The 228,404-nt window shown below is 39.6% G+C and overlaps 3 protein-coding genes across 14 annotated transcripts; 2 read left to right on the top strand and 1 right to left on the bottom strand.

Annotated features, from left to right (window-relative positions):
• Window positions 1-7,634: 7,634 nt before the first annotated feature.
• Window positions 7,635-71,939, top strand: KLHL5 (kelch like family member 5). Of its 3 annotated transcripts, none has more exons than XM_036418566.2 (11): window positions 7,635-7,943; window positions 39,655-39,837; window positions 44,000-44,136; window positions 44,657-44,853; window positions 50,994-51,206; window positions 51,888-52,074; window positions 58,574-58,798; window positions 59,721-59,883; window positions 64,970-65,182; window positions 66,036-66,207; window positions 70,537-71,939. In XM_036418566.2, the coding sequence occupies exons 2-11, from the start codon at window positions 39,695-39,697 to the stop codon at window positions 70,591-70,593; spliced, it is 1,707 nt and encodes a 568-aa protein (XP_036274459.1). In that variant the 5' UTR covers window positions 7,635-7,943; window positions 39,655-39,694; the 3' UTR covers window positions 70,594-71,939. The 3 variants fall into 3 exon arrangements, with proteins under 3 accessions (XP_036274459.1, XP_036274445.1, XP_036274450.1); XM_036418552.2 differs by lacking the exon at window positions 7,635-7,943 and adding an exon at window positions 27,603-28,390; XM_036418557.2 differs by lacking the exon at window positions 7,635-7,943 and adding an exon at window positions 33,537-33,554.
• A 5,898-nt stretch (window positions 71,940-77,837) lies between these two features.
• Window positions 77,838-146,002, top strand: WDR19 (WD repeat domain 19). Of its 4 annotated transcripts, none has more exons than XM_045573366.1 (37): window positions 77,838-77,964; window positions 80,312-80,403; window positions 80,706-80,771; window positions 82,816-82,941; window positions 84,507-84,622; window positions 88,820-88,935; window positions 92,821-92,901; window positions 94,058-94,170; window positions 94,465-94,638; window positions 97,387-97,457; window positions 97,907-98,079; window positions 98,171-98,285; window positions 100,000-100,106; window positions 100,736-100,858; window positions 103,927-104,076; window positions 106,497-106,644; window positions 106,772-106,976; window positions 109,835-109,994; window positions 110,340-110,450; window positions 113,985-114,094; window positions 119,417-119,474; window positions 120,715-120,855; window positions 120,936-121,018; window positions 121,457-121,540; window positions 123,632-123,778; window positions 124,092-124,216; window positions 126,364-126,476; window positions 127,761-127,829; window positions 128,349-128,426; window positions 129,735-129,831; window positions 130,846-130,970; window positions 133,351-133,432; window positions 134,936-135,086; window positions 136,534-136,657; window positions 137,219-137,295; window positions 137,633-137,757; window positions 145,432-146,002. In XM_045573366.1, the coding sequence occupies exons 1-36, from the start codon at window positions 77,959-77,961 to the stop codon at window positions 137,742-137,744; spliced, it is 4,029 nt and encodes a 1,342-aa protein (XP_045429322.1). In that variant the 5' UTR covers window positions 77,838-77,958; the 3' UTR covers window positions 137,745-137,757; window positions 145,432-146,002. The 4 variants fall into 4 exon arrangements, with proteins under 4 accessions (XP_045429322.1, XP_036274352.1, XP_045429317.1 ...); XM_036418459.2 differs by lacking the exon at window positions 145,432-146,002 and adding an exon at window positions 141,860-142,148; XM_045573361.1 differs by lacking the exon at window positions 145,432-146,002 and adding an exon at window positions 141,609-142,148.
• Window positions 144,211-210,827, bottom strand: RFC1 (replication factor C subunit 1). Of its 7 annotated transcripts, XM_036418495.2 has the most exons (25): window positions 210,641-210,824; window positions 192,651-192,779; window positions 189,434-189,509; window positions 187,534-187,653; window positions 179,046-179,278; window positions 177,876-177,953; window positions 170,588-170,665; window positions 169,362-169,449; window positions 168,245-168,531; window positions 165,496-165,603; window positions 163,506-163,685; window positions 162,247-162,351; window positions 158,368-158,767; window positions 156,691-156,800; window positions 155,056-155,170; window positions 153,697-153,788; window positions 153,129-153,266; window positions 152,890-152,985; window positions 152,476-152,574; window positions 151,319-151,473; window positions 151,075-151,192; window positions 149,299-149,444; window positions 147,628-147,841; window positions 146,322-146,513; window positions 144,211-144,842 (listed from the first exon to the last, which is right to left on the bottom strand). In XM_036418495.2, the coding sequence occupies exons 1-25, from the start codon at window positions 210,641-210,643 to the stop codon at window positions 144,759-144,761; spliced, it is 3,444 nt and encodes a 1,147-aa protein (XP_036274388.1). In that variant the 5' UTR covers window positions 210,644-210,824; the 3' UTR covers window positions 144,211-144,758. The 7 variants fall into 7 exon arrangements, 6 of the variants coding, with proteins under 6 accessions (XP_036274388.1, XP_036274429.1, XP_045429338.1 ...); XM_036418536.2 differs by lacking the exons at window positions 189,434-189,509; window positions 210,641-210,824 and adding an exon at window positions 183,335-183,432; XM_045573382.1 differs by lacking the exons at window positions 151,075-151,192; window positions 151,319-151,473 and having other exon boundaries at window positions 210,641-210,827.
• Window positions 210,828-228,404: the final 17,577 nt, after the last annotated feature.

Below are 228,404 nucleotides of genomic sequence, written 5' to 3'. Positions count from 1 at the left end.
AAGAGGGCATTTCAGTGTCACATTATGAATACATTCTCTTCCCTCCATCCCCAAGAAAATCAAGAACTTGCCAAAACCGGTTTGGCTCAGTGGATAGAGCGTCGGTCTGCGACTGAAAGGTGCCAACCAAGGGCATGTACCTTGGTTGCGGGTACATCCCCAGTAGGGGGTGTGCAAGAGGCAGCTGATCGATGATTCTCTCTCATCCATATTTCTGACTTTCTATCCCTCTCTCTTCCTCTCTATAAAAAAAATCAATAAAATATATATTTTTTTTAAAAAATCAAGAACTAGTGTTACTTAGATGCAGAAGAGCCCTCTTGCTGTAACCTGTTCTTTTTATCTGATACTGGATCTATTAGACCTAATACTTTCAGACTCTAGCCATTGATTTTACTCAATTTCCTAAAGAGTCAAAAGTTATTACATGCTAGCAGCATACGAATGTTTCAGTGGGGCTTTTTAGGGGTCTCTTTAGCATGTAACCTGTAAATAATAGTGTTTCTTGATTTTTTTTTTGCGGTTGGAAAGGAAGAGAATAAAATGCTTGGGGTTTTTTGTTTTTTTTTTTTCCCCTCTTTGTATTGCTTAGACTGTAAGCCATGGAGCTTACAGTGTAAGCCTCTGTGACTGTCTTCAAATGTGTTTAGTGCATGCCACCTCCAATTCACCCACTGCTTTTCTATCCCAGGTCAGCTGCTTGCTCCTCAGCCCCAATCTTTCCTCCACAATTTTGTGCTAAGTATAGTCACTGAATATAGAAAGCAAGTGTGAACACAGAGGGATGTGTGCTTTTTAAAAAGTGAACAAAATGGAGGAGGAAGAGGAAGCATAATGACCAATGAGAGCTTTTCAGTTTACATAGCTGCCTGATTCATCTTTGTTCATTCTCTCCCCCTTAACAAGCAGCACCGTGTCTTCTGTGCTGCAGGCTTCGTCGTGATACTTGGTCAATGTTGCTGAATGAATATTCTATAAGCAATCCATCAGCACAGTGGCAAACCTGAATGCTTAACCTTGTAGAACGGTGATAAACATTCTCTGAGAACATTAAAATGAAAGCCGGATTGAGTGGTTCGTGTCCTTTAGTCAGGAAGTAATATGTCAAATATGAAGATAAACCCTGGAACATTTTTTTTTAACTCGTAAGAAATCAGCATCAATAAATAGTCTCACAATTTTTGTCTTCAAAAACCAAAACAAGTATGTTGAGATACTGGAAGATTTTTTTTTTTTAATACATGGAAATAAATACAGGTACTTCGTATTCATTCCTAGCCTTGTAACTTTATGGATTCCTAAACTAAGGATCTTCTAAAATTTCACAAAACAGGGAGTATAATGCTATAAATTAGAAGAAAGGTCCTTTTTCTAATGCTTTGGGGGGGGGAGGGGTGAGAGGAATGGCCATACTGTAAGAGTTAGTTCCCAAGACTTCATAGGTGAGGAGTGTTCATTCATTCATTCATTCATTCATCAAATGTTCATGAGTGCCTGGTGCCATAGACCTCTCAGCTAGTCAGGGACATAGATAAGTTAGCCAGTCAGGTACCTGCTACAACACAGGGTGCCTGGGGTACTATGGGGCCCAGAGGAACAACGCGCTCAGCCTGGAAGGTTCAGGATAGAGATTGCCAGAGGAAGTGGCCCTCGAGCTGAGCCTTGAGGGATTTATACAGCAGAGATTGGAAAGGCGGGACACTCCAGATGGAGGAAACTTATGTAAAGGCATAAGTATGAGAGAAATTATACATTCCAGACACTGCAAGTCGTCCAAAATGGAGAGAGAGAGAGAGAGAGAGAGAGAGAGATATTTGATGATAAAGAAACTTCCAGACGAAACCGGTTTGGCTCAGTGGATAGAGCATCGGCCTGCAGACTGAAGGGTCCCAGGTTCAATTCCGGTCAAGGGCATGTACCTTGGTTGCAGGAAGATCCCCAATAGGGGGTGGGCAGGAGGCAGCTGATCGATGATTCTCTCTTATCAATGTTTCTAACTCTCTATCCCTCTTTCTTCCTCTGTGTGAAAAATTAATATTATATATATAATATATATATATATATATATATATTTTTTTATTTTTTATTTTTTTTTTTAAAGAAGCTTCCGACCTACAAAGCCCATGTGAAGATGTTTGAACTTTACCTGGAAGGCAGCAGAGAGTCACTGAAGTGTATTAAGCAGGGTCCTGGGGGACACACAGAATTGGGTTTGTATTCTAGAAGGGTTAGGGAGACCGGCAAGAAGTGTTGGAATCCATTCAACAAAAACCCTTTTTTCCAGTCAGAGCATGTGTGGCCCGCTGACAGGAGGCCTGCTTGTGAATGGACAGATGGAAACACGTGCAGGAGAGCATGCACTTTCCTTGCCCACGTCTCGGCATCAGTGCAGAGCAGCTCTTTGTTTGTTTGTAAAAAGTTGTCTTTGTCACTTACTCACCTTATCTCAGTTATGCAATTTTGGCATCCACAGTGACGGTCCCCCAAGAGCTGGTGTCAGCCCCCGCAAACCGGTGATCATTCACCACAGATCGAGAGCCCGGGCAGCACAGGGCCCACTGAGGGGTTGCAGGCTGCAGGCAGTGTCAGGGGGCTCCGCCCAGGAAGCCCAGAGTTCTCCTACTGCTATGCTGCCTTCCAAAGGCCACAGGGCTCCCATTTGTGGGACCAAGCAGACCACGTGGGGGATGAGCCATCAGACCTCTGCTCAGGATGGGGTCTGACAGGGTATGGCACGGTGGTTCGCCCTGGACTGTGGATGGACAGACCTGCTGGGCCCATCCTGGTTCTGCCTCTGACTTTCCGGGTGGCTTTAGGCAAGTTACTTCTTGCCCCTCGGTCTGTCTGTTTCCTGGTTAGCACTGCTAGTGAGGTCTCCCAAGAGCACCTGCTGACTCAGACAGGTGCCAAGTTTGCCTCTACTGAACCCCCACCATGGCTCTGTGCTTCGAAGGCACTATGTGCCTGCTGCGGGGGGCCATCGCTCTCCACCGAGCTGCACTCTCCCCGTGCTCCCTTCTTAAAACTGGGGTGTCCTCCAGCAAGGTCCCCTCAGGCTGGCAGCGCCTGGCTCTGCTGCGCCTGCTCCCAAGCACTGCCAGGCCCTTGTCCCCTGCCAGGGGCTTCCCTTAAGGCCTTAGAAAGGCTCCCATTCCTGGGATCTCGGTTGCCTGTTATTGTGGACAGAATTTATTTTAGACATAATTGTCTTTTCAGAACGTAAGGTTGTTCTCACGGAGATGCTCTGGGGACTAAGAGGAGTGACCAGACCGTGCCTTGGAGCTGGCTTTCCTCCCTGTGTAAGGAGGGTCCCACCTGGACAAGGGGCATTGGTCGGTCCTTGCGATTGGACTGGGACTATGAACTCAGAAGTGGACAGGAGTACAAATGCGGCTTTCAGCCTTGGCTGTGGTTGGGACAAGCTCGACGGCTCCCACGTGGAAGACAGAAAAGTGACTTACCATGTGGAGCAAGAGGGGGAGCCCAGAGAGAAGGAATCTGGGCAGATCGCCTGCAATTTACACCTGCCCTGTGGGGCCGGCGGTGTTTTTCCTGGAGGAATGAGAACTGTAGGAGAAAAGCTGGACAAAGGAATGGAGTTATGGCTGTCCCTCCCATTTTCCATACTAATTTCATTTTTAATCTCCTTTAGATTTTAGTAACATTCATTTTGAAAATTTCTAGATTGGCTTGGCTGTGGCAAAGGAAGCCAAGGAAACTTTTTTTTTTTTTTTTTTTTTTTTTTTTACCACGTTAAAAGGGGAAACAAGTTACCCTGGGAACCAGAAGAAATCAGAGTGAGAATCTGAGGTGAACTTCAAGGGGACAAATGTTGGGTTGGATTTATTCGGCCACCTGTCTCACCCACCTGGAAATTTTCCTTCCAGGGGTGAGATCTGCTCACACCCTTTAAAGCTCTGTATTTTAACCGGAGGCTGTTTTGTGTTAAACCATGGATAGCGGCCCTAGCTTTTTTGGCTCAGTGGGTAGAATGTTGGCCTGCAGACTGAAGAGTTCCAGGTTCGATCCCAGGCAAGGGCACATGCCCAGGTTTCGGGGCTCAATCCCCAGTAGGGGGCACGCAGGAGGCATCCGGTCAATGATTCTCTCTCATCATTGATGTTTCTGTTTCTCCCTCCTCTTCCTCTATGAAATAAATTTAAAAATTTTAAATATATATATTTTTAAAAATACATGGATAGCATCAGTACTGTTAAAAGTAATCCTAAATCCTCAAACCCTGGGATCCAGATTTTGACCATAGATACTGTACATAATTATAGTTGAGCTTTTTTTAAAAAAATATATTTTATTGATTTTTTACAGAGAGGAAGAGAGAGAGATAGAGAGTTAGAAACATCAATGAGAGAGAGTCATCGATCAGCTGCCTCTTGCACACCCCCTACTGGGGATATGCCCGCAACCAAGGTACATGCCCTTGACCAGAATCGAACCCAGGACCCTTCAGTCCCCAAGCCGACGCTCTATCCATTGAGCCAAACCGGTTTCAGCTATAGTTGAGCCTTTAATCCTCCCCACCTACACAACTCGTAACCAGAGCAGAACATGAAAAGCCAAACCATTTCTTTATTAAGGGCACCTACACATTAGGATCAAGTTCTGTTTGCTGTCAGTACCGGTACTACACCTCAACCAGATGAAAAATTGTTAAGCTCACCATCGTGCTTATTATCAACTCAAATCATCTGAGAACTCACAGAGGACATAGTATTAGCATATTAGCACCACCTGTAAAGTTACCAGTAATCCAATTTTAGGTTCATTTATTTCACTTCTGATTACTGCTGGACTGTTTCTTCTCAGGGGAAAAAAAAACCAACAAAAAACATTAAGGCTTGGTCAGCATTCATTGATCCATTATTCCTCTCTGATTCTATGGATTCATTTATGGGCCAACTTGTAAAATCTCAGCATAAATTCTTAGCCTTGAATGCTGCTTCAATGTGTTGCCAGAATGAAAGATTAAAAACAGCCATTTTAAATTCTAATTTTAAAAACGGGCTGTATCTTAAGCCTCATTCATATGTCAAATCATGTGACTTCATTATAACTATATAAAAGCCCTTTGGCCAATACAAAAAGAAATACGAGCTATCTTTCCTAGGTGAAGTCATTCATTCATTCAAAAAATACTTGTTGAGTACCTACCAATAGCAGACACCGGTAAGTAATAGACACTGGAGATGTAACAGCGAACTAAACGGACACATTTCTTTTCTCATGGAGCTTACATTCCATTGGGACAGAGATAAACAGATATATGTCAGATGGTGATAAGTGCTGAGAAATGGGGAGAGGGGTATTGCAGGTTTACAGAGGACAGGCAGGAAAGGTGACATGAAGGAAAAGGGAAACAGCCAGGTGAGTAGCTAAGAGCCTTCCAGACGGAGGGACAGGCAAAAGCTTGACTGGCAAGTGCTTAGTGTGCCTGGCAGAGAGGAAGGAGTCCGGCGGGTGAGAGCTGAGGCCAGCGGCACGGGACCAGATTACAGGGGATGTTTTATTTGATTTGCTTTTATTGGGGTGATGGAGCAAATAAACTTAAAATATCCATGAATAAATCAAAGAGAATAGATTTTAGGACCGTACAAAAACACATGGAACGTGAAGAAAAAAAAGGAATGGCTGTATGGGAAATCCTATTTCTTAAGTTAGAATTCATTTTTACTGCAGTTGTAATCTGACTTGATCATAATGCTTTCCTAGTCTTTCTCGCTGTAAAACCAAAGAAAACAATTAAAATTCCAAAGTAGAACAACAAATGGGGCAAAGGGGTGGTCATGAGAAGAACGTCTTGTGCTGTTAATGTACACACACAAATGTTAACAACAGGAAGTCAAATGAGGGCTGAAAAGCAGTAACAAAATTCCAAAAATTTAGGCTATGGATTTAGAGAACTGTCTTTTGTACTTAAAGACAATACTACTGAAGTGATGTTTATCTATTTGTGCAATTGATTGCAAAGGAGGGGGTTGCTGTCGCTTCCATGTGGCTCTAATTTTTAAAAAATTGCCCTAACTGGTTTGGCTCAGTGGATAGAGTGTCGGCCCACAAACTGAAGGGTCCCAGATTCAATTCCTGTCAAGGGCATGTACCTTGATTACAAGTTTGATCTCTGGTCAGGGCACAAGCAGAAGGCAACCAATCGATGTGTCTCCCTCACATCGATGTTTCTATGTCTCTTCCCCTCCCTTCCACTCTCTCTAAAAAATTAAGATGTGAAAATATCCTCGGGTGAGAGTCAACAACAGCAACAACAAATGTACCCTGTGCTTCTGTAGAGTCCTCAGTGGTAGATTATCTGACGTTTCACCTTCCTGATTGTGACAGTTTTAAATCCGCCCTTCCGCTTTCCTTTGATCTAGCTGTCTGATTCAATGCTTCATTGTTTTACATTATGTTGTTTTTTTCTAACCACTTCCCCAAGAGGGAGTGTACAAAATAGATCCCTAAAATAAATCCCCCAGCCTCCCCTAAATTGCTGCCACAATTTGGCTTTTATTCTGAAAGTGACTTGATCCATCAGGCATCTGGATCACACACCACTTGCTTGCATCGGATTTTCATTACGAAGACATACTGACAATGTCCTGAGCAAATGTCATTTGGGCTGGCAGTGGGGAATGACCACATTCAACCCTTGGGGACAGCATCCAGCTAGGTGGACGTTTACACATCAGTCTGAGACAAGCCAAGGAAACCCCAGTCCTCCTTTATCCACCCTGAGCTCCACGAGGGGAAAGTACCTTAGCTGTTTTGCTTAAGTGAACAAGCACAAAGTGCTTTAGACTTGTGCTTGGCATATAGGCGCTGGGTACATTAGTTATTGCTTTTCTCAGCATCTGGTATACTGTGTATAGGAGTTTGACATATGGTGGCTAAAAAGATTTAATAAGGAAGCTACTTTTGTGGAATTCCTATGAACCGGCCCCTGGAAAACGAAGATTATGGGGCAGCGTGGAGAAATCATCATCCCTGTGGCACACACCCATATCCGGGCACCCTCAGGGCCAAATGGTTGCAAGAAAAGGGTTGCAGAGGCTGAGAAAGAGGCGACTCTCTTGGTGAGTTTGCCCAAAGCTCCGGGACAATACAGCCCTGTTCTCCAAGGACGCAAACCACAGGCCCGTTGTTGTCTGATCGCCTTCCAGCCCTGCAGAGGGACCTCTCCTCAAACTTCCACGCCCGGGAACGCCCCGCTCCCAGTTTCAAGGGGCGGGAACAACCGGAATCTTTGTCGGGTCTGCCGCCCTCGGAGGCACCCTCCCCCGCCCCGCCCCAGAGCAGAGCCCCGCCCAGACTGACGTCCCCTTCCCACGGGAGCCTCCAAACCTCAGCCCGCGGGCCCCCCCCCTCCCTTCTCCCCTTTTCCTTTCCTTTCCTCCCCCCGGCCCCGGCAGTCTGCGGGCGGGCGCCGCGCAGGGGGGACTAGAAACCGCCAACCCGGAGGCGGCGGCGGTCTCCTGGGGCACAGCGCCAGCGATGAGGGGGCGGAGCCTGTGGGGGCGGGGCCTGGCTGGAGGGGAGGGGCGGGGCCTGCGTGTGGGCGGGGCGGGACGGGCGGGAGGGGGCGGGGTGGGAGCCGCGCGCTCGGCGCCGGGACTGACTGACGGCTCCTCGGTCCCGACTCCCACTCGCTCGCCCTCCCGCCCCCTCGGAATTGCCCCGAAGAGTTGGTTGCCCCCCAAGACCCGGTGCAGATTGACGGAGGGGGAGTGGCCAACCCCAGCCCGGCGGCGGGCGCCGGGGGTGAGACTGCCAGGAAGGGGCTGGGGGCGCCTGAGGGGCCGAGCATCCCTGTCCCCCGCCCGCCGGCCCCCGCCCCCGCCCCCCGCCGGCCCTCCTCCTCCTCCTCTTCCTCCTCCTCCCTCCCCGCCGACCCGACCCGCCGTGACCCCCGGCCGCCTCGGGAGCCCTACGAGGTAAGTGCGACTTCCTCCTCGCGGCCGGTCCCCACGCGATCTTCCCCGCCCCCCACCCCGTCCTCGGCGGCGCGAGTCCCGCGGGGCCCTCCGTCCGCCCCGCGAGGCAGGCCGCCAGGCGGGGGCCTCCCCGAACCGCGGCCGGGCTCGAACCCCGGGCCGGGGGCGTCCGGGCCGCCCTGAATTGTGCGAAGTTGTGGCGCGGCGCCTGTCCAGGGTCGTCGCTCCTCCCCACCCCCGGGCTGCTCTGCTAATGAACCGGGGACCATTTCAGACCCCCGCCCCCTTGTTCCCCGCAGACTATCAGACTCTCTTAAGTTTTGGTTTTAAGTCATTGCCTCACCCCACAGTGTGGGGAACCAGGAAGGGATGTTATTTCTCTGAACACTGGCGTGTCTGGTGGAAACTTTATTCCTTGTAAGCATTTCCGTGCATACTTCGGGATCAGAAGCTAAGGGAGAAAGTTTGCTGTGTCCCAGAGGAAAGCGCTACTGCCATCTTTATTATTGTTCCGTTTGACTTTGAAAAATGTTTTTTAATGGTCGATGCAGTCACAATATTCAAAGGGGATAATTATGTGCAGATTCTCTCTCCCCACCCATCCGTGACCCCCAGCCAGCTGGTTTTACTACTGTCTTCTGCATCCTGGTGCGTATGCACATGCACTTTTAAAAAATGCCTTGCAGTTACTAGTGCCTGATGAATGTTCATTCTCCTTTCTCTTGGAAAACAGATTAACAAGTCTTTTTGGTTATGACACCACTGGGAACAAAAAGAATGACTTGTTTCTGGTTTTAAGCATTTGTGGGTTTAACTATATCGTGAATATGTATATTATATTGACTTTCCATAACTATGTGAATACCTTTACACAAAGGTGACTATACTATTTTTGGGTAATGGGGCAGGTAGGTAGAAATCCTTGTGAAATTGTAAGAAGATAGGTCTTAATATATATATATACCATAGATAGTTCCAGAAATTATTTGAAGCATATAGTACCATATAGTACTATAGAATGAAACAAACCTAAATGAGAAAATTGAGGCAGAACAGGGGGGGGAAAAATACAAAGTGACAGGGAAAATGCATACATACTATAAAATTGATGCAGTTGGCGACTGGATATTTAAAATATCCCACAGAAAATAATGAATTTTGGACAACAGTGTTCTTCAATAAAGGGCATTAATAAAATGCTAAAGGTAAGTTCTCTGAAAGCTTAAATTTTTTATTTAAAATTACCTAGGCCCAGCTGCTATGGCTTGGTGGTTGAGCGTTGAACCAGGAGGTCACGGTTCAATTCCCAATCAGGACATATGCCAGGGTTCTGGTTCCATCCCCAGGGGGAGGTGTGCAGGAGGTAGCTCATCAATGATTCTCTCTCACCATTGATGTTTCTATCTCTCTTTCCATCTCCCTTCCTCTCTGAAATCAACAAAAATATATTTTTTTAAAAAGAGAAGAAAATTACCTAGGACAGTATTTCCCAAACTGTGTCCTAAGAAATAAGAAATCAATAGTTTATTACTTAAAGTAAGATTCTAGTTCAACTAAGTTTGAAGTAGCTGGATTAGATCAATTTTAGTCGTTATTTACTCTTTCTTGGCTAATGTTCAAATTTACTCTTTTAAAGGGGGTTATATTTTGTTACCTTTTCCAAATTTATTTGATTGTGGAACACAAATTGAAAACCACTGAACCTGTAGAAATGGCTGGACTGCCTATTTTTCAAACAGTTCTTCATGAGACTTTCCTACAACTGAGGTTTGATAGGAATTGGAAAGCAAAGAGTATGAGATTTTTCCAATTTGGTAATTACCAAAGTGAAGATAACTTTAAAAATCAGAATTTTAATACTATATATATTAAAGGAAAAGGCTACTTTTCCCCTGAATTCTTTCATAGTTTTTCATTATTCTGCAGGTTGCCTGTTGGACCAAATGACCTTTAGGACTTCTTCCTATTCAGTGCTTCAAGGCTACCAGTGGTCTTGAATTAGACTAGGTTTACACAAATAGAATTTCTTGAAGAATAACTTCAGTTATTCTCAGATATAAACATGTGATTAACTTTTTTTTCCTCACAAACATTATTGATACTATTATTTTACTATAAATCCTAGACTTCTGTAGGGGACCTTAGGAAACATGGTGTATCCTGGAAAGGACTTTGAAACCAGAAAATCTGGGATACTACCACTAATGTGCAAGGTTGTTTCTAGCAAATTGATGAACCACTCTGAATCTGTTTTCTTATTTGTAAGATTAGAATGATAACAGCACTCAATTCGTTCAATAGATGTTGAGAGTGGACTAGATATTGGGTAGTAGAAAAATAGCTTTAAGGGCCAGGATTCAAGATGACAGAGGAGTAAGTGGATGTTCCACTCACTTCCTCCCGGGACCAAACTGAAATTACAACTAAAATGTAGAGCAGTCAACCTGAAGACTGGCTGAAGAGAAGTCTTCTAACCAAGGATTTGCAGAAGAAGCCACATCGAGACTGATAGGAAGGGGGTAGATGTGAAAAGAGCTGGCCTGTTCCCAAGGGCTGCATTTGAGATTCCAGAGGGATATCTCAGCTGCAAAGGTTCCCCTTGAGGAGCATGGGGTTTCAACCCCCACCATGGGCTCCCCGGCAACCACATAACATCTGGCTGTGAAAATCGGTGGGGATTCTGTCTGCCAAGGAGAGACCAGAGTCTACTGGATACACAGGCACGCTCTTAAAGGGCCATGCATAAAATCTCTTTCTCAGCCACTTACTCTGGGCTCCTTTGGAGGGAGGGCAGAGCAAACGAGTTGTGTAAGGAGAGACGGGTTTGGGGCTTTAGGGAGAAAGCTGAGGGGATAGCTACTGAGACCCCTGTGCTGAATCACTCTCCTGCACCATCTTTTCGGGGTGGAGTATGTCCCTCCATCTAGCATCAGCCTTGGGAAAGCCCCTCCCTCCGGACTCCCTATCCCCCACCTGTGGAGCTTGCATCCTACTGAGGAGTTAGCTGTCTGGGCCAGGGTGTAGAGGGTTGGGCCAACTCAGGGGGTGTCAGGAAAGAGTGGTGTGGCTTTGGTGTAGGGGCCATTACCCCACATTTGCGTGAATCCAACTGGCACCATCCCCTCAGGGGAGATCTGCTAGCCCCCCTCACCAGGCTCCCAGCATCCCCATCCTCCCAACTTCTGGTGGCCCCGCCTGCTGAGGTTTGGGTAGAATTCAGGAGACACCGCATTGTGTGACTCTTGGTTGGGGGTCCCTCTCCCTACCTAGTCCCAAGGCTGACCAGCACCTCCCCCTTTCCCAAACAGCTGAGAGCAGGCTCCTGGTAGAATCTGGGACAGGCTACGTTCTGTGGCTGTAGGGTGGAGAAAATGTTTCTTTCCCTGGCACACCCAAACAGTGCAGTGCCCTCCCTTCCTATGGCCAAATCTTGGTCTGTTTGGGCCTGATAAAGTCTGCTGGCCTCACCCTGATGACTCCCTGAGGCCTGGCCCCATGACAAAGGTCTGCAGACCCCCAGCAGGTATATGCCCTGGAATATTTGCTGAGTGGCCTCTGACCAGGCACTAGCACCGAGTTTGAACCTGCATGGACCTGGTGAACACCACTTGCCCTTACCTGATGACTCACTGAAAATGTACCTATTACAACTCGAGTATCGCCAGAGGCTCTTTTAGCGCCTGAGTCTAACAGGTAGTTGGCAGGCAGAGGCGGGTGGAGGAGGATCTTGGGGCTCCTTAGGACTTCTGCTGATCTGCCCCAGGGGTCCGGTATGGTAAAAGCTTGATCCTTCTCACATATAGCCTGGCCCAGCAGAGGCAGCCACAACCTGTAGCTCCAAATAGGTTACCAGGGCCAGTTACAGGCAACATCTGATGTTGCCTGCACCACAGTTCCTCTTAAGAGGCCCCAGAACCAACACAATTAGTGGCCAGCTCCAGACAACATCAGATCAGGATCCAATTAGCTTCCCAAGCAGGATATCCAAAGGGAGGTCTTGGCAGGCACCACACACTGCTGAGGGGAACTCCGCTTCATGTAGTCAGAACCTGCACGGCAGCTGGTACACTGTGGTTGGGATCAGTACTCACAATCAACCAGCCTGAGGCTTGACTCCACACACAAATGGGCCAGTAGCAGTCAAGACTTCATTACAGCCCTGGTCAGTGTGCCTCAGTGGCCATAGTGCATCCGCCCATGCACCGATGGGTCACGGGTTTGATTCCCATTAAAGACACATGCCTGGGTTTCAGGTTCGATCCCCAGCCCCAGTATGGTGTGTGTCTCTGTCACATTGACGTTTCTCTCTCTCTCCCTCTCCCTTCCCTCTCCCTCTCCCTCTCCCTCTCCCTCTCCCTCTCCCTCTCCCTTCCTTCCTCATTCCCTCCCTCCCTCCCTTTTCCTCTCCCTCCCTTTCACCCTCTAAAAAATCAATGGGGAAAAAAATACATGTCTTTAAAAACATGATTTCATTACAACATAAGCAAGGGAGCTGATCAAGGAGACTGTGCCATTGGGTCTCACAGGACACCTCCTACATAACACCACCCTACCAAGGTAGTCATAGCAGATCTACCTAATACATAGAATCAAACACAAAGAGGCAGCCACATGGGAAGACAAACATGCCCCAAAAGAAAGAACATATATAGGAGAAATCTCCAGAAAAAGCTAAATGAAATGGAGGCAAGCAATTTATCAGATATAGAGTTTAAAAACATGGGACTAAGAATGCTCAAGGAACTCTCTATTCCTCTCTCTTTCTCTCTGTAAAAAATCAATAAAATATATTTTAAAAAATTAAAAAGAAACATCTCAAATAACAACCTAACTTTACCCTTAAAGGAAATAGAAAAAGAACAACAAGCAAAGCCCAAATTGGGTAGAGGAAAGGAGAGTATAAAGACCAGAGCAGAAATAAATGAAATAGAATCTAAACAAAACAAAAATCAATATAAAAGATCAATGTGAAACCAAGAGCTTGTTCTTTGAAGAGATAAACAGATTGACAAATCTTTAACCAGGCTTTTTAAGAAAAAAAGAGGAGACCCAAATAAATAAAATCAGAAATGAAAAAGGAAAAGTAGCAACTGATTCCACAGAAATAACAAGGAATTATAAGGAAATATTACAAACAACTGTGTGCCAACAAATTGGACAATTTGGACAAAATGAATAAATTCCTAGAAACATAATCTCCCAAAACTGAATCAGGAAGAATCAGAAAATCCGAATAGACCAATTACAACTAATGAAATTGAAACAGAAATCGAAAAAACTTCCAACAAACAAAAGTCCTGGACCAGATGGCTTTCCAGCATAATTTTACCAAACATCCACAGAAGAACTAACACCTATCCTCAAACTATTCCACAAAATTCAAGAGAAGGGTGAGGTCAGCACTATCCTAATTTCAAAACCTGGTAAAGTCCCTACAAAGAAAGAAAATTAAAGGCTAATCCCTGATGAACATAGGTGCTAAAATCCTTAATAAAGTATAACCAAACCAGCTGCAATACATTAAAAAGATCATGCACCATGATCAAGTGAGATTTATTTCTGGATGTAAGGTTAATACAATATCTGCAAATCAGTAAATGTGATACATAAACAAAATTAAAGAATTGACGTTGACGAATAACAAGCAATCAGCAGGGACCTCCCTGCCCCTGTCGGGCTTGGCAGGGGACCGCAAGGTGCACTTCCTGTCCTGGTGCTGAGCTGGGGGATCTTAGGCTGCTCCTCACTCCCTTGCCCCAGGCCAGGGGAACCTCAGACCACGCCCCCTACCACGTGGAGCTTGACAGGGGACTTCAGGCCATGCCCCCCACCCCATACCAGGCCAGAGGACCGCAGCCTCAGGTCCCTTGTCAAGCCCCACTGGGCAAGAGGCACAGTCTGAGGTCCCCAGGCTGGGCATTGGGGCGGAGGGAGTGCAGCCTCAGATCCCCCAACTTGGGGCAAAGGGCATGGCCTGAGATTCCCCAGCCCAGCACCCGGGCAGGGGGCGGAGCCTTGAGGTCCCCTGTCAAGCCCCACCAGGAAGGGGGCGTGGCCTGAGCCCCCCCCATCAAGCCACACTGGATTGGGGCCACTGCCTGAGGTCCCCTGGCCCAGGCCAGGGCAGGAGGCATTCCTTGAGGTCCCTTATCAAGCCCCACGGGGGGGGGGTGGGGGGGGGTCCCGGGGCCCGCCGCGCCACCTGAGGTCCCCAGTCAAGCCCTGCTTGGTGGGGTGGTGCAGCCTCAAGTGCCCTGCACCGGCCTGGTGCCATGCAGCCTCAGGTCCCTGCTGATTGCTGGTTATGGGAACCCCACCTCCACTGTGGGCACCACCATCTTGTGATGGCATGAGGGTTGATTTGCATATTCTTTATTATGTAGACTGTTGCCCCAATAAATTTATTTTAAAAATAAAAACAAAATTTTAAAAAGAATAACAGCTTTAAGGGTGATAATAAAGAATGTATTAGCAATCTTTTGCTGTCTAAATTTTTTTTCTGTGTTTCAGCTAGCATGTAGTGAGAATTGAGAGAATGAGGAATTAGTACAAATATTTATATCAATCCATTTAGTTCCTGTTTGGATTTTGAGAGTTTGGGTAATAAGGGACACTCCTATAAGAAAGTATTCTATAAATGATGTGCTGCTGTACAAAATGCTACCATTCTGAAGATAAATGAAGGTCAGAGCTACTCAATGGCCTCAGTCCATTTATGAGAGGAATTTGTTGAGTATATCAGATCAAGGTAAAGTATGCTCTGATAACAAAGGACTCTCACATATTAGTGGTTTAAAACAACTAAGGTTTCTTTCTCAGTCACAATACATGTCCAGGACAGCTCTGTTGTCAGAGTTCCAGTTGTCAGAGGCTCCATCTCAACACTGCTTCCACAGTTGTTAAGGCAGGGGAAAAGATGTGATGAATTGCACAGTGGCTCTTAAAGGCTTCTACCTGGAAATGACACATGTAATCTCCAAGGCCATTTCATTGGTCAAACAAATCAGAATACTACACTTGACTTCAAGGAGGTGGGCAAACGCAACTCTATCAAGTGCCCCGAAGGAGAACTGGAATAGTCTGAGGACACTCTTAATGATCACTGCTACACTAAGCAGGCTTCGTAGTCCCATGAGTTAAAATAAAATCTGAATAAATAACATCCAAATTGCCGAAACCTGTTTGGCTCAGTGGATAGAGCGTTGGTCTGCAGACTGAAAGGTCCCAGGTTCGATTCCAGTCAAGGGCATGTACATTGGTTGCGGGCACATTCCCGGTAGGGGGTGTGCAAGAGGCAGCTGGTCGATGTTTCTCTCTCATCGATGTTTCTAGCTCTCTATCCCTCTCCCTTCCTCCCTGTAAAAAACCAATAAAATATATTTTAAAAAAATAAATAATATCCAAATTATGTTTTTCAAGATTCTGTTTAGAAAACAGAAAGCAGCATTTCTTTTGTATACATGTGTATTTAATAATAGGAGTATGCTAATGAATATTATAAAGAACATCTTTTATTAATTGGAAATGAAATCTTTTGAAAGCTTCACAATTAGATGTACTATTTTAGCCAAGTAGATTGTGTTCTTTTTGAGTTATATGTTCATTCAATAGACAATTGGTTCAATGTAATGTGTAGAAGGCACTGTGTTAGATTCTATGAGGTTAAAAATATGAATGTTTATAACCCCAATGGACAATAGCTATAATTAAGTCCTCTCTCTTCCTTTTTTAAAAAATAACATTAACAGAATCTTTCGATATGATAAAAATGGATTATGTATATATACCTTGTGGCACTTTGTACCTTTTTGGTCTTAGGAATTATTTGGTGACAAGTTACAGAATATTACTTAAGCAAAGAAAAAATTTAAAAAAAGTGTTTTGTTATAATAGAAGAGGGATATAGCTTTATGTCACAGAGTCCAAGGGCAGGAAGTGCATATGAATTTCAGAGGCAATTGTCACCAATAAAATCAATAGAAAGTTAGGAGCTGGGTCTGTGTTTCCTCTCCAGGGCTGTGTGATTTCTTGCCAGTGCTTCTCTCTGTGCATACACTTCATTCCTCTTTTAATGTGTTGACTGGCTTTTGCTGTTAAATGGGTGTTTTAACCCAAGAGTTCACCCAATTAAAGGAAACTAAAGCCTCTAGCAATTACAGAAGAATTGTATTTTTTCTAAGTGCCACATCTTGATTAGTTCTTAAATTAATCACTATCAGAGTTTGGAAATAATGTATCACAAGTTAGGATAATTGGCAACTGTGTATGTAATAGAGCAAGAGGCAGTTGTACTACAATAGTTTGGGATTGAAGAAAGTTCTATTACACAGTTAACATCAGCTTGCATATTCTAGAGCACATGTGTCAAACACAAGGCCCGCGGGCCAAATCTGTCCCGCCAGGCCTTGCAATGTGGCCCGCACCGCGCTGTCATCACGGCACTCCGCTGCGTTTCCATCACAATGACAGTTTATGACTGTTCAGTAAACCATTCGGCCCACGATTTAGGCTGGCTTTTAGATTTTGGCCCCTTCTCTGATTGAGTCCGACACCCCTATTCTAGAGGGACAGACTAATTAAGATAATCAAGATAAGAGGTGGAACTGGAGCTGACTTGTATAATAGCAACAGTATCCCCTCCCTGCACCCTGGCAGGCGCCACCTCCATTCTGATTCTTTCATCCATCCCTTCTCCCTCTCCCTAAGTAGATAGAGTCCTAAATTGTCTAATTCTTACAAGTCATCTGCTTTAGATGTCACCTGCTGATACAGGGTTCCCCGTGGCCAATAATGCAGGAAGAAAGGAGCACTTAATAAACTGCCTTGCTATGCTATTTTCTACCCTCCGAAGTGGTCTAGACCAGCAGTCGCCAACTGATGATCCTTGGGCCACTGGTGGTCCGTGAGATTTGAAAGTTTGGTAACCACTGATCTAGACACTCTATCTGGACATTTTACACTTTAGCATTCTATTGCCATGTCTCCCCACCAACTTAAGTTATTTTTCTCTCAATAAATTCCCATTCTCTTTTTGGAAGCTGTGTGTACTTAGCTTATTTAGCAGCGTTTCCTTGCATTCCTTACCTATGCTATATCTCCTTTCTTCCTCATTGAAAAATATTCATAGCTTCACCTCAGTAAGATGGCCGAGGAGATGGACTGCAGGGAATTAGTTTATTTACCTAGAAAAGGGAATGGGGGAGAGAGCCGCAAAAACAATGACAACAGAGAAAGGTGAGTAAAAGCTGTGTATGGGGTTAGATGGATTTGTCAAGGATATATGTTAGCCTAAAAGAGCAAACAAGGAAGGTTTGGTTTCAAACTTCAGGTTATCTGGACTGCCATTCTAAGACATTCTTATATTCTTGCTGCTGTGCAGATGAACAAGTCTTCTTAGGTTCAGCTAAACATTCGGACTCATAAAGCTACCACAGGCTTGTTTGCTCAGGATATCAGACAGGATCCACAGCTTGCCAGCAGGCCAGCAGCCGTCCCTCATCAGGGGTTGTGCTCCTTACTTCAGTCCCTATAAGCAGTTCCTGTGGCTCCCTAGGAGACATCCTGTCAAGTGAAAGCTCAAGCCCAAGGAGACAAAGCTCACATCGGGTAGGTGCGGGAGCCACACTGGCTTTAGAAACCTCATGTCCCACAGAGGACAGTATCTCTTCCACAACTCTATGGACTCACCTTCCAGGGTCCCTGAAAGCCATAGGCCAATTACAAGAACCATCACACTCAGGGAAGTCAAAGCTGTGGCTTCCTAGCAGGTATTTATGGTTTTATTTATAGTTCTCTGAGTCAAGTTGCAAATTTTACTAATCATTTTTACTACAAGTAATGTTGCCTAGTCGCAAGGGTGGCATACCTACTTCCATCAGACCTGAGTTAACTACCGTGTTTCCCCGAAAATAAGACATCCTCCGAAAATAAGACCTAGCGCATGGAAAGATAAGACATCCCCTGAAAATAAGACCTAGCGCAACTTTGGGAGAAAAAATTAATATAAGACACTGTCTTATTTTCGGGGAAACAGGGTAATTGAAGATTAAATGCAGAAAAAGAAAAGATTTTAACTCTACTCATATTTGTATTTTCCACAATACCTTCCATAGTCCTTTTCATTTGGGAATTATTCAATAATACACATTTTGTTTCCTTTGATGTAGAGCACATGTGTCAAACACAAGGCCCGCGGGCCAAATCCGTCCTTCTAGGCCTTGCAATGTGGCCCGCACCACGCTGTCATCACTGCACTCCGCTGCGTTTCCATCACAATGACAGTTTATGACTGTTCAGTAAACCATTCGGCCCGCGATTTAGGCTGGATTTTAGATTTTAGCCCCTTCTCTGATTGAGTTCGACACCCCCTAATGTAGAGTGTTAACTATGGCGGGAAAGGTGTGACATAGGAAGAGGGGTTGAGAGGAAGGTAAGGCTGGAAAGGTAGACAAATACTTCTAGATTGTTAAAAACACTGAATTCCATATTAAAGATCTTGACATTTCTTTGTCTTGTAGATGATTGAGAACAAAAAATACAAGTTTTAAGAGTGATGTGGTCAAGAATTGCACTTTGGAAGGTTGTTTTGGCTGTAGTGGAAAGTGGATGAGAGGGGATTTAAACCTGAGGCTGGATGCTCATTTCTACTTAATATTTGCTTTGGGGGGAGATACTTCTACAAGCAGAAAGGACTACTCAATTCTGTGCTCTATAGGAGTTTAGAATTGCTGGACGGATTCAGCCTGCAGGGGCCTGGATCAGTTCATCCTTCAGAATGTATTGCTCCTCCCACCACTGGAGACTGAGAGTTTGGGAGGACTGCTCTGAACTGCCTTCTAAGACATGGATTAACACTAAGAAATTCTGGCCTCCACTGATCTCATTTGACTCACTAGCATCCCTCATTTTGCTTTTTGCTGGAGTTAAAGGATAAAACAGTCTTTCAGTGGATACCATATTTTTCGGTGTATAAGACACTATTTTCCCCCCGTAAAATTGTTAGACTGAAAATCAAGGGGCATCTTATACACAGAAGTCAGCCGAGGGAGCTGTGGGTGCATAGCTGCCTATGCCTTGTCAAACAGACTTTCTCCAATCAGGAGCCTTATTGTTACTAAGCCTTATTGTTACAGCCCATTTTTATGAGCCATAATTGGAGGTGGAGGTGGAAAGGTGCAGGGACCTGAGCGTTCTGAGCTCATAAAAATGTCAAAAAATAAAAAGATAAGTACTGGTAAGTGGTTGTCTTACTCTACAAAATTCAAATGGAATGTAATTAGCTATGCAAAAGAGCATGGAAATAGAGCTGCAGAGAGACAATTTGGACCTCCTTCCACTGAGTGTATCATCAGACCACGGAGAAAACAGGAAGAACAACTCCTTAGGATGCCAAAAAAGAAGAAGGCCTTAAGAGGAATACCAGCAAAATGTTAATTTCTTAATTTGGGGATTGGAAAAATGGGGGGCATCTTATACATGGGGGCGTCTTCTACACGGAAAAATACAGTATATTTGGTTTGTTTTTAGGTCTAGTTTTAGGGCAAGCCAGGGAGTTTCTTTAATGGTTAACTGGTTTAATTAACATTTGTAGTGATTAACTATTTCTAATTACAAGCCGCTAAGAAGCAGAGTGCTTCACATTTTTCTTCTATTGCTTACATTACCCTTTATACTCTTTCCTTACCCTACTTACACTGTTATAATATAAATATACAATTTATAAAAAAACGATTGGTCCTGCAGCAGAATTAAGCTGATCTGTGATTGGGTTATTATGGGTGCAGAGAACCCAGGCAATTTTGCTTGATTATATTTGTGTCTAGAGCGTACTGATTGATTACTTGTCTCCCCTCATCGCCATAAAGCTGCACAGAAGACAAAAACTTGCTGGATTTGGTTCAGGTCAGTAAAAGACAAAATTACGTTTATCCACACTATTACTTTTTATTACAGATAAGACAGTTGGGTGTCTCCGCACATGCCAAACAGGAAATTTAGCTGTGGTTCGCTGTCGTTACGGTGTAAGAGTTCTCATCTTGTGCTACAGCAAATGTGTACTTAAATTCACAAAATCTAAGGCATGGAGGCAAGGAAGTCTCTTTTACCTTTCACCAAGTCAAGGGCTATTTTAAAACGTAAATATTTTGTTATAATCATGTTATGGCCTTCATAGTATCAGCTGTGATAACTTTTATAGATGAATCTAGGGCTAAAAAGCCATAGGATATTAACTTAGCTGATTTTTTCAGTGTTGCTTGCTCTATAACTGGATATTAGAACCGATAGACATTTGAGGGATGAAAAGGTTATTTTATTTTTTATTTTTTTATTTTTGAAAAGGTTCTTTTAATGTTAATGTGGCTCAGCACTTGGCCCAAATAAATTGTGATAGAAACTGGGAGGGAGCCAAGTGGGTGAAAATCTCTAAGGTACTTTTACTTGGTGAATAAATGCCATTTTGACACTTAATTTATGATGAACTTAACAGTATTTGTTATATTAGGAGTGATGCATCCTTTAATTACTCTGTGTTTTTTTCTTCTTTTTAGTGCCCTATTTGCTTTAACTTTGGCCAGAACTTATTGGAAAAAAACTTAAGTCTGCTCTACTGCCCTGTCCTAGATATCTAACCTTGTACTAGTCAACGAGCCTCTGAATGTGCTTCCTCACTACCCTGCCTCCGTACAAGGCGGTTGTGAGTTGCAAATGAGAAGACTTTGAAAGCAAGAAGCAGCGTGTGTACTTGGAAGTATATGGTCCTTGGATGCAGATCTGGGTCATAATGAGCCCTGCTGTTCACTAGATATGTAACCTCACTTCGCTTCAGCTCCCGCCTCTGTAAGGGAAGGGGAATCACTCCATTAGCCCGAGTTTTGTGACAACTAAATGCCTCGATATAAAGAATTTCACATACTATCTTGCTCATTTAGGCACTTGGGAAATACTAGCTGCTGTTGCTAATCCAGGTCTTTACATAGTATTTGTGCATGCTACTTACTTAATCCCATTTTACTGAACAGTAAACTATAATAAAGATCAAGAAAGCGTGATTTGCCCAGTTATGCAGGGAGCTAGTAGGTGATTTAGCTATCGGGCCCTTTCTGCTGTATCACTTAGGCTCCCATTACTAAGTGATAATGTGGGGAAATGAGAGCAGAAGATCTCCTCACCAGCTACTTCTGAAGACTCACAGCTCTAACCTAATGCTTCTTTCCTCTGTTAAATGTACTGGCTTATCCCAAGGGCCAGCTGAACGCTCATGGCTAAGTAGGCTGCTCTGTAGTAGGCCTGCAGGTACTTGCCAGAAGTTAGTTGTATTTATTCAGAAACTTGTTTTTAACCGTTATGCTTGTTATAATTTATAAGTATATAAATTAATGAGCAGAAAGAAAGGAGAATTTTTTCTTTGAAAATTAAGCTGAATGTTTAATTAATATAATGGAGTTATTAACAAATTTACTGTCAAATTGGATAACTGTAACAGATGCTGGTGGGGAATTATCCAAGTCCAAAGGAGCGCCTGTAAAAGTGGACCAGCTAGCTAAGCCGTGTTTAGAGCGTTAGTGGTTCTCAGGGAAATAAGGAGCTCACACCAGAATGTAAATTACCTACATCACTAAGCACACTGTTTAGTTCAGCTGACTTTTTTTTTTTTTTTTTCCATGCCTGGTTAAAACCTTACTTCTCCTGAAGTAAGCAGTGCGTTAATTTACATCTGGCCCAAGGTTTTTATCTCATGGTGGACAGACTCCTGGTCTAATGGAGTCTGTATTCATATTCTTTCAGAAGTACTTTTAAATTCTTTCTCCATTTACAGAAACTGTAAGTGAAAATAGATGATGGCCATTGTGGGCATGGCTTATATAATAAAGAGGACCCAAACTCATTAGGAGGCCCGTATCAAACAAAGCATGAACCCTATATGAAAAAATTAGTGAATAAAAATGTACTTATGTGTTTAAATAAAATAAAATCTTTAATAATATGTAAAAATAATTTTTACAATTACAGGCTTTCCTTGTTGTCCAACAGTAGAGCATATCCTATGAAACCTTTCTAAGCTGAAATGGCAGCCAGTAGCCACGAGAATTTTTAAAAAGTGCAATATCTGACTATTTTGTCAGGGGCCCTGACCTCTTTTCCCTTAGATTATCAAATAAAAAAATGATAACAGCAGTCCTGGCCAGTGTTGCTCAGTGGCTGGAGTGTCAGCCTGCACACAGAAGGGTCACGGGTTCAATTCCTGGGTTACAAGTTTGATCCCCAGCCCAGCCGGGGCATGTGCAGGAAGCAACGAATCAATGTATCTCTCTCACATCAGTCTCTCTCTTCCACTCTTCCTCTCTCTTCTCCCTCCCTCCCATTCTCTAAATCAATGGAAAAAAATATCCTTGGGTGAGGATTAATAACAACTACAACAAAAAACAACACAAAAAATGCTAACAATAACCATCCAGTGTAAATGAATCAAAATTATACCTTTTTTTTCATATCAGCAAAAACATATTTTTTGGTGTGCTGCAGAATTTTAGCAATTAGTTTATGTGTGCCATGAGCTGAAAAAGGATGCAAATCACTGGCGTAAGGCAAAGAAGCAATTACCATTCATTTGTATCCAAAAACTAACTCACCAAATCATATCAAATAACACATAAACACCTAAAATAACACTAACATATAGGGGAAGCCGGAATGCACAAAGGTACAGGTGCTCACAGACCCAGCTCGCAGCCCTGGCGGCTTAATGCTGGATGCTAAGAGTAGTAACTGGGAAAGAGCGTGTAGTGCCACGCTCACTGCTGGAGGTGCCGCGGCCTTATAACAGCTTGCAGCCAAACAAATGCTGAATGCTATTTCTTACCTTTCTTTGTTAAAGTGAAAATCCTCTTCACATCTCTTTCAGTTAGCTAACTTAGGTTCTAACATAGATCTTTCATAAAAGGGAAAGTGGCATGAGGTGAACTTTTAAAATTTGGGGGATACCTGCAATGACTTTTTCATTTGATGAACCAACTATAGGTTTCATCTGACAAGGGGGCTTTTATAATGCTCAGAGTTCCAACATGACTAAAAATATACTTTTTAACCTCTGTAGCTATCTTAGCATCCCTAGTTTGTTACAGATGAATTTAAATTATTTACAACATAAGGCAGAGTTAATATTTGTATTATAGAAAGAGCATCTAGATCACATGTGTCAAACACAAGGCCCGCGGGCCAAATCCGTCCAGCCAGGCCTTGCAATGTGGCCCGCACCGCGCTGTCATCACTGCACTCCGCTGCGTTTCCATCACAATGACGGTTTATGACTGTTCAGTAAACCATTCGGCCCGCGATTTAGGCTGGATTTTAGATTTTGGCCCCTTCTCTGATTGAGTTCGACACCCCTAATCTAGATAGTGACAAGGAAAAATGTATTTTGCATTTATGAACTATTATGCAACTGCTAAAAAGATTATTAGTTCATACATATGATATATATCCTATATAATAAAAAGGTAATATGCAAATTGACCGAACGGGGGAACAACTGGTCACTATGACTCGCACTGACCAGCAGGGGCAGATGCTCAATGCAGGAGCTGCCCCCTGGTGGTCAGTGCGCTCCCACAAGGGGAAGGCTGCTCAAGCAGAAGCTAGCTCAAGACTGGCGAGCACAGCGGTGGTGGTGGGAGCATCTCCTGCCTCTGCAGCAGTGCTAAGGATGTCTGACTGATGGGGGGGAGCGAGCCTAAGCTGTCAGTGAGACATCCCCAAGGGCTCCCAGACTGTGAGAGGGAGCGGGCGGGACTGAGGGGGACCCCCCCCCCCGTGCACAAATCTCATGCACCAGGCCTCTAGTATGTATATAATTGAGAAAAGCAAAATGCCAAAGAGACATATATATAATACGATGTCTCTTTTATAAAACAGTAACAAAACTCCTATATATGTATATATAAGTTTGTATATGTTTTTATAAACATGAAGAAAGATGTGAAGGCTTTTAAAAAGCATACAATATAAGTCCACTGATACAAAAGTTTGGGTTAAAAAATATATATATACATATATATACAATATATATATATATATGCTTATCTATATGAACACATATATATATGTATATATTTAAATGTGTGTGTTTGTGACTGAACCCATATCATGGCGGTAGTGGTTAAATGCTGCTACTTGGTCTTTGACAACCCGAGATTCATTTAAAAGCAAAGAGCCTATTTCAGTGGCTAATCTCTCACTATTCAGAATAGCTGCTACATTAAAGAGGTCATCTCTAGACTATTCAGAACAGCTACTACATTAAAGAGGTCATATTTTATGTATATCTTAATACCATGGTATAAAGGTCTTTGGGCCCTCCTGGAAGTGGGGGCATGGTTTAATATTTTAACATTCACATCTCCTTAAGTGTTTGGATTTCTCCTCTGTATTGCGAAGTGTCTGGCATCTCAGTGGCCTTTGACGAAGTTCACTCTAGAGTTCAGGCTTCAACGGTCAACCAAACAACCAAACAATAAAATCACTTCTAGCTATTGGAACTATTATAGCACATTGTAAGTAGAATCTCTGATAAATACTCTCACTTTGATAGATTAAATCCAATTAAAAGCTATATTTATATAAAATTGTATTTATCAAAATATAGTCTTCATTTGTAATGTTCATTGAATTATCCTTTTCTCTGCTAAAGTTTAAAACCTTAAAAAAAAAAAAAAAGATTTGCCCTGGCTGGTGTGGCTCAGTGGACAGAGCATCAGCCCTTGCACTAAAGGGTCATGGGTTCAGTTCCAGTCAAGAGCATATACTTCAGTTGCAGGCTCTATGCCTGGCCCGGGTTGGGGCATGTGTGGGAGGCACCAATATCTCTCTCTCTCTCTCTCTCTCTCTCTCTCTCTCTCTCTCTCTCTCTCTCTCTCTCTCTCTCTCATCTCTCTCTCTCTATCTCTCTCTCTCTCTTCTCCACCTTCCACTCTCTCTTAAAAAAATCAATGGAAAAAATATACTCCCGTGAGGATTAACAAAAAAAAAAAAAAAAGAAAGAAAAATCTGCCTGGGCAGTGTGCTCAGTGGTTTGAGCATGGGCCCATGAACTGGAGGGTTTCAGGGACACCTGCAGGAGGCAACTAGTTGCTTTGTCTTTCATCTCTTTCCCCCTCTCTCTCCCCCTCTCTTTGTCTCTCACTCTTCTCCCTCTCTTCCTTCTATTCTCTAAAAAATATATATAGCCAAAACTGGTTTGGCTCAGTGGATATAGCGTCAGCCTGTGGACTGAAAGGTCCCGGGTTCGATTCCGGTCAAGGGCATGTACCTTGGTTGTGGGCACATCCCCAGAAGGGGGTGTGCAAGAGGCAGCTGATCAATGATTCTCTCTCATCGATGTTTCTAACTCTCTATCCCTCTCTCTTCCTCTCTGTAAAAAACCAATAAAATATATTAAAAAAAAATATATATATATATATATCTTTGGATGAGGATTAACAACAAAAAAATCCGTTATTTATTTTTCTATTTCTTGTGGTGCTTTGTACATATAACTGCTTGGTAAATAGTTATTTGAATGAAGACAATGATGGCAAGACATTATGAACTACTGCAATGGCAATCCTTTATTGTATGGGTCTATACCATGCTTTGCAATATATTTGCCATCTCTGGCGCCTGCCCACTCAAGGCCTATAGCACTCTTCGGTCATTCCAACAACTAAAATTCCAGCCCCAACTTCCAGCACCCCTTTTGGGATGCAGGGGGTGTTGGTGTTGGTGCTATTCTTGTTGAAAACCACAATGTTGGAGTAATTGAAATATTTCTAAGAATTGTAATATCTGTGCTGAGCCTTAAAGGATGAGTAGGATTCCACAGAAATTGGGCTCAACCATTGTGGCTCAGTGGTTGAGTGTCCACCTATGAACCAAGAGGTCACAATTCGATTCCCTGTCAGAGCACATGCCTGGGTGGCTGGCTCGATCCCCAGTTGGGGGATTTGGGGGCAGCCAGGAGGCAGCCTATCGGTGATTCTCATCATTGATGTTTGTATCTCTCTCCATCTCCCTTCCTCTCTGAAATTAATAAGAATATACTTTTAAAACACCACAGAAATTGAGACACAAACAGCATATAAAAGAGGGAGCAACATAATTAGACTCTACCTTGACAAATGAAGTGGTATGTCTAAGTTGGATAGGTAGAGTGGAGTTAGAAGTCTGATAGAGGTGTGAGGAAAGGGAAGTGTCATTTCACTCTAATGCATCTTGCATACTACTGCCTAATTAATTTCCTAAAACACTGCTCTATTCGGTAGTCCACTTATTATTGCCTGCTAGTCTTTATACCTTTGCTTTGTGCTCAAGGCACTTTATCTCATCATATTTATCCGACTGTACTACTCCTTAAAATTATTTAGGTATGTGTGGCTGACTGAGTAAAGTAATATTTCCCCCTTTCTTTGTCAATGTGCTCACTTCATGCTTTTTTTTTTTAATGTCTTTCTTATAAAAAATCTATCATCATTTTGCCTATTCAACTTTTTCCTACTCTTGGATACCTTCTCTTTAATATAACTGGCCCATACCATCCTATACCAGCCTGATATCTCTTTTCTCTTTTTTATAGTGTTTATGGTTTGTCCTACAATAATGAGCACAAAATTGTATATGGCTTTTCATGCCTCTCACTCTGATTCTCTTAAAGAGCTGTGTGAGGTTAAGATATATAGATATATGCTTTGAAATATATTGTAAGCCTCCAAAGCGCTTTTTTCCCCCTTGGTCAGTTAATAAAAGGCATTGCCCTTTGAGTGAAATACTTGATATAGTATTAATTATTGAGCACCCTGAAAAATGTTTTTATATTTAAATTATCAAATATTTTTGTTTCTATAACTGGTTATAATTATTTTTGAATATAGGAACCAAGATGCATATATCTATTCCCCCTCAATGCCTAGTAGAGTGTTTTGCTCACAGTAACCACTCAATATTTTATAATTTGATTGCATTTGATTGATTTTTTTATTTGCTTTATCAGTTTGCTTTAATTGTAACCATGTTTAGAACATTGTTTTGTTTTGCTAACAATAGAGGGTACTATTAGGTTGCCAGTACACCCCCAAAATAGTCCTATCCCAGTCCTTGGTAGCTTTCTTGAGCCACACTTGCCTTTTTCTAAGTAGTGTCATTGAAATTTGGATATTATCATAGTCCAATCCTATGTTTAGAGCAATATTGGCTTCATGTTATTTAGTTGAAGAATAAGTACTGGCATATTTTGATCCTTTGCAGTTTCAAACTTTTTCTCCTTATTCTTTGCTCAGATGAAATCTTACCCAGGACCTCACTATTAATTAAATGCACTCCTTTCCTAAAGGGAGAAGAGAGAGGTGGAAAGCAACAAACTGGAACCTCACCTTTTGTTCCGTTCCTCCTTCCTCATCCCCCATCCAAAGAGCATAGCTTGAAAAACCACTATAACTCGTCTAATTAAAAAATGCTTATTAAAAAACTATTCTTTTGTGATATCTCGTGTAGGAACTTAGTGTAATAATAGAGACACGTTAGTTTTCCAGTGATTTTTAAGTACAAAGGAAAATGCTCTGGAATAAATTTCTTGTTTCAGCAATAAAAGAGTTAATATACTAAGCAGCAGAGACTGATACTGTGAGGGATAGTGCTTTCTGTCTCTGTCATTTGTGGTTTAAGGAAAGGGGGTAGTGTTCTGCATTTGAAAGGGCTTTCATGAATGCTGTCAGTGTTTGTGAGAGCTAATGGTCAGTATGGGAAGGGAGAGCAGAGGAAAGTGGGCTAGCTGCTTCAGGATAGGTGGATGAGTTTGCTCTGATTGAACGGAATGTTCCACCGTGTTTCATCTTTATTCATCATCCTTTGTTCCTTATAATCTGACATAGTAGTGTAAAAGTAAATGTAGCTATATATGTGCATGTGATTTATTTTCTTTTCAATCTGTTTATTGTGTACAGCAGGGCATATACTTCTCTTGTCTTGGTCGGATGCACAGATTTGTGTGCAGTGCTTTTTGCCCGTTGCCTAGACGATCACTTGGTTTCTCTGAGGATGTCTGGTTCTCGTAAAGAGTTTGATGTGAAGCAGATTTTGAAAATCAAATGGAGGTGGTTTGGCCATCAAGCATCATCTCCTAATTCTACAGTTGACAGCCAGCAGGGAGAATTTTGGAATCGAGGACAGACTGGAGCAAACAGTGGGAGAAAGTTTTTAGATCCATGTAGCCTACAATTGCCTCTGGCTTCAATTGGTTACCGGAGGTCCAGCCAACTGGATTTTCAGAGTTCACCTTCTTGGCCAATGGCATCCACCTCTGAAGTCCCTGCATTTGAGTTTACAGCAGAAGATTGTGGCGGTGCACACTGGCTGGATAGACCAGAAGTGGATGATGGCACTAGTGAAGAAGAAAATGAATCTGATTCCAGTTCATGCAGGTCGATGATTTTCTTACTGTTAGAAGTGGGGGGTGGGGCATATTCTCTATAATGTTTTAAGATAACTTAGTATTGTTATTTAAAATTTATGAACATATATGTATGTACCTCATGCAAACACATATATAATATCTTGGTATGCAAACGTGGGACTTTTGCTGGGATTTTAAAATATTCTAATTAATTCTGTAAAATTATAAAGACAATAGATAGCATTCTTTATTTTATATCTTGTGTCCCATATATAGATCTGGCTTTGCCTTGAAAAGAATATATAGTAACAGTTTTATGCATCATTGCCTTACAGTTTGCTTCATCCTTTTACCTTTCTTAATCATAGCAAAACTATTGGAGACATTTCTAGTGTATAAATTTTTTCTGACATTTTTGTTTTTGCAACAGATTATAGTCATTTTAAAATCTTAATGAAAATGAAAGGTTTTATAAGGAGATAACAGGGTAGTTGTCAATAATTTTTTTACACCATGTAGATGTAAATAGTCTTTTTATGGTTATTTCTCTTTGTCTTGTCTATGTTGCAGCTCTCCAGACTAATACAGAGAATACAGTAACATGTCTCTTTCTAAGATGACAGCTACTAATTCCTGTTACCTTCACTTCACTGAAAATTGTGCAATTTAGGGAAATGAGGGACATTCCTTCAGGAGAGTTTAAAGGAATGTAGTGGGCTAGTCGTGGTCAGCTGGTGAGAGAGGGGAAGGAGGAGGGGAAATGAGTCTGAGGAGAGAAAATAAAGCATTGGTAATTTCATAATGGCTTTATCCATATTCATTCTTGGAACCTGGTTTTATCTTTGAAATGGATTTTCTTATTAACTAGTATAAACTACTGTACAATATTGCAAACAAGTTAGAACATAAAAGTCATCTTTCTGATTCATCTACACTCAAATATTTCAAAATATTTAAAGGCATATATAGCTTATCGTTTGTTTAGTTTGATTATGGATTATTTTTCTTTTAAAATCTCTTTGCAGGTTTTGATAAACTTGTAATTTGTATGTTGATTATTAATGTAGGAAATGGAAACAAAATGAGTTCTTATATTCAAATATATCTTACTTAGGAAAAAAACACACAAATAAATCTTACTTAGGGATATTGACTGCCTTCCCTTCTAACCTTCAGAATATTGAATTATAAACTGTTGTGTCAGAATAGTGATATAGACAATGTAATGAAGAGAAGGGAATATCTTTACATAGATAACTAATATATTTTATTTTTAGAAAATATTTTCTTTTTTTTAATTTAAAAAATTTTAATTAGTTTGTGACTTGGCATTATCTTGAGCTTAGAGAACACTAATCATTTTAATATGGAGATCAATTGAGTTAATGTGGTTGCATTGTTTTGGGTTGGTTTGTTTGTTCAATTGAGGGGATTTGGATGGTGGTGGTGGGGGGAGTTGGTGGTTGTTTTGAGACTTGTTGCCATAGGAGAATAATTTATACAGTAAAAGATTCAGGACTTATCATTTTTGTGGAAAACCAAAGAGTAATCATCTTTCCATTTAAAAAATCAATGCAATGAATCAACATTTTAACAAAATTAGGCAAACCATTAATTTGTCAGCATAAATTATAAATTATAAAAATCTTAACATGTATCTACTACTTGGAGAGATTTTACATATTTCTGTATGAAATTTATATACATGTATAGCCTTGGAAATGTTATACACACATTGGTTACTATAATTTACTTCTTTACAACGAAGGTAGTTTGCTTAACTGATAATTACTGAAATTAAATTAGTCTATTTTTTAGTATCCATATTGAAATACCATCTTGTTGGGATATTAATTGTGAAAGAAAAAGATTGCCTTTTACTGAGATGCTATGTGCATACTTCAAGACTATAAAATTGATATTTCTATTTATAGGAGATGTAAATATAAGAAAATGACATTTTAAAAAATCTAAAATAAATGTCATTTAAAAAATTTTAGTCAAGAAGATTGATAAAATAAAAAATAAAGTGGGAGTAAACTGTTCACATCTACGTTAACCAAACTATTTCTAAAATACCTTTTTCAAAAATAAAATGTACTTAAAATGTCTCTGATTTTTAGAGGGGAAATATGTTAAAGCAATTTAATATTCCCACTGCTCTAAAAATTTCTACTTTAACACCTTATTGCAAAAAAAGGATGAAACAAACATCTAGATTTTAGAAATGTCATTTGTGTGTATATTTTTTACTTCTCCATTTTTTCTAGATTAAATATATCTAATTCTCACATTTCCTTTTAGTCTTCTGACTCTGAGTCTTTGATTTTTGTGGGTACATTTATTTGGCTCTAGCTTTTTAGTTAAGTGAGCATCTCTAGGTGGTTGCTCTTCTACTGTAAGCAAATAAAAAACTACCATTGTTAATGTCAAAAGAAGCTACACTGATATTCCTCAAATTTTTGTATGTAACTTGGAAATGTTTCTTTTTCTTATATAATATTTGCAAATAATAAATATATAGTAAACATTTGGGTATACTATAGCTATCTTAAAATATTAAAGACGTAATGGGGAAATACATAAGATACATAGAGAATTTATTTAGGCAGTAATATTTTTATTTAGACCCCAAAACTTAGACTGAAATTTTCAGTTATTAGAAAAAGGGAAGGCCGCTGAGTGGTTTTGCATACACAGAATCTTCAGGACTTAGGAGGCAGCAAACATTATTAATATGTTTGATCAGTTGTTCTAGCTAGGAGAAGTATCTGCCTGAGACTTAGACTTCTGATAGTTTCTGCTGCCACAGATCTAAGTGATTTAAAAGTTCCTCTTCTGTTCACTTTGATCTTGGGTCTATAACCTTGCCACCTTTTCTCCATGGGAGTTCTCTAACTCATACTTTGGTATTAAAATACAAACTTTAGTTTATGTTACACCATGAGAATTTTAGACCTAAAATTCTCTAAAATTCTCATGGTGTAACAGAGTTATCATCTTTCATGTGAACTATAGGTTCCTAAGAGCTTAACTCATGATGAATTCTTAACGGGGTCAGCAAGGTTTACACGTGGCCCAAATACACAATTTACACTTCCCTTGATTTGGCAGCTTTGAAATTCTGTAATTTTTGACAATTTTAATTGGGGGAAACCATTTCAAATTTTGTTTGTAAAGTTAGATTTTAATGTTAGACAATTTTTTAGTCAATAAGCATAAAATATTACTGTACTTTACAAATACAGAAAAATAATAAAATAACACAGTTAGTACTGACTGCTGCTTACTATTCATGAGGCACTGTTCTAAGCATTTTAGTATATTAACTCCTTTAGTGTTCACAACAGATTTCTAAGTTAGACTTCTCCTGTTATATATATAGGACGGAGCAAAAGTAGGTTTACAGTTGTTCATATAGAAAATAATACAATAACAAATAATAGTACAAGAATAAACAGTATCCATACCCACAACTGTAAACCTCTTTTTCCCCATCCTGTATTCTAACTTTACAGATGAAGCCAATGAGGCACAGAAAGGCTAACTAACTTGATCAAGGTCATAAGTAAAATAAAACTGCACTTAAGAAAAACAAAGTTTATATTTTTATTACAGTTTTAGGTATATAGAAAAATTGTGAAGTTAGTATATGGTGAGTTCATATATACCCCACACCCAATTTCCCCTGCTATTATTATTTACTAGAGGTCCGGAGCACGAAATTTGTGTGTGTGGGGGGGGTCTCCCCAGGGGGTCTCCCCTCAGCCCAGCCTGCACCCTCTCCAATCCAAGACCCCTCAGAGGATGTCTGACTGCTGGTATAGGCCCAACACCAGCAGTTGGACATCCCCCTCACAACCCAGGACCACCGGCTCCTAATCACTTACCTATTTGCCTGCCTGGTCGCCCTTAATTGCCCCGTCTCACCAGCCTGATCACCCCTCATTGCCTCTGCATGCCAGCCTAATCACCCCTAACTGCCCCCTCTGCCAGCCTGGTCACCTCTAACTGCCCCCCCTGCCAGCCTAGTTGCCCCCAACTGCCCCCTGGGCCAGCCTAATCGCTCCCAACTGTCCCCCTGCCAGCCTGCTCACCCCTAACTCCCCCACTCCTGCTGGCCTGGTCACCTCTTATTGCCCCCCCTGCCAGCCTGGTTGCCCCAGGCAGCCTGCTGTTCAGTCATTTGGTCATCACTCACTAACCCCCCTGCCGGCCTGGTTGCCCCACAAAGCCTGCTGTTCAGTGTTTGGTCTTCCCTTACTAACCCCCCTCTCTTAACCCCACTGGCCTGGTCGTAGATAGTCATCTTACGAGGGTGTGATGATCAATTTGCATATTACCTCTTTATTATATAGGATTATATAGGATTAGTTTGGTGTATTTATTATTATTAATGAATTAATATTGATATTTTATTGCTAACTGAAGTTCATACTTTTTTCAGACTTCCTTAATATCTACCTAATATCCTTTCTCTGTTATAGGATTCTATCCAGAATAACATGTTTGTTTGTTTTTAATTGATTTCAGAGAGGAAGGGAAAGGGACAGATAGAAACATCCTTGGTAAGAGAATATCATTGATCAACTGCCTCCTGCATGCCCCCTACTGGGGATTGAGCCTGCAACCCTGGCTTGTGCCCTGACCAGGAACCAAACCATGACCTCCTGGTTCATAGGTCAGTGCTCAACCACTAGGCCATGCGGGCAGCCAGGCAACATTGTTATATTTAGTCCCTCATGTTCCCTTAGTTTCCTCTGGGCTGTGACAGTTTCTTTTGTTGTGTGTTTTTGTTTTACTTTTTATTGATTTCAGAGAGAGGAAGGGAGAGAGAGAGATAGAAACATCAATGATGAGAAAGAATAATCTGTCTGCTACCTCCTGCATGCCTCTTACTGGGGATGGAATCAGTAATCCCAGCATGTATCCTGAAATGAATTGTGACCTCCTGGTTCATGCATCAGTGCTCAACCACTGAGCAACACCAGCCCAGGGACTTTCCTGGTTTTTGATGACTTTGGCAGTTTTAGGAGTACTTGTCAGATGTTTTGTAGAATGTCTCAATCAATTGCGATGTGTCTGATGTTTTTCTCGTAATTAGACTGGGGTTATGAGTTAAAGGGAAGAAGGCCACAGGGATAAAGTACCATTTTCATCACATCATATCAAAGACGCATACTACTTTCAATGTAAGAAACATTCAAACCTGTGAAGAATTTTTCTGAGTTTATTTGAGCCAAAATGTTGACAAATGCTGGGAAGCAAAATCACAATGGATTGAGATAATGCTCTGGAGAATGGCAGTTTTGCACCGTATTTTATACATTACAATCAAAAGAGGAAGTGTAAGTGGGTTACATGAAATCCATTGGTGATGGATTTGAGAGGCGGGAGAAATGAAAGCGGAAGGGGAGGAGAAATTCTGGGATTGAGTAAAAAGTAGACACATACTTCTTTTTTCATAGGTGGATGGAGGATAGTTAACAGCCAATGATTAACTCGCTAACAGTGAGGGGATTTGTGAACTCCACAGAACAGTGCCCATGCTTTGAGGGATCCAATAAAAGGAAAATTACTTTGACATTCCAGCAATACGTTACAGTAGATGCAAAAAACAACAGGCTCAGTTAAGGTAAAGATTGACCTTTGTCAGGAAAGATAGCAGCCTAGGACATGACTACCCACCATAAACTACTTTTAATTTAAAGCGTTTTCATTCAGACCATCCTATGTGGTTAGTTTAGGTCTCTGGGTTTGTAAGGCCGCCATACAGGCCATCCCTGAGCTTGTCAGGATAGCATGTGGCCCCTTTTAGTCCACACTACCAACTTGACTTTCCACTGCTATTGACCTTGATCACTTGGAAATAGCTGCACTTTGATCCCAAACAATTAATATATAGAGTTCATACTTCCATACCAGTAGGCAGTTCTCTGTGACTATTAATCACCTTTTCAACTTGCATTAACTAATAGTTAATGATTTATTAGCAAACCAGTATCACCTTCTCTCCCCAGTTAATTTTCTTAGCCTGGTTCTGGAAAATGGCAAGCCAGGCTGGCTTACAGGTTTATTCTCTTGCCCCGGCCACAACTCTTTATCCAGTCAGCAGACCTGTCTTTTTGGTTCCTTGCTACTCTGTGTTTCAACCACAGATATCCTTGAACTCTATTTCTTGATAAGATGGTTTGCTATTCTTTGACTCAACCTGAAGGCAATTAGGTCCTCCTTCTCTTCCAGCAAGGGGTTATCTTCATAATAATCAGCTTTTCTCCAGAGCTATCTCCATTGTCTTGACCCTCTTATTGTCTCTACATCTTTGTTTAAACCAGTCTTAATTCTGGTTCAGTTTGAAATTTAAAAATTTCTACACTTCCTCATGAAAAGTATTTTATTTCCAGAAATGGCAAAGAAGTTTAACTATAATGTACTGATGTGTAGGACAGATATGTGGCATGGTCTTCCCTCATACATATATACCCAAGTCATAATATAGATTCGCTTGATATAAGCAATGGAATCTCTTCCCAGAAAAGGGTCCGTGTGTGTGTGTGTGTGTGTGTGTGTGTGTGTGTGTGTGTGTGAAATATTTTGTATATATTGGATAGTTCAAGGAGTTCATGAACCCCCTAACACCTATCTGTATGTTATCAATCACCATTCTTAGTTTTAAGCAACTGAACATTGACTGACTGACTCAAACAGAATAAGAATTTATTGGAATGATATTGCTCCTAGAACAGCTGGGAAGTTAAAGCAATAGCTTAGGAAAAAGAATAGGCGTCACAGTTGCACAGTTGGCCTCTGTAATTCTAAATTTTTAAGGCAGAAGAACCTATCTTTATGTCACTTATTATATTTTACTTTGATACATTTTTAAAATTATATGTATTAGGCATGAAAGCATTCACATATGGCATATACACTTGTATGCACATTGCCCTATATCATTTGGTCATTTAACTTTAGAGAGTATATTATTAGAGATTAAGTTAAAATGCTATAACGAAAAGATTCAGAAATACGGCAGCTCAAAGGAGATAGAAGTTTATTTCTTGCCACCTAACACATGGCAAGTGGCCCAGGGTAGCTAGGTAGCTCTGCTTCACAAGTTCACTCAGAGACTCGGATTCCTTCTGTGTTGTGTCTTCATCCTGTAAAGTGTTTTCCTTTCTTTATGGTCAAAGTTTACTCAGTTCCCCTCTGCATTCTAGCCTGTGGGAAAGGCCAAAGACCAAGAAGGAGGACATTAGTCAAATAACACAAGTTGGGTATATCAGTTCTGCTCACATTCCATTGTTGAAAACCTAGCCCCATGACCACAGCTAGTTGTAAGAAGCTCAGAAATGTATTCTGTACCTGAGTGTGTAGCTGTGTCCAGCTAACACTCATTACTGTTGTACAAGTGAAGAATTGTTTGGGGGTCAAAATCAGCGGAGTGCAAGAGGTGAAGACAGCTGAATAGAACTCTTCCAAGTTCTTTGGATTTAATTTTTTTTACCGTATTGCATCATTTTTATCATAGAGACATTGAAAAATAGAGTAGGCAAAAATGAAAAAATGAAAACAACTAATTTCCCTGCCACCCCAAAATAATCATTAACAATTTGGGGAAGTGTACTGCCAGTATATTTTCTAAACATACACAATAAAAAGTGTGTTTTTAGAATTAAAATCTGAATCTTATTGTTACATACTATTTTGCAACCTGCTTTTTTTGCCCTAATATAAATATTGATTAAGACTCTGGTTGAAAAAGACTCAACTGACTTAAGCAAAAGCTAGAAACTTTTGCCTCATATATGTAAGTTGAAAGGCCTAAAACAGAGCCCAGCTTTAGACATGGCTGGATCCAGATGCTCAAATAATTCAGAAATCTATTTTTCTCTCTCTCTAGATTCTGTTTTCCTTTGTGATGGCATTTTCTCATGTGGCAGCAAATAAGCCACTAGTAGCTTCAAGTTTTCTTTTTATTAGCTTAGCAAACTCAATGGGAAGAGAGTGACTTTTTAAAGAACATCAACAAACATCTTGAACTTAATTCTGATTGGCCTTGTTTGGATCATGTGGCCACCCAAACCAATCATCAACAAATTCATTTTCTAGTCATTTCTGAGAATGTAATATAAAGTATAAGAAATGTAATACAAAATATAGAAACCTTAGGAAAGAAGTGCTTGATTTATTTACTTCACTTTATCTTGTCCTGGAAAGGATTTGTAGCTTGTTAAAATTAGTTTTTCTGCCGAAACCGGTTTGGCTCAATGGATAGAGCGTCGGCTTGGAGACTGAAAGGTCCCGGGTTCGATTCCGGTCAGGGGCATGTACCTTGGTTGCGGGCATATCCCCAGTGGGGGGTGTGCAAGAGGCAGCTGATCGATGACTCTCTCTCATCGATGTTTCTGGCTCTCTATCTCTCTCCCTTCCTCTCTGTACAAAATCAATAAAATATATTTTTTTTAAAAAATTAGTTTTTCTAATTTTCTCTCATCCTTAGATTATTAATACTCATAATAATTGGTCAGTATTTTGACAGAATAAAACTAAAATTTTGTGCTTTTGAAAAATGTTTTAAATCTTCAAATTATTACTCATCAAAGCCACCATTCTTTGTTTTTGCTTATGTTTTCTGTTAGATTCTAATTCTCACTTATTTGTGTAAGCAACATATACATTACTCAATATATTTTTATGTTAATGATCTTAAATGTAAAGTTGAGTATATAATACTGAATCTTCCAGATCATCACACCAGTAATATTCATCATATACAATACATCCTTTCTAGAAAATTTATATTTTGCCTTCGTTATCTTTATTGACAGTTATCTCCAAGAACATTTTTTTAGGGCCCATATTTGTTTGGGCCTGAAAGTGCACTGGGCTGGGAGAATTTGGTAGAAATATGTATTAGTCAGGCACTGCTAGCTTATAGCTCAATCCAATGTGAGAGTTCATGAGTTCAGTCTATGGGAGTGTTCTTATTTGAGTGTATTTTACCTCTTCCTTCATCTGAGTCCTCAGTCCTGTCTATTCAACTCGGGGGGGGGGTGGGGGGGGTAGAGAAAAGAAGAAGGGGAGGGAGGGAGGGAGAAAAAGGCATACCTGCTCTTAGCCATGTTAGCCTGGTGTTGACATAGTTCATTCCATCATAAGTCTATTCCTATCTGCAAAAAAGGCTGGGAAATGGAGTCTAGCTATAGTATTACCAGGAGGAAAAATAAAAAAGCTGTTTTGTTGAACACAGCAATCTGTATGACAGCCCTGTTTCTGCCTTGAACAAATTCTATGACTTCTTGCAAGGTACTTAATCTCCTTGCTTCAGTTCCCTTTACTTTAAAATATCCAGTGATTTTTTAATAAGGTTATTAGATATTTATATTAAAAAATTATCTTAAGATTTAGTGAGGCTTGATTCAACAAAGCATTTGTGAGAATCATAAAATCCTTAAAAATGAACGTGCTACCGAAACCGGTTTGGCTCAGTGGTAGAGCGTCGGTCTGCGGACTGAAAGGTCCCGGGTTCAATTCCGGTCAGGGGCATGTACATTGGTTGCGGGCACATCCCCAGTAGGGGGTGTGCAAGAGGCAGCTGGTTGATGTTTCCCTCTCATCGATATTTCTATCTTTCTATCTCTCTCCCTTCCTCTCTGTAAAAATCAATAAAATATATATATTTTTTTAAATGAACCTGCTGAGAAGTGAGAACTTAGTTATAGCACAGTTGGTAGTTTTATAGTTAATTGCATAGCCAATAGATGTTAATTACTTAATTCAAGAGATTATAGAAAAGAGATCTTGGAGGACAGGGAGAAGGTAATGAATTTATTATTTCACTAGTGGCCTGATGCAGATTCATGCACATTAAAGGAAATTAATTAGAAGAAATATTTTAATGTTGCTATTCGCCCTTTCTCTATAACAGAAGTGTCAACCAAATTCACAATTGGTAATGACAGCTCTAAACACACATGTGCGATTGGCACCAGGGAGAGCTTTATATGTATTGCCCATGCGTGAGTCAACGTTTATTTTTCAATTTTTCAAAGTGTGTGTCATATGTACTGGCCAACAGGTCAGTCGGATGGACAGATGGTCGGTCACTTAGCCTTTTATATATATATATATATATATATATATATATATATATATATATATATATATATATTCTTTTTTTTTAATTAGGGTGGTTAGGTGTTTCTTTTCTTTTCTTTAAAATATTTTATTGATTTTTTTACAGAGAAGAAGAGAGAGGGATAGAGAGTTAGAAACATCGATGAGAGAGATTCATTGGTCAGCTGCCTCTTGCACACCTACTGGGGATGTGCCCACAACCAAGGTACATGCCCTTGACCAGAATCGAACCTGGGATCTTTCAGTCTGCAGGCTGATTCCACTGAGCCAAACCAGTTTCGGCTATATATATATATATATATATATATATATATATATATATATTCTTAATCCTAATCATTTTAATTTTTGCCGTTAAGAAATCATATGAAAACAGAACTCATACTCTTCAAATTATAATTTGGAGATTTCAAATAATTTTTCAGTTTGGCAATCAAAGTCCTTTAACCTGAAATATAAGTTATAATTTATCTGGACTTTTGAAGACTGAGCAGAAAATCAAATAAATTATTTATAGCATACTTTTTTATGATAATATTTTCATATTTTAAACATCTTATAAATGAGCTATTGAACCCATTTTTAAAGTAAAGAATGACTTGAATTTATATTTGCCTTCCTTACTTCAAAAATTGATCTCTTATACCTAAATATGTTAGGAGGAATATCTATTAATATGAAATCACTTGGTTTTTTTCAACAGAGATGTGTTGACTAGAGAAGAGACCTCAAAAGCAGGCAATACAAAGAATATGTATAGCTGTTCACTAACAGATGTCACATTCACTCACAATGCTTACAAGACACATATGATTTTGAAAGACGACAATGAATGATTATATATTAACTATAGGCCAAGTGCATGAAATTTGTGCACAGTAGGGTCCCTAGCAGCTGCCTGCTACTGGCCAGGGTCTCCCTTCCCTGGCTGCTGGCTGCTGGCTGGGGCCTTCCTTCATTCCATGCCACCCCCTGGTGGTCAGTGCACGTCATAGCGAGTGATTGAACTGGTTGGTTGAACTCTCAAGAGGACACTTTGCATATTAGTAGCATCAATTATTTCTAATACATTTAAAGGTTTTAAAGTGACTCGCTAGACTACACCTTTTTAATGTAATAGTGATATTTCAAAATATGTGTTCTCTTTCTTTTCAGGACTTCCAATAGTAGTCAGACATTATCATCCTGCCATACTATGGAGCCATGCTCATCAGATGAATTTTTCCAAGCCCTTAATCATGCTGAGCAAACATTTAAAAAGATGGAAAACTATTTGAGACATAAACAGTTATGTGATGTAATTCTAGTTGCTGGTGATCGCAGAATTCCAGCTCATAGGTAACTATTTTTTAAATTTGTGTGTGAACATTTTCTTGATAATTTAGTTATGTATGTTTGTTGCAGGAGAAATCAGTGGGTTCAGTTTCCCTGACTCTAGTGGGGTTCTTTAGGTACCACTGGAATAAGCATTTCCAGAGGCCCCCACGGGAGCATGAATGTTTTTTATTGGCATGGAATTATTTTATTGGGTTGCAAAGTCCTCTGCCCTTTCACCCAGTCCTGAAAAAGGTACAGCTGGGGCTCCAGCAGAGCCCAAAGCAGGGCCAGTGTCCAGATTATCCATTCCATGGTGGAGCTAGGTCAGGTAACATCAGGTAAGTTAAAGTCTATTAATCCATTATAGACTTTTGGAGTCCACATGGCTGTGGGCCACGTTGTCTAATGCAGAGGAGCCGGGCGTCCTGAAACAGGAGTCACAGGAGAGCAGCAAGAGAGAGAGGCAAAAGGGAGGTTCCTTTGTCCAGGAGTTTAAATATTCAAGTTTCACACCTTTGCAGTGGCCTCGCCTATTCTAGCCACTAACTTGTTCCCAGGTGTGACTGACAGGTAAACATCTCCCATGGCACCCAGACCTTACTGGGCATGAATCTATTGTCCAGTCCCTTCCCCCAGCAATCTGTGGAGAACAGACTTGGAGAATGTTCATTGCAGCTTCCTGACAAGGCTGTATAAATGGCGTGCCTATATTATTTAGTCTTCCCTTTATTCCTTTCCTATTATGTAATAACCAAATTATTATAATATCCTGTGTGATAACTAATTTCAGTTGGCTGTTAGGATAGAATGTTTGGGGGAAGGGATATATTTCATGGAATTTCTGCAAAGAAAACAGTGCCTATGAAATTACTAGAGGCCTGGTGCATGAAATTCATGCAAGAGTAGTGTCCCTGGGCCTGACCAGTGATCAGGGCAGATTGGGGCCTTGCAGCTGCCGACGGGCCTGCCTTCGTTCCATGTCACTCACTGTGGTCAGCACACGTCATAGCCAGTGATTGAACTTCTGGTCTCCCAGTTGAACTCCCAAAGGGACACTTTGCATATTAGCCTTTTTTATATATAGATTACACATCAAATGACCCCAAAGGTCACTTTCCCTCTGTAGAAGCACAAAAGCAAAACACAATAGCCTCAGATCAGTCAGTATTGTTTGGCATAGATTTCAGTTATTATAAACAGCTTTCATCCTACCTAATTCTATGTATTAAATAACTTTAAGTAAACTCAATGGGAATTAGAACTGTGGGTATTTAGAAGCAAAAAAGTTGGTTGAATGGAATGGCAAAAACTGTTAAGAAATTTTAAATAACTGCAATTATCCCAACTTTTGTTTGCTGATCTCCAAGAAATATGAAAATCATTGGTGCTAGTGAACAAAAGGTTTTAACAGAACTGAAGTATTATTTCTCGACATAAGAAAAAGAAAAAAGAGCTGTTGAATAAAAAAAAAAAAAATCACTTTTCTTTTGATAATTTCATATCCCGTTATTCAGTGTTAATCACTATTATGATCCCAAAGGCTTTTCTATGCCTTTCTAAATTAATTAACACTCTGTCCCAAAAGTTTTGTTAAACCCTCCAAAGTGGAAGTAAAATCAGGAGGAATGGCCTTGGTCTTATAGTTTTCAATGACTTAATTAGCATGAGATGCTGCTACATACTGTGACAAAAATCCATGTTATAAGCATCAGTTTATTAGAAAACATATTTTAACTTGAATTTCATAAAGGCATCTCAAATTCTGTATTTCCAAAGCAGAACTCATTACCTTGTCTGTCACACACATTATGTAAGCCATCACCAGGTCACTAAGTTACCAAGGCAGGAAATGCCTAACTAGTCTCCTTCCTTTGATTCCTTTCCCCTACATTCTGTTTTCTACACAGCTACTCGAGTGATCCTTAAAAACAGATCAGATTCCATCATTCCTCCTCATGTCGCTGAGTGTGCTCACAGTGGCTGTGTGATCCAGCCTGGCATTACCTCTGTGATGTTCTGTCCCAGTGCTCTCCTTGCTCACTCCAAGCAACACTCTTGTTCTTTGTGTGTGCCATGCATGCTGCTCTGGCTTTTGGATTTTTTCATTGGCTGCTTTTCTGCCTGAATGCTATTCCCAGATCCCTGAATGACTAATTTCTGCATCTCCTTCAATTATTTGCCCAATTATCTCTTTCCAATGAGACCATCTATTTTAACCCACCTCCCACTCTCTGTATCCCTTTACCTGACTTCTTTCCCCAGAGCACTTAGCATTTTTAAATGGACTATAGTTTATTTCTGCTGTATATTAGTTTGTCTCCCTTCTCTCTAGAATGTAAGACTCAGTGGGAGAAGGCCTCTCTTCTCTATTTTTTGCACTGATAATATTTCAAATATCTAGAACATCGCCCATTACTTACTAGGCATGCATACTAGTAAGCATTTGTTTGGGGGATAAATTAATGAAAAAGAAAATAAGTTTTTCTTCAAAAGCAGAAAACTGAATAGCCAATAAACAGTTGGAAAAATCTTCAACATCACTAGCAATCAGATGAATTAAACAATAATGAGATGCCATTTAATACCTTACAGATGGCCAAAATTTTAAAAATCTGACAGTATTCTGGGACCTTATTAAACTATTATACAATTCTGGTAGGGGTCTAAATTGGCACAGCAGTTTCTAGAGCAATTTGACAAACATTAGGACTCGGCAACCCACTCTTGGGGAGGCAGGATAATGGAATTAGAGAGAAACACAGAGGGAGTTTCAACTATTACTATATCATAATCTGTGTGTTTTTTTAAAATATGAATAAAGTAAATCTATATAAATGTACTGACATAGAAATATCTTCAAAACATATTAAATGAAAATTCATGTTTAAAATCCTATATAATCCTATGTAATAAAAGCATAATATTCAAAGTGTCGACTGCTCGATCAGTCGTTATAATGTGCACTGACTACCAGGGGGTAGACGTTCTGACTAGTAGGTTAGCTTGCTGCTGGGGTCCGGCTGATCAAGACTGGACGAGAGGGCCAGGCGCCCTGGAGCCCTCCCGTGGCCCTTCCCCAGCTGGCCCCCATCCACCCCAATCAGGATTCAGCAAGACGGCCCTAATCGCCAGCCAGGCAAGGGACCCACCCATGCACAAATTCATGCACCAGGCCTCTAGTGTGTGTGTGTGTGTGTGTGTGTGTGTGTGTGTAATATTTTGCTTATATGTGACTATCAAAAAGTCTGGACAGAGACAAAGCTAATATAGAATAATTGCTATTATGACAAAATATTATAGTTTGTAGTGTTGTAACAAAAATATTATAACTTTATAACAATATCATAATAATTAAAATATCATAGAAGTTAAATATAATTAATGCTAAAACCATTCTCAAATGTCTCCCATATATTCACTACTTGTATAATTAAATAAAAAAATGGGTGATAAACAGAAATCAACCTTTATATTTCTTCCCTTTTTATATATAGTCAATTTAATGCTGTGGCCTTGTAGCTTTTTTTTTCTAGATGTTATAAATCAATATTTAAGAAGTGAAAGAGTAAGTCATTACCTCAGCAGAAAATTTTTAGTAATGATAATTTATTATTCAGAGGAAGGAACTAGAGCATAAAGCAATTTGTCAAACTTAAAGTGCATTTCCCCAATACCATGCAATTTCTATGGGTAACAAAGTTAGAGAGAGGGGGGGAAAAGTAGTATTCATTTATTTATTTATTTATTTTCATCCCACTTAGAGTTTATTTCATGTGATTCTCAACATACAGTGTACTTCCTTGGGGGAAATTTTTTTGTCTCAGTTCACAACATAAATTATTTTACAAATATTGAACTGTGTAAAAGTAGCACTTAATAATAAGCACTAATTGCCGAAACCGGTTTGGCTCAGTGGATAGAGCGTCGGCTTGGGGACTGAAAGGTCCCGGGTTCGATTCCGGTCAAGGGCATGTACCTTGGTTGCGGGCATATCCCCAGTAGGGGGTGTGCAAGAGGCAGCTGATCGATGACTCTCTCTCATCGATGTTTCTAACTCTCTATCTCTCTCCCTTCCTCTCTGTACAAAATCAATAAAATATATTTAAAAAAAAAAAAAATAATAATAATAAGCACTAACTTTAATGTGGTCATTGATTTTTTTTTTCTTCTAATATGTTCTCAGATTGGTGCTCTCCTCTGTCTCAGATTATTTTGCTGCCATGTTTACTAACGATGTCAGGGAAGCAAGACAAGAAGAAATAAAAATGGAAGGTGTAGAACCGAATTCATTATGGTCCCTGATTCAGTATGCTTATACAGGTAATATAAACTTAAAACCTCTTAGATTTATGTTATCTTATTAGATTTCAGATTTCTGCTTTTAGCCACAGCTAACAGTTAATTCTGCTATTACAATCGCCACCCTTGGTGATACCTGTTTAAGTTAAAACCTGTATATCAGAATCTTTAATGCAGTAATCATAATTAAGCTTTTGAATGATATTTTTAGATGTTAATATAATAATTAGGTCAATTCTGTGTGTTTAGAATATTGCATTTAAAATTTGAGTTCTGTATAATAGATATGTTACTAATTAAATCATCCTGTTAAAAGTCTTACAAATGAGTTACTAGTTGTTTATTTTAGCAGAAGTTACAAAAGGCAAAAGTTATTTTATAGTTAGCATTCTATTGTTTTCTTCCTGAATGTCTTAAATCATCTAGGTCTGAAATGCATGTAATGAGTTCTTATTTAGAATTATTATTCTTAACACCAATTAGTTTATAAACTGAAGTTAATATAATTCCATAGTTAATGGAATTTCTCTTTATCATTAAGGCCGCCTTGAATTAAAAGAAGATAATATTGAGTGCCTGTTATCTACAGCTTGCCTTCTTCAGCTTTCACAGGTTGTGGAAGCATGCTGTAAGTTTTTAATGAAACAGCTTCACCCATCCAACTGTCTTGGAATCCGTTCTTTTGCTGATGCCCAAGGTTGTACAGATTTGCATAAAGTGGCTCACAATTACACTATGGTATGTGTTTTTTTGAAAAGCAGGAAAGCATATGCTCTTTGTCTTGTTCTTTATTGTTGCAGGCTTATCTACATGTTGCTGTTTTCCCATGGCTCTGCCACATGTTTTCAGGCTCAGGTTCACTGTCTAATCTATACTAATAAAAGGTTAATATGCAAATTAGATCAGACATCCTTCCAGACTTCCTTCCGGACAAAGCCACGGTGGCAGGAACCAAGGCAGAGGTGGATAGGGGTGACCAGGCCAACAGGGGAGGGCAATTAGGGGTGACCTGGCAGGCAGAGTGGTTAGGGGTGATCAGGCAAGCAGGCAGGTGAGTGGTTAGGAGCCAGTTGTCCTGGATTGTGAGAGAGACGTCCTAAACTGGCCTTCGGACATCCCCAAGCGTCCTGAATGGACAGGGTGCAGGCCAGGCTATGGATGCCCCCGTGCATGAATTTCGTGCACTGGGCCTCTAGTCTGTTATATTTTCATTGAGTTATAAGCAAAAACACCAAGTAATATTTCTCCTGAATACATGAGTCAAGCTTTAAGTTTTCACAGTCACTAAGAAGCAGAACAGTGGCCTAGGACTATTCCATACAGGATTTTCACGTCTGTTGAATTTAGAGCAGGATTTCCAGCAAACATTTTATTTGCATGAATTTCACAGTTGTCCACATATTCACTAATGGAAGTTGGTGATAGTGATCATAGTGCATTGGTGCAATCCTAGTACAGAATATAGGATCCTAAAGAGGAGGGTTTTGTTTTGTTTTTGTTTTGTTTTATCATGGATAAACCTCATTATAAGTAAGAAGTGTTCTTAGTTATATAGAAATATGTTTTTATTAATTGTATCAAGTTATATGCTCAAAATAAATCACAGAGGGTGCTCTGATTCAGAAGCCTAGAGGATAATGAGTACAGCTTGATTTAGGACAGCGAGAAAATAAGGGCATGTTGAGGGCATATTGTTAGGAACAACAACTGCTTGGTCTTCATTGTAGAGGGATTTAGAAAAGGGAGAGTTGTGGATTTTTAAGGAATGACCATCTGTCCACACTTGGGTCTTTACTCTTGTGCAGTGACTGGAGACTCTTGCTTTAAATGTTTCATTTAAGGCAATACGGCTTCTATGGGAAGAGAAAATGTGAGCATTTACATACAGAAATACAGTTATCCATATTACTAATTTTGTCAACCTTTAGCTATTTCCTCTACACTCTCCCCCACCCCCCATCCTTCTGTTGAGTTGTTTTGTCAAGGAATTGACAAGTACTTTAAGAATCTTTCACTGGAAAAATAGAGATCTGGAAAAATTATAAGACCAAATATTTACAACTATCGGGAAGATTAATTCTACCTACCTCATAAGCTTAATGTGAGGATTAAATGAGTTACTAGAAGTTTAGCACTTAAAACAGTGATTGACACATAGTATACCCAGTCAATAAATGACATCATCATAATTGTCACCACATTATATAAATTTTACTCTCTTCAACAAAGTAGAGATTTATGTGAGTGGACTAAAAGCCTTTATACAAAAGCACAACCTTTGTTATTTGTTTTTATCCCTGTGGTATAATTACTTTTCAGAAATGTTCTTATTCATAATGGTCAAAGTGCTTCAAGTGAAAAAAATAAGACATTGTGCAACAGGGCAATACTATACAGACCTAGCATGGTGTTAGGTTAACGTCTTAAAATAAGTCCTTTCATAAGACTTTTCCCCCTCCATCTTTATTCCTCCTTGTAGAGTTGTCATTTTAACCTTGTACAGTTATCATTTCAAGGTCAAATACTTTTTGGAATAACATTAATATAAATAAAATAAAGCTGGATTTTTTTTAACCTTTATAATCAATTCATAATTTAAGTAAGATGTCTTTCCTAGGAAGGAGTTTTATTCACATAAAATATTTAGGTCACTCCTGTTGTTTACAGTAGATGCACGATTGCTGCTTTTTTAAGACTTAGACGTAAATTAAATTCAAATTAGCTCCATGTTCTTAAAGCTCTTCTCATAGCCAAGAAGTTGGGGTAGGGATTTGTTTTTTCCTTTCAAGCCATTATTTGATATTATTCAGTTGCAACAGAGACATGAAATTGAATTCTAATAACAATAAGTAATTTAGAGGCAGATTGTGTGATTTGAATTGTTGCTATGGGAACTGAATGAAAGTGTATAATAAAATTGAATCTTCAATTTAAATAAATCTCTCAGTAATTTCATTTACTTAAAAACTATCCCAAAGGGGAAAGGAGCATAATGCTAGCAAGTGTTTGATGGATTCAAAATATGAAGGAAGTGTAATGCCACACTGCGAATTCAGTTGGCACAGTCAGTAAATGGTGCATGTACTTTGGATGTTCCCTGATCCTGAATGAATATAAGTAGGAAAGGATGAGGAGTTCCTTCCTGTAATCCTAAAATCTGGAAACTTTTGTTCTTGTTCTGGCTGCCACTGCACTTGAACTGGAACAAGTCATTAATCCTCTACAAAAAAAGTACAAGACTGGTTATGTCATTACAAATTTTAATGTCATTATGGATTTATAAAATAAATATAAACATTTCATTTTTAAACTTTAAATTTTGTTTTGTGGTCTAGAAAACCTATAAAACCATGGAATTCTGCAAAAATACCTGCTTCAAAACCAAATACTTTTGGAAAATACTTTGTTTAGTTGTATTTCTGTAAGTTTTTAAAAATTAAATTTTCACTAAGTATAAGTTATACTAAAATGGAATGAGCATGTTCTGAAATATATTAACAAATAATCAAAAGATTATTTAGCTCTAGTTGGTTTGGCTCAGTGGGTAGAGAGCTGACCGGTCCTAACTGAAGGGTCCTGGGTTCAATTCCAGTCAAGGGCACATGCATAGGTTATGAGCTCAATAGCCAGTATGGAGTGTTCAGGAGGCAGCCACAATTGATGATGTTTCTCTCTCATCGATATTTCTGTCTCTCCCTCTCCCTTCTCTGAAATCAATAAAAAATATTAAAAAAAAAAAAAAAGTATATTTAGCCCAGTCAGTGTGCCTCTATGGTTGAGCATCGACTTATGAACCAGAAGGTCATGGTTTAATTCCTGGTCAGGGCACATGCCTGAGTTGCAAGCTCAGTCCCCACTGTGGGGCATGCAGGAGGCAGCTGATCAATGATGCTCATCATTGATGTTTGTATCTCTCTCCCTTCTCTCTTCCTCTCTAAAAACCAATAGATAAAAAATATATTTAAAGATTTTTTAAAAGAATATTTATATAATAGGTGTTTTTCATTGATGAAATGCAATTAACTAGTTAACTGCCACAATATTTTGAATTTAATTTAAAAAGGGCCACCATTTGCATCTATAGATGTTTATGGCATACAAATGGTTAATAACATGTGAAAGTATGGCAGTAGTTATATCAGTAACATGGCAGTGTTGTATAAATGTTGACTATACCATACACTATACCTTTGAGCAATTAGAAATATATTGATTTCTTCAGACTCTCATCTAATATTTTATAATAAACAACTTTTTATATATATCTACATGATCTTTTTCTTTTTTTCTTTTTTTCTTTTTTTTTTTTTACATGATCTTTTTCTTTGAAATTTTTAATGCCTACTTAATAGTCCATTGAGTTACAACCCCTATTGCTGGGCATCTAGGCTATTTGCTAAGTTTTACTTTTATAAATAACTAGAGGCCAGGTGCATGAAATTCATGCATTCAGAGGGATCCCTCAGCCCGGCCTGTACCCTCTCACAGTCCAGGAGCCCTTGAGGGATGTCCAACTGGCAGCTTTTGGAGCGGGCCTACGCCAGCAGTTGAACATCCCTCTCACAGTCCAGGATCCCTCGCTTCTTACCACTCGCTGCTCCTTACCACGTGGCTCACTGCTCCTTAGTGCTGCCGCGGAGGTGGGCCATTGTGCTTGCCACCTGTGAGCCAGGCTTCTGACCACCGGAGGTTAGCTCCTGCATTGAGCATCTACCCCCGGGTGGTCAGTGCACATCATAATGACCAGTCATTCTGCTGGTCAGGCAATTTGCATATTTGCCTTTTATTATATAGATCTATATAAGCATATAGACCAGATAAGCATCATTAGAGAAGCATCAGTTTTTTTCCCTTGTGAATTATTTATTAAGGATTAAACTACTAGTGACCTAATTGGGTTGAGAACTTCAACATTTTTATGGTTCTTGCTGTATGTTACCAAATCATTTTATAATGTCGGTATACAATGGCAGAGAGCAGTTTGCTTGAAGCCATTCCAGCACTGAGGTTTTATTAAAATATATTTCTGAAAATGATAACCAGTCATTTAAAATAGATTCACTGTGGCATCTTTAACAAATCATGATGAATTGAAGCAATTGAATGTAGTTTACTATTCATGTATGGTTTTCCTCTGAAGAATTTTTATAGAAAAGAATGTTAACCCAAGATATATTTTAGATCAGTACTTAACTAGGGTTACTGCATGCTATATGGAAATTATAATTCTTATTTTAATTTAGGAGATAATTATTAATAGTCCTTATCTGTAGCTCTAATTTAAAGAGCCTTAGTTAGCTATTTTACTGAAATTCTGTGTGCAGAGACAGTCCTAGCACATTAGGAAGTACAAGAAAGACATAAAGGGACAATGTGTCTAACATTTGCATTTAAATTACTACTATGTAACCTATCCATGCACTAAGACTTATAACCTTGTATACCAGAGAGTACAGTTTCCTTCTCTTCAGATTGCTTAGTATAACCCTATATAATAAAGATGTAATATGCAAATGGTGGTTACACCATGAAGCTTAATGACTGACCGCGTAACAACCAGATCACGGATCAGCAGGAGGATGGGGCAGTGAGCTACAAGCAGGTGGCAGAGAGCTACAGGAGGGGGCAGGGCAGCAAGCTATGGGGGGCAAGGGGCGGGAAGAGGGGGAGGGAAAAGCTACAAGAGGGTGGGGCACCAGGCGGAGAGCTACTGGAGGGCGGCATCAAACTACTGGTGAGCTACTGGCGCACAGATTTGTGCGCAGGGCTACGAGTAGCCTAATAAAAGTCATTTTCTCACATCTGGGCATTCCTATCTCCCTTTTCAAATTAAAAAGAGCCTGGTTCTAATATGTAGTCAGGGCTGAGTCGTTTTTAGTATAAGGTCCTAGAGTCTCAGTGCATTCTTTTACTTTGGCTTTTTTTTATAGACCAATAGAACTTGTATGTAAATCAGATTAGAGGAGATTAAAATTTTCAAACCAGACTTAAAATCCTGAGTGGTCTTATAAATAACATTAAAACACTCTTTTTATATATATACCATACACCATACACAAGACTATATATTTTTTAATTGATTTTTTTTTTTTTTTTTTTTTTTTTTAGAGAGGAAGGGAGAGGGATAGAGAGTTAGAAACATCCGTGAGAGAGGAACATCAATCAGCTGCCTCCTGCACACCTCCTACAGGGGATGTGCCCGCAACCAAGGTACATGCCCTTGACCAGAAGCAAACTTGGGACCCTTGAGCCCACAGGCCGACTCTGTATCCACTGAGCCAAACTGATCAGGGCACATTAAAACACTCTTAAAGGCCAGTGTGGTTTTAGGATAGTATTAAGGACACATACTCTCCCCGGGCAGTCTGAGAAGACTTCTGTGGCCCAAGGAAATCTAGCCAACCTGGAAACCATTTCTGGGTAAGAGAAATAACTACACAGCTCACCCAGGTATTTGGCTTCCCTGTTGGCCAAATTCTACGGCAACCACAAATCTAAACTAAAATTTAATATTAGCCTATCATACATCTCATGTCTAAATTTTTTTATCTTCCTTTGAAATACATGCCAAAATTATTCCCTAACTTGAGCAAAGCACTATCTAAAGATCCTAGGTCCATTTTTAAAATGTAATACATTATATAACACTTTAATTCTACTTAATAAAGGAATTAAAAGTTTAACAATGTGATTGTAGTTTAAATTGGGTTTTTTTTTCCTACTGTGTTTCTTTCCTAGCAAGCAGTAATAAATTGTAAGGAAAGTCTAAATTATAAACTATCTTGGCATCTAAAAAAACAAAACAAAACAGTATTGGACAGGAAAATGGGGAAAAAAATTAAACAGTATTGTTTATATCATACTTATTTTCTCTCTAGGAACATTTTATGGAAGTAATTCGAAACCAGGAATTTGTACTATTACCCGCCAATGAAATTGCAAAGCTCTTGGCCAGTGATGACATGAACATTCCTAATGAGGAGACAATATTGAATGCACTTCTTACTTGGGTCCGTCATGACTTGGAACAGAGACGGAAAGATCTCAGTAAACTTCTGGCTTATATTAGGCTACCTCTTCTGGCACCACAGGTAAACAATTTTTAATTATTTAAAAACAATAGCATAATTTCAACAAAATTTGAGTATTCACTTTATGTTAATTACATTAATATATACTTGTATCTAGTTTTTTTTCTTACTATTCTATCCCATAGGGTTATTTTATGTATATTCCTATTAAGTGTGTGTGTGTGTTTTTTAATATATATTTTTATTGATTTCAGAGAGGAGGGGAGAGGGAGAGATAGAAACATCAATGAGAGAGAATCATCAATCGGCTACCTCCTGTATGACCACACTGGGGATTAAGCCCACAACCCAGGCATATGCCCTGACCTCAGGGAATCAAACCATGATCTTCTAGTTCCTGGGTCAATGCTCAACCATTGAGCCACAGAGGCAGCTGATGGATGTTCCTCTCTCATCAACATTTCTAACTCTCTATCCCTTTCCCTTTCTCCCTGTAAGAAAAAAGTGCAACATTTAAAAGATTCACATTCTAAATTTCATTGGGAAAAAAAAAACAAAACTGTGAGGTATACATGGTATGCTTTCAAATCTTAATAGTGTTTATCTTTTAAAAATAGGTGTCCAGACTTGGATTTTTTAAAAGTGAGATCATTTCCATTTGTGAACTGTATAGTTTTTTCTTTTACCCTTTCTATTTTTTTGGTCATTCAGTTTACATATAACTCTTTTTTTTTTTCCTAGTTCCTGGCAGACATGGAAAACAATGCACTTTTTCGGGATGATATAGAATGTCAGAAACTAATTATGGAAGCAATGAAGTATCATTTATTACCAGAGAGACGACCCATGTTACAAAGTCCTCGGACAAAACCTAGGAAGTCAACTGTTGGTACATTATTTGCCGTTGGAGGAATGGATTCAACAAAAGGTATTAAACAATCTTTTATTTGTGGAAAAATTAATTTTAATTAGTAATAAATATGGCAAGGATCTCTTTGGGAAAATGGCTGGCTCTAACATTGGGGTAGGAAAAGTACAAAATAAACCTAGAACATCTTGTAGAACCAGAAAGTAAGAAGTGCTCAAAGAATGATGGAGACAGATCAAAGAACAGTTTCTAGGGGTTACCACTGTCCAAGCTAGAATAATTTCAGCATCAAACATATATAATGTAATTAAAAGATTACAAAGTATTAAATCATGAGTGTTCATGAGCACACTGATTCACATAAAGAAGGGTGAAGGGAAAGCTCCTCCTTATAATAGAATGCCAACTGATCAATGTGAAAGCCAAGATGGGATTAGAAAAACACCACATGGCAACCACGATAATAACTAATTCAGTCAAAAGTCATCAATGGATGCTGAAACTAGTAGGTGTAAGTTTAAGAACAGGATATTTAGTCTCTTATTAGTTACAAAAGGTAAAATAGTCTCTTTACAGTGGACAGACCTGACACACACCTTAACCAAGTAACCAAAGGTCATATTACCAGCAGCATGTGCATTTTATAAGATGTGTAGAGAAGAACTCAGCTGCACCTATATGGTATTCTTGCAAAAAGTGTATAATTTGAATTTGTTCATAAGAAAAAGACAGACAAATTCATATTGAGGGGCATGCTACAAAATAACTTGTCTGTCGCTAGTATTCCAAAATAACCATGTCAAAAAATATAGAAGAGGTTTAGGAATTGTTTCAGATTATGAGAGATGTGTAGGGTCAGCTAGCTCTAAGGAGACATGACACCTGTATATGCATATAATGCATCATCACCTTGGATTTTCTTTTGCTATAAAGGACATAACTGGGACAAATGACAAAGTCCAAATAAGGTCTTTGATTAGTAACAGAATTATATAAATGTTAATTTCCAGATTTTGGTGATTGTTTTAAGGTTTTGTAAAAGAATTTCTTGTTTTGAGGAAGATATACTGATGTATTTAGAGGTAAAGGAGCATCATTTCTGCAATTTACCCTTATACAGTTCGGGGGGAAACATACATACATAGAAAGAAAATATAGTAAAACAAACATTTGGGAAATCTGGCACAAGGACATCTGGGAATTCTTTGGATCATCCTTGCGACAGTTGTTATAAATAGTGAGTGATAGATAAACACCATGTATATTGCCTCCCCGGTGCCAGATATTGTGCTAGGAGCTTTCTCTATATTATCTTGCAGTACACATTAATCTCTTCCTCTGAATTCTGACCATCTGTAATCCCCTGACAATACAGTCTCTGACTATGGTTACCTCTCTGGTCTCAGCTCATTCTACTTCTTCCCTCCCTCCTTCTGCCCAGTCCCATTGGCCTCCTTGTCCAACTAACATTATCCCATGTCGGGATTACTGCATTAGCTATTCCCTGTCATGGATGCTCTGTGCCTTGAAACTGGGATATCTAACAGAAATTACTCACTCAGATCTCCTTTCAAATGTCAATATACTAAAGGGGAGCATTGAGCATTGAGCACTCAGTACAACCTCTTACCCATCACTTTCTAATACTTTGCTTACCACTTTCTATCTCTTTAGTCTGCTTCATGTTTCTTCATAGCAGCTGATATATTTGTTTATGGTCTGTCTACCTCTTCTCCCCAGGTAAGCTCCAGAACAGCAAGGATTGTTGTGTTCCCTAATACATTCCCAGAGCCTATAAGTGCCTTGCACATAAACAACATCTAATGAAGGTTGCCCTCTGCCACCTCTTGAATTACTTTTATGGCCTTAATGCACTTGATGCACTTGATGCATTAGTCATGTCTAAAGGTTTCTCTTCTATGTAACATCTCTAAGAAATACAAAAATATGAGCTCTGATAGAAAGTCTTATATTGTTATTTAACTTTTAGGTTTATGGAAGCAAAGATAGATATAGATCCAAATATATAGGTATTATTCCATATAACATATAGCAAAGTGTTATATATGTACAGATGATTAAGTTCTAAATAGAGGTGTGATGATTACATAGTATAGAAGTACATAAAGTAAGATAACTGATTAGAGTTATAGTATAAATATTTGAAAATTTTTGTAGAGCTCTACAGTCCACATAATCAGTCTTCAAATACTGGATATTAAATATCTACTATGCCCTAGTTGGTTTTTTCTCAGTGGATAGAGCATCAGCCTGCAGACTGAAGGTTCCTGGGTTCAATTCCAGTCAAGGGCACATGCCTGGGTTGTGGACTCAATCCCCAGTGTGTAGCATGCAGGAGGCAGCCAATCAATGATTCTCATTATTGATGTTTTTATCTCTCCCTTCCCTTCCTCTCTGAAATCAATAAAGATATATTTTAAAACACACACACACACTCACACATACACACACACACACACACACACACACACACACACATATATATATATATACTGCTAGCTCCCCTCCATCTTTCCCTCTCCTTTTCAACCCTTTACCTGTTATCTCTTTATTAATTACTAGGGGCCTGGTGCACGAAATTCATGCACAGGGGTGGGGGTGTTCCTCAGCCCAGTCTGCACCCTCTCCAATATGGGACCCCTCGAAGAATGTCCTACTGCTGGTTTACAGGGATCAGGCCTAAACCAGCAGTCAGACATCCCTCTCACAACCCGAGACTGCTGGCTCCAGCCGCTTACCTGCCTGCCAGCCTGCTCGCCCCCAAATGCCCCCCACCAGCCAAATCACCCCCAAGGCCCCCCATGCCAGCCTGCTCATCACCAACTGCCCCCATTGCTGGCCTGCTCACCCCCACCCTCTCTTCGCACTGGCCTGCTCACCCCCAACTGCCCCCCCCCTATCCTGATCACCCCCATTGGCCCCCCTGCTGGTCTGCTTATTCCCAACAGCCCCTACCATCTGATCCTGGCCAGATCAAAACACACACACACACACACACACACATACACACCTGCCACCCAAGGTCCCAGCCCCTCCTTTTTTCCTTGAGCGGAGGGCCAGGGCCAGCTGAAGCAAGTATCTAGGATTTATTTATCTTGTATAATTGAAACTTTGTAGTCTTGAGTGGAGACCAGGACCAGCCAGGGCAGGAAGCTTGGCTTCCTCCATCAACCCAAGCCTCCTGCTCAGCTCCAGCTCCATGGCTTCCACCATTTTTGTTGGGATTTATTTATCTTCTATAATTGAAACTTTGTAGCCTTGAACGGAGGCCAGGGTGGGAAGCTTGGCTTCCTGCATTGCTGTGGAAACCCTATCCTACTGCTTGCTCCAGCCCCATGGCTGGCTGCCATCTTGGTTGAGTTAATTTGCATAGTTGCTCCTAATTGGCTGGTGGGCATGGCTTATGGATGTAGCAGAGTGATGGTTAACTTGCATGTTTCTTTTTTATTAGTGTAGATGCTCTCTAACTTCATTTTATTCTCATAATTTTAGCTTGTATAAAATGTTTTATGTTCAACTTTCACCTCAAACTTTGTGTGTTCAAATCTTCTCTGACCATGTCTCCCAGACTTGAAAAGTTGGATTCATAGTTCAGTGTTCCTCAGTGGACACCAACTCTGATGTCTATTTATTTAAGGAAATAGACATTTATTGGAAGGCTATTGAGAAATAGGCAGGAGCTATATTCACTGTCCCTTCTTTATAAATCCTGCTTTCACTTTTAAATCCCAGGTGCAAGCATTCATTTGACTATATTTAGCTCAGTCTTTAGTCCTACACTTCCAATGGCAAAGACAATGTATATCTGTCTTTTCAGCTTTCTGGGAGATGGGTTCCTGCCTGTCATCAAGGCTTATACATACCGTGTAAAATTCCCCAAGCATGAGAATGGGACTCAAAATCTAAGTACCCAGAGAAAACAATATATACCTACTGCCACCCTCTGCCCCCAGTCACCAAGTGACTTTTTCCAAATGGGTCTTATTCTTCCATATTTCCATTGCTATCTTTCTAATTCCAGCTAGCCTCCTGTAAGCCCACAAATTTTGGCCATGTTATTTTATGTTGTTCATGTGTGCCAGGCATTATTCTATATCATTTTATCTTCATAGCAACTTTCAGAGCTGAATGTTATCATTAACCTCTTCTGTAGATAAAGATATGGAGAGAGAACTTTAAACAGTACTCTCTGCTTCGTTAACTCTTCTATTAACATGCCATTTTCCTGCTCAAAAACTCCAGCAATTTTCATTTCTTACCACAAAAAGTGTAAATTTCTCTTTCTAGATTTCAAGGCTTACTGTAATCTGGCCCTTGAGGATTGACAAATATTATATCTGAGTTTTTCTTAATAACACTCTGACCTTCAATCCTATGCAAGCTGTCTTCCTGGGCCTTACCTTATTCTTAATAAAGAAAAGCTGATCACGTTAGTTGATCATTGGGTTCTTGGTCTGTAATGTGTCTGTTTAGTATAGAGTCCAACAAATAAACTGAGAATGATTCTAAGTAGCCATTAGGAAAATGTTATATTTGTGCCTATTTTTAAAAGTTAATTCTTCCATATAAATTAGGGAAGTTCTAAACTTTCATGTAGAATTTTGCAGTTGTTAGGGCTTTCTTATGCTTTGAGATATATATATATTTTTCAGATAGTGTTTTAAGACTTTATGTAAGATTATGTTTGATATTAGCAAAAGAATTTTTGTTACCAAGTAGATATAAAAAAATAAGTTAAAATCAAAATGAAATAACTATTTCTTAAATCCATTAGCAAGGAAAATACATTAACGAAGGAATAGTTTTAAGATCAAATTTAAAGAGATGCATCAAGTATACCATTATATAAAATAATTTGAGTGTATGAGTAAAATCTCCTTATAGCTAAAAACTACAAAGAAAGACTATTCAGCCCTGATTGGTTTGGCTCCGTGGACAGAGCATCAGCATGTGGACCGCAGGGTCCTGGATTTGACTTCGGTCAGGGGCATGAACCTCAATTGCAGGCTTTCCCTGGCCCAGGCCCTGGTTCAGGGCACGTGCAGAAGGCAACGAATCAACGTGTTTCTCTCACTTCAATATTTCTCTCTGTCTTTCCCTCTCTCTTTAAAAATTAATTGGGGGGGGGGGGGGGAAAAATAAATAAATAAATAAATAAATAAATAAATAAATAAATAAAAATTAATTGGAAAATATCCTCAGATGAAAATTTTTGAAAAAAAAGACTATTCAAATTCAAAAGTATTTTTGAACAGCTACTATGTACAAGGGAGTCTACTTTATCGCCCTGTGAAAATATAGAGATGGAAAACGACTTGGTATTTATTTAAAATAACCTAAAATTTTTATAGAGTAAATAATGAAAACTACAATAATGAGAAAATTTTATAACATATATAATGAAACTATTTCTAAATTTTAGGGGATTATCAATAATATTGGTGCTTTGATGACCTAATTGCAATAAATTCGTTAGGATAAATGTTTATTCTGGCTGGTATCCTATAAGAATAGCACTGATTGCATGTTATCTTAAAAGCGTAAAAGAGGGGAGTAAAGTAGACACTAACTAAACTTTGTACCTGAGGGTGGGTTTTTTTCCCCCTCAACTCCACTGGTCTCACTTCGTAAATAGAACATGAGTTCTTTGACTCCTCCAATCCTTACAAAAATGTAGACACCATCAGATAGTTACTTCATAAACTTCCCACACTTGTTCCCAAAGAACATGATCCATACTTATGCTGCTGTCCTCCCTGGTTGCAATGGAATGTGTGTCCTCTTGCTCCCCCTGTGACACCAGCCCCTCACCTGTGCTCTGATATTACCCTTCCCCGCCTCTCAGGATCCCGTCATCTCCTGTATCTTCAGCTTCTCTCCGCATAACTACATCCTTCCCATTACCTTAGAAACAAACTCAGGTTTTTCCAATTTTAAAAGCAAACCAAGACAAAACCTCCTTCGACCCAGCTCGTAATTTCTGTCTTTCTCTCCTCCCCTTTATAGCCAACCTCTTCAAAGAATCATCTGTGTTCACTGTCTCCATTTCCTCACCTCCCAATCCTCTTAACCACTCAAACAAAGGACTCTCCTTAAAGTCACCAGCAATGCTGTTTAGTTTTCATCTTACTTGGCCTTCTCAGTAGCATTTGGTACTGTTCACAGTCCTCCCTGCTATATACTTTTTTTCCTTAGACTTCCATGACACTAAACTACCCTGGTTTTCCTCCCACTTCTAGCTAATGCTTCTCGACCTTCTTTGACAAATAATTTTCTTTTACTTGATCTTTTAATACCAGAGCGTAATATATGCCCTGGAGAATAAATAGTAGGAGCTGTATGCCCTGGTGAATGCCCTGGAGAATATTAGCAGACAGGGTCAGAGATATAAGCAGGGGCCAGATCATGCAGGGGCTTACTGGAAAATAATAAAGTATTATTGTCAAAGCTCATAATTATGCTTTTATCTGTATAATGTCATAAAATACTCAATCATGGTGAAATTTTTATTTACATAACTTTATGTATTACCATTAAGGAGCAACAAGCATTGAGAAGTATGATCTCCGTACCAATATGTGGACTCCTGTAGCAAATATGAACGGGAGGAGACTGCAGTTTGGTGTTGCCGTGTTAGATGACAAACTGTACGTGGTTGGAGGAAGAGATGGACTGAAGACTTTGAATACTGTGGAATGCTACAACCCCAAAACAAAAACTTGGAGTGTCATGCCTCCTATGTCCACACATAGGCACGGCCTTGGTGAGGATCACCGCGGATTTGTTCCTAAATGGGATTAGGTCTCCTCAGCATGTTTACATTGTGTACCAGACACAGCAAGACCAGAATTGTGGCAGCTGCAGAGTCAGAACGGGTCGCCACGCATTTCTTCACGTGCTCTCTCTCATCTGAGGGGTAGGAGCAGAGAAAACAAGCATGTACGAAAATGTACATGTGCAACTAATACAAATGAAAGCATGAATATTTTAGTGTAGCATGATGGGCTGATGAGCCACCTTTTGACACATGTGTATTTTGTGTTGACAATTAGTATTGTCTAACCTAATTGAAATGCTTATTTAAACATCTTTAGCATTATTGTGTTCTATTTATTAAACACAAATGAGTAAAACCCAGAAAATTTTAAAGAGGCACAGAGAAGGCAATGATGAGATTTTTTATTTTTGCATTCAATAATTCACTGTTGGTCCTCAAAATACTGCGTCTAAAAGTTTTTTAAATATATTTTTAGACATTTATTTATTTATTTTTGTTACTCCTCATCCAAGGATATTCTTCCATTGATTTTTAGGTAGAGTGGAAGAGAGAGGGAAAGACAGAGAGAGAAACATTGATTGGTTGCCTCCTGCCCACGCCTTGACCAGGGCCTGTGCCTGGGCGGATCCTGCAACCAAGGTATGTGCCCTTGACCAGAATCAAACCTGGAAGGATTCTTTGGTCCGCAGGCTGACGCTCTACCCACTGAGCCACAGGCGCTCTAAAACTTTTAAGACCAGAGCTATAGTGCAGTTTCTCCCCCTCACTCACCCACCTGTCTACCAAGAAGAGCTGTGAGTAAACCAGATGTCTGCATCATAAATTTTTGCTTAAAATTACATGTTTAAGATTCATTGTACTTACATTTCAATTAAAACGTGATTTTTACGTCATTCTGGTCTTGTAGGTGTGGCTGTATTGGAAGGTCCCATGTATGCAGTTGGAGGGCATGACGGCTGGAGCTATCTGAATACAGTGGAAAGATGGGACCCTCAGGCGCGCCAGTGGAATTTTGTTGCCACTATGTCCACTCCCAGGAGCACAGTAGGTGTAGCAGTACTCAGTGGCAAGTAAGAAAATATTTAGTTCTCTTTAAAACAATAAACTAAATTTATTAAGCTAGTAGAGGCCCGGTACATGAAATGTGTGCACTCAGTGGGGGGTCCCTCAGCCTGGCCTGCACCCTCTGGCAGTCCAGAGCCTTCGGTGGATGTCAGAATGCTGCAGAGGCGGGAGAGGCTCCCACCACCACCACTGTGTGACCATCCATGAGATCAGCTTCTGGCTGAGCAGCATTCTTCCTGTGGGAGCGTACTGACCACCAGGGGGCAGCTCCTGCATTGAGCATCTGCCTCCTGGTGGTCAGTGCATGTAATAGCAACTGATTGTTCTACTGGTTGGTTAATTTGTATATTAGCCTTTTATTATATAGTATATCATGTCCAATTTAAGAATATACATAACTAAATCACAAAAGGGAAATATTTCGAGTGCTGTAAACAAATTACTATTTAAATAGTCTCTTTTATAGAAGTTCTGATATAAATATTTCAACAGTAAGTTGAAGTGTGCGCCCTTAGTAAAGAAAGCCTTGCTGTCTTTCAGATGCAGTAGTGCTTCACTCACCCCAACAACAGTGTGTGCTCATTCATAAACCAGTGTTTTTCTAACTTGCTTTATCAAAGTTGCAATGTTTTAACTATTTTTTTTAATATACTTTTTATTAATTTTAGACAGAAAGGGAGAGGAAGAGAGAGAGAGAGAAACATTAGTGATGAGAGAGAATCATTGATCAGCTGCTTCCTGCATGTGACCTACCAGGGATCAAGTCCGCAACCTGGGCATATGCCCTGATGGGGAATCGAACCATGATCTCAACCACTGAGCCACTCTGTCTGGGCTGTTTTAACTATTTTGTTGGTGTCCATTTTCAGTATATATTCAGAATCTGGAAAAATAGAAACTATATTTTTAATTTTCAAAAAATGTATGCAGTTGATTGAAAAAATATTATGCATCTTTATCACTCCTTTGTGATTTAAACAAATCACACAAGTCAGTCAGAAAAAGTAAAGAGCCATATGATTTCACTCATATCTATGATAATAAAAGTATAATATGCTAATTAGAACAGACGGGTGCCTGCCGGTGGCCAGAGAGAAGCCTGGGTCCCGGGTGCCTGGGGGAAGCCAGTGCCAGCAGCCAGGGGAAGGAAGGCCTACTCTTGCACGGATTTCAGGCCTCTAGTGTAGGATATAAAACTGAAACTCAGGAACACAAACAGCCGTGTGGTGGTTGCCAAAGGAAAGGGGATGGGGAGAGAAGAAGGTCCTAATAAGGTGACAGGAGAAGATTTGGCATTAGGTGGTGGGCACACAGTGCAACATACAGATTTTGTAGCATAGAAACCCACCCCTGAAACCTATATGTTCACGCTGACCAATGTCACCCCAATGAATTTAATAAAAAATTGGCAGGCTGGAGGGATCAATAGAGGAGAAAATAGGAACATATATAACACTTTCAATAATAAAGATTTAACATGAAATAAAAATAATTTTAAAACAAAAGAATAAATCATTTCTCTATGCCTCAATTATTTTTGCATTTTAATTTCTTTATTGATTAAGGTTTAATCTAGTAAATGAAAAACTTAGATAAACTACTGTTTTGTTATTTTAATTTATTTTGCAGTGCTTCCTAATGCAAAATATAGTTGTTTCTTTAGGAAAGAACTGTTTCGATGTCTTATGAGTTTCAATCTGTATCTTAAAAATTTCAAAGTGTTGCTGAAACTGATTTGGCTTAGTGGATAGAGCATCGGTCTGCAGACTGAAAGGTCCCAGGTTCGATTCCGGTCAGGGGCATGTACATTGGTTGCGAGCACATCCCCGGGAAGGGGTGTGCAGGAGGCAGTTTGTCAATGTTTCTCTCTCATCGATGTTTCTAGCTCTCTATCCCTCTCCCTTCCTCTTTGTAAAAAATCAATAAAATATTTTTTTAAAATTTTTTTTCAAAGTGTTAAGTTTTCCATTCTACCATGTTTGACGGAAAGAAGCTTTATTGAGATTTTCAGTTGCTTGGCTACTTTTAAGCCACTGGCTGACAAATATTTTTGGTAGTAGAATCTCTTTCAAATAAAATCTTACTAAAACCTCATTACTTAAGACAAATAGAGGTTCAAATTACACTAAGCTTATTTTAAATGTACTATAAGGTCAAGTTTATAATATTTATTTATTATACATTAAGACTAAAAGGCTGTTTTTAAGAACACCCAGATTATTTGTTTTGTTTTGGTAGTCCAAATGAAGAAAATTCTGATTCAAAAATAAGCTGAAAATAGTAACAATTATTTTATCTACTAGAGCAATTTAATTGGAATCTCAGGAAACCTCAGTTATGTTTTTTCTAAGTTTAATTTCAAACAGTATCTACCAACCATTGACATTCTTTTTTAAAATTATTTTTATTGATTTGAAAAAGAGGGAGAAAGAGAGTTGCTTCTTTATTTATTTTTTTAAAATATATTTTATTGATTTTTTTACAGAGAGGAAAGGAGAGAGATAGAGAGCTAGAAACGTCAGTGAGAGAGAAACATTGACCAGCTGCCTCTTGCACACCCCCTACCGGGGATGTGCCCGCAACCAATGTACATGCCCTTGACTGGAATCAAACCTGGGACCTTTCAGTCCGCAGACCGATGCTCTACCACTGAGCCAAACCAGCTTCGGTGAGAGTTGCTTCTTGTGTATGCCCTATCCATCCAGGGTCAACCATCGGCATTCTTGATCATAATTTTAAAAGTTAGGGAAGACCTAATTTTAAAAGTCAGGAAAGGCCTACATCTTACATTTTAAAATATTTAGTATAAGACTGTCACAATTTGACATCATATATATATATATATATATATATATATATATATATATGTTTTTTTTTTGTTTTTTTTTTACTGTCATGGGAAAGAAAGATGAGTTCTGAATCTTGCACTTAATTAAGCCAGGTGATATTTTTGAAAATTAAAACTATTTTTTAAAACTTAAATTTCAAATGAACTATTTTGGGGACACCCTCAAGTCCTCCACAGAATCCTATTCTTAGAATACAGTTTGAAGACCATTGCTTGAGAGAATGATTCTTCACAAAGTGTTACCAATACAACTTAGCCCTTAATATTAGCATAGTATAAATGTTGTTTATACACTTAATGTTTCCTAAAAACATTATTTTCTAAAAGAATGCAAATAGAGACAGACTTCATTATCCTCTCAAACATGTATACATTATTTACCATATGTAAAATACTGTTCAAAATAATTTTAAAATGATCATTAATAATCCTCTGAGGCAGGGCTTCTAAATTATACGGATGATGAGATTAGGCAGGTGGAAGTTAAATAACTTGTCCACAGTCACAACTGGTAAGTGTTAAGTGACAGAACCAGGATTCAAACCCAGAGAGTCTGGGCTCAGAGTTCATTACAGCCCCTTTCACAGTAAAGATCCATGAATTCATTGTGAGGAGGTTAAGGTGCCTTGAAGCCTCTTGTACTGTGTGTGTGTATGTGTGTATGTGTGTGTGTTTATGTGTATGTGTGTTTATGTGTGTATACATGTATTTTTAATTGTTGATATTTTCTACTTAGTGATGTCTTCTAATATTCTGTGATAAATATTTAGATAATTATTCTATCAACTACTGGTTAAAGATTAGAATAGTTTAATATTAAGAGCAGTGACACAAAAAAAGTAGTACTTCACAGATTACAAATTTTAACAGATTAAAGTTTCAAATAAATTGAAATTTCCATATTATAATATAGCTTAAATTTAGAACTTGTAACAATTACTACAACCTTATGTTGCTATTTAAAATAGGATCGATCATCTTAAGTTGGTCCAAAGGTTGTGGGTTATTGTTAAGCTGATTAAAATATGATCATCTTATTTAAAAACTAGATTGAGTGGCATAGTGAACTTTAAATTATGGATTAAAATTATGAAATCTGTCTTTAAAATATGTGTATTATCCAAATGTAAGTACTTAGAATTTTAATGGGCAGAACCTTGGTACAGTTCAAATATTATTTCTTGAAAATAAAAATCTAGTTAAATGTTAAGGCCTCTAGAAGTTAAAAATGCATGACCTTTAATAGTAGCAATGAGCTGAATTTCTTACTCTTCTTTTGTTTTTAATCCTCACCCAAAGTTATGTTTTTTATTGATTTGAGAGAGAAAGAAAGGTGGGGGGAGAGAGACAGAGAAACATAAATGTGAAAGAGAAACATGGACTGGTTGCCTCATACATGCCCCAACTAGTGATCAAACCTGCAAACTTTTGGCGCATGGGATGATGCTCCAACCAACTGAGCCACCTGGTCAGGGCATACTCTTTCTTTTAAAAAGCAATAAAAAAATAATATGAAGAACTACAAGTAAATAATAAGTACAAGAAGAGTTTGTGCCTAATAAAAATATTAAAATGTTCAAATATTTAAAACATTTGAGCCCTACCTGATTTGTCTTTGTGGATAGAACATCAGCCTGTGGACTGAAGGGTCCCAGGTTCGATTCCTGTCAAGGGCACATACCCAGGGTTGTGGGCTCCATCCCAAGTGGGGTCATGCAGGAGACAGCCAATCAATGACTCTCTGTCATCATTGATGTTTCTATCTGTCTCTCCCTCTTCCTTCCTCTCTAAAATCAAAGTATATTTTAAAAATAAAAATAAATAAAACATTTTATACGGTATTTAGAGTAAAAGACTTTCAAATTAGTACTGTATCTTAATTGAAAATGAATTAAAGTTGACCAAGGCAGCATTTATATACCATATTTTCTATATTCTAAGACATTTAACATCTCTAAAAATACAGAGCATTTTACAGCCAAGGGCGGGCAAGATGGCAGCTGTGAAGCAGTTGCTGTCATGTGAATTTGGTGTTCTTTTATATGTATAGTTAGTGATATCTGATATATCCAGATATATACATATGTCATTTAATTGGTAACATGTCATTTTTCAAATGGTACATAAATTGACAGTGTATCTTATATTCAGTGGCACCTTAAGTTAATAGAAATACCATAAGAATAACCTCTTTGACTTAAGTGTAGCACTGTTTCTTATCATTCTGTTTGTTCTTTTTACAGACTTTATGCGGTTGGTGGTCGGGATGGAAGTTCTTGTCTCAAGTCAGTAGAATGTTTTGATCCTCATACTAATAAGTGGACACTCTGTGCACAAATGTCTAAAAGGAGAGGGGGAGTAGGCGTGACCACCTGGAATGGATTGCTGTATGCTATCGGAGGGCACGATGCTCCCGCCTCCAACTTGACCTCCAGACTCTCAGACTGTGTGGAGAGGTAATTTCTTGTGCAGGAAAACTAGGAATACAAAAGAATGCAATATGCCTCAGACACTTTCAGAAAAATTTATAATTCTTTATTGAGCATCCACCACATGCTATTTTCCTTAGGAGCTTTGTAAATATTGGGTTGTCTGCTCTGCCATCTCTCAGTCTGCACCCTAACCACCTCCTCAGATTCTTGTTTTATAACTGCCTGCTTCAACTTTACCTTAGAATTGATTATATAATTTATTAATTGAGCCATAGGAAAAATGTTTATTGCATACCATTTTTTTTGTACTAGACACTGTAACTAATAAAAAAAAGAAAAGGAGCTCAGTGAATTTCAGAGATAATTAATTAGGGGCTAGAGCAGTAGTTCCCAACTTGGGGCATATGCCCTACAGGGGAGCAATTTGATTTTTAAGGGGGTCAATTCAAGAATAAGTTATTAACAGTGAATTTTTTGCATTTCTTATGGTTCTAGAGACCTCTTATACAGTATATAAATATATATTGTGGCATATTTATGCATTTCAGTTCTCTGCTATATGTTTTGAAACTTTATTTGCTATTTTTTCATATCACTTCATATTATTTTTTAACAGTTTCTTAGTGATTTCTTCCTCAGTACTGCAACTGTCCTTTTGTTCTTTTATGTTTCTCTTTCATGGATGCCATGTTCTTTGGAAGCTTGTTTAGACCAAGTTAAAAGTTTTTAGGAAAGGATACTCTATTCTCTAAACTATGTGCAAATGCATTTTGTATAGCAGATAATAAGACAAAAAGATAGGCTTAAAGAACAACACCATTTTTACATAAAATATTGTGAGGACAATGTCAGCTCCAGTTCTAAACTTTTCTTTCAGATATGATCCCAAAACAGATATGTGGACTGCAGTGGCATCTATGAGCATCAGCAGAGATGCGGTGGGAGTGTGTTTACTTGGAGATAAATTATATGCTGTTGGAGGGTATGATGGACAAACTTACCTTAATACAGTGGAGGCTTATGATCCCCAAACAAATGAGTGGACTCAGGTATGTCATTTCATCTTTCATTATTCCAATTATTCTGTGTTGTTTTTTAATTTTTTTATTTAATTATAGTTGGTATAGAGTCTTATATTGGTTCTATTAGTTTCAGGTGTACAATACAGTGATTTGACCTTGCAATGTGGTCACCACATTAATTCTAGTAATCATCTGTCACACCATGTAAAGTGTACATATATCCCACATCTTCCTTATCCATTCATCTATCAACAGACACTTTAGGTTGCCTTCATATCTTGGTTGTTGTAAATAATGCTGCAACGAACATAGAGCTACATCTAACTTTTCAAATTAGTGTTCTTGGTTTTTCTTTATATAATAATTATCCAGAAGTGGAATTGCTAGGTCATATGATATATCTATTTTTAGTTTTTTGAGGAATCTTCATATTGTTTCCATATGGCCTACATCAGTTTGCAGTCTCATCAACAGTGCACCATAATGTATTTGATAAAGGTTGATATCCAAAATATATAAGTAACTCATACAACTCAATAACAAAAAACAAACAATCCAATGAAAAATGGGCAGAGGACATGAAAAGACACTTCTCCAAAGAAGACATACAGATAGCCAACAGACATGAAAAATGCTCATCATCACTAATCATCAGGCAAATGCAAATCAAAATCACAATGCGAACCACTTTGCACTAGTCAGAATGGCTATTATCAGAAAGTCAGCAAATAACAGAGTTGGTGAGGATGCAGAGAAAAGGAAACCCTTGTGTACTTACTCTGTTTTTGTTAAAACAATTCTTTCAGTAAAACAGATCCTCTCAATTTTTTTGGAGGCTTATGATCTCCAGACAAAAGAGTATCAAAATATATAGCCTGAACAGGATAAGTCGTCACTTAATTAAATATAAAAAACAAGAAGGACTCATTAATTTTATAACATAATTAAAATCCAAAATTACCTTTATAAGTTAATACTACTCAGGCAAATTATTGTTAGTTGGTATGCCACCATTTGCTTGCTGGGAATTGGTGAGATGTTCTAGCATTGCTAGAGCTGACAGCACCACTGTCAGGCTATGAGAAAGAGAGAGGGAGAGAAGATTGTGGAAAACAAAGAGGGTAGTCGGAAAAATCTGAGCCGCTTACCCATACATGACCAATAATTTTTAAATACTCAAGCCATTGACCTTTAGGAGAAGACTAAATGGCTGTTCATAACCTAATTAGTTAAGATGGTAAAATCCTAAATTACATGAACAAGTAAAACACTTGACCTGCAAATTATAGCAAGAGTTCCAAACGTGTTTGTTTCTGGGAGAGCCTAGCACTTCCAGGAATGGTCTGGAATGGTCTTTTGAGATCTTTCAAGAATTTTGTGCCCCACTTCAGTATCTGGTACATAAAAGACATGCATATGTTTAATTGAGCCAAAGTTTTGTGGGTTTTTTTTTTACAAAAAGCAATGATAAGTACTGTTAAGAAACAAAACTTATGCCAAAACCGGTTTGGCTCAGCAGTAGAGCGTTGGTCTGCGGACTAAAAGGTCCCGGGTTCGATTCTAGTCAAGGGCATGTACGTTGGTTGCGGGCACACCCCCAGTGGGGGGTGTGCAAGAGGCAGCTGGTCAATGTTTCTCTCTCATCGACATTTCTAGCTCTCTATCTCTCTCCCTTCCTCTCTGTAAAAAAATCAATAAAATATATTTAAAAAAAAAAAACTTATGAGAATCGGGCTGTCATAGAACTTAATTACTTAGGTGGGTAAGGTCTGCATGTGTACAGAGAGCCCACAATGTAGAGTGGTGAGATGAGGAGTCCCATGGTATAGGCAGTGAGTAGTTATAGAAAACCAAAGAGAAAAAATAAAATGGTTTTTGAGAGGGCTTCAGTGAGAAAGAAGTTGAATTTAAGCTAAGGTGACCAGACGTCCCGCTTTTGGCGGAACATCCCCATTTTTAACAATTTGATCGGGACTTTTTAAAAACGCCGCGGGACTCGGGACAAATTGTTAAAAATCGGGACGTCTGGTCACCTTAATTTAAGCTAAACCTTAATGGATCCAACTCAGAAAGTAGAAAGGAAGGAGAAATTGTGTGAGAAAACATGAAAGAAATACCACCAAACAGAAATATATGGGCTCTATTGAGGAAGTGTGGCTAGCTGAGAAGAATAGGAGTTCTTTCTGAAGAGGAAGGTTGGGGTCAGGATGGAGGCCAATGAGGGTCAAGCTGAAGAGTCTGGGCATGAGAAGTCAGAGGAGACTTTTAACCAAGAGAGTGATACAATAATAAAAAGTTCACCTGGCAGTAAATGGGGACAGGGTAAACTGGGTTAGGGCAGAAGAGAAGGTTGAGTTAGAGCCACAGGATCTCATTGGAAATTATGTGATTACCTCCCATCAGCCTTCCGCCTTGGCAGAAGTAGTGTGAATGATAACCATGAAACCCAAACTGGGAGAGAAGAATCTCTTTCTCTGAAACATATTTGATTTAAACCCTTGGGCCAGTTATAAGGAAATCTATTGGCCAGCACTTGAGGCTTGTTACTGCAGATAATTAATACTTTATGCTGAATCATTCTATATCAAAATTAATAATCTATGACCGTATAGCTATTTTATGTGCATGCCTCCTCTACCACTATTTCACAGCACCTAGGTGTGAACTTATAACCATAGTTTCTGAATAATAAATGTTTCACTCAGTTCCCACAAATGGACGAGAAGACATTTGTATGGGGAATGAAATGAGGTTACAAAATCTTAAGCTGTCCCCACCCTACCACCAGCCTTGACCCAAAGCAGGAGGTGCCTGCATTGTATTTAATAAATTCTCCAAGCTAAACTTGCTAGCTGGTTGTCATGACAACATGTACCATTCACAGTGTAGAGATTTAGTGTCGTGGTTGTTTTGAGAAAAACTGCTAATTACAAACAGATGCTTTGATTTTAACGACTTAGAAGTCACTCCTAGAATACTGTAAGTGGATATGGTTTTAAAATGGATTATTTGTTCAAGGAGATATAACAGCGATCAAAACAACTGATTCAAATGGAGAATAACTGAGAATTCTCTTACAATTGAAGTCTGTTGTAATCTTAAAATCCACTAATTGATACAAACACTTTATATTAGTTCTTTATACTAGTCACTCTTTCCCAAATGCTAACGTTTTATCTCTCTTAGGTCAAATGCATAGATTCTTACTATTCTCAAAGTAGTTCCTTGACAACTATTCTTTCCACATTTTCGTTTCCACTATTAATTTTCTAGTATTTAGAGTACATAAAAAATAAAAAAAAAGACAGCCTGGCTGTTGTGGCTTATTGATTGAGCATCAACCCATACACCAAGAGTTTGCTAGTTCGATTCCTGGTCAGGGCACATGCCCAAGTTGTGGGCTCGATCCCCTGTGGTAAGTATGCGAGAGGCAGCCAATCAGTGTTTCTCTCTCATTGATGTTTCTGTTTGTCCCTTTTCCTTCCTTTTTCTCTGAAATCAATAAAAACAAAAATTAGTAATAATAATAAAATAAAAACATTTTTTAAAAGGACAATAAAGTGAAAAATTTAAGAGCAGTTCCTTACCTATAAGTAGTTTATATTCCTCCACCTAGCATTCACACCTCTATCTCACTGTCACAGAGTTCATTCATCAGGTTTGTTTCTACTACTAGGAAGTTGAATGAAAATCAGTAGAATGGGTTTAGACTTTTCAGCCATGCATACAGAAAGCAGTCATTATATGGGAAGTTACTGTTATTTTTGGAGTAAGCAGATTTCAGGCATGCAGTGTATTTTGTGTGTTCTCTGATATAATCCTTCTCCTACAGGGCCCCTCTAGATATATTGTTCATAAAGTTGCTTTTAAGTATTCAGCATTTTCTCACAATATCAGCATTTCCTCACATCCATATTGTACATCATTTTGCCCAAAACATCGTACTTCATGTAGGACAATTCCTCAGTTATAAAAACACCTTTTCACTATATATATATATATATATATATATATATATATATATATATATATATATATATATATATATTGAATCATTATGTGGTACACCTGCAACTAATATAATATTATATGTCAATTATATCTCAATTAATAAAAGAAAAAAATCGCCTTTAAAGAGAAGTGAATAATACGTAATCATGTGATGTATCCAAGTGATGTGGGATGTCTACGAAAGTTTCACATCAGGAGGAGGTTTGAGGGGGGCAGGGGACCAGGCCAGCGGTAGGTCTGGGGCAGCAGCCTTTTGCCAAGGGGTATGGACTATTTCCATGTTTCACCAGCTAGTCTAGTATTATCAACATTTTTACTTACACATGTCTTTTTGTTTCTTTTCAGGTTGCTCCATTGTGCCTAGGAAGAGCTGGGGCTTGCGTTGTGACTGTAAAATTATAATTTAGTGCTTTGGTTACTAAATGAAGATATCCTCTTTTATGAATTTGGTACATTTATCCTACTCTCAATGGATACATTTTTAGGAAATTTGCAATGCCACATTCCTGGGCACAAAGTGCCTGATCTCAAAGTGAAGATATTTTTTAAAAGGGAGGATGAACCGGAATCATATTCTTTCATTTCTTAGTAAATCAAAAGTATTACTGGTAGGTTATGAACATATGTTCCTCATATAAAATACAAGAACAAACATATTGCTCCTAAACACAACCCAATGTTAATTGGAAATTTAATTTCTTAATCAAGCACATTTTATTCACATTATTCAGATTTCTTTTATTACAGTGCAAACAGACCAGATAAAATGTGTAACCTTTTTCATTGTAACTTTATCATACATGAGTTGTAGTAATTTTTATTCATTTCCTTGTTTAACCATAACCACTCTTTAATCCTATACTAAAGAGTATGCTATTTAGTGTTCTGTTTATTTGTTTGTTTTCAGAAATAGCTGTAATATATGTGCTTTGGTTATGGATTTTATTTCTACAATAAAGAAAAACACTAAAAAGTTAAAGTAATAATGACCAAATAAAAACTTTTGATATGATCATTAATATACTTAAATATTCATCCTGTTATATTTAGATTTACCAAGAAGTACATGTTACGATATTCTCAGATTGGAATTGAAACATGGCATTCTGCATTAAATTTAAGATATGCAAGTTTATGTAGAGAAAAGAAATGTTATATAATCTATAATGTTCTTTCACCTAACAAGTATTTAATTATATGAATTTGTTTTCTTTTATAAAAGATGTTTTTATCCAGTTGTGCTTCTTTGTAATCAGTTTGGGGGGAATGGGACTATTGAATGTTTGAAAAATAAGTTTAAAGTGTTTATTACCCAAAGTTTTGTACATTTGTAAACTCTAATTACATATGTGGATGTTAATACTCTCAGTGAATTGCGTATTGTTTGCAAAAATGCACAGGGCAGTAACATTTTATGATAAATCCTTTAAGGTATAAGTCATTAATTTATATCCTAATATAAATGAGTATAATCTAAATGTCCATATTTTAAAAAACAGTGTTATGGTTAATGTGTTTTTGCATTTTATATCAGGGTAACCTTTATTTTAGTTGCTTTATTAAAACAAACCTTTTTTTAGCTATTTTGAATGCTCATGCAATGTTTCCACATTGTTTCTAGAAACCAAGGAACTGAACTGAGTACTTCTGTTTCCCCAAACAAAAAATCCTGTAGCTATTTTACTTTTGTGGCTGCTAAGAAAATAATAGTGATAGTGACAAATACATTAATATTTCATAAATGTATTGTATTATGAATATGAATTCAATTATTTTCCTGACAAGGAAGGTCAGCTGTGGAGTATATTTATATATTTAGAGGAAGGGAGGGAAGAGGAAAAGGTATAAGAAATAAAACAAAAGTTTCAAAAGCAGAAACATATCAGTACACATCCCTTCTTGTGGAAGCTTAGACCTGTGATTTCAAAGGAAGCACCTGTCCGTGTACTTGTGATCATTCCTTGGAACACTGTTATCCACTCTCTGGTTCCCTGTGCCCACAGTGGAGCCAGACTCACTGCACCCTCTGGAGGCCTTCCTTTCTTTTACGAGTCACTAGAACAGTTCCTTTGACTTTTCTGTTTCACTAGAGGGCCTCTCTGATGCAATTTTGTAGTCAATAGAACCTCCTCTCCTGGATACTAATAAAGAGAACCATTTCTTTTCTAATGACAACATTTGCCAAACACTCCTTCCAGTCCAGAGGAAACACTCCTTAATCTAGAGGAAAATATGGCTCTTCCTTGTATCCTTCATCCAACACTGCTGCCTAGACTTTACTTTTAGTCTCTCCATTGAGATGTCTAGATGCTCTTTATTTTAACCCCAATTAATGACCACCATATGAAAAATAATATTTGCTGATAATTATTGAATGGTTATTATGAACGGGGGACCTAGTTTTTGCATGTTTGAATGCACTGAATCCTCACAGCAACCTTGTGAAGTTAAGTTCTATTCTTTTTACAGAGGAGGAAACAGAATTGGAGAGGTTAACCCCAAGATTATATATAGCAAGTAAGTGGCAGAGCAGGGTTTTAATGCAGGCAGTCTGGCTCAAGAGTCTACACTCTTATCATCCCTGTTTCTGGGTAGAAAAAGGCTTCATTTTATGTGGGAAAGCATTCGTTTTAATCAAAAGACAAATGAAGTTTATGCTTTTTAGAAATAAAGTTTATACCAGTAACACTCCTATCAGAAAATTTTGGTTCCTGAGTATTGGTGAGAGATTTTGCTTAAATATCTTGTGGAATTTTGTATACATTTTGCTTTAGAAAAGTACATGTAAGAAAGAATGACATTTCAAGTTTTATAAATATTAGATCAATTGCGTTGTATTTTGGATGACTGAACCATAAATAAATTTATTCATAAAAAATAAGCTTTATTGCCAACAAATTAGATACTCTATATGAAATAAGCAAATTCCTAAAAATGAACAAATTACCAAAACTGAGTGAAGAAATAAAAAAAAAATCTAAGCAGACCTATAACAATTAAAAGAGATTGATCAATAATAAAAATTCTCCCAACAAAAAAAGTCCAGAACCAGCCGAGACCGGTTTGGCTCAATGGATAGAGAGTCGGCTTGGGGACTGAAAGGTCCCGGGTTCGATTCCAGTCAAGGGCATGTACCTTGGTTGCGGGCATATCCCCAGTAGGGGGTGTGCAAGAGGCAGCTGATCGATGACTCTCTCTCATCGATGTTTCTAACTCTATTGCTCTCCCTTTCTCTCTGTACAAAATCAATAAAAATATATTTAAAAAAAAAAAAGTCCAGAACCAGATGGGTTCATCAGTGAAATCTATCAAAATATTTACACCAATTCTCCTTAAATTCTTAAAAAAAAAAAAAAAAAAAAGAGGAAGTAACACTTTCTAATTTATTCTATAAGACCAGTGTCACCTTGCCTCCAAACCAGATAAAGACAGATTATACACCATGACAAACTAAAATTTATTTCAGGAATACAGGGATGGTTCAACATACAAAAATCAATCAGTGTAATATACCACATTAATAGAATAAAGGGAGCAACAAGGACAATAATCTATATACTATATATAAAAAAACAGTGGAAGGCCAGAAGACTGGTCACTGTGACACTCACTATGGCCAACAAACTGGCCCAATCAGGGGGTGGGGCTGGCCTGCCAATCTCCTGCAGCCCCTCCCTCAGACCAGCCCACCCTTGATCAGTGTGGGTGGGAGAGTCCTATCAGGCCAGCGAAACGCTTTCCCCGCCTCCTCTACCCCATCCCTCACCCCCCTGCAGCCGACCCCTGATCTGCTCACCCTACCACAATAGGCCCACAGCCCCTCCCCTGGGCAGCCCTGCCCCTAATTGCCACCCCCACCCCAAGAGGAGGCAGGGCAAGCCAGCCAACCTCCTGAAGTCCTCCCCTACCCCTGCTCAGGCCCACCCCAGATCACCCCCCACCCACCCACTCAGGGTCAGGGACAGCTAGCCAACCACCCACGACCCCTCCCCAAGGCTGCTGGCCCCTGATTGGCACCACCCTCCCCATTTGGGGGAGGGGACAGCATGCTCACCACCCACAGCAACTTCCCTCAATCCCCAACCCTAATTAGGGGGGGAGCACACTGGCCAATTGCCCATAGCCCCTCCTCTCAGCCGGCCCAGCCCTGATTGGGCCCTGATCAGGGCTGGCTAATCAGCCAACCTCCCACCATCTCCTCCTCCCAACAGGCAAGATCCCAATCCACCCAAATTGCCTGCCGGATCCCACCCGTTCCCAAATTTGTGCACTGGGCCTCTAGTAACTTTTGCATGTAACCGGTTTGGCTCAGTGGATAGAGGGTCAGCCTGCGGATTGAAGGGTCCCAGGTTCGATTCCAGTCAAGGGCATGTACCTTGGTTGTGGGCACATCCCCAGTAGGGGGTGTGCAAGAGGCAGCTGATCAATGTTTCTCTCACATTGATCTTTCTAACTCTCTATCCCTCTCTTTTCCTCTCTATAAAAAAAAATCAATAAAATACATATGTTTTTAGAAAGCACTTTTAATGTTTCTCTTGAAATTATCGTGTTTTCTTTGGTTACAAAATCCTCAATATTAACCGGTACACCTGGTATAAGAATGCACCAACTCCCCCATCAGACACTCTTATTTGTAAGGCCTCAGAAAGGACTGGTATATCTATTTTTTATCTAGTGGCCTGAACAACTCTGACAACTAATATCCTTATCAATCAATATCCTTGTATTGATTGATAAGGATATTAGTTCCATGACTAGCCTTGACTGACCCCCTATGTTACCCAGTCCTGTGTAGTTATTTCCTTTGAGCTAATGAGGCACATCAAGAAAGTAAAGTCAGGGAAGCTGAGGAACCATGTTCAGGGTCCTCAGTCTATACCCAGGCTGCAGGTGGGTCCATTTTGATGACATTTCTTTGTGGGTAACAATTATATTCAATTGGAGTATTTTAAAATAGCTTTATATGAGAGAGTGACTATGATTTACGTGATACTTGTGCCTTAAAAGTACTATAAGTTGAGAAGGCACACAATGGCTCAATGACTATTGGGTTATGCTGTAAGTGATGGCGTGACAACACTGTTTCAAAACTAGTCAATATTTTCAAAACTAGTTAATATTTTTTCTGAGTGAATATACTCATAAAAAGGCTTTTGTTAGTTTTTAAGATAGTAAAAACATTATTCTTGTAATTAAGGAGAATCAAACATTTTTGTATACTCAACATTTTCTTTTTAAGTTAAATTTACTGGGGTGACATTGGTTAATACAATTACATAGGTTTCAAGTGTACAATCCCATGATGCATCGTCTGCATATTTATTGCATTGTGTGTCCCCCTGAAGTCAAATCTTCTGTCACCATCTATTCGACCCACTTTACCTTTCACTACCCCCCTGCTTGTTTGTCTCACTTGTTCATGTGTTGCTTTCAGTTTTATTTCTTTGAAGTTATGCATCGTCACAAATTTACATGATAAACTGAGCAGTTCAGAAGAGACGTAAGTGAATTCTGTGGGAGGAAAGTGGTCCTTGCTTAGTGGTAGCTGGAGCAAGGAGGTCAGAGAAGCCGTCACTTAAAGAGCTGTCTGTGTTAGTGACAAGAATGGTTGTGCTGTGTGAGAGCTTCAGAGAAATAAAATGCTACACAGTAAGTCTGGCAAAGGCTGACCTACTTATCTGTCTGATTCTGTATCAGAGACTCGGGAGCAAAACTTCAGTCAAGGACTGGGGAAGTGAGTTCATCCAACTGAGAATTAATTTTCCTCAAACTTCCTGATCAATAAGACAGCGAGCAAAACAATGGGGAGACTAACATTTTACATAATACTAGACCATAAAACAAAGATGGGCAAAGAATGTTAGTTCCTTAAGGGCACATACTTGGATATATTTTTGTATCCCCTGAAGCAATTAACATTTTATTCACTGTTGCCTCTGTAATAGGCTCTCGCTAGGGCTGTTGTTCCCACTTTAGATCTGGGTGCACAGATTCAGAGGAGGGAATTGGCTAAAGGTCAAAGAACTGGTGAATGCTATGAACTGGGTTTAAACTGGGATTTAATTCACTATTACACCCATGCAGTACTTACGAGAGTAATATTTTACAATAGAAAACATTTAAATATGTAAACACATGAAGCAATGCACAATAGTAAAATCATCTGAAAAATCCAAATTTGGTGCTCAATACTCATATTTAAATGTTCAATATGCCATGGCCATTACCTGCCAGCTTTATTAGTTTATTGAGAAAAGTTATGTTTCCATGCCTGAAAAGTTTCTCAGCCAATTTCTTGAGTGCCCATTAAAGGGACCCTATTGTATAATTTTCATCACAATTGAGGTAAAAATGAAAGTTAAAAGATGAAAAGATAGCACAATTAGAGAAATACAGTAAGAGAAACAATGCATAACCTATCAGTAAGTTCTAGAATTCCTAAAAGGATGTCCACACTAGCCAAGAAAAGGAAATAAGACTATCCAGATTGGAGAGAAATGAGTGAAACTAGTAAAATTGACCACAGAAAATTCTAAGAAATCCACCAAAAAAAAAAAATAATAATAATGAGTTGAGCAAGTTTCCAGGGTACAAGATCAATAATCAAAAAAATCAATTCCATTTTTCTACACTAGACATAAACAATATAAAAGTGAAAAAATTTTAAAATTCTATGTATAATCGCATCAAAAATAAAATACATAAGAATATATTTAACAAAATAAAGAAAATTTTGTAAAGCTAAATCGCATTCACGGATCAGGGAACTTTCTCCCCCCAAGCTTAGGGCAAGGTATTCAGACTTTCACCATGAAGTATGATGTTAGTTGTATGTTCTTTTGCAGATGATCTTCCTCACTTTAAAGAGGTTACTTTCCACTCCTAGTTTAGTTTTATCATGAATGTGTGTTGACTTTTTAAAGGTATGGATTTTTGTGAACTGCTTTTTATTTCTGTACATATTGTGATCATGTGTTTTTTTAAAAACCTATTTTCATTTCTTTCAGAGAGGAAGGGAGAGGGAGAGAAACATCAGTGGTGAGAATCATCTATCCTGCACGCCTCCTACTGGCGGTGGAGCCCCAACCCAGCATGTGCCCTGACCTGAATGAACTGTGACCTCCTGGTTCATATGTCCGTGCTCAAGCCACTGAGCCAAACCAATGAGGCGGGTATGATCATGTATTTTTTAATTCGGTTTCCTACAGCACTTAAACTATTTCTTAAGAGCTCATTTTGCCCGCCCACTTCCGTTGGCCTCATAAGGCCTTGGAATAAACTACCTCTCCCATCTTATCCTTTCTAGCCCAGAAACACGGGGAAGAGATGACCCCTGGGCTCGCACATCCAAACCCTCTTTCCATGGCCTATGGAAGAGTGTCTGCCCCACGAGCCAATCAATCCCGCCTCCTCCCACCCAGCATTCCTCGCCTTTCTCCGTGCCACGGAGTCGGGGGACCGAGATTTACTGAGGGCTCACAAAGCCCGCCTTCCCCCGGCGAGTCTCCAGATCCCACCAATCACTGCCCAGCCAGGAAGCCGGGGCGCCGAAAGGTCTCGCGACGCTCAGCCTCCTCCGGGCCCTGCCATCCTGGCGTCACGTGATCCCATCCACGTCTCTGGCTCTCCTCCGCGGAGCCCCGCCCTCGGGCTGCTGCTCGCTGATTGGCCAGGGCTCGCCTGGTCTCCTGGGTGACGGGAACGCGGTCGCCTTCCCGGCGGAGACCAGGTGCGCCTGCGCAATCGCGCGGCCGCGCCAGTCTGGAGATGAAGGTAAGTAACTTACAAAGCCCGGGGGCGGGAAGAGCGGACCACTGGCCCTCCCCTCAGCCTGAGGAGCGCGGCTTCGGGAACAGGGACACCCGCTCTTCCGCGTGCGTGGAGTGGGGCAGGGGGCGGGCAGGGAGGGAGAGAAAATGGGGGCGCGGTGGAAGGAGCGAGGGGAAAGGGAAGAAAAGAGAGGAGAAAGCAGAGAGAGGGAGGCCTCTCAGTTCTGGGGTCGCTCCCGGGGTGGAAGCGGGGAGGGACGGGGGCACCCCGGTCCGGCCGGAAAGGAGCTGACTGGGTCAGAAGAGAGCCCAAACTTCGTGGGGCTGAGTTTGCAGGGTGATGGTGAAAGGGACTCATTCGTCTGTCACGAGCTGCCTCATCTCTTGGAGCGACCCCCCTGGCAAGCTGTGCAACTAACCAGCTCCTTACACAGAGTGAAGAGCTCGCGAAGGCGCAATCTCTAAGTGTGATTTGGTCCCATGTATAGATCACCTGGTGGCGGCGAGTACACAGTTTTCGCGGAGAAATCTGCACACGCAGGTGTACACGCTCAAGAGCGTCATCCTCTGCAGGCGCGATGTCCAGGCTTCTCCTGGGTCCCTGGCTACAGCCCCTTCACCTTTCCGCTTTCCCACAGTACCCGCCCCGCCCAAAGAGATAGAAAGCTCAATTTTAAAAATCATTTTATACGTCCTTATGCTTCCTCGTGACTATTAGTGTGCAGATTGGAATTGACAGAGACCGGTCATCATAACTCACATTTCTAAAGCTCTTCACAATTAGGAGGAATCTGAAGGGAAGAGAGATTATTCCTGGTTTAAAGTTGAGGATTCTGTGTTTGAGGCCATTGAAGCAACTTTAAGCCCCACAGCTAATGTAAAAAGCCAAACTTAAATTTTGGGTTTCCTGGATGTGAAGTGAGCACCATTTCCGCTGCACTAAAATATGTACGATTCCATGGGAGTATACCAATGAAGCTAATGAAACTCAAGGTCACTAGCAGGAAGGGGTTCCAGGGAAATGTAGTCACAAAATTGCAAAAATAAGATGCTTTTGTACTCTTTTTGTTTTCCTTTAAAAATGTCTTCATGCGCCACAAAACTGGATACACCTGTGATTTTTCCCACCTGTTTTCAATTGAGATGGATTTCATCTATTTAACATACAAAATACCCAGTGATAAGTGGGTAATTTTGAGGTTTGGAAGCATTGTCACTGTGAATATTAAGCCACCTGTAGTAGTATGCAAACTTCATATGCCTACAGATGGGCATCATTGTTTAATCTGTAATTTAACCTATTAAAATCCAAAATTTTTCACTCATGTTCTATGTTCCTAGATGTTCTGATTGGCACTGTTTGATATAAATGTGTGAGCCAATATAATTTAAAATTTTTAATAGCTACATTAAAATATTTTTAAAACATAAAATTAATTTTAATGATATATTTTATCCAGTAGATCCAAAATTTTATTTCAACATGTAATCAATACAAATATAATCAATGATATGGTTTGCATTCTTTTTCATAATCTTTAAAATCCAATATGCATTTTATATTTATAGCACATTAAATTTGGTCTACCCACATTTCAACTCCTCAATAAAATTTCAAGTCAACATGTGGTTTTTGGTTTCCATATCCACAGTTCTAGATTGTATAAGTGAAAAAAAAAATGATTTTTTGATTGATACATTGTCCATCCAATGGCCAAACTAAACACATTTAATGAAGTAAATATATCTGATGGGTAAAGGAAGAAAATAATTTTGAGCGAAGTATATTGTCCTTTTAATCGTAAACATCTATAAAACATGAAACATAACATTTTTATAAAGTTAATATTTAAAAACGTTCCAAAGCAAAGAAGTTTTACAATTAACTCTCCCCTATATGTTTTTTAAATGTTTTCATTGATTTTTAGAGAGAGATGAAAGGAGGGGGATAGAAAAATAGAAACATTAATGAGAGAGAAACATCATCGATTGGCTGCCTCCTGCATGCCCCCTCCTGGGGATTGAACCCACAACCTTGGGCATGTGCCCTGACTGGGAATCAAACCCATGACCTCTTAGTTCCTGGGTAGCCATTCAACCTCTGAGCCACACTTGCTGGGCTCCCCTATATATTGAGATCCATTCTTAATCAGATTGTGAGGTTTTTGTTTTGTTGATTAATCTTTTTGTTGTTCTACTGTTGACTTCTTTTGGATAAGCTCTAACAAGCCTTCACCATCCTGAATCCTACTGTTTTCATGATCATACTTTGACATCTCTTCTGACTAACCATTAATCATATGTTTTATTTATTTATTTATTTATTTATTTATTTATTTATTTATTTCTAGCGTGTTTTCTCGCTGCTAGAAAAGAATTGGCTTGGTGCACCAATACAGTTTACCTGGCAAAAGTCATCAGGAAACTACCTTGCAGTAACAGGGTAAGAAATCAGTGAATCTATAAAGTCATCCTAACTCCAAATGGTTGTATGCCCGCATAACCACCCATTTATTCAGTAGAAGTTATTGTGAGATGTTTATATAGGAAAAGTAATATCTTCATCTCCATTAACATCAGAGTTCATGGAACCTTTTCCCCAGTAATAACTTTTTAGACTCAAATTATGAAATTATGATGAGAGAACATTGAAAGCACTTGTATGACACCTAAACTTTTATATGCATAAAGAGATAAAGAAAAGAAACATTCAAATCATATTTTTTATGTTCTAATTGCTTTTAGAGCTGACCATATTGTAAAAATCTTTGATCGCCATGGTCAAAAAAGAAGTGAAATTAACTTATCTGGGTAAGTACAGAGTTGGATCAAAAACTTTTTCAAGCTTTGTTGCCTAAAATATAAAAAAAAAGTATTGTCTTAAAGCCACAATCAAATAGAACTTTATAAGATATATAACCTCTATCTCTTCTTTTGCTTTTTCCATTTGCAAAGTATTTTTTTTAAATATCTTAAGTAGTTGATGAAATACATAGATAAATAGCATATGAGTTAGAGTTTAGAAACACCCATATATTCATAGAGAAGCTTAAAGGCAGGATTAGAAATGAGTTCATATGAAAGAATTCTTATGTAATTATGAACATGCCTTAGATGTTCCTGTATCACTATATAGTATCTCCTGCCTAATAAAATGTAGAAAAATAATTACTTTCACATATTTTTTAAAGGACAAAGACTTTCTTGTATCTATATTCAGGAAATAATTCTAGATTACACTTAGCACAATTGAAGCATTTTTAACGGTTCAGTGTAATCATTACCAGAATTGTTTTTACTGATAGTCTCAGTGGTTATTAAGTGGATAGTCGCTCTCACCTAAATGTTCTTACGCTGCCATGCTTTTATAATTCATGGCTGCTTTCTGTAGGTGATTGCCTCCACCTTTGCAAATCTCTAACAGCCTTTTCTAATTCCTGCTCTGCCACCGCCCACCTGAGGCCACCCTTCTGGCATTTTGCATTGCTCTTCGTTGTGGCCTCTGGTTTCTGGGAAAGAGGTCAAGGTAGTTCTAATTATGTCTAAAATATGATAAGGAGGCACTTAGTAAAAAACTTTTTTTAAATTTTTTTTAAAATATATTTTATATTTTTTTTTTACAGAGAAGAAGGGAGAGGGAGAGAGAGTTAGAAACATCAATGAGAGAGAAACATCCATCAGCTGCCTCCTGCACACCCCCACCTGGGGATGTGCCCACAACCAAGGTACATGCCCTTGACCAGAACTGAACCCAGGACCCTTGAATCCGCAGGCCAACGTTCTACCCACTGAACTACACCAGTTAGGGCTAGTAAAAAACTTTTGAGTAAATTGTATGATCTTATAACATAAACTCTGCAACATCTATTTTAGTTACACAATGGCCTTATTTTTTTACTTATGAAAATTTTTTTGCTTTATTAATTATAACTGAGTTTGACTGTCAAAGGATCTCCTGATAAATAAAATGACTTTAGATTTGTCTTTAATTGATAGATGATTTTAACAGCAATTTGACAGTTTTCCTCTTTTCATATTCCCAGATCTCTAAAACTACTATAGACAGTTAGGTCCCAGAACATTTTAACAGTTTGAAGATTTACTGAAGAAATCCCCAACTATCTTAAAATGTAAATCTGTGTAAGAACAAAGAATGTCAAAATGAAAAATTTGGCATCAAGAAAGAAAGGTCCATCCCCAAGGAAGTTTTTAAATTATAATAAACATTGGGAATAATTCTGAATAGTAAGAAACCTGTTAAACAGAGCATTTCCTATTGAGAGCTATTTTTGTCATCTCAATTGAATCACTCTTCTCATTCCATTAAGATATAAAATGAAAATAAATTTCTTAACCATCACTCAGAATTCAGTCTTTCCACTGTTTGCAATACTACATCTACTCAGCCTTCAACTATTTAACATGCAGTTTATCTAAATATGACTTCATTACATATCAGTACCTTCTTTTTCTCTCTAAGTCTAAAGTAACCCTTCAGATGACTGCTTGATTCCAGTTGGGGTTCATTTGTAGGGTGTGTATTACCAAAGGACCGGGTTCTTTAGAGGATTTAAGGAAACCTGTTAACTTGTTAGGTATAATTATATTTAATATGACATATAAAAATGGTATTTAAAACAGAATTAAAATTTTTCCATCCTGCAACAACAAAAAATTTAAGTTAGTCTTATCCAAGCAGTGAATAGTGAGTTGTATTTCTCACTAGAAATTTCATGACCTATTTAAAATAGCTTGAATGGTCTTGTAGACAAAAATCACAAATGGGTGAGTATTTAAATGTCTTTCCTCTACTTTAAAAATATGGACAGTGATGTTTTGCTCTCTTTTTTCAAAGTAATTGTGTTGCTATGGATTGGGATAAAGACGGAGATATCCTAGCAGTGGTTGCTGAGAAATCTAGTTGCATTTATCTATGGGACGCCAACACAAATAAAACCAGCCAGTTAGACAGTGGCATGAGGTAAGGACAAATCTTTGTGTGTTTTTTAAATCTTCACTTAGAAATATGATTACTTGTAGGTTTGATGCTAACATTACTTTGTTACTTTCATGAGAAATGTATCGAGGGGTTGCTTTCTTATAAAAGAAAAAAAAGCTCATTTCTCTTTCTGTTATATGAAGTCCTATTGATTTTGCCCATTAACTAAAATATAATAGTTATGTTGTAAAATATAAATATCTTCTTAAGTTGTTTCTGATGAAACAGACTAAAAAGTCGAAAGATGAGAAAAAAACATATTTGGGGAAATCTGGAGATGGGATTGGCTGCAGGCTTGGCTGGACCTAGTGGTTCTGATGATGCAATCAAGATTTTTTTTTTTTTAATATATTTTATTGATTTCTCACAGAGAGGAAGAGAGAGAGAGTTAGAAACATCGATGAGAGAGAATCATCGATCAGCTGCCTCTTGCACACCCCCTACTGGGAATGTGCCCGCAACCAAGGTACATGTCCTTGCCCGGAATCGAACCTGGGACCTTTCAGTCCAAAGGCCGATGCTCTATCCACTGAGCCAAACCGGTCCCGGCCAAGATTTTTTTTTTAACCCTCACCCAGGGATATGTCTATATTGGTTTCAGGAGAGAGAGAGAAACATCGATGTAAGAGAGAAACACCGATCGGTTGCTCCCGTACCAGTAATGGAACCCACAACCTTTCTGGTTGGTACATGGGATGATGCTCCCACTGAGCTACCCAGCCAAGGCTCAAGACTATCTCTTGGCTCTTCCTTGCTCATTCTAAGTCAGGCACTGTCCATGGCAACTGGCAGCTATTGGCTTATATCATTGCTCACAGCAAGTTATGCCAGAGCATGTTCCCATCACATCCCCCGTGTCCACTCAGTTCCTCAAAAGGTCTCTGAGTGGAATAGGCAGGGCCATCGGATTGATACTTCCACCAAATGAAGAATGGGGTGAGGGTGAGGGCAGTTCTCAAGTGGAAAAAGTCCTGGGCAGACAGAATAAATTACAAGATCTCTGCTAAAACCATTTTCTCATTGGAAAAGAAAAATTTGTCAATATTTACAACTTAAACTTTGTAATTTTGACTTTGGAGTTTCTTAGCCACTTAGTAAGCCTCAATTTCTTCATCTATGTGTAATGGGTATAAAAGTAATACATGCCTCCACCGGTAGGCAGGAAGAGATCGCACATATACCATAATATGAATCTATACATCCTCAGTTTTGTTTTCCAAGGAACTAACCCAGAGGAAGCAAGGTGGCCTTGCAGAATAGGACCAAACATAACCTTAGCAGTTCCCCTTGACACCCCCCAAAGTGATCCCCAAGGCATGCATCCTCAGGTGGCACTGCCCGCCCAGTGTAAAGTCTTGCTGGGTCTAGGAACCTTCATTCCTTTCTCTGTCCTCTTACACTTTGGGTGTACACCCACTGTTGAAAGTATGACACATGCCCACCTTTCCTGCCCCGCATTGACCTTTTCTAACCCGAATACATTTTAAAAGGACTATTGAGAGGTTACGTCTGTGAATTGTTTAGTAATTTATATCTTAATGTTGCAGGGATCAAATGTCTTTCCTTCTTTGGTCAAAAATTGGAAGTTTCCTGGCTGTTGGAACTGTTAAAGGAAATTTGCTTATTTATAATCGTCAGACATCTCGCAAGATTCCTATCCTGGGTAGGTTACAGTTGGAAACACGGTTAAACATTTAGAGATGCTTTACATAAATGTAAATTTTACTGCCTCTGATTTTCCTGATATTGGAAGGGATATTTTGTATTATTAAGACTCCCCTGTCAAACTTCACATATAGCTACACTAGAAGATCCTTCTTCACTGACCACAAAACGTGTCACATACAACAGGTTGCTCTAAGGTCAAGGTCAGCCTGTGTCTTTGGGCACCAGTGCATTAATGACATGGCTTCCATCTGTCCCTCTCTCTCCCACTTTGTACCTCTGGACATGGGTATGAACACATTAGTAGTCGGACTAAAACCTTTGGTGACTGCTTGAACAGGGGATAATCCAGATTCCTAATTCTGACCCCCTCATTCTCTGAAAACACCAATTTAATACTACAATGTGAACTATGAGTTATATTGGACTGAGAATGTTTGTGTTTGTGTTTGTTCTTTGTTTGGCCTTTTTGGTTCAGTCTGATTCTCTCACCCTCTGGTCACTCATCATCTGAAGTATATTCAGAATGAAGTTCTCATTCTTTTCTATTATTATAGCATGCTGGTTAATGGTGAAACCAGTGGGCTTAATTATATCCAAATAGCCAGGAAAAGTATAACTTACTGCTAATGAAGGAATTAAGCTCTGGACATAGAGTGCCTACAAACTACTTGAGAAAGTCCCTTTCAACTAAGAGCACTTAACATTTTAAATTATTTTCACATGAGCGTATACTAATACTAATATTTTTAGTGCTGCAACTAAGCAGTAATGCCATTGATACATTTGGAAATTAAACTAAAACGTTTTTGAGTTATAAAAATCAATTTTCTCAATCTTAAATTAGTGAAGTTTATTTCAGTTAGACATTATCTGTATCTCACTTCATCTGCAGGTATATTCTACTTATTTTCTCATTTAAAGTTAAGAAAATAATTGCCAAAGCATGATTATTTAGGTATTTGTTATGTGCACATGATTCTATATGTGATCTCTGTACTTAAGATGAATATGGATTCTGCTCTCTATCTTATTCGTTAACTATGTTAAATGAACCTGAAAAGATTCAGGATGATTACATATCTTAAGTTAATTCTATAGCCTCTTTCAGAGTTGGTTGTGATTTGTGGCTCTGCTTTTTTCCCTTTTAAAAACCTTATTTTCCTAAAACTAAGCCACTTCATTTTATTTTATTTATTTATTTATTTTTTACATCAATCTTTATTGTTCATATTGTTACAAAGGTTCCTCATTTCTTTCCCCCTCCACCAGGTTCCCACCCCACCCTCCACCCCCTCCCCATCCCCCACTGTCCTCATCCATAGGTGCAGTTTATGTTCAGTCTCTTCCTCCCTCCCTTTCCCCGATAGCAAATCCCTTTTCAGATAGTAAATCAGTTACTTAGCACTTTCTCATATCAATAATACCACCACATGCCCAATGACACACTTCACACAAAAGACATTTCCAAATAGGTCAACCAGCCTCATCCAGGCCCCACCCAAGGCACTCACAGATCAACACCCCAGCCCTACACCAACTCAACACATCCAGATCCAAGCCCTCATCACTTGATTCAGCAGACCCTCAAGTTCCCACAAAAGTCTCCAGCCATGTCTGAGAGGCAGCTGTGGGGCAGGGGCAGGCGAGGAGCGAGCTGTTCCGGGCCTGGCTGCTCCGGGCCTGGCCTCTGTTGCTCTGGTTCGTTCCACAACCAGCTGTTCCGGGTCTGGTCACCGCCGCTCCTGACCTAGTTGCTCTGGACCTGGCTGCTGCTGTTCCGGGCCTGGCCTCACCCGACCCGGCTGCTCTGGGCCTGGGTGCTCCGGGCCCGGCCGCTCCGGGCCTGGCTGTTCCCAGCCTGGCAGCTGCTGCTCCTGGCCTGGCCACACCAGACCCGGCTGCTCCGGGCCTGGCCACTCCCAGCCTGGCAGCTGAAGCTACTTCATTTTAAATAGCTACTCCAAGGTAGTATGATCTGACAGTGTGTTACAGTAACTAAATATCTGTGACCTTGTCTTCTCTTGCACTGATTTATTTCCTTGAACTAGACTAGATTCAAGCAGTTCTCACTTTGCATAGTTCTCATATATAATACTTGAATTTCATTTACTACCGTTTTGATATTACCAGCCTGCCAATAACATGCCTCAAACTGGAGTGACCATATATATTAACTATGAGTTAATGTTAATTAAATGAATGTAATACATGTAAAGTACCAGGACATTGTAAGTTAAGCACACAGAATGTGTTAACTGTTATTGTAGATGCTAACCTAAACTCTGAGTCTGGAAGCAAAAGGAAGGAGGAGCAAGGAGAGATTTCCTTCCCCCTTTCTTGGGTGTAGAAAATAGTTGTCTTTGGCAGCTTTCTCTTCATGCGCTCCTCTTCCCCTTTCTAATGCCCATCTCTTTGCATATCCAGTTCGGGTGTACCACCCAAGTCCCTTCATCTGTGATCAGCAGCATATCCTATATCTCAGTCTCTTTTCTGAATGTTTACTTTTGGGCTCTGGTCTCCTGATTTGAAATACTGTCTGCTCCAGACAACTCCCCTATTTATCTCTTCCACACTCTATACTCATACATCCATTGCTTTACCCAACATCTTGGATGAGAGGTCTAATACACCGCACATATAATATCTCCAAACTCATTTTGACCCACAGCTTTTCCTCTCATCATTAAAGGATATTTCCTCCTGTTAGACTTCAAGCCAAATCTTAGTCTTATCCTTGCCTTCTCTCTCTCTCTCATACTCTCCACATCCAACCTGCCAGAAAATTATACAGTCTACTTTCACATATCTCCAGAATGAAGCCTCTTCTTACCATATCGTGGGAAGGGCCTGAGACATCTTCCACCCGAATTTCTGCAATCTCTTCATTGGTCTCTGTGCTTTCCCCCTTATCCCGCTATAGAATGTTCTCAGCCAAGGGTTCAGAGTGAGCCTTCTGCTCAAAACTCGCCAATCATTCTGCATCTCACCCAGCGTCAAAGCCAAAGTCCTCACAGGGCCAGCCAAACCCTTCATGTCCTGGTTTCTGAGGACTGGGCCTTCCTCTCATGCTCTTCTCTCCTCCCTCTCTCTGCTCCCTCCTTCTACTCCAGCCCCACTGCCTTCCAACTCACTAGGCACCCTCCTGCTCAAGGTCTACGCTATAACTGTTTATTTAGATTAGAATCTGCCTTCTGCATAGGTTCTGAATTAGGTTCTCTAAGGGGTACACAGAATAAAAGGAACGTGGTCTTTTCTCAGTAACAGCTAAAACCGCTAACACTTCTATAGCACTTCTTACATGCCTGACACAAACTTGATCAGTGCTGTAGCTCATTTGATCCTCAGCCCTATGAGATAGCTCCTACCATCATCCCCAGATTGTGGATGGTGTGACTAAGGAATAGAGAAAGGTGAGGTAACTTACCCATGATTCTGCAGTAAATGGTGAGCCACTTATTCAAATATAGGCTGTCTGCCTTCAGAATATGTACGCTTAATTAACCTTGGTTCTCTTGAGTATTTGTTCCAGGACCTTCAGAAAGTGCCCACAGTGTCAAGCATGTGATTTTTTTTCTCCAATAAAAGAAGCATCCTGCCATTAGTATTATAGTTATCTCATATCACTCTCTAGCTCAGTGACTCAGTTCTTAACACAAGTCTCCCTAAGGTGCATTCATATTTGCACCTCAGTATTATCACAAATCACTATGTGTCCTTTGGTTATATATGAATGCATATAACCAAACACCCATGTTGTGAATATTGAATGCCAAGGGTCCACCACACCACAAAGCTGAATATTGTAACGGTAACTTCAGTGCTTTGGGATTTACTTATCATAAGGCATTATCGTTCAGGTTCAGTGATGTAGTAAATAAACTAGTCAAAGAATAGAATATCTTTTTATTTTAGGGCCTCTGTTCATATCCACAGAAAATGTTGGAGAACACTATTGCCCTTATATACCATTATCTTGATTTATAACTTGGTAATAAACTGTTTTAAATAAGATTTGTCAGACACAACTGATTTGATGAGATTTTAAATTCCTTGTCTGTTTAATTTCCATAGTACATTACCTAAGCTTTCAGATTGACATTACAGATGTTTTAGTTTTTGTGTGTGTTGTTTTGTTTTGTGTGTTTTTTTTTGAGAAATTCCTGTGTTTCTACAAAAATCATCTCTTTTCCAGGAAAACATACTAAGAGAATCACATGTGGATGTTGGAGTAAAGAAAATCTGCTTGCTTTAGGTGGCGAAGATAAAATTATCACAGTTAGTAATCAGGAAGGTGACACAATAAGACAGGTAATACTGTAACATCTCTTTGGTTCGATATATTCAAATTTTTACCTAAAATGATGTTTGTCTATCAAACTAATCTATAAAATGTTTAAATCTCTATATGTGATATATATATATATATAGCAACTTCTAAACATCAAAAACTTTTGTTTTTTACATATTAGGACATTTTTTTTAAACATGACTACTTCATCCAGGTATCCTCCTTTGTATGTTTCCATTATTTAGTACTAGAGGCCCAGTGCATGAAAATTCTTGCACAGTAGATGGGGGGGTCCCTCAGCCTGGCCTGCTCTCTCTGGAGAGAGAGGCCTCAGGCACGGGAGGTAGGCCCAGCAATCAGGGGAAGGCAATGCCCCCATCACACCTCTGCTGCTGCTACTGCTACTGGCACCACAAGCCTCAGCCAGCCCTGGTTTTCTGAGCCTCAGGTGGCCCTGGGCAGCTGGGCAGCTGACATCTAAAGCTTGCCTGCATCCCAGGCTGGCCCTGGGTGGCTGAGGAGCTGACATCTTAAGCTTGCTTGTGCCTCAGGCTGGTCCTGGACGGCTGGGGCCTGAGGGGACTGATATGCAGAGCGGCCTGACCCACCTCATGGCAGGCCCTGCCATGCCATGCACCTGCCGTCCCAGCGGGGCTGAGTGTACTAGGTGCCGCTATCTTGTGGCTGTGGGCACTGTCATCTTTGAGGATGTAGCAGTCAAGTAGCATATTCCCTCCTTATTGGCTGGGGGTGCCACCATATTTGTGAGGGCGTAATGGTCAATTAGCATATTCCCTCTTTACTAGATAGGAATAGCATGAGTTCAGTTCTGTGGTTAGTCAGACAGTATATTTGTGAACTAACTTTTATAAATATATATCTATACTAATAATAGACAAATATATAAATTGACCATACCTCCATGATGCCCACAGCCAATCAGGAGTGAGTATGCAAATGAATTCGACAAAGATGGCAGGCCTGTGGGCAGCAGGCAGTGAGCAGCCAGGGGCAGGGAAGCTGCTCAGGGCCTGCGCGCACAGGTGCCAAGTGGCCTGGAGCAGGATGAGATGCCCTTCACATAGCCCACTTCAAGCCTGTGGCCAGTGTGCCTGTGCACCAGCACTGAGCAACCAAGGTCCCCAAGACACCACTGGAGTGCCTGGCTTGCGGGTGGCTGGTGTTCGAAGTCCTTTTGGTTTGTGCAGCCCCTGGACCAGAAGCAGAAACCAAAAGCGTGGAATTCTGGGAATTGTAGTTCTGGTGGGAGCCCCTGGACCAGAAGCAGAAGCCCAGAGTGCAGGGAGCACCAGGAATGCTGGGAATCATAGTTCTGGTGGCAGACGCAATGCAGGATCTCCTAGACACTAGGGCAAAGTTACTGGAGTAAGTTACTGTTGCGGGTGGGGGGTGGGAAAAAGCAAAGGTGAGAGACATAAGTAAAGTCACAGTGTCGAAGAAAAATTAAAGGGAAGATATCCTGCAACTTCTAGGAAATCTCCATCAATGGAGCAAAGAAAAAAAAAAAAAGACCTCTATTATTCTGTGAGCACCCAACAAAACTGGGTTGGGTTCTCAGACAATTCACTCATCTGATTGCAAAGATAAACAGAAATTTCCCAATTAGAGAGGACTCCCCTGAGGACTTCCAGATTGGAGAGGGTTCAGGTCAGGCTGAATGACCCTCCCACCACTCCTCCCACCCCCACCCCTAGCACGAATCTTCATGCACCGGGCCCCTAGTTTATAATATAATTGTTCATAGTTAGACCTCAGAGTCCTGCTATACCTATTTTAGTGGATACCAATGTGTGTCTTTCAACCCAAGCAAAATAGCATGAACAAAGATGAGAGGAAAAACTTATAGTTTGTTTATGGTTTGTTCAAAATTAGCTTGGCTGAAGGTTTAGACTTTGATTGAAAATTTACAGAAAATAAATCTGAAGAAGTTGATTCCCATATCTGCAAAGTTTTAAAAGTTAGGCTGAAGTAAGTCACTTAATCATGTTGGGCAGAACCATAGTATGATCCAAGTGGTTCTTAAGGAAGATTAATCTGACATAGTGTAAAAAATATCTGCTAGAATACCTCATAATTTTGATTATTCTACTTTGCAGCTAACTAGAATAGTAGGTACATAGTACAAATGCTTGGGCTCCCCATCCTGATATTCATGTTGGACATCATCAGTAGTCTCTGGCTTCCCCCCTCCTCACTGAATCAAGACATGGCCTTATAGTATTTTTCCATAGGACATCCCAGGAAGACACTATCATTTAACCGTTACCATATATAATCCTATATGATAAAAGCCTAATATGCTAAGTGTCCAGTTGTCCATTCAACCAATCAAAGCGTAATATGCCAATGATATGCTAAGGCTGCTCAACTGCTGCTATGACATACACTGACCACCAGGGGGCAGACAATTGACCAGTTGACCAGTTGCTTGCTGCTGGGGTCCTACCGATCAGGACTGAGCAAGATGGGCCAGACACATCCTGAAGCCTTCCCTTGGTCCCTCCCCGGCTGACCAACCTCCTGCATTCCACCCTGGCCCCGATTGTGCACCTCAGCCTGGCCTGCATCCTCTCACAATCCGGGACCCCAAGCTGGTTTCAGCCTGATCCCACAGACCAGGCAGAGGGACCCCACTGACGCACTGGGCCTCTAGTTTACAATATAAATGGGAAGATAACAACTTCCCATTTCTGATTGCTAAGAATTATGCTTCCAGAATTAGACATACTACTTAAGATGTCCTGTGGTAAGCAAAACATACATCAAAGGCATTGCTTCATTTGGTATGGTTTCAGAGTGGTTTTGACTTTTGACTATTTGGCAGATCACTCCAGTCTATTTGAATTTATTTTTATTTATTCTGCTGAGTACTGTCTTCCTGAATCTGAAGATTGCTATGTTTGTTTTTTTATCAACTCTTAAAGATTCTTGTCGTTATCATTATTTCTTTGAATATTACCTCTTGCCCTTTCTGTTCTGTCCTTCTGGAGTGTCCATTAGACATATGTTAGTTCTTTTCATATCTCTTAATTATACTTTTATAGTTTTTTTGTGTGTCATTCTGTGTAATCTGGGTATTACCTCAAATCAGTTTACTTATTGTTTCTTCATATTTGTCTGATCTTCTGCCTGTCCCATTGAGTTTTTATTTTAATGAGACTATCCTTTTTATTTTTGGAAAGTACTTTGAGGTTCTTGTAAAAAATCTGTCAATTAAAAAAAAAGTTTTTCTTACACTTATGAGTCATTTTATGTCTTTAGTTAATGTTAAAGTATTTTATAGTCTCTCTCTCTGATAATTCTATTATTCTTAGATCTGCTAACTCTTGCTCTTAGTACTTTGTTTCTTTGTGAGTTTACTCATTTTGAATTATGAGCTCATATTCTTAGGGCTTTTCTATGGAAAATTTTTGCAGCATTGGAAGAGGCTTTGGATTTGTTTTTGCCAAACACTGAAGAGGGTTTCTAGACCACTCGAGTATAAATTTGAATCTCAGACCTTAATGAGGATAGGAGGTAAAGTCTTCGGTTAGAATAGAACTTTTTCAACTTTTTTTCTAACCAAAGCACAGCCCAAGTCAAATGCACTTCCATATTGTCTCCTTGTACCAGCTGCCTTGGGTAGCTGCAGCCTTGGTTTCTACACACACTTTGTTTTCAGTTTGATCTTTTCCTATGGTCCTTGGAAATTTTTCTTAGTTTCTTTCAGGCTTCTCTATACATTTAAGGAGATAGCTATTTTATCTAGGATTTGTAGCAGTGGGAATTTAAGGTTATCAGTCCAACATATAACAGAAATTAAAGCAAGGTACCTGTTTTATTATTATTCAGAGTGGCTTTGAGTGTTGGGTTCATTTGTAGCGATAATATTTTCATCCCTGCAGTCACAATTGAAAGCAGAGCCTGGCAACATGCAGTTTTCCACGATGAGGAGTGATGACCGAACCTCTACTATTGAAAGCACAGTAAGAATTCTAAATCAAATGCATGCCCAAATTATGCTAATAATTTGTAGAATATACTCTCTCTCTTTCTGGGTGGCTCAGAACCTATCGTGATAAATAAATTTATGGTCTGTCATTTATTAAACCAATGGTAGGCCCCAGTCTCCCAGGCCTAAAAGTTGTTTTTCTGCTGCTGACTACCTTGTATTACAGCAAATGAAGCCATTTTCCTATTACAGTTGGTGTGGTAACAAAAAAGAGTATGGATACCTTTATAAATAGATGTACTGATTTTTATATGATTTTTTATTTTACTACCAGATGTAATGAGAGCTCTGGAAATTATAGTTGCTTTTTTTAAATAACTTAGAGATTTATTTTTCTGCAACATTTTAATACCCTGAAATCTAGACAGTTTTTATAATCAATATATCTATATTTAAATGAAATAATGTTTCTATTTCTTTAAATTGGTAGTGACTTATAATTGATCTCATCGTAGAATCAAGGAAATGTATCAAAATGTCTCTCTGTATGTATGTGTGTGTATATATGTGTGTGTGTGTGTATGTGTGTATATATAAATCACCCTTAATGAGCCCAATTAAATAATACACTCTTTTACCTGCCAAACACAATTACACACTCCACTGAGAATTACAGTTAAGTATGGACTTGTGTGAATAACAGAGGGACATTAGTCTAGCCACATTGATCAGTGACCTACAGGTAATGGAAAGAGTGATAGTAGAAAAGCCCAATCTAGAATATTCACATGGGTGTGGACCTATCATTCCAGATGACTCAAAATGAGAATAACCTATTATGATGGAAGATTCTGTATAGTTTCAATGGAACTATATCAGACTTACAGGCCTGTATTGCATGGTAATGAGAGGTATAGAGAATTTTTAAAATTATTCCACCTAGATATTTTTTATACTTCAAAGGATATATTAGATGTGTATAAATCCAAGGATTCTTCTCAGACTATATATTAGTAATGCTTATTTTTTTTTTAGCTACATTGTTCACTTACTAATTACTAGTATAATATTTAACACATCTAAATCTGGCTTGTTTTCATTAATTATGTTCATCTGTTTGAATTTGCTTATTGGTCTTTTCGTGAAGTACTGGGTAATTCATTTCACAATCTCTTGATCTTCTCTGGCAGATAAGTGTGGTGCTTGGCAAGAAAACTTTGTTTCTTTTTAATTTGAATGAACCATATAACTCGGTTGATCTGGAATTTAAGCAGACCTATGGCAACATTGTCTGCTATAGTTGGTATGTACAAAAAGTTCATCATAGAAATTTATATGTTCCTTACTAATTATATTTAAATTTTGCCTATATAATATTCACTTCTTTAATATAAACTGTTCTTGATTACAGACTAAACTGTTCTTGATTACAGACTATGATTTAGTATGTGAAACTGCCTAGCATATGTTATCTGGAACATAATGCCTTTGATAAATTATATTCTCTAATTCCTTTGTTTTAAGAATTGCTTTTGTACTGTATTTCCAGTGACAGTTAATCTCCCTTTTTACTGATTTATTGCCTTTGTTGCTATAGGTATGGCGATGGCTACATCATGGTTGGTTTTTCATATGGAATTTTTGTGGTCATTTCCACTCATATTCGAGAGATTGGTCTAGAAATATTTCAAGCTCATGATTATAAAGATAATCTAAACAGTATTGCAATATCACAGACCCTTAACAAAGCTGCTACATGTGGCGATAACTGGTAAGTTATATTTACAAGTTCCCAGGAAAGCTTATGTAGGAAATATTCAAGAGATTCAATAAGACTTTGGTAGCCAAAATGAATCTGTCAACCAAACTTTCATTCACTCTTAGGACATGTTTGCAATGGTAATTTCTAAGACTCCTTTACTTCTGTCTTTAACACTCACAGCAAAACCTAAAATACTAAAGATATACTAAATATAAAACCTAAAATGGAGTATGCTTGAAAATCAGTCTTAAAAATAAAATAGGAAGTTCTAGGTAACATGGAATAAGCTCCACCGCCTCTCTCTCTCACTGAATACGGCTATAAAAACTTGACATAATGCATAGGACAGCTATTTAAGGACTCTGAAAGTAAATAGTAGCAGGCAGACTGACGAAGGATACCCGAATTTGAAGTATAACTGAACCAGTGATGAGTCTCCCGTTTGTCTCCCAGTCTCAGGATTCAAGACAGCCTGAAATCCAGAAGAAGGCACAGAACGTAGACAGAGGAGCTCTGAGAGAAGTTCTAGTGCTGGCTCAAGTTGCAGGAAAGAGAACTCGTAACATTCAGAGAGAGGTGGGGAAATCCCCCAATTTTCTTTTTTGTTCTTTGTTTCCTCAATGCCCAACAATCAAGCAATCTCACCATGGCAGTGGCAGCAACTGATGGAGGGTAACCTTCCTCTCCATTGGAGGAGCTATGATGTCAAGAAGGGGGAGGCAAACCCTTGTTGGTTATTTTTCTCTCTGTCCTCACCCTGCTTGGCCGCAGGTGCAGGTGCAGTTGTGGGAAATACAAGGCCGAATATGGTAACTAGAGCCCAGCTTCCAGCTGGAAGACCAAAAAGGGGAGCCTTCATGAAGCTGGAAAAATACCAGGTAGATCCCGGAGAGGGAGGGGTTCTGGAAAATAACTCTATAAAGATATTTATGAACTCCCATATTTACCCTGAATAGTGGATAGGTATCTCACCCTAAACATATACCAAAGACTTTGAGAACTGAACTAAGGGATAGATCATTACCCAAGTCCTATAGTGGTCACTGAGTGGGAAATATCCAAATACCACTGCAAAGGCTTTGAAAATGGAACTGACATTGAAACCGTAACCCAGAAGGCTCATTTAAACTTGTGGGCCTTAACCCATTTGGGTTGATTGCCTGCTTTAAAAGAGGCGGGGGGCAGAGGGGAGGATTAACCATCTCCATGGGATTTAAACAATCACAGAATCTCATAACATAATATTTAAGATGTCCAGAATATAATCCACAATTACTTGACATATGAAGAATAAGGAAATTTTCAACTCACTTATGAAAAGGTAATCAAAAGATGCCAGGACCAAGAGGATGAAGATAACAACTATTATAAAAATGTTTTAAGAGGTAAGGACTAGCATTTGCAAAACAAATGGAAATGGTTTCAGAAAAGAAATAGACCCGATAAAGAAGACCCAAATGGAAAGTTAAGTACTGAAAAAGATAATTAATGCAGTGTTCTTAAAAGGAGAAGGAGAGTAAAGAGTCAGTGAACTCGAGGATAGACCAATAGATATATCTAATCTCAACACAGAAGAAAAATAGATTGGAAAAAGTGAACAAAGTCTCAGAGACCTGAGAAATCGTACCAAAAGGTCTAACATTTGTGCCATAAAAATCTTAGAAATAATGGTTGGAAACTTCTCCATTTGGTAAAAGATATAAACCTATGTATTATAGAAGCTCAGCAAAAGGATAAATCCAAATAAATTTAGTCCCAGATACATCATAAACAAACTGCTAAAAACCAAGATTAAGAAAAAAATCTTGAACAACATTTTGAATGACCATTAATTTTTCATCAGAAGAAGGAAGCATTATGCCGAGACCAGTTTGGATCAATGGATAAAGCGTAGGCTTGGGGACTGAAAGGTCCCGGGTTCAGTTCCGATCAAGGGCATGTACCTTGGTTGCGGGCATATTCCCAGTGCAAGAGGCAAGTGATCGATGACTCTCTCTCATCAATGTTTCTAACTCTTTATCTCTGACCCTTCCTCTCTGTACAAAATCAATAAAATATATTTAAAAAAAAGAAGAAGAAGGAAGCATTACAACATTCTTAAAGTGCCAAAAGAAAAGAACTATCAACTGAAATTCTATATCCAGTGAAAATATCCATCAGTAGGAAAGGGGAAATAAAAAATATTCTTAGATGGCCCTAACTGGTTTGGCTCAGTGGATAGATCCTCGGCATGTAGACTGGAGGGAGGTTGCGGGCTTGATCCCCAGTAGGGGGCGTGCAGGAGGTGGCTAGTCAATGATTTTCTCTCATCATTGATGTTTCTATCTCTCCTCCCTTCCTCTCTGAAATCAATAAAAATATATTTTTTAAAAAGAATTGCTGAAAAAGTTCTTCATGTATGAGAGAACAGATGACTGAAAGAAATTTGGGACATCAAGAATGAAGAGGATAGAAATAGTAAATAGCTGGGTAGATATAATGGACTATTTTTAAATTTTTAAATCTTTATATGTGGCTACTGAAAGCAAATATTATATATTATCTGATAGTCTGTTCATTGTATGAAGATGCAATACATATGTCAACTACAATATAAAGGGGAAAAGTAAGTTCTTATATGTGATAAGACTTCTGAATTCTATTTGAAGTGGTCTGTTGATTATAAATAGACTATAATAAACATGTATAGCTTGTAATTGTTCATGAACAAAAACCATTTAACTTAGAGCTTGTGTTTAAATTTTTTTTATTTTTCAGCATTAAAATCCATGACTTGGCAGAATTAAAAGACATGTATGCTATAATCAACCTGGATGATGAAATTAAAGGTATTAATTCTTCTGGAGCAGATTGACATTTTATCATTCCAATTACAGTTTCTTGTGTTTATTTTTGTAGGAGGAATGCAATTAGCACCCTTCACTAGAGTTCCTGAAAATAGCCTCTTTATTTTAGTAGTCACATTGAGTCATACTCCTTGACTAGAAGGATGTAAGTCCACTTTGATCCAAGGAGTTATAGTACATTTTATCCCAATTCCAATTGTAAAATCTAAATTATTATATATTTTTCCTTTAAGCCAATATTGAATGAGTTAGTGCTCTTGTTCATATGTCAATCCATTGTGAATTTCCACATCTAAATAAAGTCTTTAAACTTTTAAAGACAACATTTGGAGATTTTTATGGCTCTGGAAACTTAAGTAAAAACATTTGCTTTTTTGCCTGCAACGGTGTATTTGTTTTTGAATAATTCTTTGTTGTATCATTTATTTCAGGGTTGAGTAACTTGTCCTGGACAGATGATGGCCAGTTGCTGGCATTGTCTACCCAGAGGGGCTCACTGCATGTTTTCCTGACCAAGCTTCCCATACTCGGGGATGCCTGCAGCACAAGGATTGCATATCTCACCTCCCTCCTTGAAGTCACCGTAGCCAACCCTGTTGAAGGAGTATGAAAATGCTGGGGGGTTTTATTTTATATATTAATAAAACCAAAGCAGTTGTAGCAGTTCATTTAATAGTTACTTTTCTATATTATAGGAGCTACCGATCACAGTTTCTGTTGATGTGGAACCCAACTTTGTAGCAGTAGGACTTTATCATCTGGCTGTGGGAATGAATAACCGAGCTTGGTTTTATGTCCTTGGAGAGAATGGCAAGTCTAAATCCAGTTGTTTCCTTATCTAGCATATAGTTTCTGATCTTATTGGGAAAATATTTGTTATGAAACTCTGGGTCATGTGCCTTACACTTCGAAAGGCCAAAATCAAAATGTCAGTTTGATGTAAGGAAAGATTTATTGATCAAGAAGGTGCCAATCAAAAAGATGGGAGACTGCTGCGACCGGTTTGGCTCTGACTGCCGGGACCGGTTTGGCTCAATGGATAGAGCGTCGGCTTGGGGACTGAAGGGTCCCGGGTTCAATTCCGGTCAAGGGCATGTACCTTGGTTGCGGGCACATCTCCAGTAGGGGGTGTGCAAGAGGCAGCTGATCGATGACTCTCTCTCATCGATGTTTCTAACTCCCTATCTCTCTCCCTTCCTCTCTGTACAAAATCAATAAAATATATTAAAAAAAAAAAAAAAAAAAAAAAAAGATGGGAAACTTATCAATGCCTCAATTCTTTCTTACCTGCTGGACTGGGTTAAGGATTTTTAAGCTGGAGAAGGGGAGTTGGGGGTCGGGGGGAGGAGGAAGAGTTAGGGCAAACTTTTTAGGTCTTCTGGTCTCTTAATAAGGTCTCCAAGTAGATGCTCAGGCACTATCAGAAGGTCACATGCATCAGGGGTGGTCTTGTTTTTTGCGAAGAAAGCTTGTAAATTATTGTCCTGTGACCATTACTTTCTATGAAGCATCATACACATTGAATTGAGATGTTATCTATAGTTTTCCCAAAATGTTGTTTAACCTAGGAACCATGGCAGTCTAGTCTCCCTGAGTCCCACAGTGTAAACCTTAAGCATTCTGTGACTACAAGGGAACTGGTAGGTTACCATAGCTTTGTTGGTTACTATAGCTTTGTTAGGGGAAAAGCAGAAGATTAACTTGTGGAGATGAGCAGACGGCCTGGCATGTGGGGTACAATTACACATCAAAAGTTTCTTTAAAGACCAAGTTTTTCTTTTATATTTGTCTTCAGACATCCGTGTCTTAGTTTGAAAGGTTTTATGATTCCTCTAAAAAGTTTGCATCGTTTTTGGAAAGGTTTTACTCTTTACCTTTGTAGTGAAGACAGCATGGTATAAGGGATAGAGTATGACCTTTAGGAATAGGCCTGGATTTAAATTCCCCTTATGCCTCTTTTAACTAAATGACTGTAGACAAAGTTCTTGATCCCTCTGAGCCCTGAGTTACTCATCTGGAGAATGAGGATTCCTCTCCTTGTAAGGGGTCATGTGGAAAATTAAAGAAAAAGTGTATCCTAGCTAGTTTGGCTCAGTGGATAGAGCTTCTGCCCATGTTCTGAAGGATTGCGGGTTTGATTCTGGTCAAGGGCATGTAGGCTTTATCTTTGGTGTGCAGGAGGCAACTGATCCCCTCCCCTCACCCCTCCTCCCCCACCCTGCTCTCTCTCTCTCTTGCTCTCTCTCTCTCTTGTTCTTCCACTCTCTAAAAATCCATGGGAAGAATATCCTCAGATGAGGATTCACAATAAATAAATAGATAGACAGACAGATAAGTGGTATCTACCTTTGCACAATGACTTTCTTAGGTACTCCTTGGTCTGCTATGTACTTAATAAAAGCTGGTTTCCTCTCTGAAATAAAAATTTTAGGTTCAGAATATCCTTGCAAAGGTCAACATTATTTGCAAATCTTTATATAATTTCATTCATATGTTAATGTGTTGTTTGTTGTCATTGCTACAGGTGTGAAAAAGTTGAAAGATGTGGAATATCTAGGGACAGTAGCCAGTGTTTGCCTTCATTCAGACTATGCTGCTGCTCTTTTTGAAGGCAAAGTCCAGTTACACTTGGTAAGTATGATTTTAATGTCCTGGAAGCCTGCTCAGTTAACCTAGTGATGACAATGAACAGCTTGTCTTATTAAAAACTTCAGTTTAAGGAGAAACAAAAATCTTGACCCTTCGGCAGGAGATGTTCAATTCACTTTCTAGCTCTATTCCTAAGAAACCCAAGAGTTTATCAACTGTGCTAATTACAACATTGCTAAGGGTAAAAATGACCCTGTTGGTAACTGTATATAGAAACCATAAGTGAACTATAAAAGCTTATGGGAATGCCATACATCTGGGTCTCCTGGAATGCACTGACTCATACATTTAGGCATGTTGCTTGTGGGAGGTCCTTGAAGCTATGCCTCTTGAGTTGTTCAAGAGATACTGGCCCTGGAATATGGGCCTTCCAAACCAGGGCATCTTCCACATCTGTTCTTGGCTCTTTGCTTCTGAGAAGCCAGAGATCAGCCACTGGACACCTTCAGAGCCTGTGAGGACTGTTCCGTTAGAAGGGTGTCTAATGCTGCCCTGCCCATAAGCCGTGCTTCCTGCCTGATGCCTTTCTGAGCAAATTGGCCTATGTCATCTGCTGAGTGTGAATGTTTAATTGAACCTCCCCTATGAGCCACTGCTATTCTTTGTTTTAGATAGAAAGTGAACTCTTGGATACTCAAGAAGAGCGTGAGACTCGACTTTTCCCAGCAGTGGATGATAAGTGCCGGATATTATGTCATGCCTTAACTGGTGATTTCCTCATCTATGGCACAGATGTACGTATTGTCTTCTTTAATATAGAACACGGGGCAATTTCTAGTTTTTACTTTGTAATATAATATAATTATCATGTATATGTATATAAATATAGGATGTCCCAAAAATGTATACACACACTTTTTTACATATTTTTATTGATTTCAGAAATGAAGAGAGAGGGAGAGATAGAAACATCAATGATGAGAGAGAATCATTGATCAGCTGCCTCCTGCAAGCCCCCTACTGGAGACAGAGCCCACATATGCCCTTGACTGGAATCAAACCTGGGACCCTTCAGTCTGCAGGTGGACACTATCCACTCAGCAAAACCAACTAGGGCTATACACACACTTGGAATAATTATAAAGGTAGTGTTTTTTAAAATACATTTTATTTTCACAATTGAGTTATCAGCTGTTAAAGTGCATACATATATTTTTGGGACACCCTGTATATATTATATAATACATAAAAATATGTAACTATTATATAATTGGCATAAATAAATATACATAGAGCACAGAGGTGGCATGATTTGCTAGTAATAAGTGCTTTTGTGACTAAAAGCAATTTTGAGAACACAATAAAAAGGAAAAACTATGGAGTGTAGAAAATCTGAATGTAAATATCAGTTCTTTAATTGTTTGTTGCTCTTTAACCCCTCCAAGCCTCATTTTTCTTATCTAGATGCTTTAAGGACTTAATTTGATGACAAATATAAGACCCTTCATTCAACTCTATATTTCCAGTGCCTACCTTTAGAAGGCACTTACTAAATATTAAAATTAATGGAATATTGAGAGTCCCACTTTAGTCTTTTGGTCCTTTGAATCACCAATACCCTATACCTCTAAGTATTACGTTAGCCTCATGAGCATTAAGCATAGTTACAGTAATAGCATCTAATATTTGTAAAAATGTTTTCAAATATTTTTCAAAGCATGCCATACCTGTTATCTTGTTCAGTCTCTAAATTCAGTAAAGTTAGTAGAAAAGGTGTTGTTTCCCACATGAGAAGAACAATTATTCACTATTTCCATTTTCTCTCATTAAGTTGTTTTGTTTTTTTAAAGAGCATGTGTTAAAGCATGCTTATTGCCATTGAAAGACTTTATAAGTTGAAAACAATCAGTCTTGTACTAATTTACACCAGTAGGGTAGGACTGGTGTATCAGTGAAATAATGAGTGATGTGGTAAAAAACATTAAATACAGTAACATTAAAAACAAATAACATTTGCATGATACCTAACATTATAAAGCATGATCTCACTCATCTCAGTAACTATATAAAATAAGCAGGGACATTTTAGAGATGGGACACTGAAGACTGAGAGGTCACTAAGTTTGTGACAGAGGTGGAACTTGAACAAGCAAGATTTCCTGATGGAAAATGTACTCTTTCCACTATGCCACAGGCACTTTGAAGTAAGAACTCAAAGTGCAGTCACCTGTCAATAAGGCAGAATTTATCTCTCATTTTTTTCTAATTGAAGTATTATTGACATATAACATTATATTAGTTTCAGTGCACAATATAATGATTTGATATTCATATATATTTACAAAATGATTGCCACAGTAAGTCTAGTTAATATCTGTCACCATACATAGTTACAAAATTTTGTTTCTTGTGAATATGAAAATATTGGGGCTTTTTAGCAGCTTTATTGAAGTATAATTGGTGATAAACTACACATGTTAAAGTTAAGTTTTGACGTATGTATGCACCTGTGAAACGCCATCAGCTCAATCAAAATAATGGACCTTTAAAAGTTTTCTCAATCCTTCCCACCCCTCCCCACTTAGTGCTTTGTCACTATAAATTAGTTTGTATTTTCTAGAGTTTTATGTAAATGGAATCACATAGTAGGTATTCCTTCTTGTCTGGCTTTAGTATAATTATTTTGAGATTCATCCATGTTGGTGTGTGTGTCAATAGTTCCATCCTTTTTCTTAATGAGTAATAGTCAGCATATATCATAATTCTCTCATCTATGGTCCTATGGATGGATATTGATGATGTTTCCTGTTTGGGGTATTTACACATAAAGCTGCTATAATTATTTGTGTTCAAGCCTTTGTATGGACATATGCTTTCTTTTATCTTAGATAAAAACACCTAGAAGTGGAATGGCTACATCATATGGCATGTATATGTTCACCCTTTGAGAAATTGATGAACTGTTATCTAACTTGGTTGTATCATTTTACACTCCCAACAACAGTATATTTATATATGTCTTCTAGTTCCTTACCTCAGGGGTGGGGAACATTTTTTCTGCCAAGGGCCATTTGGATATTTATAGCATCATTCGAGGGCCATACAAAATTATCAACTTAAAAGTTAGCCTGCTATCTTTGGTCATTTAATGAACTCACCCCTGATGCCTTGGCAGGGCCAGACCAAATGATTCCATGTGTCTTACATAGCCCGAGGCCTGGAGGTTCCTTACCCCTGCTCTACATCCTCACAAACACCTGATGCTGTCACTCTTTATCTTTAGCCATTCTAATGAGTGTGCAGTGGTACTCATTGTGATTTTAATTTGTATTTCACTAATGGACTAATGATGTAGAGGCATCTTTTCATATCCTTATTTGCTATCTGTTTCTCTTTAGTGGTGTCTGTTCACATTTTTTCTTAATTGGATTGTTTATTTTCTTATTACTGAATTGTGAGAGTCCTTTATACACTCTATAAAGTGGGTCACAGACCCAAATATAAAACATAAAACTTTGAATTTTCTAGAAGAAAACGGGAGTAAAAATTTGTAACCTTGGGTTAGGCAAAGATTTTTTAGACACAATACCAAAAGCACAATCTGTAAAAGAATAAATTGATAAATTGGACTTTGTCAAAAAATTTTTTAAAAGTGTCTCTGAAAGACACTGATAAGAGAATGAAAGATAATTTGTTTTATTTTCTTCTACCTGTACATTAAAAATATTATAAATACCATTCTTAGACTCTTCATCAGAAATATGACATTTTTTCTCTTCATATTAGAAGGTATGTTTAACATAAATGCTGAAAGTATTTTCTTGACTGGATTTTTTTTTTTTTTTTTTTTTTTTTTTTGTAGACTGGTGTCATCCAGTATTTCTACATTGAAAACTGGCAGTTCGTTAATGATTATCGACATCCTGTCAGTGTGAAAAAGATTTTCCCTGACCCCAATGGGACCACATTAGTTTTCATTGATGAAAAATGTGATGGATTTGTCTACTGTCCGGTAAGTCTAAAAAAGCTTTGAATGCTTGTTTTTAAAATTATGCAACACACACCGAAACCGGTTTGGCTCAGTGGTAGAACGTCGGTCTGCAGACTGAAAGATCCTAGGTTCGATTCCGGTCAAGGGTATGTACATTGATTGCAGGCACATCCCCGGTAGGCACATCTCTCTTCCTTCCTCTCTGTAAAAAATCAATTAAAAATATATTTAAAACACATAAAATTATGCAACACGTGAAGAAAAGTATTTTTAAAATATATTTTATATATAAAATCATTTTCTCGCAAGCAGAGCTAAGGATTATCGCACTTTGTTATCATGTCTGTGACATCATGCTTGTGACCTATTTCATGACTGTTCACATCAAAGAATCTTTTTCCATTATTCTGCAAATTTTCATGTCAGCCCCAGAGAGATATTTTAGGGAAAAAATAGTTACTATACTCTGTACCACTTTTAACCTTCTTTATTGTGCAATTTTATAGTGTATCAGCATGTACATGACTTTCACTCCAGATGTGCAATAAGCCCCAGAGTGCTGGGACTAGACCATGTCCTTCCTCCACCTCAGTTGATTTTCCTCTTCCCTTAAAGTCCTGAATACAAAGAAAACGTGTTTTTGTATTAAATGATTTAAAACAGATAAACCATTTTCAGTTAACTCATATTTTTGCACATCCTTAACATTTTTGAAAATAGATTTAGAAAAAAGGAAATGTGTTTTTTACATTATTTACTACTAGAGGCATGGTGCACGAAATTTGTGCATGGATGGGGTCCCATCAGGGCCTATCGGGGCCATCTCGCCAAGTCCCAATTGGGACCAGGCTGGCTGTTGGATGGGGCCTGCTGGATGGGAGAGGGACTGTGGGAGGTTTGCTGGCCAGGGGAAGGACCAGGGGAGGAAGGCTGGTTAGCATGTGTTAGTTAAACCCCTGCCCTCTTTACCACCCTTAAACCCCTCAAATCCATGGGAGATTGGCTGTGGGAGCACATTGACCACCAGGGGGAGCTCCTGCATTGATCGTCTGCCCCTAATGGTCAGTGCACATCATATCAATTGGTCGACCGGTCATTTGGTTCTAACAGTCACTTAGGCTTTTATATATATAGATACTTGGAGTTTTCATTTATTTTTTTATATTCAGCTAATGCTTTAATTTGTTCACAGTTTACATAAGCCTACAGCTGCTCTTGGCCCATCTTTAATAGCCATTCCCGAACATCTGCTTTACCTTAGAGAAGACACATTCCAGTGAAGACCGCTTTCCTCTCACAATGCACTTTCCTCTCTCTCTTAACCCTCTTCCCTTCATTTCTTTCTTCCTTTCTCTTCCCTTCATTTTTTTTCTTTGACAAGTATAGCAGGTTACCACTGGATTATTTATGCAAAAATCTCTAATATGTTTACTGAACACATTTCTCTCTAGGTCACAAACCAATGAGGGAAAATGACAGAAATATAAAGATAACCTTGAGTTCCCTCTACACCACATGTGTCAAACACAAGGCCCTCGAGCCAAATCCGTCCCGCCAGGCCTTGCAATGTGGCCCGCACCGCGCTGTCATCACTGCACTCCGCTGCGTTTCCATCACAATGACAGTTTATGACTGTTCAGTAAACCATTCGGCCCGCGATTTAGGCTGGATTTTAGATTTTGGCCCCTTCTCTGATTGAGTTCGACACCCCTACTCTACACAATAAGGAAATCCAGCCTGGTACAGATTTTATTGATCTCAGAGAGAAAAAGAGAGATAGAAACATCATTGATGAGAGAGAATCATTGATTGGCTGTCTCCTGCATGCTTCCTACTGGAGATTGAGCCTGCAACCCGGGTATGTGCCCTGACTGGGAATTGAACCATGACTTCCTGGTTCATAGGTTGATGCTCAACTATTAAGCCACACCAGCCAGGCTGGATTGCTTTTTTAATAGATTATGTTACTATAGCAGTACATATTATGTTTGTTAGAGTGCATTGTAGAGAAGTTTTTGAAGTCAAACAGAGTAGAATTTATCTAAATTTTAAATCATACATGAATCAATTTCTGTTTCCTTTCTACTTGGAGCATTTCTGTGCCCAGTATTGAAAAATTTCTTAACGCAAGAGTTCATAGTTTAAGTTTCTGTCATCTTGAGCATCTTAAGCTTTTTTTTTTTTTAACATGAAGTTTTGTGTCCGGACTTGTAGTTTTGCCTGCAAATTCACCAAAATTTAGATAAAACCCTTGATTTTCCATATAAGTATAGTGGTCTTTTTTTTTCAAGCCAGACCTAATATTGGAGCGGTTGGAGTGTTTTGGGTTAAGTATTAGTCTGTAAGCAATACCAGCTAAGGCTACAGACAGGCTCCTGCCATTACAAATGATAATGATTTATGTATAGACGGGGGGCAAAACTTTAAATCTTATTTTGTAGGTTAATGATGCTACGTATGAGATTCCAGATTTTTCACCAACCATTAAAGGTGTGCTTTGGGAAAACTGGCCACTGGATAAAGGTGTTTTCATTGCGTATGATGACGATAAGGCGTACACCTATGTCTTTCACAGGAACACTATACAAGGTACCTAATCATCTTTTGTATGTTTGTTGATAAGTCAATTTCCATTGCAACGAAATGAAAACATGCCTTTCTGATGTGCGTGCTGCGTATTACCTTTGAGCATTAACATGTCTGTTTTATAATGTAGGATCCAGGGTCGTTTTGGCTGATGGCACCAAAGTTCCCTTCTCTCATAAGCCTTTGCTGTTATATAATGGAGAGCTGACCTGCCAGACACAGAGTGGACAAATAAACAATGTCTACCTTGACACTCACAGTTTCCTCAACAATTTAAAAGACGTGGGGCCCAGTGAGCTGAGGCAAATGCTGACACAGACCTTAGTGCTGAAAAGGTAGGGTTTTAAAGACTTCTCCCGGAGTTCGCTTGCTTTTGGGGATTGTAAAGGAGATGATAGCACTGACCTCGTTTCCTTCACAGGATTATTGTGAGGCTCAGGTAAGATCATGCATATGAGAATTTGTATGAATTCTAGAGAAAGTCACAGTGCAGTATCAATGCTTTATTCCCTTCATTTTCCAATCACCGAAATAGTGCAGTTATTGTTGAAATGACAATAACATCTTACTTTCATCCTAATAAAGCTTGGGTTGTCCTTGCTTGAGATTTCCTCTTCCTGCCTTTTCCTCTTACATCTTAGGGCCACTGTGAGTTCCTCTGCGGTTCTAATGCTTCCCTCCATCTCTCACCTGCTGCTGCTGCTGCTGCTGCTCCTCAGCGAGGGTCCTCTTCTGACTCTCAGGCTTTTTCCTGAGTGAATCTTCTCTGCTTACATGGCTTCAATACCATCTCTTCAAGGCTGACTCCAAATGTGCATCTTTGTCTTGAATCTCTGGTTAGCACTGCCTACTAGTCACATGTGGTTGGGAGTCGCTGAGCTCCTCATACTTGCCATGTTTAAAAGTGTCTTTCTCACCCTGGCTGGTTTGGCTCAGTGGATAGTGTCAGCCTGTGGACTGAAGGGTCCCATATTCGATTTCAGTCAGTGGCACATGCCTGGGTTGCAGGCCAATCCCCAGTAAGGGGCGTGCGGAGGCAGCCGATCAATGATTCTTTCTCATCATTGATGTTTCTTTTTTTTTTTTTTCTATTTTTATTGATTTCAGAGGGGAAAGGAGAGGGAGAGAGAGATAGAAACATCAGTGATAAGAGAGAATCATTGACCGGCCACCTCCTGCATGCCTCCTACTGCGGACCGAGTCCACAATCCAGGCATGTGCCCTTGACTGGAATCGAACCCGAACTTTTCAGTCCACAGGCCAACACTTTATCCACTGAGCCAAACCAGCTAGGGCTCATCATTGTCTCTCTCTCTCTCCCTCCCTCCATCCCTCTCTCCCTTCCTCTTTTTCAGAAATCAATAAAAATAAATATATTTTTAAAAAATGTCTTTCCCAATCCTCTTTTCTCCCCCATTCCAATCATACATGCACGTGTCCTAACACAGATACCCACCACACACACACACACACACACACACACACACACCCCAGATCCTCTTCCCCTTCCGTGTTCCCCCATCTTAACCCAAGCCCTCACTTGGAAAAATATCATAACTACTTACTGACTTCTCTCTCTGCTGATAGCTTCAAAACAATCTCATCTATTCTCCATTCTTTTTAAAACGTGAGTCTGGCCTTCTGACTCCCCTACTGAAGACCTTTCAGTGACGTCCACTGCCTTTGGGAAGAAATCCCTGCTCTCTGGGACCTCAGCCTGACCTACTAGGCATTTGATGGTTTAATACCAGCCTCAGCTGTCCCTACTCCTCCACTTCCTTTCTCCCACTGGCTGCTTGAGTTCAGTATTTTTCAGGCACATGCTGCTCTCTCTTCCTGGAAGGCCCTTCCCCTCTCTCTGTACATAGTAACTCCTTAGTTCTCATTGTTCAGTGGGGCCCTCGCCTAGTCCAGGAAGCCTTCCCTGAAGTCCCCCCATCCTCTTCCAAAAAAAAAAACAAACCCTTGCCTCAGAGCTGGGATACAGTACAGTGGTAGAGCACTTTCCTATTTACCACTGTGTGCCTGGGACTAGTCTCTGAAGGACAAGAATCCTCACTTTCTCATCTATGAGGAGAAGAAATAATAACACAGAGTGGATAGAGTTGTCAGAGTAACCCAGAGAGAATTCATACAGAGTATGTAGCACAAAGACCCCCATACTGTAAGCACTCGACTACTTCTATTGTACTCTGTCATTCTCATCTGTCTCTTCCACCTTCCCCAGTTACGACACCTGAAGGACAATGACTGGGTTTGATCTTTGTATCTTGGTAGTTCCTGGCCCATAATAGGTGCTCAATAAAGGTGTGTGAGACAGGAAAATGCAGAGGCAAACACATGGATAGATGTAATATAGTCATTAATGTAAAGGTCCCACAAAACGTTTCATTGGCATTTATGGTCATGTTTTAAATCAGAAGTCGGCCAGCTTTTTCTGTTACGAGCCAGATTTCACATGTTAAGGGGCCATAGGATCTCTGTCTCTGCTCAGTTCGGCTGTTGTAGCATTAGAGCAGCTGAGAAATCATAATGCATGGCTGATGTAGCTGCATTCCACACAGACTTTATCTTTTTTTTAAAAAATAACATTTTTTATTGATTTCAGAGAGGAAGGGAGAGGGAGACAGAGATAGAAACATCAGTGATGGGAGAAAATCATTGATCAGCTGCCTCATGCATGCCCCCTACTGGAGATCGAGCCCACAGCCTGGGCATGTGCCCTTGATCGGGAATCAGACCTTGACCTCCTGGTTCATAGGTCCATGCCAAACTTCACTTTTAAAAATGGACAGTGGACTGGATTTGGCCTGTGGGCCATAGTTTGTTGACCCCTGTTTTACACTTCCAAATTTATAGGAATAGAGTACTAATTTTATTAGACTTATGTGAGAACAAAACTAATTTTCATGTTTGTATGAAGTAAGCCAAAAATAAATAGAATTAATTGTTAATGGGGGAAGGTGGTTACCTAGAGTAAATTTAGATTAATAAAAGAAATTTAAGGAAAGTCATCGGTACAAAAGGGGAAGAAACGTTTATGTAATTTTTGATAACTTGTATATAATGAAAACACTTGTAAGAAGTGTTTTACAAAATTTATCAAGGGCATGACATTAAAGAACATATACTCTGAAAATTGCCCGGTGGGGAGCAAAAAGAGCCCCCTGACTAAGCTTCTACTCCATCCTAGGTTTTCTGACGCTTGGGAACTATGCGTGATTCTGAAGGACCACGATGCCTGGAACGAGTTGGGCAGAGAATGCCTCCATCACATGGACGTGGAGTTCGCAATCCGCGTCTACCGGGCCATTGGAGATGTTGGCATGGTGATGTCCTTGGAACAAATAAAGGTAAACACCTTATGACAATTATCAGGCTGGGATGCAAATGGTATTTATTCATGCATTTTACAATCTTACCTAAGTCATCAACAAGTTAATTGCTAGAACATTACCACTTCTTACTAAGCAAAGTTTTTCATTTTGTTTTTAGCTAAACCTTATGGCCTTGGCTGGGTAGCTCAATTGGTTAGCATGTATGAGTCAGGGCACATACAAGTATCAGGCAATGAATGCATAAATAAAGGGACAAGAAATCGATATTTGTCTTCCCCCTCCCTCCCTCTCTCTCAAATCAATAAAAGCAAAACAAAAACACAAAATTTGTGTTCTCATTAAAGCTGCTCTTATTTTTAGGGGATCGAGGACAACAACCTTTTAGCAGGACATCTTGCCATGTTTACTAACGATTTCAACCTGGCTCAGGACCTGTACCTTGCGTCCAGCTGTCCCATTGCTGCGCTGGAGGTATGGCAGCAAATGGGGGGGAGGGGGGAAACAAGGCCATGGAAAGGGGGATCTCACCTTGTACATGGCTGACATTCCTCAGCACCAGACACCACAGGCCTTGCCCCTCTAGAATTCAGACTTCAGCTTTAAGGACCCATGAGTACTCATTAACTTCAAAATTATTTTCTTTTTTAAATATATTTTATTGATTTTTTACAGAGAGGAAGAGAGAGAGGGATAGTTAGAAACATCGATGAGAGAGAAACATCAATCTGCTGCCTCCTGCACACCCCTCACTGGGGATGTGTCTGCAACCAAGATACATGCCCTTGACCAGAATCAAACCCAGGACCTTTCGGTCCGCAGGCTGACGCTCTATCCATTGAGCCAAACCAGTTTCGGCTAACTTCAAAATTATTTTCATTCTGCTTTCTGTGGAGCTGTAAAAGGCATGGTATGATAACATTACCAAATAATTTCAATCTAAATGTGTCCAAAGAGAAGAGATTTTATAACTTACACAGACACATACAAATAAAAACAGCCACCATCTATTGAGTGTTCTCATGTGCCAGGCACTGTCCTAAGCACTTGATATACTGTTCTTCATTTACACCTCACAGCAATCCTGAGAAATAGTACTGTTATAGTCTCTGTTGTCCAAATGGGAAAACTGAGACACATTTAAATTTTATTTATTGTATGGAATTCTCCTGCGTGTTAAAAGGTGGGCTTAGGAGCCTGGATGGTGTGTTCGGTGGTTAGAACATCAGCCAGCACACCAAAGGGTCTCAGGTTCTATCTCTGGTCCCGGCACATGTGAGAGACAACCAATCGATATGTCTCCCACATTGATGTTTCTCTTTCTCCCTCCCCACCCTCCCTTCTACTCTCTCTAAAAATCAATGGGAAAACATCCTCAGGTGAAGATTAACAAAGAAAAAGAAAAGGTGGGCTAAGGACTAGTGTACCATCACTAGTTTCCCAGAGATGAGCATTGCAGCAGAAGGACTAGAAAGAGTAAACTACCTAGTTCAACACAACGAGGAAGAGAGAAGTGGCCATAGGGAACAGTGGTTAAGATTGTGGACTTGAGCCTGGCTAGCGTTGCTCAGTGGTTGAGCGTCGACCTATGAGCCAGGAGGTCATGATTCAATTCCCAGTCTGGGCACATGCTCAGGATGCGGGCTCAATTCCCAATTGGGGGTTTGCAGGAGGTAGCCGATTAATGATTCTCTCTCATCATTGATGTTTCTATCTCTCCCTCTCCCTTCCTCTCTGAAAGCAATAAAAACATGTCTTAAAAGAAAAAAGATTGTGGACTTTAGAGTCAGACATGTCTGGGCTTAAATTTCAGCTCTATGCAACCCTGGACAAGTTATTTCATCTCTCCGTGCCCTGGATCCCATCTCTTTAAAGTAGGGATAACAGTTATTATGAAGATTTAAAAATGAGATTAGATCTCTTGGAACTGGGCCTGATCAGTAGAAAAGACAAAAGTGGTAGCTGCTGTCGTTACTGTTATTCACCTCAAATCAGCTTGTCCACAGCTACAGAGAGGAGGTATTCTGAAAACATTTGCTAATTTCACAACTTACCCTTTTTCAAATTGTTCCGTAGCAAATTTTCATTTTTAAATTTTAAGTGAACTAAATTAATTTTGTTTTAAGAAAATATTTAGATAATTTTAAAATATTTGAGATAATTGAAGACACCCTGAGGAATTTTCAGAACTTGGATGGATACTCACTGAAATAGGAAACTGGTTGCCAGAAGTGAGGACAGAGACGTCACCTTAGCTCTTCCACGTTTAGCTATTTATTATGTTCACATGTCATTTGCTAAAGATTTGTAAGTCGTTGGAGGCGATTGATGGCTTCACGATGGAGAGGGGAGATTGCACCCTGTCGTTCATTTAACCTCACTTTGGAACTGTGCCTGCTCAATAGAAAAGACAAATGTGGTTGACAGGTTAGCTAGGCAAAGGAAGCTAGAGGCACAGCTCTCTGCCCAGCTCTGCCACGTGCTGACAGCACCACGCGCTATAGAAAGGAGGTATTTTGAAGCAGCTAGCCTCTTTTGCCTCAGTTTCTGGATCTCTAAAAAGGACACATGAACGATTAACTGCAAAAGGCCTAGTTGTGATAAGCAAATAAGCGAATGCCCTAGAATATTACCTGGCAGAAAATAACACTTGGAAAATGTTAGCTATTATTAATTCTTTACAAAATGTGAATAAAGCGAGGAATGAACTCTAATAGATTCTTGGTTAGTTATATTTGGATTGTATACCAGACATAAAATACCTTAGGAGCCAGGGAGAAAGACAGATTCACATTTTATTTATGTTTGCTGTTATTTGTATTGTGGTATATAGTTTTAGATTTTCTCAGAAAATAACCTCAATTCCTGTAGTAAAGTACTTCTCAACTTTTTAAGAAGGAAAATTGATAATTTAATTGATTGGTTGGATTAACTTTAATTAGTTTTGAGTACTCAAGAATAAGATTTTGTTGGATAGAATTAAATGTCTTTTTTTTGTTATTTAAAGTGTCCCTTATTTTATTTATTGTGATGAAAAACATATAACATATAATTTCCATCTTTTTTTTTCAATTATAGTTCACATTCAGTATTATTCTGTATTAATTTTAGGTGTGCAATATAATGGTTAGACAATCATATACTTTACACAGTGGTCTCCCTGATATTTGAAGTATCCACCCTGGCCCATACATACCTATTACAATATTATTTTTTCCCCATTGACCTCTCCCCAGCCACCCCCCGCCCCCAGTGTCTGTGTAGATTGATAACGCTTATATGTATGCATACAAGTCTTTTGGTTGACACACACACACCCCACCCGAATGACCTTCCCTCTGAGTTTTGACAGTTCAATGCTTCTCTGTTTCTAGATCTATTTTTGTTCACCAGTTTATGTTGTTCACTATATAGAATTGAGTTTTGGAGGACCCAGACCTTTATAATAATAGCTAAGATATTTTGCTCCCAAATAAATTTTTACCCCCATGGGAACTCTGTCACCTCCATTGAGAAAATATACTAAAGTAATTACTGTATTTTTCGGACCATAAGACGCACTTTTTCCCCCCCAGAAGTGGGGGGGAAAAGTCCCTGCGTCTTATGGTCCAAATATAGCCTACACATATACTTTAAAAAAAAAGTTTTTTTACTTGCCCGGCTCTGTGTGGTCTCTGTGTGCTTGCCCGGCTCTAAAATGGTTCTAAATGCTGCTGTTTACTTTACAGGGTTGATTACATGTGTTTATGACTGTGATGTTGGGTTTTAATGCACATAAAATATTTTAGGACACTATTTGTTTCAGAATCTTTTTTTCTTCATTTCCCTTCTCTAAAAACTGGTGCGTCTTATGGTCTGGAGCGTCTTATGGTCCGAAAAATACGGTATTATCTTTACAAAGATGAAGTTTCATTTTTTAAACAAAAAGTTTTGTAATCACTTTACTAAAACTAGCACTAGATGGTGACTGTGCAAAATAACTTGCTCATTTCTTTCCGTCCCTAATAGATGAGAAGGGATTTGCAGCACTGGGACAGTGCTCTACAGCTGGCAAAGCGTTTAGCCCCAGACCAGATACCACTGATCTCCAAAGAATATGCTATTCAGCTTGAATTCACGTAAGTCCTCATCTTATATGTTTCAATTGCTACCTAACTGCTGAATTACTTACTACTGACTACTGAAATTATTACTGAGTATCTTAAGTTCTTTTTTTTTTTTAATAAGTTTTTATTGTTCATATTATTACAAATGTTCCTTTTTTTCCCTCCACCATTGCTCTCCTCCACCAGGTTCCCACCCCGCCCTCTGCCCTTTCCCCTCTCCCCATTGTCCTCATCCATAGGTGCACAGTTTATGTTCAGTCTCTTCCCACGCCCCCCTCTCTCCTTTTCCCCAAGAATCGTCAGTTCACTCCCCTTCCATACCTCTGATTCTATTATATTCACCAGTTAATATTGTTCATCAGATTTTTTTTTTAATTTCCTTGGTTTTTAGATTCACTTGTTGATAGTTATGTATTTGTTGTTCATAATTTTTATTTTTGTTTACCTTCTCTTCTGAAAGAACCCCCTTCAGCAATTCATATAATTCTGGTTTGGTGTTGATGAACTCCTTTAGCTTTTTTTTATTAGTGAAGCTCTTTATCTGACCTTCGATTTTGAGTGATAGCTTTGCTGGATAGATTATCTTTGGCTGTAGGTTCTTACTATTCATCACCTTGAATATTTCTTGCCATTCCCTTCTGGCCTGCATGGTTTCTGTTGAGAAGTCAGCTGACAGTTGTATAGGTGCTCCTTTATAGGTAACTACCTTCTTTGCTCTTGCTTCTTTTAATATTCTCTCTTTGTCTTTTGCTCTTGGAATTTTAAGTATGATGTGTCTTGGTGTGGTCCTCTTTGGATTCCTTTTGTTTGGAGTTCTGTGCGCTTCCTGGACTTGTAAGTCTAATTCTTTCACCAGGTGGGGGAAGTTTTCTGTCACTATTTCTTTCAGTATGTTTTCGATATCTTGCTCTCTCTCATCTTCTGGGACCCCCATAATTCTGATGTTGGTTCGCTTAATGTTGTCCCAGAGGTTTCTTATGTTATCTTCAATTTTTTGGATTCTCTTGCCTTCTAGCTTCTGTGGAGGAGTGTCTTCTGGCTCTTTATGTTCCAAATCTTTGACTTGATTCTTGCGATCTTCCCTTCTGTTTTTAGGACTCTGTAAAATATTTTTTATTTCTTGTTGTTCCCTTATCATTTCTTGATGACTCCTTATTAATTCTAGTTGATCTCTTTTCATATCCTCATAGGTCTTATCCATCTTTTCTAGGAAATTCTTGAAAAACCTTATAAGTGTAGATTTGAACTCTATATCCAGACGCTTTTTGTCCTCCATTTCTTTCATTTGTGATCTATTTTGTTGTCTCATTTCGCAGTTACAGATGGGATGGGGTTTCAGGATGGAGCCTGCAGCTTTGGCTTCCGTCAGCCCCGCCCTATGCAGGTCCTTCAGTGCTCACTGCCAGTGCCTCTGAGAGAAAGGTGCCCTCGATTTTTGCCTGCTGCCAAACAGTCTATGCTCTCCCACAATGAGCCTGGTATTGGGGTTCAGTTCAGTTGGAAGTAGAGTTGGAGGTGGCGTTCAGAGCAGACTGGAGCCCGTCTTCTTCCGGCCAGGGCAATCCCGCGGCACAGCCGACCGTCCCTTCTCTGCACGCAGTGTGCGCGCCTCCGGGACCTCCTTTCGCCTCTCCCCGGGGTTCCGCCTTACAGCCCGGCTCCCTATGGCTGAGCCTGAGTCCCCGGGGTCTGGCCTAGATCTGGGGTTCAGAGCAGTCGGGGGCCCAGCACAGTCGGAGTTTTATCTCCTTTCCGCTCGGGAACGCCCGCCAGGCACTCGGCCTCCCTCCTCTCCGGCTCCGTCCTCTCCGCGCGCGCGCCATGTCTCTGTACCTTGGGCTTTTCCAGCTCCTCCGCGCCTCCTTCTGGTTTTCTCCTTGCTTCTCGCTGTAGAATTTCCAGTCAGTCAACCTTCCTGTAGTTCTGGGCAATGTCCGTTTTAAATTTTAGTTGTATTTTATTGAAATTGTTGTGTGCGGCTGCGGCTAGGTGTTCACCTGGGCGCAGCCATCTTGGATCCTCTGAGTATCTTAAGTTCTAAACTACCATTGTTATAAGGCCCTCCATTGATTTAATAATTTCTTTTTCAGGGGAAATTAGATTAATTATACAAACAAAATAAATTTTTTCTTACTAATGTCTTATCCATGCATTTATCCACTTTCATTTTTAGCATCAAGTTTGGGTCTTAGATAAGCCTTTTCTACATTTACTCTAAATATTGTTTTGAATCACATATGACTATCAGGGTGACATACTGCTTTTCAGAACTTAAGCTCACGATCTTGACTTCTTTGTACACTTTGAGGATTTATAGTGTAATTTCAAGGCAGAGTGAATAATACCAGGTATTGGATTACAAGTTCTATTTGCTTTATTTTGTAGTTTTTCTTTTTTAAATTGAATTGCATATGGACATTATTCAGTGCCTGAGTGATGCATGAATAGGCTTCATGAATCTTTCCTTCCTTTAGAAATGCCATCTTCTATTCTGAGAGATTTAGGATTTTCCGGTGCACCTAGTCACTAGAATAGTCCTAATTGACAGACTATAGATTTTTATTTCAGTGCTACATAAATGTGTAATTTTAGAAGCATTCAAGATCCACTTTTAATTCACATTCAGCCATGCTTATTGCTTCTAATGCAAATACCCACAGAGGCAATAAATGAATAATTCATTTGCAAATATAAGTCCCCATGTGTATGTGCAGTGTTAATTATATCACAACTGGACAATTTTTTCTTAATTTAAAAAAATATATTTTTATTGACTTCAGAGAGGAAGGAAGAGGGAGAGAGAGAAACTTCAATGAGAGAGAATCATTGATCGGCTGCCTCCTGCATACCCCATACTGGGAACCAAGCTTGCAACCAAGGTATGTCCCCTTGACTGGAATAAAACCCAGGACCCTTCATTCCACAGGCCAATGCTCTATCCTCTGAGCCAAACCAGTTAGGGCTTTTCTGACATTTTTACAATACATTTCAATTTCAAGAATAATAAGTGTGGTAAAATATTATTCTTTAAACAAAGGGAATATGGTTCTAACATTTTATTTTTAAGAGTTTTTATATAATTCCACTTTATTTTTATATAGACTTTGGATTCATTGAGAATATTGACACACAGATTATAATTATGGAAATTATTCTCATCAAAAATACTCTTTCATTTCTAACCAAGAGACCTTATTTTAAATTTTGCAAATAAAAAACTTTTTGGAGACTATATTTCTTCTTAATCAACCAGGATTTACATTTGTCATATCTCTGCCCCTTACAAAGTAAACTCATTTATTAAAAAGGACAAATTGGAATTTTAGCATATACAACAGGGACAGGCCCCAGGATCCTGGCCCTCCATCTCTGTCTGAGGGTGATGGGTCTTAGAGTAAGAAACTTCTGGGCTACAGTGGTGACTCACCATGTCCTGGCACAGCACAAACACCCAGTAAGCCCTCACCATCCGAAGATTTGGATGTTCTCCAGGGGAATCGAAGTGTTTGTAGCCAAAGCTCACATTGTCTCGTTGCAGTCACATGAGCTGAGTCAACTGGAAGCCTGTGCTTTGTTGTTGGTATATTTTAACCCTTTCTGCTCAATATTTGACCATGAAGCCACCAGTTCCCAAAACTTTCACTGATAACTTGTATGCTGGTCCCCAACTGATCAGCAGAGTTCCTTTGTGGTGATAGTAGCAAATTAGGAATAGTTCATCAACCTCAAATATCCCAGCTTCTAATTTTGACACCTAAGGCCCTAGGTTTATGCTCAGTTCCAAGTTTGCTTCTAATCCAAGACCTTGATTAGGTCAAAGCAGGACCAGTCTACCAGCTGTGGGAGGGACTAATTCTAGTTTAGGATTAGACTCATGAGCTAGATCCATAAGAGAGTTCCATAATAAAATGATGGAGTGAGCTAAAATAACCTAAAAATAAAGCAAGAGTTCCAAATATCTTCTTTTTATATTTTTTATTTATTTAATAAAGGAAGGGATATGGAGAGAGAATCATTGATCAGCTGCCTACTGGGAATCGAGTGTATATCCAGGCATGTGCTGTAACTGGGAATCGAACCATAACCTACTGGTTCATGATTTGCCACTCAACCACTGAGCCAGACTGGCTGGCTAAAAATTATCTTTATTTAGCATCTCCTAATTGGGCTTGCCCAGGGAAAACCTCAGACTCCTAAAGGGAGGATCTATCATTCCTATTGTTAGGAGACATTCCTAGCTGTGTTCTGACATAATTGAGTCCAAATATTAGAAATTTCCACTGAGTAACATTTCTGGCTGTGTGTCCAAAAGGGAGTTCTCAATCAGCAGAACAGCTTATCTTAAAAAAAATAAATAAATTCCCCATTCACAAACAGATGAGGAAATTGAGTGAGGCTTAGAGGGGTTGAATGAGCTGCCTAAGCTCACAGGGTGGAACTCAGGTGGATCTCAAATAACACGATCTACAGAGCCGATTAATTTATTCTGGAGGAGATGTTTTCTCAGAAGATGGATTTCCATATGGACCTCAAAAAATCGCTATCCAGCCAAAACCGGTTTGGCTCAGTAGTGGAGCGTTGGTCTGCGGACTGAGGGGTCCCAGGTTCGATTCCGGTCAAGGGCATATACGTTGGTTGCGGGCACATCCCCGGTAGCGGGTGTGCAAGAGGCAGCTGGTCGATGTTTCTCTCTCATCGACATTCCTAGCTATCTCTCTCCCTTCCTCTCTGTAAAAAATTAATAAAATATATATATTTTTAAATCACTATCCATTCTGGCCCAAATAATAAAAATGAATGGAGGACATTTATGTGTCTTCTGGATCTGCAGGTACGTGTTAACATCAGTCGTGGGATTAGGGAGTAATATTATTTATATTTTGAATAATACTTTTCATCAGAAAGAACCAGTGCCCTCAGTAATGTAACCCCAGTGTTTTGTTCTATTTCTACCCAGATTTTCTCAATACATATTGTACTTAAAAATATTGGCTGTCTGGGGTGGGAAACACTGATTTTTGTGGTCACATGATTGTCATTTACTCTCCTGAAAGAGATAATTAACCAAAAGTGGCCCATAAGATTTTACGTAGATCCCAAAGATGCCTAGAATGCTACACAGCTAGTACTTTACAGCCTAGCATAACCCAGATAAACAGTTGTTTTTAAAGTAGCAAAATAAAGCACGGCACTTGAAAGAATGCTAGTGTATTGTTGTTTATCACGTCTATTGTGAGCTGAAACAACTCAATGACAAAGATTAACTTCTAAATCTCATGCATGTAAATAAGATACTTAAATATGTATTAAGATCCACTCTGATTTTTCTTTCAGGGGTGATTATGTAAATGCTTTGGCTCATTATGAGAAAGGAATAACAGGTGAAAATAAGGTAATCTTGAATAAAAATAAGATACACATAATTATCTTTGGGCTTGTTATTAATTTCATTTGAATATATCACGATCTTATTTGCATTGTATTTATTCAATACTTAGCAGGTAAGCCTTTTCTCAGTTTATTAACAATTTTGCAAGGGTATATAGATCATTTTAAACCTCTTGCAAACTGAAGATGACAATACATTTAGCGGTTAGTACATGTATCTTTAGCTACCTACGATGGTATTTCTGAAGGATATAATCTTACAGATGAGATTTCTAGGTCATAAAATGTGTGCTTTTAATTTTTTGTACTGCTAAAGGAAATGGCAATAATTCATACAGCTATCCATCATGTATGAAAGTGTCCATTTCCCCCCACATTCTTAACACAATGAATGTTATCAATTGTTCTTATCTCTGTCAATTTGATCAGCAAGAAAAAGTTTTTCACTTTTTTTATGCATTTGATTATTAATGAAGTTGAGCTTTTTTTTATTGACCATTTGCATTTTTTATGAATTGTCCAATCATATCCTTGGCTCATTGGTCTCTTGGCTTTTTGATATTTTCTTTGTTAGGTTACATCTATTCTAGTTTATTCTTTATTTGTGAAATCAAATAGTCACCTCTAGCCCCTTGTGGCTATTTAAGTTATTTTAAGTTAAATAAAATTTAACATTAAGTTTCTCTGTCCTAATAGCCGTTTTTAAGTGCTCAGTAGCCACTTGTGGCTGTTAATAAAGCAGACATCATCACAGAACGTTCTACCAGATACGCTGCTTTACATAAAATGTAATCTGACATTACATTTTACTAGTTCAGATTTGTTATTTGAAAAATTATTTAGTTATCTTCAATGAAGTAACCAACTTTAAATGAAATTTTTATCTTTAATCATGCCCAGTAGAGAGATCTTCAATTTGATAAGTGGGTTTTCTCTTAATTTTATCCATAGCATATATGCTTACATATCCAGTACATTTTTTCTTACATAAGATTTAACAGCAGGAAGACATACAGAGATATGCAAAGGTATTAGGACAAAAGGCAGTAAAAATTTGGTCTTTTGTACAAAAGATGTAGACGTAAGAAAAAAAAATGCCCCCAAGTCTCAAAGATACTCCTGAAGATATTAACGGAGGTTAATCATAACTTTTGGCTCATTTTAGATTTAAATTCATCTTTTGACTAAAATACATTATTTTAAGTTAGGATCTGATTTGTTAGTTATTTGCCTTTTAATTTCAGGAACATGATGAACTGTGTCTGGCCGGAGTGGCCCAGATGTCCATAAGAATGGGAGACATACGACGAGGGGTTAACCAGGCCCTCAAGCATCCCAGCAGGGTTCTCAAAAGAGACTGCGGTGCCATTCTGGAGAATATGAAGGTATGCTTTTCTGTGCTTATGTTCTCATGTGATTTTATACATAATAAGTTCAATATTTTAATAATCTCATATCCTTTTAGCAATATTCAGAAGCAGCCCAACTATATGAAAAAGGCCTCTACTATGACAAAGCAGCATCTGTTTACATACGCTATAAGAATTGGTAAGAATTTGCTGAGATTTGTTCTGAGCAGGTATGGAAATGAAGGTGTCCCGGTGCGCTTCCCACCTGTTTTCTCCTCCTACCTGAGCCTTCCCTCCATCTCCTTTTTCTTTTTCTTTTTTCTTTTCATATGAATTCATATTTTCGAAGAACAGCACATTCTATTGACTTTGGGAAATCCTGATCAGATAAGTTACTAGAAGAAAGAATTAGGGATTGCCCCAAAGAGTTAATGAACTAACCACCATTTTCCTATCAGGTTGGCAGAGAGGGGTGGTCAAGAGAAAAATCAATTAAATCTTTAACTGTAAGAGCCAAGATTTTTAAAAGTTCATGATAACTGTGTTTCGAATGCTGAAGACTAACATTTGATTGTAGGAAGCAACTTTTAGATGAACATCGCGATGATATATTTTTCTCCTGCATCTACTTTTCTAGGGCAAAAGTCGGTGAACTTCTGCCTCATGTCTCTTCCCCCAAGATTTACCTGCAGTATGCCAAAGCCAAAGAAGCAGATGGGAGGTCTGTACGATTTCTCACATTTCCATCAATGCACAGTAATGTTTTACACATCAGCAATTATGTTTGCAGCCCTCTGAGAAAGCAAAGCAGAGAAACAGCAAACATCTCTGCCCTGCACCTGGCTTGAAGTGCCAGGCTGTTAAATTTTCTCAAACTTATATACCTCAGTTGAGTCTGCATGTTTTCAAATGCAGAGTATTTTTATTTGAGCATTAAATACTAGGAGTGGACATTTTTATTTAATATGGCATAAAAACAAAGTTGGTAATAGTCATTTTTCTTAAGGATGATAACTTGCTGATGCAGAGAGAGAAAAAATGAAGAAACATGAATTCCACAACTGTGGTTGCACTTTTTAAGCTTCAAAACAGTATTAAAATATAGCAATTGATGGTTAATATCCTGAATACACAAAGGTCTCCTGAAACCTCATACAAGAAACTCAAAGATGCTAGGAAGAAAAAGACAGGGAGACCCTCAGGAGGAAATACAATTATAAAATTGCATTTCATGCAAATATGAAATATCTCTACCTTACTAATAATTAAAGCAACAGTGTATCATTTTAACCTATCATATTGGGAGAGATTATATTAAATCAATGACCACACTGTCCAAATGCACTTTTTAGACCTTATTGATGGCAGTATGAATTTCTAAAACCTTTAAAAAGTTATTGAACAATATCTATTAAGAGATTTTTAAAGGTTAATACCCTCCACTTTTAGAAAAGTAACCTTAGGAATAGAGATATACACTAAATGAGCTGGAGAGCTAGTGTACTGAAGAGAAACTGAGCGCCATCTAGAGGTCTACACAAAGATTTTCCATATCACTGTTAAGCTTTACTATCGTGTTGCCCCAAAAATAAAACATCCTCCAAAAATAAGACCTACTTACAGGTTTCCTTCTGAGTGAAATATAAGGCATCTGTCTCAGAATGAAAATTAATTTACCGTAAACTGGTCGCTAGGGCCATGGAAATTAATGACTACATTGAAAATAGAATGGAAGTCAGTGTGGAAACTTTGTGAAACCTAAACTGCAAGAAGTTGTGACTTGGGTGAAGAATTCATGGGAGAAAATCACTGACAGTTGCATTGCAAATGCCCTGCGAGCAGGCTACCTTGACAAGAAGTACTCATTTAAAGACAGTGCTATTGCTAAACATGAGAGATTTGGTCCACTGATTCTGAAAGAAATGGTCACAAGAAATTCAGCAGGAAATTCAGGAATTGGATTGTTATGATGATGTTCCAGAAGATTATGACATGATTGTCATTGAATAAATGAGTAAATTCTTGATACTGTAGGATTCACAGTTTGTCTGGTTTGTGTTGACAACTACCGTACCGTATACAGGTAATAAATTTCCTTTATTTTCATTTAACAATAAATGTGTACTGTATTCTTCTTCATAGAAAAATAAGACATCCCCTGAAAATAAGACCTAGCGCATCTTTGGGAGCAAAAATTAATATAAGACACTGTCTTATTTTCGAGGAAAAAGGGTAGTATAACTGGGGGGGGGGAAATCTTGTTTTCTAAAATAAGCCTATATTAATATTGTAATATTTCAACTTTGAAAAAGAGTACAATATAAAATATTATGGAGATATTCAGATAAGAAAACAAATTCGGTATTTTACTTTAGTTTATTAAACCTATAAAGAACATATTTTATTTATTTATTTATTTTTAACTTTTTTTTAATATATTTTATTGATTTTTTACAGAGAGGAAGAGAGAGGGATAGAGAGTTAGAAACATTGATGAGAGAGAATCATCGATGAGCTGCCTCTTGCACACACCCCCACCCGGGATGTGCCTGCAACCAAGGTACATGCCCTTGACCAGAATCGAACCCGGGACCTTTCAGTCCACAGGCCGATGCTCTATCCACTAAGCCAAACCGGTTTCAGCAAGAACATATTTTAGTGATATGGTTGTTGGTATTCCTTCTGAAAAAGAAGTTCCATAAAAATAATGAGTTACCACAATAAAAGGGAAAAATGCCCCAACCATTTATTGACATTTCCCCCCAAATGTGCAGTAAGAAGAAAGTTTGTCTGAACTAAGAATTTCTTTTAGATACAAAGAAGCTGTGGTGGCCTATGAAAATGCAAAGCAATGGAACAGTGTCATCCGGATCTATTTGGATCACCTCAACAATCCTGAAAAGGCTGTCAGTATCGTCAGAGAGACCCAGTCTCTGGATGGAGCCAAAATGGTAGCCAGGTAGCATAAGGCATTGATAGTTTGATTTCCAAAAACTAGCCTTAAAGGAAAGCCCCTGCTTCCCTTTAGCAAACAAATTCAAATGGAGTGCTTATTTTCTTTCTTTCTTTTCGCCTAAGTGTTTAAATTCAAAGACTGTTGTGGTTACTGTATGAGAGGGTATTTTTCCAATATAAGCATCATAGACTATAGAACTGCAGTTCACCTCATACATTTTTATTGTTAAGTGGCTTCTCATAGTTGGGAAATACTTTATTTTGTAAATGACAAGCTTATTTGAAACGAGTCGAGCTCATTTAGTACTTTGTTTTAGGTTTTTCCTACAGCTAGGTGACTACGGATCTGCCATCCAGTTTCTTGTCATGTCCAAGTGTAATAATGAAGCTTTCACACTGGCTCAGCAACACAACAAGATGGAAATCTATGCAGATATTATTGGTAAATGTCATTGTTTCCCCTGATTTCTCTTAAGGGTTTTTACCATATAAACATTTTGATTCTCAGAATTTAATGATCAGGTTGGTATAACCACAAGCACAGGCATACCCACCATTTTCACATAGAAACACACAAATATCTATGTTACTTCTTGGATTTCAAGATCCCTACTATCACCTTAAGGTGATATGAAATTATAAGACCATTTTCAAAACTTAAGGATTTGGGGGTAACTTCCAAGAGCAGAGAAGCCAGATTTCCCATATCCTGCTTTGGATCAGCCAGTGGTAAAGCAAGGTTCCCAAATGAAGGTGATATAAATGCAGAATGAGTTTTGAAAAAATGAATGTTTTTATAAATTTTTAAAAATTGAGTTATAAATTAAGAATATATGGTTACTTAAAAAAAAAGAATATATGGTTACTTTTTTGTGAAGAGTAATATACAAAAGATGTGTTTTTAAAGGTTTTGAAAGATCAAAGAGAATTTTATATTCTGAGAACACCTGCTTACCGGTTTTCCTTCCCATGTTTGCGATTATTCTTAGAAACTACTGAAATAATGTTCAGGTTTTCATTTTATAGGCCATACTTAACATTTTCATGTTGTTTTGCTTTGGAGTTTGTTAGTTTCTTGGGGGGTTGGTGGTAAAATATATGTAACATAAATTTACCATTTTAACCATTTTTAAGTATGGGACTAAGTACGTTCACACTGCTGTGCAATCATTGCCACCATCCATCTCCAGAACCTTTTCCTCATCCTAAACTAAAACTCTATCCATAAACCATAACTCTCCCCATCCCCCAGCCCCTGGTAAGCACTGTTCTACTGTTTCTAAATTTGACTATTTGTGACACCTCATATAAGTGGAATCATAAAATATTTGACTTTTGTGTTACTTAAGAATTGATGATAGGATTCATGAGAAAAATTTTAAGTCTTCAAGGGAATACTTAAAATTTTTCTGTGTAGTCTGTATAATCCTAACGCTAACCTTAACCCTAGGTAAAAGCACCTTCTGATATCTTAGGAAGTCGTTCAGATAATTGGAGAAAATAGTTATTGAAAAAAAGGATGTATATGTAAAAGCAACATTAACATTATTAATGCCCAACTTGACAGATGATATTTCTAACATTAAAAATCACCATTGCCGGCCAGCATGGCTCAGTGGTTGAGCATCAACCTATGAACCAGAAGATCATGATTCGATTCCAGGTCAGGGCACATGCCTGGCTTGCAGGCTTGATCCCCAGTAGAGGGCATGCAGACGGCAATCAATCAATGATTCTCTAATGAAGTTTTTTTTTTTCCTCTCTCTCCCTCTTCCTTCCTCTCTGAAATCAATTTTTAAAAATCACCATTACACTAAATTATTTAAATTTCTCTAATTTCATAAGGATGTGGCTTATGCTATATCATACATCCTTCCACCCCCCAAAAAAATAAAAAACAAACAACCCAATACTTTTCTCCACCTTTCTTTATCCCTTTCTCTTATAAGCTCCACGTCTGCCTTGGGCTGGAGGCACAGTATCCTACTGAGTCTCTAACTCCCATGACTAAATGTAAACAATGAATTAGAACTCCAGCTTTCTTCCTTTCTGCTTAATATAGTTGGGCCTCAAACCAAAAGAATAACAGTAATTTTCTTTAAATGGCATCTAATGGCCACTTGAATGTCAACTTCCTTACTTACCTGACAAATGCATACAGACTATTGTTGAGACCAGGCATTGCTGAGAAAGGGAGATGGGTTACTTTTGCATTATGGTTAACTTGGCTCAGCCAGTGGTAAAGCAAGGTTCCCAAATTGTTCTGAAACTCTAGGCAAATCATGGTTGAGATTATAGTCAGTTATTTCTATTTTAGGAAATGAGATTGAGACTCTTAAAGCATGTCAAACCATATCTTGAATTCTCAGAGACTCAACTTTCCTCTCCTGTGGCCTTTTGAGGGAAAAGCTGGAACAAGCTGATGAGTGGAATGATTGTGATGACTGTGTTTTGTGATGAAAACAGACACTGATAATAACATTATTTGCTTATGAAGTTTTTAATCAACCTGTTTTTAGATCTTATTTTTACTTAACAATAAAAGTAAAGTTTTGCTCAAATATTTTACTCAGTGAACTTCTGTTGTAGGTTCTGAAAACACTACTAATGAAGACTATCAAAGCATTGCCTTGTATTTTGAAGGAGAGAAAAGGCATTTTCAGGCTGGGAAGTTCTTCCTGCTGTCTGGCCAGTATTCACGAGTTAGTATGTGCCAAGGAAACATGCATTGGACTCCACAGGAATGGTTACAGGAAATAATTAAACATATACTGTTTTTAATTCAGCTCTAAAATCTTCTCTTTGCCACAGCCAGTCCCATGCTTCCTTCGTAATGTCTCTCACGTCTTCTTTTCATTCCAGCTACCATCATTTAATCCAAACCCAGATAGCTTCCCCTAGGTTACCGCAATAGTTTCCTCCTGTTTTCCCCGTTTTTAGTTTCTCCCCCTATCACTTATCCTTCCCTTTGTTCCCCAAATGGTACTTTCAGTGCCAAAAAGCCCCTGAAACACAGGGTTACTCTGTTCAAGCGAGGGGCATACTAGTATATACGGGAAGCTGTGGGAGCGCTGTGCTCATGTGCGACAGGACAGGGACTGCTGGGTGGCATCTGAGGGAACAGCTGCTGCTCCCTCCACAAGATTGTTGTCAGTCAGTCCTGCCAGATAAGAATCGGAAGTCTGAGTCTCCCAGTTTTAAAATACAGGCACAGGCATTTATAGACTACCTTTTGGTCGGAGAAACGTGTGTGTGAATTTGCCTTTAGGCCATCAATTTGCCATTTCAACCTCTTCGATACCAATCCAAACCCTTCCACAATTGGACCTGCCAGCCTGCGCTTCCCAATCTGGCACCCAGCTATTTCCATTGAAAAATCCTACACTCCCACTCACCTTTTCCCATCCTTGTTTTCCAATGAGATTCCTCTCTGCCCTCTTCCCCACTTACCAGTCTTTTAAGCTCTTATAACCTTACATGCTTCTATAACCTTAGATGTGGTGGTATGATGTTACGGAATTAGACAATTATGGTTTAAATGGTTCCTTATCAGCACATCATACAGACCACCCAATTAGATTGTACTACTACAAAAAGGTGCCATAGCATAACCTCCTGGTGTTCTCTGTAGCATCTAGCACAGTCTTATATACATAGTAACAGATTGCTCACAAGTATTTGTTGAATGAGTAAGTGGATGAAAAATCCTACTGAAAGAGGGCACACTTTTTATTGTCATTTCATCAGAAATGAACTATATTCTTCAGAGGTTTCACTGAATCCTTCCTGTTTTTTTAAAAAAAAACTAAACTCAGCCTGTTAAGTATATATTTTAAGATTCAACTCTGTGCAGGCCCCTAGTTGAGATGATACTTTTACAGACTATAATAACTTTGTGTGTATGTGTGTGTGTCAGTCAAAGCTTTGTTTTTCTCAATGTGAAAGCAGTCCAAAGAGTTTTAATTGTTATACAATTCTCATTTCAGGCACTGAAACACTTCCTAAAATGTCCAAGCTCGGAAAATAATGCAGCAATAGAAATGGCGATTGAAACTGTAAGTAAGCTCTGTAATGAAACTTTCATGTTTTCAAACCATTTGGAGACATTTCCAAACATGTACAGAAGTGACCAAGCATTGTAACAATCTCTCCTAAACTCATTGTCTAACATCCACAGCTGTCAACTTGTAGCGGGTCTTACTTTGTTCATAACTCCCTCCTTCTCTACATCATTTTATAGTAAACCCCAGATGTTCTTCTCTAAATGTTAATAGTCGCTTCCCTTAAGAAAGTTTTTATTGAAACATCCAGGAAGTATGTCCTCTCTGTGTATATATTTTTTAAAGTAGTGTTTTGATATAGCAACTTTAAAAAGCTAGTTTCTAAGGTAGATCTTTATTAATGGCAGCTCTACAAATGAATCAAGAAAAGACCTGAGCTTGTTTTAGGCACTTGACAATAGGAATTTTTACACATTTTTAAATCCCATTTCCTTAGCAGATTATTTGTTTTTCTCCCCACCTCTTTTTCATTTTTAAGATTTGAATTTACAGGTTCTTTCTCTTCCTAAACAGGTTGGTCAGGCCAAAGATGAACTACTGACCAGTCAGCTGATAGACCACCTGATGGGGGAGAGCGATGGCATGCCGAAGGTCCTGGAATGCTTTTTTCACTCTAAGGGTCTCAGTTAGACTTGACTCTGTCTGTCTTGTTTTTTACGTGTTGTGACTTTTGCATCACAGACATAAAAATTTTCTCTCTGAACGTAGCCTCCGGTCATCTAGACAGACCCTGTGGAGGGTACTCTGTACATTCTCCCTTTGAAATACACATCAGCACCTATGAAATAGCCACAGCTCTAGATAACAATCCTCATCACCCACAATTTTTCTCAAATGTTATAGAGCTTTAGTTATTCTTGAACTGTGAAAAATGATTACTAGAACTATGAGTTAGTACTAGCTCCTAAAAATCCGTATACTTTATTTGTATTTCAAAAATATTGGGAATTAATTAAAATCATATTTAGCATAAAAGTAACTCACTAGAAATATAAAGTAGAAATAAATCATTAAGAAGCTATTTTTAAGATGTGTGACACTCTTGGACTTTGCACAGAAACTGCTCTTCTCTCAGTCCCAGTGAGGACAGACTCCTGCCTGAGAGATGCCCCTGATCTTCCTTTCCCCTTTGCTTTGGGGTCCCAGGGGATCTGCTTGTGAAAGAACTCGGGTCACGGGTTTGGAGAGAAGGCACTAGAATGTCGCACCTGGAGAGGACTTAACAGTCCTGATCTCCAAACCCACTGTCTGTTTCTTACAGATAAAAACCTTGAGGTTCAGGGAGGCCAAGTTAACCTGCCAAAAGGGCACACACAGGTCCTCAAACTGTGGTAAACCACCTCTCCTTCCCTCCACTTATTACAGTAATCAGGAACCAGCACCAAGTTTGTGGAATTGTTCAGGGTTAAGGAGAAAAGGAATGGAAAATGCTCCAAGGCCAAAGGAAATTGTATAGGCCTGAGAAACTTATACAGGTGTAAAATTCTTTGAAAGTTTGCCAACTTGGTACATGGTATAAGAATACATTTCGTGTTCGGCATGTGAGAGGGAACTCCACGGAGCAGGGCTAGGAGCAGAGTGAAGCCAGGTCACATGGAGGGCCTGGCTGGGAGAGGCCCTGCCAAGCTCCCTCTCCATCGGTGGAATTCTGTAACTGCCTTCCTTCCAGGGAGGGCGTGAAGAGCTAACTGAGCTAGTATTTCTCAAGTACTTGGAATATTACCTGGCACATATTAAACTCTAGATAAATACTCAATAAACTATTTATTTGGTTTCTTAAAACAGTATCAACCCTCAGTTACTGGAAAGCGAATGTGATTCTAACTGATATGCAAAATGTTAGGTGTTTCTCCCCTTAGCGACTGAAGAGTGATGTTTCTCTAATGGTTTGTATGTCAGGATGCCAAGTACCTGTTCCGCCTGTACATGGCCCTGAAGCAGTACCGGGAGGCCGCCCGGACCGCCATCATCATCGCCAGGGAAGAGCAGTCCGCGGGTAGGTCCCTCTCCCCAGCCTCCCCAGACCCTCCTCCACCGGGGAGGAGGAGCCCGCTTCTAACCGAGGACTGCTTTGAACCAAGAAGACGGGGGGGTGACATCATTTTTAAGTGTCCAGAGAAGTGACATAATTCATCATCACGGGGGGACATTGAATGTCTCCACTAAAGCCTGCTCTGGTCCCATGCTGTTTCCTCTACTCCTTTGGGGCCTCAGCTCATGAGAACACACGTGCTCGAAGGAGTGAGGGGCACTGCAGCCCTGGCTGTGACTGAGCGGGAGGGGCGGTCAGAGAGGAGGCTGGAGAGGTTGGCGGAGGTGGGTCCTGGAGGCCCGAAGTCTCCGCTGAGGAATTTGCAGTTGGTCCCTGAGGCCTGGGGGAGGGTTTTTGTAGGGGTGTGACCTGAGGTTTTGGGGTTAGGGGTGAGACTTGAGGCCTTTATAAGAACACTGACGTCAGAATGGAGGCAGAGGATGCTCAGAGAGATGACGGGAAGCATTGGCAGAGGCCGGGGAAGAGAGGCTGAATTGGGAGACTCGGAACTTGATGACCCGTTGAACTTTGGGGCCAGGTGGGTGCTCTGAGGAAGAGAGGTCTAGAATGACTCCACCATTTTCTTCCTGAGGGGCTGGCTGGACGGAGTGTCCAGGTGACCCGATCTGGAAGTGCGGGGGGTGGATGTCCATAGGCAGACTCGGGCCCGTGAAAGGCAGGGCAAAGCCAGGCATTGGGGGACTGTTGGTTCCTTGTGTCCACCCAGAAGGACTCTGTAGCAGTTTATAAAGCCTCTTTACTCACTCCCCGGAGACTGAGCCACCACTTCCTGACGTGGAAGGCACCCAGGCTGGATGTTAGTGCCATAATTCCAGTAGGAAAAACTGAGTCACTTTAAATAAGAAACTATTAGGATATTACTAATAACGGGATTAAGTCATTTGTAAAATGAGGGCCCATAGAAAGTCCTCAGAATTCATCCTTTGCAATAATGTAATTTTTACCACTTTTTTCCAGGCAACTATCGGAATGCACATGACCTTCTCTTCAGTATGTATGCAGAACTGAAGTCCCAGAAGATCAAAATTCCCTCGGAGATGGCCACCAACCTCATGATTCTGCACAGCTATGTGCTCGTCAAGGTGAGCCCCTGGGACAGCCTGCCAGGTGTGCCTGTGCCCTGGAGGGTTTGCTGCCCTGGATCACAGTGACCCCCCTCATTCTCTATATCATTAAGTGACAAAAGCAAGATAAACATAATTATACAAGATCCCGTCTTTTGTGTACAAAAACGCAAAAAGTGAGAATGAATATATATTCATTTCAAATAAAATTAGAAGTATGTATCTTAAAAACTAGCAAAAGTAGTTTCCTAAAGGAAACAAGCGAGGTGCAGAGAAGGTGGGGCACCGAGGCCCACCAGGTTGGGGGTCAGAGGGACAGCAGGTTTCTGTGCCTTTTTATATTGTTCTGACTTGGAAGCATATAAATGTGTTACCTGGACCAAAAAGGAGATTAGTGGAAAAAATTTTTGTTAGTTTTCAGAGCTTGCTAGTTTATTAATTATAAGATAATGGATGTTCTACAATTCCACTAGTTTATTCATAAAAAAAAGTTTTTATTGAGGTATAATTGACATATAGCGTTATACTGATTTTAGGTGTATGCCATAATGATCCAGTATTTATACACATTGTGAAATGATCGCCACCTGAAGTCCCGTTACTGTCCGTCACCGGACAAAGTTCACTGTTAGGGATCACTTTCTTGGCAACTTTCAAGTATGCTCTCCAGCATCATTCAGTATAGTCGCCATACTGTACGGCCTCCAACTTCCCTGTTTGTCCAGATTTTCACTCACGTCAAAGTACCCCTTCCCACATTCATGCTAACGTGGCTTTCCGGCCAGTCCACAGAGCCGGTTTGGCGTGGAAGGCACCCGGCACGGAGCAGCGTTACTGGGGACGGGCTGCAGGTGTCGGCTCCGGGCTCTGTGCAGAGCGGCCTGCGGTGCGGAGGGCGGGCCGGGCCATCCGCCCCGCGTGGCGGCCCCTAGCCTGGCGACAGAGCACGGGGACTACAGCGGTGCACCTGATAAACACAATTTCTTAACTTGATAGAACTCTAATTTTTAACCTAAAATAGCCACTGGCTACCATATAGCTAGTGGCTACCATATCAGACCTCACAGATCCAGAACACCGGCTTTAAGGGGACACTCTGAATTCCCACTGGCCACCCCAGGAGTGCATTTCCCTTCAGAGCAACAAGGGGGGCCTGTCTCACACAGAGGAGCAGAAAGGGGAGGGAGAGCTTTCTCAGCTTCTGACAGGAGCGGAGCGGTGCTAACCCCGCAGTGGCAGACGGCAGAGGTCAAGGGGGGCGCGTAGGAACAAGGTGGTGGAAGACAGAAGCAAACATAGGGATTCCGGTAAGAAGCCCTGTAGGACCAGCGCTTTCCCATCATGGCCATCGAGGTGGTGCTCACACCTTTTTCTTTCCCTCTGGCCCCAAGAGCTGGGCTGCCCCTCCTCCCTCCCACTGCAGAGCACCCTCCGCTCTGGTCACTTAGCAAGCACCAAGCTCTTCCACGGTTTGCTAGGATTGTACACTGCTGGTGATGTTAACAAGGAGACTCACAGATCCTGTTAGGTAAGAACAAGTTGATGTGAAAATGTCTCAGGCATCTTTGACCCAATGGACTGGAGAGTCGCCCACATTTCAGGGGAAATGGGGCCTCAGCTCTAGCAGACGCTCCCCCCCAGAGCTGGGCAGGGGCCTGGCTGAGGGACAGCCTGGGACTGCGGGTGTGGGCGGCTGAGCTGGGCCACGAGGCCCACAGCCAGCAGGGGTCAGGGAGGACCGCGGCCAGGGCCCCCCTCCCTGCCGCAGGGCCGTGCGGATGTGGGGTGACGGTGCAGCGCGCTCCGTAAGTTATACCCCGTTCGCTCAGACCCCGTGCCCGAGTCGCTGTGCTCGCCCTTCACATTCCGACCAAACATCCTCAGTTCTGACTCCAGTCGGTCCACTGCCCAGCTCTGTGGGTAACCTCTCCCCCGACGGCAGCAGTGACGTCAGGGCCCCCTCAGTTCTCCAGCTCACCATCCTCGGTGCACCCCTCCTAGCGGGCACCACAGACCCCACTGGCACTTCCCTGACCTCGGGCCCCTCCGGCCGGCGTTGCCTGAGGACAGCCAGGGCCCTCCTCTAACAGCTCATCCTCTGCAGCACTAACCCAGCCTCCAGGCCCCACACAACTTGGTAAAGTAGGTATTACTAGTCCCTGAATACTGGCCAGTGCGAGCTGTGTCAGGGCTTCGAACTCATGCCCAGTGGCCTAGAGAACACGGGGTAGGTAGGGAGGGTGAGGCTGGGGAGGAGCAGAAGTCCCAGTGGCATTCGCCGGGTAAGTCTGAGGATCTCCTGGCTCTGTCCAGGGTCATGACCAAGGATTATTTAAGGAACAGAGCATGAATTAGGGCCAAAGTCTCTGACAGAAGTACAGTATGCCCTTTATTTCAGATTCATGTGAAAAAAGGAGATCATATGAAAGGGGCTCGTCTGCTTATCCGGGTGGCCAAGAACATCAGCAAATTCCCGTCACGTAAGTACCGAGACGAGCCTGAGCCACATTCCTGCTTTCCTGCGGCACGGAGACCTCCCCTCACTGCCTGTCAGCCTCTGTCCTCCGCACTGTTACCCCCGTCCTCAGCCTCCCCAGAAGCCACACGACAAGCTGGGAATTCACTGGGACTCACACAGCTCAGCACGGAGGGGGTCAGCCCAGGCGTTACCACAGAGAAAGACACAAAGGGAAGGGCGCACGGCTGCGTCTGAGGGAGCAGGGGCAGCTTCCAGAGCCCCTCCAGGGGGGCCACGCTGACCCCCTCCGGGAGGGAGTGGGTGACACCACTGATGGCCCTGGGGCTGGCCACACGTGTAGGTGCCCCCTGCTCAGCACGTTCCGAATGCCCAGACTCCCAGACACGGTGCTCAGCATGAACCACTGTTTGTGGAAGAGTTGGGGCACAGTGAGCCCCTCAGTCAGTTCTGGAAACAGTGGGAACTCCTCCAAAACCCAAGTCCCCAGATGCCAGCCAGGGCCCAGCCTTTTCACGCGGGGCTTTCAAAGGACAACAGTGTCAAGGCCGCACACATGGGCACCACTATTATCTCCCCCGTTTTACAGACAAGCCAACGGCGGCAAAAGAAGTGAACTAACACTTGCCCAAGATCACTGTCGTTCAAATAAGTCTGTAGGCCCTTTCCCCTTTCTAAAGACATTCTTCAGGGAAGAGACTGTGTCACCTTCTACGATGGGGGTCAACAAACGTTTTCTGTACAGGATCTGATGTCAAATGCCTGGGGCTTTGGGGCCACATGGCGTCACCATACCCACCTGTAACACACATAAATGAGCATGGCCGTGTTCCAACAGAGCTTTATTTTTATTTATTTCTTGGACAATGAAATTTGAACCTGTTTTTCACAAAATATTTAAAATTTCACAAAATATTATTTTGATTTTCTTTCAACCACTTACAAATATAAAAGCCATTCTTAGCTCACAGGCAGATGTGGCCCACAGGCCATAATTTACCAACACCCGCTCTCTAATGTGCTCCTTTTTGTTACATGGAAAGTGTGCACCGTGTTGGCGGAGGTGCAGTAGCACAGGCGCTTGTAACTGCTGGTGGATGGACACTGGCATGGCCTTTCTGGAAAGCAGTTTGTGCTAAGAGTATTTTTTTTTAAAGGGTCATGTTCTTTGAGACAGTAATTCAACGTCTGAATCTGTCCTGAAGAAACAGGCACGTGCAGAGAGGTTAGTACATAAAAGGATTGCTCTCTCTTACTACATTCCTCAGCCGTCCTGTCAAATGCAAAAGTACCTGAGGTGTGTAAGGATGCACGTGACCTCCAGGGAGGGCAGGCCCTGGCTTACAAGGCAAAACGGCACCATCAGGGGGAGACGTTCGATGAGCAGTTAGCCTGACTGCTCCTCATTCAACAGATCTCAGGCCTTTGCCAGGAGAGGCAAATTCAGAGAGGGGTGGCCTGCCTTCCTCCCGCAGGGACTGACGTCACTCCTCCATTCGTATTGCAGACGTGGTGCCGATCCTGACGTCCACCGTCATCGAGTGCCACAGAGCGGGCCTCAAGAACTCGGCTTTCCGATTCGCAGCCATGCTGATGAGGCCCGAGCACCGCAACAAGATCGACGCCAAGTACAAGAAGAAGATTGAGGCCATGGTCAGGTACTCGGCGGCAGCGATGCCCCCCGCCTGGTCAGGATGCAGCTGCTGGTGGCAGCAGGAGCTGCCTGGGGGGCAGGGGGCGAGGCAGTTAGGATCGCACTCGGCTCCCAGCAGTGGAAAACCCCACGTGGCTGAACACGTCGGGATTTGGGCTGGTATGTGCCGTCCAGCTTTGCTATCCGGAGCATAGAGTTCCCTCCACATGGCTGTCTGCCACCACTCAACATCGCAGCCCCCATTCAAGGCAGGAAGAAGAGGGAGATTAAAGGACGGAAAGGTCTTTGCCTTTTAGAAAGGACCCACCCCCAGGACCATTTACATCTCACTGGCCAGTACTCTACCTCTGGCTGCAAAGTGTACTGCTGAGTAAAAACAGTGCTGGGCCGAAGGAAGAACGGCTGTTCCTGAGGCCTCAGTGTCTGCCACAGAGGGACAAATAGTGAATATTCCTCGGTGTAAGAAACTTTATAATTACACATCCTGTTGCCAGAAGAGAGGGCATTTCCAAACCCTGTGTAGGCCCCAAGGCACGTAAGGCGTCTCTTCACAAAGCTGTAAGTGGCCAGGTTTTCCACTAGTGTTCGCAGAAGGAAAGATGAATTGCAGTCACACAGTGACTCCATACTGCACTAGTTCCAAGTAGGATGACATTCGGGGTGTCTGTTCGACCCACTGTGACCAGGCCCCCAAGTGACCTGAATGCCGGCCCCGCAGCTGCACTGTAACGAATGGCAGCGGGGGGCAGGTGCACTGTGTTAGCCCGGCTGGGACTGACCGTCATGGCAGAGAGCTCTAAGCTGGACAGGGCTACATGAACACGCCCTCTTTAAAAAGGTGACGAGCCCTAGGAGCTTCACACCACACCAGACTTCCCCAACATGCCTGCCTGCACGGAGCGAGGTGGGAGACCATGCTGGAGCCATTATCCCGCAGCCCAGCACTGTGCAGGCCTCGGCGCTAGCTCCGGAGAGATGCACGAGCGCTCTAGAGCTGTGAGGCCCGATACGGTGCCTGGCAGCCACAGGTCACTCCATTTAAATTAAATTTAGAACTTAGTTCACCACTCCACCCGTATTTCAAGAGCTCAACGCGCCATGTGGCTCATGGACAGCACAGCAGGACCTTGCCACGGTCAGAGATTTGCTGGACAGAATGGAGGTGGCAAGCTCACCACTCCAGTGAGTGAGGAAGAGGGCAGCAAACCCACCCCATGTTCTCTGCCATTTCATGCGCCCTGAACTCCAGTCCCCAGAATGGCCCACGTAATGCTGCACTCTGACCACTCCCAATTCCTCCTCCTCCTCCCTGCACTAGAGCAAGGGCCTCAGAGTCCGTGAGGAAGGAGGGATGTTTCATGTTCCTAGTTTTCCAAACAGGCCTGTTCTCTGCTCTCCACCTCACTCGGGAAAGGAAGTGTTTTTAAGTGACATGTGGTTCTTCCTGGCAGGAGACCAGATACATCCGAGGCGGAAGAGGTCACAACCCCGTGTCCCTTCTGTAAATGTCTCCTCCCGGAATGTGAACTGCTCTGTCCTGGTTGTAAAAACAACATCCCATATTGCATCGCAACAGTAAGCTTCTTCATAATGATTTCCTTTCTCTGCATATCTATTTATAACCCATTTGAATGTGTGATTTATGAACATGTTTTTTACTTCTGAAATATCAATCCCTCAAATTTCCTGCAATTTTTAGCATGTAATTTTATGGTCAACAAAGCTGAAAGTTATATTCAAAGCATATAATAATTTAAAAAAAAAAAAAAGCATGTGATTGTTTGAGTATCTAGAAGGCACCGTGAGGCAGTGCAGCAGTGAGGGGATCAGATGGCCCTGCGCTTACATCCTTTCTCTGCCACTTCTTGGCTATGTAACCTGCTGCAATCCGGTTTACCTTGCAATTTAGACAATGTTTCTCAAAACTGAAGACTTCTTCTATACACAAGTCTGATAAATAAAACCTGGCTTTAGTCCTTTTGATGCCATCTCTTTCTAGTCAGTTTCCACCTGTGTGAACTATCAATATCCTAATTTAGAGTGCTAGCTTTTAACTGCAATCCCATTATTATAATTGAGTAACGGTGGGAGTTTTAAAACTAAAGATGAATTTTACTCCTAAATACTCTGTTTTAGGGTCGTCATATGCTGAGGGATGACTGGACAGTGTGTCCACATTGCGAATTCCCTGCTCTGTACTCAGAATTTAAGATGTAAGTGTGCATCGTTTCACTAGCTCTCGGGGTTTATCCAGAAATAGGCCTGTCATTCAGCTGCTCCTGATCCGAAACCTCATTTGTTCATGTTCCTAAAGATCTCTAAAGATTCAAATTGTTTTCTTAGAAGAACTTCTCTGACTTTTGAAAACATTATCCTGAAAGGGGATCTTGCATGACACTGAGTATTCCTAATTCTTTTTTAAGTCTCTAATTCTTAAATTGCATAATGAACATATACTAGAAGATGTGGACAGGAATACTCGTTTTTCACAGAACAACACAAAGGAAAAGAAACGTATTTAATCTACTCTGCCTTTTCATCTCCAAACAGCATGTTAAGCACTGAAAGCACATGCCCCATGTGTTCGGAAAGACTGAACTTTGCTCAGCTGAAGATGGTCTCGGACTGCACCCAGTACCTGCAAACAGAGGTGGAGCCATGAGCAGAACGTGCAGGTCAGTGCCAGACCCCCCTTCCCGGGCAGAGTCCACAGCTGTGCAGCTTGTATTCGCTTTGGCTCCTTTTTGTGACGCACGTCATTGGTCAGATTTGAGCACCACAACAAAACCTCCGATTCATTTTCTTACCGCTGACACGCAGGCTGTGGTCCCCACAATAACAAAGACTGTCGGGGAAGCCGCATTATGCATTCCACCAGGGCCATAACGTATCACTAATTGTCAGGAGGTTTTCAATTACCGATTCAATCTCTTAGTCATATTTTCAATTTTTTCATGCTTCAGTCTTGGTAGGTTGTTTCTAGGAATTAATTTCTTCTAATTCTGTCAGCATGTAATTGTTCATAGTAGTCGTCTTGCATTTCTATGGTATCAGTTGTAGTATCTCTCACTTCTGATTGAGTGCTGTTTGTCTTGGTGAGTGTGGCTAAAGGTATTTTGTTTTGAAAAAAGCAGCTCTTGATTTCATTGACCTTTTTTAGTCTATTTCTGTTCTGACCATTATTTCCTTTCACTACCTTTCAACACAGCTTTTTCTTTTTCCTCTAGTTCCTTGAGGTGTGAAGTTGGGTCATTTGAGGTTTTGTTTCTAACTGTAGACATTGGACTCATTATCTTCCCTTTAGAACTGCTTTTGCTATATATCGTAAGTTCTGATTTGTTGTAGCTCCTTTTTCATTCATCTATCGCTTGGCTTTGATTTCTTTTGACCCATTGGTTTGTTCAGTTTCATGCTGTTGAGTCATATTTGTGAATTTTCCAAATGTACAGCCAGCCACTGTCTTTTGATGAGAATTTAGTCCATTTTAAGGAATTATCATTAGGTGTGGACTTACTGCTATTTTCCTAATTGTTTTCTGGCTGTTTTGTCAATGCTTTGTGCCTTTCTTCTCTTGCACTCTCCCTCTGTGATCTGATTTTTTTGTAGTGGTAGCCTCAGAATTCTATTGTATTTTTTGTGTTTTCTACTAAAGGTTTTTGCTTTGTGGATACCATGAGGCTTACACAAAACATCATTTTTTTTTTCTCTCTTTACAGTAAAACCTCGATATAATGGACTAATTTGGACAAGGGGGTGTCCATTAGAGCCAAAAGTCCATTATATAATAAAGTTTTCCGGATGTGTTAAAAATTGGCAAGTTAGTTAGTTCACCTATTTTCACTTATGTGGACACATTTGTGTAATAAAAATTAAGTGTGTATGAAAAGCTTAATTTCACAGAAAAGTTTCCTGCATGTATTACTATAACTTTAGATTTATACTAAATAGGTCTAGTAAATGTGTGCCTACACCAGTCACTGGGAGTAAATAAATGCACACGGTTTTTTCTCAATGTGAACGCAGTAGCGCATGGTGAACGTCAGCAGGCTCCCATTAAAAGCGCTGTAGGAAGTCACCATGGGACAGCAGAACCAGTTACTGCGCACAATGCGGTGCGATCACATGCTAATCATTCGCTGAACATTACGAGTAGTGACTCCTGGATTTAAATGTAGACTAGAGTAGCAGATATGTAATATTTATGTATGTAGGCAAAATTACTAGTGTTTCTTCAGGATATCAGTCAGCAACTATATTCAGGCTGAATGAAAGCCCACGGCTATTAAGCTAAGCAAATGGGCGTCTTCTGTCAAGAAGGTTAAGCGTTTGTCAGCTGCCTGTGTGGAGCCTTGATGGCAGGTGAAGAACACTCCCTGGAACAGTCCTGGGGGCCTGTGAAAGCACGCTCTACAATTAAGGGGTGTCCCTTGGAAAGCAGCAGCGAACACCAGAGCGCCAAATTTGTACCTGAGGTCCTTCCTGGGAGATGCCAGCGACCATAGTCAGGGCAGAGGGAGAGTACAAAGATGAGGCCTGCAAGTCTCTGGGGAGTGCTGTGCTTGCCCCTGGATATGTGTTACACTACAGGCCTGCTCTTGGGCTGTCGCTCTCAAGATAAGCAAACAGGCCTCTTTCACAGAAAGACTGGATGCATTTCAGTCTGCCGCCTGTGCTGGCCACGTGGGTTCATGCAATCCCGTTCAGAACTATTCCTTAGTTATAGACCGTGTGGGTTCAAGGCCCATTGGCTGTCAAAGCAAGATGTTTTGGGGGTCTCTTAGTTGGAAGTCTTAAAATGCAGGGTGCCAGCTGTGGAGCCCAAACCCTTCATTCCTTGGGGTTTATATAGCAAGATTCTGTCTCACTTGCTGTGTCGCTTGGCTAGGTCCTGGACTTCTCTCAGGGGGAGCTATGCAGTGTGTCACTGTAGGTTTGCTGTGCCTGCAGGAGAAAGTAGTTCAGAAGCCTCCTACGTGGTCATCTGTGGGTCAGGAGTGGAAGCATGCTTTAGCTGGTGGCCTTCTCAAGGCCTCACAAGGCTGCTGTTGGTTAGAGCTGTCATCTCACCTGAGGTTGTCGTCACCCACCCTGTTTGTTGGTAGAATTATTTTTGATTTCAGAGAGGGAGAGGGAGAGGGAAACATCAATGATGAGCATTGATCCGCTGCGTTCTGCAAGCCCCCGACCAGGAATCGAGTCCAGGCATGTGCCCTTATCAGGAATCGAACAGTGGTTGCTCTAGTCAGTTATAAACTGAGGATAAAATACAGCATTTCTTGTGGGAGGATTCATTTGCAACTCTGCCACTTCCCAAAGTAGGACATTGTGTTTTTAATAATCCTCTGTAGAATCTTATCGACTGTGGTGTCACTGCTACTCACAGATTGGCTCAGTGCATGATTATGCGTGTCCTTTTGCAAAAGTCACTATAAATATTTTATTATACTACTAGAGGCCCCATGCACGGATTTGTGCACCGCGCAGCCCCTTGGCCTGGCCTGCAGAGATCAGGCCGAAACTGGCTCTCCAACATCCCCCAAGGGGTCCCAGATTATGAAAGGGCAAAGGCCCGGCTAGGGGACCCCACTGGTGCATGGTGCACAACTGGGGCTGGGGAGGGACCACAGGAGGGCTCCAGAGCATGTCTCATCTAGTCTCAATTAGCCAAACCCAGCAGCAAGCTAACCTATAGATTGCTTCTGCCCCCTGGTGGTGAGTGCGCCTCATAGCAAACAATCAAAGAACAGTTGGAGGCTTTTATTGTATAGGATGAGTACTAGTTGAAGCTATTGTTCACTGACTCCTTTTAGACAAGGAATCCTTAATAACCATTTATTTTCATTAAAGTTTTTCCTCATTCTTCCCAGTAGGATGGGCCATTACCATCCTCACTTCATAACAGAGGTTCAACAGCTTGTCCACACTTTAGGTTTGGGTTTGGGGAAGGGGGGGGGGGGGGGGGATCTGCCTATATTTTAATCTTTTTAATTTAAATTCTTTATTATTGAAAGTATTACCTATGTCTCCTTTTTTCACCATTGACCTCTCCCTGACTGCCCCCCTACTGTCTGCGTCTTTTGGTTGATCTCTTATCTCCCCACCCCCAAAGCTCAACAGTCTGTCCTTTGCTTGTCTGTGGATCTATTTTAATCATCTTAAGTTCATTATATTCCACAAATGAGATCATGTGATATTTATCTTTCTCCAACTGTCTTATTTCACTTAGCATAATGCTCTCCAGGTTCATCCATGCTGTTGCAAATGATAAGAATGTTTTCATTTTTACCACAGCATAGTATTCCATTGTGTAGATGTACCAGTTTTTTTAATCCACTCATCTGCTGGTGGGCACAGGCTGATTCCAAGTCTTAGCTATTTTAAATTGTGTTGCCATGAACATAGGGGTGCATATATCCTTTCTGATTGGTGTTTCTAGTTTCTTGGGATATAGTCCCAGAAGTGGGATCACTGGGTCAAATGGGAGTTCCATTTTTACTTTGAGGAAACTCCGTACTGTTCTCCACAGTGGCTGCACCAGTCTGCATTCCCACCAGCAGTGCCCGAGGGCTCCTCACACCTTTTTAGTCAGTTGCAAGACCACAACTGAATCACAATGCTGATGACAGACTGAAGATTTCTAACATGGGAATGTAGAGATCCTGCTCTACATCCCATAAACAAGCAAAAAAATCTTTAGTGTGCTTGGCTCATCACTAAGTGCCAGTGTTACTGAAACCCTTCTAAAGGTGTATGGGCCGTGTTTGTTGTGCTTTCCAGGTATGTTCCTGGGAAGACAGCATTTTTCCGTTAGGAGACTGTGTTTGTACCCCTGATGGACCTTCTGGGTACAGAAGACAAAAACCAAGGTGACCTTTCCAGGTTGCCCCTTCAACTTCTACAGAGTGACAAAACAATAACACATAGCACTGCTGTTACTACACTTTGTATATTTCCTCTTCAAAGTCTTACACATTGTATGTTCTGCACTGTTAATAGTAAACCTATGACATAATTGTAAATATTCAGCTTTTTTGAAGTATGTCCTTTAAAATAAAATTGTTAACTATTTGTAATGTTTCTCTGGATTTGGAGACAAAAGAAGGCAGCTTGAAGTACACTGTGCAGCATAGATATTAACACTGTTAAACGTTTCAAATAAGAAGTTTACACAAATCAAGACTATGTAGCCCTTAAAAAAAAAAACACCCAAAACCACTAAAATCAAATATTTGAGAGAATGAAAATGAAACTAGAAGCTTATAGTCATTATGTATATAGTCCTGAGTTATTCCACTGTGTACTATGGAATTCTTGTCACAAAAATTAAATCATTTCATTTCCCCTGAAGTCAAAATTATTCAAAATCTTTCCCAAGGTGCTTGGAGCATTCCTTCCCCATATCACACACCACACTCTCCCTACATGCTCCCTTGCCTTCCAAGGCCAATGTAACTACAGGCTAAGCAGCTAACAGAAATGAACAGTGTAGCCTAACTTGAACATATCAGATGATAGGTCTTTGCAGAATAGCTACCAGCATTCTGAGCGCTACAGAGGTGCCTGCAAGCCTAGGGGGCAATCCAAGTACCCACATGCATGATGCCTCCAGCTCTATGACCCCTTCTTCCCTCCCAAAGGCCTTGGCCTTCCTAAGTGAGACGACACAAATCATTACCAATAAACCCACCCACTGTGGGGATATAGGAATAACAGCTGCTGGCACTTGGGATCTGTGAGGTTAAGTACATTATATCCTGGGAGTTTCAGGCCTTCGACACTCATTCATGTGCATAATTGTACCAGAACTTACTTAGGAAGACACACTTTATTCATGAACTGCCCAACTTAAAAAGATGGAGGATATAGTAGTTTGTTATAGATAACAAAATGGCCAGCATCCATCCAATGCATATCCAAAAAAAAAGCAAATATGCAGTTTTATGCTGCAAAGATAATGTGTGGCATCTAGTGGCTCCAATAAGGATACAGACCCCTTAGAGTTACATTCAAACTGCTGTGGAACCCAGTTCCTACCTCGTCCACACGCCTCAGAGTCATGAGGGCTTCAGCCAGGAATCAAACAGACCCATCTTGTCATTCTCATATTTTAAAAAGCACATTTATAATCTCTAAAAGCAAAATTATTCATCTTAATATAAAAATTATGCCAATCATGTGTAAAGCATTTATAATTAAAATCATGAGCAAGTGAAGGACACTGTTCACTGTTCTGACTGCAAGGGTAGTTGTCCCTTTGCTGTGAGCACAGAGCACTCAAGCAGACATGACCTGCACATCCAAAAGAGCAGCAATAGAAGAACAAGCGTAAGAAACTCACGCTCAACCCCCTGGTTGGGTGAGGCAGTCGTCAACCAAGGGAATCTTCACTGAAGCAGAGGTTTCAAGCCACGCTTGAACAGAGAGGGGCGCGGCTCAATAGGAAATGTTTTGTTCCCATAATGAACTTAATCTACACGAAAGACATTTTTCACATGTCAAATACACTTTAAATGTCTCACCATCCAAACAAGACTCTCCATTCCTTAGAGACAGGAATCAGTACCCTGATCCTGACTTTAAATTCCTTTCCTCACATTCCTCTTAGCAATTACTGACAAGATTAAAAACAGACAGACACCTAAACTCCAGGCTAGTTCCACAGCCTCAGGGCCACTCAGCAAGGGCAGTTACAACAAAGTTCCAGAAGGGTTTGTGGGCTCCATCACAGAACAGAACCATCTCCCAGGGACAAAGTAAACAAAAGCCAGTGTTCACTTTGTCCTAAGCCAGAGTAAGCCGGAGAGTCTAACCCGAGTAAGCCCCCGGGTTTAAACCTGATGGGTTGAAACTCAGGAAGGACAGGAAGGACTAGCCATCATTTTGCAGCCACACCCTCTAGTAATGACAAAAAGGCCCCGCCACGAAATTGAAATTCTGTTCACAGCATTCACAGCCAGCCGTGATGAAGTTGGAAATCAGAGTGCTAACTCTTCAATTGCCAAGTTATGTTTCACACAACGGGTTAGTAGTAAAAGTAACTTCTTTTATCCAATCATTTGCAAATTAGTAAGAAAAATCATATACCAACATAGTATTTTACTATACAAGATGATCAGCTTAAGAATTTGTACATGTATCATATGGGACATTTTTATTCCTAATTTACATTTTGCAAGATACTTGACAATGTACAAAAAGAATACCCAGTTCTAGGTGGTGACTGTATTGTATTATGATTTATTTACAAAATTTCACCACATAATAGTAACTATCTTTTAAAAAAATTCAGGATTGGATCTGTAAAGGCCAGTAGAATAAATTGTTAAGCTTACAAAAGCTGCCTTAGTACCACTGTTCTCAGGCATATTATTGTTAAATAAAATCTAATTCCAAAGCCCACTTGTAGTTTCTAATTCTGATTATACACAGTCATTTTGAAGCACAATCGAATTAGATGGACAGGGGACAGTGGAGGACCCACGCAGTCCTATCAACCTCTATAAGAGGTGTACATCAGCCCACCGGTTACATCCTGCTAGCTGTACCACCATTTATCGGTAAGGGGACCACTCGGTCGTCCTATTGCGGTTCCTTTGGGAAAAATAAGGCATCCTCTAGACCAGCTAGACTGGTCACAGGGTGAGTAAAAAGTGACTGTCAGTAGTGAAAAACAGTTTCATTTCTTTGAACCTTTTCCTTTTCCTTTTCTGGACTCCTTATCTTTTTCTGATTTTGAAGGCTTTGAAGATTTTGTCTTTTTCTGTTGGGAAGGAAGGATGCAGAAAATAGTTAATATCTGTGTTTATGAGTAAATGAAGTAAGATCATCTCTATAAAAATCTTTACCTGCAACTTAATTAGTAAAGAAGAACAGTTGCAAATATCTATATATCTTTACTGCCACCTCCAATGAGCTTAGTTTCTTTTTTTTTCTTTTCTTTTTTTTTTAAATATATTTTATTGATTTTGTACAGAGAGGAAGGGAGAGAGATAGAGTTAGAAACATCGATGAGAGTCATCGATCAGCTGCCTCTTGCACACCCCCTACTGGGGATATGCCCGCAACCAAGGTACATGCCCTTGACCGGAATCGAACCCGGGACCTTTCAGTCCCCAAGCTGACGTTCTATCCATTGAGCCAAACCGGTTTCGGCCAATGAGCTTAGTTTCAATAAACTAGTTGTAGCCTTTAAAAGATAGCCATAAAACTAAAAAGCTACTTAAAATCTACAACCAACATATGTTCCTCATGTATGCAGTTTCTTGGATTTAGAACATAGATATATTTAGGAAAGACAAAATAATCAAGACCTAATTTACAAACAGGGTAAAAAGTTACTTTTCTTTCAGTTTCAGATTCGAGAGTCTAAACATGTCCAGTTTGAGGAGAAGGGAGGAGACAACCCCTTATGTCTACACAAGACTAGACAGGAAGAAGAGCTACACGGGTGAAGGCCACTATTCCGACCCCTGCATGTACAAACCCAGTGAGGGCAAGGACGATACAGGAGGATACAGACTACATTCCTTTGCCAGCAACAGCGGGCTGATGCCATAAATGATTTTAACTTATTCCAGCAAAAGACAAGGATGTTTGCTCTGAAAAACTTCTATAGGCAGTTCAGTGTCTATAGCAAAACAGAAATAACAGAAGGGAGAAATGGTTTCATTGAAAATGCTTTTCTTGGTTGTGCTGTGAAAATGTGTTTGGGTAAAGCACAACCAATGACCAAAAGAATAAAAATCTTATTTTTTCTAACAGAGAATATGACCACCAATATGATGGCCTATTTTTCTGCTCTTTGGCTCTTATATTATCATTAGAAGCTGTTTATAAAAGGGATAGCCAGCCCTGAGTGAGTGGCTCAGTTGACTGAAGGGTCATCCCGTACAGCAAAAAGGTTGTGGATTTGATTTCTGGCCAAGGCACATACCTAGGTTTTGGGTTCAATCCCCTGTCGGAGCACATACAGCAGGCAGCCAATCAATGTTTCTCTCACATTGATGTCTGTCTCTTTCTCCCCACCTCCAAAAAATATCAATAAACATATCCTCAGGTGAGGATTTTTTTAAAAATGAAATCTCCACCTTCAACTGTGATGAACAAAAAGACTTAGAAGTATTTTCAGAACTTACTCTGCTAAACAGGCCCTGAATAATTTCTGAAGATAAATTACACAGAAAAGATCAACTATTCGCGAGATTATCAGAGCTGCTCCTCTCTGTAGCTTAAATACTACCTTGATCATAGCATCCATTTCCACAGCGTCTTGCTCTTTGTCATCAGACTGAGAGTCATCCTCTTGGAACTCCTCACTTTGCTCAGTTTCCAGCGCGGGGCCGGTGCTGTGTCTGGAGGCCTTCACTGCCTGCAGCGAGTACGGGGTCAGGTGGGCTTCCTTGTTGTAAGCTCTCGTAAAGGCTGCCTTCACCTGAGAAAAGAAATGGAGGGATTTTAAAATCTAAGTGCCAGATAATACTTCTGAATTATGTATGCCTACAGATTCTGAAAGACCCTAGGAGCCCCTTAAAATTATTTGCAAGATATTTTTACACCTATATGTGTGTGAATATATATTTTATATATATATATATATATATATATATATATATATATATATATGCATTTTTTATGGAGGTCCATATTCTTCATATTCTTAATAGAGCCCATGACTAAAAAAGATAATCAGTATTTGGAAACTTTAAGGTAGACCCCAAAAAAATCACTTTTAAGTCATCATTTTTACCTATTCAGTGCTCTTTGCAGTTCTACAAGTGATAAAGTTAGTCAGTAATCAATAAGTCAAAAAAGGCTCACAATAAGGTACAAGATAAACCTGGCCTTTATTTACCACTTTTACTGATAGTGGCTAGTTCAATATACTAAATAACTTGAAAAGCCTTAACACTGAGCTTCTAATCATTGCAGAATTAGTCCATGAATTCTAACTGTAGACGTCTCCTGTGAGAAATTACCCACAACCATTGAGCCAGGTTAGAATTCTAGAGAAGGCAAGCCACACATAACACCTTCTAAAACATCACCAAACAAACAGACACAAAGTCAGGTATTAGATAGTACATATTCAGTTATGTCACTTCAGTTTTTCATGCTCATTATGTAAAGTAGGGGATACATTACTACACATAGATTATCCAACTGGAATACTGAATCCACAGAACAGGCAGACTAAGTGTAACAATCCTCAGCCAGTTAGCACTTCTTTCTTTTCCTCCGTTCCTTCACCTGCTCATCTGCCCACCCTTACTTATAAGGAATATATTTATATAATATAATCCTCAACTTTCACATCTTGCTTTTCCACTCAGCATAAAGCAAAGGTAAACATACAAATTGTAAAATTAAATCCACAAGTCTTTTCTTAATATTGTACACAAATACTGTATTTGGAAAGCATAGGCCATAGAAGCAAAAAGCACTGAAAAAGCTAAACCTTTAAAAGCACAGAAATCCCCTCTGAGGTGCTCCCAATACGAACCTGTAATTATTACACAGTGATGGGGCCACAGGGAGACACACTTTACCTTGGGATCCAGCTTGGAGAAGGGACTAGACTTGCCTCCCCAGCTGCTCATCTCCATGATATTCTCAAAGTCTTCTTTCGTCAAATAATAGGCATCCATAAGGGCAACAACTTCTTGTACTCCTTCTACCCCTTGTGAGGCCAAGGGCTGTACAAGAGCATCCCGTATATGTGATAGATAATCCATATTTACAGTCCTTTTGCTGGAGTAAGTTCTTAAACCAAAACAGAAGACACATTGTGGTCAATAGCGAACTACCACCAATTCAAGTCACAGTGTGCATACCAACAGCTACTGAGGTGGGAGTTCAAACCACTTTTAATACTGCACCATGGCCGAAACCAGTTTGGCTCAGTGGATAGAGTGTCGGTCTGCGGACTGAAAGGTCCCAGGTTAGATTCCGGTCAAGGGCATGTACATTGGTTGCGGGCATATCCCCGGTAGGGGGTGTGCAAGAGGCAGTTGGTCGATGTTTCTCTCTCATCGACGTTTCTAGCTCTCTATCCCCCTCTCCTCCTCTCTGTAAAAAATCAATAAAATATATATTTTTTAAAAATACTGCACCATGGAATGCCTACCATTTCACAGCTGGTGTAGGGAAAGCCTAGTGCTACCCCAGCAGGGTCATGTATAGACACCAACATGCTCAAAGGGAATTTTTTACTTACCTGCATCAGAGAATGCAAACCACAAATGAAGGTTCTGCTTCCACCCTACTCTTTAAGGCCCAGGCAACAACAGTGTTTCTACGTGCTCATACTTCTTACAGCCAACAGCGCCCCTAAAAGTCAGTGAGACTTCCTACCTAAAGCGCCACTACCACTTCCTAAGAAGGGTCTGAAAAACCTTTTGCTCTCTGGATGTAGCATTCAAAATTCTATATGAAAGCTACCTTCACATTTCTTGACACAGTGACTCTGAAACTTTTAGTTCTAGAGCAGGGTTTTCACCAAATCTAATAATCTGCCAAGAATGGCCCTGCAGTCTGGCCCGGGAAAGACAGGGAAGCTGTCTCCAACCGGCTGGGAACTAGAATGGTATCACAAAAAGGCTGTTTTTCTATTTAAACACTGTCGCTTAAAGACAGAAAATAGCTGAACAAAACAGGATTTCCAATGTCGCCAACCTAAATCTTCCAACCCAGCTGCCGCCATCTTCAAACCAGGCAACTATCTTTCTATGTGTACTTCAAACAAGAGCCCCTCAAACGCTGTTGGCTCCAGGACCCACACTAAAATCAGAAAGAAAATGAAAAATCCTTTTAAAAACTGCCTATGCCCCTAGCTGGTTTGGCTCAGCGAATAGTGTCAGCCTGTGGACTGAAGGGACCCAGGTTTGATTCTAGCCAAGAGCACACTGGCATCCACAAGGGAACGGGTTGCGGGCTTGATCCCCAGTGCGGGTGTGCAGGAGTCAGCCGATCAATGATTCTCTCTCATCATTGATGTTTCTCTCTCTCTCTCTCTCTCTCTCTCTCTCTCTCTCTCTCTCACACACTCACACACACACACACACACACACACACACACACACACCTTACTCAGGAGCATTTATCTAGTTAGCAATAAAATCAAAACTAAAATAAAAATCTCTTGACTAATGCTATCTTTACTAGATAAAGGCTAAATACATTGCACTGATTAAATACCAAAATGGAGTTTTGCCACTTACCTGAGACTCATGTGCAATGCTAGATCCTGCACAAGACGATCGTGTCTGCCGGTGGACGAGTGCTTTCCCAGCCAGCTTGGGAAGGTGGGAAACTGAGTCATGTAGCCCCGCATTAACTCTCCGGGAAGAACACTGGCATAAATGGCCTGGGGAAATCAAGGGCAGGCACAATTTAAACTCAGTCAACGTGGCTTCCTGAGCTTCCACGCAGTCTTTGGAAATGAAGCACCAATGTCCCACATTCCTAATTCCAGGCCAGTCGGGCCCTTTCCCGCTCTGATCTGTGGGCGTGGAAAACTTACCCAGAGAAAACAACCGGTTATGGTAAACGCCTTGGTCCCAAACACATATGGCCCTAAGAGATCATCTTGCCAACTCAGCCTCCTCAACCATCTGATCTCATGACACCATTCCCTGTGGATGCCAATGTCAGAGAGGTACATGCCGGTCTTTAACATAAGCTATTGACAGCACAGGTGGACCAAAGCATGGAAAACCTAACACTGTGGAATCAAGCAAACGGAGACTAGTGAACAGGGGTGTCCTTAAATATCTTCTGTATCCAGGGTTTCACTTTTAAAGCTGGAATTATACATACATTTTATATCCTGCTTTATTCTAATAACTAATTTTTTCATATTAGTTCATCTTTACAAATAATTTCAAAGGTGGCATAATATTCTAGTCAAGAGATTTTACCATAATTCATCATTCTCCTAATGCTAGACAGAGAGAGTCTCCAATTTTTTTGCTTTTGGAACTAATGCTTTCGGGAATATTTTTGTAAATTAAGCTTTTTCTGTGTTTAAAAATACTTCTTTAAGGTAAATTCTCAAAAGCACAAGAATTGGGTTAAAAAAAAAAAAAAGGAACACTTTTAAAACTTAAAAGAATTCTTTATATCCAGAATGAGTCCTGGTTTTTTTGTTTTCAAACAATGTGTGGTAGGGTTCAGAGAAAAGTAGACCATCAGAAGTCCCTTGTTTATTACTGTATAAATAATAATACTGTATAAATATGCAAAACTCAAACAAGAACAAGTACTCTTAATTATGAATGTTGGCCAAATTCTATTTTGAGTAAAAGATATCGACTGAAGTAAAGTACCAATATACAGCTGCCTCTTTAGCAAGAAGAAAATGAGAATCCACGTATTAGAAAGTGGCTCAGATCTCCCCTGGCTGCAGTTCGAGGAAAAGCCACTAGGAACCATCTGCGAGAGCCACGAATGGCAAAAAAAAGAAATGTTCTTAAGATAAAACAGAGCAAATGTAACGTTTTTTAAAAATATTTTTATTGATTTCAGAGAGGAAGGGAGAGAAAAAGAGAGCGAGAGAGAAACATAAATGATGAGAGAATCATTGATTCTCCTGCACGTCCCCTACTGGGGATGGAGCCCACAACCCGGGCACGTGCCCTTGACTGGAATTGAACCCGGAACCCTTCAGTCCACAGGCCGATGCTCTCTAGCCAATGAGCCAAACCAGCCAGGATGAGCAAATGAAACTTTTGATACATCTTAGTTAAGACCAAAATCTAATGATCCTAATTTCCATATGTCCATTTACATAAAACCATTCTGACACACTGAAAAATAAGGCCAGATTAAGAAACAGACAATATGTGACCATAGAGTTTTGGTCTCTACCAGATGGTATTTTTGCCATAAGAGCCACTGTGTTTTTCTGGTATTTCAAATAACTGCAGGAGCTGACCGCTGTTTTGTTCTAACTGAAGCAGAGCCTGCGTGCGCTTTAAGAAGAGCACTGTGCTTACCTGTGTGGGCAGAAGACTCCAGTTCTGCTTACTCCGGATCTGCCGGTCCACCAGGTCACCGTCACATATGCTGTCTGCTGCTCTGCTTAAAAGCATCAAGTGCTTCTTCATGTCCCCGCTGCAGGATAGACACCAGTCTGGATTACACCACTGTGTACACTCCCCTCCCCTCCCTCTCAGCTACCTGGCCTTCGCAGGGTTAGGGAGGTACCAATTCTAACCCTCACCAGCTCTGAACACTCACCCCGCAGCTACAGGCTTCACGTGTAGGTAGTTCTCCTGGACAAAGAGGGGCGCTATTGAATAATCATGAAAAAAGAGATCGGATTTGTCCACAAGTGACATATGAGCAGTCTCCTCTCCAGCTGCAAACACCTTCCGGGCAACATCAAATGGGCCCTAAAAAGAAAGGGCCAACATGCAAATGCTGACGAGACAAAGTGGTGGCAAAGATGTGGAGCGGCAGCAACTCTCATGCATGGCTTCCCTTTGAAAGACAGTTTGGTGGTTTATTACAAAACTAATAAGCAAACTGTGGTACATCCAGACATGGAATGTTATTTAGCACTAAGAAGAAATGAGCTATCAAGCCATGAAAAGACATGGAGGAACCCTAAATGCATACTACCGAGTGAAAGAGCCAATATGAAAAGGCTACACAGTATGATTCCAACTACATAATATTCCAAAAAGGTGAAACTATGAAGATAGTAAAAAGATGGGTGATTTCCAGGGTGGAAAATGCAGAACAGAGGATTTTTAGTATGCTTCCATGGCAGATACACGTTATTAAACATTTTTCTAAACCCACAAAATGTACAACACTAATGTGAAGTATGGGTTTGGGTAATAATGACGTGTCAATGCAGGTTCATCAGGTAAACAAACGTATCGCTCTGATGGGGGATGCTGACAGTGGAGGAAGTTGTTCGTATTTGGGGACAGGAGGTTGTGGAAAATCTCTGTACTTTGTTCAATTTAGCTGTGAGCCAAAAACTGCTGTAAACATTTTTATTAATATTTTTAAAGGAAGGGGGGAAATACTGCTTAATTATTGTTCTAATAAATTCTAAATAGTGACTAGATGAAATAGAACACTGAGATCAGTGATAAGACCTCTAATTTCAGGAAGGTTATTAAATCATTAAAAACACGAATGAAATCCACACATCAAGGACTGTGAAAAAGCCACTTTGTAATTATTGATGCCTAATTATAATTTAAAACTTCCCCTTTTCAAAATTTACAATACACATTGACAGTCCTTGAAAAGCATTTCATTTGAATTAGAAACACTTTTAATAGCTGTCTGTATCTCTTATAAACATCCATAGGTTCTATAGGCGTGTCAAGGAACTACAGCCCAACCAGAATTAAGTAAGAAATGGAAAGTCACTCTACCAGTTTGATGTCCTTTTTGGCTCTCTGAGAGTCAGCCTTGGCCTGGTCATAGGTTAACGCCTTGCTTCGTGCACACCACATGCTCAAGTTGTGTAAAACCTAAGAGAATTGCAAATAAGACAGTCATGTGGGACAAAACTGCCACTCCTACCCAGCCAGTGTGTCTCAGTGGTTGAGCATTGACCTATGAACTAGGAGGTCACAGTTCGATTCCTGGTCAGGGCACAGGCCCACTCCCCAGCAACGGGTGTGGAGGAGGCAGCCAATCAATGATTCTTCATTAATGTTTCTCTCTCTCCCCTTTCCTTCCCTCTCTGAAATCAATAAAAATATATTCCACTCCCCCTCCTCAAACAGCTTACGGCATTAATTCAAAAGAATTCTCAATTCTCATATAATATATATTAAATTTACCTGTCTGATATCTTGATTGGATCCCAAAATTATTTCATTCATAGCTGGAGGAGGAATTTTCAAACCCTCCTTAAATGCAATCGACATCATAGCACCCTAAAATTGACAAAGGAGAATCTTCAATGATTTTTTTAAACTTATAATAATCAGATATTTAAAAAATATTTATCAGGTACTTTTAAAGTTGACCTTTATATAAATAAGATATTGTAATGGGGAAAAAATTCCAAACAACATACCTTAATCTGTTCAACCCGAGGTCTTTGAAAACGAAGATCAAAACAATAATGAACCAAAGAGCGAATTTTAGGATGATTTCTATCATTGCACATACAAATAATGGGAATTTTTGTATGTTTTATCAGGCCAATTAGTTCCTAAAAGGCAAATTTGCAACACAAAAATAATTATTAAAAAAAAAAATACTACACAATGAATGCATTTTCAGTTTTAAAAACCACCTCAGCAACATGCTTGAATTGCCATAGATACCACATGATAATATTTAGTTCTTTGTATTTTTTGTGGAAAAAAACACACTAAAATCCCAAAGTAAATCCCAGCCAGCGTGGCTCAGTGACTGAGTGTCCACCTATGAACCAGGAGGTCAAGGTTCAATTTCAGGTCAGGGTTGTGGGCTAGTTCCCCAGGGCGGGGCCTACTACAGGCAGCCAATCAATGATTCTCTCTCATCACTGATGTTTCTATCTCTATACCCCTCTCCCTTCCTCTCTGAAATCAATAAAAATATATTTAAAATAGATAAATACCAAGAGGAGAACTGCAAAAATGCAATGCTTTCATTACCTGAATTCCTCCCCTGTCCTCATTGCCCGCCATGCCGTCTACCTCATCCATGATGAGGGCGTGTTTCATGCTCACTGCAGAGGCTGCTCCACCTGGCCAACAGGGAGAAGCAGTGGGAAGGGTCAGAAACAAAGGAACAGTTGTTCATCAAACACTGCTGCTTTAAAAGCAATTATATCTCACATTTGAAACTGATAACAACACATGGTACAAAATTCAAACAGGACCAGAGAAGGCAGTGAGCAGAGATCCTACCCCCGACCCTGGCCACCAAGGGCACCCAACTTCCCTCTCCAGGGCAAACAGTATGAACAGACTCCTTATATCCTTTCAGAGATATGCTGTACATGTTAAAATGTATGCAGAAAAATATGCACCTTGGTTTGGTCATCTTATATATTTGTGTGTTCTGTTCCTTACCTGAAGATATAGACCACCACACTTTTCAAGGCTGTTTAATAATGTTCCATTTTACACATCTATCATAATTTACTTACCTATTAATAAAATGTGAAGTTGCTTTCAATCTTTTGCTGTCATTAATCACACTAATGAATATCCCTATGTATGACATTTTGCTTATACACAAATATTAATAGTTTTAGGGTTTCTGGGTTAAAGGACGCGGGTAATTTAATTTTGAGAAACACTGCCAGATTGCTCTGCTGAGCAGTACCAATTTACACTACCTCCAGCAATGTACTGAGCAGGGTGCCCAGTACATAGTAGTAGTTACTACACATTTCCCAAGCAAGTTCTTTTTCACAATGTCTTTACTGTTGAAAGTAGCAAGAAATCCGGTGACCTGCAATATACCACCGGTTCTAAACATGCACTGTGCAGTCCATACTGGGCATCTCACTGTCCCTCTCTGGCCGTACTGGAACACAGCGGTGCCTTCTCACTGTCTCCCCCTCCCCTCCCACTCTTGTCTGAAATAACCCCTTGAAACCACAAATGACTCTCTCTCTCATTCTTCGAGGCCCTGCAAACAAATATCCCCTTTTACTGCCAGTTTCCCCCCAAAACCTCAAACACAATCACTTCTTCATCTAAAGGTCTCTATCACCTCACTCTTTTTTCTTGTCCTCTTCACAGGATTCACCTGTGAATCCGCTAAAATCATAAGCAAAATACACAAACATGTACATGTATGCACTTACCACATTCTCAGACATTTCTAAGATCTAAAATAAAAGGTAACTATTGTCCTATCAGAGGTACATCAGAGGCTTTTCTTATTCTCTCATTGGCCCCAGGATTGAGCAGGGTGCCCAGTACATAGTTGTGGTTACTACACATTGAAATAAACTTGTTTTTCTTGCTTAACCAAAGAAAAAAGCTGAAAAAGCCACATACTTGAATAAAAGCCTTTGATGCTGGTATTATTCAGTGACTCAGCAACAACATCCTTTAAACTGTTCTTACTCCGAGTATCACTTGCATTCAGCTCCACGTAGCTATATCCCAATTCCTAATCAAAACATTGGAAACCATTACTATCACAAGGCAAATTAATATTTCCCCACCCTGAAAAAATAAGAGTTAAGGAAAAAAGAGGGAAGGAAAAAAAAATCACAGAAGGAAAGAGGGGTAAAAAAAAATAAAGTGTGATAATAGCAGGCAATGAGGTTAACTATTGATATAATACACCTCGCAATGAGTTTAAAACATCATATTCATACATACCACACACACACACACACACACACACACACACACACACATAAACACACATTTAATTTTAAAAATTCTGCTGACAAGTCATTAACCTGGAAGAATATATCCAAATAACCAATTTTTTTTTAATTGATTTTTCACAGAGAGGAAGGGAGAGAGCTAGAGAGCTAGAAACATCGATGAGAGAGAAACATCGACCAGCTGCCTCTTGCACACCAGCGTACATGCCCTTGACCAGAATCGAACCCGGGACCCTTCAGTCCGCAGACCGACGCTCTACCGCTGAGCCAAACCAGTTTTGGACAAATAACCAATTTTACTGTTTGCTTCTTAAAGAATTAAGTATAACCATCCCAAGATTTCAATATCAAATATACAATTAATCTATTATAAGATGCCAAAAATTAGTTCTTGACTTCAAGATAAATAATAAAGTTAAATAATTCTTTGTAAAATTCTATTATAACTGTCCTCTGAATAAAAATCAAGTTATCGTTCATTTCCCAAAGTTAATCATTATCTTGATCATAAGCCTTGAAAAATTCCTTAATTCCCAAAAAGGGTAGTGACAATAGTAAAGGGAGAAAAAGAGTCATGTTTGCTATTGGAGAGACTTGGGGGGGAAATATATTTCTTTGGTTTTAAATGTTTAGATTAGAAAATACATAGTTATTATACCTGTTAAAATTTATGCTCTCGTCCCCACAACAAAGATCAAAAGAAACCACCAGCTTATGGGAGAGGGCGGAGAAACCCAGCAATAAATTTCAAGTTTAAAGTCCTTCATTCTATCATTCTGATACTATTTCATGTATCATTTCATAGCCTTCTGATATGCATAAGCTGTGGTTTGCTCTACCACACTGTCTAGATACAGCAGCCAGAGAGACACAAAGCAAAGGCAGGATACCATATGCCTGGGTGCACACCGGGCCACCACCCTCCTCTCTCATAAGCCCATTCCCATTTGTCACATGAAAATGGTAACAGTACACAAAATTCTTAGGAGGGTTTATAAGATACCTTCCTAAGAATTTTGCGTACTATTACATTGTGTCTAAAGACTATTTATATTATCTATAAAGTATTACAGTAAATAGCACCTATAATTATAATGACAAATACTTAAAAAAAATATGAAAATTAACAAATATCCCCAAAACCAAAGGAAATTCTAAAGGTTTAACTTCAGGAAAGTATATGCACAGCAGGTTAAAATACATACACACCACACACACACACACAAGCGCACACATCCCCTACAGATGCCCACTCCCGCGTTACTCTCCAGCTGAACGACAAGAGAACACCCACCTGACAAACCAGAGACGCCGTGGTTGTTTTGCCAACACCTGGAGGGCCTGAGAGCAATGCCGCTTTAAAGCTGGAGCCGTCGTCTTTACCGGCAAATTTACCAAACTTTGCTGTTAGGAAGAAAGAAGTTCCAGAGTGTTAGCTATATTAGCCAATAGAAATTCAGGACTAATTGTGCATGAACTTAGCATGGAGAGCAGTCCTCCAGTTTAATTCTAAATTTGCAGAATATTTCCTACAAAGCATAGTTTTCACAGCACTTAGAAAAAGTTCTACTCCCTTTAAAATAAAGAACTAAAACTCATTAACTTGAAAACTCTGATTAGAAACAATACTTTTATGATTCCCTTTGCTAAAAAGCACAGGTCATGGAGCAGATTACCGGGCTCCAACCCTAACTCCAACTACCCTCAGCTCCACCACTCACCAGCTGGGAGGACTTGGGAAGCATCCCTCTGGCCTGTTGCCTCCTTTATAAAATGAGGGTGACAACAGAAATGTGCCTGGTTGGGATGCCAAGGGATGAATGTGTCCACCCAGAGCCTGGCATGCCTCCATAAATGTTACCAAGCACAATCGGTTTACATAATCACAAAAAGGAAAAATGAACCAAAGATGCTGTGCCTTCAACTATCCTGCACAGAATTCCTCCTCCCTGTATGGCACGGGTGCCTGACACACACAGGGTCTCATACATCCTCACACAGTGGCTAAGCGAGACTTGAATCTCCGGCAGGCTTGGGAAAAGCCTGCATCTTCTCTAGGCACACAAAGCACTATCTTCCCCTTTAGGGCAGACTGCATGTGGTTTTGGAAAGAGAGCCAACTTAAATTTAACCTTGTATCATTACAATTACATTATGTGATACAAATAAAATAAATCGGCATCCTCGGCCAATGTCTACTGACCACACACATTAATAGCTCAGTCACCACTTTGACGATGACATTACTGGGATGCTCACTAAACTTTGCTTTCTTATTTCTTACACAATATCCTCCAGGGCTGAGGTTGAAGCTCAAGAAAACACTACCCACGTTTGTGACCTGAAACCTCTCAACTCCAATAACATTTTAGGCATTAATTGTATATTGTGGTGTTCATATTCCATGACAAATACATGGTGAGCAAACACAGAACCTAGAGAAGCTAGGACTATCCGGCCTACCAAAAGCAAGGTTTGTAGGCTGCCTAATCTACAACTGTGCCTCTATTTGCACCTTTCCCCCAATCTCCTTGGTCTTGTTCGCATAACCTTCAGATCTTGGTACATGTACCCTTTCCCACCTAACACTCACCTTCACCTAAGTAACTCCTACTTGGTTTCCACGTCATAGCTTAGATACCCGTTCCTCCAGGCATGAGAGCACACATCCCCATCCCTGACTACACACCTCCATCCCCTGAACACCTACACTTACCCCTATAACAATACTTAGCATGTTACACTGTAATTGCTGGTTCCTCTGTCTGTCTCCCCCACTGACTGAGCTCCTTGAGGGCTGTGCTTCGTTCACAGCACACCTCTGGAGACTAGAGCAGCACCTGGGTTCAGAGCAGGCTCTCAATAAATGCTTGCTGAGATGAATGAACCGACTACTGCACTCCCTCACATATGCGCAGCTGAGCAATGACATGGTGACAGACACACAGAAACGAATGAAGCTGTAAATCACCGTGTCTCCTATCTTCGGACGGACTCTTGTGCCAGTTCTGGAGCCAGCGTAGGAGTTTGTTGGCACAGCTCTGGTCACCTTGCTGTCCAATTATGGTCTTGAGCGAGGTTGGCTTGTATTTATCCACCCAGAGCAAATGTGCCACCTTATTTTCACTGCTGCCATCAGCCACGTTCCCGGCCCAGCTGTCACCATCTGTCTCCGCGGCCACCTGCTTCTTGAAGTCCAGGCCTCTCGGAAGCACACTGGCTTCCTTCTTCACTGCCGTCACAGAGCTGTCCTTTCTGGGAGTCCGTTGTCTCTTTTTGGATTCTGAGTCCTTCTTACTTGGACTACTTTTTCTTTTTCCTTGGTGGTTTTTTTGGGGTGTTCTTTGTAATTTGGACTTTTCTCTATTCATCTTAAAAATTGGAAAAGTGAGGGGAAAAGAAAGCCGGTGAGATAAAGAATTTCTATCCCGCTCCATGTGCTCCAGAGGACAATCTGATGTTTCCACATAAAACACCCAACCTGGTTTGTCTTCACAGTGGGTCCCACTGTTTATGGAAATCATTACCTTCCAAACTTTATAAAAATTAATAATACCCTGAAAAGTACCCACATGCAGTTTTTAAAAATGAGAACTTTATTTTAATAATCCAGTATCAGTTTGGGAGAAAAAAAAACAAAAACAAACAAAAAAAAACGGGTAAAGGATTAAGATATCTTTGTTTCAGTTTTCTAATTAGTTAAAAGTTAATGCCTCCAAGCATTATGTAAGGTGAAATGCTCCATTCAGAGAAATCAAACACCATGTGATTTCACTCATATGTGGTATCTCATGACAAAATAAACCAACAAACAAAATAGAAACAGACTGTGGATAGAGAACAGACAGACAACTGTCAGAGGGGAGGAAGGTTGCAAGACTAAGTGAAAAAGGTGAAAGGATTAATTAAAGAAAAACCTCACAGGCACAGACAACAGCACAGTGGTTACCTTGAGGGGGAGGAAGGTGGGGAGATGGAAGAAAAGAGGTACACGGGAGATAAACGGTGATGGAAGGAGACTTGACTTGGAACGGCAAGCACACAATACAATATACAGATGATGTCTTATAGACTATATCTGAACCTATATTATTTTATTAACCAATGTCACCTCAATAAATTCAATAAGAAAAAAAAAAAGCCCTGGCCGGTGGCTCAGTTGGTTGGAGCATTTCCTGTTCACCAAAAGTTTCAGGTTTGATTCCCGGTCAGGGCATATACCTAGGTTGAGAGTTCAATCCCATGTTGGGGCACATACAGGAAGCAACCAATTGATGTTCCTCTCTCACGTTGTTGTTTCTCTCTCTCCTCTCCCCCTCCCCGCCCTTCTTCTCTGGAAAACAATTGAAGCATGTCTTCAGGTGAGGATTAATAAATAAATAATAAAAACTTAAAAAGCTAATGCCTCCAAATAACTGTGTCTGGAGTCAGATGAATGTAAGACTTATTGGGAGATCACTAAGCTATATAAATGTCTAACTATCATACCATACACCTGAAACTAATATTAGAATGTCAACTGTAATTGAAAAATAAAACTTTTAAACAGTTAAATACCTCCACAAAACCTATACACAAAATGTTCACAGCATTACTATATTATATAGACATATATTATTTTATAGTATACAAAAAAAATGGAAATAATCCAAATGTCCACCAACTGATGAATGGATAAACAAAATGTCCAATAGCCACACAATGGAATGTTAATCACTAATGAAAAGGAGTGAAGTAATGGTACATACTTCAGGGTAGGTGGACCTTGAAAATATTATGCTAAGTGAAAGAAACGAGACACAAAGGGCTACATACTGCATGATTCCTTTCAATGAAATGTCCAGAATAGGCAAATCCACAGGCACAGAAAGGAGAGTGGTGGTGGCCAGCGGGTGGATATGAGGATCAACTGCAAATGGGTACAGGGTTTTTTCAGGGAGTGATGAAAATGTTCTAGAATTAGACTGTAGTGATGGTGGCACAACCTTGTGAATATACTAAGGTCCACTCATTTATATAGTTTAAAAGGGTGAATTGTGTAGTGTGTGAATAATGTCCAAATAATCAATTTTGTGGTGTAAATAATAAAAAAGAAAAAAATTAGTGCCATATATATTTTTTTTTAATTGATTTTTTTAAAGAGGAAGAGAGAGGGATAAAGAGTTAGCAACATCGATGAGAGAGAATCATCAATCAGCTGCCTCTTACACACCCCCTACTGGGGATGTGCCCGCAACCAAGGTACATACCCTTAACCGGAATCAAACCCGGGACCTTTCAGTCCGCAGGTGGATGCTCTATCCACTGAGCCAAACCGGTTTCGGCAAATAAGTGCCTCTTTACCAGTGAGTGGATACTAAAATTAGTGGGTGAATGTTTGAGGAGAAACAGATATTAGCATAGTCTTAAAGTATCTCCCCAATTCATTTGTCAGTTACAAAGGGGAAACAGTCACTTTACTAGTAGAGAAACCCAGCAGACATTGATTTAACCAAGTAATCAAGATTATTATCACACACAAAAAAAGATTATCACCACCAATTATAAGAGATATCACATGATGTAGTATCATGCATTGTAAAAGACACAATATTACTTCTTGCCAAAAATGCATAACCTCAAACTAATCATAAGAAAACATCAAAGAAATGCTTTTTTTTTTTTTTTTTTTGTAGAATGGCTCCTCCAGGAATGACAAAAGAACTGTCATAGACTGGAGGAGACTAAGACACAACAACTAAACTCAATGTGGAATTCCTGGAACAGAAAAAAAGACAACGGGAGGAAACGCGAAGTTTGAATAACATGTGTGGTTTAGTTAGTGTCATGGCATCATTGTTAATTTCCTGGTTTTGATAACTGCTATGGTTACGTAAGTTTTTGATATTAGGGAACACTGAGTGAAGGGCCAATACAAATCATTCCCCAAGATTTTTCTAACTGGAATAAATGGCAGAACACCTTGCATTTGAGTAACAGAGCTGGGGACATTAAACTTGGCCTACCAGCACCCCTGAGTGCCGCACTTGGCAAAGGCCTGTAAGCTTGGGAATGAACGAGGCTAACCCCAGGAGAAGCAGGAACCGAAAGGGCCCTGAGAGCACTCCAGTCTCCACCCGTAATCCTCCACCAGGCCACCTACCCATAGCTTAGTTATGTAGGCCAACACTTTTCCCTTTTTGCTAAAGCTATAATAATACGGGCTGGGTTTCTATCATAACTGAAAAAGTTCTAATAGTTTTAATTAAAATTTAATTTATCATATTGATAACTATATAGTATCTTTAAAGAACTTTTAAGCAATAACCTCTGCCCAAAGTCATTGCAAGAATGTAAAAAGTATGGAAAGTTTAATAAGTAGATATGACTAAGTGCAATACACTGTCCTCCCTCTTTCCTCATATTCCTTTAAAAAAGATAAGGAAGCTCTAGCCAGTTTTGCTCAGTGGATAGTGTCAGCCTAAGGACTGCAGAACCTCGAGTTCAATTCTGGTCACGGGGACATACATTGGTTGCTCGATCCACGGACATATGCAGAAAGCAACCAATCAATGCGTCTCTCTCACATCGATGCTCCCCTCTGTCTCCCCCCTCCTTTCCACTCTCTCTACAAAGATCAATGGAAAAATGTCTTTGGGTGAGAATTAATAACAACAAAAACGTTAAGGAAATGCATCAAAGAAGATATCCTAAAGCAGAGTCCACCGGCTCAAAAGGCATTAAGGTAGGACCATTTGCAGTAGAGGGGAAGTTACTCTTTCAGCCAACAGGCCTGCAGCCACCCAAGAAATGTCTCTGAAACAGGAACACTGCTACAAATCAACCTAAATCAAGTTCGTTTTATACAAACCTCAGCTTCAACTGCTATTTCATATTTAGACTTCTTGCCTGGCATAGTTCGAATCAGATCCAATAGGCCATCCTCATCAATAATTTTTGTCCCCAAAGCTGCTGCCTAGTGATTAAAAAGGCAAACCATTAAAAACTTGTATTCTAACCATTACTTTCTGCTAAAAAGAAAAGAGAAAGATCTGGGCCTCTGAATTGGTGAAAAACCACACTTGTAAATTAGATAATACTGGAATTATTTTTTTAACCAATCGTCATAAAAAAAGTACCACTAAAATGGAAGAAAATGACAAATATGTCCCAAAGACTAAGTGGGTGCCTGAAGGGTCCCAGCACCACTGCTCCACCCTAGAAAGGCAGTCACCGGCCCTAAGCCCAGCTCTCCCCCCTCCCCCAGGATCGGCTTGTCTGGTAGACACTTTCCCCCACTGCCTCCCTACGAACAGAACTCCAGTGTATCCATCTCCAAGTGATAAACTAGGATTGGTCTAAGGCCATCAGGAAAGTGCTCGCCTTCCAACCTTGTTTACAGTAGTGAATGGCCATGTAACGGCTCTGGCCGATGAGATTTAAGTGGGCTTTTACAAGAGGTGTTTCTGGGGAAACTCTGGTAAGGCCAGTCACAGCTGAATGACATCTTGCCACCGATCCCTTCTTTCTGCCTTGAATGTGGACTTGAATGCCTAGAACTGTAGCCATCTTGCAACACAGGGCAACATGCATAATGTTTAAGGTTAACAAAATAAGGATGAAAGAAGTGGAAAATGGAAACTGCCTGGCTAATTACTGAGCTGCTGAACCATCCCAGCAGCTGCCTACCTCTGGACTTCTTGTTACATAAGAAAATAAGCAATTTGTTTGAGTAAAGATAGGTGGAGTATTCTGTGACTTGGGAGCTAAAGACAATCACACTTCCAGAGTTCCAATAAAAAATTTAAGTGGCATACATAAGAATACTTAGGACTAAAAAAAAGAAGAAAAGTAAGGAAGAAAACTGCATTTGCTTCTATCTTCAAATAAGATTTAAACTGGAATACTATACTGGAAAAGTCAAATAAACAGGAACTGTGGCTTCATTTGGAAAAGAAAAATCCTGGGATCAAAGCCAACACTTCCATGGAGAAGAAATAACAGGAAAGAAATTACTTCTCCATTTTTTCTCCTTAACTCTGTGTAAAGGGCATTACTACAAATGGTCATATCACAGCCTGCCAAAGCCAGCAGACTGGCTCACTGTGCTGAGAACGCAGCAGCACCCACCTTGTCACTCTTAGACTGCCCGCTATCACGACCCATGACTAGGTAGTTGGTTTTCTTGCTGACGTTCCCTGTTACTTTTCCTCCATAACGTTCAATTAGAGACTTGGCTTCATCTCTTTCAATGGACTCCAGCACTCCTGTGATTACAAATGTGAGGCCTTCCAAGCAATTTTCAGCTCCCTAAAAACCAAAATGTTCAAGCAGAGAGGAAATTATATGGTAGCTTTCCAAAGAAATATTTGGCATCAAAACTGCACGAAGTTGATTTTTCTCATTTGACATCATAAATAATCTCAGCATGGAAAAAATTCCCGGAAATTTACAGCAAATAAGCAGAAACTGAAATTCAATCCTAAGAAATTCTTATGTAGGCTAACACTTAACAAACTTATAAAACCAACAATGAAAAAAATACATTCAATACAGTAAGTAGAGCTTATTAAAATTAGACAATCATACTGTTTTCATTATTATGTTTAATATTTAAACTACTAGTGAACTAGGTATAGCTTTAAGTAAACAGCTAGATGCAACACCCACAGAAACTCCTGCTGTTGTTAAGAAAGAAAAGCTTCAATTCTGAAAGCTAAACAAGTTTGAGCTGCTGCACTTCTCTCTGGCTGCTTATCCTGTGATACAATAGTAAATCTAACAAACTATATATAACTTAATGGCAAGATATCTCTCAGCTGGAAAGATAACTTGATAATATAAAAGACACTGGCCAAAGCAAGCTGGATGGAGGAGACATTTAATCTTAACTGGAACTGTGTATAGCTATAGACATTTTTTTATTTTTACAATGGTTCAATAAAAAGATATAAACATGCAAAATGAAAATTATGTAAACCATTCTCTTTGAATAGAGAATTAAACACAGTCTTAAAACAGGTTTGAAAAGAAGCTAAACAAAATCAAAGACTAGCACAATACAAGTTCAATCTTTCACCATCCAGGTAAAGAATCTTTTTCAGGGGGAAAAGAATAGATCTGAATCAACCTGGGGGAGAAAAGGTTTAACTAACATCTCAAGGTCCCTTCAAGCCCTATGATTCTACGATTAAAATTAACTTGTGAACACTGCAAGTACTCAAACACCTTTCAAAAAATAACCTTATAAAATTCGACATACAAGCCCCTCTCCCACACCCCAATCTTCTATATCTCCTGAACTATCTATCACTCTTTGTGGCTGTGGGTATCTTTTTACCTGTCCAACCCCAGCAGGTCTAGCCTCCCTACCAAACTCTTCCATCCAGAGCTCTCACTGCAGGACCAGCAAACCACCAATATCCTCAACTCTTCTCCAACTTTGCCCCCATGGGCTTATCTTCCCTGAAACCTGACTGTCCCCCATCCCCCTAGAACACCACTTTGCGTAAAGTTCTCTCAAGCAGAGGCTTTCATACACTTTATACAAGAGGCAAGACTAGCACATATATCACAACTAACCTATATAATAAAAGGCTAATATGCAAATTGTCCCCTCGGGAGTTCAACTGATCAGGAGTTCGACCACTCGCTATGATGTGCGCTGACAACCAGGGAGCAGTGCAGAATGAAGGAAGGCCTTAGCTGGCAGTCAGAAAAGGAAGGTCCTGATCGGCCCTAATCTCCGGCCAGGCCTAGGACCCTACCTGTGCACAAATTTTGTGCACCAGCCTCTAGTAGGTAAATAATAATTTACTTACAATCTCTTTCCTGAGTTAGACCATGAGTATCATGAAGGCAGTCTTGTAACTGCTGGATGCCTCAACGCCAAGCCCCTGGGGTTAACTTGTAGCTCACTGAAATTTTTCTAAGTATCAAGCAGTGACTCATAATGGGAATAAATAAATACCTCTAATTAGTAACTATGGTGACTGTGGCTTTTCTGTTAACTTAAATTATCAATTCTCTGTGCTGTAAAAACATAGTGAACACATACACTGACCCACCGACCCACCGACCAGAGGCCTGACAGGACGCTATGCCTTCATAGCGTTCTCACCTTTGGTATTTCTTTGGAGCCCAGAGCTTTGGGACCTTCTCGATTTAAGAAACTTCGATAAGCTTGATAATTAGTGCGTCTCTTTTCAGAATCTTCAGGACTTACAGACTTTAAGGATAGAGAAAGGAAATTGAACAAAGTCATGCAAAATTTATGTAGCATTAAAAATACATATTCATAAATAAGCATTGGTCCTGAAATTCACACTTTTAGCTACCCGGTTCTCTCCAATTTACACATGCCTGGATTGTAAACATCTCTGCACGAGACTTTGTCAAACCTTTCCACTCTTTCCAAAGGCACACATCTTAGGGCAGGTTAGGTGCATAAGCCTGCCTCTAGTCAAAAATAAAAAATAAAAAAATAAAAGGAGTGTATTTTATTTCAGATGCATGTGAATTTTACAATTCTATTTCACAATATATCCATGTAAACTGGTTACACAAGAAGACATCCTATGTATATCCTATGGCTTTGCACTCCCCTGAAACAGCCTAAATGGCTTATACACCTGAGGATATAAACACTACAGTTTGAGAATGGCTTCATAGAAACAGCTGGCTGTAACAAGGAGCAAATTTTACTCCAAAGAGCAGACACATTCTATATGCCACCACTCTTCCTTCTAGGTTTAATCTCTCCTATTCTAATTCAGGAGACCTTACACTGAGTATGTCTATCTCAGAAAATCATGGGGAAATTTTTCAAACTATATCCCTCAGACTCACACTTAAGTTTCTAATTCAGAGATATGGAAAATGGCGTCAGCATGTGTATTTGTAGAAAAAACATTCTAGATAATTCTGATTTTAAAACCACTATAAAATAGTCACTGTTGTTTTTTCTACTCCCAGTTTCACATTATTTTTAATTTGTAAGCTACCTCAAATACCTCTGAGAGTAGACAAAAATATTACTTCAATACAAATAAGTGATTTAATCAATAAAGTACCGTATGTATTTTCCGGCGTATAAGACGACTTTTGAAACGAAAAAAGTCAACCGAAAATCGGGGGCAAAAGACCAAAATTGGACAAAAATTACCTGCAGATCTTGACGGCAAAGTAAGTCTTTTCTTTGAAGTGGGGGGTAGTCTTATATAATACATCAAATATAGGCCTAAACCTATGTTTTAACTGTAAAATTAGGGGGTCATCTTATATGCCAGAGAATAAGGTAAGCTGCTTTTGGTTATAAAATAAGTAAGCCATTATAGATTGGTCCTGGACCCTAACTCTACATTTTAACAGTTCTCAAATGTTGGTGTGCATACCTATGAGAAGCTTATTAAAATACACCTGCTCAGAGAGAGAGAGAAACATTGATGAGAGAGAAAAATCAACATTGATCCTGCCACACACTCCCCTCCCCCAACTAGGGATAAAGCCAACTACTGGGCATGTGCCCTGATTGGGAAATGAACTGGCGAATTCCTGATACATAGGTAAATATTCAACCACTGAGTCACACTGGCCAGGCTAGCTGAATTTATTAAATAGATGTTCTGAAAACTGCTTAAGTTCTCTAAGTCATTTCTATCCCAACTTTGAGAAATACAGTAAAGAGGAAAATATCACTTGAAGATTTCTTCTCCTTTAATAAAAATAAACAAGCCTCTGTAAATTGAACATAGCTAGAGTGCCTGAAGAAATACATTCACCCACCAGATAAGCATTTAGTGAAGAAAAATCTGAGACCAAAAAGTTCATTGTTCCCTTAAGCGTATTTATGAGCACTGACCACAAACAAAAAAAGCATCTTGAAATCATCATTGTTTCACTGTTCTGCACTAAAAAAATGGTAACGAGCAGTTAAAATAGGCAATATTCTACTTTTAATTCTAAGTGCCTAGAAGGCTTGAAGGAATGTGGCTTCTCATTATGAATCAAAGGGCATTTCAAATTGGAGATGAAAACACAGAAAACTTTTAAAAACCATTCTGCATTATTTCACCCTTTTCTTTCCTTTGAAAATGATTGCAGTATCTCAACATTGTTATACAAGAGCAAAAAAAAAGGAGTACATTCAGGACAAATACAAATAATTATTTTAATAAGTGCCAGGCATTGTTCTAAATGGTTTTATCTATTAATTCATTATTATCCCTATTTTACAAATGAGGAATCCAAGCAGAAAAAGGGCAAGTAGCCAGACCAAGATCACACATCTGCTCGGAGGCAGCGCTATGATCTGAAACTGGCTCATGTCGGAGCCACCATGTTATACTGCATTTTTTGGCCTCAGAAGTCCCAAGTTCAAACTGGCTCTGTAACCCACCAGCTGGATAATCTTATAAAATTACTTAAATGCTGTCATCCTGTTTACTTGTCTTTAGATATTGAATGCTCAGTGGCTTAAGCGTTGTCACATGCACCAAAAGGTCACAGGTTCAATCCCAGGTAAGGTCACGTACAGGAGGCAGCCAATCGATGTATCTCTCTCTCTCTCTTTTTCTCCCCCCCCCACCCTTTCTTCTAAAAATAAATTTTTTTTAAGTTGAATATTAAAAATAAATATCTCACAAGGTTATTGTGAAGATTACATATGTTTTAGCACCATATCTGATACACAATAGCATTCTGCAAATATCGGCTAATTTAGCTAAATAAGTAACCTATGACCTGCAGCAGCATCTAAATAAGCTAGTTTCTTTAAAGTGCCATAATGACTTACAAAGTTAGAAAACTTGAAAATAATCAAATCCAGATCAACACATAGCCCCAACATGATACACTTTTGAAAGTTCTACCTCTTTTTTAGCAGGAGAACTTTTGATTTTCTTAGGACTTTTCATATCTCCTTTCAATTCAAAGGCATTTTCTTTTCTTTTCAAGGATGTAGGCTCCTTTTCTTTAGAAGACCTCTCTTCCTTCTTTTTCAAAAGTGTCAGCTTGGAACTAGGTTTAGGAGAAGTTGTTTCTCCTCTTTTGTGAACTGAAGGCTTGGAATGTTGCGGAGATTCTTTTGAACTTTCACATTTAATTTGCTTCTTAGGACTGCAGTTCTTTCTTTCATCCAAAAATTGTTCTGTTTTTACTAGGAAAACAGAAAAGACTGTGATTGTTGTTTTTTGGAAAATGATACCCAATAACAAGATTATTTTTTCATTTTTCTACTGAGTAATCTTAGTGGTACACAATGTCATAGGTGATTTCATAATGTTTACATTATGATTTTAGTTCTTCATATAGCACACTTATTAAAAATTACTTCTTTGTATAACCAGTTCAAATTAAGGAATGTTTTTAAATACAAATTACTCATTAACTGAAATATGATAAACTACATCTAAGAACATGGGTTTTATTCCACAAATAATCTTCAGTGGTCTGAAATTTACCTTGAGAAAACTTACTAAAATATGGCACATAAAAATTCTGTAAGATGGTCTTGAAAACCACAAATCCTAAGAGATTTCAAAACTAAAAGTTACTATATGAACAGATTTACTTATAGGATTAAGACCATTTATACTAGCAGATGGTTACATATCAGAACCACTAAAAAATAAAACCTTTGGGCAGTCAGCAGAAGAGCTTCTGACGACCTAACAACGACCAGTCAACTCTGAGCTGGAAATATCTAGTTCTCTGTCTTCACATACTGAAGTCCACAGGTGGCACTACACTTGGAGATTAACATGCAGCCAAGAGCTGTGAACTTTCTCAAAACGATCACAGAGCAGACAGGCACTCTGACTAACTCATACCAAAACAGCTTCCCAAGTATCTAAGTAGACCTCGCTCCAATATTCCTATGAATGTCTACTTAACAGTTACTGAATAAAATGTTTAAACAAAGTTACCATAAATTTTCTTCTATAAAGATAAATATTCCAGCTTATATTTTTTTCTGCTAGTAATTACCTTTCAAAGGACATTTATGTTTTTCTGCTTTATTTAAATTGGCGTGGACAGATGAAAACGTTTCTCTCTCTTCTGGGTCCTTTAAAGCCTAAGAAAATTTTTAAAGTGTCAAATGTGAAAAATGATAAGAAAACTATTACCACAAAATATGTTGTTAAAATTGACCAGTTTTAAATTTAAGTTTTAATTTTAAGATCAAGGGCCATCTTCTAAAGTAGCAGGACAATACAATGAATTCTGATTCATTCATTCACAAAATTTCTGGGGCAAATGAAGCATACTTTCCTTCTTTTAATTTTACAGATGAGAAAACAGATGAAAAGGGTATATAAAGCATATTCTATAAAAAAGTATCCCAATTCTTCCAAATTTGTAAGCCTCGAAATGAAAGCCTTATTTCTGCTTTTCGTCTCAATTCTCAAATTGTTAGCATTATGCGTTAAAAACTAAAATATAAACAATCTAAAGCTCAAAAGAGAAAAAAAAAATCCATTCTCTTTCCACTGCTTCCTCAGAACTTCCTTTACAAAGAGATCACAAATTAGAGTGTGTGACCCAGTTGTTGTTTTTTTAATAATTATAATTTGAATGTCTTTAGATGTACTAAATAAAGCTTTTCAGATGACAACGTCCTCATGACCCACTGGGTCACACATCTGACTGCCAAAAAATCTTTTTAAGTAGTAAGATATTGATAAGGACAATCTTAACAGAATGGGATTCAAAATAAATTAAGTCTAATTTTTTATGATCAAGTACTAAAAAAAAACAAGCATCTTGATGCTTTTAAAAATTCCCCCAAATACTCATCTTTTGAGACTGTCCTAATACATATCTTAAAAGTTCATTTAAAATGGCAAAATTGTGCTTCCCAAAATGGTAATAAATATTACAATTATTAAACGTCAGATTCCATAGGAATCTTTATAAGCATTATTCTCTGAGAAAGTATATAAAACTCCTTTGTGACAGATAGTAAGCAAAAATTGCAATTCATTGTTTTGTGAAGCAAGGTTCTGGTTGGCTTTGGCTCTATCAAATTTCCTCTGGGAAGAATAAGTTCCTCAATGAGCTTCCCCAAAAACATTTTTATAAATTAAAACAATTTAGCTTCTTTCTAGAAGTTAGTCTTGGCTGTATCTTCAAGCTTAGACTACACGGGTATGAAAGGGAGCACTGATCTATGCTGTACACTCAGCGTGCAAACAGCCCAGTAAAAACGCCACCTTTTTGTTCTTAGGCTCTTCATCCAACATGGCTAATGTTCTGGCAAACTCTTCATCTTCATGCAGTTGTCTCTCCAGCTGTAAAAAAGTGTCAATGGAGTGAGTTGTTGTTTTTTCTTTTTTGTAAATGAAAGTTTTTAAATGTTTGATTCAAGATACACAGAAGAAACTGGAAAACATTTTCCAGAAAGCAACTATGACATATTTCCACTTCATATTAACAGTATCACAGGTTTATTTCTCTAAGCCATATTAGATTTCAGAACAAATACATCTAGTTTTGCAGGCATAACAGATAAATTGAATATGTTTTTAAAGCCATATTTCTCACTGGTAAAGTTTGAAAACTACATTTTTTTCTTGGTGGTCTTAATGCAATACTTATAGATCTCTTATTTTTTTAATCTAAACTCTAGAAAAAGCTCTGAAAATAATCTCATCCTTATAGAAAAACAACAGTCTGGAGGGCACAAAAAAGAGTGAATCAAGAAATCAAGCTCTAGCTGGTTTGGCTCAATGAATAGAGCATCAACCCAACGACTGAAGGGTCCTGAGTTTGAGTCCGGTCAAGGGCATGTACCTCAGTTGCAGGCTCAATCCTCAGCCCTGATCATATCCTCAGGTGAGATTAACAAAAAATAAATTGAAAATATAAATATAAAAAGAAATCAAGAAAATTATACATTTCTTTGAAAACATAGTAAGATATACACAAACATAACTATCAATTACTAATTCAAATGTATCTGTTCTGACTTTTGAAAATTTAAATCATCATATCAGAAGTTTTCCTAACATGCTAATGTTAGTACACAGACATTCTCACTTTCAGCAAAATGGAGCTCTTCCAGAAATGTGTAGCGGTGGAATACATTTCTCATTAGAAACTAAAAAATGCCCCCTGATAAAATGGCCTAATGTAACATCAAACAAAGGCATCCCTATATTATTTAAACATATGAAAAAAACTCAAAATCCACCCAATCCTAAAAAGGCTTGGAAAATGGCATAAGTCTGATGAGAACACAGGAACCAAGCCTTTGGTTGTTAATAAATGAACTAAATCCAACTATGCAGAGCTATAAGCAGAGAGATGCACATCAACATATTCTGTTGTCTAATATTTCTTTACCATAACTGCACTACACATCTAATTGCTAAAGTGAATATGAGTAAACCTTCACCATAAAAAGGTCTTTCAAACTCTAAGCCTCCAGTGGCCCTGCAAAATTTATGGTTGAACCCATACCATTTTTCCAAAATTTCACACTATGTAGTACACTTCTAGCACAGAGGATTCTAAATTTTTTAGATGACAGAAGAAATTTAAATACATCCGAAATTCATTACTGGTGATTATGGCATCATATGATCAAAAGCCCTATATTTTATTTTGTTAATATCTTTGTTTACTTCATCTCTAACAGAGCTAATCAGTAACATATAATTTACCGTATTTTTCGGACCATAAGACGCTCCGGACCATAAGACGCACCAGTTTTTAGAGAAGGGAAATGAAGAAAAAAAGATTCTGAAACAAATAGTGTCCTAAAATATTTTATGTGCATTAAAACCCAACATCACAGTCATAAACACATGTAATCAATCCTGTAAAGTAAACAGCAGCATTTAGAACCATTTTAGAGCCGGGCAAACACACAGAGACCACACAGAGCCGGGCAAGTAAAAAAACTTTTTTTTTAAAGTATATGTGTAGGCTATATTTGGACCATAAGACGCAGGGACTTTTCCCCCCCCATTTCTGGGGGGGGGGGAAAATGCGTCTTATGGTCCGAAAAATACGGTATTTGTTTTGAAGAGGGTTCATTTCCTAGATTAAATATGCACTAAACATATAAATGTGACAATATTTTGAGATATGTGATGAAAAGCCCTATATTTTAATACAATGTTTAGCACAGCAGATGGTGTTTACTACATACTAACTTACTGATTTAGTTATTGGATGCACACTTAACTAAAGGAACAAAAAGGTGATAGTCAGAGAAAAAAATGAACTTAAGAGGGATAATCAGGAAAGATATCATCAGCCACTAATACCTTAAAAACTCTTCATCAGACTAATAAATTACCCAAACAAGATACTGGAAAAGTGTGATAGGAATGAGAAAATAGGGAATAGTGATAGAGTACCACACCTGGTTTGAAAAGGATGGGTTAAGCCTCCAGAATTTGGGACAGATAAGAAGTCAGGTACCTAAAAATTAACTCCACAATTCTACCTAGGCTGCTTGTGCTGTCTTGAGTTGTATGGATACCTGGTTTGTAGTTTATGTAATCCAGTGTAATCAAATAAGATGGAAAAAGATTTTGAAAGCCCTGTGAATTGTCAAATTAACAAAATCTGGATAAGTCAGATATATTCCAGAAAATCAGAACACTATTCTCTCACAATAACACACCAAGCACATAAGCAGTGATGGCACAATAGGTGAATGAGGCCATAAACAGCCCTGGCAGGTAGAGTTTACAGCCCACATAAAGGAAGACATTTAGGTAGCAATTATTATACAACAATTATCAATAATAGCTACAATGGGGCACAACTGAGTATAGAAGAGGGGTTTCTAATAAAGCTTAGGAAATATGAGAATGTGACACTTAAGCTAATAAACAGGAAGAGGGTTCAAACAGTAGGTAGCAAGGTCTGGAACCTCTGATGGAGATGCTTACTTGCCTTCCCTGAAATACCAAACTCTCCTCATTTCCCTATTTCATTAGTCACTCTTTTTGTTTGTTTTTAATGTTCTTATTGATTTTAAAAACAGACAGAGATAGAAACATCAATAATGAGAGGGAATCGTTGATCGGCTGCCTCCTGCACACCCCAGACCATGGGCTAAGCCCACAACCCAGGCATGTGCCCTGAACCGGGAATTGAACTGTGTATTCTGTAGATAGAGGCTCAGTCACTGAGCCAAACCAGCTGGTTAGCCACTTTTTCTTAAGTCTCCTTTGCTGGATCCTCCTCCTCTACCTCATCTCTAAATGTTAACAGCGCTCAATCTTGAGGTTTCTTCTCTATTAACTTTCTCTCCCCATGCTCTCATTCCGTTTCACAGGTTTAAATACCATTAAAATGCTAATGATTCCCAAATACTCATCTTCAGTTTAGACCGCGTCCCTGAACTCCAGTTTCCACTATCCAACCACCCACTCTGCAGATGCATTTGGAAGCCTATTAGGTACAAACTTAACATGTCCAAAACAGAATTCTTGATTTCTCTGTACCAGTGTGTTCATCTTAATAAATGAATATTCAGTTGCTCAAGCCCAAAAACACACAGTCTATCTTTGAATCTCCTTTTTCCCCTCATACCTTACCGCCAATCTATCAGCAACAACTTGAAGTTTATACCTTCAAAGCAAAGATTATAACCACTTCTCACTATCTCTTCCATTACCACCCTGGTACAAGCTAACATCATCTCTCACCTACCTACCCCACGCAACAGTGTACAAACTGATCTGCTTTTGCTCCTGCCCCAACATGGTTTATTAGCCAGAATAATTTTTTTTTAAGATCTGTAAATTCTTGTCACATCTATTCAACACTCCAATGGCTTCTCGTCTCACAGAGACTAAAATCCAGTTACTGTCCCAAGTTCTTTGGGTAGGTACTAAAGGCCTGTTGTGACTTAGAGTATTTGCTGCTGGCCATCTCTCAAACTCATCAAACTCAAACTCTCCTACCTAAGGATGCTGGCACTAGCTGCTCTGTTTAGAGGAAATCGGCCTTTGGTGGCCAGCCCCATGGCTTGCTATTATCACTTCATTTTGTGCCCCAATATCACTGCTTCATAGGGGCTGTCCGGACCCCTCTACTTAGAATAGAATACTCATGCTCTTTCCAGCTGGCACCAAGCTATGGACATCTCTCAGCACAACTGGCAGGAGCACCACAAGATCTGAGGAGAAGAAAACTTTACCACAAGAAGTAAGTATATGAGCTGGGACACCCTGCTGCCTACACTAAGATTGGCCCTCGTCGCGTACAGAGTCCACAAGCAGGGAGGTAGCAATTAGTACCAAGCCTTGAGGCTGGACATGGCAACTTCTCCTGGGGCCCCGAGTGTTGTCCATGCAAACAGAGGATTACTGATGTTGTCTATAATGCATCCAACAATTGGAGTCCGCACCAGAACTCCATCGTGCTCACTGACAGCAAGCACGCACTACTGACTGGTACCAAGTCTCACGCTGCACTGCCCCTGGACAACAAGAAGGGGCCAAGCTGACTCCTGAGAAGGAAAAGTTTTTAAACAAAAAATTTAAAAAAAAAAAATCAGAAGAACGATGATGAAATGAAAAAGAATGCCAAAATCAGCAGTCTTCTGGAAGGGCAAGCTTTTTGCGTCCATCCTGCAGTACCAAGCCAATGCGGCTGAGCAGATGACTATGTGCTAGAGGGCAAGGAGCTGGAGTTCTAGCTGAGGAAAATCAAGGCCCAGAAAGGCAAATAAATAAATAAATAAATCCTTTTCCCTCCCACCTTAGCTCATGTAATAATGGTGCTCATTCTAAAAAAGAAACTCAAAACTATCCCTTTATTTCTCTTCAAAGCATGACATAATTATTTTAAACCTGGAACTGTGCTATGCACTCAGTAAGTGTTCAGCAAATGCTTACAGAATAAATATATGGTTTATAGCTCAAAAGGGCACTCTAAATTAGAAACAGATTTAGGGATCATCACCATATCCATACAATTAGAGCCACAGGAGTGGATGAGATCACCCACAGTGAAAAGAAAAGAGATATGACCAAATTAAATTATTTTTAACTATACTAAAGGAGGCTTCCATTCAAAGAAATTTAAGCTCTAGCTGGCTTGGATCAGTGGATAAAGCATCAACCTGCAGACTGAAGGGTCCCAGGTTCGATTCCAGTCAAGGGCACATGCCTAGGTTTGGGGCTCAGCCCCCAGTAAGAGGCATGTAGGAAGCAGCCAATCAATTATTTTCTCATCACTGATGTTTCTCTCTCTCTCTCTCTCTCCCTCTTCCTTCCTCTCTGAAATCAATTTTTAAAAAAAATTTTTTTTTTAAAGAAAAAGTCTCATTCCAAGATGGCTGGCAGGTAAACACCTAGCCACAGCCGCACACAACAATTTCAATAAAATACAACTAAAATATAAAATGGACATTACCCAGAACTACAGGAAAATCGACTGACTGGAAATTCTACAACGAGAAGCAAGGAGAAAACCAGAAGGAAGCGCGGAGGAGCTGTAAAAGCCCAAGGTACGGAGACACACGGCGCCTGGAGAGGACGGAGCCGGAGAGGAGGGCGGCTGAGTGCCTGGCTGGCGTTCCCTAGCGGAAGGAGATAAAAGCTCCAACTGTGTTGGGCCCTAGTTCCGACAGCTCTGAACCCCAGTTCTAGGCCAGAACCTGGGGACTCAGAGGGAGCTGGGCTGTAAGGCGGAACCCCGGGGAAGCGGCAAAAGGAGGTCCCGGAGGCGCACACATTGTGTGCAGAGAAGGGACGGTTTGTGCCGCGGGATTGCCCTGACGGGAAGGAAACAGGGGCTCCAGGCTGCTCTGAACACCACCTCCAACTCCACTTCCAACTGAACTGAACCCCAATACCGGGCTCATTGGGGGAGAGCCTAGACTGTTTGGTAGCAGGCAAAAATCGAGGGCATCTTTCTTTCAGAGGCGCTTGCAACGAGTACTGAAGGACCCGCATAGGGTGGGGCTGATGGAAGCCAAAGCTGTAGGCTCCACCCTGAAACCCTGCTCCATCCAAGCAGAACACAGAGATTTTAAGGCTACCAACTCAGGGAAGCTACGAAAATGCCGAGACAACGAAATAGATCACAAACGAAAGAAATGGAGGACAAAAAGCGACTGGATATAGAGTTCAAATCTACTCTTATAAGATTTTTCAAGAATTTCCTAGAAAAGATGGATAAGACCTATGAGGATATTAAAAGGGATCAATTAGAATTAATAAGAAGTCAACAAGAAATGATAAGGGATCAACAAGAAATGATAAGGGATCAACAAGAAATAAAGAATACATTGACTAAAATAAAAAATATTATACAGAGTCCTAAAAACAGAATGAAAGATCGCAAGAATCAAGTCAAAGAGTTGGAACATAAAGAGCCAGAAGACACTCCTCTGCAAAAGCTAGAAGGCAAGAGAATCCAGAAAATTGAAGATAGTATAAGAAACCTCTGGGACAACTTCAAGCGAACCAACATCAGAATTATGGGGGTCCCAGAAGATGAGAGAGAGCAAGATATCGAAAACATATTGAAAGAAATAGTGACAGAAAACTTCTCCCACCTGGTGAAAGAATTAGTCTTACAAGTCCAGGAAGCGCACAGAACTCCAAACAAAAGGAATCCAAAGAGGACCACACCAAGACACATCATACTTAAAATTCCAAGAGCAAAAGACAAAGAGAGAATATTAAAAGCAGCAAGAGCAAAGCAAGTAGTTACCTATAAAGGAGCACTCATACAATTGTCAGCTGATTTCTCAACAGAAACCATGCAGGCCAGACGGGAATGGCAAGAAATATTCAAGGTGATGAATAGTAAGAACCTACAGCCAAAGATAATCTATCCAGCAAAGCTATCACTCAGAATCGAAGGTCAGATAAAGAGCTTCACTAATAAAAAAAAGCTAAAGGAGTTCATCACCACCAAACCAGAATTATATGAATTGCTGAAGGGGGTTCTTTCAGAAGAGAAAGTAAACAAAGATAAAAATTATGAACAACAAATACGTAACTATCAACAAGTGATTCTGAAAACCAAGGAAATTTAAAAAAAAAATCTGATGAACAATATTAACTGTTGAACATAATAGAATCAGAGGTATGGAAGGGGAGTGAACTGACAATTCTTGGGGAAAAGGGAAGAGGGGGATGTGGGAAGAGACTGAACATAAACTGTGCACCAATGGATGAGGACAATGGGGGGTGGGGAAAGGGCAGAGGGTGGGGTGGAAACCTGATGGAGGAGAGCAATGGAGGGGAGGGGGGAGAAGGAACATTTGTAATAATATGAACAATAAAAATTTATTTTAAAAAAATATTTTTAAAAGATATTTAATAAATCTCTAAAATAATTGTACTCTGCTCTTATCATTTTATATAAATTTAGATATTTATATACTAAATTTCAACTTATTTTACACATAACTCTCATAATGAGGCTCAATCCAAAATTAGTCTAGAATAATCTTAATTGTCTGGATAGACTAACAAGTCAGAACATCAAGTTAATTATATCTAAACAAAATGGCAATACCTCTGCATCTTCATCAAGTTGCAATTGTTTGGCAATGGCTTCATCATTTAATATGGAATCATTTGCATTTTTTGAAGGCTGTATTTCAAAGAAAATCAAGCAAGATCAGCATAAAACTTAGGTTAAATATAAGGTGTTTTTTTCTTGACTGTAGCTGGTTAAATACACCAGGAGAATTAAATGTATCAGTAATGAAGTAGTCAGCCTCAATGCACACCAGCCAGAAAGTCATGTTTGTGACTACTCAGTGTCCACATCCATTTTCCTAATGAGAAATATTCTGCAGAGATGGTTCTCACTTAATTCTATTGAAATGTTCAAGAAAAGTAACCCTCAATCTCTCCACTTTGGTCCCCCCCAAAAAACTTGAAGTTTTCTCCATGGTATGACATAATAGTGAGAATGATTACATTGTCTGATGGAGTTGTAATCAACAAACTAACGAAATCAACAAACACAAACCATTTGGCAGGTTTGACTCAGGGGACTACTTTCACTAGAGTTTGTCTGTATTTCTGTTTCCTATATTTCCAGAAAAATGTAAATCTAACATCAACCAAAGTAGAAAATGTCAAAAGTGTAACATAGGCACATAAGTTATATACTTAGAACCTCATTTGGGAACAAACTTATTATCTAATTTTGTCTACTTGAGGTGAATAGTAAAGTGAGTTTGCATTCTAAGTATTTAAATTCTAAGAATTATAATTTTTCGTGCAATTTAAATAATCTTTTCCCACTTTCAAAAATAAAAAATTAAATAGTCTAACTTCCTCATCCTTTAAAATGATGGCAAATGAATTTTGTCCACAATCATAGAAAATCATTTTCATCAATAAAATATGTTGCCAAAACCGGTTTGGCTCAGTGAATAGAGCGTTGTCTGCGGACTGAAAGGTCCCAGGTTCGATTCTCATCAAGGGCATGTACATTGGTTGCGGGCACATCCCCGGTGTGGGGTGTGCAGGAGGCAGCTGGTCGATGTTTCTCTCTCATTGATGTTTCTAGCTCTCTATCTCTCTCCCTTCCTCTCTGTAAAAAATCAATAAAATATATATATTTTTTAAAACACACACGAACAAAAAAATAAAATATGTTGATCTATTATGACATCCAAATTTCTCCTTATTAATAACAACAAATGAACATTCTTGCTTGCATAATACTCACCTCTTTTCTTTTGCTCGCCACCATCTTCTTATCTGATCTTTGGACACTTGCAGTTCCAAAATAATCAAGCACTGATGTGTGGGTAAGTTTTATTGGCGATAAAGGCTTATTCTTGGTCTTAGTGTTTTCTTCATTCTTTTTTATGTTTGATGCTCCAAGATAACTATTTGTAGATCTTCCATTCTCTTTTGATTTAGAAGCTGCCTTCTTACACATAAAGTCATCTTCTTCATCTTAAATGGAATATAACCAAATATTGTTTGATAAACCATCAATTCCAATAATGTCAAAGAATCACTTCAACCAGCCCTATTTCTTTGGTTCAGTAATTCACAAGAGAAAACACCCTTTGGTTTGGGCTAATATAAAAAAAGAAGAAGAAAAATCTAAAAGGTAATCATGAAGACTATGTCTCTTCACAAGTTTGTGTGTAAAGCCACATATAAATGGATCTTATCTTCCTCTCAGGTACTCCCTTGCTCAACCAGGAGCATCTGCTAAGGTTTTATGTATCAGATTAGAGGCCCAGTGCACAAATTCATGCAGCAAGCAAAGACCACAGATAGAGCGCCCCAAACAGCCTAAACACCAGCTACGTTCTGAGGTGGAAATACAGCTCTACTTCGCTGCCCACCCTCGAACCACCTCACTCTCCCAGAGGCAGAGCTGCTGACAGATAGACAGGCTGTCTCTCCTACCTCAGCCTCACCAGGAAAAAATATGGCCGTGTTCTGCATGAAATTCAAGTATGTACTTGCATCAGACTAAGCAAAAATTGCAGACATGGCCCCCTTTTCTCTGATAACCATAAATAAATAGCTCTCCAGGCCGCGTGGAAAGGAGCAATTCTACTGAAATAGTTATGAAAGGAGAAAAAAGACTGACTTGCTTGATTTGATGCTTACTTAGTGCTCTGTGATTTGTGCATTTCCCTATACTCCTTACACTTATGGGACTAACATGAAAAAAGTCAATTCCTGTTCCTAAGCATGGGTCCTTCCTATAAATATAAAGGATCTCATTAAGGTGACTACTGAAAAATATGGTGCTCACTAAAAATCACAGGCATATCTGAAAGCATTATGTCATCTTGCCTTGATAAAAGTAGAAAACCTGGGGGGGAAAAAAAAAAAAAAAAAAGCACCGTTCTGCTGTTACTACAGTATGGCTTCTGAACTACTTTAGGCCCTGGCCCGTGTGGCTCAGTTGGTTGAGCATCATCCCTGCAAGGAGAGGTCGCCTGCTCCATTTCCCGTCAGGACACATTCCTGGGTTTTGGGCTCAATCCACAGTGGAAGCATGCAGGAGGCAGCCGTTCAGTGTTTCTCTCTCACTCCTTTCCTCTCTTCTCTAAAAAATCAATAAAGACATTAAAAGGAAAAAAAAAGAAAAAAAACTTTCGCCCTTTGTAGCCTTAAAAAGGCTATACTAATATATTATGGAGAAAGAAGGCAAAAGAGGCCAAGGATTAGAACAATGCAATTAGCTGCCTGAAAAAGGCAGTCATTTAGCAGGTGTTTCTATGACCATCCTCATGTAAAATAAATATTTTATGAACCTACACAATGTGTAGAGATTAATGTTCCAAATAAAGTTATGGTTGTCTTTCTTTTTCAACATTTGTTCTTATTTTCTAATAGCCTAAATTTGTCAGAAGCCAAAGGCAAAATGTGTTCTCTTCTTCCCAGAAACTTGTAATAAAGCAATGAAAAATAAACCTAAGTCAAATTTCTGACATCTAGGTGAAAATCATGGACAACTGAACACTCAGAATCTCCCTCTAGGCAATCTGTCTCCTTATAAAAACGCCATTTATTTTTATTTATATCCAACATAACTGCAAATATGGTAACAATCACCAAATAAGAGTATTATCCAACATACAGCAGAGGAACTGGCTGGGAGAGAAGATGCTTTGCCACTCGGAGTTAGACGCATTCATTTATTCAAAAGGATAACAAATGGTGATCTCCCTCCTGGGGACACACCCATGCCTTTCCCTCCCCCCACCCGGCCCTGCACCACCACGGGCACATTACCTTTAGCTTCCTCACTCCCAAACTCCAAGACTCTTCCTTTACCTCTAAAACGTGTTTCCTAAGCCCCTTTCTTCTAGGAATTACTGTTTCTGCCTCTTAATTTATCCAATAAATGTTCTCTTACCAAAATAATAATAATAATAATAATAATAATAATAATAAATAAATAAATAAATAAATAAATAAAAGGATAACAAATAAAAGTAACGTGCAGATCCATATAAAAATCTATTTACAAGCCAAAGGGGGTGGGGGGAGTATAATACTGGAGTTCATACTGCTAAGAGTTTGGGATTCTGATTTTCTTTCCTTCAGTCTGGAACACACAAAAAACAAACTAATAGAGAGCATGCTAGAAAGATCTGATAACAGAGATGTAAAATAATTTATTTACCAATATGTCAAAAACTGAAAGGGAATCTGAGCCTTTTTCTACAAAGTTCCTTTTCAATACTCCTTCAGTCAATAAAACCTAAATTGTCATTTTGGTTGTAGAAGTAGAAAAAGTCTCATGCGTGTGCCAAGTCTCAATAAATATCTGTTAGCCTGGCCAGTGCGCTCAATGGTTGAGGGGTGACATATGAACTAGTTCAATTCTAGGTCAGGGGACATTCCCGGGTTGCAGGGTCCCCGCATGCATAGTAGCCCATTAATGATTCTCTCAACACTGATGTTTCCGTCTCTCTTTCCCTCTCCCTTCTTCTCTGAAATCAATAAAAATATATTTTAATAATATATATTTGGCCCTAGCCAGTTTGGCTCAGTGGATAGAGCGTCAGTCTGCAGATTGAAAGGTCCTGGGTTCCATTCCGGTCAAAGGTACATGCCCCAGTTGTGGGCTCAATCCCCAGTAGAGGGTGTGCAGGCAGCAGCCAATCAATAATTCTCTCTCATTGATGTTTCTATCTCTCTTCTCTCTTCCTTCCTACTCTGAAATCAATAAAAATATTTTTAAATAAAAATATATATCTGTTAATTAAGTGGATGGAAGTGAAATGAAACATACCATCTCTTCACCATTTCTGTAATGAATCAGATATCCTATACTTCAGTATACAGGAAAACTCCCACAACAGATAATTATTTGGATTTGACTCAATATGTCAATAATGCAGAAATTAGAGACCCTGCCATAGCCTATCAGAAGAGAATTTGGTGGATGTCCAGACATCCCTTGTTCTAATATTCATCTCACCTACTAGATGCCACAGTACCCAACAGTGTGATGAACAAAACGTTTCCAGATACTGCAGAGGTCCCTTAGGAGGCAACATCATCCTTGATTGAGGGGCACTAATTATGGCAAGATGAAGAAATGCAAGATAAATAGCAACAGCCACCAAGACTTATAAGTAGTGATTGAACAGCTATTCATAAGAAATTGGACAGCTAGACCCTGGGTACTGACAATGGATTGTGGCAATTTTGTCAACTTTGTAAAAAGTTTATTTGGCCCTTAATATTAAACAATTTTACTAATGATTCAGAAAGAAACACAAAGACAGGTTTAGCAAATTTGTAGAAGACATGAAGTTAAATGATATGGAAAAAATAAGTGGATGAGAGACACTGAAAGAACTACTGGGTTCTTCCACAGGGAAGCTTTGTACAATCTTAAACTGAAAATTGCTTTTTTTACTCTAGTAATGTGTAACTTAGGTACTTTAAAATAATATTAAAGACTTCACTCACCCTCAAATATGCTAACCTAGTTTCTTTTCTACAGAGTGTTTAGCCCACAATCAAAATTAATTTTTCTAACAAGTTCAAAGAAATGTAATAGACAGTGCTTCGTTTCCTCTCACTTCGAAGAAATTTTTCTCTTTCAATAACTCCAGGTTTCCCTGAAAACATCAAAGAAAAACTCTCTATCCAACAAAGAATCCATTCCTATTTGTCTGTACACAAAACTGTATGTCTCTAAAAACTAGCAAAAAGAATACTATACATACATCACCAATAATATTTTCTGCTACTATTTTCTCAAGTCACAGGTCACTGATATTACATAGTAACCTGGAGAATACATTTCTAGTTTTTTTTCATTTAGCGTCAAGAGCACTACCTACCTCTGGAATTACATATTCAATTAAGATGATCAGTCATAAACAATTCTCAACACAGAAAAAACTCCCATCATTTTCAACCAAACACTAGACCCTGATGAAACTCGATAGTACAAGGTCATCTTTGCCAAACAAAACTCAAGGTCTCTCACTTCATTAAATAGCTAAAAGTAAATATATTTACCCAGTACAACAGTATTTGGTTTTTACCAACTCACAAGAACTTTTTACTAGAGTCAATGGTTAGCTATGAAGATATTTATCAGCAGTTTTTTCCTTTTCCTGTATTTGGGAGAGTCATGTAGTTAGGTACTTTAAAAATCAATAAATAATGCAAGATAGATTTAATAAAATAAAATGGTGAAAAATATGTCATGGAACTAAATGATAAGCCTAAAGATCTGTACAATAAGATAGCCTAAGAACTATATAATAATATAAACAAAAGCACTTGAACCAGGTTATTTTCTAAATTAAGGTGGTTTCCTCAATATGTTCCTCATTGTTTATAAAACACTATGCAATAGATATAAAATGTAATTTTAAATTTTCTCATAAAATATTCACATTCATGTTTTTAAAAAGGGTGAAATTAATTTTAACAACATACTTTATCCCAATATATCCAAATTAATATCACTTCAATATGTAATCAATATTTTTTTAAAGATAATTTACCTTTTTTTATACTATGTCCTTGAAATCTGTGTTTTACACTAAAACCACTCTCAATTTGGTTTAATCATATTTCGAGTGTGCAATAACCACATGTAATTAGCATTACTTGACAATGCATATAACATAAATGACGTGAGTCAAATACAATTTCTAAATTTCTAAAGCACTATTATATAATGAAGAGAGCCCTAAGTACTTAGGCAAAAGCAAAATGTCTTCAGCATAACCTTCAAGGGCAGATATAGGCATACAATAAAATCAAACATAAAAATAACAATTAATACTTATTGAGCATTTACTACGTGCCAAGACCCTATTTTAAGGCATTATCTTACTTGATTATCACAAAGGTCTCTGATGTGGGGACTAGTAATATAAGCATTTTATAAATGAGAAAACTAAGACACAGGGAAGGTGAATGAAGACTTAACCCAGGCAGTCTGATTCAGGAGCTCATGCTCTTTTACACACTACACCTGCTATGCTGCAAGAAAAATACCCAAAATAACAAAGGTTGGTGTATAAAACATAAAATATGGAACAATACAGCAAAAATCCTTTCTTTGGGAATTAACAGGTTTTAAAGTGGAATCATGTCACATAACCCTTTTCCACAACAATATCCAATCTCCAACTATCGGGTCTAGTAATAATTAATGTCGTTTTTAAACATTCGTTTAAAATCTTGCTTGGCGTTGACTTGTATGGACATAACCTTCAAACACGTGGTATCTACAGAACGTGTGAAGTGCAATTAACAAGTTTTGCTTGAAAAAGTTTGTGTTTGGTTTGGTTTTTGTTGCAAAACTAGGGCTAAGAAGATGGCGGATGAAGAGCATATTCGGCACTGCATGCTTTACGAGTTCCAATTAGGAAGAAAAGCAAGTGAGACTGCAAAAAACATCTGTAGTGCTCTTGGTCAAGATGCAGTTAGCGCCAGAAAATGCCAGCGTTGGTTTGAGAAATTTCGTGAGGGAAATTTTTCATTAGATGACAAGAGTGGTCGAGGCCGTGTGTCCAATTTTGATCAAGAAGCTCTTCAAGCTCTTTTGGTGCAAAATCCTCAAATTACCCAACAAGAGCTTGCGACAACTTTAAATTGTTCACAAAAAACAATTTCCAATCAATTGTGTGCACTTGGCAAAGTCCAAAAGTTTGGAAAATGGGTCCCTCATGAGTTGAGCGACAACAACCATAATCAAAGAGTCACAATTTGCAGTTCGCTCCTCTCTCGTCAAAACCGTTTGCCGTTTTTAGAGCAAATTGTTACCGGAGATGAAAAATGGGTGCTGTATGTTAATTTGAAAAGGCGGCCTCAATGGTTGGACAAAAATGAGGCTCCGCAGCCCACACCAAAACCTGACTTGCATGCGAAAAAAGTGATGTTGTGTGTTTGGTGGAATTTTAAAGGAATTCTTCATTATGAACTTTTACCATCTAACCAAACCATTACAAGTGCAGTGTATAGTGCCCAATTGGAAAGGTTAGCCCAAGCTTTAAGAGAAAAAGAACCCGCGCTGATTAATCGGAAGGGCGTAATTCTTCACCACGATAACGCATGACCGCATACTGCAAGAATCACTGCTGAAAAACTGCGCCAGTTGGAATGGGAAGTTCTCCCTCAACCTGCATATTCTCCTGATATTGCCCCTTCCGATTACCAAAGTTCTTTGCAAAACTTTCTTCTTGGAAAAAAATTTAATAATGAAGAATGCCTCAAAAATGCATTGACCGAATTTTTTGCATCAAAATCACAAGAATTTTACAACAGAGGGATGAAAATGCTTCCTGAGCGTTGGGCACAAGTAGTAGAAAACAACGGCAACTATATTGTTGATTAAATTTTGTTGTATTGTTTAAATAAATTCGATTTAAAAAAAATATATTAGAAAACAACATTAATTATTACTAGACCTAATAATACAAATTTTAATTCAGAATTTTTATTTTTAAATAATTATCACCACAAATATTTTTTTAACTTTATACTGGTAATCTGAATATTTATTTATGATCCAGTACTAAAAATTTATAATTTTAGCTTAACAAAAGGTGAAGGATAACAAAAGAATCATTTTAAGGTCAAGAACATTCCAGATTGTGTATTAATTTCAAGAGACTGCACTTGTTTATTAAAATTCATTATATTTTTTATTTTATTATGCTAGTTATATTACAGACTTATTTTTTTTTAACAGTTTCATTCTCTTTTACATATGAAAGAAAAAGAGCTTATTTTCCTCTCATTCACCTATCATATCAAGGAATAAAAAAGTATGAGGAGATAAAACAAGCAAGAGCTAGCTTCTTTCCTAATTCTAAATTCTAAGAAAAAGCAGAATACTATGTAATACTGAACATCATATTAGATGGGAACAAGGTGCCCCAAGATTTTTAGCTAAAGCCAGAGACAATGCTCACTTTCACAGGTCCATGCCATCAGCAGAAGGATATAAACATTGCCTACTGTTTATAAAATTTTCAGTTAAAATTGCTGGCCATCTCTTTAGAAAACAATGTTCAAAAATACCTGGTCTGAAATAAACAATCCCATGTTAAACAGAATCTGTGATGAGAGCTTAACGTGTCTGCCCCTTCTGTGTACCCAAAAATCACCCGACAGCGACAGCCTTGACCCAAAGGTGAAGGCCATGACTGTCTGCTCACTAACCATGCTGTCTCTGGAAAGCTTGATCACACCACCTTCAGTTACTTAATAAACCTATCAACATACTGTTTTTAGAATCCCTCCCACACATTCAAAACTTCACTCAGGTAGCCAGAGGGAGGGAAGGGGACTCTTAATACAAGAGTTCATTTACACAATGTGCCTGAACAGATATTTAGCAATAGAACAAAAAGGTAAAAGAGTTAATCTGCTATCTGCCATAATGAAGAAATAACTCAGCTTACCAAAAATTTTACAAGTAATATATAGTATTCCCATCACATACATTTTGTCTTTGTCTGAAGAACGTCATCAAATAAATTGTCTCAGAGAACTTACAAAACTAATCTGTGTACTTTTTAAAATATACTTCTTTATTGATTTCAGAGAGGAAGGGAGAAGGAGAGATAGAAACATCAATGATGAGAGAGAATCGCTGATCAGCTGCCTCCTGCACACCACACACTGGGAATTAAGCCCACAACTCAGGCATGTGCCCTTGGCTAGAATTGAACCCGGGACCCTTCAGTCCGCAGGCCAACGCTCTATCCACTGAAACCAAACTGGCTAGGGCCTGTGTACTTCTTTTTCTTTTTTCCTCTGACTGCCTACATGTCAGTCACTAGGTCTGGCCCTTTCATATGTATCACCATCAAGTCTTCCCAACAAGTCTGTGCAATCAGTGTTTCTGCTTTAAAGAAAGAGAGGCAGACTCACTGAGCATTAACTCAAAATCACACAGCTGTTAAAAGGGAACCAAGAAGGTACTCTCCAGGCAGAGCTTCTGACCTTCCAAGTCTCAGGTCCTTCTACAACACACAATGTTTTTTCCTACTTCATTCCCCATTTACTGACTAATTTATCTATCATGTGTACCTTTTATACTCGCAAATAATGGCCCATACATGTAAGCAAAGTTTTAATGTTACTCATATCTCTGCACACCTTAACCTTTATTTGCACAATTCAATGAGAAGCACAATAACATAACACACATTGCTTCTCTCTAAAACACTAAACACACCCAGTATCCTTACCTGTTTCTGAAATGTACGTAACAGGATCCTGCCGTAGAATTTTACCAGGCTTAGACAATGGCAATTTTTCTGGTTGCTTTTTGGCATTTTTCACCTGTACTGTCTCCTCTGACTCTGAATCTGTATATGAGAGGAAAAATAAAATAAAACTTTGAAAGAAATGTAATACAATGTGTTTTTAAAGTGATTATTGTTAACCAATTCCTCAGGGTCATCCCTTTTGAAGCACATCTCTTTTGTAATTCTCACGGATTACTTCTTTCCCAGTGTTAAGCCTTTTATTAGTTTTCTATTGCTCTTGTAACAAATTATCACAAACTTAGAAGCTGAAGGCAACACAAAGGTTTCATCTTACCTTTCTGTAGGTTAAAAATCTGAGTTTCATTGGACTAAAATCAAAGAGTCAGCAGGACTGATTCCTGTCTGAGTACTCTAGGGCAGAATCTACCTCCTTGCCTTTTCCAATGTCCAGTGCCTGCTAGCATTTCTTCAAGGCCCCTTCTCCATCTTCAAAACCAGCAACATTAGGCAAAGCGCTTCTCATGCTGCCATGTCTCCAGTTCTCTGGCCTTCCAGTCAATCTCTCTTTAACTCTCTTCTGCTTCGCTCTTCCTTGTTACTACACTGGGCCCACCCAGATAATCCAAGACAATCTCTCCAATTTAAGGCCTTGTGATTAACAACTTTAATGCAACCTTTAATTTCTATTTGCTTTAATTTCCATTTGCCATGTAAACTAACATATTCAGAGGTTCCAAGAATTATGGCAGACATCTTTGAGGGCCACTATTCTGTCTCCTTCCACCTAATCACCCAGAGCCCTTAAATACAAATCAGGACAAAGTGTAAGTACCCAGTCCAGTACCTAGCACAAAATAAGCGTTTCATGAACGTAAGTGTCCTTCCTCTTGATGGTGCATTTAGAAATCCTATCTCATACTACTCTATATTGTATCCAAAAATTATTGTATCCAGTTTCCAAAAAAGATGGAAACTCATGGGAAATGGGGATATGTGCTTTTTTCGAATTTCTTATGCCCTGGTCGGATGGCTCAGTTGGTTGGGGCATCATCCCATACACCAAAAAGGTTTCAGGTTCCACCCCCCATCCAGGCATGTACAGGAGGCAACTAACGAATGTTTCTCTCTCTAAAATCAACTTTAAAAAAAATATCCTCAGGAGGGGATTAAAGTTTCTTACAATATACAGCAGTAAGACTCAATAATCACACAAGTACTTTTAAAATTGAGTCCCAATTCTTTGTCATCACTATCAAAATTTTGACAATCTATAAATGCTTCCTTAGGTTACATTTTTAATTTTAGACTTCACACCAAATGGATTTTCTCCACAAAAGCAAAACATAAAACCTTCTTTGACCTACCATTATTTAAAAATATAACAGGCATGCATAAAAACTCATATTCCCTATCTTAAAGTTATATTCAAAGAAAAACTTTTACAATTGTGTTTTTCCTATTTTAAATGCAACAAAAAAGAACAAACTCAAAAGCACAAAAATTTAAATTTAGCTCTCTGTTTCTAAAGCAATATTCTAAGGCACTATTTTTCAAGTTAAGCTTCTAAGAACCTTAGCTGGACAAGAAGGTAATATTTTTTTTAAGTAATAAACTCAAAGTAAGTTGAAGACATTTTATATATACTATACATGATATGTCCCTCTCTAAGAAAAATCTTAAATGCATTAATCTAGATAGGATCTGATAAAGTCTGCAGTATAATAAAACTGGTTTTTACCGAATCGAGCACAGAGCCTTCTCACATGAGCACCTATTACCATCACAGATAGCTGTGTATCTCAGAACACTGGTTTGAAAAACTGTTCTAAAAAATAGAAAATAATTTTAAAACTTTAAAGCTCCTCAAAAGAAATATTACCTGAATCATAGATGATCCTCTTTTTCCTGTTTGGTTGCTTCTGTTTAGAGTCATCATCTTTACAAGAACTATTTACCTATAAACATCACAGTATAATTAGAACATAAAGAAGCCTATATAACTTAGTAGTTTTTTCCTCATTAGATTTAGGCTCAGTGATTCTCAACTAGAAGAAATTTTGTCCCCAGGAGTCATTTTTGCATGGCAGCGGCAGGGGAGAGGAGGCTAGGTTTAGTGGCATCTAATGGGTAGACTAGAGATGCTACTAAACATCCCATAATGCACAGGACAGTTATCCACCAAAAGAATTATCCAGCCCAAAATGTTAGTAATGCCCTGCTTAGGCTAAAGAATAGGCCAGACAATATACATTACTTATACATCACATCTCTAACATATTCAAATTTTCTAAAAAGCAGACAGGAAAAAAAACTGACAGAAAAAATCAATTGAAGTAGGATCCTATTTCTAGCACTTATAATAAAACATCAAAAGTATAAAAACAATCCACTAACTGCCGAAACCGGTTTGGCTCAGTGGATAGAGCGTCGGTCTGCGGGCTGAGGAGTCCCAGGTTAGATTCCGGTCAAGGGCATGTACATTGGTTGTGGGCACATCACCAGTGGGGGGTGTGCAGGAGGCAGCTGGTCAATGATTCTCTCTCATCGATGTTTCTAACTATCTGTCCCTCTCCCTTCCTCTCTGTGAAAAATCAATAAAATATATATTTTTAAAAATAATTCACTAACTTGCAAGGAAATGATAATTCGATAATTCGAATACACCACTGGACTAGAGGACAGAATCAGAAGCAATTACTATAACTCAATAGTAAGAGAAGAGGGTATCCAAAAAGGGAGAGAGCCACAGAAGGAAAAGTCCAAATCCTATCAATAATCTTAGACAAGTCTAGGACTATCTCCTAAAATATGTATGCATGAAACAACTCCAAGTGTCCGGCTAACATTAAAAGAACTGAACAAAGATTTCAGCTGCTGCCCATCCCAGGGAATACAAGAATCTGGAGTTTGAGTTCAGCAGTTAACTGCCTGCTAAATCAAAAGAACCCAAAGTACCTACACTATATCATTCACACTGGCAACAGTAAAAACCAGAATACAAAGAAATAGGAAATATGAGCTGATGGTAGTCAATTTCATGTAACAACTTGACTTGGCCACAAGATGCCCAGATATTCTGAATGTTTTTATGAATTTAAGTTTTGGGATAAGTTTACATTTAATTTGATAGAGTAAGGCAGATTGCTCTCCTTTCTGTGGGAGGGTCTCACCCAGTCTGCAGTATAATAAAACCAGGAGAAAAGGTACTGAAGGCCTAAAGAAAACAAAAGGCTGACCCTCTCCTAAATATAAAAGAATTCTTCTTTCCTGACTGTCTTCAAGCTGAAGCATCAGTTTGCCCTGGGTCTGCAGCCTGCCAGTCTTCAGGTATGAATAACACCACTGGCAATCCTGATTCACACAGGCCTTTGGACTCTGAGTTGAACCTCACCATCAGCTACTCTGAGTCTCCACTTTTCAACTGTGGGTCTTGGGACCTGTCAGCCTGTATAATCAAGGAAGTCAATTCTTTAAAATAAATCTCTTTACACACACAAACAAATACTTTACTGGTTCTATTTCTCTGAAAAACCCTAATACAGATTTTGTTACTGAAAGTAGAGTACTACTGTAACAAACACCTAAAATATGGAAGTGACTTTGGAACTCGGCAATGGTAGAGGCTGGAAGAGTTTTGAGGTACATGCTTAAAAAAAGCTTAGACTACTGGGAAGGGACTGATGGTAAAAATATGGACGTTACAAGTGATTCTGGCCTGACTAGCATAGTTAGCAGTTGAGCACCAACCTATGAGTCAGGAGGTCACAGTTCCATTCCCAGTCAGGGCCCGTGCCTGGGTTGCAGGCCCAATCTCCAGTGGAGGGCATGCTGGAGGCAGTCAATCAGTGACTCTCAACATTGATGTTTATATCTTTCTCTCCCTCTCCCTTCCTCTCTGAAATCAATAAAAATACATTGTTTTAAAAAAGTAATTCTGGCAAAGTGTCAAGGATAAAAGGTGAGAACTATAAAGAAAGCCTCTATCATCTTAGAGAATATATGTATCATCATGAACATAATGTTGATAGAAATATAAATATTAAAGGTCATTCTGGAAAGGTCTTAGGCAAAAATGAGATTAGAAACTGTAGGAAAGGTGATCTGTGTTATCTATATATATAAAAGCCTAAGCAACCGTTATTACGGAACAACCAGAGCAACTGGTCACTATGACGCACACTGACCACCAGGGGTCAGACGTAGAAGCTGCCTCCACCCCACAGGCCCCAACCTCTGATGGAGCCTGTCAGCCAACCTCCTGGTCCTTCCACCCCGAACTAGCAGGTCCCAATCAATCAATCAGGGCCAGGCTCCTGGCTGGAACAGGGAACCAAAAGTGGGTGACAGCAGATGCAGACAGTAAGGGAAGGAGGGGGGAAAGGGGGGAATGTGAGGAACCACATGGTGGTGGCAGTGACAGCGCCAGAGCAGCAAGGGAAAGAGGAGGCAGGTAGGCAGGGAGGCAGGGTACCTAATTGGCCCTGATCATTGGCCAGGCCTAGGGACCCCACCTATGCACGAATTTCATGCACCGGGCTTTTAGTCTATATATATAAAAGCTAAGCAACTGGAATGACCGGTTGACCAGTCGCTATGACGTGCACTGACCACCAGGGTGCAGATGCTCAACACATGAGCTGCCCCCGGCTGTCAGTGCGTTCCCACAGCCAACCTCCCACGGCCCCTCCCCGCAGCCAGCCAGCCCCCAAGATGGCCCCAATAGCCAGCCAGTGCACCGGAACTCTAGTTAAATAAAATTCTTGCCCAAGGAAGACAGGCAAAAAATAATAATAAAGCTTTCCAAAGCCTTTTCTCCCCAGAAGTCCAATACCATTCATCTGGGTATAGGGATTCATGTCTCTCTCTGAGCAAACTTTGGTTTTAAAGTTTTTACAAATGCAAAGTGTTCCATTGCTACTTCAGGAAAGCATATGATTTCAATAATCCATATTAATGAGAAATAAGTACTAGCTCATTACTTTCCTTCTTCCTCTGCTAAATGATTTGAAATCTGTACTTACTCAAGTCCTATTGAGTCTAGGAACTGAGTTGATTTAACCTTTCATACAATTCTAAATTATATTTAGAAAACTTACCTTGATTTCCTTTATTCCTTTCTTTGCTTTTGGAGTTTCTTCAGCAGACTTTGTTTTCTCATTCTTCTTTACTGTTTCACTTGCAGATTTCTTCCCACTTGGTATAACCCCAAAGAATTTCCGAATATCCTATAAGCAAAAAAAGATTTATAAACAAACATTAACTGCATAATTTCCATTGTAAAAAGGGACACCTCTATACACACATTGCTTTACCTTGAGTAATTTCCTTCTTTGTTAAATATATTATTTATTTATTTATTTATTTCAGAGTCAGGGAGAGGGAGAGATAGAAACGTCAAAGATGAGAAAGAATCACTGATCGGCTACCTTCTACATGTCCCCACTGGGGCATGTGCCCTGACCAGTAATCAAACCATGACCTCATGGTTCATAGGCCAATGCCCAACCACTGAGCCACGCCTGCCAGGTGAGTAATTTTACTATGGTAACATAGTTCCATATGTAGCAGCATTCTTTTTATATGCAAAAGTGAACTGATAAAATTGCCTGAGTTAAAAATGATTTCCCTAATGAAAAACAATATTAATTCTAAGAATCAGGCCAAAAATAAGTCATATTTTGCCGAACCTGGTTTGGCTCAGTGGATAGAGCTTTGGCCTGCGGACTGAAAGGTCTCAGGTTCGATTCTGGTCAAGGTCATGTTCTTTGGTTGCGGGCACATCCCCAGTAGTGGGTGTGCAAGAGGCAGCTGATTGATGATTCTCTCTCATCAATGTTTCTGACTCTCTATCCCTCTCTCTTCCTCTCTGTGAAAAATCAATAAAATATATATTTTTTTAAAGTCATATTTTTATTAACACTGGCACAATTACTGAAGTAGCAAGTAATAGGTATTTATTGTTCAATCATGTACATATTCAGATCACCATCCCAGGCACAGTAGCAAAGAAGATGAAGAGTTGAAAAATATAATCCTTGTCCACAGGATTTACAATCCAGCTTCAAAGAATAAATGTTACAACCCTGATCATTTAAGACTTTGACATTATTTTCCTTTATATGAGTGTGCCAAGTTCTGAAGAAAAAAAATTTTGATGCTTATTACAATACTAGAGGCCCGATGCACAAAACTAGTGAATGGAGGAGGGGGGGAGGGGTCACCTCAGCCCAGCCTGCACCCTCTTCAATCCAGGACTCCTCAAAGAATGTCTGACTGCTGGATTAGGCCCAATCCCCTAAACTGGCAATCGGGACATCCTTCTCACAATCTTGGACCACTGACTCCTAATCGCTCACCTGCCTGCCTGCCTGATCACCCCCAACTGCCTCCTTCCTGTTGACCTGGTTGCCCCCAATTGCCCCCCTCCACCAGCCTGGTCACCCCTAACTGCCCACCCTGCCAGCCTAGCCACCCGTAACTGCCCCCCTGCCGGCCTGGTTCCCAACTGCCCCCCTTGTTGGCCTGGTCGCTCCCAACTGCCCCCCCCCAGCCTGCTTGTCCCTCATGGCCCCCCCACCAGCCTGGTCACCCCACACAGCCTGCTGCTCAGTCATTTGGTTGTCCCTCACTAAACCGCCTTGGTCACCCCATTCAGCCTGTTTCAGATGTGACGGCCCTTGGCACTTTATATATATATATATATAGATATATGTGTACACACACAACACACAGAGATGTGTGACTAAGCCAAAAAACAAAGCAGATAAACAAGGTACATGGACATGTTAAATTCTGCCAAAAAAGATTGAAGACTTCCCTGGTTTTAAACCCTCTTATGTAAATTTCCCAATATAAGAAAGTCGCAAATCTATCCTAATAAAATCCAAGTCTAAAAAATACTCTTGATGGCCCTAGCTGATTTTACTCAGTGGATAGAGCATCGGCCTGTGAACTGAAGAGTCTTGGATTTGATTCCAGTCAAAGGTACGTACCTTGGAGTTGCAGGCTTAATCCCTGGCCCTGGACGGGTCAGGGCTCATGTGGGAGGGAGGCAACTAAACAATGTGTCTCTCTCATATCGGTGTTTCTCTCTGTGTGTCCCTCCTTCTTCCTTCCACTCTCTCCAAGAATCGATGGGAAAATATCCTCAGGTGAAGAGTAACAACAATAACAAAATACTGTTTATGGAATGGATACCTCAGCTATGAAACCGGGATATTTGTGTCAGGTGCTAAAGAAGAGATGGATGATTTGACCCAGTGATCCCACTTCTAGGAACATATCCTAAGAAACCCGAAGCACCAATCAGAAAGAATGTATGCACCCCTATGTTCTTAGCAGCACAATTTACAATAGCTAAGATTTGGAAAGAGGCCAAGTGCCCATCAGTAGATGAGTGGATAAAAAAGCTGTGGTACATTTATAGTATGCAGCAGTAAAAAAGAATCTCTTGCCCTTTGAGACAGCATGGAGGGACCCTAGAGAGTATCACAGCAAGTGAAATAAGTCAGTCAGAGAAAGATAAGTATTACATGACTGCACTCATATGTGGAATCTAAGTAACAAAATAAACTGATGAACAGAGTAGATCCAGAGACATGGAACAGAGAGTAGAATCTCAGGGAAAACAGGGGAGGGTGGGTGGGTAGGAGGTAACCAACCAAAGACCTTGTATGTATATATGCATAACCCATGGACACAAACAATAGGGTGCTGAAGGCCTTGGGGGGGGGCGGTCTGGAGGGTTGGGGGAGGGGCAGTCGTGTAATAATTTCTTATTTTTAAAATATGTTTTATTGATTTTTTTACAGAGAGGAAGAGAGAGGGATAGAGAGTTAGAAACATCGATGAGAGAGTATCATCAATCAGCTGCCTCTTGCACACCCCCTACTGGGGATGTGCCCACAACCAAGGTACATGCCCTTGACTGGAATTGAACCTGGGACCTTTCAGTCCACAGGCCAATGCTCTATCCACTGAGCCAAACCGGTTTCAGCGATATGTAATACTTTCAACAATAAGGAGTTATTTTTAAAAAGAGGAGGAGGAGATAGGTAATAAAGAAAGCCACAGTCTTCTGTATAACTTGCACAGAACTGAATTTCAGGCTGACAACTACTTACATTACTGCTTCAGGAGGAAATGAGAATTTCAAATTAGGTTTTCACTATTGACATTATCAAGTAATTCTTCATTTCAAACAGTGGTGATTGTGTTAAATACAGACACACAGGCACAGAGTGCACATGCATCATGGAAATACCAAAACTGAACATCAGGTTTAAAACAGCAGTGTTTTTCAATGTTTTAGAACCACAAATGCTTAAAACCACAAAGAGAAAAAAAATTCAGGAAATGAAAGTGTTGGTAAGGTTGAATAACTGCTGAGTTCTGAGTTAGGTCTATACACACTGTTACTCCTCCACATTGTGACAACCTTTTCTTCCCAAGTAATTCTATTCACACCCCCGTCCCATCCTTTCCCTGTAGTCTGCCCAATAGCCCCACACTCCCCATGCCTTATCCCTGATGGCAGCAGAAGAGTTAAAGAAATCACAGTTGATGCAACTCAACACACACTAAAAATCTAAGCTTTTGGAAAAGAATTTTCATCAGAATGAAAGCCATTTTACTCATACCTTTTTAGTATTACCTCTAATGTGAGCAGCCATGTTGTGTATAAATATCTAAAAGGCAAAAGTCACCAATCTGGCCTTACTTTATAGAATGTGACTTCACCTTAGTCTTCAATTAACATTTTCTGTTTAGTATTGCAGGTCTTCAAAGATTCAAAAAACTATTGAAGAACAAGTCCAGTGGCTAATCACATTTTCAAATAATGAATCTAAACAGCAGAATAGCCCTAGCCGGCTTGGCTAAGTGGATAGAGTCTCAGCCTGCGGACTGAAGGGTCCCAGGTTCGATTCTGGCCAAGGGCACATGCCTGGGTTATGGGCTTGATCCCCAGTGGGGGGCATGCAGAAGGCAGCCGATCAATGATTCTCTCTCATCATTGATGTTTCTATCTCTCTCTCCTTCTCCCTTCCTCACTGAAATCAATAAAGAAATACATTTTTTTAAATAAATAGCAGAGTAAGCAGAAAAAGGCATATTTTGAATTTACTTTAATATTTTGGCAAAGAGAAGGCTTTCCAAGCAAAACATCAAGACTAGAGACCATCCATAAAAACAGATTTGACTACATAAAAATAAAAGTTGCCATAAACCAAGTTAAAATACAAGCACCTAATTTAAAAATGTCTACAAACATTATATACATACATACATATATATATATATATATATATATATATATATATATATATACACATATATATATACACACACATATGTACTTTGCACATTAGCCATATATATGTATCACCTCGGGAGTTTGACTGGGAGACCAGGAGTTTGATCACTCGCTATGACATGTGCTGACTACCAATGGGTGGTGTGGAATGAAGGCAGTCCCCAGTCAGCAGCTGGCAGCCAGGAAAGGAAGGCCCCTTCTAGCAGCTGGAAGGCCCCGATTAGCCCTGATCACCAGCCAGGCCTAGGGACCCCACCTGTGCACAAATTTCGTGCACCAGGCCTGTAGTGTTAAATATAAAATGATTCCTACAAGTCAATAAAAGATAAACCAATAAAAAATAAAAGCTACTAATAAGCAAATTATAAAAGAAATGTAAATATCCAGCATAAAAAAGATGCTCAACTTCACAAATAATAAATAGATAAATTAAAACCGGATTACTTTTCTCTAAGTTTTAAAAGACTGATAATGCCCAAACTTGTCATGAATGTGGGAAAACAGACGTTCACACACTACAAATGCTGATAAAAGTAAAAATTGGTGCAACCTTTTCACAAGACAATCCAGCAATATTATCAAAATTATAACTATGCACACCCTTTGTCTCAATATTCCATTTCTAAAAGAAATAAAGATACTTTTATTTGGTGAAACCAAAAGAGAGTTAGTAATTAACTCTTCTTACTTCATTCTTCTTCTTAATTTAACTGGTCAGTTCAAAGAATGCAAAAAATATAGGTAAAAATCATAAAGTGAAAACTAATTTTAGCAGAGATGGCTAATAATAAGTTTTTCATGATTTTACTTAGAGCTATTGGGCATAGATTTATCTCTTTTGATGATCATACATAATAAACAGGGCAAATATAATGATACATCTCCATTTTATAGATAAGTGGAACTGTAAGTCAAACACACACAGGCGTTTTGTGTTTTGCCACTTATTACTGATGAATTACTTGATTTCTCTGCCCCTTTGTTTCCTCGTGTTGCCACCTGCCTCAGTGGATCCCTATAGGAATTAAAGGCAGCCCACCAAAACCTCCAGAATGAAGCCTGATCCTCCTATTTCAAATCTTTTTCATAGCTTTCAACTTGACCATGCCTGCCCCTTCACAGATGCCCTGTACGTAATTCTAAGGATCCATACAAAAGTAGCCATCCCCCTACAATTAGGAACACTGCCTTTCCCTCCTGATTATTTCTGACACATTTGATCCTGTATGCTTACAGATAGGCACTGTGCCAGGAACTTAAGATGGGAACAGGAAATAACACTCATGGAGCTACCTGGGTGACAAATTAGTTTATAAAGAATTAAGTATGGAACAGTCCTAAGAGCTAATCGCAAGACTAAGAGCACTAGAAGCACCTGACACAGAGTGCCTCAGGGGCAGCTTCTCAAAAAAACCAACACCAAGAAATCAGTATGGAGGTTTCTCAAAAAGTAAAAAACACAACTACCATATGACCTGGCAATCTCTCTTCCGGTGTTTATCCAAAGAAATCCAAGGCGCTAGTTCAAAAAGATATATGTAACCCTATATTCATTGCAGCTGTATTTATAATGGGCAAGATATGGAAGGCATGAAAGTGTCCATAGACAGATAACTGGATAAAGATGAGGTACATATATAAAATAAAGTATTACTTGGTATAAAAAAGAATGAAAATTTACCACTGCAACAACATGGATGGACCTAGAGAATATTATGCTAAATGAAATAAGACAAATACCATATAATCTCACTTACATGTGGAATCTAAACAAATAAAACAAACTCAGATACAGAGAACTGATGGAAGAGAGTACTGAGGGCTACGTGAAAAATGTGAGGGGACGAAGAAGTTCAAATCAGCAGTTACAAAATAGTCACAGGGATGTAAAGTACAGCATAGGGAATAGGGAATACAGTCAGTAATATTGTAATAATTATGTATGGTTTCAGGTGGGTACTAGACTTATTAGGGGAATCATTTAAGTTGTACAAATGTCTAACCACTATGCTATATGCCTGAAACCAATATAATATTGAATGCCAATTGTAACTGGAAAATGTATTTATTTTTTTTAAATTAAAAAAGGAGCCCTGGCTGGTTTGGCTCAGTGGACAGTGTGTCGTCCTGCAGACTGAAGGGTCCTAGGTTTAATTCTAATCAAGGGCACATGCCTGGGTTGCAGGCTTGATCCCCAGTAGGGATGGTGCAGGAGGCAGCCAATCAATGATTCTCTCTCATTATTGGTGTTTCTCTCTCTCTCTCCCTCTCCCTTTTTCTCTAAAAATCAATGAAAATATATTTTTAAAACAACAACAAAAAAGGAACCTGCTCTGGTCCTAAAATGATTGTAAGATACTTTTGATAATCAGAGAAATCTAAACTTAAATACACTGCTGTAAGTTCCACAAAGCAGGCTTGTCCATCTTACCACTGTATCTCAGGCACAGCGTCAGCACCTCAGATGACTAAACGCTTAATTAATATTCATTGAACACATGAGCAGTTATTCCTGAGGTCACTGACCTTCATACCTGGGCTCAGAGATATTCTTAATTATGTAAAGTAAAATTCATGGTAGATTTATTTTTAAAGATTGTATATTAAAAGAATTTTTCATTAGGATTAAATTTTTGCTGTGATTTTACCAATTGCTTTAAGAAATTTTAAGTATTAAACTAACACTTCTTGTGTATTATTACTGAAGTAAATTACTAAAGTTGACTTATATAATTGATCCTTATAATATGGACTCTTATCATATTACTATATTGTGGTTACAATAACCAAAATACTTTCACTTTTAGTAGGATACTTCCTCTTCTTAAAATTTGTTTTTGGCCAAAGAAATTTTTTTTTAGAAAAATCAGAAATATCTCTTTATAAAATAACTATTCATGATAAGTAAAGTCAAACACAGGCCTCAAGAATTTATCTAAGGAAGATACCCGCAAGTGAAAAAAGAAGTGCAGTCTGAATAATATTTGAATAACAGTTTCAAGCTGAACATAATTTTAAGGGCCTGCATCAACTTCCTCCATTCAATCATTCATTTATTCATTCACCAAATATTTAGTGAGAACCTTCTATGGGCTGAGAACTATTCTTTGTGCTTGAAATAAACAAAACGGCAAAAATCTCTGTTCTCAGGGAGCTTTCATTCTATTTTCTGCTTTTGGTCTTTCTGCCTTTAGAAAGTGAGGCAGAACATAGGAAATAAAGAGCAGACAAAATAAAGCACAGCGGGGGAACAGGAATGGGACTGGATAATTCGGTGAGTACAGTGAATAGAAACTGCTTCTCCCGCTTGCTCGGTAATCTATTCAGCATACCTCAGAGGCTGCTCCCAAGATAGTGAAAGACCCATTTTCATTCTTACTTGTGTCAAGATAGATGTGTAAGACTCTGAAGTTATAATATTTATATCATGAGCCTTAAACTACCCTTTCAGTGAAATACTGTATCACAAAAAGTTTTCAGGTACCTGATCAATAAATATAAAACTGAAAAAATTAAACAGAAAGTGTTTATCTAATTTAGGTTTAAAATAAATAAGTTCTTCAAACCTCCTTGGGATAACTGAAGCATTTGAAACTGTTTATGCCCTAACTAATAGTTTATTTCAGCCTTTTGACATTTTCTCCAGGGCTGATGTACTATGATTACGGCTTTTATTCATCAAGAAATCAAATTTTCAACTGACTCCTGGATCTTAAAAATATCATATTTAAACTACTCAAATGTTGAATTTTTTTTTCAATCTTCACCCAAGGATATTTTTTTGATTTTTAGAGAGAGAGGAAAAGAGAAGGAGAGAGAGAAACATGAACCAGTTGCCTCCCCTATGTGCCCCAGCCAGGGATCAAACCCTCAACCTGGGTATGTGCCCTGACCAAAAATCGAAACCGTGAACCTTCAATGAACAGGACACAACACTCAAACCAAATGAACCACACAGGCCATGGTTGATCATTGAAATTAAGCTCACATCAAAAATACTAATAGACCTACAACTTAATAGAGTAAATACTGTATTTCTCTAGGCTAATTATTCATTGTCATTAAATGTTCAAAAGCTCAGACATAAAGTCATGCAGAAAGGATTAAAGGTGTTTTTATACCAGTAAATTTTATATTCTAGTTCATTTCTCTTTTTTTGGAATTACAAAGTTTATTTGTACTTATTCATTTACTGAAAATGTGCCATATGCCAAGCACTATACAGCAATTGCCTATCCTTGTGGTCCCTTATCTTTGCCGAGCTTATATGCTAGTATAGAAAGCTGTCAATAATAAGTTGCCTATTTATTAAAAATATGCCAAACTGTGTGCCAAGGAAGCAAAGTTGGTCTTTTCACTAAACCATACCAGTCATTTTTATACATGTCTGCATTCCGGACCTCCTCTGAGTACCATCACATAACATCTAATCGATACATCTCTGTTCAAATGCCCAAAGGTCCCTCCAGCTCCTAACATCCAAAACTAAGCTCATCTGCCGCCAAGACATGTTTCTCTCTCTCTCTCTCTTTTTTTTAATATATATTTTATTGATTTTTTACAGAGAGGAAGAGAGAGGGATAGTTAGAAACATCGATGAGAGAGAATCATCGATCAGCTGCCTCTTGCACACCCCCTACTGGGGATGTGCCAGCAACCAAAGTACATGCCCTTGACTGGAATCGAACTTGGGACCCTTTAGTCCCCAGGCCGACGCTCTATCCACTGAGCCAAACCGGTTAGGGCAAGACATGTTTCTCTTCCCTTATTCCCAACCTCACACATAGTACAAATCATTCACCCAAACAGAAAATAATCACTGTTTTTCCTCCTAGCTCTGACCCTCCACCTAATCATCCTATCTAACCTATGTCCCAAATACTGTTTCCATTGCCCCTGCCCTGATTCAGGGCTCCATTTATTTATTTAGCAAATCCTTACCTAAATAAATGATTTAAGTGCCTTTAAAAAATTAATTTATGCCCTAACTGTTTTGGTTCAGTGAACAGAGTGTCCGCCTGCTGACTGAAGAGTCCTGGGTTCAATTTGGGTCAAGGAAACATGCCCAGGTTGTGGGCTCGATCCCTAGTAGGTGTCATGCAGGAGGAGCCAATCAATGATTCTCTCTCGTCACTGATGTTTCTCTCTCTTTCTCATCCCTTCCTCTCTGAAATCAATAAAAATATTTTTAAATTAACTTATTTAATTCACAAAACAACCCTACAAAGTTTTTAACCTCAATTTACAGATGAGAAAGTTAATAATTTATAAAATTAATAAAATTAATTGTCCTAGCAATGGTAAGATATGTACACATATAGTACCTTAATAAAAAAAATTAAAAATAAAAATTAATTGTCCTAGGACAATACATTCTCCAGTAAAAGTTTTTAAATTTAAGTTGTTCCTAAATGTAAGCAAAAAGAATCTTGCATTTTCCTACCCTAAGGTGTAACTAATAATTCTACAACACTGTCAGAGAGAAGCAATGCCCATCAAATGGCCCAAATGCAATTTTTTTTATATATTTTATTGATTTTTAACAGAGAGAAAGGGAGAAAGATAGAGCTAGAAACGTCGATGAGAGAGAAACAACCAGCTGCCTCTTGCACACCCCCTACCGGGGATGTGCCCGCAACCAAGGTACATGCCCTTGACCGGAATCGAACCTGGGACCTTTCAGTCCGCAGACAGATGCTCTACCACTGAGCCAAACCGGCTTCCGCCCAAATGTGATTTTAATAAACACGTGCCGCCGAAACTGGTTTGGCTCAGTGGATAGAGTGTCAGCCTGCTGACTGAAGGGTCCCAGGTTCAATTCCGGTCAAGGGCATGTACCTTGGTTGCGGGCACATCCCTAGTAGGGGGTATGCAAGAGGCAGCTGATCGATGATTCTCTCTCATCGATGTTTCTAACTCTCTATCCCTCTCTCTTCCTCTCTGTAAAAAAACCATATATATATAAACAAACAAACAAACAAACATGTGCCAAGACAAATACCAGACCTCTCCAAGTACTCAGAAAAACAAATTTTCAAGTCTGTTATCCAAAGATTCAAACACAAAATGGGAAACCATAAAAATCTTAGAAAAATCCATAGACAGCAAAATATCCTCATAGCAATATCTTTACCGATACAGTTCCTAGGACAATGGAAACGAAGAAAATAAACAAATGGGGCTACATCAAAATAAAAAGCTTCTGCATAGCAAAAGAAACCATCAACAAAACAACAAGAAAGCCCACTGCATGGGAGAACATATTTACCAATGTTATCTTCGATAAGGGTTTAATCTCCAAAAATTTAGTGGGAACTCATACAACTTAACAAAAGGAAGATAAACAATCCAATCAAAAAATGGGCAAAGAACCTAAATAAACACTTTTCAAAAGAGGATATACAGAAAGCCAAGAGAGAAATGGAAACACTAGAGGCCTAATGCACTAAACTCACGTAAGGGGCTTGGCCCTCACAGCCCCTGCTTCATCTGGAAGGCCATTCTGCTGTTCTGTTTAATTAGCATATTAGCTCTTTATTATAAAGCATCCTCATAAAAGAGATGCAAATCAAAATGACAATGAGATACCATCTCACACCTGTCAGAATGGCTATCATCAACAAATCAACAAATGACACAAGACACGTGCTAGCGAGGATTGGGAGAAAAAAGAGCCCTAGTACACTGCTGGTGGGAATGCAGACTGGTGCAGCTGCTGTGGAAAACAATATGAAGTTTCCTCAAAAAATTAAAAATGGAACTTCCATTTGACCCTGTAATCCCACTTCTAGGAATATATCCCAAGAAATCAGAAACACCAATCAGAAATGATATATGCACCCATGTTCACAGCAGCAAAATTTACAACAGCTAAGATTTGGAAACAAAATGCCCATCAGTGGATGAGTGGATTAAAAAACTGTGGTACATCTGTGCAATGGAATACTATGCTGCTATAAAAAAGAAGGAATTTCTACCATTTGCAACAGCATGGATGGACCTGAGAGCATTAGGCTAAGCGAAATAAGCCAGTCAGAGAAAGATAAATACCACATGATCTCACTCATTTGTGGAATATAGTGAAGAACAAAAACTGATAAACAAAAAACTGATGCTTCCAGAGTCATAGAAGCATCAAACAGACCATCCAACTTAAAAGGGAAGGCAGGGAGGGTGTTAAGAGATCAACCAAAGGATTTGTATGCATGCATATAAGCATAACCAATGGACACAGACAGTGGGGGGTGAGGGCATGTGCTAGGAAGTAGGAATGGCTGGAGAGAGGTCAATGGGGGGGAAAGAGACTTATGTAATACTTTAAACAATAAAGAATTTACATTTTTTTAAAGTTTTTTTAAAAAGTGTTATCCATACCAAGACATTTCCAACTTGATTGGTTATAAATCAGTAGTAAGAGATAAAATTTTGTAGTAAGTACTCCTCAACCCACACTGAGGAAAGCTATCAATATATCTTTAATTTCAAAAGACCAAAGTACAAACGTTGATATATATTTATTCTGACATATAACCAACTAGCTCTAATTACTTTTTTAGACTGCTAATGTCTTCCATCAATAAATAAATTATACTTCTCAAAATGCAAAAAAGAAAGCAAATTATGTCTTCATAGGACTTTATACAAAGTATTGCAGTGCTCTGATTAGTTGCCAAAATATTATATTTCAGTTTTTGTTTTTCTATTTTGAGAACAAAGAATTATAAAGGTTTGATTGTTTTATCATAGCATACCAAATCCATAAGCAGAAACTGATTAGCAACACATTTCATAAAATCTATCCATATGCAAAAAATTTTTATCTTAAAAACCACCAAAATGCTAAATTATATCTATTTTTCTGATATAACTGGTATCAGCAAAGCAGAGACAAACTATAAAATAATTTCAAATTATTTAAAGTTATGTTAAGGCCTCATACTTTGAAAGCAAAAAGCTTTTGGAATGCTTTCGCATGTTAGGAATAAGACATGCCTTTCGTCACTTCTATCCAACATTGTACAAGTTCTAACAAAAGCAATTAGGCAAGAAAAAGAGAATAAAATAAAAAGCCCTTAGGTTGGACAAGAAGTAAAATTACCTCTATTTGCAGATGAAATAATTTTACATATAAACAAATCCACTTTAAAAACCACTAGAATTACTAAATGAGTTCAATAAGGTTGCAGGATGTAAGATCAACATACAAAAGTCAACTGTATTTTTAAACTCTTGCAATGAACAATTCAAAGTGAAATTATAAAAACAATTCCATATACAGAATCATAAAAAATAAAAAATAAAAATACAACCCAGCTGGCATGGCTCAGTGGTTGAGCATCAACCTATGAAACAGGAAGTCATGGTTCAATTCCCCGTCAGGGTACATGTCCTGATTGTGGGCTCAATCCCCAGTGTGGGGTGTGCAGGAGGCAGCTGATCAAATACCTTTCTCATCACTGATGTTCCCTCCCCGCCTCTCTCTCCCTCTCTCTCTCCCCTTTTCCTTTCTGAAATCTATAAAAATGTTTTAAAAAGAACAAAAAACACAGAAATAAACTTTTAAAAAGTATAAAAGACATACTCTAGAAACTATAAAACATTGTTTAAAGAAATTAAAGATCTAAATAAATGGAAAGATATCCCATGTCCATGGATCACAAGACTCAATACTGTTAAGATGGCAAACTCCCCAAATTGATTTACAGATTCATAACAATTAGTATCAAAATCCCAGCTGGGTTCTCTGATTTTAAATTAATATTGAAATTCAAGGGGCCCAGAATAAGCAAAAGAATCTTGGGAAAAAAGGAATAAAGTAGGAAGACTCACATTTCCCAATTTCAAAACTTATCACAAAGCTACAATAGCAAAGACAGTGTATTATTGTTAGAATAGACATACAGATCAATGAAATAGAATTGAGAATCCAGAAAAAAACAACCCTCACACTTTAATGGTCAACTGATTTTTGACCACAGGATGCCAAGATAAATCAATGGGGGAAAAATAGTGTTCAAATAGTGCTGGGGCAAAGAGATTTGCAAAAGAATAAACTTGGATGGATCACTGCTTCATATGATATAGAAAAATTAACTCTATATCTAAAAATGAATTAAAATCCTAAATGTAAGAGATAAAACTATAAAACTCTTAGAAGAAAACATATGCATAAATATTTATGACCTTGGATTAGGCAATAGTTTCTTAGCTATGAAACCAAAAGCTCTAAGGAAGTGATGACTGAGACTTGAATGAAAAAGGCAGAGATATGCAAGGATCTGTAGGAAGGGTATTCAAAGGAGAAAACATCAAGAACAAAAACCAAGACAGAACCAGCTTAATGTACCAAAAAAACAGAGATGAGACCAGAGGGGCAGGGAGGGACTTTACAGGCCAAGCACCAGAATATGTGACAAAAGCTGCATTACAATAGGGTCACAGCACTTCTCCAGGGGGAGCATTCACATAATAAACTAAAACGTGAGAGGTGTCCCCTAGAATGGGACACTGAAACAGATCAAATTACAATGTATTTTTATTTACCTGACAGCTCTTCAAAAAAGCTATCCCATAAGTCTCCTGTGTATTTAATTAAACCTTATTTCTATATTTTCAATATACCAGCCACTGAAAATTATATATACATATATACATATACATATATACATATACATATATATACATATACATATACATATATTATACATATACATATACATATACATATACATATACATATACATATACACACTGACTTCTTAAAAATGGCATCTCTCGGATTTTATTTGCATTTTGACCAATTAATTAAACCCTCATAGCAATCCAAATTGTTTACATGGCTTCTTATTTTACAACGATACCTCAGAGATATTGTGGGTTCAGTTTCCGACCACCACAATAAATTATCACAATAAAGTAAGTCTTAATTTTTTTTGCTGATGGAAGGCAAACTTTTACAAGTTGCCTTCAATTTGTAAAAAACACAACATCTATAAAGCACAATATAGCAAAGTATTAAAAAGATGAGCTATACTTATATTCTTTTTATTTTCAATTTTGCTTCATTTCCTTTAAATAGACATTATATTCATGTTTCAAAATTCAAAAGGATAAGAAATCTCCCTCCCACCTTTCCTCTGACACAAACTTCCCATCTTGGCAGGCAACAAGTATTATGTATTAATTGTGTATTCTTCCTGAGATATTTTATCTTCAAGCAAGTGTGTGTGTGTGTGTATATATATATATATATATATATACACACACACACACACACACACACACACACACACACACACACACACACACACTAGAGGCCCAGTGCACAAAATTCATCCCTCAGCCTGGCCTGCACCCTCTCCATTCCAGGACCCCTTGAGGGATGTGCAACAGCCAGTTTAGGCAGCTGTCAAGACATCCCTCTCACAATCCAGGACCTATTGCTCCTAACCGTTCACCTGCCTGCCTGCTTTATTGCCTCTAACCACTCTGTCTGCCTGCCTGGTTGCCCCTAACTTCCCTCCCTGCTGGACTGGTTTCCCTTAACTGCCCTCCCCTGCCAGCCTGGTCATCCCCAACTGTCCTCCTCTGCAGACCTCATCGCCTCTAACCACTCTCCCCTGCCGGTCTGGTCACCCTAATAGCCTCTGCCTTCGCTCTGCCACTGTGGCTTTGTCTGGAAGGATGTCTGGAAGATGTCCAGTCTAATTAGCATATTGCCCTTTTATTAGTATAGATTCTTTTCTCTTGCTTACTGTATAAAGTTGTAGCATACTTCACATATTTCCTGAGCCTTACTTTTTTCACTGAATTAGCTTGGCAATTGTTTCATAGCAGGGAATGAAGTTTTTCCTTTTTTTTTTTTTTTTTTAATGTTTTTATTGATTTCAGAGAGAAGGGAGAAGGAAAGAGTTAGAAACATCAATGATGACAGAGAGTCATTGACTGGCTGCCTCCTGCACGCCTCCCACTGGGGACTGACCCCACAACCCAGGCATGTGTCCTGTCCAGGAATCAAACCATGACCTCCTGGTTCATGGGTCTACACTCAAGCACTGATTGCTTCTCAGCCTTTTGGCTAAAATCAAGTGTACACTCAAGCACTGAGTCACACATGGAATATCAAAGAAGTTTTTCCATTTTTAATGGCTGCATAGTATTCCTGTTTGTAGGTATAGTATTTTATTCTCTTATTGATAACTTCTAATTCAAAAATATTTGAGAAAAAATGCAGTTCCCAGGACAAGAGATGTTAATCTGGTATTTATGGAAAGGCTTCAGAAAAGATGTAAACCCCCTAAAATAGTGTATATATATGTACCACTATATTAAAACTGGTATACAAATGTCTAAGATTTTGCTACTTTTTGTACTAGATACAGGAAAACTAAATTACTTTTTTAAATTGAGTCTGAGAGAGACGAGAATGGGAGAGAAAACTCTAATGTGAGAGCAAGATATGGATCAAGGATACAACCCGGGCATGTATACTAACCAGGACTTGAACCTGCAACCAGGAAGACTAAATTAAGTATCAATATGATCCAAAATTCTCATCTACTTTATTGAACATTATTAACTGCCGTTTTCCATTAACAAAGAGCAAACTGGCCAATTTGGCTTCTTTTCTTACAAGCGCTTTGTTTTTCATCCGCACCACGAAAAGAAGTTCTAAAGAAAAAAAATAAATGCAATGTCAACTATCTCTAACAGGTGAAAACGATCAAATGAAAGTTGACTACACAAGTTGTTGTTCACAGTAACTGACAGCAGAGGCATCTCTGATGCCCCTTAAACTACCTCATATTCCATAAAGAGTCCTTCCTGCCCTAGCTGGTTTGCTCAGTGGATAGAGCCTCGGCCTACAAACTGAAAGGTCCCAGGTACAATTCCAGACAAGGGCACATGCCTGGGTCATGAGCTCCATCCCCAGTGGGGGACTTGCAGGAGGCAGCAGATCCATGATTCTCTCTCATCATAGATGTTTCTATCTCTCTCTCCCTCTTCCTTCCTCTCTGAAATCAATAAAAATATATTTTAAAATATATATAAATAAAAAATAAATCTTTAAAAAAAAAGAGTCCTGCCGAAACCGGTTTGGCTCAGTGGTAGAGCGTCAGTCTGCGGACTGAAGAGTCCCGGGTTTGATTGCGGTCAAGGGCATGTACCTTGGTTGTGGGCACATCCCCAGTAGGGGGTATGCAAGAGGCAGCTGGTGGATGTTTCTCTCTCATCAACGTTTCTAGCTATCTCTTTCCCTTCCTCTCTGTAAAAAAATCAATAAAATATATTTTATTTAAAAAAAAAAAGAATCCTTCCTGAGAAAATTGGATTAGTAGAACATGAATGTCTTATGCCTACCACATGCTAGGCACTAAAATGGAAGCATTCCATATACTATCTTGTTTAATTCTCAAAATCCTCAAGACAATTATTTAAGGCAGCCGTATGTCCCTCTTTTACAGGTAAGAAGATGGAGGCTTAAAGAGTGTAAAGTTAAACACCAAACCACAAACTGATTAAATGGCACAACAACACTAAAACATCCCCTCACTCTCATTTTCAAGACTCCAAATCTCAACTTTCCACAATACTATAGTGCCTGAAGTATGATCATCTTATGGAGGGGGTTGTAAACTAGTATTCTAATTCTAATTAAACAATGTATTAGTTGTATGACAAATTGCTGAAACTCTGAAACCCTTCTTTACCATCTATAAAACTAGACTGCTGTGAGGTTTCAGGGAGAAAAGGTGGTAAAACAAACAGATCACATACTGACCTGAAGAAGATACTCCAAGGTAGCTCTCATCATTATTTTATCCCTCTTGGAGAAGAGACACAGAGCTGCAAGGTTTCCCCATCCAGCATAAAAAAATTTCCCCCCACAATGCTGGCATTGTGATAAACTGAAGAATGACTGGAGAGATTATGTCTAATTATTCAGTACCTCCTGGTGTAATGAACATCCTACATTTGTCCTCTGAATTAAAATATCTCAAACACAGACCTGTATCTGCGGCCCTAGCACCGCGAATGTCTGTTTTGACGCCTGCATAATTATCTCACTCTTCATTTAAATACTTTATGCAAAACCATGCACTGAGGTTTCTGGGTTGCTGCTGTGAAGATTTTAACATCAGGTGATAAGTGATGACAGCTGTCAAATATATTACATCTGTTTTACTCTGAGTCGTCCCCATCCACCCTGGAGGATGGGGGAGGGGGCGTAGGGGGATAATCGTGTTAATCTTTTTACTCCTGTGCACTCATCAAAACAAAACACCTTCCCCATGCCCTAGGTCTCCAAACGCCTGTGTGAGGCGCTCCTGAAACTTTAAAAACAAAGTTGAAGGCCTGAGATAATTTATTCATAAGAAAAAAACAAAAGTTTATTACATTCCTTCCCTTATGACCTAAAAATCGCTCTGGACGCTTTACCTAGGACCTAAACCCAGGTCCGGGGCAATGCTGAGCAGGAAAACCACTGTTCTGCACCCCAAGACCTCCTTTTGAGCCTCTCTTCCTCCCTCCCTTCCCCCGCAAGAGTGGAAAAGAGTGCCACCGCCGCGCAGCCCCCAGAGCCCGGCCCGCTGGCTGCCCAGGGAAGCCGGGCGACCGCCGCCCGGTGGGTGGTCCCCTCCGCGCCTGGCTCCCCTCGGAGCCGCGCACCCCGGACCCCCGCCCCGCCCCTCCACACCACGAGGGGGGCCCCGTCCACACCCGCCCGCGCCTCCCGAGCCCCAGAGCCGCACGGCCTCCCCGGGGGCTCACCATCGCAGCCCCAGGACGCGGCGCGGGCGGGCGGCCCGGCGGGGTGGGGAATCCGTTACGGGAGCTCGGGACCCATTCGCGCCAACAGCTTCTCCCTCGCAGGGGAAGGAGGCGGCGGCGCGGCGCCCGGCGATGACGTCAGGGGCGCGCGGCCTCCCCGCGGTGCGGGCCGCGGCGGGAAGTGCGACGTGGACGGCGGGCGGCGCGGGCGGGCGGGCGGGCCGCAGCCTCGCGAGGAGCGGCGGGACCCCGCGCGGAGGCGCGCCCTGGGGTTCTGGCGGGGCCGCCGGGGGAGGGCTTCCGAGGAAGGCGGGCTTGCCGAGGCGGGCGGCGCCCCAGGCCTCCCGGCCTCGCGCTGGGGGCTGCGCTGCCCTCCGACGGCAGCTTTCGGCTGCTCCCACCTGCGAGAAGAAATACGTTTAGGAAGGACGTTTCACATACCCTAACTTAAGTCGCTATTTTTAAACAAGAGTCTCACCGAACGATTTTTACTGTTTATTTTTTTCGTGTTTAGCCCACCAGTTGGTTTTTGTTTTGTTTTGTTTTTCACCTATTCAGTGGAGACCCATAGTTTGAAAACCACCAGGGTAAGGATAACCTTTGGTTATAGAGTTCTAGAGGGGAGAAAAGGACTAGTGAGGTCCCCTGGCCATCGCCACCCACTCTGTATTATAAATGAAAAGTATGAGGCCTAGTCCTGCCTGCGTGGCTCAGAAGCTGGGTGTGGACCAATGAACCAGGAGGTCACGGTTTGGTTCCGGGTCAAGGGCACGTGCCCGAGATGCCTGGGTTTCAGGTTGGTTCCCCGCATGGGGCGTGGGGCATGCAGGAGCTGGAGATGAAAGAATCGCTCTCCTCGTTGATGTTTCTCTCTCCTTCTCCCCTCCTCTCTGAAATAAATTTTAAAGTATTTTTTAATAAAAGAAAAATATGAGACCTAAAAAGCTAAGGAGTCCAGCTTTATTCCCAAAACTAAGCCAGACTAGGAATCTAGACCTCCAAACCTGCCCTGCCAAGTCCCTCAAAGAGCCCAGTCATAACCAAGGTGCACCTTTTTTTCAGTTTCTTTATTGATTAAGGTATTGCATATGTGTCCTTATTCCCCCATGATCCCCTCATCCCCTCACGCCCCCACCCCCCTGTTGCCTGTGACCGTTGGTTAGGCATATATGCATGCCTACAAGTCCTTTGGTTGTTCTCTCCCCCTGAAACCCACCCTCCCCAAGGTGCATCTTCATAGAAAAACAATGATCCCAAAGCTTTTGGACTAAACAAATGTTATATTAATAGATAAGCATCAGGGGTGTGGAATAGAATGACATTTGCATACAAATCTAAGAGAAAACATAAGACCCTAAGGTTTTCAGTGGGAAGAGCAGTATCTCCAGCTTCAGTCCTGGACCTTCAAGTCCTAACCCACCCACCCACCCTGTTAGGACTTGCACATCACAACAATATCTCCACAATGAGAGAGAGCGAGGTCTCTGGAACACAACAATGGCTAAGGATGGAGAACTGGGATTAAGTGCCCACTGTAATCTGTGTTAGGCTTACAGCTAAGGACCGTCCTAGTTTGGTTCATTTAATCCCCACGATGACCTGTCCATTATTACCCCAGTTTACAAAGGAGTAAACGATTACTCATGAACAAGGCTCATTGCATGGGTCCCTTTGAAGCCAATGTGCTGGGTTCCCAGCCCCACACGTTCTATTGGGCGACCATGGGCAATTTACTGTGCCTCGGTTTCCTCAGCTGTAAAATACGAGTAATAGTACTACTTCATAGGCTTGTTATAGAACTCTTCCTGGCACATAAACAGGTAATAATTTTTTAAGTCAGCTATTTTTTTAAATATATTTTTATTGATTTCAGAGAGGAAATGAGAGGGAGAGAGAAGATATTGTATCTCAAATATTAAAAATGACCACATCTGCCAAAACCGGCTTGGCTCAATAAATAGAGTGTCGGCTTGGCGACTGAAGGGTCCCGGGTTAGATTCTGGTCAAGGGCATGTACCTTGGTTGCGGGCATATCCCCAGTAGGGGGTGTGCAAGAGGCAGCTGATCGATGACTCTTTCTCATCAATGTTTCTCTCTCTCTCCCTTCCTCTCTGTACAAAATCAATAAAATATATATTTTTTAAAATGACCGCATCTGCTTTGATACTTCTCACCTGATCCTGGGCTGGCCTGTGACTGATTTGACCAAAGAAACGGTGAACACAACACTAGGCCAGCTCCAGACAGCTTTAAGAGGACTGACAACTGCCACCTTGCTCTCTTAAGAGGCCTGAGCTGCCTTGTAAAGCGAGAGAAGGGGCCAGCTAAGCCCAGGCTTATAGCCATCTCCATCAGGGGCCAGAATTACAAGTGAAGCCATCTGCCCAAGTGTTGGTGGGATTCCACTGTGACTCAAGCCAACACTGTGCAGAACAGAAAGATCACCTCGTTACGGCCTGCCTAAATACTCTGACTCTCAGTAGTGTGAGCATGATAAAATGATAGTTTTTTTAAGGTTCTAAGTTTTGAGGTAGGTGGTGTGAAGTAATAGATAACCAGAACAGAAATACTTTAAAGGGCTGAAACCAGTTTGGCCCAACGGATAGAGTGTCGGCTTGGGATCTGAAAGGTCCCAGGTTCGATTCCGGTCAAGGGCATGTACCTTGGTTGCGGGTATATCCCCAGTAGGGGTTGTGCAAGAAGCAGCTCATCGATGACTCTCTCTCTCATCGATGTTTCTAACTCTCTATCTCTCTCCCTTCCTCTCTGTACAAAATCAATAAAATATATTTTAAAAATAAAATAAATACTTTAAAGGGCTCAAAAAAGTAAGTAGGAACAGAAATCTGATGCCTATTTTTTTTTTTTTTTACTGTGGTGATTTTTACTGTACTATTCAACAAATATTTGAGTTTCTGCTGTGTCAGCACTTTTTTTGTGTGCACATGCTGGGAACTCACAGCAAATAAGACAGATAGTCCTAGCTTCCTTGAAGTTTACATTTTTTTAGGAAAAATAAGTTTTTTTTATTTTTAGATAACAGTGAGTGCTGTAAAGAAAATGAAGCAGCATGCCCAGACAGTGTAGCTCAGTGGCTGAGCATCAACCTATGAACCAGGAAGTCACAGTTTGATTCCAGGTCAGGACACATGCCTGAATTGCAAGCTTGGTCCCCAGTAGGATGCATGCAGGAGGCAGTTGATCAAGGATTCTCTCTCATCATTGATGTTTCTATCTCTCTTTCCCTCTCCCTTCTTCTCTGAAATCAATAAAAATATTTTTTTAAAGAAAATGAAGCAACATATTGAGATAGAGGAAAGCTGGGGAGAAGTATGAGAAAGTATTTTAGGTAAGTGATCAAAAAGACATCTAAGAAGGAGGCATTGAGCTTAGACATGAATGTTGAGAAGGGACAAGTATAAAGGCCCCCATATGGTATGAGTTAAATAAATTCAAAGAATAGCCAGAAAGCCAATTATATGACTGGTGCATATATCTCATGAGTGAGTTTCTTATTAAGTTTGTTTCTACATAATAACTGTATCTGGATTTTAACCCTTACTTGTCACTATTCTGTAATAATGTCTAGTTTGAATTTGTTTCAGGCAAAAGACCATTCTATATGCACCTTCCATTTCTCTATAGCCCTTCTTTGACAAGAATAAAATAATAGGTCATAACTATTGTACTTCCATTTCTAGGTCTTAGTTGAAAGATTGCACTAATGCATTCCAAGAAATTGGGGATACACAAAGAATATAACAAACGAGGCTGCTGATACTTTTTAATCTTTACCCAAGGATATAGTGTGGTTTGGGGTTTTTTTGTGTTGTGTGTGTGTGTTGTGTTTTTGTTGTTTGTTTGTTTGTTTGTTTAAGAGAAAGAGGAGAGAGAGAGAGAGAAGCAGAGAAAAAGAGGGAAAGAGACAGAAACAGAAACATCAGTGCCCTAACCAGGGGATCAAACCTGTAACCTGGGAATGTGCCCTGACCGAGAATTGAACCTGAAACCCTCTGGTACCCGTGACGATGCTCCAATCAATTGAGCCACACCGGTCAGGGCAGGGCTGCTGATTTTTATTTTTTTTTAATATACTCCATTGATTTTCCACAGAGAGTAAGGGAGAGAGACAGAGAGCCAGAAACGTCGATGAGAGAGAAACACCGACCAGCTGCCTCCCGCACACCCCCCACCGGGGATGTGCCCGCAACCAAGGCACATGCCCCTGACCGGAATCGAACCTGGGACCCTCCAGTCCTCAGACCGACGCTCCACCACTGAGCCAAACCGGTTTCGGCTAGGGCTGCTGATTTTTAGACAGTTTTTCAGAGAGTCATAGAAAGTCAGTTCTTTGTTATATAAAACATTAACTAACAAAGATTCCATGCATATTTTCTTAAAAGTATTTTGATCAAAAGTTTTCTTCAGCCCTAACTGGTTTGGCTCAGTGGATAGAACGTCAGTCTGTGGACTTGGGGGTCCAGGTTCGATTCAGGTGAGGGGCATGTACATTGGTTTCAGGCATAGCCCCAGTGGCGAGTGTGCAGGAGGCAGCTGATAGATTGTTTCTCTCTCATTAATGTTTCTAATTCTTCTTCCCTCTCCTTTCCTCTCTGTAAAAAATCAATAAAATATATATTTTTTAAAAAGTTTTCTTGCCGAAACCGGTTTGGCTCAGTGGATAGAGTGTCGGCCTGCTGACTGAGGGTCCGAGTTCGATTCCGGTCAAGGGCATGTACCTTGGTTGCAGGTACATCCCCAGTAGGGAGTGTGCAAGAGGCAGCTGATCAATGATTCTCTCATCGATGTTTCTGACTCTCTATCCCTCTCTCTTCCTCTCTTTAAAAAATCAATAAAATATATATTTTTTAAAAGTTTTCTTCATACTCTCCTTAGTAATTAGTTCAGCTCTTCTTTTTTATATTTTTTTATTAAATTATTATCTTTGTACATATTTTAACATTGCCCCCCTTAGCTCTTCTTAATGTCAACATATATCAAACCAGCTGATGAATCAATAAGACTAACAATTCATTTGCAGAGTATAGTTGGTAACAGATAATATAGCACTGTATTACAGTTTCAGAATTAAAGACTTTTTCTTATCCTTATAATAATGATTTGAGACCTAACATGGAGAAGACAATTTTTAAGGGATATGTTATATATTAGATCTGACTACCTGGTGCTCACTGGCCTTGTCTTAGTCCTTTAAAGAAAGGGCTCGGAGAAAACTCTATCAACAAAGCCAACTTTGTGCAAGACGGGGATCTCTTCCCTGCCCCACTTAGGGACAGATCCCTGTGGAAGAATGTTTACATTCCATGAAGAACTCTTTGCTCCCAAAGTTAGAATATTGACATTAACATCTCTCTCAGTATGTTTCTAAGTTTGCGAATGGTTGGGATTATGCTGATGATATTATTGCCTCTCTTTCCATATCTTATGCAGAGAGTTAAAGCGCTGCCCTCCAGAATAGACTGACAGATGTGTATTCTTTGAAAAGGGCGTGATTTGTATTTGGTCATCCTTTATAATCTCTCCTAGCTACTGTGTGTAAGCAAAAGACAACTGCAAAGGTCAGTGTAAATCCTCAGTGGTAGTGCCTCTGCCACGGTTATCTATGTTATCTAACTTATCTGTGCCATAGGCACACCTCTTCACCTGGAGTCACTTTGAACTCCTTCTCGGGAGCACAATTGTTGCATTGTCTTTCACTCAGATGTTTATAAGTCAATAGGAATCAATCGAATTTTCACTGTGCAACAACAAATGTGACTTTCGGCCCTCTGGATAAATATTAGCCTGGCCTGCTTTGTCAGGGGTTACTGGAACATTTTCCTTATAGAAAACAGTCCGCTAGGCAGCTTGTCCTCTTCTGTGTTTGCGATGACTGCAGATCCAGACCGCTGATGTTGACCTTGTAATCCATTTATGAACATAATCATTAAGTCGTATCTGTTACCATTAAAGTGCACATATTCTAATTTAGAATATTAGGCACTAACTATGTCATCTATCTTAATTCTTGGATGGTATCCAGTTAACCTTCTTAATGTGATTATGCTTGAGTAATCTAAATTTATATAAACTTGCCTGAAGATTTTTATAACCTATAAATAATAGAAAGTTTCTCCCAAGGAAATCAGTATTTTCACTTACGTTAGCAGAAATACTTACATTTAAAATAAGCAAATTTGTTTAAAAGCATAAAACTTTACTGTTGATGCACACATTTGATTATATATAATGTATCTCTGTGTATAAACAGAGCAATGGGAATACCAACAGCATTTGGTAGTGATAGGTTTTATAATTAGGATAATCTTTCATTCCCCAACTGCTACAAATCAAAGTAATTCCATCATTTTGTTGTTGTTGTTTCATAGAAACTATGTGAGGCAAAATTGCCATCGGTTATTATTTGAGAACAATGATTATAGTAAGAATGACCACATTCCTGGATATGACAGACCTTTAAGGCTCTTGAGAATCTGAGATTCTATGATAAGGTATGCCCAGAACCCTCATTTATATTTTAACAATGTTAGCAATCAAAATAAAATTCTAACTTACAAGCAAAATTCACAGGTCATATTTCTCAATATGCAGTTGAAATAAAATGGAATATAATTACTGTTTATAAAGACTAGGGAATATTGGAGGTAAAAATAATCTTGTAAATGAACACAAGTCAGAATAGAAGACACATGAAAAAGGAACTCCAATAAATTCACATCTTCCATAAAATATACAGCAAAAGATTTATCAGATGAAGTCTGATTTATTGCCACAAAAGGGATATAAACAATACTTTTTAACATATGCATTTAAGCTGCTACCTGCTATAGAGAGAACTAACTTTGTCTTAAGACAAGATCGCCCTAGCTGGTTTGGCTCAGTGGATAGTGTCGGCCTGGCCCACAGACTAAAGCCCTGGTTGGTTCACTCAGGAGGCACCAATCAATGTGTTTCTCTCACATCAATGTTTCTCTCTCTGTGTCTCTCTCCATCCCTTCCACTGTCTCTAAAAATCAATGGGAAAATATTCTCAGGTGAGGGTTAAAAATAAAATAAAAGACAAGGTCAAATACTTTATACTCTACATTTTAAAATATTATACCTGGTTTGGTGCCTTTATAGAAATATTATCATTAGCTCTGGGATTCACTATTGGTGAAGTTAGGGCAGCATCATTACTAATACCTTGAATTCTCTAGACATTTTTTTAGAAAACATTTCAGTTTAAAAACACTTAACAGCTGAAACCGGTTTGGCTCAGTGGATACCGTGCAGGGGTCTTCAAACTACGGCCCGCGGGCCACATGCGGCCCGCAGAGGAGTCTGATCCGGCCCGCCAGGTTTTTTTGGGCAGTGAGCGCAGCTGAGGTGTTACAGTAGGAATTAGTAGTTCATATAGTCCGGCCCTCCAGCTCTCTGAGGGACCGTGATCTGGCCCCCACTTTAAAAAGTTTGAGGACCCCTGGTAGAGCATCGGTCTGCGGACTGAAAGGTCCCAGGTTCGATTCCCGTCAAGGGAATGTATATTGGTTGCGGGCACATCCCCAGTAGGGGGCGTGCAGGAGGCAGCTGGTCAATGTTTCTCTCTCATCAATGTTCTAACCCTCTATCCCTCTCCCTTCCTCTCTGTAAAAAAATCAATTTTATATATATATATATATATATATATATATATATATAGAGAGAGAGAGAGAGAGAGAGAGAGAGAGAGAGAGAGAGAGAGAGAGAGAGAGAGAACACTTAACAGTACTGTATGTTGAAACTCACAATTATAAACTAGAGGCCAGGTACATGAAATCGTGCATGGGGGATCCCCTCAGCCCAGCCTGTATCCTCTCCAACCTGGGACATTCCTCTCACAATCCTGGACTGCTGGCTCCTAATCACTCACCTGCCTGCCTGCCTGCCTGCCTGGTCACCCTTAACTGCCCCCACACACACCCCAACCTGATCACTGCCTCTGTGTGCTGGCCTCATCACCCCTAACTTCCCCTCCTGCTGGCCTGGTCACCCCTAACTGCCCCCTGCTGCCAGTTAGGTTGTCGCCAACTGCCCTCCCCACCAGCCTAGTTTCCCTTCCTGCCTCCTTTGCCAGCCTAATCATCCCCCAACTTTCTTCCCCCCCCCCCCCCCACTGACCTGATTGCCCCACACAGCCTGCTATTCAGTTGTTTGGTCGCCCCTCACAGCTCCCCCACTCACCTGGTCACCCCACGCAACCTGCTGTTCAGTCTTTTGATCATCCCTCACTAACCCCCCTACCAGCCTGGTCACCCCACACAGCCTGCTTGTTCAGTCGTTTGGTCAACCCTCACTAACCCTCTGCTGGCCTGATCATAGGCAGCCATCTTGTGAGAGTGTGAGGGTTAATTTGCATATTGCTTTATTATATAGGACTAGAGGCCGGTGCACGGAAGTCATGCACGGGTAGGGTCCCTAGGCCTGGCCAGCAATCAGGGCAGATCAGGGCCTTCCGGCTGCCAGCTGGGGCCTTCCTTCATTCTGCGCCAACCCCTGGTGATCAGCGCACTCAGAGAGAGCGATTGAACTCCTGGTCTCCCGGTGAACTCCCAAGGGGACACTTTGCATATTAGCCTTTTATATATATAGATTCCACCTCTTTCCCTTCCTTCCACCATAGTCTAAATCTGATCATGAGACAATATTAGACAAACCAAAAAATGTTTAAAATATATTTTATTGATTTTTTTTTTTTTTTTACAGAGAGGAAGGGGGAGGGATAGAGAGTTAAAAACATCGATGAGAGAGAAACATTAATCAGCTGCCTCCTGCACACCTCCTAGTGGGGATGTCCCTGCAACCAAGGTATATGCCCTTAACCGGAATCAAACCTGGGACCTTCCAGTCCTCGGGCCAATGCTCTATCCACTGAGCAAAACCAAAATTGAAAAACATTCTACAAAATTACTGACGAGAATTCATCAATAGTGTCAAGGTCATGAAAGACAAGGAACAATTAAGGAACTGACACAGATTGGAGAGGACCAAAAATACCTAATAACTAGATGCAATGTGGGATCCTGGACAGAAAAAGGACATGAGGAGGAAAATGGGTAAAATTTGATTGGTTTGTACTTTAGTAAATAATATCATAGCTATGTTTATTTTCTGGGTTTCATATTAACTTACATAAGTGATTATGTAAGTTAATATGAAGCAAAACTGAGTGAAAGACATGCATGAACTCTATACTGCTTTTGTAAGTTTTCTATAACATTTTTTAATTAAAAAATAATAATGACCCCCACAGTAGATGGTTGTACTGTTCAACAAACAGGATTGGGAGTAGGAATCAAGAATTTGTTTTTGGACATTTTATGTCTAAAATGTCTATTAGATTTGGGATGAAAGAAATAATCATGAGCAAAGAAATCAGAAAATTTGTATTTATGTATAAATAATGCATAAGATGGCTGTGAAGATGATGAAATTTTTAAGAAGGTACAATTAATAAATTATTAACAACCTGGAAATTAAATCTCTATGATTTCAATAGAATACCCCTCCATGAGGAGTTTTCCTTTTTTAACACATTTTTATTTATTTCAGAGAGGAAGGGAGAGGGAGAGAGAGATAGAAACTTCAATGATGAAAGAGAATCACTGATCGGCTGCCTCCTGCACGCCCCTCAATGGGGTTTGAGCCCACAACCTGGGCATGTGCCCTTAACTGGAATCAAAACTGAGACCCTTCAGTCAGCAGGCCAATGCTCTATCCACTAAGCCAATCCAGCTAGGACAGGAGTTTTCTTGACGAAGTACTTTCTTCACTTGGTTTCAGGAACATCAGTAGTCAGTCTCCTGGCTTTCTTCCTCCTTCAATAGCCATTCCTAAGATTTCCCTGTCCTCTCAATACTGATCTGCCTGAGGGCTCATTCCTATACTCACTGCCTGGTGAGCTCACCCAGCCCCACAGCCTTGTATACTGGCTGAACACTGACACTTTTTTTTTAATTTCTTTATTGATTAAGGTATCACGTATTTGTCCTCATTCCCCCATAATACTGACACTTTTAAATTTGTATCAACTGCTGATTTTTCCCATGAATTTCAGAATCGTATGTCCATTTTCCAACTTCACATCTCCATTTGGCTATCTAATAGATATATCAAGTATATTGGCTATCTAATAGATATATCAAGGTTATTATGTCCAAAACCAAATTCCTGATATTCCCTCACAAACCTGCATCTCAACTAAGAGTACTGCCATTCTTCCATTTCCTCAGGCCAAACATTTTCAAGTAATCCTTGACTCTCCCTCTCCCTTTCCCTTCCCCTCTCCCTCTCCCTCTATCCCCCCTCTCCCTCTCCCCCCCCTCTCTCTCTCTCTCTCACACACACACACACACACACACACACACACACTGAAGCCTTAGGAAATTTTGTTAGCTCAATTCTTCAAAATATAACTAGAATCCAACAAATCTCACCACATCCAGCACTACCATACTACCACGCAGGTCCAAGTTACCATCATCTCTCTCCTTGTTACTCTGTCTCTTGACAAATCACTCTAACTCTGCCTTTGTCACCCTTTAGTAGACTCTGTCATCCACAGTGATTCTTTTCAAATGTATTAGATTATGACACTCTGCTAAAAACTCTGCAGTGCTCCTCTTCTCACTAAGAGCATAAGACAGATTCCTCTCCATCTCCCTGTATCATCTGGTCCCATTACCTCTCTGTACTTACTCCCTACTGCTCTCATTCATTCCACTGGCTACACTGGCTTCATTGTTTCTTCTTTTTTTCCTTTTTATTGAATTTGTTTGGGTGACACTAGTTAACAAAATTATGCAAGCGTCAGGTATACAATTCTACTACATCTCATCTAGACATGGTGTCTATTGGCCTCCAGTGTAGGAAACAGAAATCACTCTGAGTATCGTGTGTTCACCATCCCAAGTCCAGTCTCCATCCCTAAAGAGTTCATCATTTCTTGAAGGTGCCGGACATACTTCTACTTCAAGGACCTTTTACTCACTATACTCTTATCTACCTGGCGTGCTCTTTCCCCTGTTATCTGTATGGCTCACCCTCTCACCACTTGCGAAGTCTCCACTCATAATTAAACATGAAAGCACGCCCTGGCTGGTGTACCCAGTGGTTAGAGCATCAGCCTGCACACTGAAGGGACTCAGAATATCCAGTCAAGGGCACATAACTGGGTTGCAGGTTCGATCCCCGGACTTGGTCGGGGCACATGCAGGAAGCAGCCAGTCAATGTGTCTCTCTCTGACATTAAGGTTTCTTTCTCTTTTTCCCCTCCCTCCATCCCTTCCACTCTTTATAAAAATCAATGTAAAAAGTATCCTCAGGTAATGATTAACAACAATAAAAACCCATCACATAACAAAGATGACCACACACAAACACCATGAGTGAGAGTCAAAGGAAACAACCAAAAAGAGGGCATTTGTTTTGTTTTGTTTGTTTTGTTTTGTTTTGTTTTGTTTTAACTAAATTTGGTACTTAATATGTTAGAGGGGCAGGGACTGAAGAAATGAAACCAGATGCCATCACTAGGCTTCTGTGTAAGGAAACGATAACTGGTGATGCTGTTGTCACTACCACTGCTGCTGCCACAGCCTCCCTCCCCTCGCTTATGAAATTGGAGACATTCCAAGGACTGTCACTCTGGCTGCTACAAATACCAGTGGTGCCTGGGGTGGTCCAGCAGGCTCTCCCATCACCAGAATCTTCACCACTGTCTCCCTTCAGAAGTTTATATGAAAGGAGCCCCAACCTAGAATTCTAAACTCAATCACACAAACAAGTGTGTGGGCAGAAAAAGACATGTATTGTAGTTCCCTCTAAGCTTCCCTCCAAAATGGATTCCCTCCGCAACTTTTCTCAGGAAACTCCTGGGAAACATGCTTCACCCAAAGGAGGAAGTAAAGAAAGAAGAGGAAGACATGGGATACAGAAAACTGGTGACCGAGCACCTGAAAAAGGAGGGGAACCCAGGAGGCAGCTGTGAACCTGGAGTAAAGGGCAAGCAGCCTGGATGCCGCGGTCACTCAGGAGGCAGGCAAAGCAAGAGCTGTCATCACTGTGCCCTCTGGACCAAGCTACTGGGATATCCACTCCATGATAATGAGGGAGTGAACCGAGGAAAATGAAAGAATGAGATTCAAATAACAATACGAATCAGGGGAAAGGAAAGGAATTCCTAAGACAGTAGCAAAGGGCAGAGTCCCGAGACAGCAAATAGTCAGAGCATCACTAGATAGAGCGGAACAAAGGTCTCCAGGAGGGCTAACTCCAAGAGAAAAGATTGAAACTAACAATAAAAGAGATGGATCTTGCTGAAACTGTTTGGCTCAATGGATAGAGCGTCAGTCTGCGGACTGAAAGGTCCCGTGTTTGATTCCAGTCTAGGGCATATACCTTGGTTGCGGGCACATCCCCAGTAGGGGGTGTGCAAGAGGCAGCAGATCAATGTTTCTCTCTCATCGATGTTTCTAACTTTCTATCCCTCTCTCTTCCTCTCTGTAAAAAATCAATAAAATATATTTTAAAATAGAGATGGATCTTATGGAAAATTGTAGAGAGTTTTTGGAAGGTGTGGGAAGCCTTAGCAATAGCTACAAAGACAACTACTAAGCAAATGAAACAAAAAGGGCAATAATTAAACTATAAGAAAAAAAAAGAGAGAGCATAATCATAGTATACTACAATAGTCAGCAATGAATAATATTTATGTAAAAGTAATATAAGCCCTAAATATCAATTTAACCAAAAAAGTAAGTGTTGGCTTTGTTTGTCTTTTTTTTTTTTAATCAAAAATTAAACTTCATCTACCAAAACAGGAAATTGATAGTCTAAAATTAATTAAATGAAAGATATAAATACCTGGACATTATACAAAATAAAATATGAAGCTGTACAAATTCTAGAAGAACCGTTATAAGAGTTGAAAGTGGGAAGAAAACTGGGGTGAGTAAATAACTTTAAAAAATTTTTAATTTTAAAAAGATCACATGTAAAACAAAACTATAAATGTACTAAAGAGAAAATATAAGAGACTATCAATATAATTTTAGAATGGGCATAGCTTTCCTAGCCCAGAAACATTAAAGGAAATGAATAATAAATTTGGTTGCACAAAAATTAAAAACATTTGCACATGTAAATACATTGAAATGGTATTAAATATTGTTCTAAAATTGATTGTAGTAGTGGTTGCACAGATCTAAATACACTGATATACTAAAAACTGGTGAATTGAATACTTTTAGTGGATGAATTGTATGGTATGGATATTGTATCTCAATAAAACTGTTCTTTAAAAAATTAAAAGACAAATTGTTGAGAGAAAATATTTACATTTATATCACACAAGAAATTTACTGCTTTATATATACTAGTATATAATGAGCTCCTTCTAATTCGTTAGAAAAAGACAAAAAACAGGATAGTAAAACAAAGTAGATGAAAAGGCAACTCACATGAGAGGAAATAGAAAAAGACAATAAAAATATGAAAATATCTCCAAAACCGGTTTGGCTCAGTGAATAGAGCATCGGCCTATGGACTGAAGGGTCCAGGTTTCGATTATGGTCAAGGTCATGCACCTTGGTTGGGGGCACATCCCCAGTGGGAGGTGTGCAGGAGGCAGCTGATCAATGTTCCTCTCTCATGGATGTTCTAACTCTCTATCCATCTCCCTTCCTCTCGGTAAAAAAATCAATAAAATACATCTTTTAAAAAAAAGAATATGAAAAGATCAATAATCAGAGAAGCCCGAATGAATGCAAAAATGAAATGCCATGTTTTCCTTATCATACTGACAAAAAGTACAATAAAAGGACTGGAAATACCCTGTATTGAGGAGAGTAGGGGAAGTGGCTTTCAGGTGCTAATTGAAAGAGCTTAAAAGTACCAACTGCCTTTCTGAAGGGCAGTCAGGAAAAATCCATAAACAAAAAAAAAGCACATACCCTTTAACCCAGCAATTACAGTTTTAGCAATACCTTATATCTCTTACATATGCAGTAATGAATTCAGGGTTGTTCATTTATGAATTGTTTGTATTAGAAAAAATTAGGGCCAGCCAGCATAGCTCAGTGGTTGAGTGTCAACCTAGGAACCAGGAGGTCACAGTTCAATTCCTGATCGGGGCACATACCCAGTGTGGGGCGTGTAGGAGGCAACCAATCAATGATTCCCAGTCAGGGCACATACCCAGCCCTAAATGTGCATATTAGACTTTTATTATATAGGATAATTGACATATAACATTGTATTAATTTAAGGTATACAACATAATGATTTGATATATGTATATACTGCAAAATTATTACTAAAATAAAACTTTTAAATGTAATAATTTGCACCCTCACAAACACACCTAATTAAAAAATATATAGCCACAGAAATGTTAAGATGGTAAATTAAAAATAATATAGCCATAGCAAACTGGAAGAAAATAGAAGTAAATATTAAATTATCTATAATAATAAAAGCATATCATGCTGATTAGACCAGACATCCTTCCAGACGAAGTTGGGGCTGAGAGAGAAGCCCAGGTCCCAGGTGCCTGTGGGTGGCCAGAGGGAAGCCCAGGTCCTGGGTGTCAGAGGGAAGCCAGTGCTGGCAGCTGGGGGAAGGAAGGCCTCCTCTTGCGTGAATTTCATGCATTGGGCCTCTAGAATAATAATAATAAAAGCCTAATATGAACATTTATATGCATAATACTTCTAAATTTTTTTAAATATATTTTTATTGATTTTTTACAGAGAGGAAGGGAGAGAGATAGAGAGCTAGAAATGTCGATGAGAGAGAAACATCAACCAGCTGCCTCCCGCACACCCCCCACCGGGGATGTGCCCGCAACCAATGTACATGCCCTTGACTGGAATCGAACCCGGGACCTTTCAGTCCGCAGACCAACGCTCTACCACTGAGCCAAACCAGCTTCAGCAAAACTTCTGAATTTTATAGTGAGTTAATGTATAGTGAGCCACTAGGGACCCTACTCCCATGCATGAATTTTGTGCACTAGACCTCCAGTAAATCAATACACCTGGAAAATTTTTATTTTGTAATGAGTTAATTTTACCAACTCCATTCATTCCATAGACAATAATTAAGCATTTTCTATGATAAACAATGACAAAAAGTTATCTAGTGGAGGAGACAAACCATTCTAGGATAATGTGATAAATGTAGCGATAGAGGTACATTCACTCATTCATTCATCATATACTTTAGTGACGACTAGGCCCCCTATATTAAATAATCAACTAACTAGTCAAGATTTCTGTTTTTTAAAGAAAGATAGAGAGAACAGTGGAACAGAGGATACAGATAAATTCACTGTGTAATTTATTGATCTATTGTGTGATGACTGTCCCAGTAGAGAAAGCATGAGCTGCCATGGGAACACAGAGGAGATCCATCTAAATCAAATCAAACTGGCTCTTTTCCTTCCTGGCTGCCTCTGGATCAACACCACCATGAACAACACAGGAACTCTCTGGTCCAGGAAGTTTATGACCAACCTACTACCGCAACAGAAACTAACGGTTATTGACATCCTTCACCCTGAGAAGGCAACAGTCCCTAAGACAGAAATTTTGGGGAAAACTAGCCAAAATGTACAAACGACACCAGATATCATCTCTGTATTTGGATTCAGAACCCACTGTGGTGGTGGCAAGACAACTGGCTTTAGCATGATTAACAATTCCCTGGATTACACACACACACACACACACACACACACACACGCACATGCACACGCACATGCACACACACAATGAACCCACATACACTTGCAAGACATGGCCTGTATGAAAAGAAACAGACCTCAAGAAAACAGTGAAAGGGTCATAAGAACAGAATGAAGAAAGTCAGGGGTCTGCTAAGGCCAATGTTGGTGCAGCAAAATGTTGGAGATTGGACAACAGAGGAGTCAAGATTCTGCAGTGACCTTATCTGCAGTGATTGTGCAGATTTTTCACGAGAGGATTAATAAACTGTAAACATATTTTTAAAATTTAAATAAATAAACTCAAACTGGGAGTCAGAAAGGCTTTCCAGAGGACGTAGTGAAGTTTTGAAAAACAGGTGGACATGAGCATTATCAACATTGGTTTTCATCACTTAATTTTACTTTTGATAATTTTATATCCTATCTAATAAAAAAGTAATATGCAAGTTGACCATCATTCCAACACACAAGGTGGCTGCCCCCATGTGGTCAAAGATGGCTGCCTCCAAGTGGACACAAGATGAACACCACAAGATGGCCTGCAAGGGAGGGCAGCTGTGGGATAGCAGGGGAGGGCAATTAGTGGTGACCAAGCCAGCAGAGGAGGGAAGTTGGGGGCAACTGGGCCTGCAGGGAAGGGCAGTTAGGAGTGATCAGGCTGGCAGGGGAGCAGTTAGGCACCAATCAGGCTGGCAGGAGAGTGGTTAGGGGGTGATCAGGTTGGAGGGAGAAGTGGTTAGGGGCAATCAGGAAGGCAGGAGGGCGAGCAGTTGGGAGCCAGCAGTCCTGGATTGTGAGAGGGGTGTCCGACTGCCTGTTTAGGCCTGATCATACCAGAATTGGGCCTAAACGGGCAGTTGGACATCCATTGAGGGGTCCCAGATTGGAGAGGGTGCAGGCTGGGCTAAGGGGCACACCCCCCCCCTACTGCCCTATGCACAAATTTCATGCACCAGGCCTTTAGTTTTTTATGTTTGGTAATTTTGATAATTTTGGAACATTGTATTAATTTAAGGTGTACAACCTATTGATTTGCTATATATATATATATATATATATATATATATATATATATATATACTGCAAAATTATTACTAAAATAAAACTTAAATTTACACCCTCACATGCAGTAGAATACATCCTAAGCAGAGAGCACATGTACTAAGGCACAGAGATGTAAGTAAAATGTGTACAACTTACAAAAGGTGTTTGCTCTGGCCCTGGCTGGTGTGGCTTAGTTGGTTGGAGAGCGTCATCCTATACACCAAAAGGTGGCCGGTTCAATTCCTGATCAGGGCATATACCTAGGTTGAGGGTTCAGTCCCAGTTTTCACATAAAATTTACAATAGTAACATTTATTGAGCACTTACTATGTGTCCATCTCTGTTGTAAGTGCTTTACATGTATTTAGTCCTGACATTAATGCAGTAGATACTATTAAATGTATTTTCTTATATAAGAGAAAGTCAGGTGCAGAAAATTAAATAACATTTTCTAGTCACACAGCTATACTTAAACTTAAGCAGTCTAACTCCAGATGCCAACCCATTAACCACTCTGCCTCTCCTTAGAATGTGATATTTCAAGTATTTAAAACATTAAAATTTTTCAAGGTTATTTGGAGGCTATAGATTCTGTACAGTATTTATTTCTATTATTTATTCTTATCCCAGAATCATGCTGTTTAATTTGTGCTTTTTTTTTTTTAATGTTTTCATATCTGAAAGTAGTCTATGCTTTCCCTATTTTCTTCTTCAGATTTTTTTTTTTTTTTTGTAATCAGTGCCTATTTATTCTTCAAAGGAACTTTCACAATAATTTTGTTTAACTAAAATTTGGGATTAGAGGTTTTGGGTTAAAAGTGCATTAAATTTATAAATTAAATTGGAAAGTATTAAGTGTTTCCACCAAAAAAGTGCTATATAGTGCTTCATCTTCTTTCAAATTTAGTAATACAGTTTTATAATTTTCTTAAATTGGGTAACATTTAAGGTTATTCT

Source organism: Pipistrellus kuhlii, unplaced genomic scaffold (assembly GCF_014108245.1).
Source record: "Pipistrellus kuhlii isolate mPipKuh1 unplaced genomic scaffold, mPipKuh1.p scaffold_m20_p_1, whole genome shotgun sequence".
NCBI classification, from domain to species: Eukaryota; Metazoa; Chordata; class Mammalia; order Chiroptera; family Vespertilionidae; genus Pipistrellus; species Pipistrellus kuhlii.
Note: the sequence above shows the minus strand (reverse complement) of the source record. Positions and strands in the feature narration are given on the sequence as shown.

Bases quoted from the DNA above. Each gene is read 5' to 3' on its own strand.
- KLHL5 (XM_036418552.2), top strand. From the start codon at position 28,008: ATGTCTGGTTCTCGTAAAGAGTTTGATGTGAAGCAGATTTTGAAAATC. The intron at 28,391-39,654 runs GTCGATGATTTT...CTTTCTTTTCAG, and splicing joins TCTGATTCCAGTTCATGCAG to GACTTCCAATAGTAGTCAGA. The intron at 58,799-59,720 runs GTGAGGATCACC...CTGGTCTTGTAG, and splicing joins CACACATAGGCACGGCCTTG to GTGTGGCTGTATTGGAAGGT.
- WDR19 (XM_045573366.1), top strand. The intron at 84,623-88,819 runs GTAGGTTACAGT...TCTCTTTTCCAG, and splicing joins TCGCAAGATTCCTATCCTGG to GAAAACATACTAAGAGAATC. The intron at 106,977-109,834 runs GTAGGGTTTTAA...ACTCCATCCTAG, and splicing joins CAGACCTTAGTGCTGAAAAG to GTTTTCTGACGCTTGGGAAC.
- RFC1 (XM_036418495.2), bottom strand. The intron at 179,279-187,533 runs GTAAGGATACTG...ATTCCATTTAAG, and splicing joins TACGTACATTTCAGAAACAG to ATGAAGAAGATGACTTTATG. The intron at 153,789-155,055 runs GTATGTGGCTTT...CCTGTTGGCCAG, and splicing joins CATCAAAGGCTTTTATTCAA to GTGGAGCAGCCTCTGCAGTG.